This window comes from Hippopotamus amphibius, chromosome 7 (assembly GCF_030028045.1).
Source record: "Hippopotamus amphibius kiboko isolate mHipAmp2 chromosome 7, mHipAmp2.hap2, whole genome shotgun sequence".
Classification (NCBI taxonomy): Eukaryota; Metazoa; Chordata; class Mammalia; order Artiodactyla; family Hippopotamidae; genus Hippopotamus; species Hippopotamus amphibius.
The window spans coordinates 117,557,582-117,819,610 of NC_080192.1; the positions used below are offsets into that span (position 1 = coordinate 117,557,582).

The 262,029-nt window shown below is 37.4% G+C and overlaps 2 protein-coding genes and 2 pseudogenes across 5 annotated transcripts; 2 read left to right on the forward strand and 2 right to left on the reverse strand.

The window, feature by feature from the left end:
• Positions 1-9,357: 9,357 nt before the first annotated feature.
• LOC130857680 (60S ribosomal protein L31-like) lies at positions 9,358-15,542 on the forward strand (annotated as a pseudogene).
• Positions 15,543-53,327: 37,785 nt separating this feature from the next.
• SOS1 (SOS Ras/Rac guanine nucleotide exchange factor 1) lies at positions 53,328-178,677 on the forward strand. Of its 3 annotated transcripts, none has more exons than XM_057740692.1 (23): positions 53,328-53,554; positions 100,781-100,906; positions 109,889-110,020; positions 112,047-112,211; positions 113,799-114,008; positions 116,540-116,683; positions 124,576-124,686; positions 124,761-124,859; positions 139,177-139,304; positions 140,088-140,743; positions 149,893-149,974; positions 150,735-150,857; positions 151,381-151,484; positions 152,648-152,870; positions 153,995-154,114; positions 158,165-158,327; positions 158,560-158,677; positions 166,951-167,123; positions 167,335-167,451; positions 168,737-169,001; positions 174,251-174,295; positions 176,019-176,137; positions 177,068-178,677. In XM_057740692.1, exons 1-23 carry the CDS (start codon positions 53,468-53,470, stop codon positions 177,557-177,559), a joined length of 4,002 nt encoding a protein of 1,333 aa, XP_057596675.1. In that variant the 5' UTR covers positions 53,328-53,467; the 3' UTR covers positions 177,560-178,677. The 3 variants fall into 3 exon arrangements, with proteins under 3 accessions (XP_057596675.1, XP_057596677.1, XP_057596676.1); XM_057740693.1 differs by lacking the exon at positions 53,328-53,554 and adding an exon at positions 57,087-57,111; XM_057740694.1 differs by lacking the exon at positions 100,781-100,906.
• LOC130856767 (ubiquitin-40S ribosomal protein S27a-like) lies at positions 76,337-80,141 on the reverse strand (annotated as a pseudogene).
• A 10,690-nt stretch (positions 178,678-189,367) lies between the features above and the next one.
• On the reverse strand, positions 189,368-234,347 carry ARHGEF33 (Rho guanine nucleotide exchange factor 33). 2 transcript variants are annotated; one of them, XM_057740695.1, is made up of 16 exons: positions 234,232-234,347; positions 232,657-232,706; positions 225,091-225,255; positions 224,640-224,761; positions 223,602-223,744; positions 221,072-221,131; positions 219,724-219,948; positions 214,734-214,863; positions 209,180-209,312; positions 207,587-207,670; positions 206,393-206,476; positions 204,616-204,764; positions 203,427-203,591; positions 200,193-200,997; positions 196,418-196,557; positions 189,368-189,592 (listed from the first exon to the last, which is right to left on the reverse strand). In XM_057740695.1, exons 1-16 carry the CDS (start codon positions 234,254-234,256, stop codon positions 189,463-189,465), a joined length of 2,610 nt encoding a protein of 869 aa, XP_057596678.1. In that variant the 5' UTR covers positions 234,257-234,347; the 3' UTR covers positions 189,368-189,462. The 2 variants fall into 2 exon arrangements, with proteins under 2 accessions (XP_057596678.1, XP_057596679.1); XM_057740696.1 differs by lacking the exon at positions 189,368-189,592 and adding an exon at positions 191,361-191,412.
• Positions 234,348-262,029: the final 27,682 nt, after the last annotated feature.

Below are 262,029 nucleotides of genomic sequence, written 5' to 3' on the forward strand. Positions count from 1 at the left end.
ACCACCAATGATTGCCAGTCCTGGTTTTGGAACAACTTGAACGGCACAGAATTCTCAAAAAAAAAAAAAAAACAGAAACAAACTTTTTTAAATTAAAACTTACTACCAAAAGAGAAATGATCCTGAAATTCCACAAACAGTAAAATCTTGAAGAAACTGGGGTGTCAGTGTAAGGTCTTAGCTAAATCACAAATATACCAATTTTTCATGTATATAGTTAAGACATAAAGATAAAATGCCACTCACAAGTTAAAGTAATATTCTGGGTATGTGTGTGCACCTGTTTTCTACTGGAATCATTAACTCAACAGCTTCATTCTCATTTTAATAGAAGACTAAAACTCTTTAAGAGTGGTAGTTTAGAGAATAGTAGAAATATCATTTGGTCTGGAGTTAGGACACTGGGTTCTAGGCCTGGCTTGCAGCTTTCTGGGTAGCCTTGTCACAATATGTAACCATTTTCTCATTTGTAAAATAAGAGAGTGGATAAACTAGATGATTTCTTAGGCTCCCCTAAGAGAGAATCAACATCTGTGATTCTCTGTAGCTCGTGGTGTTTGTGTCCTGGACATATCTCCCAGTAGAAGAGGCTTTCTAGAGCTTAACATTATCAAGATAAATTTTGCTGTTTATAATCTAGCCAGGAGCAAGGAACTCGTTCATGAGCGCGCTCTCTCTCTCTCTCTGTGTCACCTTTCTTTCACACTCACACAAACACACACACACAACACCCCCGCTAGTTCTATCAAGTCAATAGCAGCTTACACACAACCACCTAACAGAAGTTAAATTTTATAAACGAAAGTGGATCTTAAAGCTAATTATCACTGGATTTTAATTAATGTAAATCAAACAGGTGTGCTTTCAAAATGCAGAATAATATATAATCATTCTTTGCTGTTTTAATCTAACTCTAATTAGCTTGGAAATGACATATGCTGTGAAATACTAATTTAAAATATCCATTAAGGCAAAGAACATCCCGTACATTTCTAACTTCAGTAAAACTTTTAGTAGTTTCAGTAAATGCTAGCTTAATGGAATTCCACAAATAGATCTGATTTATATGTCTTACATTTCAGCAACAGGGACACAGGTTCAGTCAACCTTATATTTAACTTACCGTGTAAAGCTTATTAATCCAGCTGAGAATTGGTTACCCTATTTAACAGGCATGTAAATGACTTGTGTTTATAAAGTTAAACTTCTTCTTTTCTGTTGTGAACACTAGTCACTAACTGTATCTCTCAATGTTGTTACATTGAAGATGTTGTGTGTCTACTTACGATTTTAGAACATATTTGTGTAAAAGCATGTCTATTTCAAATCACATGAAATTATAGCTATATTTCAATGACCATTTGATAATTAGCATAACGGCAATTTATACTCCTAGAAACAATTCACTACAAAGCAGTTTTACTTGTATTATGTTAAATATACATTATCTTTTTAAAATTTATCTTAAGATACTTGGAAAACCTAAGGATGGGATTAAATACTTTGGCGACTTTATATTTGAATATATAGCTTAACCTGAATATGTTCTTTAGCTTATTTTAATAAAAGTTAGAACTATTTCTGTCTCCTAATTTCTGTTCAACTCAGCTATTAGTCCACTGTCTATTACTTTGTACTTAAGTGAGAAAAACTGTCATCTTCATATATAAATTCCAGAATTTGTTATTTTAATTTCCTATCAGTTGGAATATCTAAACAGCTGATGTGGCAAACTATTCCTTTTTTGCCTGGGGCTGGGAATTTTTACAAATGGAAAAACTAGCAAAATCTTTTCCAGTCTGACTGGCTAGATGTTTATCTCTGAGAACATCTTTACAACTTTACTTTGAGACTGTAAGATTCTTTTTCTTTCAGTTCAAATATTTCTCTGGCCCTTTACAATACTTAAACTACAAGGTATGAAATATTCTTATATATTCAAGCCCAAACTACCACAGTAGTTTCTGTTCTGGGTTTAAGAAGGCAAAAAGGCTCAAGACCAAACTTAGACTAATGATCAAATGAGAGAAAAACAATTGGTAAAATAATAAATGAGGTCACTATTTAAATATGCTTCAATTCTTTCATTTTCTTTTGAACTAACCTTTCTGCTTTCATTATTTTTAATGGCACTTATGTAAAAAGAGTGTGGTCAATTGTTTCCAGCAGTAACTGCATCAGTTTCTCTCAACCTAATCAGTTTTACCATGACACTTTGCCACTCCTCTTGTCAAGAGGTGAAGTCTTATTCCCTCTCCTCATCTTGTGGCCTGTGTTTTCCTTAGATACCCTGTGCCATTTCTGGGCCTAGCCCTTGAAAGGCCTGGCAGCTTCTGCCTTCTCTGGGGAAGCCAGCCTCCAAGCTGTAAAGAAGCTTGGGCTAGATACTACTAAATGATAAGATACCACGTGGAGAGGAAGAGGCTGCTGGAGGAGCACCAAGGAGCCGAGCATGTGAGTGAAGCCTTCCTGGACCTTCCAACTCAGTGTAGCCACCAGCTGAATGCCACCAAATGAGTGTCCCTAGCCAGCATCATGCAGAACAAGATAACTGCCCAGCTGAGCCCAGTCGGCCTACAAAACTATGAGAAATAATAAATCAGTGGTTTTAAACCACTACTTTTTGGGTTGAATTTGTTACACAACAATAGATAACTGAAAGAGTATATTTTTAAATTGTATACCATTGCACTGGGGAAACATGCTCTCAAATTTTATGTAAACTTAAAGTAAAGCATAAGGTCTGATGTCATTTTTCTTTTAATTTTATTGAAGTATTGTTGATTTACAATGTTGTGTTAATTTCTGCTGTACAGCAAAGTGATTCAGTTTTACATATATATTCTTTTTCATATTCTTTTCCATTAAGGTTTATCAGAGGATATTGAATATGGTTCCTTGTGCTATACAATAGGACCTTGTTGTTTATCCATTCTATATATAATAGTTTGCATCTGCTAATCCCAAACTCCCAATCCTTCCCTCCCCCCACTCTGCCTCCCCCTTGGCAACCACAAGTCTGTTCTCTTTGTCTATGAGTTTGTTTCTGTTTCGTAGATATGTTAATTTGTCGTATTTTAGATTCCACATATAAGTAATATCATATGGTATTTGTCTTTTTCTTACTTACTTTGCTGAGTATGATAATCTCTAGGTCCATCCGTGTTGCTGCAAATGGCATTATTTCATTCTTTTTTTAATGACTGAGTTATATTCCATTGTATATATGAAGGTGAGTCAAAAATTATCCGCACTCTGGCTGTAGAATTTTTTTAAATTAACTTTTAGAAAGGACAAATACATCACTTTTTGACAATCTCTCCTTGCTTTTCAATACATTTTGTCCACCAGTCAACAAACTTTCGTATTCCCTTATTAAAAAATGTTTTAAGCTGACCTGAGAGCCACGAATGCACCACTGTCTTCACTTCTCCATCAGAAGTAAATCTTTGTCCTTATAGGGCTGCTTTCAGGAGACCAAACCGGTGAAAGTCTGATGCAAGATCAGGACTATAGGGAGAATGCTTTAACACCTCAAAACAAAGTTTTTGCAGAGTGTTGACAGTGTGGGCAGAAATGTGCAGACATTCATTGTCATGCAAGATCATAACGCCCTTGGATAGCCGTCCTCTGCGTTTAATCTGAAGTTTCGGCTTCAGCTCTTCAATAAGCGTCTCACTGTAACGAGCACTGTTGATTGTTGAACCTTTTTCCTGATAATGTTTCAGTACTGGCCCTTTTTTGAACTTTTTCTTGGTCGGCAATTGAGGACGTTTCCATTCCAAACTCTGCCATTTACTCTCAGGCTCATAGTGATGAATCCATGTCTTGTTACCAGTAATGATTCTCTTTAAGAAACTTTCACCTGCCTTAGAGTATCGGTCCAAGTTTTGTTTGCAGATATCCAAACGCTTCTGTTTATGCTCTTCTGTGAGTTGTTTTGGTACCCATCTCGCACAAATTTTTCGAAACCTAAGTCTATCATGGATTAATTCGGTTTGAGGTGTTAAAGCATCCTCCCTATAGTTCTGATCTTGCGCCATTGGACTTTCGCCTTTTGGTCCCCTGAAAGCAGCCCTACAAGGATGAAGTTTCACTTCTGATGAAGAAGTGAAGACAGCAGTGCATTCGTGGCTTGCAGCTCACCCTAAAATATTTCTTAATGAGGGAATACGAAAGTTTGTTGACAGATGGACAAAGTGTATTGGAAAGCAAGGCAATTATGTCGAAAAATGATGTATTTGTCTTTTCTAAAAGTTAATTTAAAAAAATTCTACAGCCAGAGTGCGGATAATTTTTGACTCACCCTCACATATACCACATCTTCTTTATCCATTTGTCTGTCCGTGAACATTCAGGTTGTTTCCGTGTCTTGGCTATTGTAAATAGTGCTGCTATGAACATAGGGGTGCATGTATCTTTTCAAATTATAGTTTTGGGGTCTGATGTTATTTAACCTAGAATTAAATATATACTCTAGGGAATCTGAAAATCATTTTTTCCTGTTACCCATTGGCCTCTATCTTTGAATCTCATTTATCTTAGGTAAGGCTGCTGTACTTCCAAGGGGGAAATCATCTTCTTGTAAAGCATATATAACCACACCATGTGGGAAATCTAAAACACCATAATGAAGAAATTGTCCAGACATTGTATTCTACCAAATACATGAGTACATTCTTGCTAGAAATTTGCTTGATTTCTTCACAGTGATCTAAGAGGAAATTTCCTTCTTTTTGCAAGAAAAATATTCACATCCATGTTAGATAACTGGACAGATGCCAGACTACTCATTTTCTACCTTTTGCCACCACTCCCCCCAACCAAAAAAAATAACCAGTCGGTCAGTTTGGGTCCTGATGGGTGTTTTTTAACCAGTGCTCTTCAGTCATCTTCCCACTCACTGGACATCACCTGGATCATCTTCTGGCTCTTAGGAGAAAGACTAATTACACTGAAAGAGCTTCTCCTCATAACCAAAGATCTCTAGCACTTTTCACTATTCGAGATAACAGGTGCCATCGTCTTTCCACATTTCCCCTCTTTCTCTTTTAACTGCAAAGGCATCCAACCAGAGGTCCGATTTTGGCTTTGCCACTTATAGGTCATGACCTTTGATCATCAGTGTCTTCAACTCTACAATGAGAATTTTAACACCTGAAGTTGTTAAATGTATTAAATGAAACAATTGTGTCAACATGGTTTGTAATGCAAATACTGATTATTATTTTTAATACCTTCTAGAATTTTTGAATATATTAACTTCTACAGTTAATATGTGATCCCTCAAAATAAATCCATAGAATTTTTTAGATACAGTAGTTGTTATGTTCCCTCCCAAAGAAGTGTAAGAACTCATCCTACTCAATGGCTCCTGTCTTCCATTTGGTGGCTTTTGCATTTCCAACATGAAAAGGATTTTACCTTCCAGCAAACAAAAAAGTCAAGTTTTTCTTTGTACACAATTTAGTTTATTGGCACTATTTAAAACGTCTGCTTATTGCCTAGCAAACACTATCAAGTACTAGGAACAGTACTAGAAACAGAAGTAAAGTCCTCAGTGGAATATGTAGCCACCAGGAAGAATCAGCTTAATGGGATTTAACCAGAAAGGCACAAATTAACCACCTCCCCCCCCACCCAGAAAACCTAAAGACACGAACACCAGCATCATGAAATAATCTGACCATGACTCTGAGGGATTTCCTTCAAGTGTCAGACTCATCAGAGATGGCTGGAGAGGTACAACCAAACTTTGAAGAAAAAGCATTTTAGGTATGGGAATACACAAAACAAACTTAATATTGTGTTTGTTAAACAACCCAGGATAAGTCATAGGAAACTCAACTAGAGAAAGACCAAGAGATCCAAGCTAGAGACGCAGGTCTTACTTTAATCTGTGTATTCTGGCAACTGAAGTTGTATAAACAGTTTTTATTCCTGAAGCAGGGAAGAAGTGCTGTGAGTGAGGAGGAAAGTCAGGCCTAATCTTTGAGAACGACTTGCACTGAGAGGAAAAAAAGGAGAGGAGGGGGAATTGTCAGAGGTGCAGGCAGAGGAAGAATCAGTATTTGTCACTTGTCCAGCCACAGTCCCATCTCAAGATCTTCTTTCCACCGTACCTCCCTTCCTCTTTCCTAATTATCCTCCTCTCTAGCCACACAGCTACTTTTCTTGGATTTGCATCCCCATCCTATGTATTCAGTTTCTTCTTTTACCGAACACCCATCCCTCCACTCTGCTCTGACAAAGACCGGCTCCATTATCTAATTTCCTTCCTCCTGGATTTGCTAATCTCCTCCTACTACCACCTGTAATTTTCAGGTCAGTGAAAACCATCCTGAATTTAATTTTCTCTAATATAAGAACTCCCTGTAAAATATCATCACTATCTTATATACACTAAATTTGGAAGTAATCTTCGAAAGAATTCAAATGTCTATAAAATATATTTATTTTAAAGATTGGTGTCTCATTGGATGTCATTCACTCTGTTATTTCTTCAGTGTAATCCTCTTTAGAAAACAAAATCCAAACAAAACAAAAAACACAACCCTCACCAAAACTGACTCCATCAAATGTTCCCTCTAAATCATGGGTTTTTAGCCATGAGTTGGCTTCAAGGGATCCATTGGAAGTCCCCTCTTCCATTTCCAAATCCAGATTCCAAGTATAACCCAGGGCTATTATTGCCCCCAGCTCCAGAGAGCTTTGCTGTGTTGATACTGGACGGCTCACAGTACCTCTAATCTAGGACAAGGGACCTCTTTCCCTTTGTCGTGCTACTCACCAGCTTGCCTTTCCCTGCATCTCGAGCTCTTTATGACTTGAAATAGAGCAAAACCATGACGAATTCTACCTTACAGCCTGACTGGCCTAGAAGAGATAAAAATCCCTTCCTCATTCTGCCTTAAATAGGTAACACTTAGAAATGCATCTGGGTTCCAAAATAACCCCACTGAGAAGCTATTAGGGAGATAAAGTACCACATAGAATTTTTGTGTGAATTTGTTTAAAGGAATGGCTTTCCCAAGAGCTGTTTGTCATCAGAATGTTGAGAAAATGGAGGTATGGGCTAAGGTAGGTGGGACCATTGGGTGGCTGTAGGGCAGTGTGAGGGCATGGGTCTTTCTACAGGGATTGGGAGTGAAGGGCATCACAAAGGGTGAGAAAGGAAGGTGGAAATATGCCTACAACAAACCATACCCATTTTTACCACTGCCATCCCTGGCCATCGTTTCTCACAAAGAACATGCATCAGAGTAGCATGGGGAAGTGGACATACCTTGGTGGGTTCTAGAGTCAGATCTGCTACTAACCGCATTGCTTTGAAGTGTTCCCTTCTCTCTCTGGGTGTAATAAGGAGTAGTCAAGCTCCGTGTTGGTTTTTTTGTTTTGTTTTTTTAAATTTATTTTTCATTTACTTTTGGCTGCATTGGGTCTTTTTTGCTGCACACAGGCTTTCTCTAGTTATGGCACGCAGGAGCTGCTATTCTTTGCGGTGCACAGGCTTCTCATTGTGGTGGCTTCTCTTGTTGAAGAGCACAGGCTCTAGGTGCAAGTGCTTCAGTAGTTGTGGCTCGTGGGCTCTAGAGCACAGGCTTAGTAGTTGTGGTACACAGGCTTAGTTGCTCCATGGCATGTGGGCTCTTCCTGGACCAGGGATCAAACCCATGTCCCCTGCAATGACAGGAGGATTCTTAACCACTGCACCACCAGGGAAGTCCCAAGCTCAGTGTTTTTAGGCATCCTTCCTGCTAAGATATTTTGTGAAGTGACATGCACAAAAGGCTGTCATCTATCTCTTGTCCTGTTCCTGTGTTCTCTTCCACCCTCCTTTTCTCAGGTCTGAGGACAGAGTAATGGCCTAGCTAAGGATCGCGCTCTACCTGCTTCACAAAGGAGGAACTCCTCCTGTGTCCTCCCGCCTTCATGACCTACTCTGAGATCTGCCCCCCTCCTGTCTGCTGCAGAGAGCTAGCTCCTTAGTGGCAAATGCAGAATCCTGGGGGTGCAGTCACCTTGCAAAAGCCTAGCTTTTGTTTTGTAAGCAAACCACAGATATATGAGTTATTAGATGGTTCATGTTATTCAGCGCTGGGCTTGGGTTTTGTTTTGCTGCTGTTATTTTGTTTTGTCTCGCCTTGGAAAGCACTTTCAACTCCTTGTTGCCATAGGTGATGGCACACCATAAATAGACGAGCTGGACGCCGCTCTGAATTGGAAGAATACCATTCCTGCCCGTAAGTGCACAACATGCCCTTTGATCAATAGCATCGACAAAGAAGACTACGCATGGCTGAGAGAATAGCTATTAAGTACAAGTGAAATGGAAACTTCAATTTTCAAAGTGCACCATTCCTAAGGATTAAAGTAAATTCTTGGCCAGGATCCCAAGAAGATTCCATCTAGCAACATTGCCAGGAGATTTTCCGGCACTCTCAGTACATAAAATCCCAGAACATTATTTACAGTACTTTTATTTTATCTCAACTTGCTAACCACCAGTTACCTTATCTTGCACAAATTTACAACGTGTTTTTTGTTGGGTTTTTTTTTTAATTTTTCAAAATTTTTAAACCCATAAGGGAGCAATAGTAACCAGTGCAATTGAATATCTTAGGAAATGTGACAGGATCAAAGCTAGAGAGAAGCATTAAACAATGATAGAAATCTCAAGCCTTATGTAGTAAACAGGAAAGAAATATTTCAAATCAATATTCAAAATATAAAGCAGCTATCAAATGTTGATATATAAATCATCAGTGCATTATGGAGGCAAATTATGGCTTTTTAAATTCGTCCTTAATTTCACCAATTTATGCATTTACACATGCGTATTATTACCTCTTTTCTGTTGGCTTTTATGTTCTTGGTAGATTAACTGGTCCAAGGAAATTAAATTACAGCCAGCCCTTATCAGATCTCAGACATTGTACTGGATACTTTATATCAATATAGACATTCTCTAATATACTCTACCAAACACTGTAGGAAGTAGGTATTGACTTCCTTGGTGGTGCAGTGGTTAAGAATCCACCTGCCAACGCAGGAGACACAGGTTTGATCCCTGGTCCAGGAAGATCCCACATGCCATAGAGCAACTAAGACCATGCGCCACAAATACTGAGCCCACGTGGCTAGAGCCCCTGCTCTGCAACAAGAGAAGCCACTGCAGTGAGAAGCCCAAACGCCTCAATGAAGAGAGCAGCCACTGCTCACCACAACTAGAGAAAGCCCATGTGCAGTAACAAAGACCCAACGCAGCCAATAAAAAATAAATAAGTAAATTTATTAAAACAAACAAACAAGAAAGCAGCATTGTGTCCTTAGCTAAATAGGTAGTCCCAAGCTATAATGAGGTGTTTGGTCTCTTTGCCAGTAGATCTCATCACATCTATAAATGAAGGTATCTGCATATTCCTCTCTGAATATGCAGGGCCTGGCTCTAACCAAAGTGATGGCACTGAAATTATCATGAAAAGTGAGCAGTCTGAACACTATACAAAAAGGTAAAATTTAAAACAGAGAGTTCTTTGTAAGATTACACCAACCTTCGGATTTTTACAGATAAGTAAGCCAGGGCTTTGAAAACGCTAAAAGACCCAAAGAAATGCCAAACACAGATTAAATAGGTGGTCAAAACTTTGTTTTATTTAACTACTTGTGTCTCTTCATTGCCTTCTTTGATAATGGATTTGACGTAGTTTCTATGTATAATAATTATAAAATAAAATGGGAAAATAATTTCCCAAAGCAAGAATGATGAAGTGTTCTAAAATGAGAAAGTGGTGATGGTTGCACAGTCTACTAATATACTGGAAAACACCAAATTGTGTACTTTAAAGGAGTAAATTTTATAGTATGTGAATTATATGTCAATAAAACTTCCTTTTTTTAAAAAGAGCAAGGCTTTGTTTCTTAATAGGATAGAGGATAAAACCAAGGGTTGATGACTTTTTAATTTTTATCTATTTTTATTGTTTATGGTCCCTCTTCTCAATTCCATATTAGAATATCACCAGTGAATTGACCTGAGTCATATTTGCTTAATGAATCAAGAACATTGATCTATTGTCTCTAATTCTCTATTGTGGAATATTAGGTCAGGTTTCAAAGTTTCTACTGAGGTTGAAAAATTGTTTTTCAATAAAATTCTGGAATGTATTTCCAAAGAGAATGCATTTTTCCCATGAGAAATCTCTGAGTAAATTAAAAGCCATAAACTAAGGTGTCTTGTTGATTTCTATTAAGAAATAGAAAGTTAAACCTGTTGCTCTTAATATATAGGCATACATTTGTGCACAAGCATACATTTCCAGCAAAACCTTTTAAGATTAGTACACACAAGTTGATCTAGGAATCCTCCATCTTCAAATTTATCATAGAATATAATGAGCTCAGAAAAAAACTTGAAAACAAAGATATTCATCCTAGCATTATCATTATGTATAGTAACAAAAAAGTTGAAACAAATCTAAATGTCCAACAACAGGAGAATTTTAGGGTATTGTGGAATATTGTACAGCCCTTTAAAATGGGGTTTTTATTTATTTTAAAAATCTGTATTACTTTTCTGATTACAGAGATAATAACAATATGCATATTATTTTAAAAGTTTAAACCTCCAAACATTTCTACACAACTCCTCCTCTTAAGACATAACCAAAATTAAATGCTTGGTGAATATTTTATATGATCATCCTATAATACTGCTTTGCAACTTGCTTTGTTCATGTCATAATGAATCTTTGTACATCAATTCCTGCACATCTGCCTCACTAGCTTGTTTTGTTTTGTTTGTTTTTGTTTTTGTTTTAAATAAATTTATTTACTTTTTCTATTGGGTGCGTTGAGCCTTCCTTGCTGCACGGGCTTTCTCTAGTTGCAGAGAGCTGGGGCTGCTCTTCATTGGGGTGTGTGGGCTTCTTTTTGCGGTGGCTTCTCTTGCTAGAGAACATGGGCTCTAGTCACACAGGCTCAGTAGTTGTTGCACATGGGTTCAGTTGCTCCGAGACACGTGGGATCCTCCTGGACCAGGGATTGAACCTGTGTCCCCTTCATTGGCAGGTGGATTCTTAACCACTGCACCATCAGGGAAGTCCCTGTTTTTAGGGTTTTGTCTTTTTCTTAACATTGTTTTTTAACATTCAAGACTTAGGGAGATGTTCATGATATAATGTTAAGTGGGGGGAAAAAAGCAGATTAGAAAACATTAAATATGATATGATCCCAAACTGGGTAAGAGGGGGGAGTGGCAAAGATTATACACAAATTCATATAAAAGACTGAAAGAAATTACAACAAATTGTTAATTATGGTTAGTTCTAAGTGGTAGAATTGTGAGTAACTTTTCTTCTATATAATATTTTGTATTTTCCAAATTCTCTATGATGAGCATGTTAAAAATAGCATTGACTTTTTCTGCTTCCAAGAATAATTTAGGTTTCTTGTAGGCAATCTGGAAAATAGAGATAAACCCAAATAAGAAAATAAGAAGTCACTCATGATCCAACTATCCTGAGATAATTGTTGCCTTTTAGATGCATTTTTTTAAATTGGGGTATAGTTGCTTTACAGTGTTGTGTTAGTTTCTGCTGTACAGCAAAGTGAATCAGCTGTATGTATACATATATCCCCTTCCTCTTGGTCCTCCCTCCCCTTCCCCCCATCCCACCCATCTAGGTCACCACAGAGCACTAAGCTGAGCTCCCTGTGCCATACAGCAGGTTGCCACCAGCTTTACACATGGTTGTGTACATATGTCAATCCCAATCTCCCAATTAATCCCACCTTCCCCTTCTAAACAACTTTGTGTGTATGTGTATGTTTTACAAAGATAAATTTATACTGGCCATAATTTTTGTAACTGGCCTTTGTCACTTAATGTAGTGTGAACGTTTAAAAAACTTCACTAAACACTCTCCTACAAGATATTCTTTTGGCTACACAGGACCATAATTTATACACAGGATTCAGTTATTACCATTTTTGCTTTTATAATTGATGTAGGGAACATTCATATGAATAAATCTTTGTGCATATATACTGTACAATTTTCATCTGGATAAATAGCTAGAAATGGAATTGCTGAGTCAGATGGTCTGCAAAATTTTAATGCTTTTGATACTTATTGCCAAGACATTTTTCAGAAAAGATTTAGCAAGCTTTCCTCCCAGCAGTGGAATGAAAAAGTGGTCATTTTCCACATTTTCAGTGGTGCCAGGTGTTAGTAATCTGGAAACTGACTTTTATTATTTTTCCTCTTAGTAGGAAAATGATAAATGTTTATTACAGAAACTTAAAATGTACAAATAAGCAAAGAAAATAAAAATCACAGGATGTCATCAACCACTGATTCTCTCTCTATGTGTATGTGTGTGTACTCATATGCAGATGTACATATTTACTTCTTTTTTTTAATAAATTTATTTATTTATTATTTTCATTTTATTGGCTTTGTTGGGTCTTTTTTGCTGTGCACGGGCTTTCTTTAGTTGCAGTGAGTGGGAGCTACTCTTCGTTATGGTGCATGGGCTCCTCATTGCCATGGCTTCTCTTATCATGGAGCACGGGCTCTAGGCGCGTGGGCTTCAGTAGTTGCAACACATGGGCTCCATAGTTGTGGCTCACGGGCTCTAAAGTGCAGCCTCAATAGTTGTGGCGCACGGGCTTAGTTGCTCCGCGGCATGTGGAATCTTCCTGGAGCAGGGATCGAACCTGGGTCCCCTGCATTGGCAGGTGGATTCTTAACTACTGTGCCACCTAGGAAGCCCCATATTTACTTCTTAATAAAAGTAAATCATGTAATAAATGGCAGCTAATATTTATTAAGCATTAACTATTAGACTCTATGCTATATGTTTTTTTTTTTTATTGGCTGCGTTGGGTCTTTGTTGCTGCGCACAGGGTTTCTGTAGTTGTGGCGAGCAGGGGCTACTCTTCATTGTGGTGCACAGGCTTCTCACTGCGGTGGCTTCTCTTGTGGAGCACGGGCTCTAGGCACACAGGCTTCAGTAGTTGCGGTGCATGGGCTCAGTAGTTGTGGCACTTGGGCTTAGGTGCTCCGCAGCATATGGGATCTTCCCAGTGCAGGGATTGAACCGGTGTCCCCTGCATTGGCAGGTGGATTCTTAACCACTGTGCCACGAGGGAAGCCCTATGCTATGTATTTTTGCCTCTATATAATAGTACTTATAGTAGTTAATATGTCTGTATTTTAAAAGGAAAGCTGAGTAGAGGGATTAAGAAACTTGCCTTAGGTTATATAGTTAACATGTGGCAGAGCTGAGACTAAACTCTCCCTCTCTTTCTCTCTCTCTCTTTTTTTTAAGATTCCTTGTTCTTATGTCCATTAGGATCCCCTGGAAGGTTTTATGTTCCCTGTCACGGGGACTGTCAACTTTGCTAAAAACATAAGTACTGACCCAACCTCATTACTTAAATAAGACTATTTATTCTTTTGAATTTAAAAGATGCTTGTGTATAAAAAAGTGAATGAACAAAAAAGACAAAAAGGGAGGGAGGAACAAATCGTCAGTACAGAAGAATTCCAAGTAATATATGTAGATACTATTCCCTCCAAGAGGTGGAGCTCAGTTCCCCTCCCCCTGAGTGTGGGTTGCACTTTGGGACTCTGTTCCAAAGAGTAGAGCATGAAAAGGGAAAATATAGTGACTTTAGAGTAGAGGAATCTGGCAGAGCCCCCTACGCATGTGATCCATGTTAACATCACCTGGGATCAGTCATCATGGTGATGACACGTACCCCCTGATTTGGTGTGAAGAGAAGGGTCCTTCCCCACTGGTATTCTTCCCACAACCCCAGTATAATCATGAGAAAAAAACATCAGAGAAACCCAAACTGAGGGACATTCTATAAAATACCTGACCTATACTCCTCAGAACCGTCAAGGTCGTGAGAGACAAAGACAGGCTAAGAAATTGGCATGGAGCAGAGGAGGCCGAGGAGATATGATGACCAAATGTGATGTGGGGTCCTAGATCGGATACTGGGACAGAAAAAGGACAACTGTGGAAAAACTAGTGAAATCCAAATAAAACCTGGAATTTAGTTTATAGTAACGTACAAATGTTGGCTTCTGAGTTTTGACAAATGGAATATGGTAATATTAGTGTTAACATTAGGGAAAACATCAGCCATATCTTTGAAACTTTTCTGTAAATCTAGAATTATTCCAAAATAAGCAGGGGTTTTTGTTTGTTTTGTTATTATTTTTGTTTTAAAGAAAAGGTTGCTTGTTTCAGTACAAGCACCACTCGTGGGTAGCAGAAATAAGATTCCAGCTATGGCAGGCTTTTCAAACTATCAGGTTCTGAACCAGTCTCCTCTCTTTTTCTTCTTTTTTTAAATTATTATTATTATTATTTGGCTGCACCGTGCGGCATGTGCGATCTAGTTCCCTGACCAGGGCTTGAACCCATGCCCCCTGCAGTGGAATCTCAGAGTCTTAACCTCTGGACTGCCATGGAAGTCCCAGTCTCTTCTTTTTCTGTTCTTGCTTCCCAGTGAAGGGTCCAGCATCCAGCCAGAGTGCGGCCAAGAGGAAAAACTCAGATGAAGCGGGGCAGGCTGATCTCTAGGGCCTGATCCAGGGACTCAACTAGTTTTCCTGTTAGAGTTGGGTGGGGGCTTTTTTGTTTTTTGTTTTTTAATATTTATGTATTTATTTACTTATTTGGCTGCACTGAGTCTTAGTTGCAGCATGCAGGATCTTCATTCCACAGTGCAGGATCTTTTAGTTGCAGCATACAGGATCTTTAGTTGCAGCATCTGAACTCTTAGTTGCAGTATGCGGGATCCAGCTCCCTGACCAGGGATCGAACCCGGGCCCCCTGCATTGGGAGCTTGGAGTCTTAGCCACTGGTCCACCAAGGTAGTCCCAAGTTTTTTCTAGTTTCTGCAGAACTGAAAGGCCTCTGGGCACTGTTATTGATTAGCCCATTTCTCTGATATATCTCTAACTCAGTTATTAGTGAGCAAAGGAGGTGGTGGTGAGGTCCACTCCTTGGTTGACTTCAAGCAGCAGGGAAGTCCAGGGTTGGATACTCCTGCTGTAGTGCTGGCTGGCATCACAAATTAGCATGGAAAAGAAAAGTGTGTTAAGATCATTAAACCTTTCCAACCTGGTCTCAGCAAAATTGCTCTCACAAAGAAGGGTGGAGAGAGAAACAAGGGTCTTCCTGCTATCAACAAGGTGGTGACCAGAGAACACACCACTGACATTCACAAGTACGTCATGCAGTGGGCTTCAAGAAGAGTGCCCCTCAGGCACTCCAAGACATTAGGAAAATTACCTCAAAACGGTGGGAACTCCAGGAGTGCACATTGACACCAGGCTCAGCAAAGCTGTCTGGACCAAAGGAATAAGAAATGTCCTGTACGGTATCTGTGTGTGGTTGTCCAGAAAACGTAATGAGGATGAAGACTCACCAAATAAGCTCTATATGGCAGTTACCTGTGTACCTGTCACCACTTTAAACAACCTACAGACAATGTGGATGAAAACCAACTGCTGCTGATTGTCAAAGTCATAAAACTGGGAAAAAAGAGAGAGAGAGAGATCACCAAGTACTGAGAGGACAGCATAACCCTGTTTGTTACCTTTAGCTGGACTCTCTCTCCAATATTTCTTTAGATCATGGACCAGGGCTGTTTCCCTGGTTACAAAGGCCAACACACTAGGACAAAGGGCACAGTGGTTGTGTTATTCCAGGAATTTGTAAGGACAAATGCGGAACTTTCATGTGAATGTGTGTATGTGTTCTGAGCATTTGGAATAGACTGTTTGTAGACTTGTAGATTACTATAGCTCTCAACCAATTCGTAATTTCCTGCTTTAATTTTTTCCCCTTAATAAACCATGAACATCTATTCATGTTATTAAATGTTCTTCTACAAATCCCTCACAGATGTGATCTTCTCAAAATGACTAAATACATTAAGGGATTCACATCAAAGGAGTACTCTGGGTATTTAAAAGAATGAGGTGGCTCTCCATGGGCTCACATTGAACGATCTTCATATGGAAGAATTAAGTGTAAAAAGCCAAGGGCAGAACAGTGTGAATAGTAAGCTACCCTAAAAGAAAAACTATTAATGCATATATTATTATATGTAATATATATATGGAAGAATGTCTCTGGAAGGATTGAAAGGGAACTGGTGTCAGTTGCCCTCAAGAAGGAAACAGTGGCTGGAAGATGGGGTGGACAAAGGTTTATTTATTTATTTTTTTACGGGATAGCCTTTTACATCTTTTTTTAAATTTTGTAAGACACTCGTGAATTATTTACTTTAAAGGAATAATTTTTTAAAATTACATTATAGTTAATGCCTGCCTAGTATGTACATTAGGCTGTTTCCAGTCATCACTATTATATATAATGCTTCATGCCACACCTTAGTAGCTAAATCTTTGCCTATACTATGCTGATTTCCTTCATATAAATTACTGCAAATGAAATCGCTGAATCTAAAGGTGGGAACGGTTTTAGGCTTTTTGATATGTTTTGCTAAACTCTCTCGAATTGAATGAACTTACATACTTTATTTCCCTGCACCCTCACTAACAGGAAAGAGGTTTTATTTCTTTTGACTTTGGTAGGATAAAATATATGTGTGTATATTTATTTATCCCATTATATTTTATACTATATATATACATATATGTATAATTATATGGTTTGTTTTGCTTCATAAAGAGCACATGGATGGTAAGCTTTAAGTCCTGCGTATATGAGTACATCTCCATAGTTTTTATCAGTTACAGATTTTAGAGTCAGAATAATTTCCTCTCACAAATCTGAAGACAGGGCTCCATTACCTTGCTGGTCTTAAGTCTGACATTGTCTGACTTGGACACTTTGTAAGTTACCAGATTTCTTTCTTGCCCTCTGGAAGCTTTTAGAGTTTGGGCTTCATATTAGTTGGCTTTCACTAGGTTATGCTGTGTAACAACCCCAAAATCTTAGTAGCTTACAACACCAAGTGTTTATTTCCTGCTCATGTTACTGGTCTGTGGCTGCAGTTTGCTGTGGCTCTGCTCCAGGAGGTGGATTGAGAATGGGCTTGTGTGTCTCCTTGTTCAGGAATCGAGGCTAAAGGAGCAGCTGCCATAGGGACTATGCCTTTCTCATGGCTTGAGGGTACAGGAACAAAATGCCTGGGGGAAACTTACAGTGCCTCTAGAATCTTCTGCTCAAGAGCGGTACAGGTCACTTCTGCTCACAGTTTGATGCTTAGGGCAAATCTCTGGGTCAAGCACATCACAGGGAAGGGGTGAATAAGCCTTCTTGGAATTCTGAATTTTTTTCTAGGAGGTGTCCGGACTTCAATTCAGCTCCTTAATATTTACGAAAATTCGACTCATATAAACCAATTTGTGGGTAGTAGTCTTTACTAAGCTTTGGAAGAAAATGAGAAAGCAGAGGTGGGGTGTTTATAGCAGCGGCACACAAAAAACTTCAAATTTGAGTTTGGACATTCACGGGTGTAAAAGTCCTTTGACTCCCCTACCTCAGGGGTCTCTTTGCTCCCACTTCACCCCGTGCAGCAACTGTACATCTTGCTCTCCTCTCTGTCCTCCTGTCTCTCCTCCTCACCCCCTCCCTCTCTTCAGTTCTTGGAATTTGGGGACTGATATTTTGGAACTCGAGCAGGCAGCGGGTGACCTGAGAGAAGATTAAACGTGCCTGTCTCAGTTATCTTTTGCTGCCTAACAAACCACCCCAAAACTCAGCGGCCGGAAACAACAGCTACTTTATCATCTCTCCCAATTCTGTGGGTGAGCGGGAGCCCAGCAGGGTGGTGATCTCTGCTGGTCTCGCGGCAGGTGCCTCAGGCTGCTGCAGTCAGATCGCGGTGGGGCTGGAACAGCCAGGGGCCTCCACTCACATGTCTGGCTGGAAGGCTGGGCCCAGGCGGGCCTCTCTCTCTCCCCTTGTAATCTCAGGCCCTTTCTCTCTCCTGGTGATCTCTCCTCAAAATGTCTCCAGCAGGGCAGCAGGCCTTCTACACCTTTCCCATGGCTCCAAAACACACAAAAGCAGAAGCTACCAGGCCTTCCTAAAGCCTAAGCCCGGAACGGCAGGCCATCACTGCTGCCACTGTCTACTGGTTAAAGTGAGTCCCAGGGCCAGCCCAGGCTCCGTGTGGTGGGGGGTGGGGGATTAGGGGGGCGGGGGGCACAGAAGCATGAATAGCAAGGTGTTTGCTGTGCTGGAGGCCACCTTTGGAGAAAGATACCACAGTTCTTTAACACAATAGTTAAGAGTACTCATGCCTTTGTAAAGTGTACTTCTAAAGTAGTAATAAAAGTTAATACCATCTGACATTATTAAATAGTAAAGTATTGATATTAAGCTAAATGTTTATTATTACTTTGTTTTTGTTTGTTGACTGAAGATTGTGATCACTTTATCCCTCATGTCCACCTTCCTTCGCTTCCAAATAGATTCAGCATGATTTAGTTCCTCTGCCGGATGCCTTATACCTTTAATATACTTACACATTGTATTTTTATTTTGTTTATTTTATTTGTTTCTTATAGTAGGTCCACGTTGCTTATCTACTTGTACTTTTTCAAACCAATCAACTACACCCAGTTCATAAGGTGAGACACATTTACTACATCATCAGCTCTCCTCTCTCTCCCTAACTTCTGTCTGCTGTAATTTGTAGCATTGAGGTTGATAACATTTACAGTATTCTGCAATTAGACTTGTTTTCCATGCCTCTCTGTTGACTGATTCTAAAAGTTCAAAAACAAAAGGCAGTCAGGGCAGGCCTTGGGGACCACTGTGAGAACTCGGACTTGGACTTTGAATGAGATGAGGCGCCCTTCGAATCCTCTTCTGCTGCAGCTGCAGCCCTGACTCTACTGGCCATCTGCAATCAATGTTTTCTAAATGAAATACAAGGAGGGGAAGAAAAAAGAGGGGGAGGGGAAAGCCTGGGGCAATTTTAATCCACCACACGTGCCTCAGAGAGGGTGGGTGTTGAAGGTGGGGTGATCTTACCAGGAGTACGGTGGAGGACCATTTAGTACTGCTCACCGCACATCTGAATAGAATGCTATGATTATATTTCCTTTTTTCCTAAGTGTTGTATGCAAAAAAGAAAATTTACTCTCATTTAATTAATAGCTTAGTTGTGTATAGAATTTTGTATCAAAAATACTTTCCCGCATAATTTAAAAGGCATTGTTTCATAGTAGTCTAGCATCCAATCACGCTGACAAGAAATTCCAGGTCAATTTGATTTTCATTTCTTTATAGATTACCTGTTTTTGCTTTAGTTTGAGTCCGTTTTCTCCATTCTCTCAAAGTTTTTAGCACTCTCTATCTTTAGTCTTCAGAATGTTTACAATGCTGAATCTAGGGGTGGGCTTCTTTCCTCCCCACCCTCCTTCCTTCCTTCCTTCCTGTTCCTTCATCTCTTTCAATGCTGCAAAATGCTTCTATTATTTCTTTTATAATTTTCTTACTTCTGTTTTCTTTGTTCTCTCTTTTCGTATCACTTATGAGTCAGATGTTGGGCCCCATGGACTGATCCTCTGTGTCTCAGAACCTTTCTGTCTTATTTTCCGTCTCTTTCACTTTCCTCTAAGGTCATTTGTTTCCATCATGGTCTCTTCTTTTCTGTTTCGAGTTTTTCTCATAATCTGTGTGTGTGGGCAAAGCTTGTGGATTGACAGCTTCCCTTGAAGGCAAACAGCTGAGGAACAGGCTGGAGTTCCTAAATGCCTTCATGTGGGGCTTTGCTCTATTTATAAAGCCATTCCATTAGAGGGACTCCTCTCCTTTGTGTCAGGGTGGGGGAAATAAACACTTGTTGCCAGGTATTGCTGCAAGGCGTCAGCATCGGGGAGGCAGGTGGGCGGGGCTGGCTGCCCCACGTGCAGATGGGAACGAATACCAGTCCCTCCAGCTCCGTATCTTACTGCCTCTTTGTACCTGGCATTTCCAAGCCATCTCGCCTAGGTTCTTCAAGGCATGTCAGCTTTCTCCAGAGCTGTATCCCTTTGTCCACGCTCCATGCTGTAGCTCTTTCCACATTTCATCATTTAGCCTCTCCTCATCTATTTGCATCTTTCGTAGACCTGCTGAAATCTCTCATCTGCTGTGGCTTCCCCTCCAGTTCTCTTTGTCATTTCAGATTTCTTTGAAGCTACTCAAGCAGAAACCCTGAAGTCTATCAAGTTCTCTGCTTAGAAAGCCCAATGTCATATAAAAGAAAAAAGGTGAAAACATCCAATATTCAAGAAACCATCTTCCTCCTCTCCCTCTTTCCTTTCTTGATCCTTCAAGTAGCATCTAGGACCTTTTGAGAGAGTGGGGAATGAGCCTTCACCCTTTCTTCCACCTTAGCTCACTCACTCCTTCTGAAGAGGAGTAAATCGTCTGATGGGTGAGGCCAGGAAAAGGGTCTGACATGTGGCTGGGCCCCTTCTTGTCCTTCTAGGATCAGCCTGTCCTCAGTAGACCTGAATTCTCTCTCTTTAGCAGATTGTGCCAATGATTCCAGTGTTAGCGGAGAGCAGTGAAACAGCCCTGGGGTTTGTCTCCTGAGGTGATGTTTCCATCTAGAAAGGAAAGTGATATCATGACCCATTTCTGATGGCATTGCTCTTCAATGTTATTAAACCCGTATTAAAATATTGTTTAGGTTTTTTTATCCATTTGGAACTTGAGTGCATAGTGGTTACAAGGAATGTATTAGAGTGATGGATGGATTTACTGGTTTGGGGTGGGCTTGAGCCAAAAGCAGTGTGATAACTTCCCAAACACAGAACACAGGAGTCATGCAGAGTTGTCTCCAAGTCGCTCTGGGTGTATGTTATTATCCAAAAAATGGAAATAAATATTTTCAGGATTCATGAAAAAGGAAAATATCAAGATAAAGTGTAACTAGCTGTGAGACTGGCCCTCAGGATGTTTTGAAGTCTTAGTGGAGAGAGACTGAAAAAGAATTAGGCTGAACTTGGTTTAGGCTGACATGAGCTCTTGGTACCTCAAAAGTGGTGTCATTTATGACTGAATAACTTAGACATAGAGAAATACACTGACATCACATTATTTGCCATTGGTTTTTGCCCTCTGTTGGAGGGAAGAAGATTTTCCATTAGGGAAATTGATATTCCACTATTGACCATCTTTATATCAGACAAAGAAAGGCCCAAAGTGCTTTCATTACAGGGTGGAGCCATAGAAGAGGTAAAGCAGGCCAGCAATAAAGCAAAGCCAGGTGGGGACGGTGTGGGCGCTGAAGCTGCAGCCTCAGAGTGATTTCCTTCCTTTGTCCCCAAATTGTCTCTTATGTCTCATTAAAAGTTATGGCCTGGGCTTCCCTGGTGGCGCAGTGGTTAGGAATCCACCTCCCAATGCAGGGGACCCGGGTTTGAGCCCTGCTCCAGGAAGATCCCACATGCTGCAGAGTAACTAAACCCATGCGCCACAACTATTGAGCCTGTGCTCTAGAGCCCGTGAGACACAACTATTGAGCCCACGTGCCACAACTACTGAAGCCCATGTGCCTAGAGCCCATGCTCTGCAACAAGAGAAGCCACCTCAATGAGAAGCCCGCACACCACAGCAAAGAGTAGCCCCTGCCTGACACAACTAGAGACAGCCCATGCACAGCAACGGAGACCCAATGCAGCCATAAATAAATAAATAAATAAATAAATAAATAAATTTTATAGCCTGGTATTGATGTACAGTGAAAAATTAAAGAACTTTCACATAGATGTGATGGAACAGCTAAGGAAAGAACAGTCGAGGGATAATAGCCAAAATGACTGTATTGGAGTAAAAACCTAACATCTGCAATGAGACTCCAAAATCCAGTGGTTCAGGCTACATTTAGGTTGACTACTCTGTCACATAACAGCCCAAGGTGAGAGTTCCAGAGTAGCAGACATCTCTGATCCACACAGACACTCAGGGACCCGTGTTGATGGGGGCTCTGCCATGGCTTTCAAGGTCAGTCTAGTCATCACCAATTAAGCCAAAATGAACTGTGAGGAGGGAAAGTCCAGCACCAGGAATTTCCTCTTTCTTTTTAAATTAATTAATTAATTAATTAATTAATTTATTGGCTGTGTTGGGTCTTTGTTGCTGTGTGTGGGCTTTTTCTGGTTGTGGGGAGCAGGGGGTACTCTTTATTGCGGTGTGTGGGCTTCTCATTGCTGTGGCTTCTCTTGTTGCGGAACGGGCTCTAGGTGCATGGACTTCAGTAGTTGGCACATGGGCTCAATAGTTGTAGCTCACAGGCTCTAGTGTGCAGGCTCAGTAGTTGTGGCACACGGGCTTAGTTGCTCCAGGCATGTGGGATCGTCCCGGACCAGGGCTGGAACCCATGTCCCCTGCATTGGCAGGTGGATTCTCAACCACTGTGCCACCAAGGAAGCCCAGGAATTTCCTCTTAAGTAAGGGAGATGGAACTTCCCTACATCACCCTTACTCTTGTACCATCGATTGGACCTTCATCAGCAAGGGAGATTGGGCAGTGTGCTCTCTGTATGGGCAGGCATGTCCCCAGCTACATCTCTTTTCTGTGGAAAAAGAGGGTGCTTAGATCTTGATAGACAGCCAGCTTGCTCTGCTACTGTGGTCACAGGAGACACCAGATGATGCCTTTGGAGTAATGAGCTCAGCAAGGGGGCTGTGATGTCAAAGGGGCAGGGTGGTTGCTTGAAGACTTAACTAAAGCAGAAGATGACAACAGAAACCTATTCAGGGACTTACCTGAGGCAGTAAAAGCTGGGAAACACTTGAAAGGGGGTTAATTTCATGCAACAAAGTTGGCGGGGATTCATCTTCCTAATTGGAATGATTAATGATTTTCTTTTCTCCTTTGCTTTTATTGAGAGGCAGTGTGAGAGCAAGAGGCTTGGGATCAGAGCCTGGGCTTAAACCTCAGTTCTCCCTGCCACTTAGTAACTTTGAGATTAGAAGTCGCTCATTTTCTGTTTCCTCATCTGCCAACTGAAAAGACCCTTCCTCCTTAGCTTGCAAAATTGTTGGGAGACTCAAGTGAAACGGGATTTTAAAGTCCATTGTAAACAATAAAATATCATGCAAATATAAAAGGGCTCATGATAGTAATAAACTTAGTTGGTTTATCCTGCTATGAAATAACACAAGAATCTAGGCAAACAAAAACCTCAAAACCCATAGACCTTTGGTAAACTCTACCCTGCAAGTGAGCGTCCTGGGTTGAATTTAGTACTTAGTAGCTTTCGTGCTGCCTCAGGTCCATTTTGGAAAGAGGCAAGGTTTATATAAAAATATTAATCATGGATCATAAATCTGAAGGAACTGAGACATAAGCCTTTTTGCTTCCCATTTTTTGCCACTTGGGTATGTGGCCAGAAGGTACCAAATATCTAGCATCAGCTTCTATTTTTTAAAATTAATTTATCTATTTATTTATTTATTTATTTATTGGCTGCATTGGGTCTTCATTGCTGCACATGGGCTTTCTCTAGTTGTGGCAAGGGGGGTGCTACTCTTCACTGTGGTTCACGGGCTCTTCATTGTGGTGGCTTCTTTTGTTATGGAGCACAGGCTCTAGGCATGTGGGCTTCAGTAGTTGTGGCACATGGGCTTAGTTGCTCTGTGGCATGTGGGATCTTCCTGGAGCAGGGATCAAACCCATGTCCCCTGCGTTGGCAGGTGGATTCTTAACCACTGTGCCACCTAGGAAGTCCTTTTTTTTAAAATTATTTATTTATTTTTTAAAATTTTAGGCTGCATTGGGTCTTCGTTGCTGTGCACAGGCTTTCTCTAGTTGTGGAGAGTGAGGGCTACTCTTCATTGTGGTGCACAGGCTCCTCATTGCAGTGGTTTCTTGTTATGGATCATGGGCTTTAGGCATGCAGGCTTCAGTAGTTTCAGCATGCAGCCTCAGTAGTTGTAGTGCATGGGCTTAGTTGCTCTGTTGCATGTGGGATCTTCCCAGACCAGGGCTAGAACCCATGTCCCCTGCATTGGCAGGCAGATTCTTAACCACTGCACCACCAGGGAAGCCCTAAGCTTCCTACGCATCATCTTGAGCCTACCAGAGTCTTCCTTGGCAAGTCTTGGGTAACTTCACCATTCATCTCCAGCTTCTAGTGGTCATCCCTAAGAAACAGAGCCTCTCTGTAAATTCAATAAGAAAGGCAAGAAAGAAAGAAGGCTCCCAAATAAACCCCAAACCAAAATGCCAACTGTAAAGAGATCAAACACTTTTTTTTTCTGGGCGTTTTTCTTCAAGCAACTCTAACATCTTGAACCTACCCCCTCAGGGACTCAAATTCTTATCAGAGGCAGCCATTAGTAAACTGTGAGAAAGGCCATTTGCCTCTGTCTCCAGAACTTTTGCACACAATCACGGTCTCACTCAGAAGGCACCAGGGACTACGATGTTTTACTTTCTCCTTTACCCTAATGAAACTCCGTTCCCAGGAAAGGAGCTGAAGCAGTCATTCTTCTTCGGGTGTCAGTGATTAGTAAAGCATATATTTCACTTCTTTTTTAATGTTTAACAAGGCAAAACTTCAAGCCAAAGGAATAGATCTCTACTTGTGAAATTGCAGGCATCAGTCAGCTGAGTGCTTAAGGGTCCATTTCCCGAAAGTCTCAAAAGACTTGTTATAAGCTTGTATCTTTGCCAATTTGTTAAATGAAAAATGATATCTTATGTTTTTAATGTGTATTTCCTTTAATTGCGAGCTTTTCACATATGTTATTGCCACTTTGTGTTTTCCTCTGAATGTTTCTCATTCCTGTTAGTCGGCAGCTTAATGGGAAGAGCACAGGGCAGGGAGTTAAAACACTTGGGAATCAGCCCCAAAACATACACCTCAGGCCTCGGTTTCTTCAGCTATAAAACACAGAGGCTCTCCAGGTGACCACGATATTCTCTAAGTGCCCTAAAATGCACAACATGCCACATAATGACCAGTTTTCTATAATTTTTGCTTAACACTAATCAATCTCATAGACAAAAGTAAAACCAGAGCCCAAATCTTCTACTGCCCTTTCAGGCTTAATAAACAATTAGGGGTGATTCACTTGTAACCTGTATTTGCATCAACCAAGCCAATTTGCATCAACTTCTTGGGCCTATACTTCTTTTGGCCTATTTCAAGGTAAGTTCTTACCTGAGGCCTTTATTGGCCTGTTATGTTTCTAGAAATTAGCTTAATAATTGCCTTTCTTAGACATTATCTGCTACATTTTCCTTAAGCGTGAGAATTAGGCTACATTAGATTGTGTCTGTGTTGTGTAAATACTATGTACAACCTTCACAGCCTCAATGTGGTTTGGGTGATGAATTGGGGTTTTTTAAATATTTATTCATTCATTCATTTATTTATTTATTTGGGCTGTGCCGGGTCTTAGTTGTGGCATGCGGGATTTTCGTTGTGGCACACAGGATCTTTTAGTTGTAGCATGCAGGATCTTCTTTTTTAGTTTCAGCATGTGCAGTCTTTTTAATTGTGGCACGCATGCAGGATTTAGTTCCCCAACCACGGATCGAACCCAGGCCCCCTGCATTATGAGCATGGAGTCTTAGCCACTGGACCACCAGCAAAGTCCCGTGAAATCGTTAAAATAAAACAAGTACCTGCCATTCACCTGATTAAATCCAGACACAGTAATAGAAATAAGTGGTGGCTAAAATACCACAATTCTGGCTTAAAACGTAATTACCTAAAATCCTACTATTTTTTTTCTTTTCCATTGTGGTTTATTACAGGATATTGAATATAGTTCCTTGTGCTGTACAATAGGACCTTGTTGTTTATCCATTCTATATGTAATAGTTTGCATCTGCTAGTCCCAAACTCCCAATCCATCCTTTCCCTGCTCTTCTCCTCCTTGGCAACCACAAGTCTGTTCTCTATGTCTGTGAGTCTATTTCTGTTTTGTAGATATGTTCACTTGTGTTGTATTTTAGATTCCACATATAAGTGATATCATATTTGTTATTCTCTTTCTGACTTACTTTGCTTAGTATGATAATCTCTAGGTCCATCCGTGTTGCTGCAAATGGCATTATTTCATTTCTTTTTATGGCTGAGTAATGTTCCATTGTGTATACACGCACACACATATGCTGCATCTTCTTTATCCATTCATTTGTCAATGGACATTTAGGTTGTTTCCATGTGGCTATAGTAAATAGTGTTGCTATGAACATAGGGGTGCGTGTATTTTTTCAGATTATAGTTTTATCTGGATATATGCTCAGGAGTGGGATTGCTGGATCATATGGCAACTCTGTTTTTAGTTTTTGAGGAAACCATGCTGTTTTCCATAGTGTCTGCACCAATTTACATTCCTACCAACAGTGCAGGAGAGTTCCCTCTAAAATCCTATTTTGGAGATGAGCAAATAGAAGTTACGGCATCTACTTTGAGGGTTTTTTTTTAAAATATTTATTTATTTATTTTATTTATTTGGTTGCACTGGGTCTTAGTTGCAGCAGACGGGCTCCTAAGTTGCAGCTCATAGGCTCCTTAGTGGGGCACGTGGGCTCCTTAGTTGTGGCATGCATGTGGAATCTAGTTCCCTGATCAGTGATCGAACCCGGGCCCCTTGCACTGGGAACGCGGAGTCTTAACCATTGAGCCCTAGGGAAGTGCCTACATTGAGATTTTCTTAGTGTAGATTTACCTGGTAAAGAAGTAGAGACGAAATTCTAGATGCAAGGTCTAAAATCTCTAGACTTTTTCCAATAATCCCACACATATATAGGCACATACTATTCTCGATAGATTTTTTTTCTTCCTGATTTTTGTTGTTTCTTTTGAAAGATTGCTGGGAAAATATAGTATACTTGCCTGTTTTCAACAGCATAGTGCAGAATAAAACAGCCAGTTAGGAATGACGTTGAGACTAAGGAAGTTAAATGATAATTAAAGCTCTCCAGAGTTATGCTGTCCAATAAGGTAGTCATAATGTGAGCCCTTGAGATGTGGCTGGTTCTAACTGAAAGGTACTTAAGTGTAAAATACACTCTGGACTTCAAAGACAGTATGAAAAAAGAGAATGTAAAATATCTCATTAATACTTTTTTTATCAATTAAATGTTAAAATAATATTTTGGGTATATTGGGTTAAAAATGTTTTAGCATGTACTCCTAATATATATATAACAACTTTTAATAATACACATATAAACACCAAGCTAAAGCATGTGCATTAGAAAATTCTTATTTCAATTATTATTGGTACAAAAATTTTGCTTTTATGAAAAATATTATTAGTGATAACACTGTAATTAATAGGAGCAATATAAGTGAATATGCCACAATTGTAATTTTTGGTTTAGCGCTTTGCAATGAAACAATCAAAGGTCTGGTTCTGTGTTCAGTTTTCTTCGATATGTTCTTTTCAATCCTGTCAAAGCTAAAAAAATACTTCAAAACAGTACATAGAAATATATTATTGGCTAAGTTTACTAAATCATAATACTTATTTTTCAACCCTATCTTATCATTATATAAATGTTTTATTGAAATTTGGTTAGGAAAGTTTTTCATTTTCCCTAAGGTCATATGTTTTATTTGGGGACATTACTGAGGACTACGTAGCCCAAGAATCAGCCTCTCAGATAGTTCTGAGGGACTGTTCCAAAGAAGTAAGGCAGGAGCCGGCCTACATAGGAGTTTTTGCTGAAAAACACACACAAAAAATGTGTAGTAGAATATCAAAAGATTACTGCTAATCACAAAACACAGACATCTCAAATGAATGATTTTAGTGTTTTTCTCTGAATAGAAAGATGCAAGAGTCTAAGCTCTCAATTATTCCTTTGATATGCACCTCAGCTATCTAGAGCCAGTGTTTAGTTTATCTGCATCCTGAAATCCCTTCAGGATGCTGATGGGGGTGGGGGTGGGGGGGGTGCAGTGGCTGATGGCTTGACTGGAGGGCATAATTCATTGCTTACCTGAATGGCAGGCAACAGTCTTTGCTTACTGAAACGACAGACAGCATTATTTGTCCACACAGGTGTATACAACTGTCAAAACTCATGGAAATGTACATCCAGTATTCGTGCATTGAGTTCTATGAAACAATATGATGAAATAAAATAAAACCAAATTAAAATGCTTTAAACTGAAAATATAATTTAAAAAATAGAGTAGTGAGATATTACAAAATAAAATGGTACGTTAAAATACTACTCCAAGAATTTAGGTTTTTTTTTTAAGTAGCCAGAGCTCATCTCCTCAGTGCTCATGGGATGTCAACATGAAAAACCCACAACTCTCAAGAAGAACTTAAAATATTTTCCATTGTGTTTTGTTTCTGTTTGTTTGCTTTAGCTACTGAGATGAGTTAACATTCATCAGGAAAGAAATTGAACTAGTAAAGAACTTTAATCTCAACTCCAAAGTACAGTAGTCCCCCATTATCCACAGATCTGCTTTCTCAGGTTTGTCACTCGAGGTCAACAGTGGTCTGAAAATATGAAACAGAAAATCCCAGAAATAAACAATTCACAGGTTTTAAATTGTCTGCTGTTCTGAGCAGTGGGGTGAAATCTTGTGTCACCCGCTCCTTCCCACTCAGGCCATGAATCATTCCTTCGTCCAGTCTATCCCTGCCTGTTAGTGGCCATCTTAGTTATCAGATGGGCTGTGAGGTATCACAGTGCTTGAGTTCAAGTCACCATTATTTTACTTGATAATCGCCTCAAAGCGCAAGTTCAGTGATGCTGGCAATTTGAATATACCATAGAGAAGCTGTAGAGTGCTTTCTTTAAGTGAAAAGATGAAAGTTCTCCACTTCATAAGGAAAGAGAAAACAAACTTATCCTGACGTTGCTAAGATCTGCAGTAAGAACTAATCTTCTATTCATGAAACAGCGAAAAAAGAAATTTGTGCTAGTTTTGCTGTCGCACCTCAAACTTGCAAAAGTTATGGCCACAGTGCATAATAAGTGCTTAGTTAAGATGGAAAAGGCATTACACTAGTAAAATAAGACATTTGGAGAGAGAGACCACATTCACATAACTTTTATTATAGTATATTATTATAATTGTTCTTTTATTATTAGTTATTGTTGTTCATCTCTTACTGTGCCTAATTTATAAATTAAACTTTATCATAGGTATGTATGTACAGGAAGAAAACATAGTCTACGTAAGGTTCAGTAATATGGTGGTTTCAGGCATCCACCGGGGGGTCTTGGAACATATTCCCCCCAGTTAAGCCGGGGGAATACCGCAGTGCTTCTCCAAGTTGTCTCCCTTATGGTTCATGAACTCTTGAGAATTTTCTGATTGTAGAAAAATACTCCCCTACACACCAGTTTTACTCTGTGGCATTCTGTTTAGTGGGGTTTTAATTTCGAGAAAAAGAAATTTAGTCAGAAAAATATTCTGCTCAGGTTTCTACTGAAAAAGGCCTAAAGGATAGATTAAATCATCAATGCAAACTACAATGTAAATCCCAACCAAACCTTCTGGGAACCACACCCAGCTTCCTGCATAGTAGGGCAGAGCCTGGGGAAATGTGGCAGCCAGGGCTCCAGGACAGTGGAAAAGAGAGAGGGAAGGAGATCGCATTTGTTGAACCCCTTCTCTGTGCCATATGCTATTTTAGGAACTTTACTGTGTAATTGTGTCATCTAAAGAATATAAACAAGAGTATGGAAAAGAGATTCGGAAAGAGGTAAAAAAAAATTCCTTGGCTATCTTTACCCACCAAGTACAGAGCCATATCTTAGCAGAAGCCGACAATTGACAGATTCCAGGAAGGACTGGGTGGAGGTGGCTGCCAAGAACAGTCACCTCCTAGGAACTCTAGCACCTCGTCACCATCCCCCCACCCCTCACCCCTCCAAACAGGTGGCTGAGCTTTTGCAAAACTTGTCTAAACAGCCAGGAAAAGAAAGTGTGTGTTTAATTTTGGAGAAGAAGCCTGCTGTTTTATATGCTTATTTTTAATGAGCTATTTTCTGGAGGTTGATTACATTTGGGAATAATTGCATTTTGGGAATTATTTAAGAACCTCAGAGTGTAAACCCACGGTTGCCTCAGGAGTTTGGGGATGGGCTGTCACCCTGTAACCGATTGCCAGTCCTGAAAACAAGCATCTTTTGTCTACAGACGAGATCATGGTCATGCAAATTTTTCTAGTTCTCCTCTGCCTGGAAAGAGAATCCCATCTGGCCGACTTCTCTTTTTTCTCCGTTCTCGTGTATGAAATATGCAAAACACAAATGCCTGAGCCACCAGAGCAGCAGATGATGTCGCCTGTATATTGCAGATAAAAGTGAAACATGGCAAGAAGTTAAAACCTGCCCTTGGGAAAAGCATATAAAAGATACTTTATTTGCATAATGATATAAAATTTTTAATAAGTCCAGGATAGAAATAATTATGGGGAAGTAAACTGCCAGTTTGAAAAATTCTGTCATAAGTAAACTATAAGAAAAAGAGCTGAAGAATCTAGAATATTTAAAACTGGGATGTGAACTCATTTTATACATTTTAAAAAGATGTTTTTTTAATATTGTTAAGATTATATGTCTAATCCACTTTTCAGAGCACTTTTACACACATATTATCTAATGTGCATGTCTATGAAGTAGGGAGAGAAGTTATTATTAGACTTACTTTATAGATGAAGAAACCGAAGCTTAGAACAGTTTTGCCCAAGGTTATACCTGAGTTGTAGCTGGAACCAACATGCAGGTCTTGACATACAAACTTCCTGGGCTCTTACCACAGTACCCCACTGTTTCTCTTCTCTTCCTAAACATGTTATGAAACTAAATAATAAGTTAATCATAGAGCGAGCTCTTTAGTTACTTATATTTACTAGCACAAATTTAGAAAGGCATTATAGTGTGGTGGTGAAGAGAGGGGGCTGTTTACCACTGCTTAGCAGTGTGACCTGGGGTAAGATACCAATCCTTTCCCTGCCTCAGTTTACTCATCAGTAAAACGGGAATAATAAAAGCACCCACCTCATAGGAGTTTTGAAAGCAAGAAGTGATTTAATACATGTTAAGCACCTGATACAGTGCTTGGCTCACAGTAATCATTTAGTAAGTGGAAAATATTGTCTTTCCAAATTAATTTTTATGTTTAGGTTACTCTGGTAAGCATTGAAATATCTTTTTTTAATTTATTTTTTTATTGGCTGTGTTGGCTCTTCGTTGCTGCGAGGTGGGGGTACTCTTTGTGGTGCACGGGTTTCTCATTGCAATGGCTTCTCTTGTTGCCGAGCATGGGCTTTAGGAGCGCAGGCTTCAGTAGTTGCAGTGTGCAGGCTCAGTAGTTGTGGTGCACGGGCTTAGTTGCTCCGAGGCATGTGGGATCTTCCCAGCCCAGGGATCAAAGCCATGTCCCCTGCATTGGCAGGCAGATTCTTAACCATTGTGCCACCAGGGAAGTCCCTGAAATAGTAATTATTTAAAATAGTTGTATTGAATTTACAAATTAATTTTATGTTTCATTTACCCTGATAAACATTGAGGTATTTTAAGTAGCTATGTGTGTGTTGTATTACATGGATCCCAAAAACCATACCAATTAAAGACTGAAATCGAATATCTCAATTTACTATCTCTAGCATGTTCTTACCAATTATGAATTAGTATTTCCCTTTTATCTGATTACAGATCAGACCTCAGAGTCAAATTAACTACACTAAAGTCATTACAAAACACTGCAATTTACACCTACTCTGAATCATCCTAGTCTAAGAATCATGGAGACTTCAATATAATTTTGAACAGCCTTTTGTCCTTACTAAAATAATGGCCAGACTCACTTAACTTGCTCAAATACGTTTATTTGAGCAATAGTGTAGAGCACTATTTAGATATCAGTTCCCTTCGGGTAAATGTTACATAGCAGACTTGGTTCCTGCCCTCATGATTCAGCACAAAAACAGGCAAATGAACACTCAAGAATTACTGCTCTTCTTGTGTCAGACAGCAAGGAGGCAACTCCTGAAGTTAGGTGGAAAGGACACAGGAATAGCTTGAAGAGGATTGTATCAGGTAAATAAGGGACTATTTGGACATGGAAAAGAATGCTAACTGTAACTGATTTTAGCACACTGAATTTCCAAAGTCTGTGAATCCACAGTCTTGGGGGCAGGGGATAGAAAAAAGAGAGAGATGTAGGAGAAAGCAAAGGAAAGTTTTTTTGTTTGGTTGGTTGGTTTTTGGTTTTTTTTTAACAACAGAATGCCAACCAAACAGTCTACAAAATGAAAACTTAAGGAATGGGAGAAAATATTTGCAGACCATATATCAGATAAGTGGTTAATATCCAAACGTACACAACTCAATAATAGCAACAACAACAAAAATTCCATTTAAATGGGCAGAGGAACTGAATAGACATTTTCCCGAAGAAGACATACGAATAGTCACCAAGTACAAGACAAGCCGCTCAGCATCACCAGTCATCAGGGAAATGCAAAACAAAAACCACAGTGAGCTATCACCTCACATCTGTTAGAATGGCTATTATCAAAAAGATGAGATAACACGTGTTGGTGAGGATGTGGAGAAAAAGGTACATTGGTACGCTGTTGGTGGGAATGTAAATTGGTACAGCCACTATGGCAAGCAGTGTGAAATTAAAAATAGAACTACCATATGATCCAGCAATTCCTTCTAGATATATATCCAAAGGAAATGAAAACAGGATATCAAAAAGATATCTGCACTCCTCCCACATTTATTGCATCATTTACTCACAATAGCCAAGATATGAAAACGTGTCTGTCCATGGATGAATGCATAAAGAAGATGTGGTATATACATACAGTGAAATATTATTCAGCCATGAGAAAGAAGGAAACCCTGGCATTTGTGACAACATGGAAAGAACCTGAGGGAATTATGCTAAGTGATATAAGTCAGAGAAAGACAAGTACTATATGATATCACTTATATGTGGAATCTAAAAAAGCTGAACTCATAAAAACAGAGTAGAATGGTAGTCATGAGTGGCTGGGGGTGGGGGAATTGAGATACGTTGGTCAAAGGGTACAAACTTGCACTTAGAAGATAAGTTCTAAAGATCTGATGTACAGTATCGTGATTATAGGCAACTGTCATATACTTCAAAGTTGCTAAGAGACTAGATCTTACATGTTCTTACCGCAAACAAGAAATATTTATGTGACCTGACGGAGATGTTAACTAACGCTATATTGCAATATATAAATGTATCTAATCAGATTGCAGTGTGTGAAATCCATATGTACACTTATACAGTGTTATTTGTCAATTATATCTCAATAAAAAAAGAATGCCAGCTAATAAATGTTCAATGGATGATGGAAATTTACCATATTGCAATCCCAGTGTTATAATTAATCCAAGCAGGGATTATCTAAATCAGTTCTCAAATGTCAGTGTGCAGCAGAATCACCTAGACCCTTGTTAAAACACAGATTACCGGATGCCATCCCCCGAATTTTGCAGATCTGGGGTGGGGTCCAAGAAGTGGCTTTTCTATCAAGCTCTCAAAATGATTCTGGTTCCAGAATCATACTCTGGGAACTACTGATGTAAACAATGTATGTAAACAGATGATGGGTTGTTGAGGAGCAGGTTATTCACACAAACAAGGGTTATTTAAAACAAACACTTAAAAGGAGAAAAAATGAATCATAGTGGGAGAAATTACCAACACCTTTTTCTGACTAAATTCAGATACTGTTCGTAGTGGTATATGGTCCTGGAATCTTGAGATCTGAAGAGGGAAGACCTTCCCTGAAATGCCAGGCAAGATCACATGTAAACATTAAGAGCACTTTAGGACCAACAATTCTACTTCTGTTTCCACTATTAACAGACTTGTTTGACCTTGGGCAAGTACTTGGCTTTTCTTTAGGCTCTATCTACTTTAGTTATAAAATTAAGATCTTGAACTAAGTGTTTTCCGTGGGCCTAGTGGCAGAGTGTTACAAAGCCTGAAGAAATTAGGCTGGAAGAAATGACTGCATCCTCCAGCTCTGAAATCAGGAAATAGCAATACAGAGACACCATCTCTAGTGAAAATTATTTTTATAACATTGCATCAGGGATTTCTTTTTCTAAGAAAGATGCTTATCTTAGCATCTTAGCAGTATAGACTTTAAAAGAATGTGAATAAGAAATGTTTGTAAGACAAGTTTAAAAAATCAATGTTGCTGCAGCCACTCTGATTTAGGGGCTAGGAATCGCTTTACTCTGCAGAAATAAATAAGTAGATAAATAAATTGCCACTTTCTTACTAGATGTAAAACCATAAACCACTCTTGTAAAATTTTGTGCAATAGTGAGGTGGATTAAGGGAGGATCAGGAAAAAAAAAAGTTTCTTTGCTACCAACTATCTGTAAAAAGCAGCTGGTTTATCATCAGTGCAGTTTAGACAGGTCCCAGGTTTATCTCCTTTACAGACTGTCCATTCCAGTCTTGAGGCCATTCTGAGGAATAAATGGAGCTGGAGCTACAATGGGCACCCTTTGAAGGGGCCTCAAAGACCATCTCTCTTGATCACAACAAGGAAAACACCACAAGGACCACCAGAAATACACAGTGACACACAGTTTCCATCCCTGCAGTCCACGGCCAAGCATGTAGAAAGCTGGAAATACTGAACCTTCCATAAGGGTTGACTACCTCCGCTTTACTGCACTCATTGTGGACTTCATGTGGTTCACAGCTTTCACAATTTCTGGATAAGAAAGTTATAGCTATTAAGTGCTGATGTGAAACTTGAAACCAGCTCTACTGCATTCCTATCTGAAATCCTGCAGATAGTCAGCCATCTGGGTTCTGATCTGCTATAAAAGATGAAGATTGAAATGACCTTAATTAACCTGTGCTGTGCCCCATCCACGAGGAATACTCTGTAGTGGGCGGAGGCTGTGTTAGACTTCCTGGAACATGCTGCTCTCAAAAAAACTGATGTGTTCAGGTCATCTGTGTAGGGCTGTGATTTATCATTTAAACTTTCAGTTGTATCCTGAGGTAACCACAAATTAAATTCAACCAAACTTGGGTCCACCAAGTGGGAAGAGGGGTGGGGGAGGGAATAATTTTGTTTCTCTTAGAAATTTTTTAGAGTTTTTTTTTTTCTTCCTGTGTTCCATATTAAGACTTTTTTTTTTTGCTTTGACTTGGAATAACTTCTTAGAGCATACTGCTTGGTTAAGTAACCTGAAATAGGCATTAGAATGGTGAAGTGTCTCGTGAATTTGCCAGTCCCTAGAGTGGAACCAAATAGCCTTTGATATAAAGGGCAGTGAATGCAGGGGGCTCTGCCTCAGGAACTGCTAAAGCCTCCTCTAAGTCAGATCTAAATTGTAAACTGCAGTGGAAATGGTATGGTTTCTGCTCAGACCAAGAAATTCACTGACCAGTCCTTACAAATTCAAAGCCGTGTGAGCAGAACCTCAACCTGAAACCCACTTTCGTTTCATGGATCTTGCATGACCTTTGACAAGAATTCCAGATACACTTGTGCCCAGACGTTGAAGGTATTAGACATTCTGTAGATGCAGTGATTGACCAGCAGACCTCTGTTACCAACCCTCTGGTGTGTCTTTACATTGTTCATTTGGAGAGTCGGGGGCGAGAGACAGGTGATGTGTAGCACTTCTGTTTTTAATAATCACAGCTTAAACTATCCAGTAACTTTTAGTCCTGAAAAGGCACATGAGGAAGCTACACAAGATTACTGAAAAGTCTTTCCTTTATAATGAGATAGTCTGGTAATCTTCAAGTTTTGTATCTTTGGTTCAATAAAAATATTTCAAAGTGGTATGGGACCACTTCATGCAGAGTCTAGGTTTCTCTATAATAAATCCCTTTGACAAATGCAGAAATTGCAGACTTGCTCCTGGCAAGAGTGAAGCAAATGGGTGAGTAGAACTGTCCTGACGTGGGAGCATTTTCCTCTAGGAGTTCAATCTTGATAAAAGTGTCAATGCAGAAATCACACTCCTTAGGAGAGTTACAGTATCACCTGACAGGACCTGCCAACTATATCTGGGCAACAGTGTTGGCCTAATTTGAAGTGGCAGGCAGGATGCCTACATTCTGATGTGTTTGGGTGAGTAGCTGAGCCAGCCAAGGAAAAGTCAGATGATTGAGAAACAAGGGATTCTTGGTTAAACTGAAGACTTCATTTGGAAACCAAAAATCTTAACAAATAATCTCTTGGACCTTGAGCCACATATTTCCCCTGAAAAGTATGCATTTTTTTTTCCAGAAAAATTTTGTCGGGGGTTATGTTATTGAGGAATGAACTGAAATGAATATGTGGAACTGTTATTTCATAGCATACTGTCCTAGAAATCTGAAGACCTACAGGAGGTTTAAAAATCTCAACCTTTGTTATAACGTTTTAAAAGACTATAAAATTATCAAAATGCACATGAATTGCGTTTTAATATACTGGATAACGGGTGGATGCGGCTGTCCATTGTACCACTTTTTTCTTTGAATTCTCAGGCACAGTTTGGCAGAGCAAGAGCTCCGTAACTTTTACAAATTCAAAGCTAGCTCCTAGCTTTTTACATGAATTTCATCAATAAAGATCCTCTTAGCCAGGAAAGAGCAGGTCATCTTCATGAGCATGCAGTGGGGGAAGGGTGGTTCCGCAAAGGAGAACTCTTACTGGAAGAAGCTGGGAAGGAGACTGGACAGGCAAAAGTCAGGTTGCATGATTCAGTGAAATTAGAATCTCTAAAGAAACAGGCGTTTGGAGTTAGGTGGTAAGGTAGTTGGAAAGTAAGTCTTGGGTAAGGAATAGAGAGAGAGATCGTAGAGAAAGCCAGGGTGGAGTGAAGTTGTAGGCAGCTTGAAGGCAGAGCCTGTCTGTAGGATGACCCAGAGAAAATGGGCTTGCTTTCATTTTTCCTTATGTTGCAAGTGGATTGTAGATATCACTTTCAGGAAAGCTGATAAGGCCGAAATGATGCAGTTCTGGGAAACAGTTTTGTGAATTTTTACCCCGTGTTTTGTGAGTTTTTACCACAAACAATTTCATGAATTTTAACCTCTGTCTCCTGCTGCTTCATACTCTTCTACCCCAGCAAGATACCCTTTTGTCACCCTCTGTCATAGCCATACGTTACAGAGCTAGGAAGGGAGGGCAAAGCAAAGCCCTCAAGTGTAGACCCACTCTTCTTTGTCTGCAGTATCCACCCTTAACTCTCATCTCCAAGGGGCCTTGGAATTCCCAGTCTAGTTGGGCTGCTGCCTTTAAAATAAAAGCTCAGGTCCGGTGTGCCAGACTGAAAGCCCAGGGCGAGAAGTGGGTCCAGTCTTTGGCTCCCCTGCATTCCATGATAATTATATTACAACAGAAACACATAATTAAAGACATTCCAACGTGCACTGATGCATACATTTCTTTGACTTTAAGAAAATGTCCAAAATTGAAAAGATTTGTAAAATTGTAGAACATAGCATTTTTTTCTCCTTCTGATAGTGTTATATCATGCTAAATTGACTTAGCACGGGTCTCATTTTTGTGAGACTCAGTGCTGGTCTCATTTTTTAGAGCATATAAGGTGCCCAAGTACAGAGTGGTACCCGCACAGATCACAAACATGGGTACACGGTTTTGGTTTCATGAGCTTAGACCAAGGATCCATTTTTCTAGTACTGAGTTTTAAAGGTAGGAGTTGAATTGTGACTAATGGTCGGTCATAGTCACCTCCTAAAAACAAAATGCTGAAGAACAAGAACGGGATTAAGCAAGGGGACCGCTTCAAGTCAGAGCCTGCCGGCAGCCCAGCTGAACCTGACAACAGCCTTACACACTGGTGTCCTTCGAGAGATTAAAGAATGAAGCTATTGGAACTTTCCTCTCTTGAACAGTCTCATTTTTCAAAAAGATAAATCTGTAACAACAGTGTACACCCAGTCCTTGGCATGAGGAAACTGGGACGGAGTGAAACAAGTGCTGACCTTGGAGTCAGCCGACTGCTTTGCACTGGGTGATGGAGGGCAGTGCACTCAAACTAGCTGAGCCTCAGTTTTCTCTTCAGAAAAGTGGGGATACTAACACCCACTTCATAAACTAAAATCTAAGTAAGGAGCCTGGGAGGTTGGAAGTGCTCTAAAAGTGTTAGTTTCCTTTGGCCATAGCCAAACCAGTTCTTCAAGAGCAGAAGCTCAGGGTGATAGAGCGTGGTCTGTGCATTCAGAAGGAAGGAGAAGGATATGGCAGGATGAGGGAGCTCCAGGTCGATGGTTTTGATTTTCTTAAAAAAAGAAGCCAAAATTAAGAGCAAGTGGGAAGTGGAAATGATGGGAGAGATAAGGTGTAAGAAAAGAGGGAAAGGCGACTTCCCTGGTGGTCCAGTGGTTAAGAATCCGCCTTCCAATGCAGGGACGCAGGTTTGATCCCTGGTCAGGGAACTAAGATCCCATGTGCCGCGGGAAAGCAAAGCCTGAGTGCTGCAACTGCTGAGCATGAGAGCCACTACTAGAGAGCCCGCGAGCCAAAACTGCAGAGCCCACGAGCTCTGGAGCTGACGCACCACAACTAGACAGAAAAGCCCAAGCGCCGCAGCAAAGATCATGCACCAAAGCAGCCAAAATTAAATAAATAAATAAATAAATAAATAAATATTTAAAAAAAGAAAAGAGGGAAAGGTGTAAATTAGTTATTCTGAAAACTGATTCATAGAGTTTATAAGAGATTCAATAGACTTCCCACTGACAGTGAATGCCCTTTGGAGGCTTGTGATCCTGAAATTAAGGTGGCACCTGCTACGCAGTTGTGTGGTTTTGTAGCACAGCTCAAGTGCACATGTGCAGACACAGAACTAGTGGATGGTTGGGGTTATCTGAGGCCAGACTTTTTGCAAGGCACATGTCGTAAAAGGAGAGAGGCGAGGCAACGCAATGTATTTTCAAGGGAGTAATCATAGTGGTAATCATGGAATTTAAGCTAAATCAGGAAAGAAGAAAAGACAGTAGGAGACTTCCCTGAAAATGCAAGGGAGCGGTATGGATGTTTATTCCACTTCTGGTATGAATTATGTTGCCTTTATCCTTAGAAGGACAATTTTCTTTTAAAATAATAATTTTTTAATCTCCCTCACATTAGGAAACTAAATCCAGAAGTTTATTAACAGACTAATACAACATGAGCAAGAAGAGTTTTTTCTAGGAGTATGTGAGTACTTAAAAATTACATCAACAAATGAAAGAAAAATAACCAAATGACCATATCATTAGATATGGCAGCAGTTATCTATTGCTGTGTAACAAACAAACTTTGTAGCATGAAACCATTTTGCTACACTCATGGATTCTGAGGGTCAGTAATCAGGACAGAGCATAACAGGGACTGTTTATCTCTGTTGCACTATGTCCAGAGCCTGACTGGGGAGACTCAAGGCCTGGGATGACTTGATGACTGAGGGACAGAATCATCTGGAGGTATCCTTACTCACTTGTCTGGCACTTGATGCTGGCTCTTGGCTGGGACTTCAGCTGGGCTGTCAGGTGGAAAATTTATACATTCCTCTCCAGGTACTTTCTCCAAGGGTTAATCTGAGCTTTCTCATAGCATGGCTGATGGGTTCCAAAAGTGAGCATACCAAGAGAAGAATGGACAAGTATGGAATTTTTATGATCCAGTCTCAAAAGTAACACAGTGTCACTTCTACCATACTCTATTTGTCCAGACAATTACAAAGATCTTCCCAGGTTCAAGGAGAGAAGATATAAACCCCACAACTCAATGGAAAAATTGTCAAGCATGTGGGATGGGAGATAATGTTGTAACATCTTAAAAAACATAATCTGCTACAGACATTAAAACGTTGTTTGATCAAATTCAGTATCCCTTGGTTTTTTAAAACTCTTAGATCAAAGGAAATAGAAGGATGGGTATATATCCAAAATAACTCAAAGAAGGGTCTTGAAAAGATATTACTAGGTCCGTGTTCATAAGTAGCATTATTCACAATAGCCAACAGGTAGAAGGAACCCAAGTGTCCCCTGACTGATGAATAAACAAAATGCAGTATACACACGCGCTGGAATACTATTCAGCTTTAAAAAGGAAGGAAATTCTGACACACACTATAACATGGATGAACCTTGTATTCATTATACCACGTGAAATAAGCCAGTCACAAAAAGACAAATACTGTGTGATTCTACTTATATAAGGTAACTAGAGAAGTCAGCCTCGCAGAAACAGAAGGTAGACTGATGGTTGCCAGGGCCTGAGGGAAAAAGGAAAATGGGGAGCAGTTATTTAATGGGTATAGAGTTTCTGCTTCGCACGATGAAAAGAGTTTTGGAGATTGATTGCACAATCATGTGAACATACTTAACACTACTGAACTGTACACTTAAAATGGTAAACAGTAAATTTTATGTGTGTGTATTTTATCACAGTTTAAAAAAAGAAATAGAAGGAGACTTTCTAGCTATGCTAAAGAATACTGTGGCGGGTATCGCATACTGGTATGCTCTAGAATGAATGCACAGAGGGAAGATACACAACTCTGTTTCCCAGGCTCTCTTGTGGTGAGGGCTCACAACGTGATTTGGGTCCCATCAAACAGAAGCACTCCTGTGAGACTTTGATGTGGAACGGAGTCCTCTGTGGAGAAAGGCAGTGTGCAGAGCATCTGCTTTGTTGGTGTCGACTGTGGCAGAGGTGGCAAGGTTCTGGAGCCAGCGCTGTAGCAGCAGCTTAGTAATTTGGCAGATGACTTCTTGATTCAGCACCTTTCAGCATCAGTGGTGGCAGCACTCCCAATTTTGTTCAAGGCAGAGTGGTTATGGGGTCTGGGAGTTGTCTGGGTCCTGTTCCTCCCACCTTTATGAAAAGCCCAGAGGCAAAATCATCATGGTTTGCATATAAAATGATTGTAAACAGAATCAAAGACACTGAGTTTAAGCAGAAAAGTATTGGAACTAATCAAAGAGTAGCCAGATTCAAGACAACTATATTTAAAAAAAAAAAATCTTTTTCTTTAACTCAACAATAATCAACTAGAAACGTAATTTTAAAATCTCATTCTAAATGACAATGAAAGTTAATAAGAACCAGGAATAGACGTACAAAAAATGTGCTAGACCTGTTTGGTACACAGTTTCCATTTCAGTCCTTTTCTTCTCTGTTTCACCTTCATAATATGTTCCACATTCTCCTAACAAAAATTAATAAACAACTAAAAGGAATATTATAACAAAATACTTCATGAGGACTGTTTCCCCCGAAGTCTCAGTCATAAGAAAACCTATTTTTGCCTGATTAGCTGAGCAAATTAAAATTCAATTCTTCTTTAGTTATTGTTGTTTTCCATCTCTAGGTTTTATTGCTTTGTTTTAACTTCTACGTTAAAGTTAAGAAAACAAAAACTATACACACCATAAATCAAGGCAAATTTTTCATTTTCAAACAAAAGAGGTTAAGAGGAAAACAATTCTGAAACAGCAGTGCTTCTGCCTCAGGGAGAGAAAGTTTTAATATAATCCTTACGAAACTGTGTTCCTGGCATTCTCTTCATAAGTCATGCATGTATAAGTAATTTTCAAAGATTTAAGGAAATCAACTGTTGCACAAAGGATGATGGGATATGTTATTTTGTTTTTGTATTTTTTTCTTTCTCTTTCTTTTTTCAGAGTTGCCCATGGTTTATTGGCCAAAAAATGAAGAGGGTTTTCTTGTTATTTCCTCTCTGTCAGAAGCAGTTAAAGAAGAATAGATCTGAGGATATTTGGGTGCTTTAGCTATATTTTTCATAAGTAAGCTCTGTTTAAGGAACATAATCAAAATTAGGGTAAATTACAAGCTCTGAGAGATTCAGAGCTATTTCAATTTCTGTACATTTTATGAGAAAGGAATCAGTTTGGAAAATTATTGGTGTATTTCTAAAATTGATGAATTTCAACAGCTTATATGGATGTATCCTGATTTAAAATATCAGTTGATATCCTATAAAACAATTGCATATACAAATGTGTCAGTTGGGTCTGCTGGGACCAGAAACTGAGATGAAGTTGAGTGTAGGAGGCTTACTGAGAAGTAACATCTGTGAAAGAAAAAAGAGGGAAGCTGGTCTGGGCAGAGAAGCCATCAGACCACAGTACAGATCTGCCAGCAACTCAGCCTTCGCAGTGGGGAGCTCCAGACCAAAGACTGCCCATTACAGGAGTTCTACATTTAGTGGAAACTGCCAGTCTTTTGTTCCACTATCTTGCTGAGTCATTAATTGGGGCCACCTCAAGTAGAGTAAGACCTTGGCTCAAAAGCTGAAGGAGACTTGAAGGAGTTAACAGCTAGATGCTGTCAGCTAACTGCACGGTCCTTGCAGGTGGGCAAGGAGTCCTTACTTTTTCTTTATTTTCTTTTTTCTTTTTTGCCCACATTGGATCTTCATTGCTGCTCGCAGGCTTTCTCTATTTGTGGCTAGCAGGGGCTACTCTTCGTTGTGATGCAAGGGCTTCTCATTGCTGTGGCTTCTCTTGTTGCAGAGCACAGGCTCTAGACATGTGGGCTTCAGTAGTTGCAGCACGGCGTGGGCTCAGTAGTTGTGGAACATGGACTTAGTTTCTCCGCGGCAAGTGGGAATCTTCCCAGACCAGGGATCAAACCCATGTCCCCTGTATTGGCAGGTGGAGTCTTTTTGTTTTTTTTTTTTAATTAATTTATTTATTGGCTGCATTGGGTCGTCGTTGCTTTGTGTGGGCTTTCTCTAGTTCTGGTGAGTGGGGGCTACTCTTCATTGTGGTGTGAGGACTTCTCATTGAAGTGGCTTGTGTTGTTGTGGAGCATGGGCTTAGACGCATGGGCTTCAGTAGTCGTGGCACACAGGCTCATTAGTTGTGGCTTGTGGACTCTAGAGTACAGACTCAGTTGTTGTGGCGCACGGGCATAGATGGTCTGCAGCATATGGGATCTTCCCAGGCCAGGGATCGAACCCATGTCCCCTGCATTGGCAGGCGGACTCTTAACCACTGCACCACCAGGGAAGTCCCTAAACTCTCTTTTTTGCAGAAATTGACAAGCTGATCATAAAATTCATATAGAATTACAAAGGACCGAGAATAGCCAAAACAATATTGAAAAAAGAACATAGTGGAGGGACTCATATTTCCTTATTTCAAAACTTACTACAAAGTATAGTAATCAAGACAGTGTAGCACTGGCATAAGCTTAGATAAATAGAATGATGGAATAGAATTCAGAGTCCAAAAATAAACCCTGACATTTATGTCAATTAATTTTCGGTAATGACATCAAGACAGTTCAATGGGAAAATAATAGTCTTCTCAAAAAATGGTGCTATGGAGACCAGATATCCATCTGCAAAAGAATGAAATTGGACCCCTTCTTCACACCATACACAGAAATTAACTCAAATGGATCATAAACCTAAATCTAAGGGCTGAAGCAGAAAATATAGGAATAAATCTTCAAAACCTTGGGTTAGGCAAAGCCTTTTTAGATATTACACCAAAAATCACAAACAGCAACAACAAAAATAGATAAAGTAGGCTTAATCTAATCAAAAACTTTTGTTCTTCAAAGGGCACATCAATAAAGTAAAAAGACAAATGATACAACAGGAGAAAATACCAGGGTGAGTAGAAAATTATCTACACTCCAGTTATATTAAAATTTCTGTCTTATCAGCGCCTTCCATTCAAGGCTGCTGTCTCCCCAGTTACTGCTGTGCAGATGTGAACATGTAACATCAGTTCATTTGTAACTGGGGTGGGAGCAAAAATGGATGCCCCACTTGTGATTTGCATGAAAGAAGAGCAGCTTGCAGTGATTCGCTTTTTGTGGTCTGAGGTCCCGTTATTTATCTAAGACTGTGTGTGCAGTATGGTGAAAGTGTTTTGTCATGAAGAAGTGTGTATGAATGGATAGAGAAGTTCAAGGAAGGTCACCCAAGTGTTAGCCATCAAGAAGGAGCCAGACGCCTGTCCATGTGAAGACGTGGAGACAGCGGTGCATTCATGGCTCGCAGCTCAGCCTAAAACATTTGTTAATGAGGGAATATGAAAGCTTATTGACAGATGGACAAAGTGTATTGAAAAGCAAGGAGATTATGTCGAAAAATGATGTATTTTTCTTTTCTAAAAGTTAATTAAAATAAATTCTACAGACAGAGTGTGGATAATGTTTGACTCACTCTTGTATTTGCAAATCATGTATCTGATAAGGGACTTGTATCCAGAATATATAGAGAACATAATTCAGTAATAAAAAGACAAATAACCCAACTAAAGAATAAGCAGAGGATCTGAATAGACATCTCTCCAAAGCAGATTTATGAAAGGCCAGTAAGTACATGAAAAGATATTCACCATTGTTAGCTATCAGGAAAATGCAAATCAGAAGAAAAATGACATACCACTTCATATCTACTAGGATAGTTATAGTAAAAAAAATATACAGTAACAAGGTGTTGGTGATGATATGGAGAAATTGTAACCTTCATACATTACTGTTTGAAATGTAAAATGATGTAACCACTTTGGAAAACAGTCTGGCAGTTCTTCAAAAGATTAAACATAGGGTTACCATATGCCCCAGCAATTCTACTCGTAGATACATACCCAGGAGAAACGAGAACATGTTTGCACAAACACTTGTACACAAATGTTCATAATAGCATTATTCACTATAGCCAAAAAGTAGAAATAACCAAAATGTTCATCAACTGATTAATGGGTAAACAAAATGTGGTATATCCATACCATGGAATATTATTCAATAATAAAAAGAAATGAAATACTGGTATATGATGTAACATGAAGGAAATGACATTATGCTAAGTGAAAGAAGCCAATAACAAAAGAACACATTTTGTATGATTACATTTATTTGAACTCTATGGAATAGGCAAATCTATGGAGGCTGCAAATAGATTGTTGGTTGCCTGGAGCTGCGGGAGTTTGGGGAGAAATGGGGAATGACAGCTGGTGGATATGAAGTTTCTCTTGCGGTGATAAAAATATCCCCGAGTTGATTGTGGTAATGGTTGAATAACTGTGAATATACTAAAAAAAGCATCCATTTGAACGCTTTCAATGGTGAAATTGTATAGTATGTGAATTGTATCTCAGGAAAGCTGTTTTTAATACTAATATATATCTGTACAAGCTACTAATTATAAAGGGTGAAAATAACTTTATGTTGGAGAAACTTGGTTGACTCCACCTTAACCTAGTAGTCAAAATTAGCATCACTAATGGTGGGACAAACTGTCCTCATGTCCCCCTGATGTGATACACTCAGAAGGATACTACACTTATTTGCTATTCACATCCAAAATACAAAAACCTGAATCTTATCATTGGAGAACTTCAGACAAACACACATTGAGGGCTGTTGTAAGACAAAATGGCCTGTCAGCTTAAGAAACAGCAATATCATGAAAGATGAAGAAAGACTGAGGAACTGTTCCAGATTAAAGGAAACTAAAGAGACAGGAAAACTAAATGCAGTATATGATCCTGCACTGGATCCTAGACCAGGAGAAACAGTCTCTATAAAGAACAGTGCAGGGACAACTGGTAAAATTTCAATAATGTCTGTAGATCAGATGTTAGTGTTGTATCCATGTTAGCTTTCTGAATTTAATAACTATACTATGGTTATGTCAATATAAGTCCTTGTTCTTAGGAAATGCACACTGACTCACTGAAATGTTTGGGATAGAGGGGGATGACTTGCAAATTGGTCTCAAGTAATTCTGAAGAAATATTCTACACACACATTTACGTATGTATGTGTGTATGTATATATGCTTGCAAGAAGAGACAAGTACAGAGACAGAGAGAGACAGAGACAGAGAGAGACAGAGACAGAGAGGAAATGATATAGCAAATGTGGTAAAATGTTAAAAATAGTGAGTCTGCATGAAAGTGATGTGGGAATCCTTGTCCTGTTTTTGAAACTTTTCTGTTAAAATATTATATTTATGTTTTCATCAACCACAAACCGTGGAGGAATATATAAGAAACTAACAAAAAATGGTTACCTGCTGGGGAACTGGAGGGAAGCACTATAGCTGATGGGCAGGGTGAAAAAGACACTTCATGAATCACGTGGATGTATTATTTATATGAAGTTTTAAATACCAAGTTATTTTTTTAAAATGAACCTTTGAATATCTGTTGAATTACATACCATGGTTACTCATATTCAGATATTGAACTCCTTATATAGTGGGTGCTTGACTGATAAGATTACTTCCTCTGAACACAAATTATACAAGTTGCTTTAATAGATATTAAGTAAGTTGTTTAAGGCAACAAAGAACAATCAAGGACTTGAGAGTTCAAACCAAAATGTAGCTCTTATTCTCACTCTTCAGTTTTCTTTATAACCCTTAGTATCTGAGACTGAGAAGCTTTGGAGACGTTAGCCTTTTGCTGCTTTGGAGAGGAGGAGAAAAGGGAAACACAGTCAGCACAGATGCTTCATGTGATTTGTTTTTGTTGTTGTTTTTAATATTTATTCATTTATTTGGCTGCACCAGGTATCAGTCACTGCGCATGGGATCTTTAGTTGTAGCATGCAGGATCTAGTTCCTTGATGAGGGATGGAACCTGGGCTCCTTGATTGGAAGCTCGGAGTCTTAACCACTGGACCACCAGGGAAGTCCTGTGATTTGTCTTTGAACTACTGTCTACTTGTGTTTACTTCTAGCCTCTTCCAACTCTGATCTATAGTTAAGAGCAGGTAGATTTTATTTCTTAAGTGCATTTATGAGATGGTCACAGCCAGTTCAGAATTGTCAGTGAAGCCACTGTGCTCTCCATTGGCCCATTGTAGCCATCACCCACCTCCTCTGTGTGTAGTGTGTGTTTGTAACATATTATACATACAACAAAGAGTGTATGTGTTTAAATTTTAAAATAAAAAGATGAACAGCTGTGTACCTACTGCTCAGGTTAGAAATAGAACATTACCGGTATCTCATTGGAACTATGTATAAAACCTCCCCAGTTGTGAACACCTTCTACACTGTTTTTTTTTCTTACAATTTACAGTATGTAAAGATCTCTCCACATGCATACATTCTTCACAACCACCACTATGAGTTCAGTATTGTTTTAATGTTTCGTTATAATTTTACCACATGTATGTATCCATACAAATATTAGTTTTCTAATGTTGCATAACCCATTACCCCAAAACTTAGTGGCTTAAAATAAAACGACACACATTTATTATCTCATAGCTTCTGAGAATTAAGGATTTTGAAATGGATTATCTGAGTGCTTCTAAAAACCTTGCAGTCAAGATATTAACCAGACTTCAGCCATCTGAAGCCTTTACTGGGGCTGAGGGATCTATTTGCAGGATGGTACATTCATAGGCTGGTGGCAGGAGGCCTCAGTTCCTGTCAGTGAGGGTATCTCCTATAGGGTTGCTTGGGTGTCCTCAGAACATTGTAGTGACTTCTTCCAGAATGAGAGATAAGAGGTGAGAGGTGAGAGAGAGAGAGAGTAAAAGAGTAAAGTGACTATATCTTTTAAGACTTAGCCTCAGAAGCCACATACATAATTTCTGCAAAATCTTATTTTTACAGGTAAATATTGCCTAGGATTGTGTATTCAACATGGGAGTGTTATCCATGCTGGGGCAGGAATACCAGGAAGTAAAGCTCATAGGGCATCTTAGAGGTTGGGTATCACAATAAATAACATACAACTCAGTTCTACTTGTTTTGGGGTGTTTGTTTGTTTGCACTTTATATAGTGAATTATATAGTGGGTAGTTTCCTATGTTTTGCTCAGTGATTTTTCGTTTGTTTTCTCTTTTTCTCTTTGGAGGTTCACAGGCACATTTATGTATTAGCAGTGTTATTTCTAAAGGATTCATCTATGTAGATGTGTGTCTTAGATCTTTTGGGCTGTTAGAACAAAATACCACAGACTGAATAGCTTCTAAACAATAGAAATTTATTTCTCACAGTTCTCGAGGCTGGGAAGTCCAAGATCAAGACATCTGCAGATTCAATGCCTGGTGAAAGCCCACTTCCTGGATCGTAGATAACTGTCTTCTCTCTCGTCCTCACATGGTAGAAGGGGAGAGGGTTCTCTCTGCAGTCTCTTTTATATTGGTACTAACCTCATTCATGAGGGCTCCACCCTCATGTCCTTACCACGTCCCCAAAACCCAATCTCCAAATACCTTCACATTGGAGAATGGGATTCAACATATGAATTTTGGGGGGAACATAAACATAAACTGTGGTTCATTCATTTTTGCTGCTCTATAGTATTCCACAATTTATTTACCCATTCTACTGTTTATGCTATAACAAACAATACAGTGAGGAACTTTCTCTAGTACGTATATGCTATGGGAATAAATCGATGCCAGTTTATATGACATGCCCGTATTCACATTTCAAGAAAAGAAATAATTATCTCAAGTGGTAGTAATCATTTATTTCCCCATGGCAATGGATGAGAATTTTAATAACTTTACATCATTGCCAAAGCTTGGCATTGTTCAATTCTAAGTTTTTGCTAATTCAATGGCATGAAATAGTATCTCACCAAGGTTTTAACTTGCTCTTCCCTGATTACTAGTCAGGTGAACATCTAACCATCATTATTTCCTTTAAAGTAAACTACCTGTCCTGGATACAAATTCTTTTTTGGTTATGTGAGTTGCAACAACTTTCTCCTACTTAATGGCTTGTCCTTTCCCTTTTTTTAATGCCTTATTTTGGTTTACAGAGGTTCTCAATTTTAATAAAATTAAATTTATCAATCTTTTCCTTTATGGTTTGTGGGTTTTTTTTGTCTATTATTTGAGAAATCCTTTCCTACTTTGAGCTCATAAAGATATTCTTTATTTTCCTCTCACAATTTTATAATTTTTTTTTTTTTCATTTAAGTCTTTTATCCACATGGGGTTGTTTTGTGTTGGGTGTGAGTTAGGGATGGCCTTTTGCTTTTCTATATGTGTTTATCAATTGTGCATATTTCATTTATTGAATAGTATATCCTTTCCCCACTCATCTGCAATGCTTGCTGTATTATGAATTGTTTCTATATATTTGGCCCTCTATGGATCCGTTGGTTTGTTTGTCTGTTCCTTTTTTAATACCACATTGTTTTAATTACTCTAGCTATGTAATATCTTCATATCTGGTAAGTCAAGTTCCCCTACGGTGCTCTTTTACAGAGCTTTTTTTTTTTTTTTCCTGTTCCATACACGTTTTAGAACCACTTTATCAAGTTCCACGACAAACTGTTGGGAATTTGATTACAGTTTCATTGGATTGGGGTGCACTCAGTTTGAGGAGCCATTACAACTTGAATCAACTGGAAAGAGACTTTTGCCAAAAACTGAACTCTGAAGGGATCCTGAAAAAAAAGTGCCAGGAAGAGTCTCATATATCTTGGAGAGCTTTTGATCATGTCTTCTTAGTTGTACCTACCTTGCTCCCTACCATCGTTGCCAAAGAGAGAGAGAGAGAGAGGAGAGAGGAGAGAGGATCAAGGTATTAACTAAAGGTGATCAAAGATGGGCATCCAGTGGTTTTATCTGTCACTGCTTTCTCTGGTGCTTTTTCTGGGGACATACTCTTCGGAGAAATGGAATTGAAAGTGGAGATTGGGAAGAAAGACAGGGTGAGGGGAAGCATGAAGAGAGGCTATGTTGCTGGAAGAGAAGACCTTAACTTTATTGGTGGCTGAAACTGCTGTTTCTTATGCCTGTTGGACTCTGAAGTTTAAGAGGAGGAATCCTGAATGGGGCTGAAAAATACTTCAAGGAGAAGGCGGCACATGAGGGGGAGGCGACAGCGTGGATAAGAGTTTCATGGTGAGTGTGTACATGGGAGGTGGGGTGAAGCTGTGGTGGGATTGGAGGAAAATGATGAAGGGCATTCTAGGCAGACGGAACAGAATAGGCAAGGAACAAGAGACAGAAACGATGGGTTTACAGGAGGCAATAGGAGTTCATTTTGAGTGAGAGATACAGCTGGAAAGATAAGTAGTAGCCCGATTGTGCAAGGCCATGAATACCAAGCTAAGGACTTTGGACTTTATTCTGGGGTGGCAGTGGAGACTTGAATGGGAGAGTAACTGCATCTGAAGTTTGCTTCAGGAAGCTCATTGTGGCTGCATCCTGGCAGTGAACCCTGTGACTGCGTCAGGTTGGGGCGCGGGGTAAAGCGCTGAGTGCTCCACTCCCCCCTGCAGGGGGCGCGCCGCCAGCCCGAAAGTCCTCCTCGCCTCCTTCCTCACTGCCAGTGTTTCGACTCGATGTGCTCAGAACTCGGCTAGCCTGCCTGGTCGCTCCCACTTCGGGCCTCGGCTAGCCTGGACGCGCCCCCGTGCGTCACGTCCGCTCCGTCTCCTGGCTCTTTAGAGACGAAGGGGCGCGAACGAGACGTCTGCGCCTGCGCTGCGGGGCCGCAGTCGGTGGCTGATGCTGAGGGTCTCCAGGGGCTTTCGCGTCTCCACTAGCAAGTTTCTGAGTCCGCCACCGTCGTCTTCTCTCGCAGTACGCCCATAGAGATTTGGCCCAAGAGATTAAGCAGACGGTGTAGAGGGGCTCGATTGCTCCCTGACCTTAGCGGCGCCAAGCCCAACACCACTCCCCTTAGGTCTCTCAGCTGCGAAGAGCCGAGTCTCTTCTTTGCAGTTTCCCTCCACCTGCTTCTTGTCCGTCTGCGGCCAAAATGTCCATACTAGTGAAAGCACGCGCCGGCCGCTAAGTATGTCCCGGCCGCTAAGCATGCCCAGCTGGGCTTTCATCCATGTTTCTAGGGCTCGTTTACCTCTGCAGTCAAGTCAGGGACTCGGAGTTGAAGGGGACCTTGGAGGTCATCAAGTCCCACCTCTTAACCCTTCCCGTCTTCCCAAGTGAGCGAATGTACGTGTTTTACTTGCACGCCCCCGAAGATCACCCATTTCTTAGGACAACTCTGATCATGTAGTCTTCCCGGAAGTTTCTGCCACTCAACTTTCATTCCGTCAATAATATTTGTTGAGAACACACTATGTGCCAAGTACTGTAGTTCCTGGGGATACAATGATGTTAGAGTGAACACATAAGATTGTTGATCTTGGAGTTCACATTCCAGGCGGTGGGGGCGGGGAGGGGGAGGCCAACAACGAAAAATAGAGGCCGTGACTTATGCTTGCAAAGAAATAAATAAGCCAAGGCTTATGGGAGAAAAGTATAGGTGGGAACTACTTAGTGTGATCATAGAAGGCCTCTTGGAGGCAGTGACGTTTGTAACCAGCCAAGTGAACAGTTAGGAGCAGAATGAGTTAAAGGCTGAGGGAAGAGCAAAGCCCTTGAGGCAGGAAAGAGGTTGGTGTTTTCTAGGAATAGACAGAAGGCCAGTGTGACTGGAATGTGGTGAGCCAACGTTGAGAATGGTGAGAAAAGGTTGAGAATGTAAACAGAGCCAGAAGTAGGTTTTGTTGGTCATGGTAAGAAGTTTGAAGTGTATTCTAAGAGCAGTAGGAGGCCAAGGAATAATTTGGGGCTGAGGCTTGATCTTAATTCAGTTGTTTAGAATTGCACAAAACCATATCACATATCATAGGTTTTTTTTCATATCATTACTTTAGAGATTTGAAAATGGCTGTCATGGTTTCCTCCGAGACCCCTTCTCCTGAGCCCAACCCCTAAGCTGTGGTTACTTTACCTCTTCTTGCCCAGAGGACTTATGGATGACTTTCAAAATGTCATTCTGAACTCTGAAAGTGTGGAGAATTTTAAAATGTAAATCGTGTGTACATTTTGAAAGGAAAGGAACCAAGACTTTTATGAGATTCTCAAAGAGGTCTTGTAGAGATTAAGAACCACTGCTTAAACATTTCTCAACTATGTGATCCTGGTTATTGTTCTCTGCAATGTAGGGTACAGTATCAGTTTCAACTCAGGCTGGTTCTTTAAACCGTGAAGCAAAAACAATAGGATTGCTATGAGGATTAAATGAGATTATGCTCAAAAAGTGCTAATGGTAAGCCACGAGGCGCCAGCCACACAGTACTACTGTTAAAAGCAAACACCTGCATCCCGGGGATGGAGGAACCATTTATAGATAATGCTCCTTTAGCATTCCACAAACATTCACTAAGTGTCTATTCTGTGTAGAGCCCCTGGTGAAAAAGATCTGCCTTCCAGGAGTTTGTTATCTAGTTGAAAGAGCCTTGTAGAGATACAAAACACGATAAACTAAATGCCCTGAGAGGGGCCTGAGTACAGTGTTCTGGGATCTGGGAGCTGCAGGAGAGGTGTCAATTTCCACTGGAGGTATGTGGTTACTGGAGTTCATATTTGAAATGGGTTTGAAAGATGAACATACTGAATTTAAAAACAAACACAAAATCAACATTACACGTACACATTTTATTCTTGGTGATGTGGAAAGACCGATGGAAACGTTGCGATCACTTCTGTTACTAAGCTGTAGGTTTCGTGAGAAAGGCACCTATCTTTTGTCCAGTCTGTTTACTATACGTTGCATGCTCTGGGCAGTCCTTATCTTCATGTTCGGGAACAAAGTACACAGATACACACCCCTTTCCGAAACGAAAGGCCCAGGGACTCCGAGAGAGGAGTGGGATCCTTCTCGGCCCAACCACACAATGGGGGCCGCTTCGCCGTAGCCCGCACCCTGCCCCGCAGGCCCCACTCGGCCGGGGTTTCCGCCGCTCAGGGCCCGGTCGCGCCTCCCCCTGCAGCCCCCGGGGGCGCAGCCACAGCCCGGCGGGGCGCCCTCCCTCGCTCGCTCGCGCTTCCCTCCTCCTTCGCTGGGGAGCCGGAAAACCCGGAGCGAACCGGCCCTGCCCGGCGGCGCATGCTCAGTAGCGAGCAGGTTCAGTTCGCCAGTAGGAAGCTCGAGCGCTACACCGGCGTCAGCGGCGGCTGCGGCGGCACCTCAGGGCGGCCAGATTCCCCAACAACGACCACAGGCCTCTCCCCTCCCCCGCTAGACCCCGCGCCCTGCTCCGCCCCGCCCCGGGTCGCTCGCGTTTCGGGGTCCCCGCTGCGCGGAGCGGGCGCCGCGGCCGGAGCGTCCCTCCGCACGCCCTCCCCCAGCCGCCGGCTCCGCCGCGGGGCCAGGCCGGGCCCGGGAGCGCAGCCCCGGCGGGCGGGCGGGCGGCGACCGCGGCGGAGAGCAACCCGGGGCGGCGCCGGTGGGCCGGGGAGGGGTGGGGGGCCCGGCCCCGGGGCGGCGGTGCGGGATGCCGCCGCCGCCGCCTGCGGGCTGCGTTCGCTCTTCGCGGCTGGTGCCCGTGTCGGGTGGGTGGCCGGGCGCGGGCCTCGCCCCCCAGCCCCCTCTCCGGGGCTAGCCCGGCCGCTCGGCGCCCCGAGGGGGCCGGGCCGTCCGGTGGGGCCGCGGCCCTGTTCCGCGCTACGAGCTCGCCCTCTCGCGGCTCCCCGGCCCGGCCGCCGCCGCCCCTCTCCTCGCCCGGAGGCGCCCCGGGGGCACCATGCAGGCGCAGCAGCTGCCGTACGAGTTTTTCAGCGAGGAGAACGCGCCCAAGTGGCGGGGGCTGCTGGTGCCAGCGCTGAAAAAGGTGAGGGGCGCGCGGGACCCTGCTTCCCGGCTGCAGCGCCTGCGAGGGCGCCGGGCCGGGGCCGGGGAAGGGCTGGGAGGCGGGGCGCGCGCGGGGCCGTCTTTCTTCCCCGTCTCACCGCCTCCCAGAGAGGACGGCGCACTCCCGGAGGTTCCCCCACACTCGCTGGCTCTCCGTGTTGACATTCACCCGGTGTGGGGTGTGGGAAGGCCGCACGGAGCCAGGGAGAGTTTGTCCGAAGAATCCAACCGCTGAGAGCTTACTGCCCTGCCCCTGATTTAGAGACGAGAGTTGGAGGAGCCTCAGTTTTGAGTGGAGGTCAAAGCAGGCCACTTTCCCGTCTTCTCGGTCCTCTCCCGGAGCTGCTGTCAGCCTCGGGTTTTAGATGTCCAGTCTTGCGCGTCTTAGTGGGCTCGAGAACGCTCTGGCCATAATGCTTGCTCTAAGTAATTGCAGAGCTCGTCTGCCAGCAGGAACATGGCCTGCTTTGCTCACCGTCTGTAATCACTCTTTATTCCCCTGAATTCCCCCCCTCCTCCGATTTACAGGGGCGGGTGCACATGCCACTGTTCGTTCTTTCCTTTCCTTTCTTCTTTTCTTTTCTTTCTTCTTTCTTTCTTTCTTTCTTTCTTTCTTTCTTTCTTTCTTTCTCTCTTTCTCTCTTTCTCTCTTTCTTTCTCTCTTTCTCTCTTTCTTTTTCTTGCCACTGTTCTTCCTTCCTTTCTTCCTTTTCTCTCTCTCTTTCTTATTCTCTCTCTCCTCCCCTCCCCACGCCCCACTTCGTCTCTCTCTCTCAAAATCTTGGTACTGTCATTCCGTTTGTGGATTAGAAATTGTAACATTTTTGTTTCTTCGAGTTTGCCACATTGTTATCTAAAGTTATATACCCCGTGATCTGTACTTTTACACGTTGTAGTATAATTGGGACATGTTGTTACATTTTCAAAGCTTCTAAAGCAACGTTGTGACTTAAATACATTAAAACATCAGCAACTGATGTCTGAATGAATATAAAAACTATCAGGGTATTTTTTGTTTTCTTTTTACCTTTTCTTAAAAATATAGGGATAGCTTCACTCTTTTAATAGTGTTTCTAAATCCCCATTTCTTGTTGCTCAAAAAATGTTTCATGTTATCTTCTTAAAAGATATTTTTACTCCTCACTGAGAGTTGAGATTATAGTGTACCTTTTCTTCTAAACATTTATACTTTTAAAAACTGTGTTTTAAGAGGTATCTGATATTTTTCAAAGGCCAGCAACTTTTACTTTCCCTTTTGCCCTGTTCTCCCTCTCCCCCTCTTGGTATCTTACAATGGAAGCTATTTGGTTTGTTAGTAGAGTTTGCTCGTGTATTTCAGATACACGTTACTGACTTTTTTGCTCAGGTGTCTGACTAGTCACAGACATCTCTGTGATATTATTTTCTAAGAAAACCAAATCTGTGCCATATGCCTTACATACTTAATTCATTAGAAATCCTGTCAGGCTCTCACTCCGTTTACTTTTGCTTTACCTGCAAGCTTGCCATCTTAGTTTGTAATAGAAGGTGAGTAGGAGGTCTCAGTGATGCTAGAAGCACATATCCTGACCAGGGTGGGGATGGGGTGGGGAGGAGACAGAAAAATTATTGAAAATATTTAAAAGAACTCATAAAACACTATCAATTTGGGGCTGTTTTGCTTGGAAGCAAGCAACTCCTATCCCAGGGGAATCACCGTGAAAGCCTATCAATTGAAGGTCATATGAAGTAGTGAAAAGAGCATTGTAGGAGTTAGCATACCAGGTCTAAGTCTGCCACACTGGTGGCCCTTGCTGAAATCTGTCTACAGAAGCATTTTGTTTCGCTGGCATAGTGCTGTTTTATTTTTAATGTAATTAGTTGCCAATATTTTTAAATGGGAGATATTACATAAAGTCTGAATCTTGAGCTTTTCTTGGAGAATAGGAAGATCTCTCCACATTGGGCCAGCATTCAAGCAAGGCAGTAAGCTGCTGGAGCTGAGTAAACGGCTGCCCTCTTTAGACAAGGCATCTATCTATCTCAGATTTACCACCATCCCCACCAGTCCTCTGCTTATTTACATAAACCTGCTTTGACTTTAAGCAGTGATATCCTTGCATGACAGTAGAAGTGATGGGAGGAGGTGGAAGTGTACACAGTCTAGCTGATATGTGAAATTCTTCCAATTCTTATTTAAAATATCCACTAAAGGTGATATTAAGCCAGCAAAACAGTTTGAAAATATATTTGGTAGCTCAAAACCTGCATTTTCATCTGCTTGTTAGACATTTCCTGTGGCTATCTCCATATCTTCCTTCAGATTTATTGTACTTATTGTGCTGTTTGCAGATGCATCAACTTGTGTTATCTAACCTGAGGCTCTTTGGACATGCTCTTTTCTTCACCTGGACTGCCTTTTGCCTGGCCTAACACCACTCATCCTCTGGATTCACTAGACCTCAGATCCTAGATTCTCAAATCCTCAGTCCTGAGTTGGATAGTCTTTTAGTCTAAATATTCTTTTAGCACCCTAACCTAGCATTTAACAATTAATTTTAAGTTCCTGTTTTCTTCCTATTTAAGTTCCCCACCCCAAATAGATTGAATGGTCCTTGGGAACAAGGATGATATTTTACCCTTATTTTATCCTCCATGTATACAGTGCCTGACACCTGGTTGGCACTTAAATTTGAATGAATGGGTAGGGAAAACCCAAACAAAACCATCCGCTCCCTCCCTTTCACCTACCATTAAAAAAAATCCTCTTAATTTAATAGCTGTATTATTTTATTTGATTGGTTCAAAACTTTGGAGTCATCTCTGACTTATTACTGCCCACACCCAGGCAGAGCCTATAGATTCATTCCCCTTGACATGTTCTTTTAATCTGTTCCCTCCTACTCCAACTACTCTTGAGTCCCCTTTCCCAGACTACCGCTATAGCCTCTTTACTGAGTGCACTGCCCCTCACCTCTGCTTTTTCAAATTTCAGAAGTTATAGGACACTTCTGAATGTGTCACACTCTTGTTCAGAACTGTTGATGTCTTTTGAGGGCATAGAATGAAGTGTATATTCTTTGGAAGAGACTTGATGGTGATCGATGATCTGACTTCGTTCTGCTTTTCTGAATGGATTGCCTACCATAGCCTCTCATATACTTTATGCTTCAGCCAGACCAGACTACTGCTTTTCCTGAAAATCCCCAGAAGGTCTCAGTGCATCTGTCAGTCTGAGCCCTACCTTATCTGTTGCGTAAGTATATTGTGCCTACTGCAGACCAAATATTGCCCTCAGCACTAAGGATTAAAAGGTAATTGACATCATCCAGAAATGACTAGGTTTGAACGTGATGAGAAGTTGCAGAGGATGAGTTTGTAGAGGAAACTGGTTTATAGAGAATGCTTTGTATGTTAAGCTAAGGAGTATGAATTTTATCTTGAGGGGATAGATGGCATTGAGGAATTTTAAATAGGAGAGTAATATCAGATTTCAATTTTAGGAAATCCACTTTGGCCGTAGAATAGAAAATGGATTGCAGAATAATGAGACCGAAGGTAAGGAGAAAAGTTAGAAGGCTAGGGTTAATAGTCCAGCCAAGAGATAATATGCATTTGAATTAAAGGTGCATTTGAATGAGGATGAAAGCGTGGAGGTGGATTTTATTTGAGAGATGTTTAAAAGGCAGAATTGACAGGATCTAGTAACTCACTGAGTGATTGGGGAAGTGGTAAGAGTAGGAGGATTCTTAAGTTTCTGGTTTAAGTGTCTTTAGTCAGAACAGAGAATGTAGGAAGAGAACCTGTTGGGGTGGAAAGAGTGGCATTATGAGTTTTGAACTTGTTGATTTAAAAGTCATTTTAGGTTATCCAGGTGGACTTGTCAGGCTGGCGATTGGTTGTTGGTGTTTGGTGAAACAGATTTGGGACTTTTAGGTATGTAAGTAGAGCCATGAGAATAGATGAAACTTACATCCATTCAAAGACTTACAAATGAATGTTCATGGCAGTTCTGTTCAGCAGAAAATTGGAAACAACACACATGTCCATCAGCAGGTGAATGAATACACAAACTGTGATATAGGCATCCACTGGAATACTTCTCAGCAGTAAAAAGGAGTGAACTACTCATGTACAAGACAACATCACTGAATCTCAAAATAATTAAGCTGAGTGAAAGAAGCCAAACCACCTCCTCCCCGCCCCCCAAAAACCCACAGTATATACTGTAAAATTCTAGAAAATGCATCTACAGTGACGAAAAGCAAGTCAGTAGTTATTTTGGGGGGAGGCTTTTATGTTCATTTGTCTTGATTGTACCAATAATTTCAGTAATTTCAGGAGAGTATTCATATATTAAGATTTAATGAAAAAAATTTAATGGATTATACAGCTTAGATATGTACCATTTATTGTATGTTAATTGTACCTCAAAGAAGGTGTTGAAAAAAAGTAGTTGAGGCCACCCACTGAAAATGATTAGAGGTAAGAATGAAATATGGCCGGTGTCAGAACTGGGGAAATAGAGTGGACAATAGGGTGTAGGGGAAGAGCAGAGGGAAAGGAGAGTAAAGGAGATTAAGAAGGAAAGAGGCAGGTAGAATGAGACCGTGGTGTCTGAGAAGCTGAGAATGGAAGGAGTTTCAAGAAAAGCATCATTAACTGTGTCAGGCTATAGAAAAGTCAAATAAGTCACCTGAAAAGTGTTATTTAGATTTGACAGCCTATAGGTCACTTATGTCAGAGCAGTTTTGGTGTGAGAAAATGGAAGAGCATGGAAAAAGAATGGCAAGAACAGATGAATTTTTTTGTGATTTTTTTCCCTGCTAGAAGCTTGGAAATGAAGGGTAAAGAGTTGCTTCTGTGACGAGAAGGGGATTCGGGTTGGGGAAGACACTTGTTTTTTATTTGAAGGTGATGGAAACTTGTTTATATTAAGAGCCTTTGGGGAAGGAGCTGATAGAGAATGCTAGTGAAGGTACTGAGCAAGATGAGCTCAGGAACACAGCAGTGGGCTTTCCCTTGAATTATTTACCAGGTACTGTTTTAAGTGCTGCATATGTGTCCTGTAATTCTCACAGGATACTATTATTGTATCTATTTTATAAGAGAGAAAACTGAGGTTCGGAAAGAGTAACTTGGTTACAGAGCCTGCATTTTTAAACAGCATTGAGGATGATCCATTACCTCTGGCAGGAGTCATGACATCCTTTCTTCTGAAGTGGGAGGGGGTGAAATAAAATGGGTTTGTAGGTTGGGGAGCAGGGAGTTCATGCTTGGTAGCCTCTATTTTCATGATGAAAGGAAAGGCAAGATCTTTAACATAGAATGAGGGAAGAGAAATGAGTAAGGAGTTGAAGAAACACGATCAAGTTTTGGAATTGCTGCTGTGGAGACTGGAGAAGGAGCCAGCCAGTGAATTAGAAAGGAATTGCTGAGCAGTGCTGCGTGTGGAGGTTATAAATGTGGAGTAGCATTCATTGGTCTAGTGGTTGTGAGATTTTCCTCCAGCCGCATTCATCAGTTTAGGTAAATGGGTAGAGAAGGATAGTTGGTTACAGGTGGCTGCAGTAGAGATGAAGAGAATAGGGATATTTCAGATGATTGGAAGTTAAGCTATAAGAGAGATAATGAAGGTGTAAATGAGAGCTCCATGGATTAGAAATCTCGATGAGTTGGAGGAGGAGGGTAATGGGAGCAGGTAAGGAATTACGATTAAAGATGGTGATAATTATATTTTAGAATTTTAATGTTCCAGAGATGAGGGAGTTGAGACAGGAGCTCTGAAGCTGGTACGTTGAATGATAGGTTGCATACATGGATACTGATGAAGTCCACAAGGATTATGCTGTGTTGTAGTGGAGAGGAAGACAGCAGTGGCAGGGAGGTCCAGAAATCACAGCAGTGACGATGCTCTAACCAAATAATAATATGTGGCAGCTACTCCCTATAATGTATTTTTATTACAGCTATAGATAGAATAGGAAAAAAATTTGTACTTCATTTTGGAATATATTGGTCTTGTAATCAAGTTTTTTATCCAAAATTTTATTATGAAAAATTTCAAATATACGGAAAAGTTGAAAGAGTTGCACAGTAAATACCCATTTACACACATGGATTCTGTAATTTACATTTTACTGTTTGCTTTAACACGTGCCTATCCATCTCTCTATCCATCAGCCAATCCATTTTACATTTTGATGGATTTCAAAGTAAATTTTGGACACTTCAGCATGTATGTCAGTATTTGGTTACAGTTCTTTTTGTTTTTTATTTTTTTCTTTTTTTTTTCTCTTTTTGTTTTTTAAGTAAGATTTATGTACAATGGAATACACAAATGTTAATTGTACCATTTAGTGAGGTTTGGCAAATGAATACAACCTAAGCCTCTACCAAGATATCGAACATTACTGTCACTCCTGAAATTTCCCTTATGTGCCTTCTCAGTCAATTCCTGCCCCCAACCTCCACAGCTGGAGGTCTGATCTTTTATCATCCTACCATATGTTAATCTTATCTGTTCTAGGATATTACATAAATAGAATGGTACAGTATATATTTTTGGAAAGGCTTTTGAGGTTGTGTTTATGAAGAATTCAGTCCTTTTTTCTATCATATGAATATGTTATCAAGGGGATGGATACCTGGGAGGTTTCCAGTTTGGGACTATCATGAATAACGCTGCCACGGGTGTTGTTATACAGGTTGTGTTGTAGAAGTGTTTTCATTTCTTTTGGGTAAATATCAGGAGAAATGGCTCATAGAGTAAGTGTCTTAGTTTTGTAACAGACTCACAGACTTCTTCTCAAAGTGGTTGTACCATTTTATGTTCCCACCAACAATTTATGAGAGATCCAGTTGCTCTACATCCTTGCCAGTATTTGGTGTTATTAGTCTTTAATTTTGGTCGTTGTGATGGGTGTGTAGTGGTATCTCATTGTGGGTTTTGTTTTTTGTTTTTTTATTTTGGCTGCATTGGGTCTTCTTGCTGTGCACGGGCTTTTCTCTAGTTGTGGCAAGTGGGGGCTGCTCTTTGTTGTGGTGTGTGGGCTTCTCAGTGCAGTGACTTCTCTTGTTGTGAAGCGCGGGCTCTAGGCGCGAGGGCTCAGTAATTGCAGCACACGGGCCCTAGAGCACACAGGCTTCAGTAGTTGTGGTGCATGGGCTCAGTAGTTGTGGCACACAGGCTCAGTGGTTGTGGCTCGTGAGCTCTAGAGCACAGGCTCAGTAATTGTGGCACATGGGCTTAGTTACTCTGCAGCAAGTGGAATCTTCCTGGACCAGGGATCAAGCCCATGTCCCCTGCATTGGCAGGTGGATTCTTTTTTTTTTTTTTTTTAAGAACTTTTATTGAGATACCGTTAACATACAATAAACTGCATATATTTAGAGTGTACTATTTGGTATCCCAATCTCCCAATTCATTCCCTCCCAACACACCCAGCTTTCCCCACTTGGTGTCCATATGTTTGTTCTCTACATCTGTGTCTCTGTTTCTGCCTTGCAAACCAGTTGATTTGTATGGCAGGTGGATTCTTAACCACTGCTCCATTAGGAAGTCCCCAGAACTATTTTTTGAAGAGACTTTCCTTTCCCTGTTGGATTGTGTTGATGTTTTTGTGAAAATTAAATGAATATAAATTATATATTTATGTAAAGATATATTTAAATACGTAATATGTATAAAATAAATACATATTTTTAGACTCTCCATTCTGTTCCATTGATGTTTTGTTTATCGCTACCCCAATACCACACCATTGATTACTGTAGATTTATAGTAAGTCTTAAAGTTAGGTAGTGTAAGTCCTCCTTCTCTTAAAATACTATTTTATTGTTTCTAGGTTTTGCATTTCAATATAAATTTTGAACCATTATGTCAGTTTCTACCAAAAAATCTTAGTGAGATTTTAATTGTAATTGCAGTGAATCTGTAGATAAGTAGGGAGAATTGACATCTTAACAATAGCAAATCTTTGGATTCATGAATGTGGTATATGTCTCCATTTATTTAGACTTTTATATTTCTCTCAGAAACACTTTCAGTGTAGAAGTCTTACATGTCTTTGGTTAAGTTTAATCTGAAAAATTTGTTTTTTGAAGCTATTGTAAATTGTTTTAAAATTTTATTTTCCATTTGTTTGCTATGAGTATATGAACAATAGGTGAAAATTCGGAGAGCATTAAAGAGAAGTTGCAGGGAGACAGATGTGCCCAGGCCTGGAGAGAATTTAGTCCAAATGGAAGATGAAGGAGAGAGACTTCTAAGGGGAAAGAGAGAAGGAATTTCAGAAATTTTATATTGTTATCCATTGGAAGTCCTTAAGTATGCCCCAGAGTCCTTTGGTATGCCTAAAATGCATGAAAAAGAAAGGCATTATGAAACTCAAAAAAGTTGTTTAATAAAGATGATATATCTGAGTAAAAAACAAAAGCATGTAGCTGATTTTTGTATATTGATCTTGTATCTTTTGACCTTGCTCGTAGTTGTTTTGTAGATTCCATAGAATTTTCTACATAATTGTCATCTGCAAATACAGACGGTCTGATATTTATTTCTTTATTTATTTTTCTTATTTTACTGACTAGGATTTCCATTACAGTGTTGAAGTAGTGAGAGTGGTCATCCTTGCCTTATTCTCATTCTTAAGGGAAAAGCATGTCTTATTTCACCATTAAGGGTGATGTTAGTTGCTAGTTTTCACTGATGCTCTGTATCAGATTGAGGATTTCCACTTTCAGTTTTCTAAGTGTTTTGGAGTTTTCTAAAAACAAATGGATATTGAATTTTGTCAAATGATTTTTCTGTGTCTGTTAAAATAATCATAAGGTTTTTCTCCTTTTTTCTGTCAATATTATGGTAAATCACATTGATTGATTTTGAATGTTAACCTACATTTCCTGGATAAGCCATAGCAGATGGTATTTTATTGAGTTCCTGCTTTGTGCCAGTATTCTATGCACTGTGCTTGGTACTTTATATACTTATCTCTGTTCCACCCATTGACTTTTCAAGGTGGTAATTTTTACAGCTGAGTTTTATAGCTGAGGAAATGGTTCCTCAGGCAAATTGCTCAAGGTCTTGTAACTAATGAGGAGAATCTGGATTTGAACTTAAGTCCAGTTAACTTCAAAGACAACTCTTCCCACTGTACTGTGTTGCTTCCTTTGAGTAGGCAGTATAATACAGCATAATGGTATTCTAATTGTCCCGCACCTTAGGTTTTACGGAAGAAATGTCTTGGGAGAGAAGGAAGCTGAATGTAGAGGGCTTTGAAACCCCTTGCATTAGGCTGAGAAGCTTAACTGTTACATATTGAAGCTCCACATGGAATTACATTTGACAAAAGGATTGTGCTGCATAAAAAAGTAATACTTTTAAAGGCAATAGTTAATGAAAAGACAGCATAAACCATAAAGGAAAGGGCTGAGGAGTAATGGTCTTGCGATGGCAATAGGAAGGACTATCCTTGTGTGTTTATGTTTGGGAGTGAAGAAAGTGACATTTTAGTGGAAGGGGGAGTTAGCCAGGTGAGGGTGAGGAGAAAGTGTGTTCCAAGGGTTTGTGATCCAAAGAGTCTTTGGAGTCCAAGAGGAGCTCAGCATCTTAGGAATTCTGAGTAGCTGGAGTCTGGAGTGTCGGGCCAGCTCTTGTGAACCAAATTATTGCGTTTTATCTTATGAGCAGTGAGGAACCACTGAAGGGTTGAAACTCTTCAGGATATTGATAATTAGGTGTGAATTTTGAAGGGCCACTGTCTGCTCTATGGAGCATGGATTAAATGGCATCAGAACTATAGGCAGGAAGGCAGGTTAGGGGACTTTTGCAGCAATTCATGGAAGGGATGATGGTGGTCTTGACTAGGGCAGTAGTTTGGGGATAAAGAAAAGTGGACAGATTTTAGATTTAGATGTAGATTGGTGGTTGAATGACAGGGTAGTGAGAGAGAGGAGTCAAAGCTGATTCCCAGGATTCTGGCTTAGGAGTCTAAGTGGTAATGGTGATGAAAGGGGGGATACTGTGAGGGGAGCTAAGAAACCATCAGTTCTCTGGGAATGAGAAGGTGTGAGAGAATTGTGATAGGAGGAATTTACACATTGCAGGTAGTCAAGTATGTAAGCATGGAAAGCATCTTTGTTAGACTGTCCTTTTTAAAAATTTTATTTATTTTTTAGTTAATTAACTAATTAATTTATTGGCTGTGTTGGGTCTTCGTAGCTGCACACGGGCTTTCTCTAGTTGCAGCAAGAGAGGGCTACTCTTTGTTGTGGTGTGCGGGCTCCTCATTGCGGTGGTTCTCTCATTGCGGAGCATGGGCTCTAGGCGTGCGGGCTTCAGGAGTTGCAACACATGGCCTCAATAGTTGTGGCTCTCAGGCTGTAGAGCACGGGCTCAGCAGTTGTGGCACATGGGCTTAGTTCTTCCGCGGCATGTGGGATCTTCCCAGACCAGGGATTGAACCCGTGTCCCATGCATTCGCAGGTGGATTCTAACTACTGTGCCACCTAGGAAGTCCCTGGACTGTCCTTTTTAGTTACAGGCAGGTACAACCTGAAGGCTCTGATGATGTCTCTATGTGTACATTTCAAGTGCCGTCTCCTTCACAAAGATGTTCTACTACAATTCCATTCCCTAAGTAGAACGAATCTCTTAATTTCTTTAGTACTTTATACTTCAATTTTAGTACTTAATGACAATCTGCCCTTTAAAGTTTGTTTGCAGCTGTGGTTTCTCTCCTTCTCTATATTGGGAGTTATTTGAGAGCAAGATAGTATCCTACTCACCTTTGTATTTCCTATAATGCTTAGCATATTTCTCATGTATAGCAGGTGCTCAGTACATATGTTGAACTGTATATAGTTCTGATTTTGTCCCCTCAAGAATATACTTACTCATGAGTTAGAGCTCTTAGTTGAGATCTTTACCAGTCAAAAGGCATTGGAATTGTCATATTTGGTGTATCCTATTTTAGCAAATAGGGAAGCAAATAATTCATTTAAAATGGCTAAATTTAAAAAAAAAAGCCTAATGCTTCAAGGGAGAAGCAGATGCTAAAATGGGATTAAGCACGCAAGAAATTTACTAGGAGCAGTGCTCATGAGAGAAAATGAGGAAGGAGGCAAGGAGAGTCATCATACTGATGCAAGTATGACTCCAAGTGAAGGAGAGAGGTAAGGAAGGAAGGAGGTTTGGGTGAAAGTGTCTAGTTCTAAGGAAAGTTCACCGAGACCTCAGAAGTCCTTGAGCCAAAGTTGCCTATCACAGAAATTCCTCATCTCTCAGGGCTAAGGCTGCCTTAGTATGCCTGTGGTGCTCTTTGACTGGGCACAGTGATGGATTTCAGAGTGCAGCAGCTGGGATCCACAGTCAGTTATTTTCCCTGGAGTCAGACATCTGAGAGGCTCATTCTCAGAGCCAGCCAGGGTCATCTCTGTGGCTATAAATTGCCTGATTTGGGATAATTGAATTACAGTATTCCCCCAGTTAAAGTGGTAATGTGTTCCTCCCAAACCCTTATGCTTTAAAAAAAAAAAAAGGTACCTTAGGATGAGTTCTAAAAGTCAAAACTTAATTGTCATTGATATTAAGAGTACACAGTTTGCATTAGTATTTATGAAATAAAGTTTGCATTTCATATTCAAGTTTACTTCATAATTAAACCTCATTAATGTACCAAACCACAAACAAAGCGGTAAAGATGAAAGAAAACAATGCAAATAATGCCTATATTATTACTGTATGAACTAGTGAACCAGAGCACTTCAAGCACTTCAGCAGTACCTTGAGTAGTCCAACCATCCAGTTTTGAACATTAGTGCTTGTTGACTTTCCTTTCTAGACTGGGCTACCTCAGGCAGACAAACACAAATCAGTAAAACTACTCATAAAGTCAAATTCTGGACATCTCCCATTGGAGTTGGGATGGGGCCATACAATGGAGAAAAGAAGTAATTTAAAGGTTTGGTTTTATGGACACTGAATTACTCAGATATTATTTTTAAAGTAGGTATTTTAAAATTGTAATGGGAAGATGATTTTGAAAAGAGTTTCCTTAATGCTGCTTTCCTGCTGATTTTGACTGGTTTGGTTTTATTCACCAAATTTATTGAGTATTGTATGGCAAACATTATGGATAATTAAAAAAAAAACGTAATTGTTGCTTTTATGAAACTTGTATCTGGTGATAAAAAAAAAAATCTGTAATCTTCCCATATGTGTTAAAACACTCCAATCCTAGTATATAGAAAGTTTGGTTCAGGGTTAAAAACAAAAATTAAAAAAATAAAATAAAAAAAATAAGTCTTGTAATTAAAAAAAAAAGTTGAATTTTCAGTTAACAGAGACTTTTTGTAGTAAGCTAACTTAAATTCTAGTTATTCTTTTATAACTCCTGAAACAAACTTTTCCCTTTCTATATAGATAAGTCCCATTTTCTGTTTTACTTACAATCTAAACCATTTGCAAGTAAATTGATTTCTGTGTATAGTTCAGTAGTTTGTAATGGAATGCACTTACTGATAATTGCATTCATAGCTGTTTTGTTTCAGGACTTTGATAGGATTCTGATTTCTGTACCTATATTTAATAACGTTTTCCTCTTATTTACTGTGGTAAAATACATGTTATATATATATATATATAACATAAAATTAGCCACTTTAACCATTTCTAAGTGTTTAATTCAGTGCCAATAACTGCATTCACAAGGTTGTGCAACCATCACCACTATCTATTTCCAAAACTTTTCATCACCTCAAACAGAAACTCTGTGCATATTAAGCAATAACTCCTAACTTCCCCCTCCTCCAGCCACTGGTAACCTCTAATCTACTTTCTGACTTTATGAATTTTCCTGTTTCACATATTTTATGTAAGTGGAATCATACAGTGTTGGTCCTTTTGTGTCTGATTTATTTTAGTTAGCATAAAGTCTTTAAGATTCATCCGTGTTGTAGCATGTATCAGAATTTAATTCCTTTTTAAGGCTGAATAACATTTCATTGTACATACCACATTTTGTTTATTCATTCATCTGTTGATGGACACTTGGGTTATTTGTACCTTTTGGCTATTGTGAGTAAGGCTACAGTGAACATTGATATACAAGTATTTGAGTTCCTGTTATCAATTCTTTTGGGTATATACCTAGAAGTGGAATTGCTGGGTCATTTGGTAATGCTATGTTTAACTTTTTCAGGAACTGTCATACTGCTTTCCACAGCAGTCACATCATTTTACATTCCTATCAACAGTGCACAAGGGTTCCAATTTCTCCACATCTTCACTTACATTTGTTGTTGTTTTTCAATTGCCATTTGCCATCGTAGTTGATACGAAATGATACTTCATTGTCTTTTGGTTTGTATTTCCCTCATAACTAATAATGTTGAGTGTCTTTTCATGTGCTGTTGACTGTATATCTTCTTTGGAGAAATGTCTATTCAAATCCATTGCCCATTTTTAAAAGAATATTTATTTTTGTTTATTTATGGCTGTGTCAGGTGTTTGTTGTGGTGTGGGCTCTTCATTGCAGTGTGCAGGTTTTTCTCTAGCTGTGGCATGCAGGCTTCAGAGCACGTGGGCTCTGTAGTTGTGGTGCGTGGGCTCTCTAGTTGAGGTGTGTGGGCTCAGTAGTTGCAGTGCTTGGGCTTAGTTGCCCTGTGGCATGTGGGATCTTAGTTCCTGACCAGGAATCAAACCCGTGTCCCCTGCATTGGAAGGTGGATTCTTAACCACTGGACCACCAGGGAAGTCCCCATTGCCCATTTTTAAAATTAGGTTGTTTTGGGTTTTTTTTTAAAATTTTAGGACATCATTGTATATTCTTGATATTAGACCCTTGTTGGTTATATGATTTGTAAACATTTTCTCCCATTCAAACACAACCAAAAAGCTGTGTTTTCAGTTTGTTGATAATGTCCTTTACACAAAAGTTTTAAATTTTTATGAAGTTCACTTTATTTTTTTCTTTCATTGCTTGTGTGTTTGGTGTCATGTCTGAGAATCCATTGCCAAATCCAAGATCATGAAGATTGACCCCTAACTTTTTTTCTAAGAAGTTCATGTTTTAGCTCTTATATTTAGGTCATTGATCCATTTGGGGTTAAATTTTGTAGTTGGTATGAGGTGTCCCATTTCATTCTTTTGCATGTGGAAATCTGTGTCCCAGCACCATTTGTGGACAAGATTGATCTTTCCCCACTGTAGACTTGGCATCATTGTCAAAAATCAATTGATCATAAATGTATAGATTTATTTCTGGAGTCTTAATTCTGTTCCATTGGTCTATGAGTCTGTCTTTATGGCAGTACCACACTGTTTTGATTACTGTAGCATTGTGTAGTAAGCTTTGAAATTAGGACGTGTGAGTGCTACAGCTTTTTTTTTTTTTTTTCCATGATTGTTTTGGCTATTAAGGGCACCTTGCAATTCCATATGAATTTGAGGATTGGCATTTCCATTTCTGCAAAAAAGGCTATTGGAATTTGATAGAAATTGCATTGAATCTGTTGATTGTTTTGGTTAGTATTAGCATTTTTTTTTTTTGCATTACTAAAACTTGTGTATTTGTTACTTAATTCTTTTTTTTCTTTAAGAACTTTTATTGAGATACAGTTGACATACAATAAACTGCATATATTTAAAGTGTACAATTTGATGCTTTTTTCTTATTAGTACTGTGTATATGGCAATCCCACTCTCCCAATTTGTTCCCCCGTAACACCTCCCCCCACCCCCGGCCCCAGCTTTTCCCACTTGGTGTCCATATGTTTGTTCTCTACATCTGTGTCTCTATTTCTGCCTTGCAAACTGGTTAATTTGTATCATTTTTCTATATTCTGCATATATGTGTTAATATACGATATTTGTTTTTCTCTTTCTGACTCACTTCACTCTGTATGACAGTCTCTAGGTCCATCCATGTCTCTACAAAGATGGCATTTTTTATGGCTGAGTAATATTCCATTGTATATATGTACCACATCTTCTTTATCCATTCATCTGTTGATGGACATTTAGGTTGCTTCCATGTCCTGGCTATTGTAAATAGTGCTGCAGTGAACATTGGAATGCACGTGTCTTTTTGAATTACGGTGTTCTCTGGGTATATGCCCAGGACTGGGATTGCTGGGACATATAGTAACTCTATTTTTAGTTTTGCAAGGAACCTCCATACTGTTCTCCATAGTGGCTGTATCAATTTACATTCCCACCAACAGTGCAAGAGCATTCCCTTTTCTCCACACCCTCTCCAGCATTTACTGTTTGTAGATTCTCTGATGATGCCCATTCTAACCAGTGTGAGGTGATTGTAATTTTGATTTGCATTTCTCTGATAATTAGTGATGTTGAGCAGCTTTTCATGTGCCTGCCATCTGTATGTCTTCTTTGAAGAAATGCCTATTTAGGTCTTCTGTCCATTTTTTGATTGGGTTGTTTGTTTTTTTAATATTGAGCTGGATGAACTGTTTATATATTTTGGAGATTAATCCTTTGTCTGTTGATTCATTTGCAAATATTTTCTCCGATTCTGAGGGTTGTCATTTTGTCTTGCTTATAGTTTCCTTTGCTGTGCAGAAGCTTTTAAGTTTCCTTAGGTCCCACTTATTTATTTTTGTTTTTATTTCCATTACTCTAGGAGGTGGATCAAAAAAGATCTTGCTGTGATTTATATCAAAGAGTGTTCTTCCTATGTTTTCCTCTAGGAGTTTTATAGTGTCTGGCCTTACATTTAGGTCTTTAATCCATTTGGAGTTTATTTTTGTGTATGGTGTTAGGGAGTGTTCTAATTTCATGAGTATTGGCATCTTAACAATATAAAGTCTTCCTACCCGTGATCACAGGATGTCTTCCCATTTATTTAGGTCTTCTTTAATTTTCTTCAGAAATATGTTGTAGTTTTCAGGGTAAATTACTTTCATCTCCTTGGGTAGATCCATTCCTAGATATTTTATTCTTTTAGATGCTATTCTTTTAGTTGCTAAATGGAATTACATTCCTAATTTCCTTTTCAGATTGTGCATTATAGGTGTATAGAAACACAGCTGCTTTTGGTGTGTTGGTTTTGTTCTGCAACTTTGCTTAATTAATTTACTAGCTCTGGTAACTTTCTTGTGGATTCTTTGGGATTTTTTTTATATATAGGATTATGTCAAATGCAAATAAAAATAGTTTTACTTCTTCCCTTCCATTTGGATACCTTTTATTTCTTTTTCTTGTCTGATTGCTCTGGCTAGAACTTCTAGTATAGTTTTGAATAGCAGTGGTAAAGTGGGCATCCTAGCCTTATTCCTGATCTTGGGGTGAAAGATTTCAGTTTAGCTGTGGTTTTTTCATAGATGCCCTTTGTCATGTTGAGGAAGTTCCCATCTATTTCTAGTTTTAGGAATATTTTTATCAGGAAGGGATGTTGGGTTTTGTCAAATGCCTTTTCTGAGTTGATTGATTATGAATATTTTCATTCATCCTATATATTTTTTTAATGTTGAAGTACTTCTGCATTCTTGGGATAAATACTACTTGATCAAGGTGCTATTTCAATATGCTGTTGGATTCAGTTTGCTAGTATTTCGTTAAGAATTTTTGCATCTATATTCATAAAGGATATCAGTCTGTAATTTTCTTGCAATGTCTTTGTCTGCCTTTGGTATTAAGGTAATGCTGGCTTCACCAAATGAGTTAGGAACTGATCCTCCTTCTTTTGTTTTTTTTGGAAGTGTTTGAAAGGATTGGTGTGAATTCTTCACATGTTGAGTAAAATTCACCTGTGCTGCTATCTGGTCCTGCACCTTTCCTTGTTGGGAGGTTTCAATTACTGAGTCAGGTTTTGATTACTTATTACTTGTTGTATGTCTGTTGAGATTTTCAATTTCTTCTTGAGTCAGTTTAGGTTAATTTGTGTGTTTCTGGGAATTTGTCTATTCTACATTATCTAGTTTGTTAGTGTATAATTGTTCATAGTATTTTCTTATAATCTGTTTTATTTCTGTGAGGGCAGTAGTAATAATGTTCCCACTTTCATTTCTGATTTGAGTTATTTGTGTCTTTTCTGTTTCTTAGGTGGTCTATGAAAGGTTTATCAATTTTCCTGATTCTTTTCAAAGAAGCAGCTTTTGGTTTCATTGATTATGTCTTGTTTTTTTGTTCTCTGTTTCGTTCATCTCTAATTTTTATCGTTTCCTAGCTTTGCATTTAATTTCTTCTTTTTCTGGTACCCCAACATGTAAAGTTAGATTGTTGATGTCTTTTTTCTTTTTTTAACATAGGCATTTATAGCTGTAAATATCCATCCAAGCACTACTTTTGCTGTATCCTTTAAGTTTTGGTATGTTACGTTTTCTTTAAGTATTTTCTAATTTGCCTTAGATTTCTTCTTTGAACCTTTGGATGTTTAAGAAGGTGTTGTTTAACTTCTACATATTTGTGAATTTTCCAGTTTTCCTGCTGTTGTTGATTTCTATCTTTATCATAGTCAGAAAAGATTGTCTGATTTCAGTCTTTTTAAATTTGTTGAGTCTCTGTTTTGTGGCCTAACATATGGCTTATCCTGGAGAATGTTCCATATGTACCTGAGAAAAATGTGTATTCCACTGTCATTGTGTGAATTGTTCCATATATGTCCGTTAGGCCTAGTTGGGCTATAGTGTGCAAGTCCTCTACTTCCTTATTGACCTTCTGTCTGGATGTTCTATTATTGAAATTGGTGTATTGAACTAACAACTATTGTAAAAGTATTTTATTTTTCCCTTTAATTTGGTCAGTGTTTGCTTCATATCTTTTGGGGGTCTGTTGTTTGTGCATATATATTTATTTGTTTTTTTAAAAAGTGTATTGAAGTATAGTTGACTTACAGTGTTGTGTTGGTTTCAGGTGTACAGCACAGTGATTTAGTTTTTATATATATACACACGTACACATGCACATGCCCTCACATACGTGTGTGTGTGTGTGTATATATATGTGTATATATATATATATATATATTCTTTTTTCTGATTCTTTTCCCTTATAGGTTATTACAAGATATTGAGTATAGTTCTGGGTGCTATACAGTAGGTACTTGTTGGTTATCTATTTTATATATCGCAGTGTGTATATGTTAACATATGTTTATAATTGTTTTGCCTTCTTGATGAATTGACCCTTTTTTCAATATATAATGTCCTTGTCTCTTGTAACAGTTTTTGACCTAAAGCCTATTTTGTCTGATATTATAATAGCCACACTAACACTCTTTCTGCTTTCTATTTACATGGAATATTTTTTCCATCCTTTTCATGGAATATTTTGTGTATAAAGTGAGTGGCTATAGGCAGTATATACTTGGATCATGTTTTTTAATCCATCCTGCCAATCTCTGGCTTTGATTGGAAAGCTTAACCCAATTAAAATTAAAGTAATGACTTATAAGGAAGGATTTCTGCCATCATTTTGCTTTTTTGTCATTGTGAAATTTTATACCTTTTTCGTGGCTCATTTCCTCCATTACATATTGCCTTCTTCTTCTTTTCTTTCTTTTCCTAGTTAGTTGTAGTGAACCATTTTGATTTCCTTCTCATTTCCTTTTCTGTGTGTTTTTAAAAAATATTTATTTATTTGGCTGTGCTGGGTCTTAGTTGTGGCATGCAAGATCTTTAGTTGCAGCATGTGGGATATTTAGTTGCAGCATGTGGGATCTTTAGTTGTATCAAGCGGGCTCTTAGTTTTGGCATGCAGTATGTAGCTGCATGACCAGAGATCAAACCCAGGCTCCCTGCATTGGGAGCATGGAGTCTTAACCACTGGCCCACCAGGGAAGTCCCTTGTGATAGGTATCTCAAAAATATCTATTTTTTAGACATGTTCTTTGTGGTAATCCATAATCCATTAAATTACGTTTAACATCCTAAATTTATAACAATTTAGTTTGCATTGATATGAACTTTAGTAGCATACAGCTCAGTCTTACCCCCTTATGTTGTTGTCATCACAAATTGTCTTTATACATTGTGTATCTAATACCATGGATTTGTAATTATTTTTTATGCATTTGTCTTTCAAATCCTATAGGAAATACAAAGTGGAGTTAGAAACCAAATATACAATGATATTCGATTTTATATTTGCCAGTGTATTTACCTTTACTAGAGACCTTTATTTCATCATATGACTTTGAGTTGCTATTTAGTGTCCTTTCATTTCAACTCAAAGGACTATCTTTAGCATTTCTTTTAGGGCAGGTCGAATGGTAGTGAATTCTCTCAGCTTTTGTTTATCTGGCAATATCTTAATTTGTACCTCATTTTGAAGGACAGTTTTGCCAGATACGGAATTCTTGGCTGACAGTTTTTTTCTTTCAGCACTTAAATATGCCATCCTACTGCATTTGGACCTCCATGGTTTCTGATAAGAAATAAGCTGCTGATCTTATTGAGGATCCCTTTGTACATGAAGAGTAGCTTCTCCTGCTACTTTTAGGCTTTATGTTTGTTTTTGGACAGTTGGATTAGAGTGTGCCTTGGTGTGGGTTTCTTGGAATTTATCCTACTTAGATTTTATTGAAATTTTTGAATTTGTAGATTAATGTATTTCATCAAATTTGGGGTGTTTTCAGCCATTATTTCCTCAAATATTATTTCTGTCCCTTTCTCTTTCCTCCTTCTGGGACTCCCATAATTCTTGTTCTGGTCTACTTGTTATCCCACAGGTCTCTTAGGTTCTGTTTACTTTTATAAAAAAGCATTTTGAGCATATTCAAGTCAGTTTTAAAGTTTTTATCTAGTTAGTCTGATGTCTGGTCTTCCTTAGCCAATTTCTCTTAGTTAATTTAGTTCCTTTGAACGTGCCATACTTTCCTGTTTTTTTTTTTGTGTGCCATGTGATTTTTTTTTTTTTTTTAAACTGGGTATTTGAATACTGTAATGTGGTAACTGTTGAAATCAGATTCTTCCCTTTCCCCAGGGCTTGCTGTTTTATTGTTTGTTTTTGTTTTTATTTGGTTTTGTTTTTGATTGTTGAAGGCTGTATTAGTATGTTTGTTTAATGACTTTCCTAAACTATTGTTTTTTCAAACACGGTATTCCTTGGTGTGTTTAATCACTGAAGTCTCTGTTACTTAGCTTGTGTTTCATAGTGTTTTGACAGAGATTTCCTTGAGCTCCAGGAGCTAAAAAATCAACCAGCCAAACAACAGAAACCTCACCCAGTCTGTACAGATTGGCTCTGTGCTGGTGCAGTCTTGTAATGCTTTGTGAAAATTATCGGTGGGACATAGCACTAATAATTAGAGTAAAATTCGGATCTATATCCTGAGATTTGTCCATTGTGCTATGTAAGATAAAGTTTTCTGCTTTTCACAAGAAAATAATTTGTATTTGGTTTTTAAAATTCTTAGATAAAAAGCATTTCTTGACTTAACAAGCAGAAGATACTTTCAGAACCACTGTTACCCTGTTTCATTGGAGAACCCAATTAAACTCAAGAAATATTTGAGGATCTTCTATATGCAAAATCTTGTGATTGGCTTCATAGGGTAGTAAAGGGATAATTGAGATTTTGCACCCAAATATTTATAATATAGTGAATGATAAGTCACTTCCAAAAATGGATATCATTTAAAGAACTAATATAGTATCTTCAAAAAAAAATGCAACACAAATGTGTAAATCTTTTAAATCATTGGATAAATGGTTGAATTAGCTATGTTCTCGATATATGCACATATATAACATAACTTTGGGGAGCTAAGGCTAGGTAGGGTAAGAAGTACTCCTAAGAAGGTATAGGCTACTTAAGTATTTCTTAATTAAACATTTTCATTGTGTAAAGTAGTAGTCTCTGAAATTCTGTCAATTGTACTTTCATTTAAAGTAACAAATATACTCTTTTATAAAATCACAAATACAGTTGACCTTTGAACAACATGGGTTTGAACTGTATGGGTCCATTTATACATGGATATTTTAAAATAGTAAGCACTAGGACTTCCTAGGTGGCGCAGTGGTTAAGAATCCACCTGCCAAGGCAGGGGACACAGGTTCGAGCCCTGCCCCAGGAAGATGCCATATGTAACAGAGCAACTAAGCCCATGTGCCACAACTATTGAGCCTGTGCTCTCAAGCCCATGAGCCACAACTATTGAGCCCATGAGCCACAGCTACTGAAGCCCACGTGCCTAGAGCCTGTGCTCCACAACAAGAGAAGCCACCACAATGAGGAGCCCACGCACCACAATGAAGAGTAGCCCCTGCTCGCCACAGCCAGAGAATGCCCGTGTGCAGCAATGAAGACCCAACACAGCCAATTAAAAAAAAATAAATCCAATAAATAAATAAATTTATAAAAAAATAGTAAATACTGCAGTACAACAACTGTTGGTGGTTAGTTGAATCTGAAGATGTAGCAGAACCATGCATGTGGAAGGCCAGCTCTTAAATTACATGTGGATTAACTCCTGAGCTGTTGAATGGTCACTTGTACCTCTAGGAAAATTTAAGCTACATGTTATTTACATTAGTTTATTTAGAGTGCCTTTCTCAATATATCTATAAACTGAAATCACATGGGTGGCAAGGGGGACAGTAGGTTATTTAAGCATATTCAATATATTTTGGGGGGGGGCAAGGCTTTGTTGGGGGGGTGTTGCATTAAGGCATTTAGGACAGCATGACAAGAGGGACAGAGATAGGAGCAATATCGAAGATGACATTTACATAGTTGTAAGTTTTGGCTGGGGTCACCTTATATATGGGAAAGGGAAATAATATTCTCTTACTCCTCCCTTCCTCCCTCCCTCCCTTCCTTTGTTCCTTAAAAAACCACAGAATTTCCTGCTCTCAGCTTCTAGAATTCAAAGTTTTGCCTTAGAACTTTGATTGTGTTGTATAATTTCATTAAGTAGACTTTTTTGAAATTCTGAGGATTTGATCTCCATTTTATAGCCTATCTATGGGAAAATGTGTTATGAGTGTCAAATAATCTCTAGGAATAGCGGTTGGTTTATAAGTTTGAGATAATTTAGAAAAGATAACTTCCAGTAAAAGATCTTTTCTACCTTAAAATAAGCATTTCAACAATTAATATCAAATTTAATAACATTTTAATTTTATATTGTATATTATAGTGTTCTTAATTACATCGCTACTTTACATTCTTACACTTACATGTTTTTTATTAAACTCATCAACTTTTAGTAATCCATAGTAGCAAGTTCTTGAAAATACAATTAATTTATAAACTCATTTTGGTCTTTGGTAATTTTATCAAATGATCTTGTTTACCTTTTGATATAGTTAATATACTTCTCAGTATTGAATATGACAAATATAAAAAGTTTCCTATTTCATTTTTTAAATTAAAAACCTTAATGCTTTGTAAACATTATTTTAACTTATAGAACACATTCACAAAATTCAAAGCTCAAAATGTTATGTAGTGAAAATCTTCCATCTCACTCCTCTACTTCACTGTTCTTGCATTCTACCCAGGGGCAACCAATTTACAAGTTTCTTGTGAGAGATTTTTCCATGATAAGCTTGTGTGTGTGTGTGTGTGTGTGTTTTCTTTCTTTTTTGGCACACCTTTTTTTAGTACCCTTGTTTTTTCACCCCTTTTCAATATATTTTGGAAAGCATAGCAGTTAAGATTATCACCTTTATTCTTTTCTATGGTTGCATACTGTTATTTAGTTGTACTATAGTTTATCTAACTAGTCGCTCTCTTTTTTTTAATTAGGTCATGTCTTTTATTAACCAATATACAGTTACCAGTCTTTGGTTGTTGAAACAATAGGTCAGATAATTATTTGCCACAATAATGCCTGTCAAAGTGGCTTGCCATAAAAACTCTAGCACCTTGTTCATCTGAAGGGCACTCTTGATGAAGGTGACTGATTTTGCCATTCTCATCCACCTTATAGTATTTCAGGACAGCCAGCTTAACCTTCTTTCTCTTACTCTTGTTTTTCTTGGGACTGGTGTAAGACTTCTTCCTTTTCTTAGCACCACCGCAAACTCTCAACATTAAGATGAAGAATGGACTCCTTTTAAATGTTGTAGTCAGACAGAGTACATCCATCTTTCAGTTGCTTGCCAGCAAAGGTCAGTCTTTGCTGGTCAGGAGGAATTCCTTCCTTATCCTAGATCTTGGCCTTTACATTTTCTGTTGTATCTGAGGGTTCAGCTTTGAGAGTGATGGTCATCCCCGTCAGGGTCTTCATGAAAATATGCAGCTTGGTGGCAGTTCCACTGCAGATGGAAAACTTGTATGTATGTCATATCACATATGAGTGAAATGTTTCTTCACGTCTCTTGCCCATTTTCTAATTGGATTATTTGCTTTTTTACTGTTTGAGTTTTGAGAGTTCTTTATATATTTTAGATACTAATCCTTTGTTGGGTCTGTGGCTTGTAAATATTTTGTCCCACTCCATACTTTGTCTTTTTATCCAGTTTCCAGGGCCTTTCTCAGAGCAAATGTTTTAATTTTTTTTTTTAAGATTTATTATTATTATTTATTTATTTTTGGCTGTGTTGGGTATTTGTTGCTGCATGTGGGCTTTCTCTAGCTGTGGTGAGCAGGGGCTACTCTTCGTTGCAGTGCGTGGGCTTCTCATTGCAGTGGCTTCTCTTGTTGTGGAGCACAGGCTCTAGGTGCGCAGGCTTCAGTAATTGTGGTGTGCAGGCTTCAGTAGTTGTGGTGTGCAGACTCAGTAGTTGTGGTTTGCGGGCTCTAGAGTGCAGGCTCAGGAGTTGTGGCACAGGGGCTTAGTTGCTCCATGGCATGTGGGATCATCCTGGCCCAGGGATCAAACCCGTATCCCCTGCCTTGGCAGGCAGATTCTTAACCACTGTGTCACCAGGGAAGCCCCATATAAAGTTTAGAATAATCTTGTCAATATCTACAAAAAGTCTTGTTTAGGATATTGGTAGGAATTATATTAAACCCATGTGTTAGTATAAGGGATTGGGAGAATTGACATCCTTACTATGTTGGGTCTCCCATTCCACGAAAATAGAATGTCTCTCCATTTGTATTTAGATCTTTGGTTTCCTTCGTCAGTAATGTGTCATTTTTAGCATACAAGTCTTGTGCTTGTTTTGTTAGGCTTGCACCTAATATTTTGCGTGTGTGAAAATGACTATACTACTATCCAAAGCAATCTACAGATTCAGTGTAATCCCTATCAAACTACTAATGGCATTTTTCACAGAACTAGAACAGAAAATTTTACAATTTGTGTGGAAATACAAAAGACCCCGAATAGCCAAAGCAACCTTGAGAAAGAAAACTGGAGCTGGAGGAATCTGGCTTCCTAACTTCAGGCTATATTACTTCAAGCTTGTGCCTTAGGTCAGTTGTTCTCAAACATTATTAAGCATTAGAATCTCTTAGGAGGTTTATTTTAGCACTTTGCTGGGATCCACTCCCAGAATTTCCTAGGTTCAAGAAGGTCTTGTGTAGGTCCAAGGTTTTCCATTTCTAACAAGTGATGCTGGTGCTGTTGGTTCCTGAACCTCTGCCTTAATGATCCTTATGTATTATCATAAAATATTAGAGAAATGCTGATAAGTAGCAATTTCTACTTGTCTACTAGATAAAATTTAGATTTACCCTCTGTATTTGCATGTACAATTTGAGTATATTTATATACAAAGTTTCTCATACTATATAGCCATGGTTAGTGGCTGAATTATTTCGTTTCTCTCAAAATTCCTGCATACATAAAGTATACTTTTCTTCCTTGGGTTATCTCCCTTCAGATCCTCACAAATTTCCTTGAACTTTAGAACATATCTAATAATCAAAGAATGTTAGAACTAAAAGGAACTTTAATCCCTCCTCTCCTTGCCCCAGGTGGAGATTAATTAAATCACTTGATCCAAGATTACATAGTTAACTAATGGTGCATAATAGATAGTTCTTAGTGAATTTATTTCTGATAATTCTTTTTTGTTTGAAGAAAAGTACAAATTTATTTCAGCTTATATATTTTTAGTGATTTTCAAATACAGATCTCCTTGGTAACATTTCTTTAGATATTGATAATAAAAAATGACTTAAGACTTGATTCTGTGCGGAATGGTATTTTATCACTTTACTGTGTGCCAAAAAACTCATGAACTTAGCCTGACAGATAATTAGACTTTAAAAGATACGATTTATAGATGTTCTTGTTTTTTCTTTTTCTCCCCAGTTTTATTGAGGTGTAACTGACAAAAATTGTATGTATTTAAAAGTGGACAATGTGATATTTTGATATACATTTACATTGTAAATGATTAGCACAATCAAGCTAATTAACATATCCACCACCTCACATCCTTTTTTATGTTGTAAGAACACTTAAGATGTACTCTTAGCAAATTTCAAGGATATAATACAGTATTATTGACTATAGTCACTGTGCTGTATGTTAAATCTCCAGAACTTATTCATCCTTCATTACTGAAATTCTGTACCCTTTGTATAAGGGGTAGATTTCCCCTTATAGGTGTCTTTTCTGTTCTGTTTTTAAACAAAGGAAGTATATGAGGAAGAAGATAGATGTTAAAAAATGTGTGCTAGTGAAATTTGGGACAGATTTCCATGACTAAACTCACGTAAAACGGAATACAGTAGGCAGGTTAATTATTTCTTGGAGACATGTTACATCTAGTAGAAAATTCAGAGGGAATGATGAAATAAGAACATGTAACAGGAGAAGTATAAAGCTGCCTGCCCTATGCCTTCTCCCCACCTTCCTCCGTCCCCACTCTCCCTTAAAAATCTCCCTGGCCAAGTCTGCTTAAGGGAAAAGACAGTCTTGCTTTCACCAGACTAGGTTATAGGCTAGTAGATGTTCCTTTTAATAATTACAGAAATACTAAAATCTTTTTTTCACTTAGCCCTTCACCTTAATAGTTAAGAAAAAAATTTTTTTTTTATTTTTTGGGTTTTTGCCCCCAAATTAGTTAATCTGCATTGTTTCTTTCATAGGAGTTTGAATAGCCAAATAGGTCATATAAATATCTACTTTTTTAGACACCAACCATAAAATGCATAGAAAACACTGTTAAACAGTAAAAATAGATTGTGAAAGCACTGTTGACTGACATATTGCCCTTGGTCAGCTCCTGCCTAGACTTCCATACAGCCAGTAGTCTATTCCAACCATGCTGTAATGTTGCTAAAATAATTTTTCTGCTTCACTGTTAAAACTCTTAATGACTTCTGTCTTCTTTGAACACAGTCCTGTCCTATGTCAATCTCAGATAATGTGGAGTGGAATAATTTTTATCTTGGAAGCAAGTATTCCAATTAAGTCTTTAGTCTTGGTGTGTTTTCATCTTTTAAATTTTGCCTAGAGTAGGAAACTTTATTAAAGTAGGAAATGTACTTCTGCCCCAGATTCAAGAATAGAGAGTTATTTCACTATTTCAGATACACACTTTTGAATGTAGTCTGCAGAACTCAGGTACTTGAGAGCCACATACTGCTTGGCTGTTAGTTCTCCTTATAGTCTAGGCAACATGCCTCATCCTAGCCCTTCCTAACTGAACTAAGACTTTTCTGCTTGCCTAATCATAGTGTCTCCAGGAAGCCTTTTCAGGTTAACTCCACTCATCGACGACTCCTCAAGCAGTTTCTCAAGAATCCTGGGCCTTAGAGTTGTTTATGAGATTTAAACAATTTTGTGGTTCTCTATAGGTATAGATACTAATACCATACATCTAGTGTCTACTGGTGGATGAAGTTAAAAATGATCGTTTTGAAACAATGACAGAACCTTTCTGAAACTTTTGTTAAGTAGCACATTAGAGCAGTGGTTTAAAATATAGATTTTAAAAACTTTGTTTTGTGTGATTCTAAGAAGGAAGTACCTTAGGGGGACCTTCATGGTCACTGAGGGGATGGACGAACTAGAGGTAGGAGACACCACCCTCTCTTTAACCAGGACAGCTTTACTTTTGTTTGTATTATATATTGTGGTTCATTGGAGATTTCTCTTGGGAGCTCCCCTCTCCCTGCTAAAAGTTTTGAAAATCACTGGACTAACAGGTTTATGGTTTGGGGTTTTAGAGGGGGGAAAAGAATGATGTGTGTGGCTGACTCAGTTATTTAAATAGATTTTCTGTAGTTAGCCTGACGAGAAGTCCTCCAAAGTTATTAATGGTGATTGGGGAATGCTGCTTCAGGGCATCTTTGCTTAATAGATCAGTAGTTCTCAAGTTTTTGGTCTCATGACCCCTTTACACTCTTAAATAGTTATTGAGACTCTCAAAGAGCACCTTGTATATGAGTTATATCCATGAATTTATATTTTTAAGAATAAAACATTTAAATTTATTTTAAAATAGTAAACTCATTACATATTAACAATAAAATTTTTATTAAAATAAGTTTTCCAAAGCAAAAAAAAATTAGTGTCATTGTTTTACATTTTTGCAAATCTCTTTATTATCTGGCTTAATAGAAGAAACACAGAGGGTTTCCCTGGTGGTCCAGTGATTAAAACTCCATGCTTCCACTGCAAGGGGCACAGGTTTCATCCCTGGTCAGGGAACTAAGATCCCGCATGCTGCACAGGCTGGGCCAAAAAATAAAAATAAAAAAATAAAAATGAAAGAGAAGAAACGGATTCTCATATTTGCCTCTGCATTCAGTCAGTTGTGACATACTCTTTTAGTTGAACTATATGAGGAAAATACAGCCTCATACGTATAAATAGTTGGGAAGGGAAAAGGTTTTTCACATATTATGAATGTTTTTCTTTGACATAAGACCCCACAAGTTGTAGTGTCTTATTTGCTCTGTGGAATCTGAAACCATAGCAATGAACTTTTTGTTTCCTGAAATTAAAGTAGCAATGTACTCTAGAAAGGCTCTAAATGCCTTCTTATTGTCTGTTCATCATTGCTGCTCCATCACCCTCAAAGTCCTTGAGTGATCTGGCCTCCTACTATCTTTTTGATCTCATCTCCGAACCCTCTGCTGACTCTGCTTTGGTCTCATGCACTCCTTGCTGTTTATTTCTCTAAACAGTCTCCTGTGTTGTGCTTTTGTGCCTGCTGTTACCTCTGACTTCTTAGCAAATAAATTGGATATCGTGTTAAACAATCTTAATTTAGTAAAAACCAACGGCAAAACATGTTTCTGGTTTTGGATATGAAAGTAGGAATCCCTAAGCCGAATTGCTGATACTTGGCTTGGCATTGCAATCTGAAACATTTATACATCACCTTTATGTCAGACTCTGACCTGGTCCTCTGTTGATGGAAATGAAAGTGGCATCAGGTCTTTGCTATAGAGTACATAAATGTGCCTCCCCTTTGCAAAACACTAAAGATTGTCTTTACTACTGTAGTTTACTAGGACCTAGCCACATAGGCAATCAGTCATTTTAGGGAAATATAGCAAATAGAAAAACACTGTTCTATATGTTTGGGGAGATTTGATTTAAATCTAGGTGATTGAAACAAACTGCTAGTCAGAAACATGCAACATTTTTCCTCAAAAGTACATTTTTATTGCTTGATGTATTTAATATTCTTCACTTAAAAGGCATAATAGACTACACATTTTCAGGAGGTTACATTTTGATATGATATATGATGCTTCACTGAATTCACCAGTTTATTGAGCGGTAGTCCAAGGAAAAAGGGCTTTGAAAGATGCATCTCTTAGCACAGTTGCTGTGGTGTTACATAGCATGATTAGGAGCCCCAAGTAAACAAAGACAAATTCTCACTAACTTTTTAGGAAAAGGCCTCTCTCTCATTTAACCAGGTGAAAGATGTGTATTTGAGGATTTTTTTTCCTGTTATGTGTTAAGAGTTCAGTGAATACTGAAATATTTAATCATATAACTTTATATATTCTGGATATATTTTTAATACTTTAAAAATTCAATTTTAAGGAAATAATTATTGCTATACCTTAATGGTTAGACAGTTTATTTAATGTTGTACTTAAATACGAAAGTCAGATGTTAGCATGAAAAAGAAACTCATCCACCTTCCTTACCTAGTTTATTTCCAGATTTTTCCCTTTCTGTTTCCAATTAGTTTAACAGTTGGGGTTCTTAATTGCAAATGAAAGGACTTGGTTCTAAAAAGAAATTTGTTGGAAGGGGCTGCCCAGAGGGTCATGGGAGGGGAAAGTAGCCCTGTTAGAGAAACTGGCAGGAGCCAAGGGAGCGCTATTCAGGGCCTCAGGGTTCATGGCAGCAGGCTTTGCAGTGGAAAAGACATGCCAGATCTGTGCTTCTGCTGTGACTGACCCCTAGTCAGTCTTTCCTTCCTTGGGTTACCTGCTTATGTTTTAGAGAAGAGTGTCTGTGCCCATCCCCTGTATGCTAGAACTGGAAGAGGTAGGGTTTAGCCTAGGCTTCTGTGTTGGGAAGTGGTCACCAGAAATTCCTCTTTTACCAAGATTGCACAGAGAGGGAGAGGTAATTCCTCAAAGGGAAGTCAGAGTCCTGTTAGGAAGGTGCCCAGAAATGACAGATATTCACTACAATTAGTTGAAGGGAGAACAATCTTTATAAATCCACGGAAGAAACAAGAGTTAGTTAAAACTGTATTGCAGCCTCAATTGAAAGAAAAAATAGATTGCAGTTTAATAACACTTTTAGTACAAAAAGAACAGGATTAGTAGTACAAAAGCACCTGCATTAGTAATTTCTGAAATAAATATACTTAGGTTGTCAGTTAACTGATGCAGTATTCTTGAAAACGCTAGTGTGTTGTGTGTGTGATACAATTTATAGTGAAAGGACTTTACTAGCACTTCACTGATAGTTATGTTACTTACAATTTTGTGGGCACATTCACACACACGTAACAATAATCCCTTAAAGTTATATAGCATATTTGCATTCATTATTTAATATTTGTTGTAACATTATATTGTAGGTTTTAGTCCCAATTTATGGAGTAGAAAAACTGCGAAGCTGTATGTCTTTGCTCAGAGTCATACTGCTAATTAAATTAGAGTCAAGATTTTAATCCAGGTCTTACTTATTCACATCTATTAAGAATGGCCTGGATAACTCTTAATTATCTGTACAATGGGGAAAATCATGCCTATCTTGCAAGATGTTTGAAGATTAAAGGTAAAATACAGGAAGTTTCCTGTCATTGTAAGAGTTAACAAACGATTAGTTAAATGTTAGTTTTTAAAAATGCATTTTTTAAAAAGAGTTAAAGTATTTCTATAGTAATTGGTTTTGGGGTATCTTTGGATAATATGTAGCATCACTTTTTTGGAGTCACATTTACAAAGGAAGTAATATTGCCTCATAAGAATTCTGATATTGTAACATAACACTTTGATATTTAGAAGTAAATTGTCATTTTCATTTTAAACTTTAATTGGGAAATTTGAGTCGTTATGTATGAAGTTTTTCTTGAATGTCTTATTTGAAGAGACTTTTTTTAAACAACTAATTAGGAGCTTCCAAGTGGATTTAAATTTGTCTTGCTTTTAAAGAGGCTTTGTTTGAAATTTCCTAAATCTTTTCTGTTGAAGCATACTTTGATTAATTCTTTTAAATTTATTTCAAGTTTTAAAATATCCCATGCTCTTAGATTGGAAGAATTAATATTGTTAAAATGGCCATACTACCCAAAGCAATCTACAGATTTAATGCGATCTCTATCAAATTAGCCATGACATCTTTCACAGAACTAAAACAAATAATCCTAAAATTTATACAGAACCATAAAAGACCCAGAATTGCCAAAACAATCCTGAAGAAAAAGAACAAAAGAGGAGGCATAACCATCTCAGACTTTAGACAATACCACAAAGCTACAGTAATCAAAACAGTGCTGTATTGGCACCAAAACAGACATATGGATCAATGGAACAGAATAGAGAGCCTAGAAATAAACCCACACACCTATGGCCAGTTAGTCTTCAACAAAGGAAGTAAGAATATACGATGGGGAGAAGACAGCCTCTTCAGCAAGTGGTGTTGGGAAAGTTGGACAGCCACATGTAAGTCAATGAAGTTAGAACATACCCTCTCACCATGGTATATATTACACAATGGAATACTACTCAGCCAGGAACTAACAGACTTATAGAGGATTATTTATGCCTATGGGAAAGTTGTAATTCTTAATTTGGTATTATAGGTGAAATATCAAGGGAGTTGAATACATTATATATATATAATTTTACTCACTCAAAGTGTTGTACTTAAGCTCCTGCCCAAGTACCAGAATCTATAATATAAAGGTAAGAAATGGTCCCTCTCCTCAAGGAGCTAAAAATTTAGCAAAATAGACAGATGTATATACCCTTGTGCAAAGTACAGTCCTTTGACCAGCAGCACTGATAGAACTACCAAATGCCCACCCTTGAACTACTAAATCATAATCTGTATTTCAAACAAGATATTTAACAACATATGCATGTTAAACTTTGAGTAGCACTTTTGTACACAAACTAAACGTAATGTGGTAAAAACTATAGATTCTTATAAATAAAATACAATATCAGCTCAATTACTACCCTCATGTCTCCAGAAGAAGAAAAATGGTCATGGCGAAGAAAAATTAAGTCAGACATTTTCCTGGATTGACATATTAAAAGGTGCTCAATGGAGTTTGTTGAACTGGCACCAGGCACTACTTTTTTGGAATATGTTGTTTGCTATTGAGTAGTCTAGATTTAGTGTTTATGCACAGAATTTTTGTGAATAGATTGCTTCAAAAAGAATGAAACTCAGATCACAGAGAAAAGGAGGAAAATGAAAGCCAAGATTATATAAGTTCGTTGCAGTTTATTGAATATTTGCTAGTGCCAGGCACATGGGAAGTGCTAAAATATAAAGTAAGAGAGACAGTCACTGTCCTCTAGTAGGAAACTCATGAATATTTATTTTATTCTTTGGGTTGTAATATAATACTACTTTTTAATTAAAGTATAGTTGATTTACAACATTATATTTACAATATTAGGCATATAACAGTGATTCTATATTTTTATAGATTATACTTCATTTAAAGTTATTATGAAATATTGGCTATATTCCCTGTGCTGTATAATGTATCCTTGTATCCTGTTTATTTATTTTATACATAGTAGTTTATACCTCTTAATTTCCTACCCCAATCTTGCTCCTCCCCCCAATACAGTACTATTGTTACTTATTTTATTGCTCAGTTTTTCCAGCTTTGGCCTTTAGGAGCTCTTTCAAGTTGGCTTCTGTTGAAAATCGCTTTTTTAAAAAAAAATTTATTTATTTATTTATTTATTTATTTATTTATTTATTGGCTGCCTTGGGTCTTTGATGCTGCACGTGGGCTTTTACCAGTTGCGGTGATTGGGGGCCACTCCCCATCGTGGCGGGCTCCTCACTACGGCAGCCTCTCTCACTGTGGAGCACTGGCTCCAGGCATACAGGCTTCAGCAGTTGTGGCACACACGCTCAACAGCTGTGGCTCATGGGCTCCAGAGCACAGGCTCAGCAGTTGTGGAGCGCGGGCTCAGCTGCTGTGCGGCATGCGGATCCTACTGGACCAGGGATCAAACCCATGCCCCCTGCATTGGCAGGCAGACTCCCAACCACTGCGCCCCCTAGGAAGTCCTAAAAATAGCTTTTTGATTCAACTTTTTGCTCAGTTCTTCCCTGTTTTGAGGGATGCCTAGTATAGGATAAGTGTTTTATAAAAAGTGGAATCTTCTGATCAGGCGCCTATATCAGAATCAGCAAGGGTGTTTAAAAAAAACAAAACAAAACTTAACATCACTAATCATTAGGGAAAAGCAGTTGAGTACTACAGTGAGATACCACTTCATACCCATTAGGATAACTGTTGTCAAAAAATCAGAAGACAACGTGTTGGCAGGATGTGGAGAAATTGGAACCCTCATGCATTACTGATGGGAATGTAAATTGGTACAGCTGCTGCAGAAAACATTATGGTGGTTCCTCAGAAACTAAACATAGAGTTTACCGTATATTCCAGCAATTCCACTTCTAGGTACAGATATATGTTGGCTCTAGATCAGTGCAATAAAGCAAAAATTGCAGTAAAGTGAGTCACATAAATTTTTTGGTTTCCCAGTGCTTATAAAAGTTATTTTTCCACTACACTGTGGTTTGTTAAGTATGCAATAGCATTAGGTCTTTAAAAATATGCATATCTTAATTAAAAAGTAATGCTGTTGGGGAAATGGTGCCAATAGACTTGCTCCATACAGGGTTGCCACAGACCTTCAGTTTGTTAAAAAAAGCAACACAGTATCTGCTAAGTATGATAAAGTGAGGTATGCCTGTATACACCCCAAAGAGTTGACAGCAGGGACTTAAATTTGTATACCAGTGTTCATAGCAGCACCATTCACAATAGCCAAAGGTAGGAACAACCCAAATATTCATTGCTGGATGAATGAATAAACATAATGGATAAACATAATTCCATGGATAATAGAATATTATTTAGCCTTAAAAAGAAATGAATGAGGGCTTCCTAGGTGGCGCAGTGGTTAAGAATCCGCCTGACAATGCAGAGGTCATGGGTTCGATCCTAGCTCCAGGAAGATCCCACATGCCACGGAGCAACTAAGCCCGTGTGCCAAAAAAATTAAATAAATTTTAAAAAAAAGGAATGAAAATTAATGTAACCTTTCATATTGCTAAACTAAAGAAGAAAAAATCACATGGTAATATCAATAGATGCAAAAAAAGTATTTGACAAAATCCAACTCTCATTCATGATGAAAACTTAGTAAACTCAGAGTACAAGGGAGCTCCCTCAACTTGATAAAGAATATGTACAAAAAACCCTGCAACTAACATACATAATGGTGAGAAACTCAAAGCATTTCCACCAAGATCAGGAACAATGCAAGGATGTGCCCTCTTAACAGTGCTTTTCAGCATCATACTGGAAGTCCTAGCTGGTACAATTAAACAAGAAAAGGAAATAAATGGAATGCAGATTGGGAGAGAAGAAATAAAACCATCATTGCTTGCAAATGACATGATTGTTTATGTAGAAAACCTGAAAGAATGAACAACAAAAATCTCCTGAGAATGGCCAAAAACCTCCTGGAACTAATAAGTGATTCTAGCAAGGTTGCAAGATACAGGGTTAAATTACAGAAGTCAGTCACTTTCGTATATAGCAATAATGAACAAGTGGAATTTAAAATTGAAAACACAAACCATTTAAATTAGCACCCAAAATGGAAATATGGAAATATTTATCTAAATATATATACACATATGTATATATGTATGTGTGTATGTGTATGATCTATGTGAGAAAAACTACAAAACTGATGAAAGAAATCAAAGAAGAATTAAATAAATGGAAAGATAGTCCATGTTCATTGATAGGAAGTCTCAAAATTGTCAAGATGTCAATTCTTCCCAACTTGCAGTATAGATTCAATTCAATCCCAATCAAAATTCCAGCAAGTTATTTTGTGGATGTTAATGACCTGATATTGAAAGTTTATATGGAGAGGCAGAAGACCCAGAAAGGTTAACACAGTACTGAAGGAGAAGAACAAAGTTGGAGTACTCACACTACATAACTTTAAGGCTTACTATAAAACTACAGAAGTGTAGCGGTAAACATTTCAAGACAACGTATTATTGGTGAAAGAATAGACAAATAGGTTGTTGGAACAGTGTGGAGAGCTCAGAAATAGACCCACATAAATACAGTCATCTGATCTTTGACAAAGGAGAAGAGGCAATGCAGTGGAGCAAAGATAATCTCTTCAGCAAATGATGCTGGAACAACTGGACATCTACATGCAAAAAAAAATGAGTTTAGATACAGGCCTTACAGCCTTCACAAAAATTTACTCAAAATGAATCACAAACCTAAATGTAAAATGCAAAACTATAAAACCTCTAGAAGATAGGAGAAAATCTAGATGATCTTGGTGATGCCTTTTTAAATCCAGCACCAAAAGTACATTCATACAGAGTAGTTTTACTGCCCTAAAAATCCTCTGTACTCTGTTGATCCTTCCCTCTCTTCCCAACTCCTGATCTTTGTGGTGTCTCCATAACTTTGCCTTTTCCAGAATGTCATATAGCTGAAATCATACAGTATATTGCACTTTTAGATTGGCTTCTTTTACTTAGTAACACACATTTAAGGTTCCTCCATGTCTTTTCATGGTTTGATAGCCCATTTCTTTTCAGTGCTAAACAATATTTCATTATTTGGATGTACCCGTTTATCTGTTCACGTACTGAAGGAAGTCTTGGCTGCTTCCAGGGTTTGCCAATTTTGAATAAAGTTGCTATAAAATTCATGTGCAGGTTTTGCATAGACATAAGTTTTCAATTCCTTTGGGTAAATATCAAGGAATGTGATTGCAGGATCATATGGTAAGACTATATTCAGTTTTGTAAGAAATCCCCAAACTATCTTCTAAAGTGGCCATGCCATTTTGCATTCTCACCAGCAATGAATGAGTTCCTGCTGCCCCACATCCTTGCAATTGCTGTTGTCAATGTTCCAGATTTTGACCATTCTAATTGGTGTGTAGTGTTACCTCATTATTATTTTATTTTTCATTTCTCTAATAACATATTATGTGAGGCATCTTTTTACATGCATATTTGCCATCTGTGTATCTTCTCTGGTGTGGTATCTGTTAAGGTCTTAGGCCCATTTTTTAGTTGTTTTATTACTGTTGAATTTTAAGCATTCTTTGTATATTTTGGATAATATTCCTTTATTAGGTATGTCTTTTGCAAATATTTTCACCAATCTGTGACTTGTCTTTCTATTCTCTTGACACTGTCTTTTGCAGGGCAGACATTTTTAATTTTAATGGAAGTCCAGCTTACCAGTTATTTCTTTTATTGATTGTACTTTTGGTGCTGGATTTAAAAAGGCATCACCAAGATCATCTAGATTTTCTCCTATCTTCTAGAGGTTTTATAGTTTTGCATTTTACATTTAGGTTTGTGATTCATTTTGAGTAAATTTTTGTGAAGGCTGTAAGGCCTGTATCTAAACTCATTTTTTTTTGCATGTAGATGTCCAGTTGTTCCAGCATCATTTGCTGAAGAGATTATCTTTGCTCCACTGCATTGCCTCTTCTCCTTTGTCAAAGATCAGATGACTGTATTTATGTGGGTCTATTTCTGAGCTCTCCACACTGTTCCAACAACCTATTTGTCTATTCTTTCACCAATAATACGTTGTCTTGAAATGTTTACCGCTACACTTCTGTAGTTTTATAGTAAGCCTTAAAGTTATGTAGTGTGAGTACTCCAACTTTGTTCTTCTCCTTCAGTACTGTGTTAACCTTTCTGGGTCTTCTGCCTCTCCATATAAACTTTCAATATCAGGTCATTAACATCCACAAAATAACTTGCTGGAATTTTGATTGGGATTGAATTGAATCTATACTGCAAGTTGGGAAGAATTGACATCTTGACAATTTTGAGACTTCCTATCAATGAACATGGACTATCTTTCCATTTATTTAATTCTTCTTTGATTTCTTTCATCAGTTTTGTAGTTTTTCTCACATAGATCATACACATACACACATACATATATACATATGTGTATATATATTTAGATAAATATTTCCATATTTCCATTTTGGGTGCTAATTTAAATGGTTTGTGTTTTCAATTTTAAATTCCACTTGTTCATTATTGCTATATACGAAAGTGACTGACTTCTGTAATTTAACCCTGTATCTTGCAACCTTGCTAGAATCACTTATTAGTTCCAGGAGGTTTTTGGCCATTCTCAGGAGATTTTTGTTGTTCATTCTTTCAGATTTTCTACATAAACAATCATGTCATTTGCATGAGTGGATAAATAAGATGGGCGGTGGGGGGTGTGTATACACACACGGTGGAATACTAGTCAGCCATAAAAAGAATGAAATTTTGCCATTTGCAACAACATGGATGGACCTTGAGGGTTTTATGCTAAGTGAAATGTCAGAGAAAGACAATTACCGTATGATTTTGCTTATATGTGGGATTTAAAAAACAAAACAAATGGACAAACAAAATAAAACCAAACTCATAGATACAGAGAATGAATTTGTGGTTGCCAGAGGGGAGAAGGGTTAAGGGGTGGGCAAAATGGGTAAAGGGGACCAAGAGATACAAACTTCCAGTTATGAAATAAAGAAGTCACAGGGATGTAATGTACAGCATGGTGGCTATAGTCAGTAATATTGTATTGTAAATTTGAAAGTTGCTAAGAAAGTAAATCTTAAAAGTTCTTATTACAAGAAAAAAGCTTTATAACTTTGTATGATGATAGGTGGTGACGACTTATTGTGGTGATAATTTCACAATGTATACAAATGTTGCACATTTGAAACTAATATAATGTCATATGTCAGTTATACTCTTAAAAAGAAGATATCAGGCATAATGAACTAAACTCTTAATTTCCTTGTCCTCCCATTTATTAAAAAATCTGCATCTTACAATATTCCTCATCTTAGTAAATGCATTTGCAACTGGTGCATCTATCTGGCCAGTGATCTGGGCCCTACCTAACCCTCTCTAATTATTTCCTTCACTCTCCCCTTCGTGTCTCTTCCCTTTGCCTAGAATATCATTCCTCTCACTTCATCAATCCATTTTTCACCTAAATTCTACTCACCCTTTAGTTTTCAGCTTTAATCTTCATTAACCACCTGGTTAATTTAGGCCCTATTTTGTAGCTTCATGGCATCCTTTAATAAGAACAACAATAATAACTACAGCTGACATTTAGTAAACCTTGACTAGGTACTGGTACATAATATTATCAAAAGGATTAAGTAATTTGCTTACGGTTACACTCTGATAATTTAAAGAACTGAGTTTGGATTTAGATAATTTACCCCACACTTAACCTCTTCACTACTCTGCCTCTTACTAGGTAGTTACTTTTGTGATTACTTAATGTCTCGTTTCCATCTTGTACATGTAAGCTCTTTGAGGGCAGAGACTATGTCAATCTTATATTCCTAGTATCTAGCACAATATCTGTTGAACATATGCATAAGTGCATTATCATATTTGAGATGTAGCCTCATTTATTCAGAAAAGTCTGAAAGTGGATAAAATTTACAAGAATGTCATCTGGAATTCACAGATTACATTGACCATTTTTAAAAAAATAAATTTATTTATTTATTTATTGGCTGTGTTGGGTCTTCATTGCTGCGTGCAGGCTTTCTCTAGTTGCAGAGAGCGGGGACTACTCTTCGTTGCAGTGTGTGGGCTTCTCAGTGCAGTGGCTTCTCTTGTTGTGGAGCATGGACTCTAGGCACACGGGCTTCAGTAGTTGTGGCACATGGGCTCAATAGTTGTGCTCACGGGCTCTAGAGCGCAGGCTCAGTGGTTGTAGCACACTGGCTTAGTTGCTCCTCAGCATGTGGGATCTTCCCAGACCAGGGCTCGAACCCGTGTCCCCTGCATTGACAGGCAGATTCCTAACCACTGCACCACCAGGGAAGCCTTGACCATTTTTACCTTCTAGAAAGGAAAGTATCTATAAGTGTGGAGAAATCTGTTTAGTTCATCTCATAAGTCAACTTACTGTTAGTGATTATACATCAAGGAACCTGACCTATTTGGAGAAGATTGAATTTGAACAAAAATTGCCCCCTGCCTTTGATTCACTAGATTTTAGAAGCTAATGCTTAGAGGTTATGGGCAGTCAATTGGTGAGTTTTATTAGATATTCGTCACAAACTAAAAAAGAAAAGTCACAAACTGCCATCTGTTGGTATTTGGGGGAAAACTGTCAAAGAATAGACAGTAGACACACATGTATGAGGGTGAGTTAAAAATTATCCGCACTCTGGCTGTAGAACTTACAGAAGTTTTAACCAGGGTGTGGATAATTTTTGACTCACCCTCATATTATGACTTGCTATTCCAGCTTTAAAGATGACTCTTAGACCGGGATCAAAACTTAAAGTAGGATGGAATGAGTGGGAGCACTAGGGTAAAAAAGATGGAAATTTTATAAAGAGCTTCTTCCTGTGTCAGGACATCATTGATAAGGGATTTCTCTTACTTTTGGAAGATTCTTGAGTATGAAGATTAAGAAAATGCTTGAAGAAGAACTAGAAATCCATCAGGGACTCTTTTCTTGAGTCCTTTGTTTTATTGGTGGGAACTCTGTTATCACAGAAAGTAATAAATTATTTAGGAAGGCCATATTCATTGTTTTTAAAGGAAAATAAATGAAAGATGATGTAAACTTGGCACTTGACACTTGTTTGGAATTTGATGTGCATTATTTTCTGTGGGAAAGGACTTTGAATATTGTCTTTCCCATTGCTGATGTACACACAGCAGAAAACCAATCGTGAAATTTATTTAAATGAAAATAAAATGAAAAAATTTAAATCTAAATTTTATTTTATATATACATACATAAAGTGTTAGAAAAGTGCATAAATATGAGTTATTTTCACTACAGGATTTTTTTTTGAGAGGGAGATTATAAATTATAAATATATAATACATTATATAAATGTATATAATATTTACATTTGTACTTGTATTTGTACATATACATGTACAAATATATATAATACATTATACACATATATAAGTGTGTATGTGTTTGTTTTAGGTGTGTATGACTTTTTGAGCATTCCTGTACTTTAAAGTTTTCTGTCTTTACTCAAGAATACCTAATGGAAATCTGTTAAATGGCAAAGCTCTGATTTATTCCTTTTAATGACTACATAGCTCTATTAGTTGACCAGGGCTGCCATAACAAAGCAACACACACTGGGTGCCTTAAGCAACAGAAATTTATTTTATTACAATTCTAGATGCTAGAAGTCCAAGATCCAGGTGTTGGCAGGGTAGATTTCTTCTGAGGCCTCTCTTCTTGGCCTTTGAATTGCTGTCTTCTCCCTATGTCTTCTCCACAACCCCAAAATAAAATACAAGAAAAATCTAACAACCACTTCATAAAAAGCAATTTCAACTTTGTTTCCCTAGATACAGTACAAGAACCTTAAACTAAGGTGTTAAGCTTATCTTTCTGAAAAATATTACCCTCTTATAGTATTTCCTATCCTGGTGAAGTTAATGGTTCTCTCTCATTGCTGTCCTCACTACCCCCAAAATAGTTATCCAAACCTACCTCCTCACTTCTTTTACATCTCCCACTGCTTCTACCTTGTTTCACACCTTCATTGTATCTTTTACACAGCCTGCAGCATCCTTCTAACTAGTTTTGCTTCCTTCAATTTCATCTTCGTTTTAACCCAATCCTTTATACTGACACTAGAGAGATTCTTCGGCAAACAGATCTAATTTTGTCAGTGTGTTTGAAACCCTTCTATCATTTTCACCTTCCCTGATCACTTCTCAACTTCTTAGCATGACGCACAAGTCTACCCTTTCCAGTCTTAGCTTTTCCCAGGTGTAATCTTTGGTCCAACTCTTACAGTTTCCCCAACATATCATTTTGTCTTGGCGTCTATGCCTCTTCCTATGTTACCTCTTTTAGTAAAAGCCCTGCTTCCTTATCTGCTGCCTATGGCCCCATATTCATCCTTTATGATCCAGTTCAAGTGTGTTTTACTTGTGAAGACTTCTGATACTCCTCACATATCATCAGCAAGGATCACTTTTTTTGGTTATCATTGTACCTTAAATATAACTCAATTTAACCTCATCACACTGTGTTGTCACTTGTTGACATGTCTAGCGCCTCAGTGAGCTGAACTCTTTGAGGGCAGATGTCATGTTCTCATTCATCTTTGTGTCCCCAGCAAATGAGAGGCGTTCAGGGAAAAAAAATTGTTATATACATGGGCCTAAAGGCTAATTAACAGGCCCTAAGAAATGAGAAAATATGTTGTCAGTTTTGTTTTGGGAAAAAAATGAAGTTCTTTGATTTGTTTTATTACTGTTGCTTTTAATTTTCTTTTAACAAAGGATTTTTGCTTTGATTTTTAAATAAACCTCAAAATGAGGAGAAATAAGCACGTAAAACATCATACATTGACTAATTGTGACAATGAGAAAGAGATTTAACAGTCCAAATCTTTATTATTTGCTATGGTAAAGGTTTTGAGAATACCAGTTTTATTTCAAATTCTCCTGTTATATTTATAAATAAAAGTAGCAGATCTGGTCTCAAGATGTGACAAAGTACAATCTAGAAGCCTTTCTAATTCTACAGCGAGCCATTAACTAGAAAAGGCTATTAAAGATTCATCAGAATTCAACGTAGTGTTTTCTACCCAAGGGGTTTCTGAATACAGTTAGAGGACTTATGGATCAAACAACTAGGAATTGATATAGACCTAATGCCTTTGCTTTTCCAGATTCTATAAATCTGACAATAATAACCAACAGAGTTGTTCTGAATTTGTTAGAAATTACTAGAGACAAAATGAACTGTCAAGATAGATGTCGGCAGTCCTTAAGAAATGTTTAAAATTCAGTGGGTGGCATCTTTAACTGAATATGGTGATTATACTGCAAAAAAGTTACTGTCATGAGCATGTAAAATTCTTACTTGTGGATATCATTAATTTTTAGTGAAGTTTTTGCATTTACTTAAATTACCTAAGTGCATTTAAAGAAGTATGAAGTTTTCTGTGTCAATAAAGTATAAAATATGTTTTTGAAAACTGCATGTAAAGGAAAACCCCCATTACTTTAAACCCAAGTCGAAGTGCATATTATAATTGCTCTCAAATACACACCCTTAGTGAATATCAGTTGTAGATAGCTTTTGAAGGCTGTCATAAAATTTGGCAGTGTAACCTATTCTTTATAGTCTTGAATAATGTGGATCATTTGATCTATTAAATATCTTTGAGTACCACTTAGATGGAATGGAACACTTTAGCTGTAACACTATCTCATAGAAGAGATTTTTTTTATCCTATCTGTATAAGGAAGTGTAATGCTACTTCTGTCTGCTCATTAAAGAAATCTCTTAACAGCATCTTCTTTGAAAGAATAGAGAGCAAAGCCTGTATTTCAGGAACTGGTGCTTTGCTTGTCTTTAAACATTTGTCTTTGCCCATGTTTTTCAGTCAGAGGTTTTAAAGTATTGTTTTGTTTTTAGGGAATTAAAATAATTTATTAGCCTCTTGTATGAATGAACCTTATGATCCTAATTTGACAGATTTAAGATGTGATAAAGGTTAATCTCCAGAAATTTAGATGAACAGTTGGCATGATGCATTATTTTCTATTTAAGTCTAATTCTTTGTTTGATTTATTTACCTAATAGGTTTTATTTGGCTGTCAGTAGCCATCAATGAATAAAACTCTTTGAATTTGAATTTCTAAAAGTTCACGTATCATACAAGGTGTCAAACTTGACATTTTAACTATATGTGACTGAATCATCAGCAGTATCATGGTTTTTGGTTTGTCTTTTTGAACCATAGCATTTCACCACTGTAGTTATATACAGTTCACTTGATTCTACTTAATAAACATTGATTTTAGTTTTGACTGCCTTTATATGTTGAATGGTTTCTGCTGTAAGGGTTTCTGCTCCTGAAATAACCAGACTCTCTAGCATTACCACCACCCCTTTTCACTCTTAATTCTGTGAAAGAGATATTTTATTCCTTTTACCCCTATAACACAGAGTCTTTGAGTGTTCCCTGAGTATCAGGGGTTTAGAGTGAAAAGCAAAGAGAAAATGACTCTAAGTAGATAAACAAGGCCTTGCCAAATGGGAGCATCAACAGAGGAAATAGACAAGGGAACATGTAATTATAACTCAGGACAAACCCAGTGACAAAAATGTGATACTTGGTACAAGGATTAACACAGAGCAGAGTATAAGGCCCATAGAGCAGGGGCTGTTTTTTATTAATCTCTATATATCCAGTATTTAATGGGTTCAATAAGTCAACTAAATGAATGAGATTAATTCTGCCTTAGCAAGAGACAAGAAGGAAGGAAGTCTACCCAAATGTCACAAGATCTGGATTTTGAAAGTCAGATAGGTAGATGAAAGGGTAAGAGAATGAATGATAGCCATGGAGAACAGCATGAGTGAAAACTGCATGCCATGTTTCACAAACTGCAAATAGTATGAATTGTTTCACCATAAAGTGCACATTGAAGAGCAATTAAAGATGGAGCTCTATGTTAATAAAGAATTATATAGTTTGAATGGGTTTCTTTGAAAAAGAACATTTTAAAAATATAATCTGATCAATTTACATTTTCTTGAACACTTTCTAAAATGTTTTTGAGGTACCTAAACCACTTCCTCAAAGGGCTTTGATATTTTAAAGTTAATTAGAATTATTGTTGAGTAAGGATTTTCATCTTAATATTTATTATCTCTAGCAATTTAGTTTTATGTCAGGTTTTTAGTATATTTATAATTTTATATAATACATGGGATCTTTTGTGTAGTCAGTGATCATTTTACCCATTTTGAATGATTTTACCTTTTCAAATGATAAGATTTATAGTGCTGCATTTACATTTATGACACACTGATGTTTCTTAAAGTATGACCATATACTTCAAGCCAAGTTTTAGGGACTTCCCTGGCGATCCAGTGGTTAAGACTCCACACTGCCACTACAGGAGGTGCAGGCTCAATCCCTGGTTGGGGAGCTAAGATTCCATATGCTGCATGGTGCAGCCCAAAAAAAAAAAAAAAAAAAAGCCAAGTCTTAGATAGAAACCCACTATATAAATAGATACAGTTCATGGACATTCTACTTCTTATGCTGATGGAGCTACTAGGACACTCCCCAGACTCCTCCAGGATTTGACAGTCAGTGGTTTAGCGGAAAGAGCTTTGGCCTACATACCAGGAGGCCTGGGTTCAGCATTACTAGTTAGCTACAGGATTGTCTCTTTTTTATCATCTGCTAAATAAAGGGATTGAGTGAAACGACTTCTGAAGTCTCTTTTACTTCTAAAATTCTGTGGTTTTATAAATCTATAGCTATATTTTATTTGATGCTGGAGCCTTGAATAGGAATGTAACCCCAATTATAGCTACATTTTCTAGGACTACATCTTAGTGAAACCAGGGGCTGTCTATACAGTTTTTCATTTGTGAGATACAGTTTTTCTTGTTCAACGTTCATAATAAGTTCCTCACCTCCCCACCCCCCCCCCCCCCCATTTGATAGTTGAGATTTTGGTAGGATAGGTGCAGATATCCAGCAGGTAATTTGGTGTATGGGTCTAAAACTCAAGAGAAAAGTCAGGACTACAGATAGATTTGGAATTGTCCATGTAGGTGGTAAAAATGTGGAAATAAATGAGATTAGCTGGGGGAAAGAATAGAACAAGAGAGCAGACAGACAAGGATGGACTCTACATTTGAGGGGTGGAGGAAGATATGGAACTCTATAAGGAACAAATGGAAAAAGAAAGAGAAGAGAAGCAGAATAGATTATGTCACTAATAATAAGAAAAGAGAGTTTAAAAATGAGAAGTTGAGAGCCGCCCCCGCTTCCCAAAAAAGCCCCCACCGTGTAGTGTTAGCATTCACTGTTCAAGGAAGGTAAGTCAACCATGAAGGTGAAGGGTGTCTGAGAAAACAGTTTAAGCCAATGAGGGCATGCAATTCAATGTATAAAAATAAAACTGTTGTCAAAAGCTCCAGGGTTTTGTTTTGTTTTTAAAAAGGTTTTTTTTTTTTTTTTTTTTTTAAATATCATGCTTAGTGTTGAAGAGGAGTCCACTTACAAGCTTCGTTATCTACACACATTAGTCAGAATGTTATGGCCTGGTGAATAGAAAGCTGAGAAACGTGAATTCTGGGTTCTAGTCCATACTCCATCCATTATTTTAGCTGTACAACCATTCAGTCATCTAATAGACTGAGAGATTACAATCAGGTTGGTAATTGCTATACCAAAGAAGACAAAAAGTACTTGGACAAATGATGTAGGCCTTTTGGGGCTCAGTTTCTTCACCTGTAAAATAATAGTAAATGGTTTTAAACCTCATAATTGATGTAGCACCCCTCACACAGTTCTGAATTGTCATAATGTTATTTGCTTCTAAAATATTTTTCTTTAAAAAGTATTATAAGTGCATATGTATGTTTATATATGTCTATGTACTTTTAATATACATTTAAAAATTCATTATATGATATACTTGATAAAAAATCTCTCCGTACACTGAGGCTGTCAAACCCTCAGCTAATGAGGTGTATGTAGTAGGACAGACCATACTAAATACACTTGGCTAGTGAGTACTGTGTACTTTCATCCAGTGAGAGCTCATGTATTCATCCTTTGGAGGCTTGAGCATATTTTGCAACATGTATTCATGTTTTGACACGCATTTTGTCACGTGTGTTCTCTGTCTTCTGGAACTGATTTTTCAGCCTTTTTTTTTTATTAATTTTTATTGGAGTATGGTTTCTTTACAATGTTGTGTTAGCCTCCACTGCACAACAGAATGAATCAGCCATACACATGCAGATATCCCCTCCCTTTTGGACTTCCCTCCATTTAGGTTACCACAGAGCATTAGGTAGAGTTCCTTGTGCTATTCAGTATGTTCGCATCAGTTGTCTATTTTATACATACTATCAACAATGTATATGTGTCAATCCCAGTCTCCCAATTCCTGCCACCCCATCCCCTTCCCCCTTTGTATCCATATATTTGTTCTCTACTGTTTGTGTCTCTATTTCTGCTTTGCAAATAAGATCATCTATACCATTTTTCTAGATTCCACATACATGTGTTATTATACAATATTTGCTTTTCTCTTTATGACCTCACTCTGTATGACACTCTCTAGGTCCATCCACGTCTCTACAAATGACCCAATTTCATTCCTTTTTATGACTGAGTAATATTCCATTGTATATATGCACCACATCTTATTCATCCATTCCTCTGTTGATGGACATTTAGGTTGCTCCCATGTCCTGGCTATTGTAAATAATGCTGATGTGAACATTGGGGTACATGTGTTTTTTTGAATTATGGTTTTCTCTGGGTATATGCCCAGTAGTGGGATTGTTGGGTCATATGGTAGTTCTATTTTTAGTTTTTTAAGGAATCTCCACACTGTTCTCCATAGTGGCTGTACCAATTTACATTCCCACCAACAGTGTATGAGGTTTCCCATTTCTCCACACCCTCTCCAGCATTTATTGTTTGTAGATTTTTTGATAATGGCCTTTCTGACCCGTGTGAGGTGATACCTCATTGTAGTTTTGATTTGCATTTCTCTAATTAGTGATGTTGAGCATCTTTTCATGTGTTTGTTGGCCATCTATATGTCTTCTTTAGAGAAATGTCTATTTAGGTCTTCCGCCCAATTTTTAGTTGGGTTGTTTGTTTTTTTGATATTGAGCTGTATGAGCGGCTTTTATATTTTGGAGATTAATCCTTTGTCAGCTGCTTCATTTACAAATATTTTCTCCCATTCTGAGGGTTGTCTTTTCGTCTTGTTTATGGTTCCTTTGCTGTGTAAAAGTTTTTAAGTTTAATTAGGTCTCATTTGTTGCCATTTTTTAAAGTAGGGAAGAGTTTTGACCCATAGTGAGTGACAAAGGAATGCAAGTAAGGACTATCATGCTGGTTATTAAAATGTAAGTTCTACAAAGACCAGTGGCCTAAGATGTCTCCAAAGAAATGGTCAAGGAAAAAGAAGGTAAAGATTATTGGGCATTTATTTATGAATTAGTAACCACCAAGTTACCTTCCTAAAGCATAGATAGTCTCACATTGTCAAAAGTGCCCATTTGTGTCCTTTAATACAGAAGGACTGTGTTCAGCAGACATTTATCAAGCTTGTACTGTGTGCCCTGTGCAGTGCTAGATGCTGGAGTTACTTTGATGAATAAGATAAGACATATCCCTCTTGGATTTTATCATTTGGTAGGAAAGATAAGAGTTAAACAAGGGACCCATAGGAGTTCAATTTTGCCCAAGCACTATGTTGAGTAAATGTTCTAACTACCATTGGTTCTTGGCAGAAAACATGTGAACTGCATCTTTTATCCCCACCTCTGCCTCTCCCTCCCTCTCTATATTCCCATACTCCAGGCTTCTTAACCATGGCTTAAGGGAAAAAAAGTGGAAATTTTGCAATTAAGTATCTGAATCTCCGGAAACATGTTAATAAGCAAGTATGGTGCACAGGGCTGAGAAAAAGGTTAGGAAGTCCAGGCTTGGGTCATAACATTCAAATCTGTATTTGCAAGCCAGACCATGTTCTTGAATACAAACCCACACTTTAAAAAAATTTTGTTTGTTTAATTAGATGAAACAATCCTACATTTTAATTACTTTGCTTTTTGTTTATAGGTTCAGGGGCAAGTTCATCCTACTCTTGAGTCTAGTGATGATGCTCTTCAGTATGTTGAAGAATTAATTTTGCAGTTATTAAATATGCTATGCCAAGCTCAGCCCCGAAGTGCTTCAGATGTAGAGGTATGATAAATTTTGCCTTGTATCTAACACGTGTGTTTATTGTAATGTCAGTGAAGGGGGAAAGAGTTTGCTTTTCAGTTCCACAAAATACATATGTGGTATTTTAAAAATGATGCCGGATTTATGTTAACTTTGTATTGAGTGTTTGATAGCGTGTATATGTTTTGCTGTCAAACTACTCTATTATTTGCTTTTAACCTAAAATGAACTTTTATTGGCCCTCTAAACACTACTCCTTGGTGCTAGAATGACAAATATACCTTTAAGAGTGGAATATGTCCAAGTGGTTTTTTTGTTTGTTTTTTAAAGACACCTATCACTTCAAAAACATTTCAGTTAATCCTTTGATCTTCAGTTGCTATGGTATTTTAGATAGGAAGTGAATCCCTTTCCACCAATTGGAAGGGAGGGAAACACCTAAACATATAGGAAGGCAGTTCTGTAATCTGCAAAGATGACATGGCTCCTGTCTTTTCAGGGCTTATAGATTAGGGGAGATACAAGTAGGTATGTGGGCAATAACATAGTGTGATATACTATGAGAAAAGGGTGTGTGGGAGACCATTAGAAGGGTAAGCTAGTAACACAGGCTTTGGGGCTTAAGGTTAGCTTCTCAGAAGAAGCGCCGTCTAAATTGAGTTCTTGAGGAGTCAAGGTTGAGAGGAGAAGAGAGAAGGTTTGAAGTACCGACTGTAGAAAATGGGAGATAGAGCTGGAAATATAAAATGAGTTTTCTGGCAGTGATGAAGAATCATTTGACTTTACAGACCTTGAGTGTATAGTGTACAAATCTTTACATTTCTGTGACATTTCTTTTGCAGTACTCTTGTGGGCACAAAAAAGATAGTTGAGTTGAATGGTATTTGACCTTGGATATATAATGGAAGAACAGTAGGGCAAGAGAATTGTGGATCTTGGTAATAGCAGTACTTTACAACCCTTTTCAGAACACAACACACTAGAATGTAATAATGAATTTGTGGTACACAGTGACTGGGGAGGAGATATATCTCTGTTTGACTCAGGCCCTGCTCTGTTCCTATGAGGGGTGAGGGATTGATATATAGCTATGTTCAGTAGGAAGCTCAGCTGAAAAGAGCATCAGAGAATCAAATTGGTTAAGGAAAAAAGTGAAATTTAAAAACAGCTGCTATTTGAGTGCTTGCTGTAATATCATACACTGGTCTAAACACTTCTTTATATTTCATTTAAAGTTTTTAATATCCCCATGAAGATGGTGCTGTCTTTTGCTTTAATAAAATATAAGGTCCAGAATATAAGGTCTTGTTCACTACCAAATCCCCAGCACCTCGGACATTGTCTGGCACAGAGGAGGCACTCAGAAAGTATATGTTGTGTGAATTAATGTGGAAACTGAAGCACAGAGAGGTTAAATAACTTGCCCATTGTTACAGCTAGTAAGTAGTGAAGCCAAGACTCAGAAAGCTTAAGCTTTCTGGGCATACATTCCACTAAACTATTCTGCCAGGTAGGAGAGTGGCAGATAGATTGGACAAACATGGAGGGAACAGTATTGGATTTCCCAATGAAAGATCAGAGAGCTGATAACACTAGAAAACCTGAATGATAGAAATAAAAGAATAGATTGGGATCAGAGACAGAGTTGTTAGAATTTAAGATTTCTAAAGTAACATAGTTACAAAAGCAGGATGTGGCCATATAGTGGTAGCTGAAATGAAGGTCCCTATGATGAAGTGTTCAAAGAATTAAGAGGTTAAAGTATTTTATGTGTTCTTAATGTAAACAATAAAGTCACACAGGATGATGGCAGTACTTTACCTGAGAGTGGAAGAGTGATATTCCAGAAGCAGCTTGGAGAATGGAAAAGATGCTAAATCCACCTTCATGTGGGTTTTGGGATAAGGGTAGTAACTGCTCTAGAAGTCTTTAGGAGGGATCCAGATTTCAGTTGAGGCAAAGAAAAATTAAGCAGCATTGAGTTACATAGGTTGTGGATGAAGAAAAGATTGTGTACTATGGAATAGTGATTCACTTTGATTTCTGAAGTAATTCAAAGTGGTTTATACATTTTTATCCCATTTTTCCATTGAATTATAAGTCAAATACCTTTTATTGATAGTTTTCTTTAGGCGCTTATTGCACTGGGCTTTCAGAGCAGATCTTAAATAGAAATGGTTGCCTGACTCTCCTCATTAACAACTACATTTGATCTTTTGGACCTCGATTAGGTTCTCCCATGGTGTTCATAAAATGCAGCGTCCAATCCTTTGCCTAGTGTATTAGAATGGAATTACAGATCTCATCATCATTCTGTTGTTGGTGTACTCCAGGTATTTGCTAGTTTGGTAACACTACAAACTCAAATTCAGCTTTTTCCAAGTATGTTGTACTATATACCTTTATTTATCTAATTTTCTTCTTCTCACTGATATAAAAACTAACATAATTTTCCAATATTGAAGGAGATCTCCATGAATTCTCAAAAATTACTTTTCCAATTAATAGTCAAATACCTTCTCTCTGTACCATTCCTGGAAGGGTATTTATTTAAGAATATGGAGATTAGAGACATTTAGATGAATATAGTAGTGTCTTTAGATTCTTTTATCAGGAAATAATTTTGTTTAATTTCTTTAATACATTTATAAGCTTTCTTTTAAAATAATAATGAATTTAGCAAGCCCTTCAAATAAATTTTGAGGTAAGAGATAATTTGTCAAAAACTTAATTTGAGGGCCATATAAAAAATGTGCTTTAAGAAATAGATCAATCTGATTTAGTGGAATATGTGAATTTTACTTCTAAAGAATACATTTTGATTACTTTAAAGTACAGGCATAATTCAAAGTAGGGTGGCAATTCTTGCTTAATATTCAGCCCCTAGGGGATTTGTTTCAATGAAAAACAAAAGTGATTTTTTAGTTGCCCTATAATTTTAGGAAAGTATATACTTCAAAAGTGCTTAAAAACTAATGGATTACATACATATCTATAACCTTGCTTATGCTAATTTAAAAGTTTTGATAAATCGTACTACAGATCATTACAAACTATGAACTATCATAGTTTGAATGAATGGGATTTTGTTTTACTTATGTAGCTAATGTTCACTAATCCATGCCACCAATATTTGAGTATCCATTATTTGTCAGGCAGTGTTCCAGATGAATAAGGAAGTATATATAAATGCCCTGGGAATGCAGAGAAGGGATATATATTATTTGGTCCTGTCTTTTTAAAATAGTGTTTTAAAGGAGTGTTTAAAAATTTCTCTAATCTGGTTTGTTCTCCCTCTCCTCATTTTCTGTATTTAATCTTTTTAAAAGTAGAAGTAAAACCAGTAGTATTTTCGTTTGTGATATGTCCCTGATAAAGTATATTTTTATTTAATTATTTTAAAAATTTTATCTTATTGAAGTATAATTGATTTGTAATATTGTGTTAATTTCTGCTGTACAGAAATTCAATTATACATATATATTCTTTTTCATATTTTCCATTGTGGTTTATTATGGGATATTGAATGTAATAGTTCCCTGTGCTATACATGGGGACCTTGTTCTTCCATAAGTATATTCTTTTAAATTTCTTAAGTCTTGTTCTTTCCTAGTTGTACTTGTTCTGTATTTCTCTCTGGATGACTAGACTGATTTCCATTTTTAATATCTTTTTATCCTGTTTCTTCCCTTTCTGGCCTGTGTGTCCTGTATTTAACCAACTTTCATTTCTTAGAACACTGGTACATTTTTCCTCTCATTAACTCAGGCTTTCTTGGACTGCTTTTTTTTTTTTCTCCATATATATATATATATTCTCTTCAGATTCTTTTCCCTGATAGGTTATTACATAATATTGAGTAGAGTTCCCTGTGCTATACAGTAGGTCCTTATTGGTTATCTATTTTATATACAGTAGTGTGTATATGTTAATCTGAGCCTCTTAATTTATCCCCACTCCCACCCCCTTTCCCCTTTGGTAACCATAAGTTTATTTTCTGTGTCTGAGTCTTTTTCTGTTCTGGAAATAAGTTCATTTGTGTCTTTTTTCTTTAGATTCCACATGTAAGTGATATCATGTGATATTTGTCTTTCTCACTTAGTATGATAATCTCTGAGTCCATCCATGTTGCTGCAGATGGAATTATTTCATTCTTTTTTGTGGCTGAGTAATATTCCATTGTGTGTGTGTGTGTGTGTGTGTGTGTGTGTGTGTGTGTGTGTGTGTGTGTGTGTGTGTATCATATATATACATATAACATCTTCTTTATCAATTCACCTGTCAGTGGACATTTAAGTTGCTTCCATGTCTTGGCTATTGTAAATAGTGCTGCAGTGAGCATTGGGGTGCATGTATCTTTTTGAATTACGGTTCTCTCTGGATATATGCCTAGGATAGAGATTACAGAATCATATGGTAGCTCTATTTTTAGTTTTTTGAGGAACTTCCATACTGTTCTCTACAATGGCTGCACTGTTATACATTCCCGCCAACAGTGTAGGAGGGTTTTTGCCCCCCACACTTTTTTTAGCATTTATTATTTGTAGACTTTTTGATGATGGCCATTCTGACTGGTGTGAGGTTCATACCTCATTGTAGTTTTGATTTGCATTTCTCTAGTAATTAGAGATGTGGAGCATCCATTAATGTGCCTTTCGGCCATCTGTATGTCTTCTTTGGAGAAATGTCTGTTTAGGTCTTCTGCCCATTTTTTGATTGGGTTGTTTGTTTTTTTCTTTGATATTGAGCTGGATGAGCTGTTTGTATATTTGGAAATTAATCCCTTGTTGGTCACATCATTTGCAAAAGTTTTCTCCCATTCTGTACATTGTCTTTTCGTTTTGTTTATGGTTTCCTTTGCTGTACAAAAGCTTTTAAGTTTAATTAGGTCCCACTTGTTTATTTTTGTTTTTATTTCGATTACTCTAGAAGGCAGATCCAAAAAGATATTGCTGCAATTTATGTCAAAGTGTGTCTTATCTATGTTTTCCTCTAGGAGTTTTATAGTATCTGGTCTTACATTTAGACCTTTAATCCATTTTGAATTTATTTTTTGTGTATGGTGTTAGAATATGTTCTAGTTTCATTCTTTTACATGTAGCTGTCCAGTTTTCCCAGCACCACTTATTGAAGAGACTGTCTTTTCTCCATTGTATATTTTTGCCTCCTTTGTCATAGATTAATTGACCATAGGTGAGTGGGTTTATTTCTGGGGTTTCTATCCTGTTCCATTGATCTATATTTCTGTTTTTGTGCCAGTATAATACTGTTGTGATAACTGTAGATTTGTAGTATAGTCTGAAGTCAGGGAGCCCGATTCCTCCAGATTCATTTTTCTTTCTCAAGATTTCTTTGGCTATTCAGGATCTTCTGTGTTTCCATACAAATTTTAAAATTTTTTGTTCTAGTTCTGTGAAAAATACCATTGGTAATTTGATTGCACTGAATCCTGTAGATTGCCTTGCGTAGTATGGTCATTTTGACAATATTGATTCATCCAATCCAAGGACACAGTGTATCTTTCCATCTGTTTGTGTCTTCTTCGATTTCTTTCATCAGTATCTTATAGTTTTCAAAGTACAGCTCTTTTGCCTCCTTAGGTAGGTTTATTCCTATGTATTTTATTCTTTTTGATGTGATGGTAAATGGGATTGTTTCCTTAATTTCTCATTATGATCTTTTGTTGTTAGTGTATAGAAATGCAACATATTTCTGTGTATTAATTTTGTATCCTGCAACTTTACTGAATTCATTGATAAGTTTTAGTAGTTTTCTGGTAGCATCTTTAGGATTTTCTGTGTATATTATGATCATCTACAAGCAGTGACAGTTTTACTTCTTTTTATCCAATTTCAATCCCTTTCATTTCTTTTTCCTTTGTCTTAGACTTTTTTTCCCTTTTGAGCTGTATCCTTAAATTTTGAAAGTTTGCTTTCCTTTTCTATTCATTTTTTTCTTTTATTTTCTTTCTTTTCCTTTGCATTCTAAAGAATCTTTGTAAATTCGAATAAGCTTGCCATTCACATTTAGATTTCCCAAGTGATTTCTCCATATTTTATACCTTTCTAGACAGAAAAAAAAAATTCTCCTACGCATTCTAAGCCTTTATTACTATTAATAGCACTTCAGAAATACCTCTGGGTCTGAATATTTGCACTGAAGTGCATATGTAGGAATTTTCATAGATCCTAAAATATTTGTATTGGAATTGATCTTCAAGATTATCTATTTAGGACTTCCTAGGTGGCACAGTGGGTAAAAATCTGCCTGCCAATGCAGGGGACACGGGTTCAATCCCTGCCCCAGGAAGATACCACATGCCGTGGAGCAACTAAGCCCGTGCGCAACAGCTGTTGCGCCTGTGCTCTAGAGCCTGTGAGCCACAACTATTGAGCCCATGTGCCACAACTACTGAAGCCCACATGCCTAGAGCCCATGCTCTGCGACAAGAGAGGCTAGCACAGTGAGAAGCCTGCGCACCACAATGAAGAGTAGCCCCTGCTCGTGCCGCAATTAGAGAAAGCCTGTGTGCAGCAACGAAGACCCAACACAGCCAATAAAATAAATAAATAAATTTATTAAAAAGAAAAGATTATCTATTTAGACACCTTTATTATGTAAAGGAAAAGACAAGTTTATGCTAATAAGAGAGCTGAATTGCAAACCTAGCTCTATATCTTTTATTTTTCCCAAAGCCACTAAATATCAAGCAAGGTGGAGTTTCTTAATTTAAAACAAAACTGTTAATCTTAAAAGTGGCAGAATAGACTTTATTAATTCATGAATCTTTCATTGATCATTTCTCCTTGGGCTTCTTTACCTTAAAATTTTTAAGAAAATTGTAAAGAGAAATTCTATTTTGCTCTAAAATTATAATTAAATTTGCCACTACAAGAGAGAAAGAGATAAAGTATTTCTTTCAGTCTGGCCTTTCCACATTCAGGGCATCTTTTTTGACCCTACTAGTCTTTCCCATGACCTTTGGTATTACCTCTCAAATATACAGTCCAGTAATACACTAATAAGTAAGTTTAAACTGTTTTCTTCATTATTATTTTTGCTTTCTTTCCTTCTCTTTTATCATTTCTGACTTTCTTTCCCCTTCTTTCTCAAAACAGTAGATAAACTTGAAGTTAGGTGGATAAAATTGAGATGGGACGGGATTGCTATTCTGTTTTCTTTCTCTTCTACCTCAACTCCTGCCTACAGTTTGCCTCTGTAATTCTACTGATAATTTTTTTTCAAAGATGTATGTTAAATATATTTAGAATTGTTAGATTGAGTTCAGCTTCTGTTCTATTCTGTTGCTTTCTATCACCACTGTACACGAGTGCTTTTTAGACTCTAGGTCATCACCCCTTATGCCCAACTAACATTTTTATAAATGAATAGGAAAAATCAGTGCATTGCCTATAATATTAGAAGGTTTTGTTTTATGAAACTTTGTTCCATTTTACTATGTATGCAGTGTATAAGGATGTAATGTAAAATGCATTAAGAAGTTATTATTTCTTACTATGCATTGACGTCCCCCCCCAAAAAACTGCTAGTAAGCCATAGGGCTGTACTATTATAAGGTTTGTAATCATGGTTATACCTAGTCAGTTAACCATGGGTTAAACCCATCAATATGAAATTTTTAATTGGGAATCATGGTAAAGTAGTCCTACATCTCTTGTCATTTTTGGATTAGCAAGTCTACAGTATTGACTTGGGAAAAAAGGAAAAGAATTCTTGTTTTGGATGTTCTTTTCCACCCTTTTCCTCCTTCCTTTTTTAGTCCTTGTTTACCTGCTGAACTCCCCCGGTATTTTGGACCTTTTATTGCCTTTATCATATGAGGGTATAGAATCCTAGCAAATAGCTTTTCAACTAGATAATTGAAGAAGTTTTTAAACTCCGTTTTTAACTGCAATAATTTCTTTCATTAGAATTTAAATGCTTACTTCATGTATTTGGCTGCTGACTTAGCCTTGAATATAGATGAATAGAAAATTTATTAAACTTGAATGGGTGAAACTATTCTCAATTTATAACTTTGTTCTTAACATGTTCTGGAGTCAGTGTGTCCTTCCCCACCAAGAATATCACATAGCAATCTCTGTTTCATTTTCTATTTTAATAGCAACTGAGAAAACTTTTATTTTACATTTATAATCAGAAGTGATATTTAATTTTACCTAGTAGTTTTTACATATTACTAACTAAATATGGAGCAATTCAAAATACATGTTAAAATTATGTGGTAGCGACCTCTACTGGTTTTAATTATGTTATCTTGAAAGTGGATTTTAAGAACTTCAGAACATGAAAGTTCCTTTTGTTTGAAGTGAATTATATTAGTTTATTAAAGTCGGGAAATTCAACTTTTACAATAACATGAGTTTTTTCACTTTCAGTGGAAATTCTAACCAGATAACTGAAATATCTTGATAAAAATTAATGACCTGTGGAAGACTCAAACTCTAATGATAAGCTACAGTGTATTAAAGTTGCTGTTACTAATGTAAACCCTTGATTTCCATGATTTATAAATAGTTTTGAAGTACCTTTGCATGATGGATAAAGGAAAAACTTCTTAGAAGTTTCAAGTGCAAAATGCTATTTTAGGTTGTAGTTGGTGTTGAAAGAAAGGACAAATGAGAATTGGATTTAGATATTTGGTTTTTGAGCTTAGATCTTGTTCCTTGAAATTTTATATACGTAATGTTTTAAATAACGTCTACTCATTCTTGTCATTAGCTTTATCACATTGAAGCTGAAATTCAGAATGTGATTTCCCCCCTAGTTAATAGAAGGAACGTTTAGTCTCTTAATTGCCTAATTAAGAAACTAGTGCATTGGCAGTTATAGTTTTCTCTTAGCTTAGGTATGTTTGTAGTATAAATTATACCACATGTGAAAAGCCTGCTTTTGGTATTCTTTGATTTTAAAAGTAAATTGTAAGTGAAGAGCACTATTTAATATATTTGTTGCTTAGTTGTTATTTTCCTATTTTCCAAGGAACGTGTTCAAAAAAGTTTCCCTCATCCAATTGATAAGTGGGCAATAGCTGATGCCCAATCGGCTAGTGAAAAGAGGAAGCGAAGAAACCCTTTATCTCTCCCAGTAGAAAAAATTCATCCTTTGTTAAAGGTAAAGCTGAAATACTGCCTTCTTGCCTTTTAAAAGCAAAATGAAACCCACGATTTTCAAACACAAAGAGTATATTTTATGCATAATAGTGACATTCTCTCATTTTAATTTTTTCAGGAATTTATGTCATGGGGAGGGATGATATAATAGGAAAGTATAAATTGGATGACATGATTTAAAATAATTTCATATCAACAGTAATATTCAAGCAAATTGAAAGGACTAAGAAAAGTTATAATTGTGGATTTTGTTCATCCCAGGTGTTACTAGAACCTCAAAGAGAATTTGTGAAACTCCTTTTTTTGTTGGCTAGACCTAAGTGTCCCATTAAATCCTTCAGATCTTAATCCTTCACTAAGTTAGATGTGTAGGGACCTCTGTAAGACTGTTATAGGACTATGTATAATCTTTGAACAAAAATTGCATAAAGATCACCTAACACTAGCTAGTTCTACTTGTCATTCATATTAGTCAGTCAATCAGTTGAATCCAGAACTAATAGAAAAAGTAACTGCTGGAAACTCTAATAATGTGATTTCTATTTTATTTAATACAATGAACAAACTATTGATTAACTCTCACATCAAAAATATAAGTATTATAATAATTAAAACCTTAATAATACTTCTGATATCAATAATTTTGTATGTACTACAACATAAGCAAAATGCTAACGCTTGCATACATTACCTCTAAGTTTTATTATTCAACAGAGTTAATTATTATCATCTTCACTTTGTAGATGATGTAACTGAGGCAGAAAGAGATTAAGTAACTTCTAGTCCAAGTTCACAGGGCTCTAAGTGATAGTGTTAGGAAATTCAAGTCTGTTTGATCTTGTACAAGATTTAAGGCTGAACACTCACATGACTAAGACTATCAAAAGGTTACGTTTGTCCTTTGTTGTTTGAATAGAAATATCTGCCTGTATCTTACTAACTGGTCTGAGAAAGTTAGTGCAAGTTATAGAAAATCACTAAGCTATTAGTTGTTGCGCTTCTTTATAATTCTCTTTTCATGATTTTTATAGCCATACATTGAATTATATTCTAAGAGAATTAAAAAATTGAGGTATATGCATGCTGTATTAATGATTCTATATGTTACTTTTTATGGTCTAATTGTGAATATTGTTTCAATTTATTAATATATCCATATCACTATAAACAATAGATTTAACACATTCTTAAAGGTAAATGCAACCTGTTCCCAACTTATAAGTAAACTTTTTTTTTTTTTAAGTTTAGCTGATTTACAATGTTATATTAGTTTTAGGTGAACAATATAGTGATTCAATATTTTTATAGATTATGCTCCATTTAAAGTTATTATAAAACATATAAGTAACCTTATTGTTTTGAAGGGTTTTTTTTTTCCCTTAATTGGATTGTTTAGAAAATGGATTTTATTTTCCTATAGGAATTGGTCAGCACCACAACAGCCCATACTCTCTTTGAAGTCTAATAATAGGACTATTTAATGTGCCCTTAATAACCACTGTTGTTTAGCAGGACATAGCATGAATTTTTTTCCATAGAAACAGCCTGAGTACCAGAAATGTACCACTAGAGTTTTAGGAAGCCCAGGTTCCTTTGGATAGAAGGATAGGGTTATAAGAATAGTAGATATTCCCAGATACCAATAATATATTAACTCTTGTTCTGCATAAAGAAAAAAACCCTCATTTGTCATTGTTAATTGTAGGTATTCTGAATTAGGTAACAATAGCCTTTTTCCCCTCCCCTGGACTTGGGCTTCCCTTTCTGGTTTAGGGATTATCTGTTTAGTTATCTGTACTTCTTGAGTATTTTACAAGATCATAGGTAATTTTGCCTTGCCTTTTCTTAGCTTACATTTTCAGATAGCAATATGTACATTATTCATAGATAAACCACTTAGCATTAAATGCTGTAGATAATCACAGGCCTCAGTAAAAGTTAAGCTAAACTGTATACATATTTTAAAAAATCAGTGTGTCAGATTTATAATAAATAATTTTAAACATGCTTTTCTTTTCATTTTTCAGGAGGTCCTAGGTTATAAAATTGACCATCAAGTTTCTGTTTACATAGTAGCAGTATTAGAATACATTTCTGCAGACATTTTAAAGCTGGTGGGGAATTATGTGCGAAATATACGACATTATGAAATTACAAAACAAGATATTAAAGTGGCAATGTGTGCTGATAAGGTAGGATACTGATCTATATGTTTTGTTCTTAAATTTTTATTTGTGATTTACTAAGTGCTAACATACTTCTCAGACAGACTAAAGTTGTGTATTGTCTGTTAGGGCATACTTTTAGTAATCTAATGGCAAGAACTCCAGATATCACTTTATGTAAATAAAGTATTATATATACAGTATTAAAATGTGTTTAAATATGTCAGGTAGCTTTTCTTTTATGTGTTGCTGCATGTAGGGTTAATAACAGTAATAATCTCTTATTAGTGAATTTCTTAAATTTTTACTTGGATTGAAAGACTTAAAAAATTATGGATTTTGGAAAACATATGGAATATTATGGATTATTTGAAAACAATTTTTGAAAATGTAAAAATACCAGACTCTTGAAGTTTTATTTCAGTGCCTAGCTTTGTTTAGATACTGCTTGTATGGTTTTACTATGATAATGTTAAGAGCAAACATTTATTAAAGTTAAGCATATATGCAACTTATCTCATTTGGTCCTTATGATATCCCTCTAAGGTAGATGCTTTCATCTACATTTTGTAAAAGGGAAACTGAAGTTCAGAGAGATAAAGAAATTGGTCCAGAATTTTCTGAGAAGTTTCAAAGCCTAGACTTGAATGCCAGATTTGAGTCTAAGTCATTGCACTATACTGCCTCAGTATTTTTATTTTATAAAAATGACTTTTCAGAAAAGAAAATATTTTCTAATGAAGCATTTCATTCCCTTTTTTCCAGCTATTACTGATTTGGAGTATTCTTTCTGCTTGCTGAATCCACTTAAATATAGTTTAGTATATTTGTTCTTTCAGAATGTGAAGATCACCTGATCTGAAGAATTTCAAATGTTTTTATTTTTTTAAATGAATGAGTATTTGATTTTAAAATAGTTAATTTTTCAATGAATGTAAAAAATTTGATACTTTTAAATGAATCAATAAATAAAATATTTCTGAGTATGTAGTATGTGCTTACACAGAGAAGAGATGTAAGAGAATTATAAAACAAGGCTGTAGATTTGATGAAGGGTACTTATATTTGTGAAACAAGCAGAAGGAAATACAAGATAAAATATTATTTTATTGCATTATAGGGATAGTGATGTTGAAGTTCACAGGAGGGAAAAGATGAGGTTTAGCAAGAGTAGTAATAGTAGACTTCTTGGGAAAAAACAGGACTTATTTTGATCAATCACCAACAAATGTAGGAATTATTCAAATATGAATTATGTGAAGCCCTGGAATGAAGTGATGATGCCAAGGGTATGAAACAGAGGAACTTAAGAGAGAAATCCAAGACAAGATTTGGAAACAATTTAGGAGTAATAGGTTAACAAGAGAGACAGACAGACAGATAGATACTAGTATTGACAGAACTTGGAAGATGCCGTTTGTGATACCTGATGTAGAATTTTGTCTTAGAGAAGCTATTGGAGGGGGCAGTGGCATTATATCTAAGAAGAGGTAATTGTGTGTCTGCTTATTATCATTGAAGAACTGTATTCAAATAACAGCTTAGAGTGCTTTATTTCAAATTTGATAATAGGTTCCTATTTTATTATACTTTTTTATATCTCTGACTTTGTAGGTGTTGATGGATATGTTTCATCAAGATGTAGAAGATATAAATATATTATCTTTAACTGACGAGGAGCCTTCCACCTCAGGAGAGCAAACTTATTATGATTTGGTAAAAGCATTTATGGCAGAAATTCGACAATACATAAGGGAACTTAATTTAATTATAAAAGTTTTTAGAGAGCCCTTCGTCTCCAATTCAAAATTGTTTTCAGCTAATGTAAGTATCATTGTATAAATGTATATCATTGCATATGTTGTTAATTTTACACGAACACTCAAATTTGAATTTGTATAGTTCATGATTGCTAATTGGTCCATTTTTTAAAGGTTGTGGGATTTAATTCATCGTGACTATGATCACAAAGTTGCTACAACAGTTTTGATGAATTAAACATCAGAAATTAAAAGACAAAATCTGAACTAGACTGATTGTGTAAGAACAAATGAATTCACAGAATCTTCTATACGCTCCAAAGAATAAAGCCTCTTGTTTGGGTGGAAGATTTCTGTGTTTAATCTGACTTATTTGCATCATTGAACCAATACTTTGTCAGTGCTGCCTATATTGTTGGTGCCATACTTGCCAGTGGGGATTCAAAGATGAGTAGAAAACCATTCCTTCTCTCAAGTTTAGTCTAGTCGAGAGAGATGTAAACTTTAAATTAAATTGCAGTACATTGAGGTAATTACCGTAACAGAATTATGACAGCAGTATTTTGGGGATCACAAAGGAAAGAGCCAATCACTGAAAATTAGAGAAGGGATTACTGATCTTACTATAGTAATTAAACCAACCTGATTGGTTCCTGAAGAAATGCTAAATGAGAACAGTTGAGATTGTCTAAGGGATTTGCATTTTAGTAATTTCTAGAACTGTAGCTACATAGTCATGGGTGACTGATGGAGAAGTGGTGCTCACAACAGAAGCTGAGACTGGTGTTCCCTCACCGTAATGGCAATGAGTGGACATTAAAAAATAAAGTAGTAGATTATGAGTTGCACAAATCTGTAAATATAGTAAAGACTATTGAATTGTTCACTTTAAATGGATGAATTGATGGTATGTAAATTATATTTAATAAAGTTGTTTAAACAGAAAGGTGTAAAGAATAGGCAAATATTTCCTAGGATACAAAAATCAAGAATCATAAAATTAAAAATTAATGAATTAGACTTAATTAAAATGAAAAAACTTTTGCTCTTTGAAAACCATTGTCAGAAAAATAAAAATGTAAGCCACAGATTGGAGGAACCTTTTTGAAATACATATATCTAACAAAGGATTTGTATTCAAAATATATAAAGAACTTTTGCAATTCAATAAGAAGAAGAACTTGGTATTCTAAGTGGGCAAAAAATTTGAACACTTTATAAAAGAAGATACACCAATGACCAAAAAGCACATCAAAAGATATTCAACATTAATAGTCAAAAGGAAAATGCAAATTAAGACCATAATGAGAGACTACCATATACTCATTAGAAAAGCTAAAATTAAGAAGACTGACAGTACTGAATGTTGAAAAGAACGTGGGGAACTGCTTTTGGGAATGTGAAACTCCTAAATTGCTTGTGAGAATGTAATCTGGTACAAATATTTAGGAAAAGAATTTGGTAATTTGATATACCATTAACCATATAATATAACTGCTACTACCTAGCAGTTCCACTACAAAATCACACTGGGGTAAAACATCCATTCAAAGTACAAAACAGACCAGTGGATTTTAATGTAACAGTACAAAATTTATATAGTTTCAGACTCTACATTGCAACTAACCTTTAAGAAGCTACCATTTATTGACCTGTATAATATCATAAAAAGATATTCACTCCATGTATATGAAGTGTCTAGAATAGGGAAATCCATGGAGGTAGAAAGTGGATTAGTAGTTGCCAGAGACGGGGTGAGTGTGTAGGGGAAGAATGGAGAGTGCTACTAATGGATACAGCCTTTCTTTTTGGGGTGATGAAGATATTCTAGAATTTGATGGTAGTGATGATTGAACAGTCTGTGAATGTGTGAAAACTGTTGAATAGTACACTTTAGAAGGGTGAATTTTACGGTATGTGACATATCTCAGTAAAGAAACTATACAGAAAAAGAAAAGAGTATCCACAGATATTTGAATAGACTATTAAAATACTCCTCCCTTTTCCAACTACATGTCTTTGTAAAGCTAGATTTTCTTCACATGCTTTAACCAAAGCAACTATCACAACAGATTGAATGCAAAAATATGCATGAAAAGCCAACTATCTTCTATTAAGCTAGGTGTTAAGAGATTTGCAAAAACGTGAACAGTGCCATTCTCTTCACTAAGATTTTTGGTTGTTTTAGAAAAATATAGTTACTTTTCATAAAAGTGCCATTTATTGTTATTTTAAAATGAATTAAATGTTTTATAATTTTCTGGGGTTTAATTTCTAATAAAGTAAATATAGTAAATGTTGATAGTAAATAATTTCTAATATAGTAAGCAAAAGCCCTTTGGAGTTTTCAATAATTTTTACTTGTGAAGGAGTTCTGAGAGCAAAAAGTTTGAGAACTAGTGACCTAGAGAAATGTATTTGCAAATTATACTTCATTACAAAAGAAATTATTTGTCTTTTACTTGTATTTGTAAGTTGTTAAAATTTCTCGCTGTATCGGCCATGTTAAATTTCATGATTATAAAATTACTTATTGACTCAATTTTTTTTTTGTCATACAACCTAACTGAATTAATGTGTTTTTTCTCCCAACAGGATGTAGAAAATATATTTAGTCGTATAGTGGATATACATGAACTTAGTGTGAAGTTACTGGGTCATATAGAAGATACTGTAGAAATGACAGATGAAGGCAGTCCCCATCCATTAGTAGGAAGCTGCTTTGAAGATTTAGCAGAGGTAAGTACTTTAATTATACACCAAAAAAGTTGCATCTAAAAGGCTCTACATTTGAATTAAAATTGGAATCTGAATTCTTGTTTCCAGCTAATGTAAATATTAACTGCTGACTACTCAGCTATATTGCCTCTTCCTCAAAGGGTCATTGTCAACATTTGTTTCTATTATCTCACAAAACTTAGAAAAAATAGTCTCTCATGCATTATAAAAAAGCAGATCCCACAGAGGGAGACATTTACAGCTGACATTTAATTGGGTATCTTATCAGTGAAGAGGCCACAGGACTTGGACCTGAAGTCAGACTATTTGTGTTCCAGTCTAAACTCTGCTACTTATTAGTTGTATGTGTCCGTGGGCAATTTACTTCACATCTCTAAACCTCCCTATCTATATTTGTAAAATGAGGATAATAATAGGACTTGGGATTTTTGTGAAAGTTAAATAAAATAAACTTCCTGAAATATTTAGCTAGCCACCTTCATACAGCTATCAATATATGGTAACTGTGCATTATTATTTAGAATAGGAAGGATGAAGTGAATAGGAAAATCAAGTCCAGGACCTATATGATTCAGATATCATAGGGATAGAAAAATGGTAACCTTCTCCTTGATATTTCAACTGCTAAAATATACGAGTTAGGCCTAATAAGTTAGCATTGATAGTCATTCTGAAATTCTAGCTCCGGCTGTTCTCATTCCAAAATCAACTATATCTTTTATTATAACTCAGGGTTGAGTTTGTAAAACAAAAAATTTAAGACTTTCAGGCAAAATAATATGCTAAGTTTAAGCTTCACTACAGTCCCTCAGGGTGCTTCAAACACATAGAAGTCATAAAGTATAAAAAGAAAAAAGGAATATACGTAACTAGACTCAAAAACAAGGATGTTCTTCAGCAAGAGAGAAAGTTGTACTCAGAGGAAAGTCGAGGAATACAAGATCTAATCCTGAGAAATGTAGCAGTAAATTTTATAAGCTATTGAATATTTTAAAAATCAAACTTTTTTTTTAATTTAAAAGGAAGGGTAAACTAAACTTCTCAGCACATAAAATGGGCTTGTATTCAGAAGATAAGAAAAACTAAAGAACTGTAAACTCTTTAAAATTTAGAAAAAATTATAGCTAATAACAAACTATATTTTATTTTAAAACATTTAGGAAAATCACCAAAAGGATAGAAATACTATATATATCTTAATAATATACAAGAACTATAGGAACACTTTTAAATCATTTCTACTGATAATAGGAAAGAATAATGAAGCAAAGAAAAGCAGTGATAATGAAAACAAAATAGTCATCCCTCGGTATCCATGGGGGATTGATTCCAGGAATCCCCTTTCCAACATCAAAATCTGTGGATGCTCAAGTAGCCTCATATAAAATGGCAGAGTACAGTTGGCCTTCTGTACCAGCAGATGTGGAACCCACAGATACAGAGGGCCGACTATAATGTGATACAGATAAATCCATCTACATTATACTACTACATTAGTAACTCAGTATATGTAAACTGATGAAACTTGCCTGTTTAAAGAAAGTACTTATTTTTTATTCTTGAAGGTCCAATTTATGCAGCTTACAAGAGACACACCCAAAACAGAACCACAGAAATATTTAAAATAAAGGGATTGAAAAATCAACATATGAAAACAAATAAAGGGAAGCTAGTATATAAATATCAATTGATATAATTAGACAAAGTAAGCTTGGTGGGGAGGACATTAGAGAGGAACACTACCTAAATAGGAAACAGGACAGTGTCATGAAGATATAACAATCATGAATGTATATGTACCTGATATAAAGCCTCAGAATATAAGAAGTAGAAACTGACAGAATTATAAGGAGAAATGGAAAAAAATTTACTATTATGATAGGAAATGGTAGCACATCTCTATCACAAACAGAAAAAATATTAAGGCTATGGAAGTTAGAATAAGAAAATGAACAGGTTTGATTATGTATATGTGGATGATCTAGATTTATTTTAAGATACAAATTATATTTACAAAAATTGGTTACAGTATTAGATAAAAAAGGAAGTCTCAAATATTATATAATAGCATATAAAGCATCTTTTCTGACTACATGAAATTAAATTAGAAATCACAGTAAAAAGTTTTTAAAATACTAGGAAACCTGGGACTTCCCTGGTGGCACAGTAGTTAAGAATCTCCCTGCCAGTATAGGGGACAAGGGTTCGAGCCCTGGTCCAGGAAGATCCCACATGCTGTAGAGCAACTAAACCCGTGTGCCACAACTACTGAGCCTGCTCTCTAGAGCCCATGAGCCACAACTATTGAGCCCACGTGCCACAGCTACTGAACCCTGTGTGCTTAGAGCCTGTGCTTTGCACAAGAGAACCCACCACACTGCAAAGAAGAGTACCCCCCAGTAGCCACAACTAGAGAAAGCCCGCGCACAGGAATGAAGACCCAAAGCAGTCAATAAATAAATAAGTGAATTCATAAAAAAAAAAAAATACTAGGAGACCTTAAAAATGAATTTCTAAATATCTCATGGATTAAAGAGGCCATGACAATGAAAATTACAAAATATTTGAAACTGAGCAAAAGTGAAAGTACTATGTATAAAACCTTATAAGAGACAACTAAAGCAATGCATAAAGAGAAACTTCAGTTTTAGACATATATTTTAAAAAGTAGAAATAACTAAAAACAAATGGTTAAAGGTTTCAATTCAAGAAACAGGAAAAGTGAATTTGAGAGATAATAATAATAGAAACAGTGTAAAGGAAATAACAGAAGAACAGAATTAATGAACTAGAAAACACACAGTAGATATAGCAGAACCTCTAATAATGCTGATCAAGGGAGAAAAAAGGAAGCATAAATATTAGGAACAAAAGTTTATAACTGCGGATTGCAACTTTTTGAATCATGCAAGAATGCTAAGATCCACTTGAAAATTTTTGAGAACTGGTATGGAATGATTAACTTTTTAAAAAATATAAAATAGGAAAATTGACTTAAGAAATAGATATCCTAATTAACTTAAAAACCATTAAAAACTGAATAATCAAATCTATGTTTCAACAAATGACATGAGGCATACACCAAGTATTAGGAGTTTTACCAGTCTTCAAGAAACAGTTAATCTTACTCTTTTAAAAATTGTCCCCTGCTCCATTCACTTTAGAAATAAAACCATAAGGTATTTAGAAGTAAACCCAATAAACATATGCAAGTTTTGTGTTAAGAAAATCATAAAGTAGATTCGTAAAGAAGATCAAAAATAGGGACACAAAGCGCAACTCAATTTTTAGGATTATGTATCAATACATATATTATCAAAACTGGATAAGAATGATGTAGGAAAAAATATGAACCATTCTCACATATTGACACAACTGAGAAATAAAATTAATCAGCTTATAATCTAAGTAAATACTGTGGCCAGTATGATATATCTTAGAAGTTTACTCTTAAGTGGTTTGGAATTTTTAAAAAGTTAATGTAATATTTCACATTAACATTAAAATCTCAACAGATAAGAAAAAGCATAGAAAATTAAACATTTATTCAGGAATTTCTTTAAAACGTTGAGCAAAGTAGGAATAGAAGGGACCTTTCTTAATCTAATAAAGGATATCTATCAAAAACCTATAAATGATATATTTAACGACTAAACTGTAGGAGAATGCCACTCACTACCTCTGTTCAGCACTCTAATAGAGATACTAGCCAAAAAACAGAAAAAGAGTAGAAGAGACAAAATTGTCCTGTTTGTAGTCAACATAATTGTCTACATAGCAAATCCAAGAAAATGTATAGTGTTGTAACTATTAGGCAAATTCAGTATAGTTGCTAGATAAAAGACTAACATATAAAAATTACTCAGTTCCAACCAATTGAATGTATAATATTAAAGGAAAAAGGCTCCATTCTCCCTAGAAACAAAATTATAAGATATTCAGAAATAAACGCAATAAACGTGTAAGACTTTTGTTAAGAAAATTATAAAATAATTAGATTCATAAGGAAGATCTGAATAAGTGGAAAAACCATGTTCATGGAAAGTCTCAATATTGTATTGATGCCATTGTCCCTGAGTAATCTATAAGTCCAATACATAGCAAGCTGATCCTAAAATTCATATGGAAGAATGAGGGACAAAAATAACAATTTTGAGGAAGAACAAGTTGAGGGGACTTGTCCTATCAGATTTTAAGATTTATTACAAAGCCACAGTAAATAAGCATGTAGTATTAGTTGTAGATATAGACAATTAGAACAGAATAGAGCACCCTGAAAAAAAATACACATACACACGATATTTGACAGAGATTACATTTTAATCAGTAGAGAAATAACAAACTAAATGATGCTGGGTCAAAACTGGTTGTCCATGTGGAGAGAAAATATTCCTTCCTTAGTTCACATCATACAGAAAAAATTCTCAATAGTTGAATAAAATCTAAAAATGAAAAGCAGAACTTTAGAAGTTCAGAAGACAATACAGGAGAACATATTTATCACTTTAAAGTAGGAAGGGTTTCTTAAAGAACACATAGGAAGTACAGACCATAAAAGAAATTAAAATTTTACAACTTTTGTTCACACATGAAAAAAACATATTTATGAGAAGCACAAAAGAAAAAATTTGAACTCCTTACCTCACACCATATATAAACATAAACTCAAAATGGATCAGAGACTTAATATAAGAACTGAAATTATCAAACTCTTAGGAGAAAGCATGGCTGAGTCTTGATGACCTTGACTTTGCAAAGGATTCTTAAATATGACACCAGAAGCATGAGCGAGAAAAGAGAAAAATACATAATTTAGACTTAAATTTAAAACTTTTGTGCTTCAGAGAGTACCATTAACAGTGAAAGGACAGCACACAAGATGGGAGAAAATATTTGCAAATCATATGTCTGATAATATCTGATATATTCAGTATATATGAAAATCTCTTACAAAAGGACAAACAACTCAGTTTTAAAATGGTCAAAGGATTTGAATAGGAATTTCTCCAAAGAATATATAAAAATGGCCAACAAGCACATGAAAAGATGCTTAGCATCATTAGTCATAAGTAAAATGCAAATCAAAACCATTATAAAATACCACTTCACACTCACTAAGATGGCTAGAATTAAAATTTTTTTTTTTTTTTAAAGGAAAATACGAAGTGTTGTAGCAGATGTGGAGAAATTAGAACCTTCGAACTTTGCTTGTGAGAATGTAAATAAAATAGTACAATTGTTATGGGAAACATTTTATCAGTTCTTCAGAAAGTTAAAGAATTACCATACAATCCAGCAATTCCAAAATGTTGCATACTGTATAATTCCTTTTATATGACTTCCTTGAAATGAAAAAACTATTGATATGCAGAATAGATTAGTGGTTGCTGGAGGCTAAAGAGGCTGTGGTGGGAGAGAGGGAGCTGTGGCTATAAAAAGGCAACAAGAGCCATCCTTGTGGTGATGGAAATATTTTATACTTTACTATATCAATGTCAATGGCCAGGTTGTGATATTGCACTATATTGTACTCTTGCAAGAGGTTATCATTGGAGAAAACTGCATAGTGTGCAGACAGGATCTTTCTGTATTATTTATTATAACTACATGTGAATCTAAATTATCATAGAATAAAAAATTTACACTCCAAAATTTTATACAGTAGAATATTATACAGAGTTTGAAATAAATGAACTATAAGAAACTATATGAATCAAATTGGATAAATCATTAAAACAACTTTGAATATAAAATCCAAATTGCAGAAGAATATATTGTTACTGTGTACATTATATTTATATAAAATTTGAAAACATTGCCTTGTTTCTTAATACATATGTAATTATGATACAAAAATATACTTGGAAATGATAAAATTCAGATTCAGGACAGTGATTTCCTCTGGTGATCAGCAGGAGAGGAAATTAGCTTCTGAAAGGGAGCCCAGGAGGATCAATTAACATCTATACTGTTTTAGTTCTTAAAAAAAAAAAAAGCAGAAGTATTATAAAAGGTTGAGCTTTTTAGCTAGATGGTGAATATGTTAAGCTATTTTCTTTTCTGTTTTCTTTTAGTTAAGCTATAAACTTTTCTGTATGTTTAGATTAGTCTGTATTTTTAATTAATACACAGTTGTGTATATCAATAATCAAATTTTAAATGAATCTTATAAGTATTGTATTTAACCAATAAACTGATCATAATATCATCTATTAACTTATATGTGGATTTTTAAAAGTGCTTGCCATTCTACAAATTTATCCTCAGGAATAAAACTGTGATGAGAGCTTGTATTCCCAGTTAGTTTTCGATTTTTTTCTCTCTTGAAATTAGCTATTTTAGAATAATACTAGATACCATTTAGTGCTTATTATATGCATATGATATTGTAAGCACTTTGCATATATCTCATTTAATTCCTAAAACAGCTCCTTGAAGTAGATAACATCTACATTTTCCAGTGAGGAGACTTGGCTTAGAAAGAGTAGTATTTTTAGTTTGTCAGAGGTCATGCAGCTAGTACGTAGCACAATCAGAATTGGAACCTGGGTCTCTGATGCTCAAGGCATGCTTTTAAGCCACTACATTGTATAGCCTTTACTTTACATGTATAATTGTCATAAAAATTCTATAATAAGTTAGAATTTATTGAAAGGGGAGGAGGACAAACATTATCTGCTCTGTATAAGTTCAAGAGACCCAGTGTATAAGCATGAGATCACGTTTTTATTCCTCTCCCCCATCTGCTCTATTCATACCTGACTCCCTCCTCCTGTTGTTGAAAACCTGCTATCCATTCCTGTAAGATCTGCAATGGACTGCAATTTCCATTGTGATATTATTACAGAAATTTTCAGTTGGGAAGACAGTTGAAGAAAGTGAGATGGCTCAAGGAATTTAGGATGACTTGGAACTTTATATCCCGTATTGCATTTCACAAAGAACAGAACTGGGGTCTTCTGATTTCTGATCTTGTGTTGTTATTATTGAATCTTTCCTTAAAAACAAAAAACAAACAGTCTGAGAAACAACATTAAGGGTAATTTAAAAATAATCATCTGTTCTGCCATTCACTCCTAACTTCCTTCTTCTGCAGTCCTCCACTAGATGTCCCCTTCCTCTTTCTAGAATTACCATCATAGAAATGAGCTCTTGCTAGAACCTATATCACCATTCTCAGGATAGTTTGGGGATTTTGTTTTTTTATTTTTACCTGGAATGGGGCATGGGATGGAGGAGAGTAGATATCCTACCTCCTGATAAAATCACGATACCTATTCTTTTTTTCCTCAGGAATCATCAAAACCAGTAGATTCTAACCTTAAGAATTTTTTAGTTTATTAATTATTGATGATGGTAAAATTTTTTGGCAGTTTGAATTAAATTGTTATTTGTTTTGTGAAAACTGTGCGAATGAATTTTAAATGATATAAACAATTACCTTTGGCTTGCAGAATGTGAAAGTAAGTCTACCAATAAGAAATAACCATGAGAAAATAAATGTCTGGCACCAATATTCTAAATGTTTATACTTTATCTGGTTGTAGATATCTGTGTTCTTTATCATTCAGGGTATACTTTGTTTTCCAGGTCCAAAAAATCCCATTCTTATGATCATTTTTATTGATAATATTCTCCTTTCATGAGAAGTGTCATAAAAGAATCCCATTACTCATCGGAAATAATTGATTTACTTTCATACTTGAGAATATTAGGTTTATTCTTTTAAAATTAATAGCCATGTAATTTTATTTAGAGGCTTTAAAAGAAATATATAATTGTGCAGGCATAGATGTGCCCATAATTTAATCTTTCTGTGTTTATGGTGGTAGGTTATTTATACTTTACCTTGGAGAAAGATTATTTATGTTTTGCCTTTTTTATTTTCTAAGGAACTGGCATTTGATCCATATGAATCATATGCTCGAGATATTTTACGACCTGGTTTTCATGATCATTTCCTTAGTCAGTTATCAAAGCCTGGAGCGGCACTCTACTTGCAGGTATAGTAATTTTTAGATCAAGATATATGATGTCTGAAAAGTCAAGTTAAAAATTAAATCACTTTGTTTTCTAGTCAATAGGCGAAGGTTTCAAAGAAGCTGTTCAATATGTTTTACCCAGGCTACTTCTAGCCCCTGTTTACCACTGTCTACATTACTTCGAACTTCTGAAGGTAAGAAAACTCTTTCTTCTACTTACAAAATATTCAGGTGTGATACAGTTTTTTACCAGTTCATTTGTGAATCAGTATGTGAACGCTCATGAACATGTCTGTATCTATTTTATTTTTCTAGTTAAGAAGCAAATGTAAATGAATCTACAAAAGAGTGGAGTATTTTCTGCAGTTTTAATAGTGAATTTTAAAGCAATCATCAGATATTTTTATCGTGTGTCCTTTTTGTTTACATGGTCGATTGTTTGGAAACAACCTTGTATTTATGCATCCAAGTCTCCATTTTGGGACCTCAGCAGATTCAGGCACCTAGATAAGGAACCGCATATGGGGATGATGCCAAAGTAATGGAGAAGGTTAATCACTTAATTTTCATAGCTTAAGTTTGCAATTATGTCTATAGAACTGCTTATTATTACTTTAGAAGCAGTGAACTAAAGTAATCCTAGTAAAAATTTCCCATTTGATTACAGTTCAAAATACTCAATTTAAAAAGCACTAACTGAAAAGAAAGGGTTTTGCTTTTTTTCCCCTCTTTTCCTATAATGCACTAAAATTAACTAGGGAAAAGGGGAACCTTAGTCTATATAAATTATAATTCAATAGTGTAGCTCAGGGTGATTTACTTTTAAATATCTTATGTATCTAATGATGTCTGCTTTGGATTATGGATAATATGTCCTAAAAAACATCAGATATTTTTCAAAAATGTTAAATAATAAATGAGATAATAAAGATATTCTATTTAATGAACTAGCCCCATAAAGACAAAATAAGACATGCATTACTCCTATTATTATTTCTTTAGTTTTTAAAAGAATGTTTTATTAAAGAAAAATTCTAATTTAATATCATGATTTTGTTATGAAGCATGTATCCTCAGAAATCAGATTTATAGTTTGCGGGAGTACATGAAGAGATGGGCTCTCTATAATGAATCAATGAATGAATAGAAAGCCTGAATTTAGTAAACTGGAGGAACTCTTATCCTTACATTTTCCTTCCACTTTCCCAGATCTCTCTACATTGTAGTAGTTTGGAGTTCAGTTAGATTTCTTAAGTAGGAATGTCTGAATTAGGAAAGAACTAAGGAAGGTAAAAGACTTAATCACCAGGCAGAATAATGGAGCTCTTAGCTCTCTGTTCTGGGCTGCAAACAGAATACCGTTTATGGTCTTCAGTAATACAGGATGATTATTTTAAGAAGATAATCAAGAGGAAGCACTTGGTTTGTAAAATCATTCTTTATAAAGAATTCATTATGACAAACCATAGTCCCAGAATGGGACATTTGCAAACAAGTTTATTACATAAACCCCTTCTTCATAATGGAATCTCTAATAATGGGATTTTTACCTGAGACTGTAATGAAATTCTGATGGATTAAAGACCATATGAAACCTTGAAGCAGTCATTAATTGAAGTAAGAACAAGAAGCTTTGATGAAGTTTCAGAAGGCTGTAAAACCTAACCATCTTAATAATATAAGAGAAATTAATTACTCCCCTAAGTATAGGCAATTAAATTTTTAAAAATTGTAAGTTATGGTAATAAATTTTTTATTTTATAATTGCATCAATCAGCAATTTAAAAGATTTCTACTGGTAAGCATATATATTCCCAGTGTATATTACTGCCTAAATTTCATTGCAAAATTAACAGTATTTTGGGCAGGAAACTTTACTCAATTAATTCCACAAATTGTCATCACTCCTTTTTATGCAGCATTTGCTCAGCACTAATGTACTATTTGTATTTATTGTCTTTAATTTGTATTTGTTGGTATGTTGGTTAAATAGTTTTATTGAGCAGTAATTCAAAGTGTATTCTATGGAATGCTAGTCCCATAAGATACTCTAAATTAAAAGTTTGGGGGAAGGAATTCCCTGGTCGTCCAGTGGTTAGGACTCCGTGCTCTTACTGTTGGGAACCTAGGTTCATTCCCTGGTCGGGGAACTAAGATCCCACAAGCTGTGCAGTGCAGCCAAGAAAAAGGGGGGGCGTGATTTGGGGGAAAAGTTCACTGGTTAAATATGTTTGGGGAACACTGTATCCTTAATTACACTCCTAAAAATTTTCAGTGTATGTTAGAATATTAAAGGCTTTGTCAAATTGTGCTATAAAGGAATCTAAAGCAATTAATTCCCAAATTAATTAGACTGTGGAACGCTTTAAAAATGTAATGTATTTCTGGGGGTTACTTTGGGAAACTATCATAGAATTCCTCCATCAGAAGAACTGAAAGACCTTCTAACACTTAATGGTCTAAGATTTTTTCCAGCAACATATTCTCACTAACTCTGAGTTTTTTTCCTCTGGGTATTGCTGTAACTCCAAGTGCCAGTGTGGACTTGGTGATTCTGGACTCAGCAACGATTAAATAAAATCAGGGCAGTGGGAAGCAGCAAAATGCTAAGACGTCAGTGACAATTGGAAACTAACCATAATTCATCTATGGCATGGAGTGGCTTTTGAAAGCTCACTAGACTAGATAGGAGTCTGATGTTTCTTTTCTCATTCTAGCCTAGTAGCCTACTAGCTGAGTAGCCTGCAACAAGTCACCTCACCTTTTGAGCTCTGGTTTTTTTATCTGTGAAATGCTTATCTCACTGGATTGTTCTGTCAACCAAGAGAATGTATGTAAAAGTACTTAGTATTCAATAAAGAATATAAATACTGCGTATTGTCATTACTAGAAACTTTCTTGTCTTGCACATAAACTTAAACTAACATTTTACTCCCTTCATCTTTCACCACATCCCCCTTCTCCTGCCTGCCCAAATTTGTATTCCGTTTCTTTGTTGTTCAGCTCAGATCCCTTCACCAGAAGCCTCAGTACCATCTTTGATTCTTCCCTCTCCCTTATCAGCAGAGCATCATATTTGATTCCAGAAATGATTCTGAAATCCAGTCTGTTCTCGCATTCCACTGACACTTAGTCCAGACCCTCAGCTTGTCTTTCCTGGGTTACTATAGCAGTTTCCTATATGGTCTTTGTACCTCATGGAACTCCCAGATTGAAAAGTGTAGTTGGTACCCTGTGAACTGGGACACAAAGTCTAAATTCTTTAGCCTCTCTCCAGCCTCATCTCTCACTACTTGATGTTACTTACCTTATGCTTCAGCCATAAAAAATTTCCGAGCAGCCCTGGGTATGTCAAATCTGTTCAGAATTTCATATCTCTTTTTTTCTATTTTCCTGTAATTTCTCTTCTATTACTACCTTCCCCTTTCATCTGAGAAATTCCTGCTTGTCAAAGACTTTGCTCTAATCTTGGTTCTCTGTCAAATTTACCTTGGCTTCCTAGGCTGGTCCTTTGACTAAGCTCCTTTATTCTCTTCATATCTCTTTATAGAACATGTCCCATTTTTATTGTCTACCTTGTCATTAAACTGTATACTCCATGAAGAATGGAACTGAGCCCTATGTTATCTTTGAATTCTCATGCCTAGTAGTATTTGGCACTTAGACATTCAACAAATGCTTGTTCAAAAATGAATAGCAAAAATAAAGCTTTTCTTAAAATTTCTATAAATGTTTTATATTTTTAGGAATAGTTTAACTGTAAATTGTACATAATTACATTTACTTTGGAAACATAGAATGCCTTAAACTCTACAAATTCAGAAAATAAAAGTTTAGTTATTAATATTATAACTTTAATGCCACTGAAACTGGAAAAAAAAATATCCCTCCTCTCCCTCCCCGCCGACCCCAGCAAGTTAGTTCACACTTAGGTCTCTGGAACCTTTGATTAATTTTTTCATGTTAAAGTTCATTTTTATGAAGTAAAAACAAAACAAAACTTCCTTTGTGAAAACCTCATTGCTCCAGTAATGTGATTTTTCTATGTGAAGTTTAATTTGCTTTATTAAACAAATTTAGAGTTATTTCTTGGGCTAAGTAAATATGTTGACCAGTATTTTGAAGGTTACCAAATCAGTACATTGTTCAGCAAAAATGTTAACTTTTTCTTTGTTCTTTAGATATATTATTTTACCCTCTTAAGGTATACTCAGACAAATGTTAGAAAAAAATCATCCAGGGTAATTTTGAACCAATCAGTTTGCTAGAGAATTACTTATTCTCTTTCCAGTATGCTGGGTACACATAACCTAGGGGAAAGTATTAATTTCCGGGAGCTGCTAGAGCAAAGCACCACAGGTTGAGTGGCTTAAAAGCAACAGAAATTTATTCTTTCACAGTTCTGGAGACAGAGTCCGAAATTAGGGTGTTGGCAAGCCATATTCTTTCTAAAGTTTCTAGGGAAGAAGCCTTACTGCCTTTTCTTGGCTTCTGGTGTATCCTCGCAATCCTTGGCATCCCTTGGCTTATAGATGCCCTCACTTCAATGTTTGCCTTCATCTTCACATTACTTTCTTCACATTCTTCTCTGTCATCTCTGCATCCAAATCTCTCTTTCCTTTCTCATAAAACACCACATTGGTGGATGTAGGACCCACCCTAATCCAGTGTGACCTCATTTCAACTTGATTATATCTGCAAAGATCCAATTTTCAAATAAGATCATGTTCACAGGTACCAGGGGTTAGAACTTTTGGGGGAACACAATTCAACCCATTAAAGTTAGTTTTTGATATTCTGTAAAAATTACATTCATTTTTGTTTTTCTGATTCTCCAGTGTATATTGGCTTTCTTAAGCCCATAAAAATATATTTTTTGCATGGACCAATTAATCATTTCCTCCTGATCTTAGATTTTGAAATTTAATTTCAGTCCAACAAAAATCTAGTGAAAAGCCAACAATTGCAGTATTTTTCAAATAGATGGATTTATAAGCAGGTAAAAACTCATAGGAATACAAAATTACCAACAATCTTCTGAATAAGACTAAATGTACATAACTGAGGTTGGGGTTATCATGTATACTTTCCCTTAAATGAAGAAATAATAGAAAATTTAACACTTAAAACCTCCATACCTTTTTTAGGTTTTATTGACAATAAAAAGTACAAGATTAGCAAAATGATTGAGAGAAAACATGTCCAGGTTTAATTTGAACACATCATATCAACCCTTTGTTTTTAGGTAAGGTTAAATTAAGAACCTATGGAATAGTAAATATTTAGTGGATTTAATTCATTATAACAGTGCAGTGCTTGTCTTGATCACAGGGTTTACTTTAGAAAATAAGAGACACTAAAAACTTTAATCTGAATGCTCACATGGTTAGGTGCTTGTTATATGTTAAAATTTAACATTAAATTTTCTAATATTCCTAGATTTTTGTGTACTAATTGACTTGAAGAATAGTCCTTAACTTTTCCCCTTAACATAATAAATATTACCAAAATTGTCCCAAATGCTTAAGTACAGAATTGTGGGAAAGGATTACAGATAAGAACTTAGAACTGAATGGTGAAGTGACTGGAAAACCTAAGATAAAGAACTGAGAAACGTTACGAAGTCGGAGATGTTTCTTCCTCCCAGAGTAGTTTGTTGTTGTTGTTGTTGTTGTTTTTTCAGTGTTATATAAAACAAATTGGAAAAGGCAAATATAAATTGTGCTACATCGTTCACTTTAAACACCCACTAGTGGCCTTCACATAGTGGGTGTTTAAAGTGAATAACCAGAAGCTCTTTGTAAAGAAGTATGCTCTGCAGACCCCTATTACAGATGTGTGCATTTGTTAATGGCTTGGTTTTGTTGTTTTTTCAGCTTGGTAGTTGGACAGTATCAAACATCTTCTACTCTAGATATTTTTTTATCTACTTTTTTTCCCCCACCTTCTGCTATATGCTTCAGAGCATTTTTTTTAATACTGCCCATGAGCTGATGCTTAATGCCAGCAATAAGAGGAGATTTAGAAAACATAGCTTCTCTCCAAGTATTATAAAAATAAGCCCAGAAGAGGTCTAGCTTCTGTTCCTTTCAGCTAGCTTTCTATATTTAGAAATTCTTTTCCAGAAACCATAGGCTCAAAGCAGTGAGCTAAATGGTATCATATCTGACCACAAATGTTGAATGACTAGAGTTAAACATAATATAGTATAATTCAGGAGCCATTATAAACAAACAGTTGACTAATGTATTACTCCAGTTTAAAAATTTTAAAACAACTAAACTGCTGTGAGGAACATTTATAGTTTTGGTGATTTTTCTCTCTGATAAGAACAGAGAGATGGTTTTGAAAGGTATTTTATTTCATAAATGAGATTATCCTAACATTTTTTAGGGTTGGTTTCCTGTTTAAAGTTTCAAACTCCTTTCACCTTTCAGATTTTAACTTGCTTTTACATTATTGCATTTTCTGCCATTCTTTCATTTCCTCTTTTTCTGGAACTCCAGTTACACGTATGTAGAACTACTTTATGGTGTCCCACAGATCTCTGAGACTGTTCATTTTTCTTAAATCTTTGTTCTTCAAAGAGGTAATTTCTATTGATCTGTCAATAGAATTGTTAGTTATTATACTTACTCTAGAATTTCCATTTGGATTTTGTTTTATAGTTTCCAGAGACACCCTGTCTGTCCACCCAATAAGACCATGTTTTCATTTAATTCTTTGAAAATGACCACAAAAGCTACTTTGAAGTCTTTTCCTAAAGCCAACATCTGGGCCACTTGGAGTCAGTTTCTATTAACTGGGTTTTTTCCCTCTACTATGGGTCACATTTTCCCAGTATCAATAACTGGATTCTGTTGTGTTGAGGATTATTGGGGTTCCTTTTGTGAGTTTTTGTCTTTGTTTTGTTTTAGATTGTTGAGTTTTTACTCTAGTAGGCAGTTAACTTTGCTGGACTCAACTGCAAATTTGTCTCTTCTGTGTTGTGCAGCAGCTAATATCTCTATTCATTTTTTAAGATTTACATATGCTGCTTTTTTTTTGCTTGACTCTCTCCCCTCTTGCCTACACATGTCTGATTTGATAGACTAAATGTTTGGGCAGAAGTAGTATTTGGATTTGGGGGAACAGTCTCTGGAGATTCCCCCTTAATTTCCAGCTGCTCTGCCAGCCTCAGGCTCTACTCCCTAGCACCAGTAAGTCTTCAGCTTTCTGCTGTCTGAGCTGTGTACAGTTGGGGAATAAACTTAGGTTAAGGAAAGCAGAACTTATCCATTATATAGCTCTGTCTTTCAAGAGTAGATTCCACTTTGGTCTTTGCCTCCGTTTTTTGCTAGGCTCCCTGGGGTCTTTTCATGCATGCAGAGTTTAGCAATTAGCCAACTGTTTGGGTAGAATTTATTCTCAGATTTTGTGTCTCAACCCTTCTACAGTTCATTCACTTCCAGATTTCCCCCTTCAGTTTCCTCTTAAATTCTGCTCTCTTTCAACTCTAGCCTGTAGAGCTACTCTTTTTCCTCTCCTTCTTCCTCACTGTCATCATAAGAGATTGGGGAAAGCCCTAATCCCACAAGTATACACTTTCTAGTTGCAGCTTTTCAAGAGCAGTAGTACTTCTGGTTTATGCTTTTTTAGATGTTTTCCAGTGCCTATAAATATTTTTAATTTTTTGTTTAGATTGAATAATTGTTATCTGCAAAGGGTTCTCAGGACTTCTTCACTTCACCACCATTACTGGAAGTTCTTGCATTTTTATAGCTCTTCTTCAGTATTTTTTATGACTTTGCTGTCTGTAGCGATAGGAGGAGATACAGTGAAGGGCTGCAACTCAGATTCCGCAGGTAGGCAAGAGAGTGGCTAATGTTAGAAAATATCTTCTAATAAATTTAAAGATATGAATAACTGGATCCTGTTTAAAATACAGGATATTTGGGCATTTTTAAAAATCAGTTGCATTGATTATTTTTTTCATTGCTTTACTTGTTCTTAAATCATCCTTTATAAAAATTCTTCACCTAGATGACATACTTGAGCTTAAAATATTCCCATACAAAAACAGTACACAAATTTAATCCAATTAGCAGGAACTCTAAAAACTTTTTACAATTATCTAGGATTATTTCAATCTGAAAACATAATTGTGATACTTAGAAACATCTTTCCCTGGTTTTGTTGTTGTTGTTGTTATGACTTCATCAAATAAACATTGTGGTATTTAATTTTTTCCCCCCGTTTTTAGCTGGAAATTCACCAAACTCTCTCCTTTTCTTTAAAAAACTAAAACTAAAAATAAATTTGGCATTACTGTTAAAAAAAAAAGTGATTCTAAGTCAAAAATGAAAGGAGCTTGGTAACATTATTCAGTGGCATTTTGGCATTCAGTTATAGTGCAGTTTCTTTTTTCTTTTAAAATGTATGATCTTTTCTTTCATTAGTGCTTCTCTATTTTTAAAAGTTTTCAGAATTTCTAATGCTCTAACTGGTAATTATTTTATTAATAAATAATAGTAAATAATACTTTCATCATCTGTCTCTATCATTCTTTTGATCACATATACTGAAAAACTGTCATAGGCAGTAATTCCTTATATTTAAGTGTTTATATTAATTGTAATTTTCCATTTGTCTGGGCAGCAAAGAAAGACAAAGGGGATGGGCCAGTTTAGTGAAATCTTAAGAATAGCCAAATGTGGATGAAGTATATGAGTATTCATCATTTTATTCACTCTACTTTTAAGTATTTTGTCAATTTTTATAATAAAAATTATAAGTACCCATTTTAATTAATTCAAGAAGCCCCAAATAAAGTGTTTAACTATAAACTTTAACTAGTATTAAAAAAAATTTTTTTTAATTACAAACTTTAAACTCACTGAGTCAACAATGTTTTTTGTTTTCCCTTTTCTCAGTTGAATGTATTTTTTAAATTAATATCTGAATTCTCAGTAAAGTATCACTGTAAATATTTTAATGATGCCATTTACTTTTTTAAAACCATAAAATCTTGTCATATGATTTCTTTGGTAACTGCACATTTCAGACTGGAAATTGAACTTACCATCAGTCTGATTGTTAAAACCATTAAAAGCCCATTTTAAGAGTAAAGATATTCTACTCTGATAGGTACAGTATATAGAAAGTTGAAGAGCAGATATTTAGCCAGAAGTATTAAATTATTCCTTTTTTAAAAAAAGCTTTATTGAAATATAATTTACATGCCATAGTGTTCTCTATTAAAATATGCCATTTTTTGGTCTGTTTTTTTCAAATTATTTCTGCTCTCAAGCACCTGTAGGGGAGGACAGTTTTTCCCTCAGCCCTCTTAGAGTCTCTGGCTGAGTCTGAAAAGGAAACTGACAAAGATTAACAGGAGAAAAGCATACAGATTTATTTAATGTAAGTTGTGCATGACACAGGAGCCTTGGCATATTGAGTATTTTTAACTGAAGGAACTTGAGAAAACAGAACCAGGAAGGTCACTGACCTTCTCCCTCCCTTCTGCTGTTTTCTCAAACTCCTTCAACTTAAAATATTCAGTATGCCAATGTGCCAAATTGGGGAGTAGTGTATCCTGAACCCTATCACACCCTTTTCCTCCCCTACTCCTGTCCTGTCATCTACTCATGAAGTTTATATCTAGAAAAGCAGTGACCCCTTTGCTATCAGGTAATAAACCTGTCACACCAAAGGTTACTTTTAGCAGCATGAAAGAAATCAGGAATTTAGGCTGGTCTCAGTAGGATTAAAGAGATTCAATGAAGAGAGGGGTATGAAAAAGGAAATGGGGAAATGTAGGCTGTTTATTGTCCAACTGTCTTTTGAACAATTCTGCTTCTTTATTGTGTAAACAAATCAAATTCACTTTCTTGAAAACTCCTTATCTTTCCCAGCAAAACTGCTCTTTCTGTGCTCATTCATTCAGTGAGGTGGTCCCATTACCCATCTGCTTACTCAGAATAGAAACCTGGAAGTCCTCAGCTCTTCCCTGTCCACTTAGTCACCAAGTAAGTCCTTTTCACTCTTGAAAAGGATCTTCTTATCTTCTGTTCATTTCCCCTCAGTACTCTGTGAGGGCCATCATCATCTCATCTGGATTATCACAAATCTCCCTTTAGTCTTGCCTTTGCCATCCCCCCCCCCCCCCAATTTGCTGTTGCCTGGGTAACCAAACTAAAGCCATCTTTCCAAAATTGCATTTTCATCACATTAGTCACTACCTTAAAACCCTTAATGGCTCCCCATTGACCCAGGTGAATGTTCAAATTCCTAGTAAGGCTTACAGTCCTGACTTGATCCCTGTTGACTCATCACCGCTCCCCACCCCCATCCTTTCTACCCACCAGGTTCTGCTCTTCAGCCAGGTTCTCTCAGCCTTGGTCCTAAATAACTCTTTGAGTTACACATGCTATTTCTTCTGCCTAATACATTGTTTGTACCTCTCTTTTGCTATGGCTAAACCATTCTTATCCTTCAAACCATTTAAATGTTTATATTAATTGTGGTAATGGTATTGAATATCACTTATAGTCATTTCCTTCTGGAAGCCTTCCTTGCTAGCTTCTCTTCCTTTATTAGGTCAGGGGCCCTTGCTGTGTATTTCCAGAGTGACCTATATTTTCCCCATTATAGCAGTTTCTCATTTATTGGTCTTCTCTTTTACACTCTAAGCTATAACAGCAGTGACCAGATTTGCCTTGCACCATCATATTTTCATTACTTATAAATAATGGATGGTTAATTAAATATTTGTTAAATTAATTCTGATTAGAACTTCACTAGCTTCCCCTGTAGATCTGCCCTTTTGAGTTTTTTTTCACTCAACTACTGTTAATATTCTAAATAGTTTCTAAAAGTGTACAAAAGACCATTTAATTATCTCTGTAAAACTCCAAAAACTTAGAGAATTTTGCTTTTATTTCCTAATAGTGAACTTTGTCATGTTATAATTTATATTTTAAAATTTCATTTTTATATTTTCAACCATTGGCTAATTTAATAAAGATATTGTTTCATTTAAATTACAATTATGGAAGAATTGTGCTATTTATACTATTATACTATTTATTTCATGTAATATATACCACCTTAGTAATGGTCATCTCCTTGCTTGTCTTGGGGGGAAATGAGGGTTAAGTAAAAAAAGATCAAATTTTGTTAATATCGTTAACATCATATACTGGTTGAAATTTCATATATTGTAGGAGAGTTATCTGCATATATGAAATCACTTTAACTCAAAAAAATAACATTTAGGGGGAAAGGAAGGAACTAATTATGAAATTTACTTCATGCGTCCCATCTTTGCTTGTGTTCTCACATTTTGTGGTGAACTCTTATATATGTACACAATATTTAAGATAAAGATAAATCTTTATTTTTATGTTCCATATCTTAGACAATTATAGTGTACATTTCTTTTTAAAAAATTTTTATTTAAGTACAGCACATTTATAATGTGTAAGTTTCAGGTGTACAGCACAGCGATTTAGTTATACTTTATTCCTTGAGTGTGTATTTTATCATCCCTGTGCATTGCAGTTTACCTATTTGAATGGAATAGGTTTTATTTAGTATTTTCTAAACAGGTATTTCAAGTCATCTCAGTTCTTTGGGTAGTATATTAAAAAGGACTGAGAGTTAGGAATCGTGGGTTCTGATCCTGCCTGCCTCCCTCATCAAGTAAATGGCAGTTCATTTTATTTTATTTTATTTTATTTTATTTTATTTTATTTTATTTTATTTCTTGTTGGAGGAAATATTTCTAGAAATAAAAACATCACTTTGGTAACAAGAGCATGCTGCTTTGTGGGAGTCTCATTTACATACTAATCGCCATTGCTTGTTTCTGTAGCAACAATAAGCCACCACTTTGATGGTGGTTAGTTTGAATTATTCTGTACCAATGCCCAGTTTAAATCAGCTATGTTAAGTAAAAGAAGCAAAGAATGCTTGTAAGAAAGGTCATTTATTACATTGAAATTTGTTTTAGATGCTTAACTAAAGCTGTGAAGGTAAATATTACATTTAAAAATTATTTCATCAGTAAAGTTTTAAAGTTTTTAAAATAGACTTTGGGTTTGTGCTTTTAAAATATATTACAAATATTTTTGATATACCAGTGTATTCTGTATGTGAAATGCTATAGTTAATGGTAGATGAGTGACCCAGAAACTTGAAACATTTTTAGAATAGAAAATCAAATACATGTCCAAGTGGATTTGTTACTTTCAGAGTTCTTTTTATGTGTTAGAATTGTGTGTTTTGTATGAGTTTAGGTATGTTTGCCTGAATTAATAATATTAAAAAGATAAAAAGATAAAATATAAAGGACTCAATAATATTCTGTTGTTAGTGTTAACTCTTTTTTTTTTTTTTTGCCTTGTATCATATTGACTTAAATATTGACTGATTAAATTCTGAAACAACTCGATGAAGTAGTTCACTCTTTAGTGGTACCTTCATTACACAATCTATAATTTTGCCCTTTCTTACTGAATATTGCTTTCAGTGTTAGACTGCTGTTTTTGAAGCCTAAACTTGATAAATTTTATGGTAATATTGTTTATCTCCAAAAATTCTGCCATGTGAGAGGTAAATAGTTTAGAGTCATAGAGATGGAAGATACTTTTAGAGATTACCCAGAGTCCAGCCTTCAGCCTACCAGTAATATTTGCTAAGTAAAAACCTAGTATGTTTTTTTATGAACACTTGGACATTGGCTTTCTTTAATCTAGCTGGCCATAGTGAAGAGAACTACTGTGAATAAAAGGTTTATTTGTGTATTTTTTTAATGTATCTATTTTTAAGTCTCTTATCCTTTAGAAATTGTTCCCCCCAAACCCTTTTTATGTTAGAAATTATGTGAGTAGATTTTTGATTTGCTTAACACAATTGAGACAATATTTTTCTAAAGAGTGCAGATTATGCCTTGGTGAGTTTTAAAAAATCAGTATAAGAAATTTGAATAATAAAACCTGATTGCTAAATAAATATTACAATATATTTATTACTTTTGGAATATTTGAGCATTAAGATATTTTAAGTAAATTATTTTTATAAAAATGGTTTGAAGCATTGAGTAAGAATGTTTACTTTTCATAGGTCATCAGTTTGTGTGTGTGTGGTTGTGTGTGTGTGTAACCTGTATCAGTTGAAGCAGAAAGGAATGTATTGTTAATCTTTAAGAACTACCTCTCAAGAACATAAAGTTCTTAAAGTACTAATGGATAATGAAGCTCATTGAAAAGTAAACCTTTGTAAATTACTTTGAATTTTTTATGGTTTTGTCTCTCAAGTCTTCATCCTTTATGATAGAGAGTAAGTGTTCTTAAATGTTGCATGAAAGCTCTATTAATAAATGTTATTTCTTAACTTTTCCTTTTTGATAGCCACAAACAGATTTATAAGGTTACTGAATTATTGTCACTTACTGTCACTCATACCTCAGTTAATTGCTTGCTTGAATTACCTCTACTTTGTTGCCTTGATGATTAGTAGTTATTGATGACTCAGTCCTTGTTAAGTACAGACTTTCTGTCTGGCACATGTAGTATCTTTAGCCACTAATTGAAAATGTGCTTGAGTTTCACTAACATGTATATTCCTAGTTTTACTCAAAATCTTAACCTGTGAATACTGACAAAGTTCTTCATGATACTAATGTTAATTCTGTAGCAGAACTACAAAGGAAAGCAACTTACACCTATATTGTACATTATGATTTACAAAGTGCTTTGATTTTTAATAACCCCGTAAAATAGGTAAAGCAGGCTTTTTATGAGCCTTATTTGACAGATAGGAAAAGTGTGGCTCGTAAGTCAAGTAATTTGCCCCAAGGTCACACAGAAAGTACAGTCAAATTTTGATCTTAGGTTTTGTGTCTTCAACTTCCTTTCCACTATATTGCATCCTTCTCTGTATATTTATCTTCCTTAGCATTCTATTGCTTACAACTATAATGTGGGAATCAGATATCTAAGACCAGATTACACACTTCAAAAAAAGTCTCATCTATGTGTTTACTGCTGTGCCAAGTCCTATGATAGTTAAAAAGATAATTTATATCCCTCGTTTCTTTTCAGTAGTGATTGTCTGAGAAACTGCACATTACTGCTTGTAGGAAGGTGTGACACCTTTTAACACTGCTCCTACTTTTTTTGTTATGTGAAAAACTTGGTTGCTTGTTGGTATGGATAGTTATAAATAAGGAAAAAAAAGACTTTTAAAGAGAATAATAGGGACTTCCCTGGTGTTCCAGTGGTTAAGACTCTGTGTTCGCAATGCAGGGGACGCAGCTTTGATTCCTGGTCAGGGGGCTAAGATCCCGCATGCTGCCTGGCACAGCCAAATAAATAAATAAATAAATAAATACTTTATGACATTTAAAATTTTTATTGTGGTAGAAAGAGTTGAATCCATGTTATCTTTATTCTTAAATAAAATAGGATTATTATTTTTTTTGTCCAGAACTGTTCTGCTAATTAAGATTTGTCATTTTTTACTTTATAGCAGTTAGAAGAAAAGAGTGAAGATCAAGAAGACAAGGAATGTTTGAAACAAGCAATAACAGCTCTGCTTAATGTTCAGAGTGGTATGGAAAAAATATGTTCTAAAAGTCTTGCAAAACGAAGACTGAGGTGAATATTTTCACTTTTTTTATAATCCTCCTTTTCACCCTGAATATTGTGGTATAAATTCAGGGATCCCAGTTTCCTCCTCAAGTAAACAATGAAGAAAATACTTTTAGTGACAAGCTTGGTCTTTCAGAGGAAGTGACATCAAAGCCAAGAGAATTTGTTATTGTTTGAAAAACCTTTCATATTTGTGCATTTTCCTTGCATACTCCCAGACAAGACCTCCTGAGAATCAGCTGGTAAGCTAAAGGAGAGATAGAGCAAAATGTATTGGGTAGATTTATGTCAACATCATTGTTCTGTCAAAGTAAAATTAGTAGTGACTTTTATTTTAGGGATTATGTAACTCAAGGCATTAATTCAGATAATAAGCTTCCAGTTTCCTAATTATAAAAGTACATAGTTTTTAGCTTTAGGTTTTGTCTACTTAAGCATTTCTAGGTAAATTTTTTAATCTCTTACTTTTTTCCCACTATATTGAGCTACTTTTTAATAGTTGTCATTCTAAATATTTCATAGCCATGGGAGAAATAATCATTCTGTAGCTAAATTTATAGGGTATAATTTTGTCAATAGTTGTTCTTTTTAGAGCACTAAAAAAATGTCTCTACTGTGTTGCTTTAGTTTCCAAAATTGTGCAATTTTGTAACACGAATATATTTGGGGAAATAGTGAAAACCTTTTCAGTGCAACTTTTTAAAATATACTTTTGCACTGTCATTTATTTACGTGGATTATAGATTCCCTGTCATCTTTGTACTAATACTGTTTTTTCCTTTATCCTAGTGAATCTGCATGTCGGTTTTATAGTCAGCAAATGAAGGGGAAACAACTAGCGATCAAGAAAATGAATGAGATTCAGAAGAATATTGATGGTTGGGAGGGAAAAGACATTGGACAGTGCTGCAATGAGTTTATAATGGAAGGAACTCTTACACGTGTAGGAGCCAAACATGAGAGACACATATTTCTCTTTGATGGCTTAATGATTTGCTGTAAATCAAATCATGGGCAGCCAAGACTTCCTGGTGCTAGCAATGCAGAATATCGTCTTAAAGAAAAGTTTTTTATGAGAAAGGTACAAATTAATGACAAAGATGACACCAGTGAGTACAAGCATGCTTTTGAAATAATATTAAAAGATGAAAATAGTGTTATATTTTCTGCCAAGTCAGCTGAAGAGAAAAACAATTGGATGGCAGCATTGATATCTTTACAGTACCGCAGTACACTGGAAAGGATGCTTGATGTGACAATGCTACAGGAAGAAAAGGAGGAGCAGATGAGGCTCCCTAGTGCTGATGTTTATAGATTTGCAGAGCCTGACTCTGAAGAAAATATCATATTTGAAGAAAACGTGCAGCCCAAAGCTGGAATTCCAATTATCAAAGCAGGAACTGTTATTAAACTTATAGAGAGGCTCACATACCATATGTATGCAGGTAAGAAGTAATGAACTTGCCTGTCACTTTTATTCTCCTGCTTCAAGCTGACTTTTCTTTGCTGCACAGGTCATTGTGCCTAAAATAGAAAGCAAACTGACAACAAAAGACCTCCGCATTATCAGAGCTCATTTTCCTTTGACTAAAAATATCGCCACTTTATGTTTCTTTGAAGTTTTATAATTTTTCTACCATATTTACATGTTATTTTTAACTTTACAACCAGAGTTATAAATAAAGTTACTGAGCTAAATTTACCCATTTAGACAGTGGCAGAAACAAGACTAAAAGTAGTGATAAATCAGTCATCATTAGGGTCTAAAAATCTTTTTACTCCTTTACCTCTTTTTTTTCCTTTCTTTTTCATTACAGAGATTATAAAATCAGTAAAAATTCTAATATATATCTATTACCAAAATCATGCCAGTAGTACACATATATACAGCATTGCTTTTTCTTAATTTCCATTCCTAAAGTTTATTAAATTTAGCAATCCTGGGAGTGATTTAAGTTTTCAGTATTTTTTGCTTTTTACAACTGATGTTATTTAGAAAACAATTTCACCTCAGCAGGGCAATTTTTAGAGACAAACATAGGGGCTTGGAAGATTCCTAGAGGGTTGAGACATGTTTGTCTCTAAATAGGCTGAATCAAATACAATGTTTGAGAGGTAAGGAACAAATATAATGATCGATTTTTTTAAGTAATTTTATTTCTCCTAATAAAGTAACAGATGATAATCCAGTGTTCTTCAGCTTTCCTACATAGTAGGAAGTTTGACTATTGCAGAATACTGTGGAAAGAGCACTGAATTTAGATTCACATCCTCACTCTATCACAGTTCCTTAAGGGTTTCAGAACCTTAATTTTCATCTCAAAATTCAACATCACAACAGCTATCTTAGAATATTGTTGGAGAGAATAACTGAAATATTATATGTAAAAGCTCTTTATAAATATAAACTTATTTTCAAAGAATGCTTTTATTACAAAAACATATAAAATCAAACATAACTCTTTTAAGTGCTATTCTTAAATAGTTGAATGTGCAAGTTAACTTCCATCCCCAAGCTTTTTACTTAAGTATATTTCTATCTCTAGGATATGTGTGTTTCTGGAGAAATTTCTCCAGTTTTTAAAGTCCTTCAAATGGATTCTTAGTTTTCTCTGGAAATTATTCTGGCACCAGTTCAATTTGGTAGTTCTTTTGCTAGTCTTTTCCATAGTAAAGTAATAGTATTTTCCATAGGCTAATTTTAAAAGCAGTTTGGGCTTTTTAAGCTTATACCATTTGGTAGTAGCAGGCAATAACTGAAACATGTTGAATATAGTGAAAGAAAGCTCGGGGATTCCAATTTTACTATTGATTTTTCACCTAGAAACTTCTTTAGTCAGTGTATTCATTTTACTGATCGAAAAATAAAAAGTAAATCAAAGTACAGAAAATTTAAGTAAGCTGCCTAGGATTTTACATGAAAAATAGATTATTCTGTCATCTTTTATTACATATGAAATGATTTTGAGAGGTACACATTTCAGTAATTAATATGACCTATCTGTTTAGTTGATCACCATCAGCTTCTTTAAGATCTAGAATACAACTTAAAAAATGTTTTTATTCATTACCTGAAATTTGTGGTTGCAAAATAGTTATGTCTTTGCTACTTCCAAAGGAATTTTTAAGGTTATAAAGGTTCAGGTTGTTCTTCTTGCCACATTATTCTGATTTTTGTGTCTTAGAAGATTCACAGAACTTCTTAGCATAAGCATTCTAAACTTTGTTGTTTTATTTTAAATACCTTTGTTTTGGGTTCTTAGACTATTTAGAGTAGAATTAATCCTTCGATTTTTATCTATGTTTGTGAGACAGAAGTTGTAATTTTTTTTTTTCCTGTAGAGCCATACAAGTGGCAGGTGCTTAAGAAGACTGACTAGCATTTACTACTGCAAGTCAATGATATTTGATTTGGAAAATATTTTCAAATTTTTTAATATAGTTTCTTTAAAACTCCTATTAATGATAAAAATTTTCTTTACTGCTTGCTTTATTTCACAGAACTAACGATTATTAATAAGCAGTTATAGAACGATTAAATATTTCTTTGCTGGAGGACTGTACCTTTTATTTATTTTTTGAATGAGGATGCTTTAGAAGCAAACAAAACTTGAACAAGCATAGCTGATAGTTTTTCTTTAGTCTTGGCAGTCTTAATGTACACAATGCTAGTCAAGTCTGTAGACACAGTACTTTTGCTATGGTGTTTTATTAGTTACTTTTGATAGTTGCTGTCATTTACATTAATTTTTAGCTTTTGAGTAGAATAACTTAAATGGTTTTATTTCTAGTTAACATAGAACACTTAACTTTCTAGATTTATAGACCTTTGCAAAGTTAAGTGTATTCTAATTTAAATTGACAAGTTTTTTTACTTTTTTAAATGTTAAAGTTTTTTTTTTTAATTCCTTTCATTAATTTCTTGAGGAATAAAAAGCCAGTGTTGGGTTTAGAAGTATTGTAGCTAAGTTTTTTGACATTTTGAAGCTTAATTGAATATTTTAACTTATGTCATAAATATATTACTAGTGTAACTAAAATCCACAAGGAGCTTTCATGAATTGTGGTTTACCATACACACCAATAAGAATTATTAGCCTATTTGACTTCTGTAAGGTCTGTGACTGACTGTATTACTGGCAATATAGAACGTGTTTTTTAATAGACCATGTATGAACTTGTAGAACAAGAAAGCAGCTATTTTTTAAGGTCTTTTCCAGATCAAGTGGACTCTGAGTCCTCACTACAATGATAATAGATTAGCTGTTTGTTTTAAGAACTATTGGTCTGCTGTATTTAATTTTGGTTCAGTTGTTTGATAGGTATTTTTATCAGAGAACATACAGTACAAGTTGTAGCTTACACTGAAACAAAAGCTAAAATTTAACTTTCATATTTTTATTACATTGTATAGAATTAAAGTAAAACACATTGGCTGTAATAAATGAGAAAAATCCAATAACTAATAAGCACTACTTACATCTTTTAGACATTTTTAGATTTTTTAGATAGGTTGGTCAGACACTGTCATAAAAAACAGAAAATTTGTTTAACCTTACTTAATTCAGACTTCACCGTGGCTTCAGCCAACTTGATCATTCAAGTGTTTTAACAGTAATTTACGAAACAGAGCTATAGATCTCCGATGATCAGTCCTTCACTTCATAGACCAAAATGCAGAGCCCCTGAAGTTTATGTGATTTGCCAGAAATCATATCAGTTAATTGCAGAAAGAGGACTAGAAATGAGGTTTATTGACTCGTTAAATAGAGTATACTTTCTACCATGTTACACTGACTCATATGAATTTTTTTCATTTTTAGAACATAATTTTTATTATGTATATTGAATAGTAAAAATAAAGAGAGTTACTTGCTTGGTTTGAATTGCCAATAATATAAATGGCTTATTCACTTGTGGGCAAACACAGGTCTACTATGAAAATATATTCAAAGTACTGTTTTTTTCATATTGAAATAGGTAATAAATTCTAAATAACTTCTATATTAATGCATAGATTTTAGTTTATAGTTAGATGTTGGTCATTATAATTTTAGTTTTTAACAGAATCCAGTTAGTCTATTGGTGTTGTTTGCCCTGTAAATTTAGGTGAATTAGAAAGTGCTTAACTGTTGCTCAAAAGATTGTAACAGGGTTTTATGAGGAATCTAATTTATAGTGCCTCAGGTCCAGTGTTTCTGGACATAGAGTAATTCGCTAACTACATCAGAACTTCAGAATTCATCTGAAATGGTGTGGGGGGAAGTTGTCTAGTTAGATGGATCATTTTGGATCTGATAAGGATGTGAAGAGACTTTTACCTACAGTAAGAAAGCACAAAGCAATATGCATAAAAAAGCAGGAGATGAAAGTAGGAATTTCACTTCTGTTACAGAGTTATGGGAAATAATTTAGTACAAATTAACTATTGAGACTTTAAAACAACATGGGTGAAGAAATGTTTGGAGATGGTATGTCTGGTTTTGATAGTCTCTTTTAGAGAAATGAGATGACTTTGAAGTAGGGATCTTTCAGAACTGACATTATATGGAAATAAAAGCTTCTCATATTGAAGTGTGGGGAAGAGGTATTTCCAATGCATGGTGAACTTCTCTTTCAAAAAAAAAATGGTATTGAAAAAACTTAAGCCAGTTGATATTTTTCTTTAAAGTATTTACTGCTATTTTATGCCCTCATATAGAAAATTTGCAAAAAAAAAAAACTGCATTAGATTTCTTTGGAGTTTGTATCCTACATAAGCTCTGTTTGGGTGTTTCAACTTTAAAAAAATCTTTTGAACAATTTTTGATCTATAGGGCAGTGCTGTTCTATTTTTAAACTCTGATTTTTTTTTTTAAGTGTTTGTGCGTCAGCATAGCGTCTGTTTCCTTTTTTAAGGAATTCAAGAGTGATTGTTTATAAATCCTTGTTGAGAAGCTTATTGTTTCTTGTAGCGTTTTAAATGGCTGTATTAAAGGGAGAATTATCACATGAACAGACATCCTGATTAACGGTACTTCACTATGGTGGTTGGGGGATGGGTATTTACATGAATAACTCTCTATGTAACAAATATTTCATAAATTCATTGACCTTGCCAATAAAAATGTATTGAAAAAAGGATAAATTTATCACCTCAAATCTAGTATGCTGTATTCTGAACATTAATGTAAATATATTCTGATTTCCTAAGATTTTAAAGAATTGTACAATAAAATATTACCAAAGAATAGCTTTAGAGTGACAGAGACAGCTAAAAGACAAGCAGAAAATAGAAGACACAGCTTATATTTGAAATAACCTGGGCCTAGACCAGGGACTTGGTGGTAGAGTTAGCCGGTATTTGTACATACAGAGAGGTTGGGTAGACAGAGGGGAGCAGAGCAACTAGTGAACATGGTAGAAATCTTAGTACAGGGCTTTGAGAGTCCAGTAGAAAAGAATGTTACCTAACATCATGAAGAAGAAAAGCCACAGAGGATGTTTTTGCCATTGCTCATGTTGAAATCCATTAGGGGCTATGTTTGAGAACGAAGTTTGTGGAATTACATCCACTAGCAATAAACAGGAAGAGGAGAGTATCAAAATAGTTGATTTTCATTTTCTCCACAAATATTTGTGCTTATGTTTTAAAACTAAATCATCCTGGCTTTTGTATTTTTAGTGCATTTGCTTCCATCTGTCTCTGAAATATCACTTTATAATATAGGTAGATAACAGAGGCAGTGTAAAACTTAGCTTTTATCATTGTCTGATAAATAGAACTAGGTACTTTGTTTTCCTACAAGATCATATCACCTGTCCTTACTGATGGGTATTTTTAAACTATCTAATTATCTTAGTCCTTTGTATCATCAATAAGATATATAGGTCTGCAGTGGTTAGTGTGACACAGTATGTGTCACTATCACTGAAATGGGGAAATCAATAGAAATAAAAATAGCTTCTGGAATATGGAATTTTGTGTAAAATTTCACATATAGATGTTATGTCCTCTCTTAATATAAGTTTCTCATTCATTAGCAATTTCCCACTGTTTTAGACTAGAAATAGAGCCTAAATTAATACAAGCCTGGGAATATATGCAGCCTTTAAGATGGTTTTTGAAAGTACTTAAACTTTTGCCAAATGTTCTTGGTTTATTTTTAGCTTCTGGTTTTTTCTTTTGGCAAGACTGCTCTAATTTCTAATCAAGCTAAAAACAACTTAAACTTGAATCACTTTAGAAGTTAATACAACAGTGATGATTGTGGGAGTGTTTATTTCACCACCAGCTTCAGAAACTCCTCTTCTGAATATAGTGTACAGGAAGGTACAGCTGCTACTTCCTAAAATCTGGAAGAAGGCTTAACAAGAATTACAAAGTCACAATTAGACTGCTAATTTTTCAATGACTTTAGTGCCTTTAACCAAGATTAGCAGTTTACAGCTTCATTCTGAATTAATCATTTATGTGTATTTCTTTTTTTTTTTTATGTGTATTTCTATAGTGATCATATAACTCATGGATTCATTCTTTATATTTAGATCTCACAGCTTAGGAAACCTTAACAGATCCTTTAATGCAGGGAGCTTAGGTGATATGGCAGAAAAAAGCAAAAAATCAGAAATCACACGATCTAGATTCTGGTTCCATCTCTTTCACTCTACTGGGTGAGTTTAGATAGCTCTTAGTTACTTCTCTCATATATAGAAGGGGAAAAACAGCAGCAGCCCTGCTCACGTCACAGAAATCATATGGAATGAATTATGTGAATGCTCTTTGAATTCATTACATAACAGACATCAGGAATTAATGTGATGATCCCTTTTGACTGATGTGGCACTGAGGCACATCGTGACTTTCATTGTCATCAGTTAGTAAAGTGCTGAAATGGCCAGAAGTTTTGGTATAAGATGAAAAGGCTGTTTTAAAATAGTTTGCCTGGGACTTCCCTGGTGGCACAGTGGTTAAGACTCCACCTGCCAATGCAGGAGACATGGGTTCGATCCCTAGTCTGGGAAGATCCCACATGCTGTGAAGCAACTAAGCCCGTGTACCGCAACTACTGAGCCTGTGCACTACAGCCCATGAGCCACAACTACCGAGCCCACGTGCTGCAACTACTGAGCCCATGTGTTGCAACTACTGAAGCCCACACGCCTAGAGCCTGTGCTCCACAACAAGAGAAGCCACTATAATGAGAAGCCTGCACAATGAAGATTAGCCCCCACTCACCGCAACTAGAGAAAGCCTGCACATAGCAACAAAGACCCAACACAGCCATAAATAAGGGAGGAAGGGAGGGAGGGAGGGAGGGAGGGAGGAAGGGAGGAAGGAAGGAAGTTTGCCTGCTGGTTTGATCCCTGGTAGGGGAACTAAGATTCCACATGCCGCAGGGCAACTAAGCCTGTGCACCACAGCTAGAGAGAAGCCCATGCACTGCAATGAAGAGTCTGCATGCCGCAACAAGATCCCGCGTGCCACAGCTAGGACCCGACACAGCCAAATAAATAAGTAAATATAGAAAAATAATAAAAATAGCCAGTTTTTTAAAAACATACTTTAATTCACTTAGAACTTGCTTTTATTATTTTTCAACTTTAAAGTGTCTTTGATATCCCACAAATTTTTAGCCTGACTTAGGTGGCATTTGAGAAGAAATGGATCTGGATATTGATTTTAGACTTTTAGACTAAAATAAACTTTTATTTTAAAAAAGGAGAGATTACCCATAATTTTGGAACACAGCTCAGGGATATTTGGAGCACTCTGTACTAAGGGTCTGGCCTCTCCAACAGTGACAGCTCAGTATCTCTACAGTGGCCACTGCTTTTGCTTCCTAAATACATGATGTTTTGAGTAGCCTCACCTTACATATAGATTTGCAGAACAGGAAGAAGATTCTTGAAAGGGAGGATTGTGATGAAACCGTTATAAATCTCTGTTTTAAAATCTTGTACAGCCTTCTGTTTTAAAATCTTTTCTTCTGGTTGAGACATTAGTCTTTAACGTTTGAGGAACTCTGTAACTGAAGACAAACAATAAAATACCAACAGAGAGGAAATTACTAAAGGATTGTATTATTTAAATTACTTTTATCAGTAACCCACTCTAGCCTCAGAAGGTATGAAGCTAAAGGAGAAGGAGGACAATGAAAACCAATATATTTTTATGATGTAAATTTTTCTTTAACTTAAGTATTATCTTAAATTCAAGGTTGTCTGACATTTAAATCAATTCATTATCTTGATGACCACATATACCAATAGATTGGAAATAGATTTCTATTTTATGATAAATCCATGAATTTAATTTTGGCAGGGGGGAGGTTAATATAGTTATTTTACTTTAAGGCTCAATTTAGGATAATTCCTAATCAGACAGAATCAGACTAAATAGAGATTTTCCATGCAAATGAATTCTGATTCTTGCTAAATCCTATGCTAATAACAGACATTATATTTCTTATAAAGAATCCATAGTGTGTAGCCTAACATAAATAAAGGTAGTTGCTACTCTCAATAAATGTATCATTAAATTAGAGCTTACCATTCCATAGTGATGTGAAATAGGAAAAGGATACTCCCAGTAAAAAAAAAACTCAATGAATTCTCCCCTCCTCCTTTTTAAAGACTCTTACAACTAAATGCGGACCTTTCACTGAAATTTGAGTTACAGCGAGTGGTGAGTGTTTTTTTCCCCCATCATGGGAAGGGGTCTCCCCGCCACCCCCAACTCCCTTTATGCAGATGATAGCCCCGATCTCTTGTGCTGATGATAGCAGCCTTCCTCCACAACTTTGGGAGAATACTGTCAAGGAGAAACTGGAGTAGGCAGGCCTGGAGAGGTGATCACACTCCTGCTTTACTTCACAGAGGATGAATGAAAAGCAGGCTCTTTCATGGAAGGGGTTGAAGACTCCTGCTCTTATGATGGAACTCTCATTGTGTCTCCTTGCACTTAAACTAACTAAACGTTGTGACTAGAACCAAATCAACATATTCTCGCACATTTAATAGTTTTAATAACTTACACATATGTGTAAGCACCTTTTAGCAGTTTAAATTAAGACCTCTAGCATGTAAAACAATTTAGAAACTGTATTTAACTTAATCTACACATTATAAGATCCAGTTTCCAGCTGTATGCTCTGTTAACATGATTTAAAGAAATCAAGATAACTAATCTTAGATAAACCAGTCTGGATGGCAGGAAAAGTAATGGGTTATTGCTGTGGCCTTTCTGTTTACAAGGGAGATAAACCAACTGATGATACTCTGAGATTGATGTAGCAGGTGGAAGCTTGCTTCTATGCTTTGCCTTTCTTCCCTTTGTATTCCTGTGTCCTGAGTTTAAGATCAGCTAGTCAGAGTGTGCAGAGGTCAAGAAATAAGTTGATGTAAAATTTTAATAACAATGATTTTGCCACTAATTTAGGAACTAAATTTAGGAACTAAAACTAGCAGTTGATTACAAAGTCCAAAGCATTCTGTGTGGTCAGAACATTTTGGGACTTTTAAAATTGACTAATCTCTTTTCATAATGTAAATAATAGTTTTAATCATTCTGAGTAAAATATTTTAATACCACATTTTTCTTTTTTCTTCATAGATCCCAATTTTGTTCGGACATTTCTTACAACATATAGATCCTTTTGTAAACCTCAAGAACTACTGAGTCTTATAATAGAAAGGTCTGTCAATTTAAAATGTTTAAATTCTTTGTTCTTTTTTTTAATGAGATTGAGCTAAGATATGGAAGTATATTGAAGGAGACTTAAATTGTAGTTCATGAATACTCTAAGAAGAAAATCTCTTGGATGTCTATTTCTTTTATAATATGTTAGCTTTGATTATTTAAATACAAAAAAAGGCTTCTTTTTTTACATGGAAACTCAATATGTGAAATTTCAAATTTATAGAATTAATCAAGTTAAAGAACTGTAAAAATATAGAATTTCTTTAGGCTCTGGAAATTCAAATTTTAATGATTTAAATGTTCTAAACAGAATTTTTCAAATATACCACATGTTGAAGAAAATGCAGTGAACAAGTACTGTAATCAAGAAAAGTGTTTCAGCCACCCAAAGAGCAGTCAACTTTTCAAAACTTAACCCTTACAAAGTTTTATGTTGGCTGATTTAGAGTAATTACACAAGCCAAAAATGAACATCATTCCCTTAACTTCATAATCACACTTATTTTTAGCCTTTGCATGTATTCACTATGTTTCTAGTTAGTTTTATTTATATTGGCAAGTATTAATTTCTTTTTAAAAAATGAAGATCATTAGCCTTTACATTATAGAAGCCTCACTTGTTTTCATTGATGTGTATATTCTTAGTATTTTTTACAGCACTCTCTTGATTGTGCTGACTAGTTAACAGATTTGTAGTTATCTGTTTGCATAATTTGATATTGATCTTTTCATTAGTTTGTTCTGTTTTATGTTAGGTTTGAAATTCCAGAGCCTGAGCCAACAGAAGCTGATCGCATAGCTATAGAGAATGGAGATCAGCCCTTGAGTGCAGAACTAAAAAGGTTTAGAAAAGAATATATACAGCCTGTACAACTGCGGTAAGCATTAGATAAATAATTGAAGTAAATAAGTCTTTGTTGAACTTTTGTTTCAGAGTTAAATAAAGATCTTTCCCAAGCAAGGAGGAAGTAACATATAAAATGAGTGAAGTAAAGAGGAATTATCAGAAATTACTGTATAAGTCTTAATTAACATAGAATTTTGAAAGTGGTAAGCCACTTATAAGATTAAAATTGATCCTTGAACAACGTAGGGATTAGGGACACTGACCCTCGGCACAATAGAAAATCCATATATAATTTTATAGTCAGCCCTCTGAATCTGTGGTTCTGCGTCCACAGACTGAACCACTTGCCTAGGGTGTAGTACTGTGGTATAGATTTAATGAAAAAAAAAATCCAAGTATAAGTGGAGCTGCACAGTACAAACCTTGTTATTCAAGGGTCAACTGTATTTAACTTGGTAAGAGTTACTCCGTTTTCATTTATACCATTCATTGTGATAAATGTTTATGTCCAAGTTCCCATGTAATTCAATTCTTCTTCTATGTTAATGCCATAGAGTATTAAATGTATGTCGGCACTGGGTAGAGCACCACTTCTATGATTTTGAAAGAGATGCAGATCTTCTGCAGCGAATGGAGGAATTTATTGGAACAGTAAGAGGTATTTTGTTTTGTTTTGTTTTAAGTGCCTTAGTTTTATATGTAATAAAAGTACCAATATGGTTACTATCAACTGACAGACATCACTACTGTTCAGTGTCGTTAAGAGGTATTTATAATAACACCAGCATAACCAACTGGGAAAGTTAAAATTTTTCAGCACACATTTATGACCTACAAATTGTTTAATAATTATCTTGTTGATCCAATGAATTTTCATTTAGTAAATCAATTTACTGATTATTTTGGAATTGGATAGAAAAAGTTTCAATTTATGCTGTCTTTACACATCTGAAACTATGTGTACCAAAGGACAGTTAGGAACTGTTGTGCTGTTTTAATACCATGATGGAGGTTGACTGGGACACAGGTGAATAGTGCATAACATATCAAAGAGGCAGCGGAGCATATCGAACTGGAGCCAAGAAACAAGAGTTCTTTTCTGAACACTGCCACTCATTAGATAAGTGACTCTGGGCAAAATCATTTTGATTTTTCAGACTTCAGTTTCCTCTTCAGTAACATGAGGAGATAGACTTGATAATCTCCATTTTCCCTTCTAGTTTTAAAGATTCTTTGATTGTATAGGTCTAAAGATATCCTAGACAAACTTGTTTTATTTCCATTGTACACTTTAAATGAGAATTGAAAAATAAAGAGTTAAATAATAGTACTTGCATGCATAGTACAAAACAAAGCCACGTCAAAAACTCACACAAAATGAAGGAATCAGTCCTCTGCACTGTTTGGTCTATAAAATGCAAATTAATTTGATTTATAGCTAATGTTGTATGGTCTATCATTATGACTCTTATTTGTGCAAGATATATCGTTTTTGGAGAAGATTATAAAGTAATATTTTGAACTGAAATTTAGAACAATACAGGTGAAAATTTTCTACAAATAAAGTACTTTCTCTTATTTAAAAAGGATGTGGAAGAATATATACCAAACTATTAACTGTGGTTACCCACATAAAGAAAAATGAGATTGGGATAGGGAACCAGGGAAATAGTAAAAGGGAACTTCATTTTTAAATTTTTATCATTTGAACGTTTATAGTAAAGATATATTCAGGTATCACTTATATGATTTTAAACTATTTTTTAAATAAAATATTGAGTAAAATATTTAAACATTATTTTTAATGTAATGTTATTTCAGGTAAAGCAATGAAAAAATGGGTTGAATCCATCACTAAAATAATCCAAAGGAAAAAAATTGCAAGAGACAATGGACCAGGTCATAATATTACATTTCAGAGTTCACCTCCCACAGTTGAATGGCATATAAGCAGACCTGGGCACGTAGAGACTTTTGACCTGCTCACCTTACACCCAATAGAAATTGCTCGACAGCTCACTTTACTTGAATCAGATCTATATCGGTATGTAATTTGATGTTCAAGCTGAAAAATCAACTCAGATGAGTTAACTTTTAAAATGAAATGCTGATTTCTGCCATATAGAATTGTTATAAGACATAAATGAGATAGTAAATGAAGTGTCTTGTAGTAAGGCCTGCTGTATAGAAGGTTCCTCTTCTTTCACCTCCTCATCTGCTTTGCTCTATCTGGATTTACAGCTTCTCTCTTTCTCCAGTCACCCCTAGTTGGTAAAGCTAAGTTCAGATCCTGGCTTTACCAATTGCTGGCCTGGTATCCTTGGGCAACTTTAACCTTCTTGTGTAACTTTTATCCCTCTGCTGCTTAGTTTCCTCAAAAGTAAAATGGGGCTAATGATGGTACCTAGTCCTGGAGCTGCTGTGCAAGGTTAAAATAGTCCATATATTTATAGCACGTAGCACACTGCCCAGCACAGAGTAAGGCCTCAATGAGTTAGCTACTGCCATTGTCATTGTGAACTTAAGTCATTGCCATTTAGCCTTTTCTAGTTTTTCTACATTGATATAACTACCATCTCAAAAAATGTCTGTTTCTAGTTTTAAATTTGGACTATTTAGATTTCAAACTATTTTTCTAAAAACTAAATAAAGAACTAAATTTATAGATCTCCCACCAAAGATTATCACTATTCCCCAAATCAGTGTTAGAATCTGTTTTTATTTCTTTCCCAGGAACCTTCCCTAGAGGGCTTTTCACCCTCCTTTGGTGGGGGGGGGGGGGGAGATTTATGAATTGCAGCAATTACTATACCTTCATTGGACTGATTATTATAACATATTTATTTATTTTTTTATAACATATTATTTAAAAGAATTATCCCAAACTACTTTCTCACCCTAATTTGTTAGATAATATTTGTAAGTGCTGGGAAAGATACTATGAAGAAATCCCAACCTTGCCCAAAGCAAAATGCTACTATAAAGCAGTTAAAAAAAAAAAAAAGTACACAGGTATATGCATACAAAATTTTTTTAAATCTATAGAAAAAGATGCAAAATTATGTTTTTGTTATACCTTGTTTTCATAAAACTTGTATCTCATTTACTTAATAAATCAGTATACTAGAGGGAAAAGTATCACAGAGAATTATATCTTGATAATTTTAGAGCTGTACAGCCATCAGAATTAGTTGGAAGTGTATGGACAAAAGAAGACAAAGAAATTAATTCTCCTAATCTTCTGAAAATGATTCGGCATACCACTAATCTCACTCTGTGGTTTGAGAAGTAAGTATTACTGATCTTCTTACATTTCATAGCAGTCATTTATAAATTTCACTGCAATTGTATTTCTGTCTCAAGTCTTTTTTGCTGTTGCTCCTCTGTTCCTCCTTTCTTTTGCACTGAGTGAATAATTTTCTAATGTAGCATTTTAGGTTATTTTTTTAGTGATTGCTTTTAGGTTTGCCACATACATCATAACAGAATTAGCTTCAGATTTATACCAGAATTCTAGCGATATATAGAAATGTTACTTCTCTATAGCTCCCCACCTTTTGTGGTATTGTAATGTGTATTACATATAATTAACTATATAGATCTAATGATACATTGTTGTAATTATTGCTTTACTACAATTTGCCATTATTTTCATAGCCTGGTACAGCCTTGCTCTTACCCACTCTTCGTGTAATTATTGGCAATGTATTTCACATACACTACATTTCTATATGTTATACGCCCAACGATATATTACACACATTATTTTATACAGTTGCTTTTTAAATCAGTTAAGAAAAGCAATGAGGGAAAAATAGGCACTTATAGTGTGTTTTATAATCATATAATTACCTTTACCACTGCTCTTTGTGTGGATTCATATCACCATCTGGGGTCACTTGCTTTCAGCCTGAAGAACTTGCATTAGTAGTTCTTGTATGGTGGGTCTGCTAGCAACAGATTCTCTTAGTTTTTGTTTATATGGGAAAGTCTTTATTTTGCCTTCATTTTTTAAAAAGTAACTCTATCTTCAAGTTTAACTATTTCTTCTGCCAGTTCAAATTGACTAGAGTCCCTCTAGTAAACTTTTTACTTTAACTATTGTATTTTTCAAATCCATTTGGTCTCTTTTATAATTCCTGTGTCTTTTAGGATACTCCCTGTTGATGCACATGGTCATCATACCCCCTCCCCTTTACTTTTTAAATCATATTTTCCTTTAGTTCTGTGAACAAATTCAGAATGGCTACTTTGAAATCTTTTTTCTGTTAAATCTGACATATCAGGTCTGTCTTGCAGGCAGTTTACTGTTCCCTGTTTTTTGGGGGGGGTTTCTGGTTTTTTTGGCTGCGTTGGGTCTTCGTTGCTGTGCGGGCTTTCTCTAGTTGCGGCGAACAGGTGCTATTCTTCGTTGAGGTGCGCAGGCTTCTCATCGCAGTGGCTTCTCTGGTTGTAGAGTACAGGCTCTAGGTGTACGGGCTTCCGTAGTTGTGGCTCACGGGCTCTAGAGCGCAGGCTCAGTAGTGGCGCACACGCTTAGTTGCTCCCACAGCATGTGGGATCTTCCCAGACCAGGGATCGAACCTGGGTCCCCTGCATTGGCAGGAGGATTCTTAACTACTGTGTCACCAGGGAAGTCCCTGTTTCCTTTTTTTTTTTTCCCTAGTAAAGCCTGACATTTAGATGTCAAAGGGGTAGGGAGCCCTGTGTTCTTGGCTGTCTGGACTAACTTAACTGCTCCCCCCTCCCCACCCCCACAAGGTTCTCTGAGGAATGAGGGTAGAGGAAGTCTTGGTTCAGATACCACACACTCTTTCCTCTCTTACTGAATTGTAAATTTACCTGAATAGATGTTTCTTTATTTGCCATTTGCCCTTAGGGCCATTCCCAGAGACTGCTGGAACGTTATGTATAATTATATATATAATTTTCACCAGTTTCCTTGAGGAGTAAGTAAGCAGAACTTCTTACACTGTCATGTCAGAAGTCCAGAATCTCAATACAATTTTATAATTGGAACCGGAGATTAGTTTTATATATTGGCCATATTTTTTATGATCTTGACTCATATTTTATAAAGGTGATATGAAGTTTCCACAGATCATATTGGCATTATCAGAACAAGAGACCAGTGACGTAAGGAAATGACTAGAATGTAAGCTGGAGTGTGGATAAAGACCAGAAAGCAATTCCTAAAGAGAAATAAGTTATCCTAAAGTTAGGACTTCCTTCTATTTATGTTATTACTTCTTAGCCTCTAAAAAGTAAAACTTTGGAATTTGCCCTCTAAATGTTGCTTCCTGATTTTTTCTTTATCAAGTCAAATAACTACACTTCAGCTGCAGAAGCCCTTTTCTATGATAATAATTAAAAGTTATGTCTGTAAAGAGGAAACATAACTCATAAGACATACAAACCATTTTCATTTCTATCTTATTTTTTAATAGATTACGGAGAAGGCGGCCATTTTCTGCTCTTTTTCCATTCTCTTTTTGTTTTTTTAAGTGTAAGATTTTTTCAATGTACAAATACAGTATTATTATCTACAGGCATAATGTTGTGCAGCAGATCTCTAGAATTTATCTTGCGTTTAAGTGCTAATCAACATGGAAATTTATACATGTTGAATAGCAGCTCCCCATTTCCCCTCCCCCAGGCCCTGACAACCATCATTTTATTCTTTGCTTTTATGAATTTGACTATTTTAGATACCTCATGTATGTAGAATCATGCAGTATTTGTCCTTCTATGACTGGCTTATTTCACTTAGCATAATGTCCTCAGTGTTCATCCATGTTGTCACATATTGCAGGATTTCCTTCTTTTTTGAATGAATAATATTCCATTGTACATATATTTTGCATTTTCTTTATCCTTTCATTTGTAGATGGACATTTGTTTCCACATTTGGCTAATTGTGAATAGTGCTGCAGTGAACATGGGAGTGCCGATATCTCTTTGAGATTACAGTACATTTGGATAAATACATAGAAGTGGGATTGCTGATCATATAATAGTTCTATTTTTAATTTTTTTGAGCAACCTCCACTGTTTTCCATAGTAGCTACATCATTTTGCATTCACACCATTAACACTGTACAGGAGTTCCAATTTCTGCTTTTCAGTGGAAGAGGTTCTTGTTCATTTGCCACAGTGGTTTTTAGCCATAGATGTACATTATAGTTGAAGTTACTTCTGGATAAATCACCCCAGACTTACCTGGTTTTTACAAAAGCTCCGCAGTGATCTCATTTTATATCTCTAGTTAATATCAACTGAAATAGTTAAAAAAAGATTAAACTTAATACTTGTATCATACCTTTTAAAATGTCTAGATAACTAGATAGCTGGTATATATTTGTAGACATCTAGCTAATGCTTTAATGCATAAACATGTTTAATTTGATAATAAGGCAAATTTATTTTGATAGTTTTGCAATTTTTTTTTCATAATGTTAGATCAGCCTCAACCAGAGAATAGTGTAATCTACAACTTTACATTTTTTTAATGTTTAATATTGATTTATATTTATTCTTTCCATATGTGTATTTTATTTTTTCTTAGATTATGAGTTGCTTAATATCACATTATTGAAAATCAAGTTTACAATATTTTCTTTACTGATAGGTGATTAGTAAGTAAGAAATTTTCTCAAATATTAGAAATAGAGAATTAACGCTCACTGGGAGGAATTCTTTTTTGAGCATAGCTTCCTTTTAGCTATTTACTTGGATATATATACTTTCCAAGGATTCTTGGTATTTAAATGTAAAGAGATTTTGTTTTCATTGACTTTTTTATTCTTTCTAAGTAATTAAAAAATGTTTATTCTTAATTGTGGTAAAATACTTTTATTCACTTTTTAACATTATAGTGCCTATCTAAAGAGCTGTTCTTAGAAATGTAGGTAATTATTCCTGTATATCAAAGAAAGAAATTAAGCATTAATTGCTGAAGGATAAGAGGCAGAGAATTCTTAAATTTGAGAATAAATTTCCCTAGGACACACCCACATCCTAAAGACCAGCATACATTCAACAAGATAATAGACTCATCAGAGAACTCCAACGCTGAGAGTGAATGCACCAAATACAGTAGGAAAAGTGGTTGACTGGTTGACCATATCAGTCTGAAAAACAGTGAAGAGCAGCATGCCTGACTAAAGGCATTGCCTTCTCTTCCATTAGCCTACTATTTACCTGCCATTCTGAATACATATTCTCTATTGTTACACTATAGCTGCCCTCCACTCCATTTTATTTGCTAAATTCTTTAAATCACATCTTTGTTGGGAAAATTCCAAATTTTTTAACTCACTTTTTGTCTTTGATTCCTAGATGTATTGTTGAAACTGAAAACTTAGAAGAAAGAGTAGCTGTGGTGAGTCGAATAATTGAGATTCTGCAAGTCTTTCAAGAGCTGAACAACTTCAATGGTGTCCTTGAGGTTGTCAGTGCTATGAACTCATCACCTGTTTACAGACTAGACCACACGTTCGAGGTAAGTTTGCATAGGTGTTTTTTAAATGAACTTCCATTTCCTGTTCTAAGAATCAGGATCTTAACAATTATGACCTTTAATTTTTAAGTGCCTTATCTATCTTTTCAGTAATAGCTGAAATGATGGAATTATCTAAATCTTGTTGGGATTTACTCTAAGCCTGGCATTTTTAGGTAAAACCTGTGATTCCTTTTGTAACCTTATATTCCCTAAATGTTATTTTTTATTGTAGCAAATACCAAGTCGCCAAAAGAAAATTTTAGAAGAAGCTCATGAACTAAGTGAAGATCACTATAAGAAATACTTGGCAAAACTCAGGTCTATTAATCCACCATGTGTGCCTTTCTTTGGTGAGCATTTCTTCTTACATTTTTATCGTGTTTCTGGATAAAACAAGACAGTTATTTCATTCAATGACTGAGTATAAATGTCTAGTATACCAGTAGAAAATATTTATTTAACAAATATTTAGCACCTGAATCCCCTTAGAATTTTTCTCTACAGGGACTTTTTTAAGATCAAGCCCAATATGTACTAACATTCCACTTTTTTATTTCCATATCAGGCAGCCATTCAGTATTGTATAATGCTTACTTCTGTTTTAATATTCATAGAAATCTTTTTTATTGACTTAGTAAACCGAACACTCTGCAGAAGAGGCACGGCCATATTGACCCATGTTTATAATCGTGCTTCTTATGGACGGTTTCACATGGCTAAGAATCATAGTGCATGTGCCTTTGGGCCCACACCTTCCACACATCAGCATTTTACCTGTTCTTTTTTCCTTCCCTTCTACACCAGAGGAAGGGGTAGTGCCTTTTCTTTCTTTTAAGGCTGAAACCTACCATCGGAATCTTCTCCCTTCCTGTAGGTTCCTCTGTCTTATTCCATCATTTATTTCCTGTATTTTATATCTTCAATACCTCTTTCCCACTGGTTTCTTTCCTCTGTGGGTATATATGCTCTCGTGAATCTTCCTCTGAATACTTACAAAAATTATGACCTCAATTACACATCTGGTGTTTAGTCTTTTTAGTATGTGGTATATTTTCTTCTCGCCTTTCCCTCATCTCTGTTTATATATTTTCTATACTGCATGTAACATTCTTATGTCCTGATATTTTTTCAATTAACATTGTTCAGGCTTTATAACCAACCACTTTTGCATATATACAGATTGTATATAGTTGTAATTGTGTGACATGTACACATTGTTTACTTTTTTTACTTACCATATCCCAAATATACTGTTATTAGTCTTCATAATTACCATTTGTAATGGCTACATGATGTTCTTTAAAGTTGGTATGACAGTTTATTTAACTATTACCCTGTGACCTGACACATATGTTGTTTCCAGCTTTTTTGCTTTCCTAAATAATGTTATAATGGATATCTTCATATTTATACATTTTTTAATGTATTTTCTTGAGCTAGATTGCCAGTTTAACTAGATAATTTCTATCTAGCTGGATACTTTTTGAGCTAGATATTTTAACAATCTGCCTTTTAGTTTTTATTCTTTGAAATATCGTATTTTTAAAATTCTATAATCTGTCCATTTTTCCCATCATGATTTCTATTGTTTCTAACCGTAGAAAGTTCTTCCAGTTTAGTAACTTATATTCAGACATATTTTCTCCTAGCTTTATGATTTGACTCTTTAAACTATATTTAACTCTTGAATCAAATTGAAGTCTCTTTTAGATATCATATGAAATATTCAAATTTATTTCTCCTCCAAATTGTTTGTCGACCCAGGTTTATTGAATAAGTATTCTTTATCCTCATTTACATATGGTACCTCCTTCTTTAAAAAATAGTTTCCCATTAACTTTTTATTTATTATGTTTTAATTTTATTGGAGTGTAGTTGATTTACAACGTTGTGTTAGTTTCAGGTGTACAGCAAAGTGAGTCAGTTGTCCATATACATATATTCATCCTTCTTTAGGTTCTTTTCTCATATAGGTTATCACAGAATATTGAGTAGAGTTCCCTGTGCTGTACGGTAGGTCTTTGTTGGTTATCTATCATATATAGTAGTGTGTGTGTGTTCATTCCAAGCTCCTGATTTGTCCCTCCCCCCAACAGTTTCCCTTTGGTAACCATAAGTTTGTTTTTGATCTCTGTAAGTCTGTTTCTGTTTTGTATATAAGTTCATTTGTATCTTTTTTTAAAAATTAGATTCCACATATGAGTGATACCATATGATATTTGTCTTTCTCTCTCTGACTTACTTCACTTAGTATGATAATCTCTAGGTTCATCCCATTAACTTCTTATACTAGTGCCCCAGTCTTAATGATTGGCACTTTGTAATCAGTGATTTTCAACCAGGGCAATTTTTGCCCCCCAAGGAACATTTAGCAATGTCTAGAGACTTTTTATTGTTCGAATTGGGAGGTGCTAGAGGCATCGAGTCAGTAGAGGACAGGAATATTGCTGACATCCTGCAGTGCACAGGACAGCCCCCCACGACAAAGAAATATCCACTTTAAAAGGTCAGTAGTGCCAAGGATAAAAATCTCTGCTTGCGGGAATTCCCTGGCTGTCCGGTGGTTAGGACTTGGCCCTCTCACTGCTGATGGCTGCAGTGCGATCCCTGGTCGGAGAACTAAGATCTCACGAGCCATGTGGCATGGCCAAAAAAAAAAAAAAGAAAAGAAAAGAAATCCTGCTTTATATTTATAATATTTTCATATACAGTAACATTGGTTTGTTTGTCAATGTTTCTTCAGTATTTTCTTTGCCAATTTTGTCTCTCTCTTTTTCCAAATGAACAGGGGAGGGAGGTGATTCCCCAAAATACAGTTGGAATGATCTATCAATTAATTTGGAAAGAACATTTATGGTATTTGGCTTTTTCCTAGGCATTTTTTATTGCGAATGGTATTCATTTTTTAATAGTCAATTTCCCTTAATTCCAAGAATTATTAATTTCCTGGGATTTTCTAAATATTTAATCCTGTCTGTCAATAATAATAGTTTCTTCCTTTGATTTTATTTCTGTGTTATGCCTTATAGCATTAGTCATAACTTCCCAAACAGAGATTAAACAGTAATAATAAAAACAAGAAGTTCTATTTTCATCTCTGTTTCAGCAGAGATAGGTATAATTTTGCTATTTGCTTGATTTGATGCTGTCTTTTTATGTTGAAATTTCTTTTCATAGTTATCTTCTGTGTTTTTGTTGCAGATACACATGTGCTTTTTTTTTTTTACATTTACTTTTGTAAATAGTTTGGTATCTTAGTGAGAACAAAATGATTTTTCTTATTTAGCAAATTGAAATTGTAGGTTTTCTAATACTGAACCTTTCTGTTTACTAACATTCAGCCTTTTTTATTCATGGTAGATTAATCTTTTAACTGTATAAATGAATTCTATTCATTATTATTTTATGTAGGATTTTTGACATCCATCTTTATAAATGAGATGGGTCTGTGGTTTTTCTTCTTGTCCTATTTTATCAGCTTTTGTTATTATGGTTATATTTACTTCATAACATGAGTTAAGTAGCTTTCCATCTTATTCTATTCTGGAATATCATGAAATGATCTAGCCTTTAAACTTTGAAATGTTCCAACAGAAAAACCATCTGGGCCTAGAATCTTTTGTAGCATGTAATTCTATAATAACATTTTCATTTCTTCCTTAATTTTTTTTCTGTTTCAGTTTTTTTGCTACACAGCTGTCTCAGTATTTTAAAGTACTAGCATTCAGTCTATAAAAATGCTACTTTTAAAATTGCTCCTATTTGCAATATATTTTTCTGTTTCTATTTTTACTTGTTTGTTTTACTTATTGTGTTTTTCTTCCAAACAATAAAAGTTGAAACATAATTATTCTTTCTGGTTTTATAGTTTTTATGTCATGTATTACTTTTTATCATTATTAATTTATTCTGTTTTCTGAGGATTTTTCCCCCTAAATTCTTTTTTTTTAAGAACTTTTTCTTTCCTTTAAGAACTTTTATTGAGATACAACTGACATACAATAAACTGCATATATTTAAAGTGTACAATTTGATATTTTTTCTTATTAGTAATGTATATATGGCAATCCCAATCTCCCAATTCATCCCACCCCAAACTGCCCCCCTGCTTCTGTCCTAAATTCTTATAAAACTGTTGAATTTATTTAAAATATTTATCTTTCTGATAAAACGTTGAAGTCTATGCATTTACTTTTGAGTGTGGTAACCATGGTGCCAGTTCATACAAGGGAGCCTGGGAAGGACTTTAGGTCTGATGTTCATTTCATTCAACTGGTCAACAAATATTTCTTGAGTACCTGCTAAGTATCAGGGACTATGTCAGGTGCTTAGAAAAAAGTGAAATATACATAGTCATTCAACATACTCACTGAGCTTATAGTCATGCTACTCATGATATCCTGTGGCCCCTGTTACACAGAGGTGAAATGAAACCACAGGGCCTGTTCACTGGACTCATGTTTGATCCCTGCTACTCCATAACATCACTTGATTGGTGGGCATTTATTCACACAAACTGAATTGTATTCTCTTTCAGATCTTTATGAACTAACAGTTGATTTTTGTAACACGTTGTTAAGTGAAAAAAGGAAATTTCAGACCTGTATTTAGAGTAGTATTCTGTTGTGTTTTAAAGTGAACCATGTGATTTAGTGAGTGATTGCAAACGTGTAGGTGGTTTGATAGGTACAAACAGCCCACCTGCCAGCCCTCCTACCCATTTCTGCTTACCTTCCTGGTTGTTGAGCCTCTGCTCCTTTAAGGTAGTTATCTGAACTACCTGGTCAGTTCTGCTGCTCTAGGGAGATTTTTGCTATTCCCAAGCTAAAGGTTAGCCAGGCAGCCTTTCATGGTTCTGACCCAATAGATAGATATTATTGCTGCTGCAATTCATATATATGGTTGATTATAGAAACTTCTAGATTCTGATCCTTAATTCTGGATACTGGACTTTTCCCCCCTCTTATAGCAGGGTGAGGGGTAGTATCTGACATTTTTACTTTCTCTATCATCTTATGAGAATTCTTATTCAGGTTTTTTTGCTGGCACTGCACTATTTACAGAATAATAAAAGTCAGGCAATATCTCCTTCCAAGGCTATGCCAGGCCTAGCACTCAATTTTTCTCCATACACTAAGGTTCTACTCATAGACAGAATGAATATGTATAGGAAACTAACATTTCCTCTCAGGTAAAAGGATGTAGATTCCTACCTCAACCAAGTCTCACCTCTCTGCATAAAACTCCAAGCCTGTAGCCTCAGCTTTGCCCTTTCCTTTCACACAGCTCTAATTTTGTGTCCTCCTCCTGTTTCTTGTCAGTTCATCTCCACTCTTGCTTCCCTGCCATTTTAGAATTGAACATATGTCTCTTGTATCCTGGTCCAGTCTGCAAATGCTTTCTTTTCTGTTCTGAAATAATGTGCTGCTTTTATTCATTCAGAAACATTGGTTGAGTGCCTATATGTGCCAGGCCCAGGGCTAGGTGTTGAGAATAGAAAGACAAGTAAAACATGATCTTATTCTCAATAAGCTCCCTTGAAAGAGCAGAAAAATAAATTACAGTTCTGTGTAGTAAATATAACACTGTGTTGTAGAAACGCGTTAAGTCAAAGTGTGAACAGAGTGCTCTGTGAACCCTGAGCAGCCACATTTCCTGGAAAGCTTGGGGAAGGTGTCAGCCAAGAGGTAAAACCTCACCCCTCTTCATTATTTGTCATAATGCTCTGCTTTTCCTCTCCCTAGAACAGCTGTCTCCAGAGCAGGGTATGTAACATGATCTTTTTTTAAAAAGTTAAGCTTTAACAGTTTATAATATTCAGGTCTATGTACATATTTGCACTACAGTTTTGATTATATATACACACACACATAGAGAGCGAGCGAGCGAGCAAGCATGCTTAAACATTTTTTACTAATATGGTTTATGATCAACAAAGTTTGAACACCACCTTTTTAATTATTTGTTTGCCATTGATATGTCATAAAATAATTTCTAATTTTATGCTGAACTCTCGCAACATGGTACTTGTAAGCATTTTCACAACTTCTTTCAAGTATACTTTTTAACACCTATAATTACTTTTAACGTATTATCCCCATTTTCTCCGGGCCATTCATTATACCACCGCCCAGTCAGTCCCTCAAGCACAAGGGTGAGCGTCTTCCTTCCCCCTGTGCCCACCCTCTGCCCAAACCACTAATCAGTTCTTGTGGCGTCTACCTCTTAAATATGTATGCACCCCACTCTATCCCTGTAAACCCTAAGTTAGCCCGCATCACCTCACCAGGACGACTATTTACTCTGTTAACTGAGCTTCCGGCTTCTAGTCTTAACTCCTTCTAACCCATCTAGCTTCACAGTACAGCCAGAGTAATCATTCTAGAATGTAAAGATGCTGATAATTTCCTAATTACCTACTGCATAAAAGCTAAGCTCTTTAAAAAAGGTTCTTTGTGACTCCGTATAGGTGCTACTACCCACAAACGCTTCACAGTTGGGCCATCAATTTGTGGCCAGTATGGAAAGTTAATTTTGGCTGCCATTAAATATGTGTACTGTCATGGACGTTTGTCAGAGTGAACATTGAGCTAAGTGGACCATGTGACTTAGTATAGCAAAGAATATAACTGACTGCAAGTAAAGGAGCCATTGACAGGTAGATGTGGAAAATAAAAGAGCCCGTGCTGACTAGAACACATTGTCAGTTTGTCTTATGAATGTGTAATCAAGAGTAGCCTAGGTGCTAAGAAATAGCCAAGTAACTAATACACTGAATAATTGGATACTTTCCAGAACCAAATAGGCATTGATGTCTGTCATGTTTCATTATTGCTAACTGCTCAGTCTTGATTTTGAGTCATTTAATCTTTCCAAGAATGTAGCCAAAAATTCTAGTATTTAAAAGTTTGCCTTGGTAATTCCCTGGTGGTCCAGTGCTTAGGACTCTGAGCTCTCACCATCGAGGGCCTGGGTTTGATCCTTGGTCAGGGAACTAAAATCCCACAAGCCGCGGGGTCCAGCCAAGAAAGAAAAAACAAAGTTCGCCTCTACCACAAAATCATTTAGAACCACTAATCTATGATTAGCACTAAAGTGCCTGTTACTTTGTTCTTCCTTCTCCTCATCCAGTACCTAACCTGCAGTAATGGAGAAGGGATTAGAACTACTAATCCCCTGTCCTCATTTCCTGTGACTCTTCCTCCACCCCACACACCAAACCTGTAAAGTCTAGCCATTTGTGAGTACACCCCTAGGCTTCACCAAAATCAGTGCCTTCAAACACACGGCTGCTTTGCTTAGAACACGCCTCTGTCTATTCTACTTATTAAACTTAAAATCACTTTTTGAGACTTACTTTAAGCATATTTTAATCTGTGATGCTTTTCTACTCCCAACAGCTCAAAGTGGAGTTAGGCACACCTTGTTTGCGCTCTCATAGCATCTTATGCATTAGTACTAATTAATATAGCACTTACCAAATGGTACTGTAGTATCTCACATTCAAAGCTCTGAACTCCTTGAGGTCAGGAACTGTGTCTTGTTCATCTTTGTATCTGCAGTACCTAATGCAGTGCTTGGCATACAGCAGAGACTCAGCACATGTGTACTGAGCAAATAAACTCAGATATTCACACTTTTTTTCCCCAAAGCATCATAGTCAGTACTTTAGAGGAAAAGGCAGAATTAAGAGAGTAGGACAAGAATAGCAACATCATCAACAATCACAACCGTAGCTAATTAAGCATCTACTTATGTCAGGCCCTATTCTAAGCCTGTGCATAAATTTACTCATGTATTTCTCACAGCAACCCTGCTATCCTCATTTTACAGATAAGCAAACTAAGGCACAGAGAGACTAAGCAACTTGCACAAGATCACAAAAGTAGAATGCAGCAGAGCTGGCTCCAGAACCTTTATGCTAGAACAGAAAGGAACTAAAATGCCTGCTATTTTGTTCATTCTCGTCTTCATCTGGTGAACAACCTGCAGTGATAGGGAAACAGGAGCTCCCTTACCAGATTGCCATATTCTAGAAGTACTGAAGACCAGAATATACATAAATTGTATGCCGTCTTATATTTGATAGGCTTTCAGATCCTTCCACGTTTTCATGAGTAAGCCTATCCAAACAGTACTGCCTCTGGATTACAAATCCTAACAATCTCTTGGGGGCCTCAAGAGCTGAGTAAACAGAAAAAATATGATCCTCTGAATTTAACGTTTTCCTTTTTTGCCAAAAATATGTGTTAATAGTGATGGGTTATTCTTAAAGTTCCTTTAACAGAACCATGACTTATGTTAAGTAGCATATGGTTGTTGGGGGTGGGGTGGGGTGGGATATTGGTTGTTCCTTCCAAAAATCTATTAACTTTGCTAAACTTGGTCTCCTTTTTTCCTGGGTATTTATAAAACTTAAGTCACAGAAGAATTTGATATTTATAAAAATCTTTCTCTTGATATTTGCTTAGCTTGTTGTTTTTCATAGAATGGAAATTCATGCCTTAATTCTTTGGTTATGATGATTGAGATGGTACAGTGTAATATACCTATAATTACTGAGAAAAAAAAAACATTAGCCTTTTCCATTTTCATCCATGAAATAATTTATTATATCTTCTAGGAATTTATCTAACTAATATCTTGAAAACAGAAGAAGGCAACCCTGAGGTCCTAAAAAGGCATGGAAAAGAGCTTATAAACTTTAGCAAAAGGAGGAAAGTAGCAGAAATAACAGGCGAGATCCAGCAGTACCAAAATCAGCCTTATTGTTTACGAGTAGAATCAGATATCAAAGTAAGTTGAATTATTTGAGGATACATATTTCTGATTAAGTTTATAACCACCTGATAAGAGGCAGGTTTATTTCATAGAAGAGAAAAAGGAAAATAAAACTTGAATAATTCCAATTTTCTTATGTTAAATGTTTTCTTAGGTTATTTTCATGAATTTTACACTGAATTTAAATTATTTAATATTAATAACTATTTCTTTGCATCTATTTTAGAGGTTCTTTGAAAACTTAAATCCAATGGGAAATAGCATGGAAAAAGAATTTACAGATTATCTTTTCAACAAATCCCTAGAAATAGAACCACGGAACCCTAAGCCTCTCCCAAGATTTGTAAGCATTCATATATTTATATTTCTTTTATATTTACATATTTTTTGCAGTTGTCATCTATAGCTGGTGGTTTTTAGTTTTCTGTAAAGGCATTCAGGGATTATGTGCACATGTAATGGATAGAAATAGTGAATAAGTGCTTAATAAATATGCTCAGGACTATTCCACTTTGTTCCAAGTAAATGGGCACTAATATTAATGTGAATAAATCCTAATATGATAGATGAAGAAGTTGGGCATATGCCCAACTTAACAAAAAGTTATTCAATATTTATTCAATATTTATTTTAAGGGCAGGAAGTTTGATTTATAGTTATACTAATACAATTATATTTATACTAATTCAAATTTATACTAATTCACTTAAAATAAATATATGTACTTAATGACTTTTTTAAAAAAGTAATGACTTATGAGAACTTTTAACCATGAATCATTACCTGTAAAAATAACAGGTTTGGCTAAAGATACGTTTTTGGGGGGAAATAAAGTTTCCATTCTCTCTTGTTACTTGTAAATACCTGGCCAAACTTATGTACAGTATCATCATCTCACTGTTCTGAATATAATCTCTTATTCATAAGAAAGTCAAGAATCAAGAAGTAAACATAATTGACTTCTAAGCAACCAAGATAAATCTCATGATGTCTATGACTAAAGCTTATGAAATTACCTCAAGGCCTAAAACAGTTTTTTAAAAGATGGATTAAAAACAGCAAATTGGAAGTAGCTATATAGTCTGCTTTAGTGAGACATGCTGATATCATTGAGAAATGATCACTGTAAGGAAAAAAAATGCCATAAAACTAACATAAACAGACGAAAAAAAGCAGTTTAATGCCTTTGTAAATAGCCCAAATGATCCTGTTGGCATCACTGTAGTACAGCATAGTAAGGTATCATAGTTCATAACAATGATCCTGGCTCTTCTACCAAGGTTAAATTAGTTCAGCATAGTCCATTTAAAAAGCCAGAGAAATATACACCATATCTTAGAAAGATTTCCATCAAAAATATTAAAATAACAAATACTGTGGTATTTATAGGACTAAGACTCAGTTATTTAAAGAAATTCATTCCCTAATAATTTAGATAACTAAGGCTTTATGGAAATGGGGTGTTAACACTTTAACTTGGACACTTTGATTTGAATCATTATGTAACTTCTTTATTAGTGCTTTGTGGTTTTCCTAGGTATTAATCGAATTTTACTGGGCATTTATAGAAGAACCTTCTTTTCCATTATGGTGTTGTAAGTGTTGTGTTTCTTTTGGTATGTCTACAGCCAAAAAAATATAGCTATCCCCTAAAATCTCCTGGTGTTCGTCCATCAAACCCAAGACCAGGTACTATGAGACATCCCACACCTCTGCAGCAAGAGCCAAGGAAAATTAGTTATAGTAGGATCCCTGAAAGTGAAACAGAAAGTACAGCATCTGCACCAAATTCTCCAAGAACACCGTTAACACCTCCTCCTGCTTCTGGTGCTTCTAGTACCACAGATGTTTGCAGCGTATTTGATTCTGATCATTCAAGCCCATTTCACTCAAGTAGGTGCTCAAGTTTTAAGTGCTTTAAGGAATTGTTAGTATTATATGTGCTAGAGGTAAAAAAGAAATCTGTATATATATATATTTTGTAAATTTGTAAATAAATCAAATACCACTTCAAACAATATTATTATAAAAATATAAAATAAATCATAAACTCCAGCAACTTATCTGTTAGAACACCCCTCTTTAAAATGTATTATACTTTATGGATAGCCTGGTGATGGAATTGATACTTGAAATTTCATTTGAGCATTTGTTTTCAATTGGTGAATTTAAAATGCATCTCTAACTTCCAGGTGAAATGAAGATAACTCCTAAAATCTGCATGGAATTTCAATCTGATACTTCAAATGCTGCCTCCAAAATTATATTTGAATACTGCTCAGTACATGGTTCCTTTTCCACCAAACTCTGTATACAGTTTCTAATTTTGCAGTGTATCAAATTCAAACTCCTACTTAACCCTTTTTCAGCCTACATCCAGCAGATGGTATATAGTGCCTGCTAACACACTCCTGTGCTTTCAAGCCCAGCCATATAAATCTCACAGACTGCATACTGTTGCTCATCCTTTCCTATTTCTAAATCAGTGCTGTCCAATAGAAATATAATATGAGCCACATGTGTAACTTTAAATGTTCTTTAGCCACATTTAAAAAAAGCAAAAATTAGGTGAAATTAGTTTTAATAATATATTTTATTTAGCCCAGTATATGCAAATTGTTGTCATTTCAACATGAAATGAGTATAAAAATTTACTGAGATATTTTACAATCTCTTTTTTTGTTCTAAATCTTCAAAATGCAGTATGCATTTTATACTTACAGCACATCTCAATTTGGACTAGCCACATTCAAATGCTTAATAACTACATGTGGCTAATGGGTACCAAACTGTACAGCCCAGCCCTAGCCCTTTGAAGAGGCTACCTTTTATATCTAGAGCATCATGCGTCCATTAATTTTTAAATTAATTTCATGTGAAGCTTTAAATCTCTACTAAGAACCCACAACCTTTTTTCATTTGCTCATTATTAAATCAGAGCTTGAATCCAGTCACCTTTAACCCTCTCACAGCCATTTCCACATGCTCTTCCCATTGGCTGTCCTAGCTCAGTGTACAGTTCAAGTTCTGCCCTAATATTTGATGTAATAGAATCCAATACTGAGAGGCAGCATGACATTATTACTTGGGAAGAGATTGAGAAGCACTGATGTAGGAGTTAGGAATCCTAGTTTGTCATTCCAGTCTGAGCTGTCTGATTTTCGATGATACTGTTTCTGTGCCTTCTGGGGGATTAAACTAGGTTTTTAAGATTTCTTCCAACTCAGAAAACCTAATTTCCAACTCAGAAAATGTAACTTAAAAAAAAAATTATTCTTTGGAGGTATATTATTTTGAAATTTGGTCCAGAATCCTATTTATTTATTCCTGTGTTGCATATGTATTTGTAGTTACTATAAGTTCAAATAAACACCAGGTAAAAAAATTCCCATTTATTTTCCCCAACTGGCAAACCTCCTAAATTAAGTAATAAAATAAGACCAGCACTTTTTACAGTATACCTGACGTAAAATCATTATTTATGGTGACCCATTTAACTGTTTGAAGGGTTTTTTTCCGAAGAGCAGATGACTATGTTCTATGTTATAAAGATTCCCACATCAGTGAATTATTGAAATCACATAAAAGCCATCAATTGCAAATTCTATTTCTCTTAGTTTAAGTAGCTAAAAGCGAAAGATGTAGAAAAACAGGAGATAAGCCTATTACATTCCCTACTAGTGCTAAATCTTTAAATTATTACTCAAACAGGGAAAAAAGAATCATTTTGGAATGCAGTGCTCTGGATCAGTGCCTTGTCATATGTGGCAGTGGAATAATATTAACTTAAAATAGCTGGGCAAGTGGAGAAACCACTGTTCCAGGAATTAGTCTTCATAATCTTAGCCCTGAGGGTTTTTTCAATTTCTCTTTCTTTGTAAAAAAAGAAAACCCCTATTACTACTCGCTTTGTTCTTAGTAAAAATTGAAAATAACTGATTTTGAAATTAAGCCAGTATAATATAAAAGCATCTGTATGCTCAGTTAGTCCCTTACTTAAAGCTCATCAGTGGCCTATGTATATTAAATGTCCTCATCTGTTTTTGACCCCACTCTCCTTAATAGATCTGTTAGTGTTATGGTGGGGGGGGGGCTGTTGTCCAACTTGGTACCCACTGTGTTGCCACTAGAGTGAATACTTACTTCCTTGCTTCCCCTCAGAGCCTGGCAGGAAAGAGCTGCTGTACCTACATTCTTGAGTCATCTGAACATATTCCATTCAATACAAGGAGGCATAAAGTTCCATTGCTTAAGTTTTTCAAAAGGCAAAGTTTAACTAGAATTTTTGATCAGTTATAATAGTCCTTTTTTGCTTCTTATAGTTTTTTTTTAAATAATTTACTTTAAAAACAAAGTACTTGTTGCATATCTCATTTCTTGCTAAGCACTGACACATCTTCTCTGGTAAGCCTTGCAATCTTACTGAGATACTAAAAAAATAATCATAGTACAAAGAAAATCATAGTTAAATGCTTAACCATTGTTAAGTGCTGTGATTCTGTTTGTACTATAATTTTTTTCATCTCTCAGTAAGATTGCAGGCTTTACCAGAGAAGATGTATTAAGTGCTAATTTATTAGCAAAATGCTAAATGAGTGGCAAAGACATAAATGCTATAGAAGTTTACACAGATGACCACAGAATGGGTAAGAATGGTCATAGAAAGGTTTGTGGTGAAGACAGAGAGGGAAGGAAACTGGCCACCTATTTAGTGCTGCTACATACACTCTCACATTCAGAGCCCTGCTCCACACCTTGCTCAGGCCAGGTCCACCTCTGAGGCGATGATGACAGTGGCCGGGAACAGGGGAAAGACCGCCCAGCTTTATATGTGCGGCTGTAGCATGGAGGGAGAAAGAGGACGTGCTCTTGGTACCTTCCTGTTTGAAGGCTGCCTGCTCATAAGAGGGAGGCATAGGTCTGGCCTGGTCTGTGTGCTACAGATGAGCTTTAGCCCCATCCCTTAGTAGGGAAAGCTTTAACAAGGAAAAACGTATTCCAAGCATTTCAAGCTGGAATGCAAGGCTTTTCTTCATGAAAGATGATTATTTCTGATTTCATACACTTGGATTTAACAGGCTTTTGTGAGTTTAAGAAGTTATTCATGATTTATACAATTTTTTTTTCTACACGAAAATGCTTATTCCTATTCCAGGAATGACTCAATTATAAATTGGAAATTGTCTTCAACAGTGGTTTCAACCCTGACTGGACATTATAATTCCCTGGGGAGCTTTCAGAAATACCTGTATGCCCAGCCCATGCTTGAATTAGACTGGCATTGGCATGTGGGCATCAATATTTTTTAAAAGCTCCCCAGCAGGGTCTAATATGCAGCCATGATGGAGAACCACTGACCTGTTGTATGGGATTTGTACTTAACAAATTGATACTACTTTTTGATTAACTGGATTTCATTCCTAAGTCATTTTCAATAAATTTGTTCAGTACCTAGTTGACAAGAATTCCTAGTATATATTTCTTGATATATATAATGTATAATTCTAAAAGAGTTTTTTTAGTAGCATTTTCCAGGCAGTAAGACCAAGCAATTAGTTTGAAGTGACAAAGCAGAAAAGTGCCCCAAGTTTACACACGAATCAAAGCCTGTGCTGTATATAAATATGATCAAAGCCAAGTCCACATCTGTGTGCACAAGTGTGTATGCATAGGCGTAATCATTCTTTCTAAAAGCCTACCGTTGGTAGCTATCATGAACTCTCTCTTTTGATTTTATTCCTATATTGTACTAAGTATATGACCATGTTCTTGAGGCTTATCTCCAGAAGGCATATTTATTTCCTTTCCAAGAAAAGTGGAAAATACATAAGTAGTAAACACTAGAGCAGATACTCCCTTTAACCCCTATTATGTTAGGGAAGAGAATCTAATTTTCAGTAAAGAGAACCTTTGACACAGTAGCAGCGTTATTTAATATTAGTGTAAAAAAATGAATTTTAATCTTTTGAGAGCTAACTTGTTAGAATTAGCTGGATTGCTGCCCTTAGTAACCATAGCCTCTAAATAACTATCAGTACATATGGAAAGGAAGTAATAGAATAGATTATTTGAAATTGGGGCTGCCTGGGAAATAAGAACACTGTATCTGTATAAGCAATCAAATTAATAATTCTGCCAACTGAACCTGGGATGTAAAATTATCCTCATTCTGACCAAAGAAGCTAGAAAAGAACAACAACCCTAATTATTTGAGTGATTGCCTGTTGTGCAAAACTGAGACAGAGAAACTTGAATTTTTAACAGTCAGCTCAGTCTAGTGCCATAGATACTGCTTTCATCTCTCGGATATTATCTGCTCAGTATGTTGGTAATGTGGCAGTGGAACCTAAATGACTGTATTGATTGAGAAGCAGTATAGATCTTGTAGCCTTTGTCTCAGTTTGTCTACTTTAATGCTCTTGGGGCTTTGGGTTTTATGATTTTCAATTTTTGTCTTAAAAGAATTAGTATTGTTGAAATTAGACATTCAAAAATTATTAGAGTTTCCTATATAAAATGTGTCTAAGCACCAAAAATGTTTAATGATTTTTTAAGTGTATAAAAATATAGAAGGAAAAAGCTATATCACTTTCAAGCTTGTTTGTAATATCCAAAGCTGTAGTTATTTTGTGATGAACGTACGCCCCAAGAACATTTTCAAAAGTATATAATAATAGTAGTAAGAAATTCCCTTTTATTTTTCAATTTTTATAACATAAATTCATTATTTACTACCTGTTTTCACAAGTTTGGGTTTTCAAAATAATGCTTAGTAAATGACATGTTTCTATATGTCCAACTGAATTCTTTACTCAAATTGGGTTTATACATTTTTTTTGAAAGTTTTCCACTAATATACAGGATATTGTATATAGTTTTCTCATGAATGCTTTTCATTTAACTATTAGGTCATCAAGTAGTGAATCTAAAAAGGAATCTTCAAAATTCCCAATGATATTAATGCAATTTAATTCTTTATTTTTCTCAAAAGTAAGTAGTAATGAGCTTTTGCTAAACTGTTCTACCATTCTTTAAAACTAGAATGACAAAAATAACATTTCTATCATAAATAAATTTTTACAGATGAGTTGAATATATCAATGAAAGAAAAAAAATCTACTTTTTCTTGTTTCCTTTCACAGGCAGCGATACCGTCTTTATCCAAGTTACACTGCCCCATGGCCCAAGTTAGTATATTTGGTTTAAGACTCATAATTTTCGCTTTGGCTTTAAAAATTAAACCAAATGTAACCTGTCCTGCTAAAACTCTTCTTGGGTCTGGCAGCATTGGTACCTTGCTTTGCAGCATCTTAGAAGTGAGGCCTTCACTTGTGCTTTTGATCATAAATGATTTGCTTAAACTTATATACTTTCCATGCTTTTTGTCAAGCCTTTTTTCTCTTTTGAAAGAACAGTATTATATGGGTGGCTTCCACATTTAACCATTTCTCGTTTCCAACTCTGGAGTTCTAAATATATCTTAATGCTCAACTTTAAAAAAAAAAAAAAGAAAAAGCAAGAGTATGCATGCGCATATGAGAATGTTGGCAGCTATGTGCAGTGTCTAAATCACAAAATACACTTAGCCCGGGGGCAGCACAGATTACAGGCAAATGACTATTATTTGACTTTAGAACAGCTATCTTATCATTGTAACTATCTGTATTATATAACCTAAATATTCATCACTAATAAGCAAAATAAAGTTCCAATATAGGTATTTGCTTTTAATTTTAAAGTAAACTAACAATTCACCAAACTATTCCATAAATTTTAAGCTAATATTGTTTTTTGCTGTCCTTCGTACAAATGATTTCAGAATGTGTACAGTGGAAAATATTCTTATAAGCTAAATTAACTAACATCTCTTAAGAAAAAAGGTAGGTGATCAAAATGTTGTTCATTTAAATAATATCAATACACAAAGTACTCTTTAAGTTCTATATTGTTATAACATTTAATTGGCAAAATAAAAACTGTCACTGTTTAAAGGAAAAAAAGAACCTGCCACATATAATTCTGAATGACTGTTTAAGTGTTTTTTCATATCTTTTTCATTGTGCTGATAAACAAGTTAACAACTTACATAAATGTTTTTCAAAGTGTAATTATATTTATGCCTATATTAAGCCCTTGTCATAAATGTCTGTAAGGTGGGTTCTAATTAGAAGCTTTACTTACCTTTTTGGTGCCAGTTCATCAACTTACTCCTAAATCAGGTTCACTAGATTGTAGTGTAATTTCTGTTTTTATTATCAGCACTGCCTCAGTCTTCTTAAATACCTCCATCACAATGAAAATTTTTGGATTAGAGTATGATGAACCTGACTGTATCCCCTGCCAAGGAGAGCTGATACCTAAGCAAACGGAGGAGAGACCCCCTCCCCCAGACACAAGATTCTCTCCCTAGCATCCTTTGAAAGGATTGCTGGGAGAGACATTGGAGAGAGTGGTTAAGATCAGACACTATTCCCCAGGACTATCCAGTAAAGGCAAGGAAATTCTATACTAATAAAGTCAGAGGGAAAAATGAGCCCATCATAAAAATTAACAAAAATTACCATTCTAAAGGTTTTTAATAGTCTGCTGTCTCTCCCAGAAATCTGAGACTCAGATCCAAATAAAAATTCCAGTAATAGATTAACAATGGGAATGTTATTTTGTTCAAGAAGCATAATAACAACATATCTTAGGCAGCTTTTTCTCTGAAAATTCTGCTAAGAAATTTCTGCATGCTTATATAGCAGTTTGCTTTAATAAAGGAAATACTGTTGGGTGTTGATTTACTGAACTGCTTTTGATACTTCTGTACATTTCTTTTAATAAATATAAGCAGTTTCCGAGTCTTTTCAGGATCGATAGATGAAATAAAATTCCTGTGAACTTTTCAAAAAATTTAACATCCTACAGGATCTGCTTCAGTGTCATCTATAAGTTTAACCAAGAGCACTGATGAAGTGCCTGTCCCCCCTCCTGTTCCTCCACGAAGACGGCCAGAATCTGCCCCAGCGGAATCTTCGCCATCTAAGGTAAAGTAGAAAACCTTGTTATCTGGAAACTGGAATCATTACAGTGACATTATAATCCATTGCTTGTGTCTAGTTTAGTTCTAACTGAATTAGGTTAATACTTAGAGTATTTGGGCTTAATAGCGTTTAAACAAGGATTAAGTATGGATTTACCATGCAGTCATGTTTATTTCCTTTCTTCTGAAAGCAGTTTTTTGGTAGGTTTTCAAAACCCTTGTATCTAAATTGTGGGTTCAGTCAAGAAAAAACATTAACCTATAATGTAATTAATGTAGTCTCAAGCAGTTCTTCAAGAATATACAACAAACAGAGGAAGAGAGAGAGAAGGAAAGACATCTGAAGCTTTATATGAAAGCACATTTTAAATGAAATTGTATCTTAGTGCTAAATATTACCTATCTGAGCCCTTAATAGGTGAATCTAACATGCTTTTAAGTGGGATTTTTATGAAAATTCTGGGTCAGAAGAGACCTTAAAAGCTCATAATACCTGTTTTTTTCTACCTGTTTGAATTTCATCCTTTGCCAATTGTTAACATGATTCAGTGGTCTCAAAGTGTCCAGGGAGCAGAGCACTTGGTCGAGTCAAGACACTCTGCAGAGTGTCATGAAATGTTAATAGAGTAAGTTTAAAATTGTAAAAGTGACAGGTAACTTATGTTAAATTGAAATGATGTTAGATTGAGCGATAGGTAAGCAGTAGCAGACATCAAAATGTTGAGAAAAATAAAAACTTAACTTTGAGGGAAAGATAATTTTTTTAATGAATGAACTGCCATAACCTCCAATTTAAAACATATGGCAAAACTCCTGTTCCACACCTAGGGTTCTTCCAATAGCATATTTGAAAACCCCAGCTTAATTCTTGATACATTCATGGTGCTATATAAATTAAATTATGAATAAACGTCTTTTTTTCCATTTCTGTTAGATGATGTCTAAGCATTTGGACAGTCCCCCAGCAATTCCTCCTAGGCAACCCACATCGAAAGCCTATTCACCACGATATTCAATATCAGACCGGACCTCTGTATCAGACCCTCCTGAAAGCCCTCCCTTATTACCTCCACGAGAACCCGTGAGGACACCTGATGTTTTCTCCAGCTCACCACTACATCTTCAGCCTCCCCCTTTGGGCAAAAAAAGTGACCACAGTAATGCGTTCTTCCCAAACAGCCCTTCCCCCTTTACACCACCTCCTCCTCAAACACCTTCTCCTCACGGCACAAGAAGGCATCTGCCATCACCACCATTGACCCAGGAAGTGGACCTTCATTCCGTTGCTGGGCCGCCTGTTCCTCCACGACAAAGCACTTCTCAACATATCCCTAAACTCCCTCCAAAAACTTATAAAAGGGAGCACACACACCCATCCATGCACAGAGACGGACCACCGCTGCTGGAGAATGCCCATTCTTCCTGAGTTACTCTGCACCGGGACGTGCATTTTCCTAGCCCCAAGTCCATTGCTGGCAATGGGTGCACGAACGTGCCAGCACTGAGGAGTTAAAATGAGAACTCCAGACACTAACGACTCGACTTCAAGATGCAGGATAAGACCGTGAATTTTAACCCAGATGTAATTATGAAGTGAAAGTGGTGTTCGTTTAGAATACGGAAAGACTGAGCTAGAGGACGTGGACAACCGATTGCACCTGAAAATCAAGTAAAGGGACCTTTTTCCAGCCGGTAGGCAGGAGTCCTCTTCTTGTGATGTGATCTTTATCATTAAAGGGATGAAAAACACAGTCTAGTGTCCAGCAGGCCCACGTGGTGACAGTTTTTGTAATTCAAAATATTATGCACTTTTTAAAAAGAAATCTTAAACAGGGATCTTCAAATCCTCCTCTGTTTTCCTTTGCTTTTACTTGTCCTACTTTAGAATATTTTCTTAAAAATTATACAGAGGACTGTGAGGAAAGGCTGTGGTACCTGACCTTGTTGGAATCAAGGCCCAGCACTGTACTGCAGTCCTGTTTACAGCTTATTACAGTGAATTGAATGGGTACCGAGGCTTCACCAAAGAGGTACTTTTTTTTTTTTTTTAAAGAATAATTATACCAATTTTAAGAGCATTCCCCTACCCACCCTCCCTACACAAACAAAATGTGGTGGTGTTGCCTTCAAACAAGAGAAGTTTTGTGTCATTAACAATGACAGAAGAACTTTTTAAAAAATGTAACTGTCAAGTATATGATTTACATTTAGGAGACTGTTAAACTATGCTAGATTGTCATTTTCCCCCCTTCTCCCACAAAAGTTTACTGGTAATCCATGTCATGGCTTGTAGCTGTCCCTCTAACCATACTATGGAAATGCAGTCACCCAGTGTGAAAGGACCACTTGCTGGGCATTGCTGACACCATTCATGTTTTACTAATAGTTGAGTGATCAGCATATCTAGAATTACCTTGCATTGCCTAAATCATGTGTATATAGTGAATGTTATATAATATACCTGGCAGGTCTGTTTTAATTTAATTGAATAAAGATACAAATACTTTGTTTGGCTGGCATATATTAAATTATTACATGAGAAAATGGTTGATTCTTATTTCTTTCAGTTGAAACACACACACAAACACTAAGCATAAAAGCACGTATTGTGGTACGCCTTGGTTTCTAGTTCTGGATGTATGTATTCATCTTAAAGAATGATCTAAAGTTGCAGTTTGGCATGCAGGAAAAAACTTGGTTAGAATAGGATGGGTATCTTTTAAGCAGAGCTTTGTAAGGTTTTTAATTTCCTAGGTAACATGTATACAGTTTGTTAAAGTTTATATTAAACATTCTACCTTGCTTGAGGTCTTTGCTCTATCAGAACTATTCGTAATAGAACATCTACCTACATCATTAATATCATAATGTGGATTATTCATTAAGCCTATGTACTGATCTTCTGAGTCTAACAAATACTGTGACTGAAATGCATGCAACTTGTTGAAGAGAAAAAGTGTTATTAATCTCCACTATAATATCTGTGAAGTGTGCAGTATTTCATCCTTAGAGAGTCATCAGTTCATCAGTATCTGCATGTGTCCTCTGAATAATGAAGCAACATTTCAGCACTTCTGTTAACCATGCCATTAGAGACATTTTTAGAAGTGCTGCATCATGGTGGAAACCTAGTTCTTTAATAATTATCTGTGATATTTATTAGAGCATTAAATGTACATCACTATAGTACAATATATAGTCCTTTAAGACCAGAACGTTGGTTGCATCATCATTAAGCAATCCATCCTGTCATATCCTTTCTTATTTATTTGTTAGAGTTGAATCTTTTTTTTCTATTATTTGTACTATTCCTATTATGGTAGCCACTTTTCTCTTTGTAAAATGTCTCCTTTTAAAAGTCTCCCCCAAAATTAATTTCAAATCCACTATTGTATGCAAAGTGTCCATAAGTCAACAAGTATTTATCTAAGCCTACTTACTAGTGCTGCTACAATTAATCATAATACACATTCCATAATTTCCATGACTTTTTATTAAACCAGCCTCATCATCCCTAGGGTTTCCCTTTATATGTCTTATGTGCACTTCTCTTTTTAATTACCCCACCCCCACTCCAAATGAGAACCTGAGAAAAGTCACATTGGAGCCCATTCAGTGTCTCTCTGGCCAGTGCGTTAGCCTTCAATAAGGTAATGACCTCTTTTCAACCTGCCTGATTGCATAAAGAAGAAAAACTCAGATTTGAAGTTCCAATCGTACTTCTCCCAAAGGGAAGCATTCTTCTACCCTGGTGGTTCTAGGCGACCGCGTCACTGTGCATCAGCTTTATATGCATTGTGGTTAGAGGATATTTTTATTCTGAAATGTGGGTAAAATGTGGGTAAAAACATTTTCCGCGGTGGTAACTGATTAGCAAAATTCCAGTTGGATGCCCTTAAATGGAGGTGAGAAAACTATATCCTTGCCTTCTTTCACATGTGAAACATTAGCTAGCTAGCAAATTTATTCTTTGTAGTAACTAAAATATTCTTAATCCAGGGACAAGAAGTGACTGAGAAGATAAATGCATCACCACAAAATACTGCTTTTGAGTTCAGGACATTACAAGACAGTCAATGCAGCATGACTTTTCCTAAACCACATTCAAAAATATGGAACGTTTCTTTTAGAAATGGAAATACTATTAGATCTTTGGAGCACAAAATGAAGAAAATATTTCAAATGGACTGATAACCTATATAATAGAAAGGGAGGCTTTTCACATCTAAGTACTTTTAAAAACAGGAACAGATAAGTATGTGTTTCTAAATTTATTGAAAGACAGATTATTTACTCTTCCCAGATCTCCAAATGTATTTTAAGACAACAGATTATCAGGAAATGTACAGACGTCAAAGGTTGACTTAATTAAAGGTTGTCGGGTATCAGATTATGTGTTTAGTAGGTTACTGTGCTCTAACAACTCAAGAATGTTTTAACGGATCTGAGTTTAGCAAAGAACATGCCACACTAATTATAATACAATGAACAGAACAGTGTAGTGAACCAGTACTATTTCATTGGGAGGCTACGTTATGGTTCTGAATTCCTTAATGTGTTTTTTCACACATCAAAAACTACTCAAACCAAAAATTAGTTGGTATCTATGACTATGATCTTGTCTTAATTCTCAAATTTAGCTCACTTTAGTCATGTACCTCATCGTTTGTGTTTTCATGACAGCTTAAATTCAGAATTTTAAGTGGCTCAGCAAAACAAATAATGGAGATGGAAGTGGGGGGGGGTGTCTCAATTTATTAGTTGTACATATTGAGGAAAACCTTTTTTTTTTCCCTCCAGATTCAGAAAGAAAAAATTAACCATTTATTTCTCGGTATTCTGCTGCTATAGGTAGGTTCAGTTATTCTTTTAATCTATATTGTATGACTGTTGTACAAGTGTAGGTCCTATTGTGTTGCACGTTAATCTTTACCAGTAAAATAAGCATCACAGGGTTAATACCAGTTTGGCTGAAAGAATTATGCAGTAAAATTATTTATAAGGGGACGTGATGACTTTATTTATTCAATATTTTTTTGAAACATCTCATTACTAATTTTTAAAATCATTTCATAATCCCTTATACATGAGCCAATGAAATATTTTGAGCTCTAGTTAAGAAAAGCATGAAGTCTATATGATAAATCTAAACAACAAAAGCACTTGTAACTTGTTTTGTAAATTTCATGCCTTATTTTCCATTTTTGACACCGTAAAGTGCATTTTCTGTCGACTGTGAGCAAATTTCCCTTTTGCCTTTAATGAAAATAGTGCATTAAGTAGCCAATTGCTGCAAAATTATAAAGCAGGTTAGCTAAAGGTGGATCACATTGGATTACCACTCAAAGAAACAAGATGCATAGCAGATGGAAGTCACATGTGGTGTGACTTCAGGGAGAGCGCACCTGTGCCAGATGCATGCCACTTTCAGTAGCTGCCAAATGTGCCTTTAATTAAGAACATCTCTAATTTTTTTCTTCAGATCAAGTCAGCATTTGGGGGTGGGATCAGGGCAGGGGACTTTGGGGTGCAAATATCTGGTGAAACCCACCAGAGAAGAAGCCTTTGTTTGTCAAAGTGACATGAATAACTTTAGTTGAAACGTGTTTGTGTATATATATGTGTGTGTATTTGCCTTTGTTTAGTGGCACGGTTATTTGCTAAAATAATTGTCCAAAAAATTGCTCTGTCAGTCTTACTTTGATGTAAAAACAAAGTTTGGTCTATACATCTAATATGGCCTTTGTACTTAACCATGTTCGTAGGTAATCTTTGTACTGTGTGTGCAGCAGTATTTGGTATGCATTTAAAGTGAAAATAATGGCTGTTATTTTTCTGGCATTACTAAGATAAACTGAAAAATAATAAAGAAAAATGCCTTACATAGCCCACAAGTGTATCATTTTTGCATGTATTTATTTTAGAGGGCAATATTTGTCATTAGTGATTCTCATTTTAGCTCATACTTGCCATAGAAATAGTTTGCTCTTAATCATGGCCTTGCTTTGGAGGCGCTTTTTCCTGTATCACAGTATTGCAAGAGAAGTCAAATACTTCTTCTGTGTGGAGCTCTATGATTGTAGTGAGTGGGAGGCCCTTGGGATGAAAATTAGTACTTTAGTGACCTTGGGTGTCACCTGGATGAATTTGCAGAAGGAGGGCTGAGGCATTTGTACTCCATAAAAGTAGTTTTAAGATACCACAGTTCCTCAACAGGCAGGCTTTGCTGAGACCTGCTGGAACATGGCAGCCTAACATTCAGCAATTCTTTCTAGGCTTGGCATGAAAAGATACAGCTTAGAGTTGTACACTGTAAGAACTATACAAATGTGAGGTCATTTACAGTGAACTATAGGATGTGAAAACTGATGAATCCTTAGAGATCTAATACACTTATTTAAAAATTGAAGCAAGTGAGATGACTTAGTCAACATCATGTGACAGTTAGTGACTGAGACCACTGACTCAACTTTGATTCCTGGTATTTGGAGGACTGCTTTCAGCAATAGTCAAAATTCATTGGTGTTTTTTGTTTTGTTTTGTTTACCCCTGGTTTAGAGACACAAAATCATCAGTTTGTACAAATTCCATTTGTAGGCCACTGTGAAATCCAACTATGTATTATTGGGTATGTTCTAGGTAATCAATTTAAAAGCTCTAGGAAAATGATGTTAATATTGATTAGTCAGACCTGATTCCAAATTTCCTCTTGAAAAATCACTTCTTTTGAATTTTAACCAAGTGCTTTGCTTTTTTACTTATTTTAGTCACTAGCTCATCACAATTTCAGGGCCATTAAGTCTCTCGGGTTCAGCCTCCAGCAGAGCCTACCTTTTGGCAGATAGATGCACGTAGCAAGGAGGGCTTTGATAAGCGTACAATTCCAAAAAAGCAGTTTATAGCCATTCTACTATTTTAGGACTCTTGGTTCTCACTGGAGGCAAGAAGAAAACTAGAGCCCATTTTTAGAAGCTGGTTTCTCTATCTTCACGACTCATCTAGAAAAGGAAAAATCATTGTGGTGGAGTACAGCAAGCAAGTGCTTTGGAATCAGATTTCTGCGTTCACATTCTGGTTCCATGACTTACTAGATGTGTAACTTTGGAGAAGTTATTTAAATAATCTGAGTCTCTGTTTCTCATCAATACATGAGGTTAATAGATCTGCTACTGGGGACTCCTGTGAGATTTAAAGGTAATACGTGTAAAACCCAGTGCCTTTCACAGAGTGAGTGCTAAAGTTATGCAGGATGTGTTTTCAGAGTTTGCCTGCTTTTAGATATCTTTGAAGAGGTTAATGGTTCATCCCCAAGTTCGCATAATTTGATTCTTTGCCATACAGCTTCCTTTGATGTTTACTGTCACTTAAATGGGTTCTGAGTGACCTTAGTTATAAGTGTTTGATAAGGGCCCATCTGACTTTTCAACATTCAACAAATATTTATTGTTTCAGGTACAGTTTTGACATTAGGAATATAGCAATGAACAAAACAGACAAAAACCCATATCATCATGGCATTGATAATCTAGTGAGGAAATGTAGACAATAAGTAATAAGACACATAGATATATGTTAGAATGTTGTGACTGCTGTGAACAAAAAAGCAGGCAGGACAAGGTGATTGGGAATGTAGGGGCAGGGGAAGTGAAACCTAACTGTGATGGTGAGAGTCAGCCTCATGGAGAAGGGGACACATGAGTAAAGACTTGAAGGAGGTGCAGGAATGAGACATGCAAGTACCTAGGAAAAGAATATGCCAAGTCACAGGAAACAGCCAATTCAAAAGCCCAGGTGCAGGAGCATTCTTCATATATCTGAGAAACAGTGAGGCTGCTTATGTCTGGAGAAGAATGAAAATGAGTGAGTAGGAGATGCCATCCGAGGCTTAATGAGGTCCAGATCGCTTATAATGACTCTGGCTTCTGTTTGAAAGAAATAGAGCCCTTAGAGGGTTTGAGCAGAGAAGTGACATGATCTTATTTACATTTTAACATGATCACTCTGGCTGCAGTGTTGAGAATAATTGGGGGGTAAAGAGGGGGAATAGGGAAGCTAGTCCAATAGAAGGCAGATTGGCCAGGGAGATAGCAGAGGAGGTGGTGAGAAGAGGTCGCTGATAGACTGGATGCTGGGTTTAAGAAACAGAATTGTCGAGGATGACTTCCAGATTTGGGGCCTGAGCAATTGGAAGGACAAAGTTACCATTAACTAGGTGGGGGAGATTTGGCTGAAGCAGGCTTGGACATGTTAAATTCAATAAATACATGAGACATCTGAGAGGGGCCAAGGAGGCAGCTGGAAATGTGAGTCTGGAGTTTGGGAGAGAGTTAGAGGTTGAATATATAAAACGGGGAGTCACTTTCATTAAGGTCATATTTTAAAGCCAGCAGACCAGAAAAGATCACCAAAGAAGTGAGTACAGATTGGAAAGAGAAGAGATCTAAGCAAAGAGCCCTGGGGCATTGTAACAGTAAAAGGAGGAGGAGAGGGGAGGAGCCAACAAATAGACCAGACAGGAATGAAGGGGAAACCAGAAGCCTGTTGTATCCTTGAGGCCTAGTAAAGAAATTATTGATATTTCCGAAGAAGGAAGTGATCAGTGTGTCAAATGCTATTTGATGGAGGAGTAAAACAACGAGGAATGGACCGTTCGTTTAGCAAGGGTGAAAACCACCGATGCCCTTGACGGCACAGTCAGGGGAGTGCTGTGGGCAGAGGCGACTTTAATGAAGAATGGGACCCAGAAGTGGAGCAGTCTCCTCTTTCAGGTTTTACATAAAAGGAAGCCGTGAACTGAGACAGAGCTAGAACCATCAAGAGAAGGTTTCTTTTGCTTAAAATAAGAGAAAGGAGAGCATGCTTGTATGCTGAAGGGTTTGCCCCAGTTGAAAAGGAAAAGGTGATAATGAGAAGAGGGGATGCGATCTAGTGCTAAGTGGAAACAACACACGTAGGCAGAAACACAGATGGGATCCACAACAGTCCTTTACAGTAGATCCCACCATCTTCAGGTGAACAGGTTTATACACATGAGGAAGGAACACAGCACATTCAATTTTCCTGCTAAGAGTTAAGAGCACTGAATGCTACTATCTCTGAAGGTAATGAGGCAAGAAGAAGGAATAAAAATATCTCTATAGATATTTAATAAGTTTGACAACATCAAAGATTATGCACTAAGCTCTCTGAAAGCAACAATATTTGGAAAACAAATTATTTGGTTTAGGTACAAAAATATTGACTGTTTTGAATGTCTCACAATTTCCCAAAACAACATTTTCAGCACTGCTTACAGCACATCCTTATGTTCTTATGTGTTTAAAACTCAATGTAGTGTCACACATCAATTTCTAAATTTTTCCCTTAAAATATAGAGGTGTCTCTCCATCAATTTTCTCAAACTTTTTTTAACCTGTTTCCCTTTTTGAAAAACTGTATCTTGCCCTTTTTTCCCTCAACCCCTCACTACCACGTGAGATCCACAGGCCTCTGCGTAGATGTTCAGATGCTCATAGGCTGAGTGAGGCACACACACCTTTAAGTTAAATCAGCTCTCAGGATATGAGAGTCCCAAGTGTCCCCAGAGCATTACTGTTTTAGGCTCAGGAAGAAAAGTATTAATGGTGATATTTCAAGAGAAAGTCTAGTCTGAAAACTAGACTTAATTTTATTATGCAATTTAATGTAAAACATTGATTTTATCATGTTTCTAAGTGCATGCAATAGATTATGTAGAATATACAATCAGTTTCACCAGTTTATTATAAAGAACACTGATCATGTGTATATGTATATTCTTAATCAAAATCTTACTATATATGATAGTAAAGGTCACAGATGGTAAATTAAACAATTCAAAAAGATTCATTTGGGTTTTCATGAATTATCAGTTTTCTGTAACCTAAGGTAAGTATAATCCTTTATTCTTTCCTAAAATTCAACCTATGTTTAGAATCTGAGTGCTGTGGCTTATATACTAAAGAATTCAATTTATTGGTCTAAGAAGTAGTGGCTCTAAAATTTCAGTGGGCCAACGAATCTCCTGAGTGCATTTAAAATGCAGATTCATGGGCCCCGCTCTGAAATATTCCAGTAGAGTGGGACTGAAATAGTACCAGAAATCTGCATTTTCACAAGTGCTCTCATAGGGAAGATAATATATTAGTACAGACTTGGAGGTGAGAGAATATGACAGACATGAGGTGCTAAAGAAACACTGTTCAAAGGGTCTTCCCTGAGCAAGCAAGAGACTGTAATTTCAAGTAGTTTAAACTATCTGTCTATGATGAAATACCCCACTACATGGAACCCAGGAGTACTGGTCTATAAATCCCTGGCTCTCCAGAGTCCCGGTTCTGGAATCAGAAAAGCAGGATAATCCTTGGGGTCCTATACAGACCCCACAAGAATGCAAATGGGACATGTTGCCACTCCCAGCCTGTGCAGAAATATCCACTTCATCTTTTGGTGGGGTGCCTCCTTCTGCTTATCCACTCAAACACTTCCAGAAGCTGCCTGTGGTCTCCTAGGTAAACTGTACTTCTCCAGAGGACTGGAGGCAACAGATTTTAGCAACCGTCAAGCTCTTTTCCACCATGACTTCATCCCTAGTGCAACATTACATTAAATATCATTAATATCATTAAATATCCTATCTCCTCTGTCAATGTAAAGTATTACCTAGAAAGATTATGAAATAGGTCAGTACAACATAGGATAGAGTAGCAAGCTTTTTTCTTTTTAATGGACAGATGTTTTCTAATGCTAGATGCTGTGACAGTAGCAGTGGTGCCTTTACCTGCTTCTGAAGACAACTGTATTTTATTTCCTTTGTGATTGATATTTTTCTCTAAAAAAAAAATGTAAGGCAGGAAAGTAAAGTGACAACCCTAAAACTCTTCGCCAAATTATGAGTAGAAACTAATTTCTGTGGCCTCTACCTTTTAGAGCACCACCATGAACGCTGGCATCGACCATTTACCAAGCACCTACTATTTTAGAGGTGGAAAGAATTTCAAAAGATACAGTATAGTTCCTGCCCTTGCAGAGACTTACATTCTTGTTGGGAAGAAAGACACATACATCAAAAGATAGACCACAAGAGGCCACAGAAAGATGAGGAGGCTTAAACTGGGTCTTGAAGATTAGCAGGGAGGAAGGAGGCCAGAGTAAAGGCATTAAGCAAGAGTGAGCCTGAGCAAAGTACATGGCTTGCCAGGGAACAATTAACAGCCCAGCTTAGCTGAGGTCTAGTACTTCACCAGGACTGCAAAGAGGGAGTTGGTTAGCCAGAGAGAAAACTTGGAGCTGTACTGGAGAGAGAGAGCCTTGAATGTCAAGGAGTTTGGAATTGGACTATAGACAAATAAGAACAGTCAAAGAGTTTTACACAAAGCAATATTTGGGAATATTCATTCACATGTTAAGGGATGTGTGGGATTGATGGGGGCAGTTAGAAAGCTACCAGAAAAAAATCCAGATATGAGGTGACAGAGACCCAGAGAGTAGCAGCATTAATTATTACTAGTTTCATAGACTACTTTCCTAAAATATAACTGAGTTGTGCTACAGGTGTAGCATCAAGATTTTTTAAAGGGTGTTGTCAAAATGAAAATTTGGGAGATACGTGGTATTTTTTAAACCTTCCCAGCAATTGATCATTTTTATGATAAATACTATGAAGGGGAAAGAAATTTTGTTTTTTACATTTTATTTAAGAGGTTATGTCTCCTGTTTTACTTTTCACGTCCAGTCAATTTCAGACCATGCTTGTAAGCACTGCCCCCCAAAACATCTTTGGCCTGATAACAGAGAAAAATCTAATTTCAAAGGAGTTTATTAATTTCAGAAAAATGAAAAGCTTGGCTTCAAATTAATTATTGGAAATTCCAAAAAGTTGGCAGTGATCCTTTAACTGTTCCAGACTTTCCAGACTCCTATTGTCCAAAATGCTAATACTTGCATTCCCAGTTAGTTGTCAGACAAGGAGAAGAAAACTTGTAACACTTACAAATGAAACTTCCCTTATTTTATCAAACAGTACATCACTAGAGGAACAGCCCCTGGAGAAGTCAGCTGGAGTACCAAGATTCTGAATGAATAGTAACCTATCCCCCTAATTATAGAGAACTGCATAGAAATAGAGACATATTGTTTAAACCTAATTTTTTTCTATTAAGATTCTGATGTTTGGGGTGTGTCAAGTATATGGACCATCTTGGGCATATCTATGTGGAGATAGAGCACATTTTATTACCCCATAGCCAAGCAAGCCGCATTGCAATGGTTCCTCTGCCTGCACTGTAAGATCTTTCTTTACAGCTTACTTCTGGAAAACAGAATAAGGTAATGCTGGCGCTAAGTTTTCATTCTGACTTGGTGTTTGTAGCAACCACTGTGTATAAGCCATTGAAGTACTGATGTTGTCGCCACCTTCTTTACAGACTGAAAAAAGTCTTCTGAGAGGATGTGGCTAAATGAGTGCTTTTTTCCCAGTCCATGTGGTCACGAGTGTGTGTGACACTCAGGATCACTGGTGGATCTTTGAATCCTGAGTACTCAATAAAACATAGACTCTGGATTTGTTCCCATCTGCAGCACAACCCACATGCGGGAAAATGTTCCTTTGGTCTCCCAGTTTCTAGAGAAATCACTGTTCCCTGCACTGATTTCCATAACCATCGAACAAGAGGGATGCTACTCTTAAGGTTCTTTTCCTATCTGGAGACCAATATGTCTTTAAGCTTTGAACCTTCTGTGTCATGGTTTAAGCACAAATTTTCCACAACTCATATTTGCAACATGTAAAATACAATTCTGTTAACTGATCCTTTGCCTTAAGGGATGTTAGGTATTGCCTTGGGGTTTTTGGAAGACATATAGCAAGACAGAACTGGCACCTAATATAGTGTATATTAATCTAAGAACACTGGGATGAATTAATAAGCTAAATGCCTAGGAAGCATAAAATTCACATCCATGTTAAATATGAACATGTCCAATGTTATACTGGGGGAATGACTTCAAGGTGGAAGTTTTTGTTCTAACAAACGTTTATTTTCTTCCAAATTTATTGTATTTTTCTGTAATGCTGTGAAAAGTCTTCACCTCCCTTTTCCCAAGTGTTGTTGAAAAAGCCAGCTCTCAACCATAGACTAATAATCTTCATCTCTTCAGTGTCTTGTATGTTGATATAGTTTCATATGTAAGTATTTATATTAGTTTTCCTCAGGGATTTATACATCAATATATATATATATATTCCTACACAGATATATACAAGCCTTTTATCCTCATCTTACCACTTGACAATACAACTTTAAGTATGTTTTACACAGCTGTTCCTTGGTCAAGGTCATTTGCAAGAGCAAGTCGGTTTCTGAAGAAATCTTGTTTGGTGGGTGAAGGATCCATTGAGGGATTCTCATTAGTTTTTTCCCTGTATTCTGATCCACTGGACCTAAAATCTCAGCACACAGATAAAGTACAGGTTGATTTGGTTTTAATTGTTTTCAAATATTTTATCTATCCAAATTGTTTTGCATTTGTAAAACAGTTGCCTCCTAGATCTGGAATAATATTTACTTCCCCTGAATTTCATGACTCAGGACATGTGTAACTAAGATTTGCAGTGAACATAAAGAGTTTGCCTTTCTAATGCTTTATGGGGACAGTTGTGACAATTGTGTATGTCAGTGTAAGAAACTGTGTAATAACATTGTAAAAGGGGAGTAAAGACTTAGAAAATTCAATAAACCCTGTTTTGACTCGACTACTCCACACATTAACAAGGCTCTTACATTTTAAGGGATGGAATTCACTGTTCTCAGCCAAGGTTATCTAGGGCCTTTACTTAATTTGGGCATTACATTACAAACTCTTGCTTTTGCTTGTTTTCATTTTTAAACGAAAAATTTATTGAAGCCAACCACACATATATGCTACATTTGGTAGAATGCAGAAATCAGTACAGTAATCAGATTAAGGAGATTCTATTATCTCAACCACCACATAGGAGACCAAGCCAAATCAAGAGGCAACAACTCAAAACAGTCCAATTGAGTCCCCAGTCGAGGGTGTATTCTTCCTTTCTCTTGGTTAAGCCAGTTGGGTAATCCATTCCAGCTCTGCACCTTCTCCAGTTTGTTCATGTCAGAAGTCCCTAGAGGGAGGAGGCTTTCTGGAAATAACCTCTGATAAGCTAGACTGGGGCCCTTCGGCTAGCTTAAACTCTGAGCTAGGATGGGTAAAACTAGCCCAGTGACTAAGAACCAACATCAAAAGACCTCATGCAAGGTGTATGACAGTGACATTAGACACGAAGTTCTTTGTCCAAAGCTCCTGCAAAACTGAGCAAGTTCTCCATATGCCGAGGCAGAGTCAGGCATGCTTCCACTATCCACAAAAGAAGGATAAGTTCTTTCACTATCATTGATATACCATGAGTGTCCGCATTGTTGCTAAGTTAATTATGACTCTATCATTTACTGAATTATCTGGGCAGAGTTCAAACTCCTTTACATTATTCAAGGAAAGAAGTTGGATCCACACAAAGACTAAAATCCTGATATCTGGAAACCTGATGACTGATAGGATTTTTTTTTCACTTTCACCCTGATTTGGCATCACAGATGAAGCCCTAGCTGCCTACCACACTTTCTATGTCTGGTCAGTAAGGATCAGTTTTCCGCTATATCCCAGGGCATAGAGGAAAATCTATTCTCTCCTCAACCCCAATACATCTGGGTATTCATTAAATAAGATGATAGCTGGGTGGGGTGAAAGTCCTCTTCCTTTGCAGAAGCCCCCTTGGAACTCTCCCTTGAAACCACCTCCACAGGTCCCACCCTAAAGTTCCAGGCCTTCTCTCAGAACTCCCAACTACCTCCAGTTCAAATCATCTCTGCTTAGTACGCTGCACCCCAAATGTTAGGAAGATAGATTTTGGACCATGTCATTCTCTCCCCATATCTTCTGTTACCCAGAAGACTAAAAAGGCCTGACGTTTGGGGGGCAGGAAGTAGAAGCAAGATTTGAATCTGGCTGGTGTTGCTTCAATATTGTTTCCCCACATGACAGTTTCTCATCAGAAAGTCATTCGTCAACATCTTTACCTTACATTTCCCCTCTTAGCTACGTCTGATCTCTCCAAAACCCAACATGTCATACTTTGATGGTTCCAACATGCAACTGTTTCATGTTTACCTGGAAATGGGAAAGCTTTGATGTCACCACCAGCCCCAAGGACCACAGAAATCTTCACCAGTTGCGTTCCCATTTCTGAAACAAATGCCAAAATCGCCCTGTCTAGTTTTCAAAGTCCACAAACTCAACTTAGTTTTTTCTTTTTTTAACTGCTCTTCTCACAAACCACCTTCTCTATGTCTGCAGGTATGTGAATGGCTCCAACAGTTCTTGATATTAACTAACAATTAACTAATGGCTAACTTGTTAATCATTTTCAAAATCCAGCATTCTACTGTAGCCATGACTAAAAGCTCATTTTTATCCTTTTAAAGATATTTTTAACTGATTTCTTTCTAACGCTTACATGGTATATAGCCACCTCTACTCATGGACTCTTCCAGGGGTGTGGCTCTGGAGGGATGCATACCTAAATTACTGAGAAATAAGCTGCAGAATCCAGGAGAAAGAGCTAGTGTATTTGCTTTTATCCCCTTTCGCTGTCACACAGAAATAGCTTTTGAGTTCCTGGGGCCATTGTGGCTGACTGCAAGGCAGACCTGAGCATGCATAAAGGGCCAGGCAGGCAGGCACTTGCTGGCTAAGAGCAGGATGGCTGCCAGTACATTCCGACACAGCCATCCACACGTTTGACGGGAAAAGAACAGACCTGTCGCTAACTTTCCTTCCACTCAACTGACAGAGACAAAGAAAAATCACAAGTTGGGGGGTCATACAAGCCTTAAAGTTTGTTTGGAGTGGGGGAAGGGAAGAGGGCTGGAATCAATGCTGCAGGACCCTCTGACTTAAGAAGGGTTGGTTTTCTGATGGAAAGACTTTGCCTTGAAAACTTTAGGAACATGCAGATGGAGAAGTAAGGGAGCAGGGGGACACCCATCCTGTCGGCCAAATCAGTGGCCCAGGTAATCAAGAGGGTGACAAACAAGTGTTCATGTAAATGTATATTTGTAAAGTGGTTACTATGTTCTAGGTACTAAACCTTGTAGCTCGGTTACTCTTAACATTTGGGTCGTAAGCTCCTAATGACAGAACCTAGAACACTGAAGACCCTTAACTTAGTGATTGATTTCAAATAACCTACTGAGTAACATCTGTAATCAGGTTTAAGTAAATGTGATCCCTTCAACCATCTCCTTCAGCTTTCAAGTTATATAAGGAAGTGAAATGGGAAATGAGAGAGAACCCCAAAGCAGGGAAGAATGGAGGAAGAATTTGAGATAGGCTCTAAAGAGATGGAGAAGAAGGTGAGGGTGAAGTATCAGTTGATTCTTTAGTAGCCCTGCTTTCTATCACATGGTCTGTTCCACAGCCAAGGCTGGGCAGATGCAAAGACAGCTGATAGGACGCAAAAGAAGAGGATTCACTGACAGTCATCTGGGGCCCTGCAGAAGTACTCTCTCTGCAGTGTGTGATTAAGAAAATAGATTTTGATGCAATTGGCAGAGGGAGGGTACTGACTGGGAAGGAGACACCTAATCATATACTTTGTCTTCCACTCCCCGCCCCCCAAGTTGAGGATGAAAAGAGAAGGCATCTACATTCCCTGCCCCTATGCTGTCTTACATAACCCTTTCTCCCCCATGCACACCCCAACCAAGACTACTTATTAGCCTAAGTGCAAGATTTATATATAAAGATGACGCAGCATTTGTCTCAGACTTCAGGACAGTCTAGATTTAAGTTTCTGAAAGCCTGCAGATAGATCCTTATAGAATGGGATAGTCTGCCTTCTGTCCTGCTCAAAGGCAGGGGGACAAGGATTCAGTCCGGCATTAGCCTATCACATTAAGTCTGTTCCTGGCTTCTAAGAATCCTCATCGAAAAATTTTAAAATCACTTAATATTTTCCACTTTTAAGATATGCAGTCATTATTCTGACCAATTCTGGGCAGCTCTCAGGGACATGTGACCTGGTATCCACCCAGGACAAATGTGCCTGAGATAGAAACAATCAGAGCGTCATCCTTTCCCCCAAATATCTTGGGCATTTTTCAGGATTTTTTTTTATGATGTCAACTTGACTCTCCCTTTCGAATCCTTGTGGGTATGAGCATTCGGCCCTCCCAGCCTCAGAGGGAAGAGAACCCTTTCTCAGGTTTTCTGTGGCATCTGGCTCCATGCCTAGCTTCATCCCGAAGCAGCATTCTGGGTGTGTGGGGCCACCAGCCAAACAAGCCCCTATGGATACAAAAAGTGTGTCAGTGTAGACAGGGATGAGCCTCCAGAGGGCTGTGGGGGAGGCAGGCGGCGAGCCCCAGATGTGATACAGGCGGCTTTTCTGGCTCTGGTCCATTGTGGACCTCTGAGGCCAGCCTCTGGCATGACTCCAGTACCCAGGATGAACCACGTCCTGAAGTCACAGGACTTGCTGCCAGCCTGACCTCCCGACACTTGGGAAGAGAATGGGCTGAATGTCTCTTTCTGGTTCCTCCCTGTACCTGTCCACACACCTGGCTTCAGGGTGCAAGTTCCTAGTAACAGCTGAGACCAACCAAGCCACTCATGATTCCTAGACAAGCATCTCACACAGTACATGCATATGATAAAAGATGCTTCATTAATGAGAAGAATCGCGTGTTCTCATCTGAGTTAAGAGCCACTGACCTTTCTGTGCTGCACCCGGGCCTCCCTGCCCTTTATCTCAACTTTAGCATAATGGAACAACCTTTCCATGGTCCTTGGATGAAAATACTCAGAAGCAGCTACTCAAGCTGCTTCTTTATCCCATGCCAAGTCCCCAAAGTGCCCACCGCGGCACCATGGACACAAGGCGATGAGCAAGCATCATGTGATGGTGCTCACAGTCCTACACGAAAGGTAGAAAGCCAGGAAAGCCTGCCAGAGGGAGCAGCGGCGCCACCTTTGCTTCCATCCATATAACACGTCAAATTTTAAATACAAAGGCAGGACCAGGACTGGTGGCAGCAGTCAGATTGATGCAGGAGGGGCTCATCTATGAAAAAGGATAAGAGGACTTAAGGGGATCCCTTTGGCCCTCTAACAAGGATCCCAAAAGCCACAAGAGGGCTGAAAGCAATTAACCAACATGAAAATTTGGAGAGTCCACAGGAAGTCCTCAGCATGGAACCAAGGGCTGTGGGAGGCTTTAGAAAGAGAAAATCTGGTCTCCTACATGGTGAGTCTTTAAAATTATAGGTCCCAGGCCACATTAATTTCTTGTTTCAGGTGTTAAAAAGATGTGATCACCCAAACTGATCTACAAAAAAGTTAAACTACAGATAAAGCAAATCTCAGGATTAGAAAGCACTCAGGTAGCAATGATCTCCCACCCAGTGTGGGAATCCCTTTCACAGCATCCCTGACCAGGGTCATCTAGCTTCTCTGTAAGAGAACCCACTCCCTCATGGGCAGCCAGCTCCAGCTGCATTTTTAGAAAGTTCTTCCTCTTACCCATTGCTCCTAGTTCTGCCCCCTGGATACAGAGAGGACAAGTCCACTCCCTCTGCCTCGGGTAACTGGCAGAGCAGTTTTCTTACGTTGCTGAGAAATGGGAATTTGTAAAGGAATCAGTGGGGATCCGTGACTCATTGCTTTCTAACAGACAGCACCCAGTCACTGTAAATGGCCCTGGGCGAAAAGGGGCTATTTTCTTGGGAAATGCTGTAGTTTTTAAATAAAAATAAGTAAATAAAAAAGATAGGCTCAAACAGTGCCCTTAGGAGTTTGGAGTCCTCAGAAGATTTCAGAAGCCTAAATCCCAAGGTCAGGCTGGAGAGCTGTCTGCCTCCAGGTCTCTCCACCCTGTCAAACTTGACAGTAGGTACTGGGTCAGGAAAGAGCTAAATCTATGATCCTGGAGAGAGAGACACAATTCTCAGCTCATTACCCCCTGAATAAAGCAGATCTAGCAATAGTCATGCTTGCACGGGGCTACTTCAGCAAAACTGAAAGAGGACTTGTGGAGTAGGGCTGTCTCACTGCAGTACTGTTGTTCTTCCAGTCACAACAGGCGGGACCAACAATCAGAGACCTACTAACCTCAGTACTACCCCCTCCCTATAGGAGAGGAATTAGACAAACCATCAAAAAAAGTCCTCACTCCATGCGTGCCCCTAATTCTTCCATCAAGATCATGGTCTAAATCAGGAGAAAGTGATTTCCCTGTGCTTCCTCACGTATCAGCAACTCTGAAAAGTCAGCAATAGTGTCTTTAACTTCTCCATCCACTAACATAGGAAGTTTACTGTTTAAAACTCACTGTAAGCACCTCCTCTACCAAGAGAAACTAAGTAGCAGGCAAAATCTCTCTATAAGGGGGAGGGAATAGGCCTGAGGACCAGTGGAGAGAGACAGCAGTCCCTCAGGCAGGCAATGGCTGGACTGGAGACGCCTCCACCATCAAATGCTAATGCTCAGCTTTCTTCTCACATTGCACGCCGGGGTTTGGCCATGGTCTCCCAGTCTGTGAGACAGTGCTAAGAAGTGCTGAACGAAATGACAGGTGGGTGATTGCACACAGCAAGGACTGAGAATCTTAGAAGGACCACAGGAGGGAGATGCCTTGTTTTTGCCTCCTATGGAGTATGAAAACTCCATTAAAGTGATTTTTTTAACTAGGATCCAAGCCAAACCCATTCAATCATTTCTGCTAGGGAAAACACTGGCAGAAGTCCCCAAAAATATGCACTAGCAACCAGAATATCTATAGATCCCTGCAGGCAGAAGCACTGCAATGCCTTAGAAAACTTTCCACAGGCAGGGAGATTCTGATGGCACACCCACTACGCCCAATTCCAATAGTGGTCCCACTCCTCCCGGCCAAAGGGGATTTCCCAGGGGACCTCCTCTGCTCACTCCTCTCAGGACACATGACTTTGGGAACAAGGAAGTAAGGCTAAAAGATAGAAGCAGCAGAGGACAGAACTGAGTTTGCTTTTACTCTAGGAGATCACAATGAGAAACATCTTCACCTGGCAGGAATCGTGGCTACTGGGAGCAGGCACTGAGCTTGAAGCAGTTGTGTGAAACCAGGCTACTTGATACTTATTACTGTTAAAACCTCAAGACTTAGCCCACAGGGAAATGAGTTACAATGCTGTCTTGTCTAAGGGCTACTCACTTCTTTTTAAAGAGCTTGCGGAAGGAGCTGCGAAAGCCCCCTTTCTGGTCTTGCCTGGGGTTTTGATCGCTGAAAGATGTTTGTTCGCTTTCTCTTTCTTCCTTTGGACAGAATCTGGTGGCATCTTCTAAATGCATCTCCTGAAAAGACAAAAGAGGGTGTATTTTTACTCTTTTCCAAAATTAATATTGATCCTGACTATGGGACAATTTTTTTAACTTGTCACTTGCCTCTCCCACCCCAAAAGGCTAATGGTGGACTAAAGCAACTAAAACAAACCTAGGCTAATTAAGGAACCAGTAGCTGAAAAGTGGGTAATTTTCTGCTAAGTGTACAAGTATTTTCTATATATCAGGGCAAATAATCGAGTAGGGTTATGATATAACAATAATTAAAGATCAGGCGACAAAGGAAGATTAATTTCTTATTCTGGCAACAATACTGTCTTGCTGGAAAACCAATAGTAGTCCCCTCATATTTCTGGGTATGTTTCTCTTTGTACAAAATAAAAAAGTCTCTTGATTTTAATACTAGTTTAAACTCATGTTCCTAATTCTCCATTTTAGACATTAATGAGGGAAAGTGTTTTTGAGGTCAGATCTGTTTATAAATAAATGTCAACTAATATTTCCAACCTGCACACATACCTTTTACAATTCTTAATCCATGCTATTTACAGGATAAAGTTAAAATAAATTTAAAAATAAGACTCTATCTTTTGTGAACTCTCTAGTTTCTTTTTAAAAAGCAATTTAAAATAGCTGCTTAATTTTGAACCCAAAAAGAGAAGCCAAAGAGTCAAAACAAAAACCACCCTGAAACTTTCATGAATTGGATGGGTGACTGCTTGCTAATAGAAAAGCAGAGTGGGGATGAATTTTTTTCAGGAAACATATGTGTTTGACTTTGAGACCTTAACTCGGGGTTGTAGTAGAAGATCTAGAGATTCTCCGAGATTCTACTAAGATTCATAACTAAACCATGGAGATCAACATCTTGATGGCTTATTGATGTGTTTCTGAAAGTGTGGTCCTGGGGCTACAGGATCACCTGGGGCCTTTATTTAAATATAGACTCCTGAACCCTAAACCAGACAATCTGAATCAGAATCTCTGAAGTTAGGCCTAGATAATTGTTTTTGCACACTTAGATTTTGAAAACCAGCAGGTTAAGGTATGCTCCTGCCCACCTGCACTTAATGTTTATATGAATCACCTGGAAATCTTCCTAAAATGCAGATTGTGATTCAGTTGGTCACGTGTGGAGCCCAAGTTCTACATTTATAACAAGCTCCCAAGTAATATATCCACTACTAGCCCAAGGACCATATTTTGAGAAGTGTGCTTTTAGGGACTTTTCAGGAACTATATCTATTTATAGTTTCAGGAAAATCTTTCTGTAATCATGCTCTTGATAATATCTTGCATTTGTATAGCATTCCATACTTTACAAAGCATGTTCACAAACTTTATCTTATTTGGCCTTATCCTCACAACAACTCTGTGCCGTAAGTAAGGTACAGATTGTCTTATTTCACAGATGAGAAAACTGGAGGCACAGAGAAGCCAAATGAATTACCCAAAAGCACACAGCTATCTGGCAGCAGAGTCAGGACTCCACTAAAGCATACTGTCTTCTTTTTTGACTCTTAGAACACTGAAGACTAGGGTTTGGCAGGGGTGGAAGATACACAGAGTCTATTTGAGAAGATGGAACCCTAGGAACTTTGCACATCTCAGTAGGAAAGAGCTGATATCTTTAAAGATGGGGCTTTTGAAGGATTAATCTTTTGCAACTAAAACCCCCATCTAATTCCGATTAATGGTTTTTGCCTAGCAATTGTTGAGCTTCCAATTTTTCACACAACTAGGGAAAAAAGGAAATTTTTTATGAACATATGAAATAAAAGCATTCTTTGCAGTTTAGACTATACTAGTTATAAGGTTTTGTATGTATATCTCTGCCCCTCCCAAGTCACTCTGAATTGGCACTACTGTTTCTACTTCCCTTGTTAATGAACTTTTAAACTTTGACACAAGCCTAACTTGGATTTGTCTAAGAAATATTACCTAATATAATTTTATAAAGTTCAGAGTTGAAAATCAGAGGCAGAAGGAAATCTGAGGCTCCTGGGGAAACTCAGCAACCTTAGCTAGGCACACTAAGGCTTTTCTGCCCTTTCAGGAAGCAGACACAGACTTTGCTTTCTGGAGTCCAGGTGGGCTGCATGCTCCAAGGCTTTTCATGTTGCTCTGGCCTAATGTCCACCACTCCCATCTGGGACAGAATTCAAAAGGAAAAACTCGCCCTGCCTTTTTTGTAAAAGGCCCATGAGCCTTTTTTCATATTTCCCTGCCCGACTCTTCACTTAGCCAATTTCTAAGCAGCTTTTAAAATTGAATTCAGATGTTAAAGCTATCGAGGAGACTTCTCTAACTACCATCACCTTAGGAGGGTTTAAATACCGTCCCATGTGCTTCCACTGTTTATTATAATACTGCGTTTATGCGTCTCCTTCCTGGGCTAGGCCGGTGGCCTTGGAGGGCAGAGACTGGATGCCATTTATTTCTGAACCCTCAGCACTTGACACTGAGCCTGGTGTGAGGCAGGTGCTCAGTGTTTGCTGAAAACTGGATGAATGAAAGGAGTCTGTGATCTTCACTTTCTTCCCACTCACTTGGAAATAGGCACAGGTGGAATGCAGGACCCTCATTCCTGGGAGAAACCGTTTCTCACCTAGGCAAAGGATCCCTAGTGCTGGATGCAGGGGATACTTCATGCAGGTAAAGGCTGTCCTGGACTGTCATTTTCAAGATGTATCAGTCAATACAGAGCTGCCCTGTAAATCCTAACCACCACTTCTAAAATGTTGAACAGGAAGGATGGGGGCACAGGTCAAAGCTGCCCTGTTACTCTCTGTTTAATCAGAAATTGCCTTTGTTTCAATCCTGTGCAGAGAAATTATTTGCTCAGTAACTATTAGTCCTTTCATGGATGTGTATTTAAACACTTCTTTAAATCTCCCAAGGCTTGCAGACACCAAGGTTAGACATCAAAATACCAAACATCGTTATAGAGGCCAAAGGTGTCTGTGAGTCAATGCTTCCTTGACTATTTTGTGTTGTCCTTGTCCCACTGGAGTCTGCAAAGTAAGGTGATATCCTTTTCCAGGCAAAAGGAAAGCAAGCGGAAATGAACTTTGCAGTCAACTTTGTCCTCAGTGAGAGAGGGCAACTTGCCTCCTTCCTAGCTACAAACAAGGGTGCAGGTCGGGGAGTACAGCAGGCTGGCACCCAGGGCTTGATGTTTTGAGCAAGTAAACAAGGGGTGCATCTAACAGGCAGAGGAAGAAACAGGCCTGGGACTTGCCTGCAGTATTTTGCAAGTGAAGTGCATCTGCGAGATGCCACAGCTTAGGCAGGAAGGCAGAGAATACTTCTCACTCTGTAACTTGGCCGTGGGGGGGGGGGGGGGGGCGGACATTTTAAGCAAGTCTAAGAGGAGTCCTATTTTTTTTTGGCGTCACACATATATAGGTATGGCATGCCCCTGTGTCCTGGCACTGCAGAATGGGCGCTCACTCCTCCGAGGGCCCCTGATGGTCAAGCCTTTAACCCGGGCTCGCTCGCTCTCTCAGCATCCTCTCCCAGCCTGGCCTCTGCTCCCCTGCCTGGCCCGCCGGCTTCCCCTCCGCGCTAGGTGAGCCCAGGCTGCACCCTGGAGATCTAGGCCCGGGGCTGCCAGAGCTGTGGCTTTGGGGTCGGTTTTACTTTACCCTCCTTACTTCCAAATAGGTCTGCTTTTCGCTTTGGGACCTTTGTTGGGGAAAGAAGGTCCTGGGCGCGCCGCGGGCGGAGGCGGCCGCGCCGTGGGGCTGCGCGGCGCGCTCGGCCTTGAGCGGCGCGCGGCCGCCGCTGCTGCTGCGCGTGCTGTAGAGGCGCGGGGCCGCGCCGTCGGGCGGCGGCGCGCGCGGGAACTCCTTGAGCGAGCGGCTCAGCGGCTTGGCCTTGCCGTGCGCCTGCGCCTGCGCCGCCGCCTCCAGCTTGTAGGCGCCGCTGCTGCCGGCCGGCGACGTGGCGCTCTTGGGCAGCGGCTGCAGCGGGTGCTCGGGCCGCTCGGCCTCCATGGCGAAGCTGACGGGCCGCAGGAAGCAGATGTCCAGGCTGGACTCGGAAGAGGCGGGCGAGCAGTTCTCGAAGAGGGCCGGGGCCTGGAAGGGCTCCTCGTCGTAGGGCGCGGGCAGCGCGAAGATCTCGCCGCCGTACTCGAACTCCTCGTAGGCCGCGGGCACGTAGCCGCGGGCGTCGGGCAGGAGCTCGGCCGGGGTGCGCAGGGAGCGCTCCACGTTGCCCAGCTGCTCGGCCGGCGAGGGCTCGAAGTCCATCTCCGGGATGGCCTGCAGGGGCCCGGCGAGCGCCTTCACGTCCTGCTCGGCGGCACAGAACTGCGCCGGCGCCAGCAGGCTCTCGGGCCTTTCGTGCTTTCTGCCCTCCATCTCCCAGTCGCTGGGCTTGCCGGGCTGCATGCTCTCCATCAGGCTTGGCTGCTGTGGGCTCTTCTTCACGGGGGGCATCAGGTGTCTTTAAAGGGAAGACAGAATACAAAAGAGGCGTGCTTACGGTTTGTTAGGGCAGGCCTCGCGGGCGCGAGGCCCAGAGCACCGCACGACCTGCCGGCTCCCTCCTCTCCGTCCCTCCCAGGCGCCCACGGGTGTCACCTACCAAGCGCCACAGGCTCCTCGGATTAAGGAGCCCCCACGAGCCCTGGCCCCTCAGGTGGAGTGTGGAAATGACCGTCTGTGAAGGGGACGCCGGGAGTACCGGTCTGAGCGCAGAGGCGCTGTGTAGAGATGCTGGCAGGCCAAGGATGCTCATCGTCCCTCACGTGGAAGCGCTGACCCTCCCCACCACCAGTCAGGGCCCCAAGGCACCGCTTTCCTCTCTTCTCTCCGTGCCTTGTCCTGACAGAGTCATGTAAAATCATGGAAACAACTCTTGGTCCACTTGTGCCTCTTCGTGCTTAGGAACAAGTTCCCAGAGGAAGTAAGTGGAATACAGTCTTGATGGCCGCTGAATCTGAATGACGGTGTGTGCGGTTTACTGGACACTTTCCTATTCCGTATATTTGAAATTTTCATAATAAAAAAGTAAAAACATTCCTTGTGGCTATAAAGCATGCTGTATAAGTAAGTCGTCTCAAACTTCCATCCACAAAAACATTACCAGAATGAGAACGCTGTCACTCTGAATATCCCCAATATTATGGAAGGGTTTTTTTGTTTGTTTGTTTAATTATGGGTAAGGAATAATTAACATTGGATACTTGGATAGAATACCCATCAGATTGGATGTGATTTGTCAGTTCTGCTGGAATTAATTCCCAGATAGATGTGAGTGGACTACTACACACAGACCCATACTGGTTATTGTGCTAGTTTATTTATTCATACTTAATTCTACCACAAAAATGCATAAAGAATGCAGAGATGTATCTCTCTGGTGGTCTTAAAATGGAAATTAGGTCTCACATTTACAGAGGTGAAAAAATAGTAACATGAAATATTGATGACTCGAATTCTCTTTTAACTTGGAAGACTTGTTGCGTTTTTTCTGGCTATTTTCCCAACACAGAGTGTGATGGTAGCCATCTTGTTCAGTCTGGGTAAAATCTCTAGGGATTTCTTCTTCTTTGGCTCTATTTGTCTCACTTCAAAGAAGATAGTTTTATCACTGTTTTAAGAGCTGAAGTGATCCACGAACTGAAATTCCACTTCCTGCCTCCCATTCCCCACCCAGGAAAGGTATGTTTTCTGTGCGGAGTTCTCTCCCTACAGGACTTACAGGATTTTCTCTATAGTAAGAAAGTCATCCTGGGCTCTCTTTATAGAAAAGTTAATGCCTCTTAGGTGTTCAGAATGATTGTAAAATTTCTGCCTCCACATCTGCACTTCCATCTCTCGCCGATGAATGTTCTCAGTTTTAAGCAATAAGGACAGAAAGCAAACAGGACTTGTTTTGTGTTATTGATCACTTGCTCCTTCTAGTGACTGTAATCAGCATTCTAAAAACTGTAGCATTAAAAATTGAAGTAATCTCAACTGCTTACCTCTCACTTCATTGTAGTTTTAGAAAAGATAAGCAGCTTCTTTTATGATTTCCGAATTTTCCTTAATAAAACCCAAAGCAGAAATTATAGTATGAGGAATCAGTTTCATGAGAATTGTCTATATTTGGTAAATTGGGGATTTGGAATTTGGAATTTTGGTTTCCCTTATTCTTCCAGAAGTCCTGCTTTCAAAAGTGGCCAAGTTGACATCCTTCAGAGGTAAAGTGAGTTCTAGATGTGTAAATAGGGTCTTGGTGACCCTAAAGATCATCAAGAAGTTGGCCGAGTGAGAATCCAGCTTAGTGCATGAGAGGGTTGTGTGCAGAGACTTAGACTGTCAAATCCACCCACTGCCCAGAAGCTTTCAGAGAAACTGTCATAAGTGAAGAACAGAGCTCATGACGTCCCTTTCGGAAGAAGCCTCAAGGAGGAGTGGGAAGGGCCAAACAAGATTCTTTCTGCATCACCTCATCCTCAGAGCCCAGACCTGCTCTGACCCCTGACTGCTGGGATGTCTTTTTTTCCACTGTCCCTTTTGGAGATAGTAAGCGGGTCCCCACCCTTCTGAGGGGCAGTAAGATGCCTTCCCGCCGTCTTACGGCACTCCCTTCCACTCTGTCATTGTCCAGAACCAGAGACTCACGCTGTAGGTGGATGGTGGTTAGGTGTGGTAGTATTGCTGGGAGTAACCTCCAGCCTCTAGGCCTGCTCCTTAACATGAGTGCCTTTCTCTGATCCAAGCATTGGGTCAGCTGCTTGCCTGTCACATTCGGGCTTGATGGGGCAAGGGGGAGGAAGGAGTCCTCTAGGTCACACTCCTGGTATGGGCTGGCCTGCTACCTGTACAGACCGCCTGGGACCCAAGGGCATTGTCATGAACATTTTCACAGCAACAGGTGCTTACGTGACAGCAGGGCCAGAACTGGGAGTAGAAGGGTAGGGCTGCAGCATCTCTTCTGAGTGGATCCCACTGTCACGGACGGCCTCGGGGCCTACAGTGGGAGAAGCATCTTGCCCGGCATTTGCACACTGGGAAGCCAGCCCTTTGTACAGCTTCGCCATGGAGGACCTAATGGAATGGAGGTAATAAATTCTCAGGGTGTACAGTGGGAAAGCAGCTCTCTGAATACACACATTATACCAAGGAAGGTAAAGAGACAGTATTTCTCAGATGAAGCTCAGCTGTGAAGTTCTCGCTCTCTCCAGGACTCTCTACAAACCAGGTTGCTTACATACTAGAGTGCATGCTGGATGCTGGGTAGGAGTAGGGATACTGATTAATTGGCTGAATTGAGTTTGGGGGTAAGGGGAGTATGAGGAGATGTCATCCATTAGAGGAGCCCTGGCTTGGGGAATAGCATCTTTTTCTGGTGTAAAGCACCCACAGAAATGATTCTGTTTTCCTTACTGGGTTGGGATGAGGGTGAAAGAAATCCAGGTCACTAGGAAGCTTTGTTGTGAGTGGCTTCTGTTCCCTCTAAAGCCCAGATTTTCTTTAATCAGTCCTTCCTGTTTTTTCTTAGTGTGAAATCTGTTCAGCCACCACCCTCTTCCCTTATTTGTTTTATTTTTATCCGTAGCACTTATAACCATCTAACTTATTTATTAACTGGCTATGCAGGTCTAGAACGTAAGCTCCATGTGACAAAGATTTTTGTCTGTTTTGTTCTTTGCAGTATATTCAGTTTGCACAACAGTGCCTGATATACTATAGCTGCTCAATAAATACTTCTTGAATTAGTGAAAGAAATCACATTCTGGCCTTTAAATTGCAATTGTAAACTTTGCAAGTTTAGTGAAACAGTTATTTTTGAGGTGGTTAGCAACATGAGATAATAGAAGGTCTGCATAAGTATTAGAGTAAAAGTGCTTATTTTCCTAAAGTGATTTCCACCAGGTAGTGTCTCCCTCCTGTAGCCAGCCTGGCCACCTCTCTTCCCTCCCCTTCTGTCTTCTCTTCTGCCTCCATCACTGCATTTCAGCCACTTTACATACAGTGAGGTTACTTGTGACAGACATTCACATTGACTGGCTGTATCCCTCTTCTCAGAAACCTTTGATCAACCCTCTAGACTGCGCCATCAGAACCTTACTTCTTGAGCTTTTTCCGTTTCTGAATAAGCAAATCCTCATTGCACTGAAACAGCAGGGTGTAGTGTGAGATAAATACTCGCAGGCGCTGCACACACACCAGAAGTAGGTAATAGTCAGGGTGTTCCTGCTCTGTGAACTTCAGGACGTTCTGGATGGAGGGAAAAAGGAAGCAGCATTGCATAGTTAGAATGAAAAGTTGTTTTGTCTCATCTGTACCTTGCCTTGATCTGCTGTGAGAGTTTGGTTGCCATTTATTTAATCAAAACGATACGAACGGCCAATGTAATTACAAACTGAAAAGTCAAACTTGCTATTCTGTTTATCCATCACACCAAGGGAAGATAATAGTCACTGTTGCTTCTGTTTGAGTTGAGTTTGAACATAATTCCATCTGAAAGATTAGAAGGATCTACTAGTTAGATGTCTGAGGTAATAGAGCCCTTCTGATAATTACTGTCTGTAGGCAATGCCTTATAACCCAAAGGAGTCAGACCAATGGTAAGAATGTCAGGCATCAAGGCTGGAGGTGAGGGGATGTTTATGATCAAGCCTGGCCTGGTGGCCCCTCGTGTTACATTGCCTCCGTGCTGTAGTGGAACATGCATGCTGGTTGGATTTGGGAAAGCTCACAGTTATTGAGTGCTTCCTATTGCCAAGCATTAAGTCCTTTACATTATTTTCTCATTTAATTTTTACCACAACCTAGTTAGATAAGTACCATTACTACCTCCATTTAGCACATAAGGAAATCAAGGCACAGTGAAGTTAGGTAATCATCACTGGGTCACACAGCTAATGAGTAGCAGAGCCAAGATTTGAACTCAAGTCAGACAGTAGAATCTGGGCCCTTATTTACTTACTTACATCCTGCTTGCAAGACCTGGGTTTCAGGCCTATTTTTTCTCACCGACCAGGTGTCTTAACTTGGGCAAATTACTTCTTTGGCTCTCCATGCCCTTGTCTAAAAAAATGTGAATAACGATACCTATTTCATGGGATTGTTGAAAACATTAGAGAATTATTGTGAGAAAACGATTTTGAGATTTAAAGTCACATACAATTGAAAGTCTTTTTAATATTAATACAGGGCTGTTTCTACCGGAGACAAATCTCAAGCATTTCTGAGATGCTTTCTCTGAATTACTTAAGATCAGTCAGCAATTTAACCAGAACAGGTGGGTGGTGGGAAAAAAACAGTCTAGGGATGTTGATGAGTCTCTCTCCACTCTACTGCCTCCAAGATGCTACAAACCCTGTGGGAAAATGGTGTGAAGAAGTCAGCTCATCAGCTTCTCCATGCTTCTTCTGTGACACAAGACATAAGCAATGTATGGTAGACCCTTGGACCCAAGCCAAAAGAAAGCAGGATAGCAGGTAAGTGGGGAGGTTATATAGATATTTCTTCGATGCCCAGGGGTTAGGGGTGGGACTGGGGGGTACATTTAGATGGCTGTGGAACCAAGGTGGAAGGGACTGAATGGGTACCCAGGGTCTGGCAGGAGTTGCCATAGAAAGGTCCTGTATCAGCATAGGTGTGAATTGCTAGTAAATGAAGATAGAACTTCATTTCTGGCATCACAAGTCAAAAATTTCTAGAGAATGAGATTTTAGCTCATACCACAAGGTGGAGATGGGTAATCATAACAATATAAATCCTGTAAACACTTCTTAGAAATATTAATGATTCCTTGACCCTTTACAGTGTCTTTTCATTGGAAGCCAAAAACAGCTGTTTAGCATGAGAGTCAGTTTAGTGACTCGGCCAGCCCCACCTACCTGCAGATGTATCAGATATTCAGGGATGCGCTGGACTATGTGAAAAAAGAGTGTGTAGATGTCAGACTTAATCTCTTCGTCACCCTGAATGAAAGAAAGTTGGAGTCAGTCTTCAGTGTCCCTCCAGCTCTGGCTGCAAAACCCCAGAGTCAGTTCAACCAGAGTAGGAAGCGTTTACTCCCAGAGCATTTTCTTCACCTGTAGTGTCATGAAGCATTGATCTGTTTGGGGACATGCTCAAGGAGAAAATTCTCCTCTAGCAGGGAGCATGTCTTATACTTCTTTAGAATCCACCCAAGTTTCCAAACTACCTCCTCCTCCTCCCCATCCTCCAACACTGTCTTAGCACAGTAGGCACTCAGTAAATTATATCTGAGTTGACTGAATTCATTAAGCTTCTTCAGCAAGTAATCTTTACAGTGGTTTACTAATGGGCACTAAGGGTGGATTGGAACCTCATGAGAATGGGGCAGGGCGTAGGATTAGAGACTTGTTGGCTGGCCTGGCAACAGGAAACATGCTGGGCTTTCTCCATGTCCCTTCCCTTCCTTTCCCTTTCTCAAATGTTTGCTGAGTGCTAACATGTGGTAGGTATTATACTGGGTTGGAAGCAGTAGAGGGTTGAAGTAGAATGTTAATAGAGCCTCTCACCTCTTGTGAAACTTGATTAACTCTTAGCCTTAGAGCTTCTGATATGGTTCTTTTCTATTGACCCAAAATAACTAAAATTGTTTTATATTTATATGTGTTTATTGAGCACCTAATATATCACTACAATAGCAATGCTTAAAGCAACATGACTAGAGCCATTTTATAATCTTATAAACTGACAGATACTGGATGACATGAGTTTAGTATTCCGATTCATATTGTCTGAGCCTGTAAAACCCAAAACCCATCAAGGCTGCAAGCTGCAGCCTGAAGATCTCGGCTCAGAACACCTGTTTACTTTGTCTATACTTCCAATGGAATGGAACAGAAGGTCAGTAAGTCAGGGCAAAGACCAAAGCAACGGCACTCAGCCTTGAGTGGGCTCCTTCAACCCCAGGGAAGAGTGTCAGTGGCTCTGTTCAAGCCGTGCCCCAGCCTGGAGAACAAGCTTGGAGTGCACATGCTGTATTTCCTGGGCAGATGAGCGACATTGTATAGTTATAGGTACAAGGAAAGGACAGGGCACACGTGGAGTCAACTTACCTCCTTCAGAACAACCACATGAACCAAAGAGATGCATTCAGGCAGGTCCCTCAGGTAAGCAACATAATAATCCAAAAAATTATTCTTGAAAACAAACACAAAAAAGCATGGTAAGAACCTGGAGACAGGAATGATAACTAATATGTTTATTGAGTCATGCATATCAAAAGGAGTACTTTGCAGAGATTATTTTATCATTCATTTAATGTGTTTATTATTTCGTTTTTAAATTTTTTATTCACGTTTAAAAATTCTTTTTGGTTTAAAGGAAAATACCCCCATCGACTTGGAAACCAAAACTCAATAGCCCTGCTTAAAGGAGAGAAAGTGAAATGATAAACCAAAGCAGAGAGGCGGGGCCATGTATGTTGAACAAACATTTTTAAACTGTTAAATGATTAAAAAATGTGTATTTTGTTCTTTAATTACTTTTCATTTCAATCATCTACATCCAAATGAAGAACTTTGTCCAACTCACCTCATAGTGTCTAGACCAGAGATTCTCAACATTTTCCACTAATTGCATATTCACCTATGGAATATCCCCTCAGGAAAACAATTCTCACCTTTCAAAGTTATACCCCCATAGATAACAACAATTCTCATCTCAAGAAAGCACACTGAATACAAATGGGTAAAAGTGATGTTAGAGGGATAGCATTACATTCACTCTAATCTATACAAGTACACACTTTGCAAACTCTGTATTATTAATCACAGTTGAGAATCATTGATATACAGAGGTTAAAATCTAGCTTACAGACCAATTTTAATTAGCCCAACCAATATTTTTAAAATAAAATTTCACACAAAATTCTGGCTTCCCCACTTCTCTTAAAATATCAGAAGATCTGGCAACTCTAGTCCTTTTTTCCCACATAATAATTGGATAAAACTGAGTAGCTATTCTTTGTAGAAAAGCATATGTTCTCCACTTAAGCTCACTTCCCAGCAGTCCACATTGTATTACATTCAGCTCACTTCTACTCACTAATGTCATTGTCTGGCCCTGTAGGCATTTGAGTTTTCAACTTGTGGCCTAAATCATATTTTCTTTGAAGAGCATTATAGAGATTTAAAAACTCAGCATCCTTTTTCCAGGGAAGTGAAGACAAAAAAACATTCCAGACTAATAGCTGCCCATCACATTTGTAAAAATCTCTAAGAAATGATAGTGTGTGTGAAAGTATATCCATATATACAAACTCATTTATTTTATATGTAAGGATGGATATATATGTGCATGTATATATATTTATACACAAATACACACACACACATACACCCAACATACACATGTGTATTCAACGGGGGCAGTTACAGTACAGTGGAAAGTGATGAACTGGAAGTTAAAAGACTTGGATTCTAGTCACAGATCTACAAATATCTAGATAGCTGGGTGATTTCAGCCAAGTCTTTTAATTCCTCTGAACTTTATCTCATTATTTGTAGGACAAGGAGGTTAGACTAGATCTCAGGAGTTCCTCTAACTCTGAGAAACTCACTGATTGTAGATTCTCCATTAAGAGAAACAGACAAGGGAGAGAGATGCATGTAATTCAAGTACATAAAGGATTAAGAAAAAAAACTAACCTCATCATTTGTTAACTTAAGGAATAAATCCCCAAGGACTCCTTGGCGTGGCCACTTCAAGACCCTTTCCTGCAGAGCGTGAAGCAAATCCAAGTGCTGCTGGACAAGGTACCGTAAAGAGCCAGGGAAGAGGCTTAAAACAGAATAGAGACAGCATCACACACACCAGGTGTACAGAAGAAAAGGCTCTACAAGAATGTAGGGAGCAGGTCCCATGTTCCCCGTCATTCAAAATATTCTGAGCCACAGGTCTGCATTTAGGATTTAAAAAAAAGAAGTTTGTCATTGTCAACCTCACAGCAGATATCCTCAGTCTATAAAAAGACCCCTTGACTGACGGTTCTTACATCGGTAAATACAAATGGGGATTAACTAGTAAGGAGCACATCACTTGGCCTTTTTAAAGCTAAACTGGTACACCCTTATTTATGTGACAGTGGAAATTTTAAGGAAACTCTTTTTCAATGTTTTAAAGTTATTCCCACTTGATGTGCTATTCTAATTAATGTTGCAGATGGACAGCACTAAGGTGGCCCTTGGTCACTCTTAGCTACTGGGTAGGAGACTGTACTTAGGTAAGGAGGAAATTTTGTTTAAAGCTGGCAGCTGAAAGCTCAGGGGACGAGGGCTTAACAGTGTTCCTTTCCCCCTTTCCTTCGGTTTCTAAGAGGAATCTGGGCAAGGATGGAGTCTTGGGGTGGGGGTGGGGGCGGCGACAGACTAGACTTGGCCTGCCAGTCCCAGGAGTTCTGCATAGCCCCCTTCCTGCTCTCGCACCCCCTCTCCTCATCTCAGTGTGCCTCACTTTTTTCAGAGGAAAGGAAGGAAAGGGGAGAGACGTCAGAGGAGGATGGGGTGGAGAGGAGAGACAGAAAGAGAATCATAAGAGGAAGGAGAAGAGGGATTGCAGGGAGACGCGGCGGTGAGCAGAGGCCTGTAGGAGTGAGGCAGGAAGAAACAGGAGTGGAGTCTTCACTGGGCTACAGCAAGGATTTCAGCTCCAGCTTGGTAACTTAGGGGAACGGAGAGTAGGTTACCCGGTGCTTTCAAGACCACAAGGGTTTTTTTGGTTTTTGGTGTTTTTGTTTGTTTGTTTCCTTTCTGGTTTTTAGGTAAGAAGTAGATTTATTAATATCCTTTGTAAAGAGGTTGCAGGAAAATGGGGTGTGAGAGAATGGTCATATCCCAGGTCTCGGGCGGGTCCCTAGGACAGGCGGCCAAGTAAGGGTCCTTGGCTTTGCACAGGAAGGAATTCAAGGGCTAGCCATAGTAAAGTGAAAGCAGAGATACACATTACACAGGCAGGAGGCTGTCTGTCTCAAAAGGCTAGAGCGGCCAAGACCACAAGTTTAACAAAGATGAAAGTAATGGCCTGCTTGTCGCTGAGAACCAAACTTATTTGGATATTTCCCCAGGGTCTACTGAGAGTAAATTAGTGAAGTTGGGGTGCTTTCCCAACCTCAAACAAGCAGACCTTTATAGAGAACAGTAGGAAGGATGCCAGTTTGAAAAGACCTGTTTTCAACCCGTCTCCAAGCAAAGAAGACTCCCCTGTGGTTGCAGCTCAGAGAAGACACAAACTCAGGAATAGGATACCCAGCCTGCCGTGAAAAGATACAAGGATTCCTTCCACCCGCCTCTGCCCACCCCTGTCCACCCCCTGTGTCACGAGTCTCCACGTAGGCACAGCCAGCTGAGCCATAAGCACAGGAGGAGAGGCCTCCTGATCTGCGCTGGCTGTTGCAGTGGGCTCGGAAGCTCTACATAATCCCTGTCCAGATCAAAGGGAATTTGGAGGGCTGTCTAGGAGACAGTCTGACTGGGGGAAGGCCATGAAGCTGATGGAGGAAAGCACAGCTGATTGAACTGAAAGAGTGAAACACTGCACCAGCAAAAGATCTAGATATGAAAGATTTCTCCCCACCCAGAGGCTCTTGTGACTTTGGGTAATATTCCTGGTGTGCCACTGAGAGATGTGAGGGCACCGTGGTGAGATGTGGCTTTGTGATGGGTTGTCAGTGTGGGTTATAGAACATGTCTTAGGTTATCTCTTTTCTTTTTCTCTCCTTCCTTCCTGTCCTTTCATCCTTTCCTTTCCTTTCTTGTCCTTTCCTTTCCTTTCCTTTCTTTTTCTTTCCTCTCAAGAAAGCTGCCTTCTGCTGCACTGTGACCAGTGTACTTGCAGCGTTGTACAGCTGGTGACTGGGCTAGAGTCCAGGTGCTCACTGGGGTAATAGTGTAGAGTTCCAGGATGGGGGTCAAGCATCATGGAAGCATGCATGTTACATGAAGAGCAAAGATTTACGGTAAGTTCTGTACCAAATATTGAAAACAGACTTTTTAAAAAAATATTTTTAATTTAATAAGGATAATATTTGATATCAGGGAAGAGTGTGGAGGAGATGAGCCAGGAAGTCGAGAGCAGAGGGAGAAAGAAGCAGGAAGCACAGACACACTTAATCTAGTTCACTAATTTGCCGGGAGCCAGACCTGACTCCCAGAAGCAACTTTTTCATTAAGATGAAAGTATTACGTGCTCAACTTACTTTCTATTCCTTACTAGGTGTGAGATGATGGCAACATGAGTAGCTTACTCTTTATAAAGCCTTCAAAGTAATTTCAGCTCCCACAATACAGTACTCAAGCAACGGAGCGAAATAAACTAAAGGCAATCAATGAAAATCCAGTTATGGTTTCAAATTAATAACTTAGCTCTTAGGCCAAAACAACTCCTGAGCTTCAGCCGCAAGATGAGGCATGGATGATTAAAACATGTGCCACCTGGTGGCAACCTGAAGCAAACAGCTCGCTGAGTTCTTGGTGGAGTTGGCCCTGGAGTTTAGCTTTCAAGGCTAACTGGCAGTCTGGTGCAGCCCTCCCGACAAGGGTTCAGACAGGACCGTCTGAGCCTGAGATTGTGGCTCCATGTGGGTGAATCATACCGGAAAAAGCCAAGAACTCCAACTTCTGTGACGCTCCTACAAATGGAAAACAGCCCACGTGTTCCCCTCAGGCTTCAGCTGGCCGCCTTTGCCCCTGCAGCGTCTGGCCCTTTCAGCCAGGGCCAGCAGTGGCTTGAAACAGCCGGAGGAGACTCCTGAGTCCTTTATGTTTTTCTAGGGAAAACCTGAAGTTTTATTTTATAGGTTTGAGAAAACGTGGCAGCCTCAGGTTTGAGTGTTAAGTATGTAGTTGCGGTGGGTGTCGTTTTCATCCCCAGGTGAGTTTCCCCAGGGTGAAAAATGCAGAAGGCTTGCGGTTTGTGATGGGAAAGATAGTAAATGTTAATACATTAATTTTTATCTTTCCACGGGAGGAAAAATGCCAGTAGGGGAGAGGAATAACCTCATTGTGTTCTGGATCTCATTCAGCTGGTCCATTTAGATAAAGTGCACCTGGAGGCTTCAGGAAGCTTAAAAAAAAGGAAGAAATATAGTGCGTGAAGGAGGGTAATGAAGACCTAACCCCAGGTAGGAAAAGGGCAACACTGCAAAGCTCAGCCCCAGCGATTGCACGTTAGTGTTAAGAATACTGGGTTGACGCTTTTCTCTTCTTGGGCTATGAAAACAAAAAGAAGAGGGTTAGCTTTAGCAGATAGCTAACATGGAGAGCATTATCATGGATGTGAGAAATAATCATTATCTTACTTTCATTGAGGATGGTATGATCGTTTTAATTTTTTTTTAATCTCGGGATTTGGGGGAAAAGCCCACTTCTTCCTCAGTAATGGGTCATGAGAAGTAGAAGTGAGGCAAGTAGAAAAGAGCTTCTGTGAACTAAGAACATATTCCCTACGACGAATCAGCTGAGATTTGCAGTAAGAACTTATGGGCGAATAAGAGAGAAGCCTGAGTTGTGAAATAAGAGAGAAAGTCGGCTTCTGGCTGAGGCACTTGTCACATTGCTGTTAGTTAAGGTGGTATCTTTGAAATCACACGGTCCTTAGGGAAGCAGTGTGATGTTGAAAGAGCAGAAGACACAGGGTCAGACAGGCCTGGGTTTGAGTTCTGGCACCAGTTGGTTTTGTGGCTTTAAACCTCTCTGGACCTGAGTTTCTTCATCTGTAAGGTAGAATTCAGAGTGTTCTTCTGAAGATTTCATGAAGTTTTAAATGATGCACCAAACAGGGGGCCTGGTTACTGCGTTCCAGAGCAAACAGTCCTCTCTTTCTCTCCCCTTGCCGCATCCCCACACTTTCAGAGACTAGAAAGAGATGCTGCTGGCTTAGACTCTTAGATGTGGAGGCAAAGCCACATCAAAAGGTAGACTGGGTTTTAGATTGGTTTTAATGCAAACTGAGCAAGTCTTTGGCAATAGCAAGATAACTAGAGGCTGAAGAGACTTCTCAGAGGGCTGAAGGGGCAATCTGGGAGAGTAGGACAAGCTCACTTGGGGTGAAAGAGCGGGAATCAAGTGGCCAGAAGGGGAAGGAAGGGCCAGCAGGAATCTGGGAGGCTGCCGAGAGAAAGTAAAACCCAGCCCAGAGCCTCTCTATTGGTCGCTTTACCCTTTCTGCTCTTTCCTGCTTTCTATTCTGTTTACCTCAGTTTTGCAGTGAAATAATTCTTGAAAATAGTTAAGCCGCTGGTGGATTTATCAGGGAATATTTTCTTACCTCAGTCACCCAGATAGGAGGAGCATTGTGTTTTGGGTACTGGCTGTACTGCTGGCAGCTGTAAAGCCAAGTATAATTGGGGGTGGGGGGTGACAAGGGTCAGGAAAGTACAGTTAGGGCCTCCCTGGATAGAGTCACAGTACGTGAACCACCAGCGTACATTACCTGATGAAACATTTAAAGTAATAATGCTGTACTTGTCTCTAATGGTCCGTCACCCAGACTTCCCGTTTATTTGGACTGGCCTTTTCCTCAGCTGCTCTGGATTATTACGTATTTATTACATTAGTCTTTTCCCACCAAATCATAGTCTCTTCTTCCTGCTTTCTCTCAAGAGAGAGGAAAGTAGAGAAAATCTGAAGTTTAGGAACATATATAGATCGAGGAGTGTTGTAATCTTGGAGCTAGTGAGCTCTTACAATACATCACAGACCCTATGGAAGCATTGCCCCACAACGGAGGTGCACACACACACACGACTCACATTATCTAGGATCACGTGAACAAGTAATAAAAAGGTCCAAGTTCATGGCTGTATCAACCCGGTGTCATTTATCTCATGGCCACTTCAGGCCTTCATGGCATCCGTTCCCTGTCCTTCCAAGAGAAGTGGTTCCAGGGGGTCCTCCAGCACCCGGTGGAACATGCAGGTGGCAGCAGACAGGAGTGCCTCCCTCATGGTAGCATTTATCCCCCTTTGAGGTTCTTAACAGACATGCCAGAGACACTGAACCCCTCAGAGACTACACTCACTTGCTTATCTGCTGAAAACCGAAATTTGAGACTTGCCGGGGCTTACCTGCTGTCCCTGCCTACTCTCGTTTCAAGACTACTCCTGGAACTCTTTACCGGTCCCAGAACTCCCAAAGTGGAAACGATACACAACTTACCTCATATTTTAATCAATCTGAAAAGCAAAGGCAATGAATACATGGATACCTTCTCTCTTTGGAATTCCTCTTTCCGTCTGACCCCTGGAATGTTGCCTTGATCTTCAGGATCAGAGAGATGTTAACGACGTATTTTCTTTCTGATTCAAGCAGTTCTAGAGCCACAGTCTGTCTTTTAGCTTTAAAAACAAACCAGGGAGAGAATTTTAGGTAACCACTTTTCCCTGAAACCCTGTTGAATGACAGAAAGCAATAAAAAGATATTGAAAGCAATATGAAGAGAACCCAACAACTTTTTGGAAGATGGAACACAGAATTTTTTTTTCTGATTATGAACATTCATTTTTTGTTTTTAAATTTTTTTAGCTCTTTATTGGAGTATGATTACTTTACACTGTTGTGCCAGTTTCTGCTGTACAACAAAGTGAATCAGCTGTATTTATATATGTATCCTCATATCCCCTCCCTCCCACGACTCCTTCCCACCCTCCCTATTCCACCCCTGTAAGTCATCACCCATCATCGAGTTGATCTCCCTGTGTTATGCAGCAGCTTCCCACTAGCTATCTGTTTTACATTTGGTAGTGTATATATGTCAATGCTACTCTCTCACTTCGTCCCAGCTTCCCCTCAGAATGGTTTTTAATGTTTTTAAAATAGCACAGTTATTCATTCAGTAGAGTAAAAGGCACAAAACCCTTTATTCTGGTGTTTTCATCTGGGGATGGGAAATCTGCTGAGAAACAGAAAGGCTCAAGGATTGGAGGCACCAAGGCATCACAGAAAGTACAAAGAAGGGGCAATGCTGGAAACAGGAGAAGTAGTCTACATAAAGTGCAATTGAACCTCCAGCTCCCCATCCCCATGCCAGATGGCTTCCTCATTTTCACCTCTTGGGAAATGAGAAAAATTAAACTAGAGAAGTCCAGGTCTCTGGTATCTGGGCTAATAATATCAGGCATAGTAGAGGGCAGAGTTGAGATGCTTAAATGAAAACAAAGGGACTCAGAAGGCTTGATACAGAACAGTGAGACTCTTCTCAGCCTCTTCCCCTACAGGTCCGAGAATGTCAGCAGCCAGACGTACTGTCCAGGCAGGAGAGGGGAGGATCTTCCACTGGAGAAACTGAACTGCCCAAGCGAAAAAGATCTACAAACACTGACATAAAGATGTCACCTATCAAAAAGGTAATTTGCCACTTGACTAGCAGATAATGAAGCCCACTTCTTGATAAGCTTAACCAACACAGAATTTTCAGATTTCTTTTTATTTAGGACCTTTTTCTTGGACATAAATAATTAGCTAAGAATCCTCAGACATTTAATCAATCTTACATTATAAAAAAGAAGAAAAAAGCATATATACATATTTTTTAAAGGAGAAAGAACCATGAATAACAGAGACAATACAGGAAACAAAAGAAACCTTTAAAGAAAATCTTATAATTAATACCCTCAAAGAGTTACCAGAAAAGTTCTAGCTATTTAGTAATTACAGGATCCTAGTTTCTTTAAATAAGAACAATCCAGGTACTTCCCTGGTGGTCCAGTGGTTAAGAATCAGCCTTCCATTGCAGGGGACGTGGGTTCAATCCCTGGTCAGGGAACTGAGATACCACATGCCACGGGGCAAATAAGCCCGTACACCCGCAACTACTGAGCATGCAAGCCACAACTAGAGAGCCCGTGTGCAGCAACTACAGAGCCCACACAATCTGGAGCCCAAACGTTACAACTAGAGAGCAGCCCATGTGCCACAGTGAAGATCCTGCATGCCGCAACTAAGACCCAATGCAGCCAAAAAATAATAAATAAATAAATAAATAAATAAATAAATAAATATTTTTAAAAGAACAATCCAAAGGAAGAAACTTTTTGGCATTTTTTTAAAATGATAAAACAGTAGATGAGAAAGTCAAGGAAATCTGTTCATCCACCTCCACTCCCCTCCCCACCAAAGAAAGAGACATCGAAAAAGATGGTAATAGAGAAAATCAATCTAAGAGACCCAACATCAAATTAGAAGAAGTTTCAGAGAAAAGAAAGGAAATGAATGAGAAGATATTATCAAATTAATAACAGGAGAAAAAAATACCAGGACATGTACTTCCAGAAGAAAAGGCCCTTTTTTATTGCACTTAGTATAATTAATGAAAAAGACTCTCACATCATTGTAAAGTGTACCACATCACTGTGAAACTTTAGCACACCAAAGATGAAGGGAAGATCCTAAAAGTTACCAGAGAGAAAAATCAGGTAATGTACAGAGGATTAGAATGGTATTGGACCTTTCATTAACAACATTAGAAGTTAGCAGATAATGGAACAGTTGCTTCAAAAGGATGATGGAAAATGATTTTATATTCAGCTAAATAAATTATCAACGAATTATGTGGAAGCTACCAGACTATGTATTCCACCAAAACAAGGAATAAACCAAGAAACCACTTTGGATATGCAAAAATCTCCACAAAGCCCCAAATAGGAATCTAGCATAGGAGGAGTTTGAAGGAAATTCCCAGGAAGACTGAAAAGTCCCAGGAGGGCAGCAGTGCCCTGAGCCAGAATGGAGTAGGATGACAGAGGTCTCTTGGGAAAATGCTTTTTTAGAAAAATGTAAATGATAGATTTTCTGTTACATTGCTAAGAAAAATTAAAAGGAGACATACACCAGCACTTGCTAGGTGGTGCAGTGGTTAAGAATCCGCCTGCCAATGCAGGGGACACAGGTTCGATCCCTGCTCCAGGAAGATCCCACATGCCATAGAGCAACTAAGCCCATGTGCCACAACTATTGAGACTGCACTTTAGAGCCCATGAGCTACAGCTGTTGAGCCTGTGTGCTGCAACTACTGAAGCCCACATGCCTAGAGCCTGTGCTCTGCAACAAGAGAAGCCACAGCAATTAGGAGCCCGTGCACCACAATGACGAGTAGCTCCCCGCTCGCCGCAAATAGGGAAAGGCCGTGTGCAGCAACAAAGACCCAACACAGCCAACAAATAAATAAAGGAGACATATACCATGCTCTTCAATTAGAACATCAATACTGTCAAGATGTCAATTCTCTACTAATTGGAATAAAAAGAATATAGAGTCTAGAATTAGACCCACCCTTATATGATCATTTGACTTTCCCTATTCAATTCAATGTGGAAAGAAATGTATTTTCAATAAATGGAGCTGAAGCAACTGGATAGCCATATGGGAAAAAAATGAACCTAGACTCACACCACACATCAAAATTTATTCAAGATAAGTCAGAGACCTAGATGTGAAAGCTAAAACTATAAAGATTTTACAAGAAAACATACTAGAATATCTTTATAACCTTAGAACAGGCAAAAATTTCTTGGAAGGACACATAAGTCACAATCTATTTTAAAAGTTTAGAACTGATAAATTGAATGTCATTAAAATTAAAAATATCTTTCATCAAAAGACTACTGAAAAGGCAAGCCAAAGAATGGAATAAAATAGTCTCAACATGTATATCTGACAGAGAACTCATGTTCAAAATATATTAAGAAATCCTACTAATAGAGAATAAAAAGATAACCCATTTAAAAGTTGGACAAAGGACTTAAATAGGTACTTCATAAAAGAAATTATACAAATAGCCAATGAGCATATGAAAAGATGCTCAGCATCATTAGCTCTCAGGCAAGTGCAAATTGAAACTACGATATGATACCAGGACACACCCGCAAGAATGGCTCACATTTAAAAGGCTGGTCATACTAAATACTGAGAAGGATGTGAAGAAACTGGAACTTTCATTCATTGCTGGTAAGAGTATAAAATGTTCCAAGCACTTTGGTAAACTGCTTGACATTTCCTTTTAAATTTAAACATACTCCTATCCTATGATCTAGAGATTCCACTCCTATGTATAAACTCAAAAGAAATCAAGGCATACACTTAAAAAAAAAAAAAAAAGGCTTGTACAAGAATATTCATGGCAGTTTTCTTGTTAACAGCCCTAAACTGGAAACAATCCATATGTCCAGCAACAGGAGAATGGACGAATTATGGTAAATTCATTCAATATGATTAATAAAAAGGGATAAACTACTGAATGAATTACACACAACACATTATGTTGCGAGAAAGAGGCCAGACACGAAAGACTATATATTGTAATATTCCATTTATATGGAGTCAAGAGCAAACACAACTAATTTACGGTGACAGAAGTCAGGGTGGTGGTTCTGTGGGTGGATATTGCCTGGAAAGGTACACGAGAGAATTTTCTGGTGGTAATATTTCTATTAGTAGACATGTTAATATATTTATTATAGCTCTGTATATCATGACCTGGATAGTGATTGCAAGGGGGACAATGAGCTTAAGCTTTGTGAATTTTACTCTATGTAAATTAACAATCAATAAAGTACTGATAGAAAAAAATAGCAGCATAAACTCTTTTTAAAACATGGAAGCAAGCACCAGAAAATACTGTCAAAAGAATTTAAAGTGGTTGCTACTTGTCTTCATAATAAACCTTTTAGTATTATTTAATTTTTCATATACTTTATAATAAAAAAGTTTAAAAATTACCTTCCACCAAACAGTTAGAGGGAGATGCCATTGTCTGACGTATGTCAATAGTAAGTGCTCAGGGATGATTTATGATTTGAAGGAAAGGAAAGAGGGGGAAAGGAGGAAGGGAGAACAGACCCTGTTGCAGTGTTTGGCATTTTGGTGCTAGACTCCTGATGTAAGATTTGTATATTGAGCATTGCATATCACTGAATAAATAGATCACAAAATTCTACCCTCTTCTCCACTAACCTTATCCTTTTTTTTCAAGGCACCACATTACTAAATGTCATGGATACCCAGAATCAAGGTGGTGGTCCCAGTTGGCCATGCGAACTGAGGTGAGTCCCTTTACCTCTAAAGACTTTAGTTTGTTCATCTCAAAAGGAAACCAGAGGCTGGGTGGTCTCATAGGTCCACTGCATCTAAATTGCAAGGATTCCAGCCCTTAGGCTTCCCGTTCTTTAAATTTTCAGCCTGCATTGCCCCTTGGGACTTACCAGCTAAAGAGGTTTCACATAAAATGTTTTCCAAGGAGCTGTGTCTGCCCTGGCCAGCTTCCTTGAGTTTATCTGGGTGGTCTTTCGTGACATATTCTTCACCCCATTCTTTACTGTCTTTCGGCAGCCTCCACACACCAGGTGGGAGGTGGCCCTTGGGTTGAATATCAGCCGGGAGGCAAGACTTAAGGTTTTCTTCTGCTTCTGGAGTCGTCGGGTTCATTCCTGAAAAATGACATCTGCCATCAAGTTCTGATTGTTTAAAATGTATTTGTTACTAATTCTTAAACATTATGCCTCTGCTTGGGTGCAACTATCCCTTGAGGACTAAATATATCAATTAAGGATTAAAAGTCTCTATAGTTGCAAAGGATCACATTGCTCTGTTTCTGGTCTATATTCTTTTTTTTTTTTTTTACAGTTTTGTGTTAGTTTCTGCTGTACAACAAAATGAATCAGCTATATGTACACATATATCCCCATATCCTTTCCCTTTTGCGCCTCCCTCCCAACCTCCCTATCCCACCCCTTTAGGTCTTCACAAAGCATCCAGCTGATCTCCCTGTGCCCTGTAGCAGCTTCCCACTAGCCATCTATTTTACATTTGGTAGTGTGTATGTGTCAATGCTACTCTCTCACTATGTCCCAGCCCCCCCCCCCCGCTGCCACCACCCTGTGTCCTCAAGTCCATTTGGTCTATATTCTTTACTCTTTGTACACGGTTTCTACTGAAAAAGGACTTAAAAAAAATTAATTTATAAAATAATGTAACTAATTTATAGTAGTATTTACTGACTCCTCATATCTGCTTCCTTTCAGGTGAGCACACCTGGGAAGAAAATACAGACAGAGGAGGAAGAAGGGTGCCAAAGACAATGTCTTATTTTGGAATTTGTCCTCCTTGGCCCTGATGACAGTAAGTTTCCAAAAGGCAGGAGGAAGGGAGGGAGGGAAGATGAAATAATATGTAAAATTCTGGTGAATTCTCTCTTAAATAAACAACTTTTAAGTTACATAAACTATAAGATGTATGGTCCACAGAAAGTTTACGTCATGCTACCTCCACCTGTGAGTTCTCAGCAAGTGTTAATTCATTGGTAAGTAAGATGAGCCCGAAGGAACCAAGAATACTGGTTTTGTCTTAAACTTCTCTGCTCTTTCTTTGCGTTTAACTGAGTCACTGACCTGCTCCAGCTCACATCTTGGAATCTTAGTAACCATAGTGCTTTACCTTGCTTGGGTTCTTTCATGCCTGGTTTGGGACTGAGGGAGTAGAAGCAGGGAAGATAGAAGCAGGGAAAGGGGGGAATTGCTAGAAGAAAAGAGAACTCAAAGAAGAGCCACTCACCAGGACCCATCATTCCCTTCACACCGCTGTCTCCTACATGTATGGATCTGGACTCTGCGGCTGCAGAGGAAGGAATGCTTTCAATCAGTATTCATTCCACTAACACAGACTGGTACCTTCTATGAGCTAGGAACTGGGATAGACTCACAGAGCTTACCTTTTACTGGAGGAGCCACAGCAGTTAAAAAAAAGAAAAGAAAATTACCATATAGTGTGGCAAGTACTACTTTCTCATTTCTAAAAAGATATAATAAGTGATACTTAACTGATAGATAACCATAAGAACTAAATTAGGTGACATTTCTAAACCACACACAGCAAGAGCAAAATTATTACTTAACTCTGATGGGTAGCAATGCTGAGCAGAGCCAGAACGATGCTTTTAAAATGTAAGTCAGACCCTGTCAAGTCTCTGCTTAGACTCCAGCAGCTTCCCATTTCAGTACAAAGACCAAAGATCTTAGAATGATCTTAAGGCCCTGAAATACCTGCCCCCTCCCCTGCCTGCTATTTTTCTTTCTTTTTTTAAGAAAAAAAAACACATCTCCTATTGTCTCCCTGTTCATTCTGCTTTAGCCCCACTATTCCTTGAACACATCAGTTGTGTTCCTACAGGACCTTGGGGCTGTTCCTACCACCACCCCCTTACCCATAAACTAACTTTCTCTCTTCCTTCAGGTCTTTACCTGACACTCTCTCTAAAATTACACCTGTGTTTCCTTATTCGTCGTCTTATCAGTATCTAACATACTACATATTTTGTTTGTCTCGTTCGTAGTCTGATTCCTTCAGAACAAGAGTTCCATGAAGGTAGGAATTTTTGTTTTGTTCACTATGCCATCCCACCACCTAAAACAGTGCCTGGGGGAGATGGATGGATGGAAGGGTAGGTGAATGGATGGATAGAAGGAAGGGTAGTGGGGCGGCAACACCTTGACTGCACCCTCATGAGGGATCTTCAGCCAGAGGCACCCAGCTAAGCTGTGCAGATTCCTGACTCAGAGAAACTGTGACATAATGAATAGTTGCTATTTTAAAATACTGAATTTGGGGTCAGTAGATAACAATGGCACCATTTTATAATTACCAGTGGGTAAGCCGACCCTTTCTGAAAGTTTGCTCCTTTGACCCTGAGTTTTAACATAACCTACCACCAGTCGTACCCAGAATGTCTTACTGTGGCACATTATCCCCAAATTTCTACAGCGACTCAGTAGAATAAACTATGCTATATAAGCCATACCTATATAACAAGGAAGCAAGGAGAATTTGCCACCAAACAGCTAACAAATCCATCTGGACATGTTGCAAATATAACTTTTAATCTTTTATCTTGTGAACATGGTCAGCTGCCCCAGACTTGACATTGATCTGACTTCTACCTTCCAAGCCCATTCTATATTCTTCCCTAAGAAGATCATCCTTTTATGTCGTGCTCTCTAAGATGTGCAGCAAAGAAAGTAGGACCACCTGTGATGAACCCACTACCCAAATGGAACAAAGTAAGTTTTCCCAGGCTGTACCTATTGAGTCTCTAAAACAACTACTCAAATTGGTAAAAAATAAAAATAAAAAAGCAAATCTGTACTTGGAAGTTAATACTGATTAAAAGCCACTTGAATAGGATTTTTAAATTCAGTTATCCAAAGCACATTTATTGTCTTTGAATATATGAGCAACATTGTTTTTAAAGCCATAAGGGTAGAAAACCACCAGTTCTACCCTTAAGGACCTTACAATTAGTCTAGCAGTCATTGAGACTCTTTTGGAGACTTTCGACATGAGACCAAAAAAAAGGAAAATTCATCCATACAATGTTAATGTCTACATTCATGCTCCTGTGTATAAGGTTCTTGCTAGACATTGTTGAGGATACAAAGATGTAGCAAATGTAATCGAACATGGTTAGTGACATCACTTGGAAAGCCAGTTTCTTCAGTACTGCCACATACAATTATTTTCTAACATCTGTTCCATCATCCCTCAGATCAGGGATGTGGCTGTGGCTGTTTCAGCCCACAAACAACACCAGATCAATTTTCCAGATAAAAGGGATTACAGAGTTAGATTGTCACTGTCATCACCGTTAGAGCAGATATGACTTTCTCATATCCATGAAACCTTTGCTGGAAAAAAAGAACACACAATTTTATGTCTAGGCAGAGAGATAAGAATTAGGAAGTAATGTAGAAAATAGAACAACTTATTAGAGTGAATAATTTTAAAAATGTTTCCTCCTGTGGCTGGTATAGTATTATTGTGCAATACATTATTTCCAATCCATTAGAAACTTAGAATACCCAGATTAGAATTTCCCCCCAAAGAAAATCTTTTAAAATTGGGCAGACTCTCCTCATCTCTTAGATCCTCTGGGTTCTTATACATTCTAGTTACAAAAGGAAAAATTCTGAGCAATACACCATTTTACTCTAATAAAGATGGAGGACGTAAGCCTATTCTCAACTCTACTTAAGCCCTAGGAACCAAGGAAGAACTACTTGGCTAATTCAGTATGATATGTGAACTGTACCTTTTTCATAGGCCTGAGAAGGCAAAAGGTTTGTAAAGTCTTCACTTGGAAGAACAGGCTCAGGGATGTTGATGGAACGGAAAGGACTTCCTTGTGCTTGAGCAGGTCCGGCCTGTGAGCCATGTTCTTCTTTCTGAGTTTTCCTAAGGAAGGAAAACAAAGGATCTTAATACATGATGGGGTAAGAAGAGAGTCAGTTCAGAATAGTCGATAAAATGTCTAAACCACACAAAATTGCTGTTTTTGTAAATTAAAAATAGTTAAATAGTAGCAATTCATGTGATTCAGTGTAATTCATCACCGAAGCTGGAGAAAAAATTTCAAATATCTACAAATCACCTTCTAATTGTAATATCTACATTCTTATGTTTCTGTCACTGGCTTCCGTGTTGTCAAGATCTTTACAGAGTTTACAGCGGTGACAGCTTGCTTGGGATGATTTACATTCTCTTCACAAAGCAACACAAAGGCAGCAGGAAGGAGCAGGTCCTCAGCTGAAAACAATGAACCATTCTCCAAGCTCACGCAGATATTGTTTCTGTTTTAAATCTGGTAGTACTAAAACATGTAACCATGAAGATTATGTCTGTTTAGTGGCGAAGCTTTACTTGATTCAGCCTGGTTGAGACACTGTTTAACGTAAATTTATTTTCAATGGTCAAAGTAAAATAATATTATTAGAGAAATTTCGGAAAACTAATAAAGAAACTCACTGGTGATGCCACTATCTTAACACAACAATTATAATTTAAATATATCTTTCTAGTTGTTATTTTCTATGTTTTTACAGTTGAAATCAAATTCTGCGTGCCACTTTACATCATTTTCATTTAACTTCCTGTTGTATGAAGTGCGTTTTCTGTTACCATTCATTTTTAGCGTTAACCAACTTTTATGCTGCATAACCTCCATCACATGCTGACTCGTGGAGCCCAGTGGCCAGCCGTACACCAACAGTGGGGAAGGTGTTCCTGGTGCCTCTGTACAAGCCATTGCTTTTGGGTTGCCCTCTGGTCAGTTTTTTGGTCAGACACTCACTTGGCTTTAACTTTTCGAGATTCTCTTCGCTTCTCCTGTTGAAGCTGTTCAATTTTCTGTTGCATTTCTTCTTGTTTGGAAGTGATGGCCTGGATCATTGACATGGCATTGCTCAGCTCTTCCTAAAAAATAAGAATTGATATGTATTTAACCTGGTATATGAAGCAAAACTGTATAACATAATATCTAGTACACAGTAAGCTTTTAATACATATTGATATTTGTTGAATCAATGAATGAGAGATGAACATTTTACTTCTATTGTAGCTTCTAATTTTAGCACAGAGATCCAAAAAAGTAAAACATGAAATAGATATTTTTCCATGAAAATTGGTCAATGGGCCAGAGGAAAATTCTTATATTTGGTTGCTAGGCAAAAAAGGCAAGTTTTCTCCTACTGTTCCTAAGACCAGTAATCTCTCTTCAGCAGGTAAACAGGAGAGGGGCCCACCTTAAAATAGTTCAATGAATTCTTCATCTCAGTAACTTTTTCTTCCATGGAGCACCTGCAGCTCTTAACCTTCTCTTCCAAAGCATATTCTCCATGTTGAATTCTTGACAGTTCTTGCATTGCTTCTGTGAAGCCAGTTTTGAGTTCGGAGGCTAGAGCCTGCAACTAAATAATACACAAAGAGTGAATTCAGTTTGCTACAAATTATTATAAATGGTATCACTGACAGCTCCGATGTTTCTTTTGATTGAGAAACCAGGCTCTTGAACATGTACAGAACTCATTTACTAGAAGATTAACATTTGGATAACTTAAAGCAACATTGGCCCCATTCATCTAGAGAAAAGAGGGTCTTCTTTACATCACATACTGAACCTTGATAGTGACAAAAAAGCAAGCAATTCATTGTTTGCAAGTGCTCCTGCAAGCTATTATTTATTCTAACACCTTTGATTAAAAGGAGATTTACTTGAAAAGCAACATATGCAGGTGAAAGACAGTGTTAATCAGTAACTCCTCAAATTCCATGAAAGAAGGGATGTTGAAGAAATTCAGATACTTTTTCCTTACAAAAACGAAATGATAAAAAGTAATAATTAAGTATATCTGAATATTTCTTTGAAAGGGAAGAAGGTTTTGTTTTTTGTTTTGTTTTTTTTTTTTTTTTGAGATTCTTGGATGATATCATGGAAAAGGAGACAATGGTATTTCCAGTGGCAGGAAATAGCTACAAGGGTAGAATCTCAGCACGTTGATGGTGATGTGAGTCATTTTCAGCTGTCAAGCCCAGCTGTGTAGGAATGCACACTTAGATTTTTTACTGTCAACTTCTAACCATGAAAAGGGTGTCAGTTTTGGAGTCAGATAGGGTACAAATCCTAGCACTCTCCTACAAGTACTAAAACCTGAGGCAAGTTGGTTAACCTCTTTGTAGCAGCTTCCTCATCCATAAAAGAGCTGTGATATCATTTCACAGGGCTGGCTTGAGAATTAAATGAATAAATGTAGGTAAAGTGCCTGCCACAGCATATGCTGGGTACATAAAATGTGTTCAAGAAATTTTAAATCTTTTCCCCCTTTAAGCAGCAAATCAGAAAGTTAAGTACAAACAAAAATGTGGAGAAAATGGAGCACTTCTAAAGTTCAGTTTTATTTATTGAGTAAGTGAAAAAGGCAGTTTTATTTATTGAATAAATAAAAAAGACAGAAAGTTAAGATAATAATAACAATAGGATAGTAATAACATTACTTGCATGATATTTCTGATCTTACACTCTGCTAAGTAGAGGAATGCTTAGCTCCAGATTGCTTTTTAAAACAGAACTTTTTAGAAGCTTTATTGTATAATTAAAAGTAGCCACTAAGTATACTTATTTTAAAGGGATGGAAATTAAAGTCCAGGTAACTTAATAAAATTTCTTCAAATGTGTATTTCTAAACATTTTTGGAATCTGGTTATCCAGATGGTTCCAACTTGCAGTGGCATCTCCAATTATACAATGACTTACTCTCCTACACCATATTTTCAAAACATAGGGCTTTGTGGTTCACTGTGCTTCACCAAGTTTTATTCCGAAGGCTAGGAGGAGGGGTAATAAGAGAAACCAAAGAGATGATTCTGACGGGGAAAGCAAACCCTGTCAAGTGTTTGGAGCTGAAAGATTGAGAAACAACATGAACAATCTGTTTTTCATTCCAGTCATTTTTAATTTTAATTAATCTCTGTGATGGATTTCAGCACATGTCCTAATACAGTTGTCATGATGGATTAAATTACCAAATCAACTGCATTTGATCTGGTAATTTTCATTATATAAAATCATCTTCTATGAGCAAAATGAAATCGATGGCCATATCATATCAAAGCAAAACCTAGGCAAGTTTTAAAATTGAAGGAAGGAAATCTGACATTCACTCATGTTTCCTGTTTGAAAAAAAAAAAGGGAACCACTTTCCAACAGAAATAGGTTTCATTTTCACTGCTCCCTTAGGTAGATGTGTGGAGTTTCCCCCAGGAGGCAAAAGGAAGCAGCAGGGTCCTGGGGAAAGGATTTTCCTCACCTGTAGAACCCCAATGCTCAAAAAATTAAGAATTATCAGTACATTTCACTAACAGCCAGGTTATATAGGGACTTCGGGAATTCTGAAACAATTTTGAGCAATGAACCCATTTCCTTTCCGTATATTACTTTGAGCTTCTTAGATACCTGCCACTGAAGTAACACTACTGCTTTAAAAACAGCTTCACAACCACTGATCAGCCAGGGAGGGGATGCCATAGTGAGTACAATCACACACCTGAGACAACAGGTCACTTTTAAGGTGCTTGTGGCTCAAAATCTTTAGCTGCTACAGACCGGTTTTCCGGTACCAACTGGCCATTCCTTTGTGAATAAAAAAATACTCTGAAGACATGGGCTTGTCATCTCTTTCTGCTCTCTCTCCAGCTTTCTTATTTGACAGCCCACAGCCCACCCCCAGGATTAGAAATGGGTGTCTACCTTGTTCTCCAGCGAGTTGAACACGTTCCTCATCTCGTTGATTTTTTCATGAAGCTGCTCTAGAGAGGTTATGATCCCTCCATCCTGCCGCTGAAGGCGGGCTCCCACTGGAGGCAGGTTCAGGGAAGACTTGTACTTCGAAGCCTACGGTACCACAGAGGGCATCTTAGGCTCAAAGAAATAGGGGAGAGGAGTCCGAATTCTTCCTATCCCCTGCTCTTAATTTCTGTTTCTCAATTTCCTTTACTTTCTTGGCTTCTTAACTCTTCTCAAGATGAATTTTAGTCAATGTCTTCCAATTTTTTTTTTCCACCAAAGATCCCTCAAACTAAATTTTAATGAAGTGTGCAAGTTGTTCCAACTTGTTTTTTACACAGACTTCTCTCTCCTTCCTTTCTGTCCCATTATTAAGGTCAGAAGGCTACTATGAAGCAAATTCAGGGACTGGGCCTGTGCCTTGAGAACTCTGCAAAGTCATAAATGTCAAGATTTGAGAAATCTCCACAAGGTATGCCAATTCCTGTAACACCTGACTAAAGGCTCTACAGGACCAAGAACCTAGGTATTTTGAAGTGGCACATGATGACAAGGATGTCAAGGTAATTGCTTTGGCTTCCCCTAAATCAGGGTTGCTACAGAAGGAACAGGATCCTTCTGCCAGCTGCCACTTCCTAATTTTAGATCTCTATTAATCAACCACTGTAATGGATTAATCCATTGCAGTTAATTTAATGCGGTGATTTAAGACACAGTAGGCGAGTCATTTGAACAGTCAGGAGTAAATTTCCCAAACCTACTCCTCTACACTCCCTGCAGAAGTTGATCCTTAAAGTCATCCTTACAGGGCACTATTGAGGCTGATATGAAGCCCGATGTGCTGGAAATTTATCATATCCATCCCTGGATGAACCACACGTCTAGCAGAGTTAACCTCTCTGGAGTTAGAAGAACATTCCTCAATGGTAAAAAGAGACTGAGGCTCAAACAGGGCTTACAAATTCTAGACAACATTCAATGGCAGTTTTGATGATGAAACCTATTACTGCAGGACTGGTTCCCATAGTTTTTCAGTTAGAGTTTCTTTGGGCACATAACTCATTTTCTTAAATTATTTTCATTACAGAGAAAGATAAAGAAGAAAAAAGAGAGTCACCCCAAATCTCATTACTTTACTATAACCATGAACATTTTGGCATATTTCCTTCTATTTTGTGCTATGAATATGAATGTAGATATTTATATTGTTGAAATCACACTAAAGATATATTTGATTCTGCCCTCATTTTTTTTTCTTTTGGCTAATGTTCTTATAAGCCCTTTCCCTTAGCCTTCAAATTTTTTTCTAAGTAGATATTTTTAATGGCTATATAATATTCCATCCTACACATGTGCCAGTGTTTACCTACCCATTCACCCTTGGTGGAAATTTTTGTTGTTTGTATTTTTCAATATAAAATAATGCAATGAAATATAATACTTTATTTAAAGCTTTGTATGTATTTCAGGTTACTTCCTTAGGATAAATTCCTAAGTGTAAAATTACTGTGAGTCAAAGGATGTTAGGCAGTATTGACCCAAAGGGAAATCTACCATATTAGAGGGAGACAACATATTCAATTAATGAATAATTATACAAAATATATTTGACCAGAGGGTTTGAAAAGTTATAATAATATGGTTGTATATTCCTGGAAACATACTGTATGATGTGCAATGTCCTAAATTAGTGTATTTGGAGAAACATGTTTCGGACAGGACGTATGAAACATAAGTAGTATAACTGGTGGGAGCTGAAGAGTCTACATTCATAAGGCTACAAGTGAGCCAGAAACACAGCTGGAGTTCAAATCATTAGTGTGGGGGTTGAGCTAGAACTAAATTGTGCAGTTAACGACATCTGTTGCCTTAATTGGGAACCTTCAACCCCCCACTTCTCATGTTAATGGAATCATAATTTTAAAATACATATTCAAAATGAAGTAATCAAGGCTGAAGCAACACAACGTGACTCTGGAAAGGAGACTGGGATGGACTTTGAGAAGGCCATGTGCAGTGGGCAAAGGACGAGATGGAAAGGGGTTAGACTTGGATTCAAATAAAAGGAAGTATACTAAACTAAGGAGCAGTCAGTGTGTCCACACTGATTCACCTGGTCCACAGTAATTCTACCTGGAATGAACTGGGAGATGGTAGTGCTCATTTTCCTGTTGACCTCTGTGACATGATTTAGGTCACAGTACCTTTCTCTTACCAAGGAGGTCACATCCATCCAAAGAACAGGAAGACAATTAGGGGTATGAACATTTTAACACTTTCACTGCATTTTAACTAATAATTTTCATAAAAGCTTCCACCAATTTTATACATACTCATCAGATCTAAATACTATTTAATTATTGTATTATTTGCTAATTAGGTAGTTAAAAAATAATACTCCTTATTTAAATCATTGTTTCTTTGAGCTTCAACCTTTTCTTCCATTTATTAGCCATCTGTAATTTTACTTTGGGAAATTGTGTTCTTTGCCCATACTCTACCAGGGTTTCGGAAGTTTCCTTTTTATTGATTCTATGAACTATTTATATATCATTAAACCTCTGTAATATTTTTGTAGGAATTTTTCCAATTTTGTTATTTGTCCCTGAATTTGTTGAAAATATTTTTACATTGGGAAGATTTTTAATTGTGATGTGATGAACTCTCTAACAATTTCCTTTGTGATCTCTTCCAGTGCTTTTTCACTTAAAAAGACATTTCACGTCCAGAGACAAAATAAATATTCACTAATTCTAAAGTTTTATGGTTTCTAAAAATACTTAATCCTTTAATCCACTTTTGAGTTTATTTTGATTAGAATGTGAAGTGAGGGTCTCTTCTTTCTTTTGCAAAGAACCAGACAATTTTCCAAACACCATTCGGCACCAGTCTAAATGACTGCATTAGACCTCTTGGCTCAAAGCAATGTACACATCTCACAATATTCATTCATTCATTCAACTAATATTTATTGAATGTGTATTATATTCCAGGCACTATGCTTTATTCTGAGAGTACAACAGAGAGCAAAATGTACTAATCCCTGCCCTTGGAGCTTACATTCTAGAGAAGGAGACAAACAATTAAAAAATAAATAAACAAGTTAATATTTACCATAGTGTCAGGTAGGGATGGGGACGTCTATTGAGAAAATAAAATAAGGAAATAGAGAATGACTGAAATGTCACATGTTGCTTCAACTTTCATATTTTGCTCTCCGTTTTTAGTATAGATTGTATCTATTATAGTTAATTTCTCCCTGCATCCCTCCTTCCTCTTCCTCTTCTTCTTTCTTTACTTCTCCTCCTTCATCTTCTTTTGGTTAAATGTTGCTTGGAGTAAACAGACTGGGGCTTAGAAGACATTCTTTTACAACAAGGATGGGGTTATAATCACAGCATCACAGAGGTCATATAGACCAACTCCACTTCACTGCTTCATTTGTTCCTCTGTGAACAGATGTACTTGGATTTGTGATACAATAAGAGAATGAGGCCACCCCCACTGCAGCTATACTTAGCCAACATTCAGGGAGTGACCTACATAAAATCTATAATAGACTTTAAATCATACCTGAGTTTAAAGAGATAGTCACACTCATTCAAATGCCATACACAGGTCAGATGTTAACAGAGGGGTGGTAGGCGGGGAAGGCTTTTGGAGGCCTTGGACAAGTGAGGCATCAGATCAGCACGGAGTGAAGATTCACTCTGGTTTCCAGGCCTTTGTTCAGGCTAGTCCCTCTGCCTGAAATACCCTCCCACACATCCACTTACCAATGATCAACTTGTCCTTAAGTGCCTGGTCCAAATCCTTTAGTCAATATTAATTCATTCCTTGTCCATATTCCGTAGAATTTTATCAATGCCTCTGTTGTAATTCTTCCAACAGCCTACCTTGTATGAGCTATTTATTATTGGACACTTAAATATCAATGAGAATGTCTGTTTCATCCCCCGTTAGGCCAAACAGTAGACTTTGCACATAGTAACTGCTCAATAAATATGCATTAAGTTGAAATGAGGCTGTTTCCTTCACCCCTTCTCATTGCTGGTCTGGTTTTAGGGGCAATATGACTAAGATGCTTTCATAATCTTGTGCTGACTTGCCCTAGTTGGGTCCACAGCAATGATCTCTTACATGATATTTTTGGGAACTAGTTATTCTTTTCAAGTTACTGTTACTTAAACTCAACAAATCTAAATTATATTTCCCCCAAACTACCTGCCCCTCTGGATTCCGATATCTCTATGCGGGAGACCACTCTTTTTCCTAATTACCAGGTCTTAAAACCTTAGAGCCAACTTTGAAATCTTGTTTTCTCCCAACCCCCATCAAGCCCTGTCAATTCTTCCTTCTCATGTATTCCAGTTAACAATGCCTTAAGTTTAGAGAGGAGCATGGGTTTCCCTAGCCCAAGCTGCTTTTACAGAATAATCTCTATGATTTTTAAGAACAGAAATTTACTTTAAATTACAGTTGGAAGACAGAAGCAAAAGAAATACTATGTAGAGAGCCAAAGCAGCCCAATGTGACTCTCATTGCAAACATATTACATAAAGTTTTGCAGAATGTTTATCTCCCCCGCAAATCAAATTATTCCCATTGTTTAAAAAGAGCTTAATTTTTTTCTATTATCATATTTGAACATTTGTGATATTAACCCCTTTTTATTCTCTGTCTCCCTGCTAAAATAAAAAACTAAAAAAAATAGATCTTGCTCTCTCCTCCTGATGGAAGTATCATGGCACAGTATAATGGCCAGACTGATGGTGGCAACAGGATGAAAAGCAGCATTGACGTGGGAGCAGTGGTCCTGTAATTTATAAGCTGGATAGGTTGTCCTTCAATCACCAGTTTTCTCAAAAGTACAATGTGAATGTACTCTCAACCCTGCCTACCCCACCGTCTTAAGTGAACAAATACAATGATATATGTAGACACTTTTGTGAGTGCTAAAAAAATGTGTACATAAAGGACAGTCGTCACTGTGATATACAGGAGAGTTTAAAGCAATCGATGTCTTTACCTGGTAAATCTGCGTGGAAGGATTATTCATCGGCTTATGTTCATTCTCTCCTGTAGGGAGAAAAAGCTTTGTTTAGTCAGCACAACTCATTCTGTCCCTACTCTCTTCAGATGCACGCAGGGAATAAGGGGACTTATAGGCTCCTAAATCTGTGCCTGCATAACGAGAAATCAGTGATTCAACAAGAACAGAAGATAAATTGGCGTAGGGGATTTTGTATCACATCCTAAAGTCCAAACCACATCTACCTGATATAACTCTCATAGTAGAAAACCATGTTCTACCATGGTGGGGAAATCTCTCGATCAGACTGAATGATGAACAATCATTAATTAGCCAGAAGGGAATGCCCACGAAGGGTGTCTCTCTTATTCTTGGGGCTGACTGAAGTGTACTTGAGGGGCTAGTTCCACAGTCAGGAAGGCATCTATTCAGTTGTCACTTCATTGTTCTCAGGAGGCCTCTGTAAAATATCCCTTACTTCTCCTGCCTCTGATCCTTGCTAAACTTCTGAACTCTGCCTTTCTGTCATTGCCTAGATCAGCTGAGGGACTCCTGCTGTCCTCCTGGGCAAGAGGGTTGATAGAAGGGAATTGTGAATGCAAAAGATCTGGGAAGGATGCAGGCAGAAAGAAAACAGTATTGTCAACACCAGAGACTGTGAAACACAGGTCAAACACAGAGAAAGTAGTAGGTTATAAAAACCATTTATACTTAGGGAGGAAAAAACTTGGCCTAGAATATACCTTTTGGAATCACATTGGTTGGCTCTTAAGACAGGTAATCCGTGTAAAACATGCAGCCCACATGAAGCCCTTTACTCATTCACTTTGCTGCATCTCCTTTGTGTCACACTGTATGAATCAAGCAGTTTATAGACGTTCTCCTGAGACATGCAGGTATAGGGAATCGCTCCTTAGAGGAACCAGCCTCGGTATAAGTTCATAAATAATACAAAACCTCAGCCCAGAATTTATACACACCAAGGACTGTCCCTATAAAATCCAGATGGTTTGAGATTACCAAAATTCCCCACACAAGCTTGAGTAAAGATTACTTAGCCCATTTTATGCTATGTCCCCAACAGCCTGGTATAATGTCAAGAACCAGAACTTGGGAACAGAGACCAGGCTCCTGGATCAAATGTTGATACTTTGTGGTTGTAGCTGACTTCTCTATGACTGTTTCTTCACCTGTCAATTGGAGATGATAACAGAACCTACTTTTATGTGGTTGATTCTATATGGTAACGATTAAAAGAGAAAGCCCTATGTTTCTAGGCCAGTCTAGAAGGTGTGGGATGTCCGTTAGCTGAATATGTATCTTTGCCTTTTTCAGCAGGTCCTTCTGAGGCAGTCCTAAAGTTATTGCTAAGAAAAGTAAGATCACTACTCAAATTATAGGTATGCATCTAGCATTTCCTGTTTCCCCAGCACCAAGTCTGTTCTCTTCATGGTCATTCTACTATGACAAGGAAGTGAGGACAGTCAAGTTAACGTATTATCATGTTTTGAGACAAGGGCAAGACAAGCCTACAACCTACGTTTCTTAAATCCTGAGTCTTAAAAATCTAACCTTGCTTGGTTTTGGTTTTTTCCATGGTGCCTGTTGCTTCTCTCCTCCACCTTATTCTTCAGCATCACATCTTCATTGTCCCTGAATCAGGCCATCCTCTCCCCGCCGGACCTGTCCACTGAAATCAAGAGTAAGGGAACAGGTGAAGTGACTGGACTTACCTTATGTGTCAACTTTAAAAATTGAAACAAACACAGCTATTAGAAGCAACAGGTGTTACATGCAATTTCAGAAGAGTGAAAGTATTGTCGAGTAAATATTTAGCTTAAAACTCAAAGGTAACTATTTTGTCAACAAGTATGAAGTCCATTACTTAAAATTATGGTAGTTTTTAATATACTGTATTCTTTTGGGAATCAAATCAGTTAATTTAACCCATTGACTTTATTAGAAGGGTATAGTTTAAGGAAATTAACTTGAGCAAGTATAAAGGCTAACATATCTATTTCTATTTCATTAAAGAGTAAGTTCCTTGATGGCCTTGTCCCCACTTTCAGCATCTGGTAGACTTCTTTACACTAGGAGATGCTTGTCAAATGTGACCTGGCTGTTGTGACCATTAGACATGAAACTGCCAGTTCAGAATGCAATCTAGCAAGCAAAAATAGTATTGTGGACATTGGCCCACTTTTTATCCATCTAGAATTTTAACCCTTTCCAATGACCGGGGAATTCACCAACCTCATGAGGCTTGATTGGAGGCCTCCCCTATATAGAGGCTGAAAGTGCTAGGTTCTCCTAGCCTCCTTTGCAGCTAAGGTATGATGGACACATGGTACCACTTTGATACACTCACCCCAACTGACACTGGCAGTTGCAGAACAATTTCCTAAGGCAGATATACTTGATATACTTTCTACTTAGAAACAGAAAGAATTCTCAAGACAGCAGCAGCAGCAGCAGCAAGGGTGGGGAGCATGATCTCGTACAGATAGCTTAGGTAACTCAAGCTGCTGCTTTTGGTGTTTTTCTCACCAGAACAGCTGTACTACGTGATGTGGGCCATTGCTCCTGGTTGCATAATCCCAAACTTGGTTCTTCAGTCTCCTAGCAATTCTATGAGCTGCCCATATCCTTTCAACAAATTCTTTTTCTGCATAAATCAGCCAGAACTATTTTCGACTGCTTTGCCACTAAGAAACCTAACTGAAACAATAAAAATATGTTAACAGTATCCAAGATTGAGAAAACACTAGTTAAGACTCTATTCATTGCTCTAGAAAAGACATATCTAATCCATAGAGATAAAATGCAGATCAGTAGTTGCCTAGGACAGGACGTGGGAGTTTAACTGGGGAAAGGCACAGGGAACTTTTTAGGGTGATAAAAATATTCTGTTGCTTAATTGTGCTAGTGGTTATACAGATGCATAAATTTGTCAAAACTCATCAAAATGTATATTTTGACTGAGTGCATTTTATCCTATATAATTTATATCTCAAAGTAGAATTGATCTTTCATTCATATATTGAGGTCTGTGAAGCAAAATGATAAACTGACAGAGTTTGGAAGGTTCACATGGATGAAACCTGGTCGATAGCTACACAATTATAAGTGAGGAATCGAAAGAAAGGCCCAAAGTGAAGGCCACATGCTGTTTGGAATCTTGTACATTTTTCATGTGAGCATGGAATTTATGTCAAGGTAAGGCATCTTCCCTAGCTATCTGAATCTCTTCCATAGCTGATATAAGCATTACCAAGATGAAAAGTTTCTGCTCCTTAGCAATTGATCATTTGGTATTTAATGAATTCCATGACAAATATAATTAAATCACAGAATGTTAGAGCCAAAATGCACTGAGGAAATTATTTGATCCAACTTCTTCATTTATAGGAGAAGCAACTGAGGCCTGGAGAGGGGAAGAGAAGTGACCTGCTCAAAACCACACAGCTTTGAAAATAATTGTAAGAGATGATTTCTGTTACTATTTGGGGGAAAAAATCTTGAAATACATGAAGCCATATTTTAACAGGATTTTTATGAATAATTAATTCCAGATTTACTGATCTAATCTACAACTAATTAAAAACAAACCCAAAAACCTCCATCTATCAGAGATAAATGTAAATTTATGCATATTTCAGAGGTAAGACATCATCAAGCCCACAAATGTACAAATAGTTGCTGATTTCAGGAAGTAATAAAAGGTATGTGGTTACTGGAAAATAAATTAGAAATTTTATTTTATTTATTTAATTACAAAAGCAACCAGACCACATCATAAAACATTTAGAAAACATAGAGGGGAAAAAACAACTATAATGCCTCTACTTAACGATCACAATCACTTGATTGTATTGCCGGTCAATCATTTTTCTCTTGAATGTTTTAGCTGATTGTTAAAGGAGCCTACCTATAATTTTTTATCTACTTTTCCACCTACATTATAGCATAAGCATTTTACTTTCTTTTACAAATGGGACATTTATTATTCATGTTGTTTTTATTGTGGTCATTTGGGTAGAGGGTACTAGTGTTCCTCCTTAGTCCCAGTCAGTGTTAAGAATCTGCTGGAATTCTTCCATTCCTTTCTCCAGCCTCATAAAACCACATTCAAACATATACAGAATATACATAAATGGGGTGAAACTGTCGTTGTAGGTTCATGCTGTACCTGTCTGCATCATCTCTCTCACTTAATACATCATGGCAATCTTTCCAAATTAATTGGTATAAATCTAACAAATCACTTGTATTGGCTGCATAATATCCATGGTAGGAATGACCTGCATTAATTATTCCTGTACTGATGGACATTCCCTTTATTTCCATTATTTTGTCACTGTAAACAATGCTACAACAAACATCTTGGTACATAGAGCCATATATATTGGTGCTTTTATGTATGTGGGGGTTTAGTAGATATGACTAGGTTGCTTTCCAAGAAGACTCTATTTATTCTCACTTCCTCCAGGAACATGGCAAGAGTACCTTTTCTCCTGCATCCCAGCCAATAGTGGATGTTAACACTTTTTAGTTCTTGCCAGTCAGATGGATGACAAGTGATATTTCATATTACTTTTGCTAATTTCTAGTGCTATTAAGCATATCTACATACACTTACTGGACATTTAGATTTACTCTTCTGTGATTATCTATTCCTTTGTTTTGCCTATTTTTGCTAGAGGGTCATCTGCCTTTTCCTTATCAATTAATAGGGCTTTTATATAATATAGATTAAATATTTATTTGTCACATGATTTATGAATACTTTTCCCATCTATCTTTTTGTCTTTTGAATTTGTGGACACTTTTGCTATTGACACATTTTTTGTTATGAAGTCAAATTTTTTCCTTAATTGCTTCTAGGTTTCTTGAGTGGTTTAAAAGCTTTCCTCAGCCCCAAAGTTTTATGTATTTTTTTTTCCTAAATTTTCTTCTAAGGTTTTTATTATTGTTAAGTATTTAATGCATCTGGAATTTGTTTTTATGTTTGGGGCAAGGGAGTGTTCAATTTCCTTATCTTCCGGATAGCTAACCACTTGTAGCTGCACCAGTTATTACATAAATCATCATTTTCCTCCATGGAATTGAAATACCATTTTTGTGATGTATTAAATTCTCATATATACTGAGATCTATTATGGACTCTCTATTCCATCCTGATTTATCTACCCATTCCTATTCCAAAATCACAAATTATATGGTTCTTCAGTGGTTTAAAAATATTTGGTGAGTCAAGGCAACTATTATTCTTTTTCTTTTTTTAAATTAATTAATTAATTAATTGGCTGCATTGGGTCTTCATCACTGTGCGTGGGCTTTCTCTAGTTGCAGCACTCAGGGGCTACTCTTCGTTGCAGTTCGCAGACTTCTCAGTGTGGTGGCTTCTCTTGTTGGGCTCTAGAGCATGGGCTCTAGGCACGAAGGCTTCAGTAGTTGTGGCACATGGGCTTACTTGCTCCTCAGCATGTGGGATCTTCCCGACCCAGGGCTCAAACCCATGTCCCCTGCATTGCCAGGTGGATTCTTAACCGCTGCGTCACCAGGGAAGCCTGGTTATTCTTTTTCTAATTTGCTTTTCCTGACACTTATTTTTCCATATGAATAAATGTACTGCATTGATTATTTTACCCATTACAAAAAATGTTGAAATTTTCATTGAAATTGCATAGCTTTATATATCAATGTGGGAGAATTGGCACTTTTCTTACATCAAATCTAGTCATCCAAGAGCAATATAGTTCTCATTTGTCTAAATCTTGTTTTAGGTTTTTCAATCAGATTTTTTAGTTTTCTCTTAAAGTTTCTGTGCTTTTACTGTTAAATTTATTCTTTTTTATTGCTACTGTGCATGACATTTTTTCCATTTCCAATTCTCTCTAGCTGATTTTTGTATTCTCTCTCTCTTTTTTTTTTATTTATTTTGTACTCAGCCACCTGACTAAATTTTTATTAATTATGGAAGATTTTTAAAATAAGTATTTCTAGGTGATTTTTATCCTTATTTTCAAATTTTATATTGGTTATTTCATTGTTGTATTTTATTGTATTTGCTAGAGCTTCTAGAATGTTTACTAATAATAGTGACAGTGGATATTATTTCCATTGTCTTATTTTAATGTAAATGGCTTTAAAGTCACTTAGAAGCATATTTTCTACATTTGGTAAATAATCTATATCATATTTAAGCAATTACTCTTTAGTCTTATTTTACTAAAATTTCTTATTAGGAATGGCTACTGTATTTTATCAGCCCTTTTACAGCTATTGATAGAATTGCCTTTTTCTCCTTTAACTTATTATTATAATGAATTATATTGATTCCCTAATGTTGAATCATCCTTACGTTCCTGGGATATTTGCTTGGTCATAGGATATAGTTTTATTCATACTCCACTGGATTCTATTTGTTAATGTTTAGGAATTTTTGCATCTGTATTCAAATGAGTGATTTTGATTTGTGGAGGATTTATTGCTTTTTTGTTTTTTATTTTGTGGGGGTACATTAGGGTTATCCTAGCTTTTTAAAATGAATTAGGGAGTTTTAAATTTTTTTCTATAATCTTGAAATTTTCCAATTAAATTGGAATTATTTGTTCATTGAAAGATAGTTGAGCATAGCTATGAAAACATTTGGTTTTAGTGCCTTTTTAAAAAAGTATCCAAAAAATAAAAAGTTAAAAAAATTAAAAAAATTAAAAAGTATACAGATCTTTAAACCCTATTTAACTTCTTCAAAGGTAATTGGTCTACTCAGCTTTTTCACTTAATTTTATAATTTGTATTTTCCTAGGAAATCATGTATTTCCTTAAGTTTGTCAACAAATCTGTTGATAGAGAATATGTATCTAACATTTATTGAAGAGCTGCTATGTGCCAAGCGCTATGCGCCAAGCGCTATGCGTCATGTTTTATTGATGCTATCACCTCTGACTGATACTCCTGTTGGTCCTGTCTGGTTTGGATCATTATCTTCATTTTATAGATGAGCATGTTGAGGCCTGGGAAAAGGAGGTGATGCTGTACGCAGGGTCACAGGTAAGAAATGACAGAGGGAGCCAGAATTGGAACTCAGGTCTCTGTGATTTCAGAATTGGTGGATTTCAGAATTGGTGGATTTACTCCTAGATTTCTCCAGATAGTTTCACAACCATTATATTTAATACTGAAACATGGTTGTTTGAGGAATTATATCATTGTTTTCTTTCCCTCTCCCTATTACTGAATATTAGGATCATTTTCTATTTTTCACTGCAATTAATGAACATAAAAAGGAATATAGCTTTTTTCTCCTTATTTAAGACATTTGTAAGGCTAGGTTTAGAGAAGAGAATTACTAGTTTGAAGAGTATAATCATATTAATGAGTAATATATATGGAAAGGTACATCTTAAAAGGGAAAATAACAGGATTACATGGAAAAGTAGTATGACTTTTTCTGGAAAGAGCTATACTACATTGTAAAATTCCCTTTGATATCTTACTTGTAGTCTGCTTCATTGTCTATGGGCATCTGTCACTCTCTGAGCCCAGTAATTCTTTTTTTTTTTTTTAAATTTATTTTTATTTATTTATTTATTTATTTTTAATTTTTTTTTGGGGGGGGGGTACACCAGGGTCAATCACCTGTTTTTATACACATATTCCCATATTCCCTCCCTTCCTTGACTCCCCCCCCTCGAGTCCCCCCCACCCTCCCCGCCCCAGTCCTCTAAGGAATCTTCCATCCTCGAGTTGGACTCCCTTTGTTATACAACAACTTCCCACTGACTATTTTACAGTTGGTAGTATATATATGTCTGTGCTACTCTCTCGCTTCATCTCAGTTTCCCCTTCACCCCCCGCCCCCTCCCATACCTCAAGTTCTCCAGTCCATTCTCTGTATCTGCATCCTTGTTCTTGTCACTGAGTTCATCAGTACCATTTTTAGATTCCGTATATGTGAGTTAGCATACAATATTTGTCCTTCTCTTTCTGACTTACTTCACTCTGTATGACAGATTGTAGTTCTATCCACCTCATTACATATAGCTCCATCTCATCCCTTTTTATCGCTGAGTAATATTCCATTGTATATATATGCCACATCTTCTGTATCCATTCATTTGTTGATGGGCATTTAGGTTGCTTCCATGTCCTGGCTATTGTAAATAGTGCTGCAATAAACATTATGGTACACGTTTCTTTTGGGATTATGGTTTTCTTTGGGTATATGCCCAGGAGTGGGATGACTGGATCATATGGTAGTTCTATGTGTAGTTTTTTAAGGAACCTCCAAATTGTTTTCCATAGTGGCTGTACCAACTTACAGTCCCACCAACAGTGCAGGAGAGTTCCCTTTTCTCCACACCCTCTCCAACATTTGTGGTTTCCAGATTTTGTGATGATGGCCATTCTGATTGGTGTGAGGTGATACCTCATTGTGGCTTTGACTTGCATTTCTCTGATGAGTAGTGATGTTGAGCATCTTTTCATGTGTTTGTTGGCCATCGGTATGTCTTCTTTGGAGAAATGTCTATTTAGGTCTTCTGCCCATTTGTGGATTGGGTTATTTGCTTTTTTGGTATGAAGCTGCATGAGCTGCTTGTATATTTTGGAGGTTAATCCTTTGTCCGTTGTTTCATAGGCAATTATTTTTTCCCATTCTGAGGGTTGCCTTTTAGTCTTGTTTATGGTTTCTTTCGCTGAGCCCAGTAATTCTTTACTCTGCCCTTCATAGTCCTTGAATCACTGCCTACCTTTGAATAAATCAGATGCTGCCACGTTTTTCTTACCAAGTTAACATGCTTCTGCTCCTCCCCAGTCTTCCTCCTTTCTTTCCATCTCTACAACAGCAATGCTAACCTCTAATAACATCCATTTGGGCCTTGGCAGACCTTTGAGAAAATACTGGTAAGTTTTTAGACCAAGGCTGTTTGTCTGTAAACCATGTCTGATCATTATATAGAGCAATGGTTTTTAGTCTGCATTTTGATGCCCTCGGGTTTTTTCGAGCCTACCTTGGAAGTAGAGAGAAAGCCACCAAGCTGGTGGGGTCCTGGGCCCCCCTTCCCATCCCCTTCAACCAGTCTCTCTGTTTTCATCTAATTAACATACTGTAGCTTTGGGAGAAGAATTTTCTTTTAAAATGAGTTTCTGCTGCTCTAAAAAGGTTCTAAAATGATCACAATAGAGAAATAGGAATGTTGAAACATTAACCTAAAAAGTTATAGCCAGATTTTTATGAAATTAATTCCAGTAATAAAATTAATAACATTACTAAAGTTAATAGAAGCCTAAAGAATACCGAAAAACATCCTCACCCTCCCCCAGACTGACCTAGAATGTATACCCCACACACAAATGCAGGCATAAGACCACAAAAACTTAGGATTGTCTATTACCTTCCAATTACTGCTGTGACAGAAAAGGAAAGTTTGGCACCTTGGGGAATTGAAATTAATTGAAAGCAGACTTGAGTTAATTTCCATTCCAGTGTCCTTTATTGAATGGGTCTTTAGTGCACATTTCTAATTTAGTAGAATGAGAACTTTTTATGTTGGGGGGAGGGTGACAAGGAAATATTTTCCCCTGAAACTAAAATAATTCATCAGGACAAATCCTGCAAATGTTTTCAGGGAGGAAAGTCTATATAATCTTTGTGAAATAGAAAAGTGCTTTGAAAAAAATTATAAAAGCAGTTGTTTATTTTTTCTATACAGCCTAAAAGCAACATATGTTTCATGAAATGACATATTTCATGACCTTGTTTGTACCTGCATCATAGTTTCCAAAGCACTCTCATGTACATTATCCCCCCCTGATTGTAGCAATGCTGTGCAGTGGGCAGGACACTTTACCATCCGTTTTATTTTATTTTATTTATTTTATTATTTTTTGGCTCTTTATTGGAATATATTTGCTTTACACTCTTGTACCAGTTTTTGAGACCATCCATTTTATATAGAAGGAAACTGTAGCTCTGAACAACTAAGGAAGTATCTCCAAGTAGGATCATCATTCTTTCTATTACTCTATCTTTAAATAAACTGCTTCATGTCGCAGGGTTCCAAAGCACTGCAGGATCAAAAGCCACTTTCACTGTCATTAAAAATGTATCAATTCCTATGTGGGGTCTGATAGCTATTTGATAAAACAGATTGAATGGATTGTAAAACGAGAAGTTTTGACAATCTAATGAGAGATATGGAGATTGAGAGAAAGAGAAAGAATACAAAGTAGAACAAAAAAATAGGATGTAACCACTGATTCAGAGGCTATGAAACATTATCATTAAAATCCTAGGTGCATTTTATTGCCAATAACTTTTAAAGCTAAATGAAGTGGACAGTTTTTTTGGAGAACATAGATTGCTGAACTTTCTTTTAAAAACTATAAAGTCAATTACAATAACTATCTGTAGAAGATATTGAAAGGGGGATGTGAAATATCTCCCCCCAAATAAGAAATAACCCAGGATAATATCACAGGAAATTTCTATAAATAACAATGACTGTGTTATTTAAACCATACCCCAAAATAAGATATATATAAATCACTAAATTCATTCTACGAGGTTCTGATACCAAACCCCTTAGGATAGCCTGAATAAATATACAAATATTCTAAATAAAATGTCAGAAAACAAAAATACAACACTATGATCAGTAATTTGTTCTAGGTTATAAAAATGTCTTGGTGCTTAGAAATCTATTAATGTAATTCATTGATCAATATATTGCAAAAAACAAACAAAAAACCGAAAACAAAGAGCACAGTGTGACCCTGAAAAGCAAAATAAAGAGGTAAGACAAATTTTGCAATATGTAAATATATACACAAGTGTTTAAAATGAGGATGCCTCATTTACAATGTAACTTTTTATACCCACTTCCCCCAAATATATATAATCAAATCATCCTTGAATACATAGCAATTTATGATGGCAAAGGCAATAAATTAAAGAATTAAAATAGGGGTCTGTCACCAGACAATTCAAACAATAAGTAGTCTTATTTTGAAAATAGTTCTTGGTCCTTAAGTCAGCCTCTTACTTGACCTTTTCTCAAATATACGTGTTGCTAGAAACAGGATGGCCCCTGCCACTGAATCAGGTCACAAGGCCATTGTCACATCCTTGGTTAACTGCCTGAACACTAGTTCCCTCACCAGACTGTAAGCAGAGGGTGTGTTTTATTCATCTTTGCATCCCCAGCTCCTTGCCCCAGTCTGAGCCTGTGCCCAACAAATGTTGGTGGAAGGGAGTTGAATTCCCACCTAATAGACTACAAGAGAAACATGCTCTTTATCACACATGCTTCACATAAGCAAAAAATAATCAGTGGTAAATATAGAAAGAGTTTAGCCTAGAGGTGATTTTTGTTAGAAAAAAATTCCTATTTTATTTTATCAAGCAAAGTTTCACTGGCAGAAGTATATCCCCTGCGCCCACCACTGGGCTTGACAAACCAAAAAAGAGTAAATAGGATTTCCTAACAAACGGTTCTGCACCAAAACTAATTATAACTGATACTCCATGGTTGCCAGCAACTTCACAGTGCCCAGAGCCAATGAGAAGAGGGCAAAGCACAGAGACTCGGCAGTTCCGTATCTCACAAAGCACACAGAAGCTCTTTACATCTGTATATGGAATAATAGAGGTCCTCCCACCTCCACTCCACAGGCACGGTAATTTTTTTGTTTTGTCTGCCAAATATCGGTCAAGATAGAGTAATTTGCTTGAGTTGCTATGTGTCAACTCAATCAGGAAAAAAAAAAAAAACACCAGCATGCTATTACACACACAAAAAAATCCAATGGCCAGCGATAATTATTTTACGTTTAAGAATGCTTCATTTAAGACATCAAAACTTATCAAAAGTTTCAGACCGTATTACTTCCAGAAGCTCTTCTGACTCCATCTTTATTGATTGGCCCACATAAAGTGGTTAGAACATGCTTTTGCAAGCCCGGATGCTTCAGGGGCTATGGGTCTGGTGAGGAAGGTGTGCACTATCTCTTTTCTTATCCTGGTTTGACTCACTCTAATTTCAGCATTTTAAATAGGTTCTCTCCCTGGATTCATCTGAATGGAAGTTAAGAGCCTCACAGAGACACTCTGCAAGAGGCAGAGGTCACAGTGTTGCCTGAATACAAGGTAAATACCTACTTCAAAAGAAAATTGACTGTTGCTATATTTTAACTAGGTCAGTCCTGATTGAAAGAGAGGGAAGACAGTGAAGAGCAAGGATCCTGGGAGAATTGTGCAGGGAAGGAGTCCTGAGCTCCTGCTAGAGCTCCCTCCAGCCCTAGGGATGACTCTAATTTGCAGAGGGTAAATCCTTAGCTAGTCCTCAGGAAGTATTCTTCCTTCTGCAGCAGAGGCAGTGGCAGGACTCACAAGATCTGAATCACATAGCTGAGTTAGTAGTACCTTGTGAAATAGAGCATCAGTTACCACGAACAGCCTATTTTAGGTGAGAGGGGAAACCAGGTTACTGCTGACACTCCTGGGAGAATTTTTTTCGTAGTTCAGATGAAGTGACATCCAATTTGGATCTGCCTTTGGCACTTTCAGAACTGCTAAAAAGGAGACTAGAGTAAAATCCAATCTTCAGAATGACTAATTTCTTACCACCTCCCAGTAAGCTCCAGGACTTGGAAATCATAGAAAATCCTGCAAATCTATGACCCCAGTAAGAGGAATAGCCCACAGCCCATGCACCGTTGACAGGGGTCAGCAATGTTCCCTTGAAACTTCAGCAATCTCCCTGCAGAACCAGTCCCCCAGAGACCTCATGCATTCCTACCTGCAGTTCCCCTGCCTAAAACCCGCTGCCCTCTGCCAACCCAAGTCCTGCTCACCCTTCAAAGATCATGACTCATACCCTTCATAAGCCTGACTTGGCCATTCTCCTCAATTGTCTTCTATCCTCACTAGGGCAAGGATCATCTAATAACCTGTTCTTATTAGAGTCCAACAGCATAGTAACCTAGATATAGGAAATATTCAACATTTTTACTGATTGATAACAAATATAAATCATTAGTTTAATAATTTCTTCTTTAATTTTAGCCTATTCCATACATGTCCTCCTTAGAGCTAAGGCATACTGAACCCAATCAATGGGTAATTTCTTACCACATCTGTTAAGTTTGGTACAAGGAAAAAAGGCCTAGAAACATGTTGTAAAGAGACCAGGGGCATATTGGGGCTGATTTTGCTAAGAGGCTATATTCTAATTCCTAAATCTCATGTTGCACTATTTCAATTTCCTTTTTGGAAAAAGTTGGGACAGGAATAAGTAAATAAAATATAGAATAGAAGTGCTGCATCCTCCTGCCTCCAAACTGAATTACATGCTTCTTCCATCCCAGGTAGTTGGATAGCAATCCTCTTCTTCAGAACTTCTAAAAATATGTATGGAAAGACACTGAGCAACCTCACTTGAACTGCATCTAGGGATGCTTAAATGTACTATAGGAAATCATTCCCTGTGTAGATTATGCCCATTTCATCTTGTTCTGATGTCATTGGAAAATGGTTCCCACGCACGCTGCCCCACATCATTTCCTGCCTCCGTTGCTATGCTCTTAGTGCTCTTCTCAGGCCGTCCATTTTGCTTGTTGATGATGCAATCTGTGAACATTTTCATCAGGCTTCCTACCATAGAACTATGTAAAAATGTTCCCTAAAGAGTCAGGAAGGTAGGACACCTGCTGACCAGCAGTATCCGGGAAAGGAAGGAATACTGGACTGAGAACCAATCCTGACTTCTCACTCGCTGTGGGGCTGTGGGAAAGCCAGGCACCGTCTCTGGGCTTCCACTTCATCATGTCTAGTATGCAGAGGCCCTCAAAGTCCTTGCAGCTCTGAAGTGCTGAGGCTAAAACCTAGCAGGGCATCTCCAAATACTACTCAGCAACATGGTGATATGGCAACCAATGGCCTTCCTTCCCAGCCCTCAGTCCAGAGCCTTCCATAACTGTCCTTTTGTTCAATTTAAAAAACAAAAAGCAGGGAATTCCCTGGTGGTCCAGTGGTTAGGACTCCACACTCTCACTGCAGAGGGCTCGTGTTCCATCCCTGGTTGGGGAACGAAAATCCCATAAGCCACACGGCATGGCCAAAAAATAAAACAAAACAAAACCCAAAAGACCCACTGTACCCCAAACCAAAATGAGGCTAAACAGTTCACAATTTCCTAATCCCTAGTTCTTCCAGTAAGTAGTTTTTGCTATCTTTTTAGGATTCAGGTCTATATTCTGAGAGAAGGAAACAAAACTGTCTTTTCTTCTGTTCTTTTTTTGTTTTTCTGCTAAATGAATATCCCTTGTTGGACTTTTCTTTCTTTTCAATGAAGATTTTCCCTTGGCTGTCCCATGGTCACCTCAAATTCAACCTGTTTAAATCACATCAGTCCTCTTCAGCCTATCCAGTTACCCTCTTCAGATTTCATTTCCCGGGCTCTGTCACTAATACCACTATTGACTGAGTCTTAAGACCTTGGAATGATTTTCCTCTCATCCTATGATCCACCAGTAGTGAAATCCTTCTGAGTCTTCCTTTATATGGTTTCTTACATTTTCACCTTCCTTTTCATTGTCACTCCATTGTTTCAACCTGACTGCTCTGTTTCCAGACATCTATAGGAACATCCTCATTAGTTTATCAACACTCTATACTGCTACCAGATTATTTTTCTTTAAATATCACTTTGATCATCTCCTGCCCTTGTTCATGCTCTTGAATAGCTCTCTTCTTGAAAAAAATATACAACAAACCTCAAGGTCCTCCACCATGTCCCTGACCTTCCTCTCCAACCTTGTTTCTGATATGTAGGAGGTATTCCAGCCTCCTAACTCTTATCGCCACTTGCATTCCTACCTTTTCTCTCCTCTTCCCTGCAACCTGGTCTGCCCTCCTCATCCTACTCCACTGTCAAATCCTTACTCATTCCCCAAAGTCTAACTCAGGCCCATTCCCTTTCTGGGACTTTCACCTTCAGTCCAATAGGAAATTATCCCAGTCTTGGAACATCTGTAGAGCTCAACTGGAACCAAAAGCATGATTTTCTACTGTATGTATCTTATGTATATAGTCTCATCTTTTAAATAGACTTCTTGAGAAAAGAGGCTAGTTTTTCCATCTCTTTGTGTTCTTGGTGCCTGTTTTATATTCTTACATAGAATAGAAGCTCAATAAAAGCTTGTTGACTGAGATGATAAACCTGCTAAACATTGTCAGTAGCAACTATTTAGCACATAAGCGTCCTCTAATTAATTAGTTGTTAATTATTAATAATCACTTGTTTTTGTTTTTGTTTTGGCCATGCTACACATCATGTGGGATCTTAGTTCCCCGACCAGGGGTCAAACCCGTGCCCCCTGCAGCAGAAGCACAGAGCGTTAACCACTGGACCACCAGGGAAGTCCCATAATTACTTGTTAAGTGTTCTCCTACCTAAAAATCTGGCAATCAATAGTCTTGAACATAGAGACTAAGGGAGAAAGAATTTGGCCACAGGAAATCTAGGCTGGGAAAGTAGAGCGAAGGGATTTAATGCTCTATCTCAGTCCTAAAGGGCATTTTCAGAGTGAGGGGCTAAAATAAGATGATCTGAAATGGCTTAGCCTTTGTTATATATATTAGATTATAATGTTTTGGATTTAGAGACAAAGTCAATCCTTTTCTTCTCCACCCATTTTGGAATGCGCCTTAGAAATCTCACTGCGTGGGGCTTGTCCACTTCTTTTCTCTTAACACTCAGAGACCTGCCTTTGGCCTGTAATGTCTACCACTCATCTTCTTGGGGATCCATGCTCCTAGTCTCCAAAACAAATATGAGATAGGCAGAGAACGAGCCTGTAGATGCAAGATGTAGGAATCTAGGAAAAACACAAAACCAAACCATACCCACTCCTTTGAAAGCCGTGTTTCCAGCCCAGTCCTTGAATCTTTAACTCCTTCCCACACATTCTTAGGTCCCTCCTCCAGCCTGTGGCTTGTGAAGGTAAGGAGAGAAATACTATAAATCTGGATGCAAAGTTTACATGCAAATCAAATCCTTGCTTCTTAAAATCCTGTAAATTCAGATCTCATAGCCTTTTGAATTTACTGTTAATGGCCATAATCCCCACTGGCAAAAATTATATAAGTAAGTAGACGCAGTACATTTGAAAAGTCATTAAAATGTTAATATAGAATATTTAGAATCACAGAAGCAAGAAAACGCATTTGTGAAAATCCTGGGACCCACAGGATGTGAGGGGAAAATGCAAGATTGAAACTCAAACTCTTATGCACCTCCACCAGGGCCCGTTTTTTTCCTATCTCTCGACAATTTCAAGGTTTTGTCAAATTTACAATATCCCACAATCTTACTTTAAGGATTAAAAAATTCTAAGGCTCCTGGTCTCTGTTTAAATGTCACCTCATGTGTGGCCTTCCTTGACCGCACATGTAGGAGCAGGACCCAGCTTTCACTGCCTATCTCCTTTCCATTGCTTCGGTTTTCCCCATGGTGTTTACCACCAAACGACAATGCTCTGTTTATTTGTCATGGATCATCTTGGCCCATCACCTCCACTTCATGAGGGCTTGGGCGTTTTTATTCACTCTATATTCCCTGAGGTCTGAAACAGGGTCTAGCACAGAATAGACTCCGAATAAATAGGTGTGGAATAAATGAATGAACCAATATCATGGTTTAGAAAGATGAAACCAAACCACACCCAACCAGAACGACTTGCAATACAAACTAAGGATTGAGCATATGTGGTAAAGAAGATCAGAACCGAATGATGACACAGAGATCAGCCAGCCAAACCTTATCACTTCACAAACAAAGAAAATGAGGTCCATGTTTAAGTGACTTGACTAAGTCATAAGCTCTTGTTTTGACAGAAATAATAAAATGGTTCACTGCAGAGCTCCAATTTCTTGTACAAATATAGTAATTATAGAATTTGATAACACCATTTTCATCTCAGTGAGGTGGGCCTCATAAATAAGTGGAATAAAAAGCCTGTCAGGGGATTCCCTGGTGGCACAGTGGTTAAGAATCCACCTGCCAGTGCAGGGGACATGGGTTCCATCCCTGGGCTGGGAAGATCCCACACACCACGGAGCAACTAGGCCCGTGTGCCACAACTACTGAGCCTATGCTCTAGAGCCCGCAAGCCACAACCACTGAGCCCAAATGCCACAACTACTCAAGCCTGTGCAACTAGAGCCCGTGCTCCGCAGCAACAGAAGCCACCACAACGAGAAGACTGCGCACCGCAATGAAGAGTAGCCCCTGCTTGAAGCAACTAGAGAAAGCCCATGTGTAGCAAAAAAGATTCAATGCAGCCAATAAATAAATACATAAATTTATATTAAAAAAAAAAAAGGCTGTCAGGTCAGGCCCTTTGCCCAAATATACCAACCCCACTGTCATCAATACTATGACTTCATTCCTTTGGATCTTGAGAGATTTTTTAAAAAACATACTTTACTTATTCTGTTGTCAGCTAACACTTTAACTAGTTGAGAGCAACACTGAGAGCCAAGCTCGGTGCCAATAGTGGGTGGGGATGGGGAATCTGAGCGTTGAAGTAGGGAGCACCTGGACTCAAGTCCTGGTCTATGATTTAAGTAGTTGACTGGCCTTGGGGAAATGGGCCTCCCTGAGAGTCTGAGGAGCTCAGTCTCTGGTATGATTATACATCTCTGGCAGTGATTGCTACTACCCTTTGCAGTTTTGTCTAGGACAAAGCTGGAAGCTCTAGCCTAAAATCGATAGAGATGAAAGGAAAAGCAAACACTGGATCTCCCGAGGAGTCTAGAATCAACAGTCTTTAAAGGTAGGGACCATGTGTTAAGCTTCTTCTGCGGTCCTGAGCACCTAGCTCACGGATGAGCACTGTGTGGGTGCCGGTTGCCACTTCGGGAGCCAGAATTGAGAGCTTGCATCCAGGGCAGCAAGCACAGCCCCGCTGTGGAGAGGGAGGGAGCCCCCAGCAGTCAACTGCTTGGCAGTCTCGGGCCTGCACGTGGGGCTAGAGCTAGATTAGGGAGCTGTACGTGCACCTGTCCCTCAGACGTGCCGAAAGAGCCTGGAAATGCGAGAGGGAGGAAACCATACTTGTCAGGAATTCTCTCAAGGCAAGTATCTTGTGTGATTAAAAGGACTGCTTCGATAGGCATCTTGAGGGTGTGTATGTATGTGTGTGTGTGAGGTGGGGGTGATGGGGTATCCTAGATGCAGGCTTGAGTCGCAACAAATGGTTGCCAAAAAGCCTTCTTAGAAGGGCGAGTCTGGTTTTCTTGTAGGATTTTTGTTTCGCTGAGTGGTGTAGCCAGTGTGAGGCCAGAGCTGAACTGCTGTTGACCCTGGACAGAAGGCTGAGTACTGCCCTTGGGAGTCCTCCTTTCCCACTCTGGCTCCATGGAGGGATCAGCCTGTTTTCTACTCAAATGTTGAATAATGAAAGAAAATCTGTTTGAATGAGTGTTAGATTTTAAGCCTGCCTCATGTCTCTTGATCCAGCTCTGCCTACGGGACCTTAATTTCATGCCTGAGTGTGGCTCCCAATGTGTCCCTGTAGCCAGTTGGACAATAGTTGATACGATTTTGCTACTTGTAACAGCTAACGACTGTACTTGCTGAACTTACTTGATTTATATCTCTATTTCATAGTATTTCAAATAAAACTTCGTAGTATTAGTAAATATGATACGGATGTGTAGATGATCACCGTTCATGCACTTCACCAAACCCTTGCCTGTGTACCTTTGCTCCTTCCATCCTCTGTGCCTCAAATATCTTTCTTTACCTAATGAAATACTTCTCATCTTTCAAGGTTCAATTCAAGCCCTTCCTTCTCTATGAAGCCTGCCCTGGTCCTCCAAGTCATCAATAGTCTTTTCTTCTCATACCATATTATTAGTGTGTCTCTTCCCATTGGGGTTTATAGGCAATAGTATCTCTCTGTTTCCCACATGACACTATAAGCTCCACCAGGGCAGGGACTATTTCTTATTCATATGCATTGCACCTAGTGAGTTTCTGGTTCCTACCAAACTAGAATGCTAGACTTTAAGCCTCAGGATAAATATAGATTATCTCTTTATAGTAGCGATTTTACTCAATGGTAAGCAATTTTTTTAATTATTACATATTTTTAAGCGTTCAGATATTTCACTGAAAGGCAAAATTAGCTTGAGTTTTAAAGATAAATACATTTCTATCATTTGTTCACATTCCTCTGATATGAAAAGTTTGAGAACTTTTTGTGGTGGGAACTCAACACAAATTTGAATTTAATTTAATTCCAGAGGATGTTTATAGTTAATGACTTCTTTCTCTAAAGAAAACAACAGGGAGAGGTTGGTAAAAGGGTACAAACTCTCAGTTATAAGAAGAATAAGGTCTGAGGATCTAATGTATAACATGGTGACTAGAGTTGATAAGACTGAATTGTAAATATACTCAAAATTTGCTAGAAGAGTAGAACTTAAATGTCCCCACCAAAAAAGGAGGGGGGATCCTTTCACAATATATATGTATATCAAATCATCACATTGCTCACTTTAAATATCTTACAATTTTATTTGTCAATTATACCTCAATAAAGCCAGGGAGAAAAGAAAACATAGAACCTTATTTATTTTTATTAATAGCAAGGAGATGAATTTTTTAAAATAATGAGCTAGAAAGGCAAGCTGGAAAAATCAATGCTATATCACCTAAATTGTAAAATTTTTTTTAACAAAAGTTCACTTTCTATACATGTAAACTGAGAAATCTTTCAGAGCACTACCCTTTGGCAAAGACCAAATGCTTCTTGTATTTTAAAAAGTTCTTATGATACATCATACACACAAAATAGCATGTATAATATATGTACAAGTTTAGTCTTCAAAGTCTTTATAGCATCTAAGTAAAATTTTTCATGAATAATAAATATTTATCATGTGAAATATCTTTGAGACTTTATAGCCTTACCTCAATTATGAAGCCATTGCCAAGAAGTAGGAGGTGAGACTAATATTGGATTTTTAGGTACATATATCAGGTGAAATACAACCAAATAGAAAAGAACTGGCTATGACATTATTTGTAAGCCTGGCTTTATACACATTACTTTAAAACAAAATTACAAAAATAACCACAAAACTGATAACATGCTCAGTTTAGAAAAATTGAGAACCTGACCTATTTTACCTTCTTTCTCTTTCCTAGTCTTTGCAAAATCAATAGGAAACCAAACAGTCCATCAGGAGTCACTGGAGGACAGTGGAGGGCAGGATGGTGTGGCAAACCAGGAGTGACATGGACACCCCAAGGCACTGACACTAGCTTGGCTGTGCATGGGACTCACTGCAGCAAGGGGGGCAGATGTATTGCCCAAATTTTATCTTACAGATGCAGTCTCAGAGCTTCAGTCTCCCAATCTGCTTTGTAAAAGCTGTGACCTTCCACTCAATTCCACTTGATTTTAGCAACATATCTTTTTAATAGCGTATCATTTCATCAACAATCCCCCAACAAATCTGAATCAAATGGTCTTATATCCTTTTTATATCTTATTCTATCATCCACATTAATATTCCCATGATCATTTATTTAGTCATGCATTAATTATAGACTTCTTCCCTACCAATGAAAATCTTGATCAAAACCCTTCAGTGACTCCTAAAGTTCAAATGTCCTAACACAATGGACAAACCCCTTCATGATCTGGCCTCTACCTCACTGTGCAAGCTTATCTTTAGTCACCTTCATATACATACTGGGCTCTCAACACAAAGACACCCTTGTGGTTTCCTGTCCTTTCTAGTCTCTAGGATTTATAAGTGTTGTTTTCTCAGTGGACATCCTTCCCCTACCCTGCGCTACCTGTCAAACTTCTTGTGTTCTTCAAGATTCTGTGCAAATATCACTCTTCCCTTTCTTGACATATCTCAGTAAAGTCCTTACTTCTCTGTGCTGCCATAGCGCCTTGTCCACACTTCTATTATAGTATTTATGTTAAATTACTAATTTAAAAATCTTATTTCTACAAGGTCAGGGGTCTGTATACTTTCCGACTATCCATGAATCCCCCAAATTATAGGCAGAATTTTATGCAGATTTATTTTCTTTTGGGGAGAAGTTTCAGAGCTCACATCAGACTCTCAAAAGAGTCCATATTTACTCTCTTAAAACCAAATTAAGAACAACTGTACTTGATTATGAGTCCCTAGGAAAGAAAGAGTTCTGTTGAGTCTTGATAATTAGATGCCTATTGTTAGCTACATGAGCTTTTTAGTTATTATTTAAAGATAGATGTTTATACTAGTACAGATATATGGTAAATTCAACCACCTCTATTCATTGATGTTTTTATGTAGACAGGAAGTGTGATACAGTGAAAAGTACATTGAACAAAAGGAAAGATATGGAAGGGTTTATACCAAACTACTAACAGTGGTTATGTTTGAAAAGACAGTAGGGGTGGAATGGGCTTTTACATCTTACTTATACTCTTCTGTCTCGAACAAGTGTTTATTTTATAATGTGCACTTTTGGGATTTGAAATTTAATAATAATGCTTTGAACTGTGGGATTTTAAATGCATTAAACATCTAACTTCAAATTCCAGCTCTGTTACTTATTTAGTTTTGTGACCCTGGTACCTTACTTAATCTTCATAAACCTATGTTTCTTCAACTGTAAAATGAGGATAAGATTTACCAATCCCATAATCTTCGTTATTATGTTACAAAGCCTAGTATAATGTAGGGACTCAGTAAATATTAGTTGAACGTAAAGTAAATGTTGTCATTCTTAAGATTTTTTCGCAAAACATGGTCACTATTGTCTATATACTGTGAGTAAATTCATAAATACAGTAAAAGTTTGATGTAACATAGCTGGCTTATTAGGTGGCCATTAGCTCTGACTGCTAACTAATAAAGGAATCCCACAATATGTTCATTTGTTTTTAAACAAAGAAGGGTTACAAAATTCTTCAAAACAATTTATAATATTTGTACTTCAAGAATGAAGTACAAGCACTGGTTTAAAGTACAAGTACATGGGTTTAAACTGCGTTCTCAGTTTATCTGTGTTCTTACTAGTAAGAAGTTCTTTGCAATTTTCACTCACCTCGTGGCCTGTCTCCACCTGTAGACATCACACCATGTTTTGTGAAGCTTTCCTGATTTCTTTAGAGGTTCTATAAAAAATAAAATGCCATTGATAATGACAGGTAGCTTGTAATTTATACCATCCTTTTTTCCTATAATTTTATAATTGTTTTTATTATACATGCAATTGATTGTTTAAAATTTCTAATAGTTAAAAATACATAAAGTAAAATGTAAAAGTTCTTGTTTCTCTTAGTCTTTTCATTTTTAAGTCGCTTGGCGCTGAGTAGGCACAATGATTTGTATCTTTGGGGTGACTAATAAAAATAAATTCCTATGTATTTAGAAACATAGCTGGAATACTCTAACATGGCTTAGGGGGCTTTGCTGAATCAGAAGAATTCAGAGCAGTTCATCTGACCTGAAAATAATGAAAGCCAAAAAGCTAGAGATTTTCCTAACTATCCCACATTAAATGAAATCACCTACATCAAGTGACAAGTGAAGTAGGTTTATAATAGGTTTTTCTGTAGGGGCTAATTGAGGTGATCTACAGTCAAAAGTAAGTACAAATCCTTTGGGAGAACACTCTATGAATTATATGGTTTTGTGAGCAGTACAGCAGGTTCCAAGCCAGCTGTATATTTTATTTTTTTTCATTATCTGAAGCTTCTTGGGCAGTTTGGCCAAGTCTCTGAATCTCTGGGCTTTCAGTTTCTTGATCTGTGTAATTGGCACAGGAGTAGTAATAGTCACCTCACAGCACAGAAGTGAGGATTAAGGGAGATGAAGGCTGGGGGGGCAGGAGCCAGGATGCAGGAGTGGGCAGTGGGGGGACCAAAGGCTTACTTAGTCACCTTTGTCATTTTGTCAAGATCCCTGTCCTTTATCCTAAGTGAATCTATGTTTATTCTCAGCTTGGCTTGCTCTTTTCTTCCCCTTAACGTTATAGAAAATTTTTCTTAAAAGATTCTCTTTTGTGCAAATGCTGTTCTTTATCCTAAAGGAATATGAGAGGCAATGGATGGCCTTACTGGCTCTGTCAGTCACTGCTAATTGCCACCCACTATCCATTTTCCCTGTTTTCTATAGTAACCCAGTTAAAAAACTATATTCCCCCTTCTCCTTCACAGGTAGGTGTAACCCTGGGGATAGATTCTACTCATGAGTTACAAGTAGAAATAGTGTGAGTAACTTTGGGGAAGTCTCTGTAAAAGAGAGAACACATCTTTTTCTTCCCATTCCTCCTTCCTGCTGGCTGAACACCAATGAGATAGGTGGAGTCCTAGCAACCTCCTTAGACCAAGAGGTGAGACATTAAGGATGGCAGAGGAGCAAGATAAAAGGAACCTCGGTCTCTCACACCAAGGAACAGCTTGAATAACTCTAGATTGCCTGTGGACTTTTTTTTTTTTAATGTAGGAGAGAAATAACCTTTTAGCTTATGTAAGCCACTATTATTTTGGTTTTTCCAACATATACAGATGAGCCCAACCTTACTGATATGCTGGTCCTCTAGGAAGTTGTCTTGAACCATTTTTAATTCTTAAAAGTGTTCTTACATTTCCTTTGATCCTATATGTGCCTCCTACATACCAAAAACAAATTTTCTATTCTTCAAAAGCCTCTAGTGTATCCCTCCGGTCCTTGTTTTTACCCTTTCTCTCTTGCATCACTCATATTTTGGATATTATACACTCATTTGAACTCCTCAGATAGGAATTTGGAAAATAGGACCACTCAATTGGGGAAGAAAGAAGGAATTTTGGCTAAAGTTAAGTTTTTAGCTTTTCTTGTGGATTATAGGAAAAGCAGAGTTCAATTCAACAAAGATTTATTAAGCACATACCATGTAAAAGGCATTGTGCTGGGTCCTGGGAGGAAATATAAAGATGATATTGTTCCTGCTTCAGGGAGCTAGTAGCAAAGATGAGACACACAAATGACTACAACATATGATGGAATGGAAAAAAATGTCATAAGAAAAGTATAAAGTGCCTAAAACTTTCAGAGGAGAAAAGATGAGTTCCAGTTGTGGGGATTAGAGAAAATGTCATGAAGGAGATAGGATTTGAGCTGGGTTTTGAACAACATGTAGAAATGGTAAAAAGCGGATTGGCAAAGGATCAGAGATAGACAGTTACAATGCATCAGTGGATTTAGGGATCCCAGGGAGCATTGAGTGTAGAGTAGAAGGTAAGGCTAGACAGGGGGACTAGAGACAGATAAAGGGCGGTGAATACCTTCTTGGGAGCCTGCTCTGACATAGAGAGAATAAGGAGTCACTGAAAGCTTCTAAGCAAGGGAATAACCAGATTATGTATCTTCAGTAAGAAGATGATTCTTCCTGTGACTGCAAAGACCGGCTGCAAAGCAGCCAGGAGTGGGCACCTTTAATAATCCAAGTAAAAGGTAATGATGGCCTGAATTAGGGAAATGACTATTAGAAAGGAAAGGAGGGCACAGGTAGAAGCAATATTTCAAAGGTTACTACATGGGCTAAATGTATGCTTTGCCCAGGAAGAAGAGTCAGACTGTAATTCCCTGATCCAGAAGTGGAAAATCTATCCATAAAAGAATTTTAAAAATTACTCTACAGTTACTTAAACTGGGAAACTAAAAGGGGACTGAATATGCTGTAATAAAGAACTTATTGGTTCTACAATTTTAGCAGAGCCTAACTTTTATTTTACCCAGATGTCAATTCGGGGATACACTGACTGACTGTGCTAGATGGGGAAAGAATATTGAAAAGCATCTCAGGAAAGAAATGCAACCATCCCTTCTATCCCATTGTTCATCCTTTGCCCAGGTGTTATGGTAAATAGCAGGTGGCAGGGTAAAGTTCTTTCACTTCTCCTCAGTTAACCCTTTACCCACCCTTATGCACCATCTCTACTCACCCTCGCCATCCACTCACTCCATAAGAAATCCAGTGAAAATTTAAGAGAAGGAGGCTTTCTAAAGAGCATAAGAATTTTCTAATATTTGCCTCTTCATTACTCACTAAAATCATGCCAGCATAGCCCCCCTCCCCCCCCAAAAATGAAAAGGGCTGGCATAGACCCATATGAGGGTGTTGTATTCTCAAATAGCTTTCAGATAAATAACACCCCCCTCACCCGAATCCTAAGTAGCTACTCCCTCATTCTCAGGGGATACAGTCTAGAGATTTCCTCCAAAGGACAAATTTGACCATCTGATCAGCTGCCACTTTCTCTTTTTATTTTTCTGATTATTGAGGAAGATTTAAATGGGTATTAATACCTACTAATCTCTCTTTTCTCAATAAGGGCAGGAGCAGACAACAAAATAATCAAGAACCTATGAATCAGAATAGTGTCCTGTGTAATATTTTGCAATTTATGGTTTAGTTCATCTTATGTGGGGCACTGAGAGCAATACATGAAATAAACGGATGAAGGTTTTTTTCCTTCGGTGATCCCCAAGGTGATTCCTGGCACTCTTGGAAGCAGATGTGATTAGTCAAGTCGTTGGGGACAAGCGGCAGTAATGTGATTGTCAAAACTATGGATATTGGTTAAACTGTGTTCCACTCTCATGTAAGTTGTGTGTGTGTGTGTGTGTGTGTGTGTGTGTTGGGAGCTGGTCAGTGGGAGAACTGGCATTTTCAACATTGTCTCTGAGAAAAGATTAGAAGAAATTATTAATCTAAAAGACTTTTATATTTTATAAAAATCAAGAAGCTAAGAAAAATATTGAGCAACTCATACTCCAGTCCTAAAATTCAAAATGAAAGGTCCTTAACCTGGGGTCCACGAATTATGTTTAAGGCCATCTGTAAATCTCCTGAAGTTATATGCAGAATTTGGTGTGACTTTATATTTTTTTGCAGAAATGTAGGCTGGTTTCTAAAAATTCTTAGAGTGATCCTTGACCCTCAAAAAGGTGAACTCCAGTCATTAAAGAAAAGAGGAGGGAGGAGGAGGGAGAGAGAGAGGAAAGAAAGGAAATAAAGAGAATCCAGAAGTCTCATCAATTCTGTCCCAAATCAAATCAATCAAATGTGTGTGAAATTTGTACAAGGCACTTATCTATTAACCTTTGCATTTGTATTGAAAGTTAACAATAGTATCATCATCTTCCTTTCAAAAGCCTCTGAGGTTTCAGGCTGGTTTAGATTGCATTTCAGAACCCATGGTATTAGCAAAAATGTTGATGTTAATTAAACTCATGGAAACTATTTAGGATAAATATGTCAAAAAGTTATTTCTTTAGTATAAATTTCTGATTGTTTATGTTAAATCCCTCAGAAGTGCTTTAGTTAAGTGGCTATACCATTTGCAGCAAATATAGTTTTGTATTAAAAGGGCAAAACTATAAAAGATCAAAGCTATAAAAAAGACAAAAAGGGTTATACAAAAGCAAATTGTATTTTTCAGAATACTATTGTTTCAGCATATAAAATACTGATCAAAGTGGATTCCTATTCTTACTTAAGAATAGAAAGCTTCCAAGTGAAACCTAATTCTTCTCATCGTGCTCCCAAAACCCCTGCAAAGGGTTTAGAATTTTCACTAATGTTCCTATGCAATTAATTAGCACATATTTTTCTGTCCGTAGAGGAATAAACTGATGGAATTCTCTGTCCCTTTTCTGTGTTACAAAAGACATAAATTAACCTCCCTCCATTCCTAATCTTTTTCATTCTTTATTCTTAATCTCAAAGAGGCATATACATATTGAAGTTATCTGCCTTGTAAAACAAGCATTCAGTCATCCTTTCTTTAAGATTGCTCTCAAATTTTAATTCAGCTTCAACTAAATATGTAAATATGCAAAACTCTTCAGTCTAAACATTTCATTAGTTGCCAACCTGCAAAGGCAGATTATGACATCATATAAAAATTAAGCAAGAAAGTGAATGAATATTTTACAAATTGTTATAACTTTGAATAAAAAGTAATTTCTTTAAATGACTTCCTTAAATAAAGGTTAGCATATTTTGAATCTAAATTAGTAAGGATTTATGGGATTTCTTCTCTTATGAAAATATTTGCCCTCTCAAAGCACATAAAAGTACATACTTACCCCATGTTGCTTGCCGTGGTTATATCATCCTCGGCTCAAGCCTTATCTGGATTCTGAATTAACTTAAAGGTTATAAAAAGAAGCAGTAGAGGTTTGACTTCCCCGGAAACGAGACTGTCATATGCTAACTAGGCTTTTAAATGAGGAAAACTAGTGTCTCTTCTAATTATATAAGCTCCAGGTCAAATTCTAGCATCAACTAATCAAATAACTGAACTGCATTTAGTTTCAAGGAGTGAAAGAAAGAAAGAAAACTGTTTAAGGGGAATGCCTTTAGAATCTTAGAAAACTAGACACTTGAGCATTGAAAAGTTATACATCAATAAAAGTTAAATATTTTAAAAACAAAGTATATATCTTGCTACCTTAAACAATTTGAAGAAAAATAGTGGGGAAAATTAAGTTTGCAGTAAAGCAGATATTTTTCTATATTTTCCAGAAGTTTTAAATTTGCATTGTATGTCCTGGTCCCTGAAAACAGATAAGGTGAGAACCTTAACTTGTCCAGTATTTATCTCCTTATAAATTCTAGTACAATAAAAGTATTTAATTCTAAAACCATACCAGTTAATGCTAAGTAACATATCCAAAAATGTCTAATTTTTAAAATGTATCTTTGCACACTTATAATTACGGTCTTTTGAAATTAAATACAACGTTATTATTATGAGAAACCATCAAAAATACCATTTTAATTTTAACATTTTCAAAGACATTTCAATCCAAATTTACAATAGTACAACAAAAAATAAAAATAAAAAAGAATTTGGCAATGATATTAAGAAGTATAAATTTTCACAATATTTTGAGGGAAGAAGTATAATACAGAAGTTATCTATTGCATATACCATTTTTGGGGAGTCAGTTTTGAAGAAACAGTTTCACCAAAACACTAGGGTCTTTACTGTAATTTTTAATATGTAACTGTCATGTATGTACTGCTTCGGTAATTTTAAAATAATTTTATCTAAAAGGTAAAGAAGCTTTCCGGGCATAGAATATGTGAGCACACACTGATTACTTTTTTAAAAACTGAGATATAATTCACCTATGTCAGGGATAAGTAAATTTTCCTCTACCCTTCTAGATTGTTCTGGCTGGTGTAAGAATTACAATAAATTTGACATGAGACAGATTAACAGGAGAAAATCAAACAAAACTATAATAATATGGGAAAGAATCAGGAAAAGTGATTAGCCCACTAAAATGGCCAAAGCCCTCCCCTAAAAACAGTATCAGCAAAACAAAAACAAAAACAAAAAAATCATATCAGCTAAAGACAAAAGAGGATGTTGAGGGTAGTGCTTTGGGACTTCAGAGGAAGGCAGTTCAAGTGGAGGTGGAAAAGCAAATGTTTGGTGGGCCACCAGAGATGATGAGACACAGAGTGGACTCTAATCTCTAGGCCTTGCTGAGTTTACCCCACCACACCTAGCCTACCTTCTTTGCAGATATTTCTGGTGATACCTCTATTCTGGGAATAGGTCCTTTAAATTCTTTAGGCAGCTAAGGGCGAGGTAAAAAGACTTCAGGAGGCTTCTGTTTCTTAAAAATAATCTCCCTAAATTAACCCTCAAGCCAAAGAGACACCTTTTGGGGTGGCAAATTTTGCTCCCCTACACATAACATACGTAAAATTTGCCCTATTAATATAAACAATTCAGTGGTTTTTCATATTTACAAGTTGTGCAACCACTAATTCTAGAAAGTTTGCATCACCCTAATGAGAAACCCAATGCCTCCCAATTCCTCCCTCCCTGGCAACCACTAATATACTTCCTGTCTTTATGGATTTGCCTATTCTGGACATTTCACGTGAAAGGCCGTATCATATGTGGCCTTTTGTGACTGGCTTCTTTCACTTAGTACATTGTTTTCAAGGTTGATTTATGTTAGAGCATGTGTTAGTACTTCATTCCTTTTTGTGGCTGATTAATATTCCATTGTACAGATATATCACATTTTATTTATCCATTCATCAGTTGATGGACAGCTGGGTTTTCAGTATTGGGCTGGTATGAATAATGCTGTTATAAACACTTGAAAAAAACATTTGTGTGCAAGTCAATTCTCTTGGGTGCATACTTAGGAATTGCTGGGACATATGGTAATTATATGTCAACTTTTTGAGAAACTTTTCCACAGCAGTTCTACCATTTTTCATCCCCACCAGGAACATTTGAGGTTTCCAATTTCTCCACATC

Coding starts and splice junctions, on each gene's coding strand:
- ARHGEF33 (XM_057740695.1), bottom strand. CDS start 234,256: ATGGAAAAAACCAAAACCAAGCAAG. Junction 209,313..214,733: donor AGGAATTCCAAAGAGAGAAG/GTATCCATGTAT, acceptor TTCTGTTTTAAG/CCTCTTCCCTGGCTCTTTAC. Junction 204,765..206,392: donor AATATCTGATACATCTGCAG/GTAGGTGGGGCT, acceptor CCCTCCATCCAG/AACGTCCTGAAGTTCACAGA.
- SOS1 (XM_057740692.1), top strand. CDS start 53,468: ATGCAGGCGCAGCAGCTGCCGTACGAGTTTTTCAGCGAGGAGAACGCG. Junction 152,871..153,994: donor CTTGAATCAGATCTATATCG/GTATGTAATTTG, acceptor TGATAATTTTAG/AGCTGTACAGCCATCAGAAT. Junction 176,138..177,067: donor CGGAATCTTCGCCATCTAAG/GTAAAGTAGAAA, acceptor CATTTCTGTTAG/ATGATGTCTAAGCATTTGGA.